Source organism: Strix uralensis, chromosome 7, assembly GCF_047716275.1.
Source record: "Strix uralensis isolate ZFMK-TIS-50842 chromosome 7, bStrUra1, whole genome shotgun sequence".
Taxonomy (NCBI): Eukaryota; Metazoa; Chordata; class Aves; order Strigiformes; family Strigidae; genus Strix; species Strix uralensis.
Genome location: NC_133978.1, coordinates 27,954,019 through 28,181,965, shown reverse-complemented (window position 1 = coordinate 28,181,965; position 227,947 = coordinate 27,954,019). Strand labels below are relative to the sequence as shown.

The following is a 227,947-nucleotide window of genomic DNA, read 5'->3' as shown; positions in this document are numbered from 1 at the left end:
ATTTTTGTTCCTTTTTGACCAGTATTTTCCTGTTGTTTACGGCCTCACACCCGCCGGATGACTGCCTTTATCAGCGCAGAGAAATCGTCTGCGGCCGCGGAGCCGGAGGTTTCAGCTGTGCTGGGGCGCGCAGCGGCGGGGGCAGCCGGACTGGTGGCCACGGCTGCACTCCAGCCGCATTGCCCACCCACCCGGGCACCCACCCAGGCACTGCACTGAACCTTTTTTAATTTTATTTTATTTTATTTTGTTTAAGTGGAAACAAGCTCGCACCGCAGCCTTGTGATTGGCTCCTGGCTAAATTGCGGCTTCGGGCTCAGTTGGCTGAATTTGGGCTTGTTGGATTTTTTATTGCAATCTGTTCACTTATTTCCCTTCCCAGCACCGATTGGAAGCAAAACTCCTGTAAAGCTGCAGTCAGGCTGCGCCCGTGCTGGGGGACGCCGGCAAAGGCTTGCTGGGAACAGCACGGGGTGTGTGGGGGGGTGCCCCCTCCACATTTCCTATTTAGCTGGCTGACCAAGATGGATATCTGTATCCTTTTTAATGGGAAAAGGCAAAAAAAATAAATAAAATCACAGTCAGAAGAGGAAGGGTTGGAAGGAGCCGCTCTGCTTGCAATGTGCCGTGACTGCACGGCTCCGAGCCGCAGCCCTACGGGCGGCACGGCCGGGCAGCCAAACACAGCCCCAAATAAATAATCCTGCGAGGAAGGGAAGCTGTCAGGTAGGTTAGGCCCCAAGTCTGAGCTGCATTAGGAGCTGGCAGGAGCGCCCTGCAAATAAATCATCTGGATGAGAGGTATTTTTAAATAGAAGTTGTCCTTCCTGCCTGGCTTTGCAACCTTTATTCTGTGCTACCGACGGGAGCCGAAGCCTGCAAGCTTTAATGCTTTTCTGGCTGATGGAGGGGAACCGGCAGGGGCTTGGGATGCCAAGGGGGACGCTGCTGGGGACAGTGGGTCCCCCCACACTGAGACCATCGCCCATGGGCTGGGGACACTGTGTGGTCCCCAGCCTGTGACAGCTGGGTTCTGACTGACCAGGCAAAGCCCAGCGGCTTAGGGTGGCCAAGCCAGCTGTCCTGCACTGGCTCCATCACCCTCCCTGATGTCAGACAGGAGGATTTATATGTATTTTGAGTTCATTTTTATAGCCGGCACCTGTGAGGCCAGCGTCAGGCAGGGATAACTGAGGGGGCCACGCCGCGGGGGACTGGGATGGTGGCATGGGCACAGAGAGCTGGTCTGGGGGAATGGGGAAACTGAGGCACGGCAACCCCTCTGCACCTGGGAGCAGCGCTTAGGTCTGGGACCAGGCAGGGGGCCGGGACTGTGGCTTGTGGCCACTTTTGGAGCCGGGGCAGGAGCCATAGCTCTCACAGACCTGTGGGGGCTGCAGGGGGACACGCTGAATCGGGTGCATTCAGCGTGGCACAGCTGGTGCGGGCTGTGGGGCGGGGGGGGCCGCAGTTGCTCCTGACACTTTTGCCTCTGAATGTGATGATAAACTCCCTTTCCCGATTAGCGCTGATCCCTCTGCCTCCAAAACAGTTGGCCCTAATGAACATACGGCCCAACAGCTGTAAGCGGTTATACATATGCATGGATATATATATTTATCCCCCCCCCAGCCCATCCATATATACTGGAGATCACAGCTGTTGCTATTCTTCCTTGCAATGCAGATCAGACGCTCTCTCTCTTTGGAGTCTTACTTGACCTATTTTGCAGGCGCAAGATTTTTTGTGATGATGATTTCCCCAGTTGGTGCTTTTGATTCTGCCTGAAACATCTTGATTGAAGGCAAACAATGGCAGCTCCGGCAGCCGGCAGCGCCCCGCACCCACGCGCCGCCCCGGCCCCGCCAGCCGCCACGCGCCGGGGGGGGACGAGGGATGGGGTCCGGCCGACGCTTCCCCAGGGGGTGCCGAGGGATGGGGTCTGGCTGCCCCTTCCCAGGGCGGCAGCGGCTGCTGGCTGGTCCAGCTGGACCTGCCACTCCTGCCGCCCCTTCCCTGCGCCCACGGGCCACCACTCTGCTGCCTGGTCCATCGGCTCAGTCATCCAACCCAGATTCCATGGCTTGCACTGGCCTCCCCATCCCAAACCACCTCTGGCCAGGCTCAACCCCGAACCCCTTCCCTCCATCTGGAAACTGCTCTGCTACCCCAAAATCTTGCAAACCAAGTGGTGATGCCCCTTGGGGTGCCTCAGCTCTAAGGCCAGGTAGGGAGATGCTGCTCAGGGTGCCAGAGCTGGCAAGGATGGCAAAACCCCAATGGCTGCTGCATCCCTGGGTGCAGTGATGCTCTGAGCACCCCATGGGTGATGGAGGCCTTCAAAGCTCCTTCCTTGTGATCCCCCAGCCTCTGCTCGCTGCTCAACGCAGGGTTTTGGGGCTGGCACGCAGCCTCTGCTGGCGCCATAGCCCCCCCCCAGCCGCATGGGATACCCCAAAGAAGGGCCCCCAAGTCGCCACAGCCCAGCGTGGCAAAGCAGCTGTCCAGGCATGCACAAAGCCATTTCTTGTTTGGCTTTTTCGTTTGAAGCTTGTCCTTCTCTGGGTTTCTACAGCAACCGGGAAGTTCCCGTCCTGGCCCGGCCTGAGGGAGCGAAGCAGCCGGGGGGAGCGGAGCAGGAGGGCAAGAGGGGAGCATGGAGGGTGGGAGGGAAAAAAGACAAAAATAAGTTTTTTAAGTAAGACTGCACTTTCTGCCTCCATCCTGGGACTGGGGCTACTGCAGCTGGAGCAGGGCTACAACCCTGTCCCTGTCCCTCCATCCCCAGAGGGAGTGCAGCCAGCTGGGGCCAGATCAGGGGGTGTAAAACACCAGCCATTAGGGTCCCTCCGTGTAAGGGACACCCTGAGGTGTCCCACCCTGGCCAGCCTGGACATGGCTGCATCCCCTGGGGCCCTCCATGGGCCCTGGGTTAAAAAAGAGTAAATTACCTTAGAAAGACATTTTTCTTAAAAAAAAAAAAACACCAAACAACCAACAAGCCGCCAGTGATTCATCTTAGGCAGCGAGTCTCTTCATTTATTCATTACAAGATAATATCCAAATCTGGCTAATTAATATTCCTGCATATTTTCCAAGGGCTGATGAGGTATCTTAAACATCTCGCCGAGATGGGCTTTCATATTTATAAGGTTGATGTGCAAACTTAAATTGACGCTGTCTAAATATACCCCTCATGTTTTAAGCATGGGGCTTCACTCCCAGGGCGTTGGGGGGGGGGGGGTTCCCTGGGTGCACACCCCAGCTCGAAGTGGGTCCTGGGGGCTTGGCTGGTGGGCAAGCTGCCCGAAAAGGCTTCCGTGAGCTGGGGTGTGATACTGTGTTGTCCATCTTTCCACAGAGATGTGAGATTTCTGTTTCCTTGGGTAATGGGAGCAGAGTGCAGCAAACACTGACCCACTGGTGGCTGTGGGGGTCAGCAGCGCTTTGGGGTGAGAGATCGGTGTGAGCACCCACACAGCTGGACGTGGTGACAGGTACCAGAGCAGGGCCAGCAGTTTCCTGCTGAAACTCTTTTCCAAGGTTAAAAATAGGACTTGGTTACAAACTGAAAGCCTGGTTTGCATTTGCCCTCATTATGTTGATTGCTTATTTACATGTATGTAAATGAAGGAAGAGGCAGCGGCTCCTCCACCTGGGGACCCCTCAGCACGGCAGAGTCTGAACCCCACCGGGTAAACCCCTGCCGAGGGATGGGCCACGGTGCTGCCACCCCCTCCCCAGGATCAACCTGAAAGTGAAGCGTCGCTCCGGGGGACGAGCCGCAGCCCTGCGCCCCGCACGCGGTGGCCAGAGGTGCAGTGGTTATCGGCACCACCGCCTCTCCCCTCGCCCTGCTCCGCCAGATGTGCGTGTCCAGCTCCAGCTGTTCCCCATCAGCCTCCCCCCGAGCAGCACCGCCAGCCCCGGGATCCTTTTTCCACCAGGCCCCACGTCCTTCATCAGACACCAATTTGGTCTGGCCCAGCTGCTCATTTTTCTTTCCGCTGTGTGACATGTTTTCACCCGGCTCCTAATCCGTCTCTTTCCATTCACAACTCGAGCTGTTTATGGATGTGCCTCTGCTCCCCCTGCTTTTCCCACCCCCCGGACAGAGCCATCCATCAATAAAACCCCGCTGAGCACCCGAGCGAGCATCCATCGCCGCCCTCCCCGCGACCAGCAACGTGCGGGGTTTGATGGCGCGGTGCTGCAGGTAGCCGGGACGCCAGGGTCATCTTCCTGGCTGGGGGGGGCCACGGCACCGGGGCTCTGCAAGGGGTACCCACTGTTTTGGGGCTGCACCCTTCAGCAAAGGCGCAGGGTGAGGGTGGCCCGTGGCAGGGAGGCGTCCTAAACCCTTGGGGGTCAACCCGCGGGGTGGGGGCTGCACCCATGTCCTCCCATCTCTAGGTGACAGGTGCTTTAATGCCTGCCCCGGGCCGGCAGCTACCAGCGCTGGCAGGAGGAGGCAGCTGTGCCAAGGAGGAAGAGGATGATGATGGCCAGCTGGGAGAGCAAACCTGGGGGCACCAAGCATAGGGGCCATGGCTGGGGAGCACCCTGGGGTGGGAGGTGACCCTGGCTGTGCACTGGGGACTCATCCTGGGCCCCCCTCCGTGGGGAGGGACATCGCTTGTCTCTCCTCTGCCCATGTCCCTGTCACCACCAGGGCTCTTCACCCCCCACCAGCAGCGAGACATGGGGACATGGGGGGGGGGGGGGGGGGGGGGGGGGGACGACGGACGTGTCAGGGGGTCCCTGTGGTGGAGGCTGGGAGCATCCCGCTCCCTCCTGCTGCCCTGGGGCACTTAGCTGCAGCTGAGAAGTGAATCCCCAAATATCCCCAAAAGCCCCCAAATATTGGGTGTTTCCTAAAGTGTCGGAGCAGGACAGGGCTGAGAAGAACCTGGCAGGGCAGCAGGGCCGAGCCGCCAGTCTCTGCACCCCGTGCATGGGGCAGCACCGAGCCGGGGCACACAGGGGAAGGGGGTGCTGCCCCCCCCCCAGCACTGCCCGGAAAGGGGGCCCCATTGGCAAGGGATTTGCTGCCGCCTCCCTCGGGGTGGAATGGGGGGAGCTGGGTGCGAGGGTCCCCCTCCCTCAGACCCACTGCTCCCCTGGTTTCAGCTCACTGAGACTCACTCCCCTTCCTGTTTCCCACCACATCATGGGGGGAATCCAAACCGGAACAGAACCAGGGACGTTTTGCAACCAGGAAAAAAATAAAGGAAGCCAAGCCCGAAGAGAGCGATGGAAAAACCCTAATGCCTCGAAGATGCTGCTCTGCTTTATAAAGTCAGCCCCGTTTTCCCCAGATGAAGAGCTTGCCCCTGCGCAGTCGCAGCCAGGCCAGCCCACGGCCCCACCACACACCCCAGCTGAAGGTTTCCTCTTCACCCTTCCCAGCCTCGGCTGAGTACAGAGCATCCCCAAACCAGCCCGGGGTGCTGCCAGCACCCCCAGAGCCCCACAGGGCAGCAGGGCTTTAGGTGGTGATGAAGCCTCGAGGGCTGGTTGCCAGGGCCGCAGCGTGGCCGGCGCGGTGGGTGCCGGCAGAGGCAGGAAAGCCGCCATCCCCGTCCCCGTCCCACAATGGGGATTGTTCTGGAGGCTGCGGGCAGGATGCGGCCCGGCCAGCTCCGTGCCTGACTCACATCCTTGCTGGCTGGGAGGGAGCCGGGAGAGCCACGGCTTCAGCATCCCTCCCTGCGGGGCTGGACGCGGGACGGGCGCTGTGGGGACCCCCCGCCCCAGCCGGGACCTGCCGCCACCCCGTCCCCGAGCTGCTCCCTCCAGAACAGCCCCACCAGAACACTCCCCGTCATGGCCGGGCACCCGCGGGACCCCGGGAGCGGTTACTTCCGAAAGCAGGTGGGAGCCTCCCGCCGGAGCTGGTGGTTCCCGGGGGGAAGAGCTGCAGCAGAGTGAGGCATTTGCACTAAGTGATCACATTTATTTGAATATTTTTTTTGTGTGTGTGTGTTCTAAAATCGGTTACAGAATAAATACCTGTGCCTTATAGCAGGAAGTCCACTTTTTTTTTTATACAAAGTGCTTGTTACAGGAAGTTGCATCAGCGATACGCAGGAGGGGGGTGCATTTCAGCCACGCTTCCCCTCCTGAAAACTAGAACAGATTTTTTTTGTATTTATTTATTCGTGTTTTTTTTTTTTTTAAAGTTTCTTTTCCCTTTTTTTTGTGCATTAAATTTCCTGCCATTGTGTATTTACAAATCTCTGAAAGAAGGAAAAAAAAATGCCAATATGCATGAGAAGTGGCCTCGTAACACAAAAAAAAAAATCAGCCTTTAAAAAAAAAAATGGTAACAAACCCAAAATCTACAAGTATCATTTCATACTGAATCAATGATAGATTTTTTTCTTTTTTTCTTTTTAAAAAGGGAAAGAGAGGGGTGGGGAAAGGGGAAAAACTGAACCAAACCAGAAAAAATGAACTCGGAGAAATGGAAAGAGAGAAGGTGCCATTGTCCCTTCTGAAGTTTTCCAAAGGCAGAGAGGAGCGAGGAAGAGCACAACGCACAGACCCAGATGCCCGACTGAAATCCCCATCAATTTCTTCTCGGTAATTTCTCCCTTGTCTTTTCCCAGTGAGGGGCAGGAAGGACTTTCCAAAATTAAATTAAAAAAAAGGAATTAAAAGGAAAAAAAATATTATTTTGTTTTAAAAGAATTAAAAAAAAAAAAGAGAGATACGAGAGAACAACCCTCCCCAAAATCCTGGAGGGGTGCAAGGCAGGGAAAAAATTGGGTTTGATTTAAAAGGGGAGGAGAAAAAAAAAAAAGAAAAGCCAAACCAAACCAGACTTTTCTCTCCGAACGCATCATCGAGCGGGACTCTCCGGAGAGTGTGACGGTTAACTGGTGACGTAGTGTTTCGCCGATGGCTGGCCGTAGACTCTATAGAAATCCTGCCGCCCGTGCTGCTGGGATGCGTCAATCCATTCCCTCACGGCAAGTCCCGGGAGCGACTGGGGGACGGCGGGGGCGGGCGGCAGCGGGTGGGAGTACTCCTGCGAGGAGACCGTCCAGGGGAAGTGCCCCGACCGCGGGTAGGGCTGGTGCCCACTGTGGTTGGACACGGAGGAACAGTAACAGTTATCCACGGAGCAGACGAGGATTTTGCGCCCGCCGTACTGGGAGAGCACGGACTGCTGAGATGACGTGGTGTTGGGGTAGTGAGATGGGTTGAAGACGGAGCCCGAGTGCACCGGCTGCGGGCCGCTGGGAAGTCCAACTATGTGCTGCGTGGAGCTACAAGGCACCATGGCTTGTGCAGACTGCCCCTCGCCAGCTGAAGCGCCCTGGCTCATGTACTGGCTCGCCACAGTCCCGGACGATGGCTCGAGGAAGCTGCCCTCGGGGAAGGCGGTGGAGTGCTTGCGCTTCTCCGCGCCGGAGTTGCTGACGGTGCAGGGGTACATGGGGATGCTCTGCAGGAAGGGGACGGGGGTGCTCAGAGGACCTGCGGAGGGGAACAGGAGAGGGGGACTGAGTCAAGCACGGCACGGCACAACTCCAGGGTGCTCCGGCCACTGGTCTGAACCTGCAGCGAAGCCCCGAGACCCGTGCTCCAGCCCCGTGTGAGCAGAGGGTCCCCCAGCCCGCCCCACCAGCAGCAAACTGGGCACACAGTCATACACTGGTGAATTTGCAGGTTCTGTTCTGGGACCTTGCCAGCAGGCTCAGAGCGGCCCCAAGCGCTGCTCTGCAAACACATGCACAGGCTGAGCCCGTGCACAGCTCATGACCATGGCCTGTAACAGGATCAGAGCAGGACGGCCTGGGTGACACACCCAAATCCCTCAAGGAGAGAGGACTGGGAACCCTCTGCAGGACACAGTCTGCTCCCAGGCGTGGGCTGGGAGCTGCGGGACCACACCAGCCCCTGGATGTCCCCCAGGCGCTGACCCCCATCTTTCCACTGACTTTTCCTGCCAATGGCCAGTCCCCCCCGCAGTGTCACCCCAAAACACAGCCGTTTCACAAGCCTGGGGACAGCTAGGAGCTGGCTTCATGGTGCCTCCATGCCCCAGCTGCCCACAGAGGAGTTCCCAGGGGTCCCTGCATCCCAACAGCTCTCCCCACCCTTTTGTACTGGGATCCACAGGGACCCAGCTATGGATACAGGAAGTAGGAAGGTCCTGGACCCCGCCCCTCTCCGCACCCTTCAGGCTTCACCCACCTTCCAGCAACTTCCTGAGCTGCTTCTCCTTCTTGGCGATCTCGTTCAGGAAGAGCTTGGAGTTGAGGTGGCCAATCTTGGGTGGGGGCAGGCTGCCACCTGTACAGTTCTGGGTTCTGTTGGGGACCATGGGCAGAGAGGAGAGACGTGAGGGACAAGGTACACTCAGGATGGACCAGGATGGATCCTTTCCCCACACCCTCCCAGAGCCAATCCCCTTCCCTAGGGCAGCAGTGTGGAGGGCAGCAGGGAGCTGGCTCTCTCTGATGGCAGGACCTTCCCTGTCCAGCTTTGCTGTGAACATCCCATGCCAGGGCACACCTCCCGCAGCCCCTGCGTCCCCACACATAGCCACCCCACTTGCCTCAGCTCTGCTAGTGCTGACTTTAACCCCCTGCCCTGCCTCTGCCCCAACAGAGCTGGACTGAGCCCTGCGCCCTAACCCGGCTGGTCCCACCCTGCCCAGGGTGCTGGGTCCCAGCTCTGCTTTTCCAGAAGCACACCAACACGTTTCCCCTTGTTCAAGGGAAGGACTTCATTCAACGGCTGCAGAAGGGGATTTTTTCATCCTCCCAGACAGAGGGAAACCGAGGCACAGAGCATGTGTCTCCCAGGCCCTGTAGCATCCCCGGCCCTGCTCCTCCTCCAGACATCGTGCTGCTGACACCCCTGCGACAGCCCCCCTTTACCCCCCGAACATGCCTGCCCCGCCGCACTTACCTGTCCATTAAGATTTTCACAGACTTGGTGTTCTAGGAGGGAAAGGAGAAGCTCTGGTCAGTAAGGCCAGTCCCTGCCCCAGCAGCCACATCCCCTTTTGGTGTCACCTTCTGTGGCCCCCAGGAGGGGACAGGCTGCTCTCCCCCCAGCACGGACTGCCCCAGCCCCATCCCCAGCTGCGACAACTCCTCACCTGAGGCTGGCACTGAGCCTGCCCCACTCCTCCTTGCCTTCTCCCACTGCTGAGCCCTTTGGAAGCACCAGCTGGCCCTGTCAGTGCCCCCGCCCGCTGCCCGCCATGCCCCACACCTCCCCGATGCTCCCCACACAACCAGACCTCCCCACAGCCCCCATCCCACCCCCGGCACGGGCAGCCTGTCTTACCTTCATGAAGTTGATGTCCTCGGTTTTGTCAAACATGACCTGGACAGAGCTGAGGAGCTTCTTGGCCTCCTGCATCCGCTCGTTGAGGTGGAGGACCTGGGCCGCGTTCTCATTGCAGAACTTGGCCTGGGCCTTGTCCAGGATCTCCATGGTCTTCCGCAAGTCCTCGTCCAAGATCTGGTGCATCTTCTCATACTGCAGGCGCACCTCGTCCTTCAGCTGGCTCACCTTCTCCTGGGGGAGAGGAGCAGCGTCAAGGCCCTCTGCACCCTCCAACCTCCACCATGACATCCCAGGACACCTGGGTCCTTTCCCCAGCAGGGGTGGGTGCAACCCAAAAGCTGCACCACAGCTCTGCTCTCCTGCAATACCCACACAGACCAAACCCTGCCGTCAGCTGCCACACGGGACTCCTACGTGCCAGAGACCCAGCAGGGACACTGGGGAGGATTGGTTGATCCAGCAGATCCCCTGGACCTAATCCCTGGGGTCTAGCTGGGCATAGCCTCCAGAGAGCTAATGCCAAGCAACAACCTGACACACCACTGAGGCAGGTGTGCTCCCTTGAAAAACCCTGCTCATCTTCATCTTCTTCCCCATCCCTGTCCTTGTCCTCATCCCCACTCTAGGCGGGGGACACGTCATGCTCCAGAGCCCTTCCCTCCACACTCTGGGAAGCCGAGGGGCTTTAAGGACCACGAGCTGATCTTGTTTTATCTGTGTCCCAGCAAAACGCCCGCTCGCATCTCTCCCACCCCCTGGGTATTTCAGCAGTTTATTTGGGGATCTCGCACCTCCAGACCCTCCCTTCCCACTCAGAACGAAGTGGGTGGCCCAGGGAAGGCCGTGCTGAGCTGAGGGCAGGGTGGGCCATCTGATATTTAAGGACAGCCTTGTTCCTCACCTCCCAGCTCACCCCAGGCCCACGAGCCTGTAGGGCACCCCAAACACGTTTTGTCCCCCCAAAAGGATGACTGCCAAGACTGGAATAGAGACAGCAGATCTGTCTGGCTGCCCCTGCCCTTCATGTCCTCCCTCCTCCCTGCCCACCTGGCCCCTGTGCCCCAGCAGCCTGTCCCCATCACACCATGGGGTGACAGTCCCTGGGGCCAGCTGCAGCAGAGTGAAGCACCAGTTACCTCGACCAGCCGCTTGTCCGATTCCAGCTTGTAGAGCTGCTCTTCGATGTCTTGCTCCCGCTCCTCCAGGCGGTCCTGCTGCTTCATCAGCATCTTCTGCAGAGACAGGAGAGAGAAGCAGCCATCAGAGCCCAGCGGCCACACACCCCAGGAAGCTTCGGTGCCACCCACACAGGCTCTGCCCATGCAGCTCGGGAGGGACAGTGCCACTGCCGAGCTGAAAGCCCACACATGGCTGGTGGAGGTGGAAACCTCGCTATTTCAATGGCCCCACAGAGGGGCCATGTGTGCTGGGCTGCCTTACTGGCTGGGGACCTTGATTTGGATCCCCTGGATGAGGGCAGACCCTCGGGTAAGTATTTGCAGCCTGGTCACTGGGGTTTGGTCAGAGCCAAGTCCTGGGGACCTTGGGGCGGACATGGAGAGGCTCATCTCTCACTATGGCAGCACTGTTTCAAAGTCCATCACCCATCACCGGCAGGCTCCTGCAAGACATCGCCACCCCCCCTTGTGCCCCAATACGCCACACCAAATCCTTTCTCCCTTCCTCGCCTCCGTGACAAGCCCCAGAGCCAGCATCAGCGTAATCAGGAGGGACAGACAGCGGAGGAGCAGGGCCTCCCCCCGCCATGCTGCCAGCCCCCGGCCCCCACTCCTCGGGGCTGGGCCTGGGCCATCAGCTGGGACAAAACCTTATCCCCAGCCATCAGCGTGAGCACGTCGCTCCTGCACGCTTCCCCAGCCACGATGAAACCCACTACCCATGAGAGAAGGCCTCTGTCCCTGCGAGCAGGAGCAGGACTTCCCAAAACACCCCTCAAAATCAACTCCAAATTTTTCCCTCCACAGTTATCTCAGGAAAAAGCCACCACACCAGCGGGGCAAGGAGAAGGGCTTTGCCCAGCACAGAGACGCAGCATTAGAGACTCTCAATGATGGGGGCGAGGTGGGAAGAAACCGGCAGCGAGGATGAATTTCGAGGGGATTATTGCTATTATAAACCACCGCTCAGGGATTTATAATCAAGTAATTAATTCCTGGACGAGGCGGGAGGGGGAGGGTGGCAGAGGCGCTGCTGGGATTAATTGCATTGCAGGGAAAGGCTGTCACCTCCGACTCAATTCGGGAGCAGGAATGCGAAGCCTCCTCCATCCTGTTGTTTTTCTTAAGGTCTCAGGCACCTCCAGCCTCACTGCCGCTGGGCTCCCACCACTAATAATAACAAGGAGCTAAAAAAACCCAGCTTCCCACTCACAGTCGCATGCCACATGCGTGCCCAGTGTCCACGTGAGTGCACACCCCCACGCACACGCAGACAGACACACAGACAGCACATCCCCTGAAACAGGGTCCAAGAGGCAGCAATGGTGACACAAACCCCAAGGCACAGGGGAAATTTGCTGGCATGTGCGTACAGAAACACAGGGGCCTGCAAGTATCCAAGGACATCGCTGATGCTGTTTTTAAGACCAGCTGAATAGGTAGGAGGGTCCATGTGGAGAAAGATTTGATGCATATATTAAAAATCTCCTTTTTTCATTATAAAAGGGTTGGTATTCACGCTGCTGCCCTGCCAGGAGGCTGCAACCCACTCCCGGGTTAAACATGGTGGGAACTGAGCTCTGGAGAGTGGCTGCAACACCACTTGCTCAGAGACTCAAGGGCACTGGCAGGAACCGTGTCCCAGGTCCTGTGCTGGCAGCCAGGCCAGGGCATGGGGCTGCTGGTGGCTCTTCTGGGGGCTCAGCCAGGTTTTTGGGTCCAGCACAGGGCAGAGCTGTGGGGTGGGCGAGCAGCAGCCCCGTGCAGGCAGGCAGAGAGGCAGCGGGGAGCAACCTGCTCCCACAGCAGTGCAGGCAGGTGCACGTCAACACGACCTGCTCCCAAGCACCGGTGGCTGAAAACATGGTTTGCAACATCCTTCTGCACGGGCCTGGTGTGGAGCACAGCACACCCGGCTCTGGATCCTGCTGGATCCACAGGCTGGAATTTCCCCACCGAAATCACACTCGACTGATGGGAAAGCCGCCCACTTCAGGGAAGGAGATGCCTTCCCGCATCTCTGCTTGCAGGAGGCCAGTCAAGCCCAGGACAGGGCAGGTCTTGCAGCTCAGGCTGAGTTTCTCGCTCTCCAAGCTGGAGAGCCAAAAGACATAGCGAGCCTTCGCATCGAGCCCTTCCCTGCGCCTCCCTCCCTGTCGGCAGATACTCACCGTCTCCACCACAAGCAGCCAGACCCACCCTGCAGCAGTCCACCGGGAGAATGGCCGAGGCTGGCGGGGCCCCCGGGAGCAGCCAGGTCCCCTGCCCGCCTCCCCCAGCCACCAGCTGGGGCAGGACCGGGGAAAAACTCCGGACAGGATCTAAGGGGCACAGCTCGCTGGGCAAAGGGGCCAAATCCCCATCCCGTCCTGGCATATGCATCAGGCGTCTGACATGGAGCCACCCTGAGGCAGTCCTGCTCTTCCCCCGATGCTGCCGGGATGCTGGGATGCTCTCGCGGGGGAAAGCAGGGTTTCCCATCACTGGCAGGCACCACCCTGCCAGCCCCAGCGGTGTGAGGGATTCCCGAGGGATGGACTAAGCAGCCCCAGTCATGCACGTACCATCGTCCCCTTCCCGCTGCCCTGCAGCTGCCGTGGCAGAGCTGCCAACCTTTGTGTTTTGTAACAAACCTCAGCTCCCGGAATCATACAATTATTTGAAATCACAAATATATACATAAATATAGAAATAAGTTTTTATACATAGAAGTTAATTTAATAGCTCCTCACAGCTGGAAAAAGTGACCAAAATCTAACCTAAACCCATAGAAATCAAAGAGAATAGAGCACATGCAGTGTTTTCTTTAAATCTCACATTTGAGCTACTCTTGATTTTAGGGCAATTTAAAAACTGTTATGTGCCTGGGAGTGCAGCGGGATGGGAGGGCTTTTCACCCACGGCAACTGAAACCTTAACAAGACACACGGGTATGTATGAGCTACCCCTTCGGCACTGAGGGGTGAAATCTCATTGTCTCCACAGCACAGGCTGAATTCCTTAGGTATTTTGAAAAGGAAAATATATCCCTTCCCCTTCCATCCCCTCCCAAATCTGGTATTTCTGAAGTCATGAACTCCTCCTCCTCCTCCTCCTCCAGGATCAGAATTTCTCAGGGTAATTTCTCATATTTCATGCATGACCTTGATGCTGGGAGAACCACAGCTCCCTCCATACAGGCACCCTTCCCGGGCTTCGAGCAACTCCATGATCCCAGTTTGACTTTTCCAAGACACGTTGCCAGTTTGCGAAACGGACGCCAAAAATGCTCTGTGTTCCCATACCAGCTGAACTCATCTAATTAATTAATAAGTTAATCTGCAGCTGCAGTAAGTGGCTGGTCTGCCCTGACCCCCCAGGCCCCAGTGAGATTGGGCTAGCTGCCGGACACCAGTTTATTCTGCTGGAGTTGCAAGTAATCTCCCTCTTCCTCATGGAAAAAAACAAAGGCGGGGGGAAAAAGTCTGGGCCCTAAGGGGAGGTTAGTGGGGCTCTCTGCACCACGCCATGCTCATCATCCCCATGCGGGAGCGGGACCACCAAAGGTGGAAGGAGAAACAAGTGGAGGTTATCCTTTGCTCACTGACCTGGAGCCCCACCACTGGTGGAATAGGGTGAATCCTGGGGAGCAATCGTGGCAAGTCAAGTGGGTTTGGGGTACCAAGGTCATGTACCGGGAGGGAAATGCTACTTGGAGGGCCATCCCTGCGGGAAGCACAGCGAGTGCTGCAAGGTCTCATTCCTGTGAGGGTGTGCACAGCTGGCCCCTGGGGCATTGTGCTGGGAAAGGCTTGCTGACCACCACCATCCACCCAGTGTTTGCTGGGAGGAAACCACCGCCGGGGAAACCACCCTCGCCCCGCGTACACCTTACTGCACCTCCCGGTCCGTCCCCCCACACCTGCACACAGGTAGCTCTGCACTGGCCCCAACTCCCAGCAGCTGCTCCAGCGTGGGACATGTCCACCCTGCCAGGCAGGGGACAGGGGGATGTCTGGGAATAGGGCTGCCCTGACAGAGCAGAACTTCTGCAGGATTAAATGCCTGCAGCCGCAAGACAGAAAGATGGTAATAAAGAGTTTAACAGCTTGGACGATACAGAACATCTGCGCTCCTCATCCGAGTCTCGTCATACGGCTGCAGCACCACAAGCATTGGCTGTGTTACACATACGGGTCCAGCTCAGCCAGCCAGGCAACCCCCCACTGCCAAGGGGGGCACTGGGGTGTGGGAAGGAGCTCACACCCAACCAAGACCTCCCAGGAAGGGAGAAATCTGCAGGCAAGATGTCTCCCTGGCTTGTCTCACCACTGTCCTCTCCCGAAGGACATGGCTAAGTCTGCGGTCGCTGCTGAGCCCACGATAATGGTGGATTATGCCCCTGTCCCGCCTGGAGCCCAGCACTCCCCTCGTCCCCCCTTCAAAGCCCCCAGCAGCCCATGGCATTTGGGCTGGCACTGGGGCAGCAAAATCCCACAACATGGCCCAAGGTTTCGCCTGCTCTGAGGATGGTCAGGGTCCTTGTGTGCCTCCCAGGGAGAGCGGCAGGGGAGAGCCTGCAGCACCCCTTCCCAGGAGGCTCAAGTGCTCACCAGCCCCTGCCTGACTCCCAGAGGGATCAGAAAGGAGTCAGGCAGCTTCACCAAAGCCAGCAAGGTGCCCCACAACCTGCCCAGCAGCTCTGGTTTTAAACGAGAGATAGAGCAGTGAAAAGCCTTACTGTTTTCATGGGGTAAATGAAGCCCATGCAGCTTCTCTGATGTCTAATAAGTGCCGTGCATCCTTCAGGGCTGTTCCCCCAGCAAGAGCACATTTCCGCACACTGACCTGTAGGACACTTGTAGGATGTTAATTCACAATAAACTGGGCTGAAACTGGCTGCAGGTTTGGGTACTATAGGAGGGCAGGTGGACAAACCACAAGAGCGCACAGCCCTCATTCCCGTAGGAAACCAGGAGGAGCAGAGAGCCAGAGTGCCCCACAGACTGCCTTTAACCGCAGCTGGATGGCTGGCCCAGGACAGGCGTGCTCGCTTCTCTGCCTCCCTCCTTCCTTCTCCTCTGCACCCGGGCCTTCCCCTCTCCGCCAAATCCCAGCCGCCGAGTGAATAAGGACATTGTTTGCAGCCACCGGAAAGCCAGAACGGAGGGAGCAGCTCAGAGCACGAGGGGGAGGAAGGGCGAGGAGGAGGAGGAAGGTGGAACCGGAGCAAGGAAGCCACAAAGGGCAGATGCCTGTTGCGGGAATGGCTCCAGACACCTGCAGCTCAGCCCAGGGACCTGGATCAAGGGCTCCCATTGAGACCCACGTCCCGGCACGTTGCTGGAGATGGGCCTGAAGTCACAGCGACTGAATTTTAATGCACCGAAAGCCCTGGACCGAGGAGGCAAGTGCAACCTTTTGCCTCCCTGCGCCTCCCACTCGCAGGCTTCCTGCTCCCCAGCCCTGCTCTGCTGTCAGCTGGCCAGTTTTCTGAGAAAAACCTACGCAATGAGCTATTCACATCCCTCCTGAAGCGTGCCCCCACCTGTCAACACACCGGCACCTTGACACCATGTGGCTCTGGGGCACAGCACCCCACTGCCCCCCAAAATCAGGATCTCAAACCACGAGATCCCTCACCACCGCAGGCTGAGAGGACCAGTCCCCACAGCACAAACACCTTGGCACATCCCTCCCACCCTGCCACGGTCTCCTGCTGATCAGACCCAAGCAAAAGCAGCTCTTTCAAACTCCCCACAGCACTCATGGGAGGCCAATCTGCTTACAGGGACAGGAAGGAAATATTTTCTGGTGGAGGTTTTATCTTGCACACATTTACAGTAAGCACCAGGCAGGAGGGGAGGTCTCCGGACAGAGCAGGAGGCCTTGCCTCCCCCGGCCAGCCCGGAGCACACATACATGGCTTCAGGGTTTGGCTTTTCTCACGGTGCTCCCTGTGCAAAGATCGGGCTGCTTTATCCCCGGCAGGGGAAGGAAGAGGGGAGGGGAACAGCCTCTGGGATATTAATAGCTGCCCTTGCTAGGAAGGGATGGGAGCAGCAGCCACGCAGTGCATGGGCATCAGAGACCCCCTTGCTAGCATCAAGGGACCCCCTGAACCCGCAGAGAGCTGGCACTTCATAGAAAAGGGCTGGAGGCCAAATATTCAGCGCTGGCTTGGGGGAACAGGATGCAGGGTGCCTCTCGCAAGAGCGGCTCTCCACCCTGTTCTCACACTGGGGTGGGTGGAGATGCCTCCTGCCTGTCCCCATCTCTCTATGAGACGCTGCCTGGTCTCCCCAGAGCACACTGGGGAGGAGAAACCATCAGGCTAAGCCCCAGGTCCCATCTCCATCAGCTACACCTGAGGAAAAGCCCCATGTCCCACCTCCGGCACCTACCCCAGCACAGGGCAGCCCTACAGCATGGCTGGCACACAGCAGCTGGATGCTCCCCCGAGCCACAGCTCGGCTGCTCAGCAGCGTTCAGGTCGGCCTTTGTCCCTGCAGCACCCTGGGACAGTGGGCACGGCAGACCACGCTCCTCCGCATGGCCTTGTACCAGCAGACCCTGGACTGCCACAGGGCTGCGCCGGTGCCCGCAGCCCGGGACAGCTCTTCCCCTTGTTTACACCCAGCAGAAAGGAAGAACTCGTTAGTAAGGGGAAAATACGAGGCATTGTGTCGCGTGGGGCCAGCAGCAGGATTTCTGGAGGCCAGGAAATGGGGACCTATTCTCCATTGGAAAGTGACCTTCAGAAGGACCTTGAGGATGTTAATTCAGCTCCCCGGGCCTCTGTGGCCCTCCCCTGCTCCCCGCTGCCGCGAGGGGTTACTTGCAGCTCTGCCTCTCGCATAAATGGGGGAAAGAGGCTGGGGCTCTACCTGTGGTTTTTGGACCCCAACTTCAAGCTGTCAGTGTCCTCTGAATAGGGACAAAGATCTGCTTCAAGGGGAAAATGGGGATAACAGAGATTAAGGAGCAGAGAGATGAGGCCAGTAGCTGCAGAAACATCCCCTCTGTGCCAGCAGCCCCGCAAGTCCTAGAGGCAGGACCCTTCCTGATACAAGGTGCCCAGTATGGGTGATGTGCCCCCCAGAACAGCAGCGCCCCGAACACTGAAGCCACTTTTGCAGCATGTTGGAGGCTAGGAGTGAGGCTGTGCTGACCATGGGCCAGCGTCAGACAAGCTGCCCCCATGCAAAGCACAGCAATAGGCAGTGAAAGCGGGGGGCAAACTGCCTCTGCCAGACCTGGGGCTCAAAACTCACTCACAGCATGGGGAGGACAGGAAGAAAGGAGCTGGAAACACACCGGGAAGATGAATACAGGGACAGAGGAGCTGGTTTGCATGCCAAGCGTGCAGTCAGGCAAGTCCCGACTGATGCCACTGGCTCCACAGGACAAAGATGAGCCTTGGTGATGCCCGTGCCTTTGGCGGGCACAGCCGTCTCCTGCCCCACATCCGCCAGGAGAGACGCCATCCGGCCGGGGAAAACGTGCTCCCACGCCACGTCCCGGTGGCACGGGGACAGCAGATGCTTTTGGGCGGTGCAGGAGCAAGATGGAGAGACCAGCTCTGAGAGCTGCTGGGGCTGCAGCTGCAGGCGCGACCAGGCCCTCGGGGCAGCGAGGAGCTCAAGAAATCTTTTTTCTCTCTGTTGGGAAGGGAGGGAGAGGAGATCCCCACCCAGGCCTGGGTGCGGACACCAGCCAGCAGCCCTTCCCGGCCAGCTTTCACAAGGGAGGACAGTCCAGGCCGCCTTTGCTTGAGAGCCAGGAGTAGTCACAGGGCTCAGCTCCTTTATGATGGACAAGGTCTGCACCTTCTCCACCACCAGCGATGTGAGGGAGGAGCTCTTTTCCCACTCTCTTTCAGCTTTAGGGGCAAAATGCCCTGTCTTGAGGCTGCTTATAAATCAGTGCCAAAATTCAGCCTGCTGCAGGCCGCGGCACAAGCTCGCCCTGCCCAGCATGACCCAGCACCAAATGCCCTTTGAGCAACCAGCTCTGGAGCACCAGCACCAGGGCATTGCCAAGGCACTCTGGGAAAGCGCAGGGGTTTGCAACATCCCAGAAAGTTTCAGACACCCAGACTCAAGCGCCTTGAGCAACCGTTTCCAGCCACTTGGCACCTCAGACTGTCACCAATACCTGGAGCACATCTGGCCCCAATGACCAATGTCGCCTTGCGCTTCCTCCCCACCCCGTTAGAAAATAAAATCTGGGCCTGGCAGCTACACTGACTGGGATTCACCAGATTTCACAGTTTTTTGGAGCCTAAGAGATCAGGTAAGAAGCCTTGCCCTTTCTGCCTTCAGCGCGCTCTGTGCTTGTGGTTTCTTAAACGTTTCAATCAATTTACATGTACGTTACAGGGGCCCTAACCAACTTTTCTCCCTCTTCTGTCTCTGTTTTCATACATTTGTCCCCTCCCAACCACGTATTCAGCTGAAAAATCAAGCCAGTAAAAAAAGCAGTCTTTTTTCAGCTGGATCATCTCCCTGAACTGGCTCTCACAAGTGCTCTGCCAGCTCCAGTGGTGGCAGTCTGGGCAGAAATGGGAGGTCGTTCAGTGCTGAAACTCAGACAAATCACAAAATCCTCACACAAGCCCTGTTGCTCTGAGATATCATCTGTTAGTTGCTCCTTCCATAACCCCCACAAAAAAATAAACAGGCTTCCACAGCACCCCCCATCCTGCCTGGATTTGCTGTTGTCCCAGCCTCATCTAGCTCTGTTGAATCTGAAGATCTTCCCAACATGCTGCAATCTCAGGGTCCCAGCCAGTTGTCCCCAAACTGTGGCTGGCAGGGTGTCTTGCCTTCAAAAACAGCCATTCTGCAAAGACCCACTCCCATCACTTGGCAGCAAACCTACCCCCATCTGCAGCCCCTGCAAAATTGAGAAACCCTCACTCCCTCTTCCAAATAAACATCTTAGATTCAAGATCCAGCTGGCCTGTGTGATCTCAGAGCTTTCTCCCTGCAGGGGTGAAACACAGCCAGCCTCTTCCACCCTTCCTCCTATTGCAGGCTGAGCTGCCTCTCCCCTGCCCAAAGACCTCTGCTCCGCACCCACCACAGGAAGACCTGAGCTCTGAACAACAGCCCCTCCAGCTTCCTACCCCCCTAATTTCTGCTCTGGAGGGAGCCCAGCCCAAGGATCTGGATACATGAGCAGGTTTTTGGGGAAACTCAGATACCACCGAGGAGCAGAGCAGCCACAGCAGTACCTGTGTGCACCCACACGTCCCAGCCACGAGACCACCAATAAGCGCAAAGGCAACGACCAGCAGCCACGTGCCCCATCACCATCTCACTTGGTGACCCAGCGATGAGGGGTTTGGCTGCGCAGGCAGCACAAAGCCCCTCTCCAGGCTCAGGCAGCACTAGAAAGAAAACCCTGCTTTGATTTAAAGGCCATGATTTTATTTTTTTTTCCCTCCCAACTGATCTAGTTAAACTTCCAACCGCTCAAGGCTATTTTAATTTGTACTGGTAAGTTAAATCAACACAAACAAGGGCAGAACAGGTTTATATGCACCTCTATTACTGGCTTGCACCAACTAGAGCACAGCTAGATTTCTCCAGGCAGCTGCCTTTTTTTTTTTTTCTAATAAAGATAAGGGGGACGTTTTTTGTGCACCTCCAACTGACAAATGGAGCCTGAAAGTGAGTTTGGAGTCAAAGCCTTGTGGAAAGTCAAGGTGACTTATGCACCAACAGGCTGGATTCAAAGAGCTTTGCAAAAATGCAGATCAACTAACAAGATTTATAAAACCCGTTAGGGGCTTAGAGGCCGCTTAATTCTCAAAGGTGCCAAGGAAAGTGCCTGACTCACAGAGGGATGGATGGGGCTTACAGAGGTGGCTCTCTCAACCTTTTGGTTGCTTCAAGAAAAGAGGACTCAATTTCTCTTGGAAATGAGGTTTTGACATGCTGAGATGTTTACTCTGAGCCTTGGCTCCTCCATCACTTACTTTAAAGAAAAAGAAACCAAGCCCTGCTGCTGCAGACAACTGTTACAAACCAGCGCCAGACACCACCCAGAGGAGTATGAGACTCAACCGGATTCGGCACACAAGCTGGAAAAAATAAAAAGAAGGGGGAAAAGGAAAAAAAAAAAAAAAGGGATTTTGCACTTCTACAGCTCCCCAGCGCCCAGCGTTTTGCAGGCTGGAAGCAGCCCATCAGCACCTGCGGGCAGCCAAGGCTGTGAGCCCATCAGCCCCACTCCGCACCCAAGTGGGGACCGACCACAGCCACGACCTGCTGAACGCCGAGGACCCCTCAGCTGCCTCCCCGCTGGCTTTTCTCTCTCCCCTGTTTTTTTTGCGAGGCGGCTGTTGAGAATCTGAAAGCCCGGATTATAATCTTTATGAATCCCATAGTTAGATCGCGCTGAACAGCAGCCCAGCAATACCAGATGTTCAAACAAAGCTGCCAACCGACAGCTGTCTGCAGCTTGCAGCGTGTTTTTACTTTAAAATGCAAAATGATACCAATCTATATTAAAAGAGAGACATTCGGAGCCTTGCGATAGCAGCTGAAGCCACGGATATTGCTCTTTCACGCAGGGTGTGGTGGCAGAAGGAAATATCTCAGAAACTACTGCTTAAGCCGCCCTTCTGGCCCCCCCAAATCCTGGCCCCTTTCCTAATGGGAAAGAGACTCACGTTACTGCCTGAGTGCCGTGAATGTACTAGTGCGTGTCCAAACAAGCCAGCAAAAAGAAAAATGCAGCATGAACAAACACCGTCTAACGAAGGATGCCAGAACGAATCTGGGCGCTGCACAGCCCGCACCTGGCTCTCAGCGGCATGGGGAGGACGAAGCGACGCATGGGGGGACGGAGGGAACCAGCCCTGGGGTGGAGGGTGCAGCCCCTTCCTGCACCAGTGACCAAACTGGGAGAGCAAAGGTCCCTTCTGGCAGCAGGGCATCGGCGGTGGAATCAAGGGATGGGGGCATCTTCCACTGCTCTGGCCCATCCGCCCAGCATCCCGCCTCGGGTTGTCCCACGTTCCTCTAAAACAGGATACTTGTGTGGTGCTGGTCCTGCTGGGGAAGCTCTGCCAGGGTGTCCTCTGAGACTTGACGTGCAGCAGGTTTTGAACTTGCATTGCTTTGTACCTTTATTTGTTAGGCTGGCTGGGACCAGACACAAAGCACTACACCCTGCAACCTCTTCCGCGTGCCAGCAGCTGGGGAAGGCAAGAGCCAGAGCTCAGCCTCGCTCTCCGTTCTTCCTCCCTCTGGAAACGCAAGCCACCCGCACCCACCACAGTTTGGGGGTGGCAAGTCCTGAACATGCTGGGCACAGCACAGTACTTCTGGCTTGCAAGAACTGCACGAAGAGGGCTCTGACTTAGTCAAACGTGACGTCCCAAATTCCCCACCAGCCGTGATCACAGGAAATCTTTGGGACCGGTCCCAAAGCTGCCTCATTGTGCTCTGAGCAGCAACAGCATGAATGAATCACGCTCCTCAACGTGACACCCAGCTCCCAGCAACGTACTTGGGACCAAAATATTTACGTTGCAAGCGAGTAAGAATAGGACCAGATCCCCTCCCCAGTCTGGTGATATAAAAAGGCCAAACTGGTCTTGAATCGAGCAAGTGGGTGGCAGGAGGATAAGAAAGCAGGAGGCAGAGACCAGCCCTGTGTCTTGCAGCCTGGCTCTGCCCAACAACGCTGAACCAGAGCCCTTCTCCGTGGCAGCAAAACCCCCGCAGCAGTGAGCACCGAGACTATGATCCCCATGGTACCACGCTCCCGCCGGAGCTCAGCAGCCGGGCAACACGTGAGGGAGCATGCTGGGACCTGTAGTTTCCAGCCAGCCAGCTGCAAAACGCCATCCGCCAGTAAACACGTCTCAAATTAAAGAGATGCGAGGCCCCCAAGCTCCTGGCAAGGTGCCAGCCACAGCTTCTTGTTGGCAGGCACTTGGCCAATTCCCATGTGTTGCATTAGCCCCTTTCCAAGGAGCAGCCAAGAGCCCACACCCCGCAAACCCCCTCACAGCTAAGCTGTGCCCTGTCCTTGACGTGTCTGCACGGACAGCAAGATGCTCCCAGAGCTCAGATGCAGCCCTGGGCTGCGGGAGGTGTCAGCCCTGCTCCTGCCTTGCTGTGAGCCCCTCCACTTCTGCTCTGTGGCACTGGGCCACTGACTCTGGAGTAAGACCCCACAGCCAGCACTGCCCAAGCTTCAGCTATATAGAGGCTAATGCTGCATCCCTAGAGGGGTCAAACAAAGATGCCACCGAAGCAATCAGAGTTGCAGACAGCAAGAAGCAACACATCAGCACGGTGCTTTTGGGCAGAGCAGCCAAGCAGGCAAAGCTCCACTGAACCACCATGCTGGAGGACCTGAGGGCAACCACCTCCCCGTAGCATCCTGGCCAGGCATGCAGCCTCCCCCTGAGCGCTGCTGCCCCGTGCTCCGGCGAGGCCAGGACCGTATGTCGCCCTGTGAGGAGCGTGGCACCCCACTCCTCGTCTGCTCACCCTCCCTGCTGCGGAGGAAATCGCAGCGCCCGGCTGATGTCAGAAGGCATCACTTCACACAAAGGCCAGGCTTCCTGGCAGGGAAGGGGTGGGGGAGTGGGAAGGAAGGGGAAGAGGAGCCTGGGGCAAAGGCAACCAGCACCTCCAGCTCCCCACGCACACGAGGGTCAGCGGCAGTTCTCCTTTAACCACCCCTGTGCTCAGGAAAGAGAGACAACATCCTATTTCCCAGCGCCCTTCACAGGACCCCAGCGTGGCTCTGCCCCGCACAGCTGTGATGGAGTACGCACCCCTTTAAGGATGCGCAGAAAAAAGGGACTCAAGTTTATTTTAATTTGCTCCTGCAAATAAATGAAATCCACCTTATCCACCTCAGCCAGACTGTGGCTGCTGCTGACCAGGGGAAGCACACTCCAGCCAAGCGTGGGGGCACAGCCCCCTGCCCAGAATCCACTCAGGAGAAAAGCCACCTCTGTGACAAGCTCCAGCATCCCCAAAATGGGCACAACCGTGCACCCCACCTGTCTCCTGCACACAGGTGTTTAAATGCTCATGGCACCAGTTAATTAATATATTCAGGACAAAGTCATCTGCAGTTCTCATTTCACAAACTCCTTTCCTCAAGGCACTCCCCAAAGCCAAGCATCTTTACAACACGCATCACATCATAGTATCCAAGGCATCGACATGACCTCCTGTTTCAGTCTCTCCTCTCCTCCTCTGCCTCCCGTGGTCCCAGCTCATCCCCCAGCAGCAAAAGTGGCTGGCGGCCAGCATTGGGCTGCATGGCTTTTGTCTTCACCTCAGCCACTCTCCTAAGGGCAGGAGTACTCTGGACCAGCTGCACGGGGACTGGTGAAGAGGGGTTGACCACAGGGGACCTGCGGGATCTGGTCGATGTTGATTGAGGAGGGGAATCGCTGATGTTGCAGGGGGCAGCCCAGGAAGGTGGATTTTGGATGTGGGCACCACCAGGGAATAACCGTAAAGGAGCAAACGCCACTGCTCTTCCTCAACGTGCTGACTTCTGCTCCTAGGAGGAGACCTGTCATCGGTTTTTAATCTCGCCCGATTACAGGCCAGCCTTTGACATTATTGATCTTAGGCCCCTGAAGCATCATTTATCTTCCAGGTTTGACTCACAGATTGGAGCTTGACAGCTCAGACCCCAGTCAGCTCCATCCTCCCGGGGAGCCAGGGGAACCGCTCTGATCAACGCCGGTCCTGCCAATTCGTGCGAGCTGTATTCGAGGCTCAGCTTCCATCCCCAAATGAGGCGTCTTTTGCCAGATGCCCTCTCCCCACCTTGCATTTCATCTCCTGACTCAAAAGTTCAGCTCCTCAGGTCTCCAGCAGACCAGCAGCACTTTAACAAGCACAGCAATCGAAGGTGCCTTCAGCGCCCACTGCTTCCCCCTTTCAGTTTCATTATCCTCTTTTAAAGAGGACGTGGTGGAGGCACAAAGGTTACGGGATGTGACGAGAACCGCACAGGGATTGGGGGGGCAGCACCAACGTGCAGGGTACAACCAGAGAAGCCATTTCTAGCTGTGACCACACTGCCATTTTCTACAGCAGAAGGACCAACAACAGCGGCTCCTCATCCCCTGCTGAGCTTGAACCCACAAAGAAACGTGGCTGCTAGCTCGGCTCTGCGGTGGCTTCTCCCTACCTGCCGGCTAGCACAGCCGCGCCTCGGGGCCAGCTTGTGATTTCTGCTTGACCTTCAAAACGTTAATGCCTGCTCCCTCCACCAGGCAGAACAAGAGATGGGCTCCACTGATGCAAAGCAGCTGGCAGGGCTGGGATTCAGGATGCCTGGAATCACCACCCCACAGATGGGGCATGCCTGGGGTTGCTGCCCCACTCCCCTGGTTTCCTCCATCTTCCACCCAAGCTGACAGACGTTCCCAGCCTCCACCATTTGGGAAGCACAAGGTTTTCTTCAAATGTCTATGTCTACAGTTACTGGGGGCAGTGTGTGCATGAAGGTTGTCTTTCCAGGTGCCTCCTGTCTCTCTCTCTCTCCTGAAAAGCTGGGCCTTGCATTTTGGGAAGGAGGAACATTTCCTGAGGAAGGTTCCAGCAGGCAGTTTTAACACGTAGAGGAAGGTTTAGCTTTTGCTCGTTGCCTCGGTATTATTTATCAGCTTGTTGTAAAAGCACTCTGATAAATGGAGATTAGTACCATGTGCATTCATAGATGGGAGCAGTAACCAGGAGCCAGCCTTGGGGAGGAAGCGCCTGGGCAGGGGCCGCCAGGAGGGTCTGTGTTCGGCAAGGTACCACCACCAGCAAAGAAAGTCCGAGTCTCCAGAATTGCTTCCCCACACTGCCACAGAATTCCCAACTCCCTAGCAGCCCCTCCCCCTCACCCCCATCTCCGCTTATCTCTACTTTAGGGTAACACCCTGACATCCCTACCCAGATTTTAGGTTGCTGCAGAGATTAAACTGACCTTTTCCCCCCCTGTTTTAAGTAAAATGCTACAAAATCCTTGGCTGAAGGACAGGCCGTGGTTTCACCTGCTGGGCTCACACCCTCAGGAGATGCATTTGGCAAGGGGTGGTCTCCACACGACACACAGGACGTTATTTCCAGCCCCCTGCCTGGATGCCCTGTCATGCAAGATGCCATCAGGCAGAGGCAGGAAAATAACCCCAAAATGTGCTCTCATTCCCTTGTAGGGGGCAGATCCCTTTCCCATCCTCTACAACCAAATCACCTTTGACCCAAACAGGGCTTGCAGGCCTCAGCCACCAAGCCACAACGGTGCAGCTGTGGCAGGAGAGCTGCAGTAATTCCCTCTCGGATCTGGCCACCCCCATCACTAAGGGGCTAGCACAATACCCGAGGGAAGGGGGAGCGTGGACCTCCCCACCGTCCCCAAAGGGTCTGCGAGGGGGACAGAGACCTCACAGCGCATTTATTCCGCTCCATCCATTTCAGAGGCGTGCTTCAAGGGGCTTTTTGCTGTCGGAGGCGGGTGCACCAGGACAGGAGGAGAACAAAGGGAGGCACCGGTGCACCCCCAGCCCTTTGTCTGAGCGCAGAGGAGTTCACCTGCAGGGAAAACCAGCTCCCACCGTGGAAGACAGCAGCTCTGCACGGATTCGGATGGGGAGAGGGATGCCGTCCCCCCCCCACCCCCCCCCCCCACAGCCAGAGGATAATGAGCAGAAGGAGGCGATCACGTTACCCTCTCTCCCCTTGCCACATGCACAAGCCCATTACAGCGCACACCAAACCCCCTCACCCCCCCGACTTTCCAACAACAACCGCAACCAGCAATAAAAAACATTGCCACAAAAATATCAACCCACCCCCCAGCACAATCGATCTGTGCCTGCGTGTGGCCGAGCACCAAACCCCGGAGCTCAGCTCCACCGACCGGGATCGACTGGGAGGGAAGGGGGTGGGAGACTAGTTTCCAAGAGATGGGGTTTTAAAGCCACACAATAACTGGCTCAAATGAGGGTTTGGATTAAGCTGTTGTACAGCGAGGGAAAACACCACCTCCATTAGGATACAGGGGATTTTCCTTCCCCTTCTCCAAAGCTCCAGCTCCAGGATGATGCTTCCAGGTCACCCAGGCAGGGAGAGGAGAACCAGGTGATGCTGAGCAAATGGGGGATCCCACTGAGGGAGAGACGGGTGGAGGGAGGAAAGGGCAGATTAGCCCTCCCCGAGCCCCAGATTGTACAGTCGGCTGGTCTGACAACGTTTACTCATATTTCAGAGAGACACAGCCATCCGGAATGTCACTCCCTGCCAACTCCCTCATCTGGAGCCATCCACAGCTCGGCTCTTCCCAGCCCGTTCCAGAGACAACCCCCCCAGAGCATCCACACATCAAGGAATTGAGAAAGGACAGGTAAGGGGAAGAGAAGAAACAGAGAAATTAAATTGATTCATGTTTAAATTTTTTTTTTTTTTAACAGTTCTCGTACATCATCCCAGTGAACAGATGACTTCGAGTGTGTATTACATAGAAGGCACCACTGCAGCATGGCAGGGCGCTGCTCTGAGCCCAGAACTTTGCTCATGTTACCATCACAAGTGAATCACAAGACAGAAGAGGGACAACCATGATCCCCTGGCGAGAACGGACCAAAGCTGTCCTTATCAGAAAGGATTTGGGACTGGGAACCTCTTCCCCAAGTTCATCTGGGGGACATATGTAAATACTCTTGTGCGCATCCAGAGTCTCATGCCTGTAAATAACTGTCCCTCCCTCCGTATTTGGGACCAGGCATCTCTTCCTCTCTTTCCCAAGGGCACTAGCTGTAGCTCTCCTGGGTAAAGGAAGCGTGGCTGCCTCTACCAGTCCTTCTTCCATAGAAGAGAGAAAGGCAGGACACACCTGGTCCTGCCCATTCCACACCTCTCCACCAGTCCCCCCCAGCATCTGCCCCATCTTCTCTGCCAGCAAATGGAGGTTCACCGCATTTGGCTACCACCACAAGCAAGCTCAGCAGCTCCGACTCCTCCAAGCCATCCCCCTTACTCCAACCAAACCAGCATCTCCTGAGCCTACGGGCTGCTGATAAACACAGAAAGTTGACAACGTCACCAGAACCTAGCCCAAATCCCGTAGCATTTTATTTTTTTAAAAGAAAAAAAGCCAGGCCAGACCAGCTTCTGCCCCAGAGCCTGCGTGGCAAAGCAGAATCTGGCTCCAAGTGTTTATTTATAAATCCGTACATACATGTACATTTGAATTCTGACAGAATTAATTCTGGCATCCAGCTAATTCAAAGCATTCCTCCCCCATCACACTACTGTTGCAGGCCAGCCCAGCACAGAAGCTGATTATAAAATGCTGCACTAGCCAGGCATTTCTGCAAAGGCTTGTGCTATTGAGCATTCAGTCTTTCCTTGCTTGGCTATTTCATTGTTTCGGTGTCGATCCCTCCTCTCTTGCCCTGTGTTTCCTGGTTACTTTTGTCCCTGCTCTGGAAGCACTGCTGCTCTCAGCCCCATTTCAGTGTCAGACTGAAAAAAAACCCCAAAACAATTACATGAAATTAAAGAGAAGAAAAGAAGAAATTACCCCTCTGTACCAAGATTTCCAGTAAACAGATAGGTAACGAGCAAAAAATAGGCCAATATGCTGCAAGGCAAGCTGCAGAGAGATCTGGGGATAGAAAACCCTCTGCCTCCCTCTGAAGCACAGCTAAGAAATCCCTGTGTGGTCACATGCTGTCCTCTGGAGCAGAGAGGAGAGAGGTCAGGGCAGCCAGCACTGTAAGAGCCTCTTTATTCTTGGGCAGTTGCACGAATCTGATCGCTTGTGCCCTTTGTGAGACATGGAAATCTGCCTTCTCCTCCCACCCCCTTTGCCAGCCCCCCCTTCTGCTCCCTCGGCTCAGACAGGGACAGAGGCAACTCCTTGGCTCCAGAGGCAAAGACTGGAGCAGCTGAGAGGCTGTGGACCCCTCTCTGGCCAGGACCAGGCTCGTCTGAGCACACGGAAGAAGCTTGAAGACAGTACTTTGGTGGAGCAACGGGAGGGGAGGAGAAGGGAAGGATGGTCCTGGGACTCAGGCCTTTCTCGAAGGGCTCATCCAGGCTCCCACGTGCGAGGCACGAGGCTGAGGGGTGGAGGAGAGTCCAGGGTGTCACACTACAGCCCACGTCTTTCCTGCTTCTCCCTCTCTGCCATGCTCAGGGGCTCGAGGAGAGCGGCATGCTGCACACCTCCATGCCAGCAGCCACATGACGCTTACATAAATATCACAGGTTGGATTTAGACTAAACAAGGGTCTGAGCTAAGTTTATTACATTCTCATCACCAGTCAAAGCTGGGCTTACACCTCCTGGTTCAGAGACCAGACCAGGACACCCCCAATCTCAGGGGCTCATTCAAAGCCACTGCCAAGGGAGGACTTCAAGGCAGAAAGCTCTGGCCAGGGCTGTCTGGCATGGGTGGGCAAGGCTGTGCCTAGGACATCCCCACCTACAAAGTACAGCCAACCCCTATATACCAAATGGGTAAGCCTGGGCTACAATTTGTCACTGTTCCTTGCAAAACAGCTCAAAGTCATCGGATGAACCTCACTTTCCCTCTCCTCACCAGGACCCGTCCACACAGCATTGCCCCCCACGGGAAGAGAGCATTCTCCGCTGCAGCCCCTGTCCTACTCCTCTTCTCTACCAAGGCTGCAAGCCTCCTTCCTCCCACCCAAACCCACCAGGCTGCCTCCCCACATCCTCCCATCTCTGCTGTCACTTCTCAAATTGACTACCCAGAAGACTTGCAGCTGCAGGTCTAGAGCAAGGAACCGCTGGCAACCTGATGGGCTAAGGGCAAGGAAAATGCTCAAGCTTAGCAGGAAAGCAGTCAGGAAAAGCCCTTAATGCAAACCCCGAGAAGGCAGGAGACTATCCCAGTTCAGCCAAAGATCTAGGACCACCAAGATACCCAGTGCCACTTGGCCAGCAAACCCAGATGGGTTTGCAGCAGGGTGGCTCAGGTCCCCCGAGGCCACTCTAGGGCAGCACAGGCTGCTATCAGTTGAACTGAAATACCCCTGCTGTCCCTGACAACACAGCACAGCAAAGCCTGACAGATCGATGGTGGTGAATGGCACAGAGCTAGAAAGCGAGGCTAGGTGGGTGCTGGGATTTCTGTGACTGCCCAAGGCCTAAGAAGTCATTACTCATCACGGCAGCTTGACCAACTGACAGCATCCCAGGGCACAATGATCAGTCACATTTAGGAGCCTGGCGCTGGACTCCCAAGGCCCCTGGGCAGGAACCAGAGCATGGGAAAAGGCAGGGGAGGGAGAGACCTGGGTTAGGCTGACCTAACCCCTGAGTTGGGCTGGCGGTTTAGCTCTGGGGTACTGGTGGAGGCTCAGGTGGAGGGTGCAGGGAGAACCTACAGCACTCCAGCTTCATAGGACCTACTGCAAAAGTCATCTGGGGACCACGTATGTTCAACGAGTGCCACAGGGAACGCCTGCCACGCACCAGCCCACACCATCTACAGTCATGAGAGCTAAATTAACGCTCGAACACTTGGGGCACTTACACTCACAATGCCTCCAGTGAGCTGCGTGCCGTGCTCCTCATAAACAAGTCATCTGGAAAATAAGTAAGCCTATAAAAATCCAGCCCATCACAAGTTACCAAACCTGTTTCAGAGTAAAACAGCCTACAGCAACTCACACCAGGAGCCTGGCAGTGGAGCCGACCCCAACCTCCTCACCAGTGGGGCTCCCTAGGTCCCAGCAAAACATCCCTGGTACAGATGGCAACATGGGGATGCGACACAGTACTCATTTCAAACAGGAAGGTATCTCTGGTGTCAGGGCCATCTAGCAAAGAAAAGTTGGTGGCATTTTCCCTCTAGAGACCTAGAGCTTTTGAACCGCAGAAGCAGTCAGCTGGGGCAGGTAGGAAAAGCGCACAGGCTATCTCTGCACTGGGGCTGGTGGCCAACACTGGCAAAGGACCAGAGTTTCTGGTACAGACTTGGGATTCATCTCGTCCTGTGCTCCTACCAAGTGCTCACCTCTCCTCTTTCCTGTACTTCAGCAAGCACCTGAGCTGGCCTTATCTGGGATGCTGCCAAGAAAGCAAGCTCAAACCCACCAAGGAGCAGACAGACTCAGCAGCCCAGTCCCTGTCCCCCTGGATTTGCCGAATGGGCACTGTTCCATGGCTAGGACTGGGTGCTGCTCCTACACGCCTGCAGGAGGATCCCCAGTGTTTTCCCACAGGTCTCCGCACCACAACACACTTTCTCCCTCTTAATGTTCAAAACCACCAGATATCTTCAGAATGTGAAGGGATTTTCTTCCCATTTCCCAAAAATGCACTGCAAGCTAGGTCAGAGGGAAATCTATCTCCAGCCCCTGAAACAGAACAGAAGCAGGAGCAGAGCCTCTACCCAAGCCCTTTTCCACTGGTGGCACCTCCAGCTGAGGACAGGCAGCTTGGGGCACCCCCAAGCAAGCTCTGATGTACCTGGCCTCAATCAACTGTGTCCCACACAAAGATGGGGAAAATACGGTAATACCCCGCAAGTGAGTCCCTTTCTTTGGCTGCTGCCATCTGACATGTATTTCTCCCCTTTTTAGATTTAAAAAAAAAAAAAGCAACACATCAACCTCACACTGGAGCAACTTTCTTTTTCAACCCTGGAAACAGGTTCCCCCATGCTGAGGAGACGGCAGGTTGCCCCATGCAGGCGGAAGGCACGTGGCTCGGTCAGCAAAGGCAAAGATGGAAGAAAAAATGTTTCGTTTTGAGACTTTGACACAAACAAAATGACAAGAAGCAAAAAAAAAAAAAGAGGGTGGGTTGTTGGCTTTTTTTTTTTCCCCCTCTCCTCTAAGCACTACAAAAACAGGAAACAAAGGAGAAAACATCTCACAGGGGGGAAGGGGAGGTAAGCGCTTTATACGCCCACGAAAGAAAGATTAACCACATATTTTATTTACTGTTTGTATTACAGTTGCACCGTGGAGTTCAACCAATTCTGAGCCAGGGCTCTGCGGGTTTGTGCAGCACCTAACGCTGAGTGGTCCCCTTCCCCCAAACCCACCAAGCACGCACCTCCACTTCAAGTGAGCCCTCCACAGATACCCTCTTTCCTCCTGCAGACACCTACCTCCGGCCTCTTTTGCCCAGCACAAGCTCTTTTGCCCCAGTTGCTGGCTGAGAAAGCACTGGTGCTGTCCCCAAGGAGTTTTGAGCCCCTTTTCCCCTTCAAATCCAACTGTAACTGGGGCAAGATGCCCTCCAAGGTTGGCCGGCAGCAGAACCAGAGTAATAAATGCTAAAAAAGGTGGGTTTATGGGGAGGGTGTTTGCAGGCTCCTGTTCCTCCTCTGGGTTCTTGGAGCAACCCCCACCACACTGGATCAATGTCGCACCCCCCCACACTCGCAGGTCCCCCACACCAAGGACAGGGCTCTGGGCCCCCAAACTTTGACTCATTTCTCAATTAACAGCTTCCCGAACGCGAGCCACGCATGGAACAAACCTCTCACAACGGGGCCTCCCCCAGACCTCCCAAGCCCAGCGTTACTCATCCGCCCCCCAGCCCCAGCCCTCCTTCCCCGGGATGTTCCAAATGTGGCTCACCGCCGCGGGGTGAGCAAGCAGCCAGGAATCCCGGGCCTGGCTCCCGCAGGCGGGAAGCCGTCACCGGCTGAGCGCACGCACCCTAATTCAGGAGCTGACACAGCCGCCTTCCTTGCCGGCTGGCGAGGGGCGGCTTTCAGCCAGAGACCTGGCCAAGGCCACGCAGCAAGAGCCGGCAACCTGCCGGGCATTTTTCCCGGGGACCCTTCCCTACTCCATCTGTTTCACGGAGGAACTGCCTCAACTATGGGGTGGGGGAGGATCCCTTGGGTACACTGTCCCCCAGCTTTGGGCTGTCCTCCATTGCCCCAGACTCTGAGCACCCAACCGAGCCACATGCCTAGCGGGAAGAGACAAGCTTATCATCGCAGAGAAAGGAAATTAAGATAACGTGGTGATGGAGGAACCGAGGGATTTGGCCAAGGTCACAAAATAATTCTGCATCTCTACGATACAGCTAACACCTTCGGTGTCTGGCCACATATCCTAAAATTTCAAGCCAGGGCCAAAATCCAGCCTAGCCAGTGGCAGCTTTCTGCCAGGTCATTAGCAGCGTGCATCCGCAAGGAGCAGCGAACATCCAGCCATAACAACAGCAGCAACAACAAAAAAACCCCACGCAGCAAGAGCGGGAACAGATGAGATCAAAGTGTCCTGGAAAAGGACCTGGAAAAATAGTTTTGGTCCCTGGCTAAGGCTCCCGGGAAATGCACACACAAGCCCCGTCCCAGCCCTGTGCAGCCCTCCCGGGGTGGCTCCCCACCCTGGCAGAGGGCGACCAAAATGACTCCCTATAAATAGAAGCAGAAAAGCGCTTCTCCAAAAGCCTGGCTGGGTCTTTCCCCTTCCAGCTCGTGTGGCGGAGCTGCTGGCACCTCCGTGGAGGTCTCTGGTTTTCCCCAAAAAAACCTGGAGAGGAAAATAACCTTCCTGTGAGCTCAGGCTGGCTCCTCTCTGCACAGAGCTGCCCCCCCTCTCAGGCCTGGCCATCCAATTGGAAAGTAATTATACTGCAATTTTTATTTATGACTTTTTTTTTTTATTGCTAAATGGTGACTCATTTTGGCAACATTAAAATACACAGGAAATCATCCCCATTTTACAGTAATCACCATTCAATTCATTGTTAAATATTTATTCGGCGGACAAGCGCCGGGCCTCTTTCGAAGGGTCAGAGGGGGAGCGGAGGGGCAGCCTTGGGAGGGGGTGAAGGTGGCGGAGGGGTCACGGCAGGGCTGCTGGCAGGGCTGCCCGCAAGGCTGTTAAATGCCCGCCACGAACTTCAGGGTGGGGAGCCAGGGGTGAAAGCTCCTGCCAGATGGCCTGGCCACGAGCAAAATACAGACTCGCTTTCCCTCGAATCCAGTGCTACGCCCCATGCTGTTTTTGGGGGGGAAGTGGAGGGGGGGGGGCAGCCCTGCGCCCCCTAAGAAAAACCCCATTATTTGGCCAAACCCCAAGCCTAAATCCCCGCCAGCGAGAAGACGTGGGTCTCCACCATGAAGCTCTCCGAGTGCCGGGGGAAGGGGATGGCGGCCGCCGGCCCCGGCGGGAGGCGGTGGGAAGAGCCAGCACTTTGACATTCACAGGCCTTACAATGGACCGGGTCCACGTCTGTGGCTGCTTTGTCCCCCCTGGGGAGCCCAATTTCGGGGCAACTCGACCTCGGATGTGGGCAGCTCCTCTGCCTTCCTCCAAATGGCTGCATACCCCTGCAGGAACCAGGGAGACGACCCCTCCAAAGATCCCTGGCCCAGGATCTTGACTCTTCCCCACGCAGCCCAGACCTGAGCAGTCACAGGTCTGATGGCTGAACGGCTCTGAATGCCTCCCAGCACGGGCCCCTTTCCCTGGGGAGCCCTCCCGGCACCCACGGACTCCGTCACAGCTCGGCTGGGGAGGCCACCTAACATGTCCGCCGCGGGGGGACCGGGCGGAGGAGGAGCAGCACCGGGGTGGATTTTGTGTAGGCCCTACACAAACACAGGCCTTTGGAGAACAAACACGGCAGGGGAAGAGGGCGGCCAGGGAGAGCGGCAGCCCCCTTGGGCTGGACAAACCCACGTCTCCATGAAGGTCTGACTTACCCTGATCTCATTGCGGCGGATCTCCACGTCGCAGACCGAGTGTCCCTGGTGGGCCCCGCTGTAGTAGCAGCAGAACTGGCAGACGGCCACCTGCTCGGCCTCGCAGTGGTACAGACGGTAGGCGTTGTGCTGGGGGCAGCTCCAGGCCCGCACGTCGTCCGCCTCCACCAGGAGATGGCCCCGGGCCGTGGAGGGTTGCTGGAGGTGGGTCTGGACATGGGACTGGCAACACGGGGCCTCGCACCTCAAACAGATCTTCTGGGCCGGCAGTGGCGGGCCCCGGCGGCAAAAGACGCAGTGCAAGACAGAGGGGGGCTTCTCCAGGTTGAGGGAGTTGAACTTCTCCACGATGTTGGTGAGCTTCAGGTTCTTCTCCAGGTTGGGTTTCTGGTTGTAGGCCTGGTTGCACTCCGGGCACCGCACCAAGCCCGACTCCTTGGCCCACGCCTCCCCGATGCAGCCCCGGCAGAAGTTGTGCTTGCAGGGCAGCTGGACCGGCTCCACGAAGACGTGCAGGCAAATGGGGCAGATGAGCTCCTCTTCGAAGCAGTTCTTCCAATTCTCGGCCATCTCTGCCAGCAGCCTCTGGCGACGTTTCCCCCCAACCCGCTTCGGTCGCTCAGTGTGGTCTAGGGGCGGACGCCGGGGTCTGTCCTCCCTGCAACGGGAAGCCTGGGGGTGAACGGCTGGGCTCCCCCCTCCCCGCAGCACACGCGATAAATAATAAACCGCAGCAGATTTTAAAATCAGGGATAAAATAAAACCACAGAGCAGCACTCTAGGAATTTCCATCCAGAAAACGCGACGTCCCCGTCACTTCGTTAAAAAAGCAACACAAACGGTTAAGAAAACCCCAACGTGATATAGGATTTACAGCCCAAAGTCTTAACCGCCCCTAAAAGCCATTTGTTTCTTTTTACCCCAGAAGGTGAATCGAAACTTACCAAAGGCTGAAAAAAATCCATACAAAATCCAGCAGCAGAGTCCAAGTTCCATACAAAGCTCCTAAATTTAGCGCTCCGGATCGGATTTTTCTTTTCTTAGGTTTGTAATTGACATTCAATATTTTAAAGGGACTTTTGTCCCCCACCAACCTGGCTAACAGCTGAGAGCACGGACTCGCTCGGCGTTTTATTTTTTATCCCCTGTATTTCTCCTCCCTCTCCCCCTGATGGGAGTTGGGAATCAGAGTCTTTTAAAGGAAACAGATCAAAGGGTTAAGATCCAAAATGGGAAAAGGAGAAAGATTAAAAAAATAATAATAATAGCGACGATGACGATGGCAAAAAAACGAATTCTCTCCGCGGCCCCCGAGATTTGCTTCTAACCCGGCGGAGCAGCAGAGAAAAAAACGGAAGAGGAAAAAAAAAAAAAAAAAGACAAGACAGGAAAAAAAAAAAAAAAAAAAAAGGAGAAAAAAAAAAAACCCCTCTCGCCTGCTTCGAGATTGCGAGGTCTTGAATGGGAGAGCTCGGTCATTCAGAGCAAACCCCAGCCCAGCGCAACCCTCCCAGCCTCGTCCAAGGCTCCCAGAGAGGGATGGGAGAGAGGACGGGCTTTGCCGGGGGGGATCTAAATCCCGCGGCCCCCAAAATCAACCTGCTCTGACTTCCCACCGGGGCTGGGGGGAAAAAGGCGTCCGGAGCGGGGGGCTGGGGGGGGGGGGGAGGGGGGGGGGGGCTGTCCGACCTAGCCCGGTCTCATGGCCAGCGAGCGGGGACGGAGCCCCCCCGACAGCAACAAAGCGATGGAGTCGGGGGTCCCGGAGAGGGACGAGTGTCGGAGCCGCCCCGGAGCGCCTTCCCCGGTCCGGCCCCACCGGGAAGGGGCGAGGCGGCGGCGGGCAGCCGGGAGGAGCCGGCCGAAGCGTGCGGTTCCGGGAGAGCCGAGTCAGCTCTCAGCCATTTTGAGCTGCCCTGCTAGAGAACGGAGACCAGAGGCGCATTAAAAATAAAATTTAAAATTAAAAAAAAATAAAAAAGGTATTAAAAAAATTTAAATAAAGTCACCGGAACAAAACCGCTCCCGCCGCCTCCCCCGCCCGCGCGGCGGGGCTCTGCGGAGGGGCTGCGGCTGCGGGGCCAGCCGAGCCGGAGCCGAGCCGAGCCGTCCCGTCCCGGCGGGGCCGCTCAGCAGAGCCCCCCGCGCCTGCCCCCGCGGCCGCCGCCTCCAGCCATCTTGGGCTCGCCCTGGGCGCCGCCCGCCCGCCCGCCGGAGCCCCACGCCCCGGCCTTCCTCCCGCCGCCCCCGGGGAGGCGGCCGCGGCCCGAGGAGGGGGGACGAGGAGAAGTGGGGGAGAGGGGGGCGGGGGGGCGCGGATCCCCGCAGCGGATCTCCTCGGGGAGGGGGAAGGGGGGGGGCGGCGCCTCGGAGGCGGCCGGGCTCAGCCCCGGCGCGGGGGGCCGGGGCGGCGGCGGGGGGCGGGCGGGGCGGCCATGGGGGCGGCGGCCGCGGGGGATATATCGACCGGGGGAGAGAGGAGGGGAGGGCGGGCGCGCTCCGCCCCGGCGCGCCGAGGGGCCGCCCCGCTCGGGAGCCGGTCGGGGTGGGTGGGGGGCGCGGAGCGGAGGCGCCGGAGCCGGTGCCGGTGGGTCCCGCCGGGCGCTGCCGCCGCCGCTGCCGCCTCGGAGCTGCGCGGCGCTGCGCTGCGCTGCGGCGGGACCGGCCCCGCCCCGCCCCGCCCGCGGGCCCGCCCACCGCGCGTCACGGGCCCCGCCCCCGCCCCGCCCACCACGGAGACGGCGCCGCCTTAAAGGGGACACGGCTGGCTCTGGGGCCCACCGCGGTGCTCGGCGCTGCGCGGCCCTCGGCCGGCGCGGTGGCGGTCCCGGCGGCTGTGGCCCAGCCTGTGAGGAGCCCAGGCGTGTCCCCAGCTGGCATGTCCCTGCTGGCTACCGCGTCAGCGGGAAGGACACCCTGCCTGGCCACCAGCATCCCTGTGCGGCCAGGAGCCAGGGCCGCTCAGGGTGCCAGTCCATATAAAGGGGCCGATTGCCCTGGAACCAGCTCACATCTGGGCCACAGCTGGCCCCGCATACCAGAAGTGCCCTCTGGAGCCTCCTATGCCCTCTCAGTTCCCCTCTGAATGGGCTGTTACTTTGCACGGGACCATTTCAGGTGCGTTTCCTCCCCGTGCAGAGCAACAGCCGTTTGTCCGGAGGGGTCTTTCCCAAACCAGCAGCCCCAGCACCTCCCGCCAGAGCCTGGGGCACAGAGGTGTCTCTGTTAACAGCTCTCCCACCAAATGTTTCCGCAGCTGTTTTGCGGGATGCTGTATATCCAACCCCTGCCAAATGTGCGGGGCCGCTGGGAACAAAGCACGTTGCTGGTGTAAATCCATTTCCCACTGGCGAAGGGATCACAAATGGCTTCAAAATGGAGTATTTAGACAAAAGAACCACTCAGGGTGCAGAGTCAGGTTTGTGGTGGAATGATAAGGGGCAAAGGCTCAGATGGTGGCTTCAGGATCTGGCTCCCACCTTGCCCCTGGGCCATACTCACTGAAGGGCAATTTGCCTCTGGGAGGGATTTAGCAGGAATTCCAGATCACAGCCTCAAAGCCACGGACCAAACTGTCCAGAGACGCCACCCAGCAGCAACTACTATAGCACCGTATAGTCACAGTGCCATGGGCCACCCAGGGCAGGCGGCTGCCTGCTAGAGGCAGCACACCCAGGGCGGGGGTGATCCAGGTCCTTCCACACTTCCCTTCACGGGAACTCCCTGTGCACAGGTGGGTCCTGCCAAGAGACACCCTGATAAGGAGACAGAGTGATACCAGCTATCTTTGGGTTGGTTTTGGATTTGAGATCCCCCATCCCATTTCCCTGCCTCCACCTTTCCCCACTCACTTTATCCTTTGATGGGACATTGGGGAACACCTCTACCTGCTGCCTGCATTATATCCAGCACACCCCAGTCCCAAAGTGCTGCCCCAGGGCAAATAATAACAAATAATAACAGCGTCGTACCCCAGCACACCCCACAATGCTGATGAGGCTGCAGTTGGTGTGCAGTGTCTGGGCTGGCTCAGGACACTTTCCTTGACCCTCATTTCTGGGTGAGGCCCCCACAGCCTCTTTGCCACAATAAAACCTATTTCTAGGTTCAGGCGACTGATCCCTGCCTGCATGGGGAAGTCCACAGCTGGGCCACCCTGGGGCTGGGGCTCACCCTGTATCACCCCCCAGCTGTACCCTCCATCCCCACACACCCAGCCCATGGCTCCCAGGGCTCGAGCACCAATTCCTGCAAAGGGAGCAGTTTGCCACGTAATTCCTCTGCCAGGCCTCGAAGCCCGTGGGCTGTACATCTCTGGGGTTTTACAAGTCGTCCGGCAGCCAGGACCGGTGGGAGCTGGGCAGGGCGGCACGGGATGTGTCAGAGCCGCTGTCAGCTGGCCGAGCCTGTGCGGAAGCAAACCTCTCCTCGAAAAGTCAGCGCAAAACTATTTGTGACTCTCACTTCTTTATAAACACAGGCAGTACTGGGCAGCCCCCAGTAACACTCACCATTCCCATCCCTGAGCAAGGCATGGCTCTCCTGCAGGGGCTGCTTGGGGCCCGCCCTCCCCATGCCCTTCACTGTGGGTGAGCTGGGGAAGCTGTCTGGCATTTAGCAGGATTTAAGAGTGGAAGGTGGATGGGATGGAGCTGAGCCAAGCTGAAAGATGCATCCTGCTCTCAGCTGGGAATCCTGCTGCCCCGGGACCGGCACTGGCCCTGCTGTCATCACACCTGCATCACACCTTCTGTGAAACGATGCCATCTCCCTGCCCAGCCCAGAGAAACCCCCTTGGCAAGGGAAGCCGCAAAGCCAGGCTGGGCATCACAACCCTTCTGCAGCCAGCAAGAGCTGCCTGGGGGGGCTGTAGGCAGGGACCCCTGCACACACAGCTCCCAGACACCCTCCTGCCAGTGCTGAGTGGCTGATGGACACCAGCAGGAGCGAGCTGCAGAAAGCCTGCCCACGCTTTGGGCTTCCCTCCATCAGGATCCGGCCCTGTGTGGGTGCCCCAGCCAGCACTGAGAGGCCACAGAGGTGATTTTTAGCTGAGTCCTGGTGCACATCCCTCAACTCCCCAAGCCTTGGTTTTCCCAAACACAGCCGGCCCATCGTTCCCCTTCGTTGGCGGTCTCTCTTTGGCAGCCTTAGCCCTGCCCTGGAGAGACCATCACCCCCACCAGCCTCCCTGGTAAAGTATCAGCAATGTTGCTGGGGCCCCAGTTAGCACTAAGTGGGCTGTGGGTACCCACCCACAAAAGGCTGGCAGAGCATCGCCCCACACCCTGCAGATCCACGACACTCAGGGACTTGTTACCAAGGTCTGGCATTGAAGTGACATTGCCTGGTACAGAGGGACCTCGTCCCCAGGGAGCAGGGATGCGCTGGCTTGTCCACAGAGCCAAGGTGCCTCTGTCACTGGGGGCAGGGGACGAGCAGGGTCATGCCTGGCTGCTGGCATTGAGGACCTGCCTCTGCTTTCCCAGGCAGACTTGAGTGACATTTAACCAGCCCGCAGACGTACAGAAACTCTGTTTGCTATTTAGGGCTGTGGACCCTACTGAGCTAATGGGAGAGGGAGGGTGTTCACACTGATTTACAGAGCAGTTGGCTGTTAAAGTGACAGCTTCCCTGTCTGCCACTACCCTGTCCCCAGGATGCCTTCCTCGGAAGCCTTGAGCCCTCTGAAAGTAATACAAAGTGATGGGCTTCTTGTATCATTTATAATTCAGTTAACCAGCCAGAGAGAAGCCATCGCTGCCCTTCTGTCCCCCTTCCACGTAAGCCCAGTGAGGTGGCTTAGTGCAGTGGTGAAAGCTCCCTCCACCCTGCTCCATATGATTAATGTGTTGAAGGCTTTTGCTGAAGTTTTAAGACTGGGTTTAAGGATTTAAGGAACTTGCAGGGTGGCAGTAGCTTGGTTTGCAGCACTAAATCTGTCTGCTTGTGGCCATCCCCCATTCCTGGCTGGGTTGGAGGAAGAGGGAAACAACCCCATGCAGGAGTCACAACACAGAGATCCCCACGGCCAGTCACCCCCTGCCCCAGCCCAGGGCACGCTGCTGACGTGCACCGCTTGTGCCCAGCCATCCCACTCACATCCCCGCTGCGGTGCCACACTTGTCCATCCCACACTGTCACCTACCTGCTCTGGCACCCTCACGGCTGGGTTCCTGCTGGGGGAAGATGCATGTGTGTGTGCACGGGGAAATCTCCAATCGCCTACGACTAATAAAAAGGGACCAGGAGCCGGCTGTGCAGCCTACTCCCCACAGCACACAGCGCAAGTTCGCTGCCCCAATCACCCCGGCAACACCCGCATCCAACACTGGCACCTGGCAACAGGGCTGGGACCGTGTTCTCAGGCATTGTGATGCCCTTGCGGGCCCCTCAGGAGAGCTTTGCCCCTGTGCAATGGATGCACAGCTGGGACTCCTTTTGGGGCAAAAATGCTGGGCTTTCTCCCTTCCTCCCCAAGCCTAAAGCATGGGGCAAAGCAGACAGTAAGGACTGGCCAAGGGGGCCTGCACGGGGGCCAATGGAGGGGAGGTCTGCTTTGGATCAGGGCAAATCCAGGGTGCAACAGCCCAATCTGAGATTGAATGGCCAAATCCAGGGTTGCACAGACAGCCACAGGGCTGGGGTGATGCTCCGGGGCTCGCCATCTTAGCCAGCCGCGGGGTGTCGATGGGTGCCGGTGAGCATGGCAGTGGGTCCGGCAGCTGTGGGGTTGGAACATGGGGAGCAGGGATGAGGGCTGATGTGGTTCCCTGCCTGGTGGGGTTTCTTTCTATGCAAATGCCTGGGAGCAGCTGCCCTGCCGGCGTGACTCATTTCCTGCTCTTGTGTCACATTCTGGTCAGGCCAGTTTGGCAGAGGCTTTCTTCTCTCCCTCCCTGGCTTCTCCTCCTCTCCCCCACCGCCGAGGGCTGGGATGTGCATTCGCTCAGCCCCTGGCAGGATGAGGCAGGATTTTCAGGAAACTGCGTCAAAGCCACAAAACCTTCATATATATTAAAAAAAAAAAAAAAAACAAAACCCCAACCAAACAAAAAACCCAGCACAATTTTCTTTTTTTCTTTTTTTTGAGCACGAGGGAGACTGGCGGCCAGACGGGCTCCTCTGCTCTTCCCCCCGCTGGGGTGGCTGCTTACCCTGAGACGGGATGGGACCCGTCAGAAAAGCTGTAAAAGTTTGCTGGGCGGCAGAGGGGAAAAAAATGCAGCTCTGTCTAATTTTACCCTCTGCTGCCAGTTGGAGAGGTGCTGCTGGAGCCAGGCTGCCAGCGGGCAGCCTTTAACGGGGGATGGATGGTGTGAGCATTCGAGGGAGCTGCCAGCCCTGGGGTTCTCCGGGCATTTCTTATTCCTTGGCAGTGCTCCGAGGCAGCCTCACCACTGCGCCCTGAAAAATGTACTGGCCAGGGTTAAAAGTAACTCATTTGTCTTAATGGGGTTGGGAAGGGACACTAGCAAACACTGGCAGACCCTAGTGTGATGCCTCTCTCACCGCAGGTTGGGGCAGGGGAAGGTGATGCTGGGAGCGAATGCCTCTGGCTGCTCCCATGGCCCCATCCAGGCTGGCGCTGCCCTAAGCCCAGACTGTGCCACGGGTGGAAGAGTCACTTTTTGAGGCATTTCCCACCTGATCTGTGTTGTAGCTGCGAGGCCGGGATTTACAGCCTCCCAGGTGGCCGTGAAAGCCCTCCTGCCCCAGGGCTCTTGCTTTGCTGCCCCTCGGTCCCCCAGGTGCAGGGTCCCACACATGTACCCCTCTCTGCCTGAGAGGTCTGGGCAGAAAGCACCGTCCCTTGGCCCCGAGCCTGTGGCTACCAGTGGCCCCGTTTCTCCCTTTGCACCAGCCCTTTCCCCAGTGCATCAAGCTCTGGCACAGCTTCCCACACCGCAGCTGGGCATCTCTCCGGGGGAAAGACGAAGCTCCTCAGCACTGCCAGCCCAGGGATGAGCTTGGGGACGTGAAGCTGCTAGCCCCAGATCCGACCATGGGAGACTGAGGGTGGGAGTGGGATACAATCCCACCACCTCCCCTTCCCATCTGCAGTTTGGTTCAGCTGCCCTCCCACCAGAAGGCCCCCCAAGTCCCCGCCCGCGCCAAGGCGTAACCTTTGCAATCCTCACTCTGGAGCAATTCTCAGCCTTCCTCTTCCTTTTCTGCATGCTCCCTGCAATTAAAGCCAACTACAGCCAAATGACCCAGTGCCACATGCATGCTAAAAAGCCCCCCACCAGGCAGCTACTGAAGTTTCCTTTGAAGGCCAGAGCATCCGCTGCCGCTGTGCCCCATGCAACCCCCAAACTCCAACCCCCCGAGTCCACTGGTGCCGCTGACCTCCAGCTCTGTGTAGCCTGGGGAAACTGAGGCAGGGCAAGGGGAGGGTCTCACCCCAGAGCTGCAGCCCATGCACTCCCCGCTGCTGGGGCTCTCCTTCCTCTCTGAAAGCCAAGAGGTCTGTTTGCCCACAGCGAAGGGAAGGGCACAAGGGTATCGGTGTAAATTAGGTCAGGAAGCATTGCTAATAAACTGTCACTCCTGGTTGTGTAATGGGAGCAATTATAGGTTTAGGTCTTGTTAAGACACCAGGAAGGAAAACACGGTCTGTCTGAGGGTAGGAGGAGTGTGATGGCAAACAAAAAAGGAGGGTCCTGTTGACAGAAGGATGAAGCTGTCTTCGCATTAGAGGCATTTCTGTCCCATCCCGGTGCGTCGGCAGCCCAGGGCTTGGATTGACTCTCATGCAGGGGGTTGCAGGGAGCAGGTTCCCAGCTCTCCCTGTGCTCTGCTCCTTCCCCCGGGCACACCAGGACACCGGGGGCTCAAGGCAGGTGGGTTTAAGCCCTCTGAAATCCCTGGTCCCTGATCCATCCTGCTCAGGTCAGCACTTGACAGCCCTTCCTTGGGGTCCAGCGAGGACCCGTGGGCAGCAGGGCCAGTGCTGGGCTGTGCCAGGAAAGCCTGGGACAAGTGCCCAAGCTCTTCCTGTCTGTGCAGCCACTGGCAGCCCTCCTCTCCCTGGGGACCTGCCAGGCTTCCCTCACTGCCCACCACCTTGTGCTGCCCACTGCACCGCTGGGCAGCAAATGCCTCTCTGACCATCCCTCCCTGCCACCAGGGCGGCCCCAAACCCAGCGGGCGGATGCCCGGATGCTGGCAGTGCTCACTCAGAGGCTGGCCAAAATAAACCTAGGTCTCCCCATGAGCAAAACCTCAGGGTATTGCCAAACCTGGGGTAGGGGCACCCACACCCCCTCCATGGAGGCTCTCGGAGTGAATCTGGCCTGTGCACGCGCTAAGGAGGGGCTGGGTCGCCCAGAGGCCAGGGTTAGCCTTTAACTACCCAAAACACAGCACGGAGGGAGAGGAAATTCTTGAGGCATCTATTAACATAAAAAGAGTCGTACTTTACATTTGGTCCCACTTATGGCTTATAAATGATTACTGCACCTTTTAATAAATGGTTAATCAAGTGTTAGAGTCCAAACAAGTTGATGGGTTGCTTATTACCACGGTTTATAACCTTTTATGAATGCCTTCTGTCGATGTACTTATAAACATCCATACCACGTACTTCTCGTGTCTTGACATGTTGGTCACATCTGTTCAAAGTTTATTAACTCTTGAGTTGCTCACTAACAGCAGACTGGGAGGGATCCCGCTATTTATATTAATCCGTGCGGCTCGGCAAGCACACCTGTGTGCAAGGCACCGGCCGAGGGGCAACGTGGACATCCCCCTTTGCCTGAAAAAGGTTAGAAGCAAGCAGAATGCAGCCACACCACAAATAAGTCAGCAGTGGAGTGTTGCTCTTGCGGGTGCAGGGTTTTTTCACCACCAGGAAAAACAGCCCAGGGAAGTTGGTGGCAGATTCTTCCTCTCTTGAAGTCATTGAGCTGAGACAGGACGTCGTCCTGGACCACTCACTTGAATCAAAACCACAAGTTACTGGGCTGAGTGCAAGAGGAACTGGGCGAAATTCTCTGTCTGTGAACACAGGAGGTCAAACAGGATGATTTAATGGGCTCTTCTGGCCTGGAAATCCATGGAAACATCCTTGGCCATTGCTGTCCATGTGTAGCCAAAGCCCCCTTCACGTCATGTTGCAAATAATGAAATAGAACTCTCAATAAGCTGAATAATCAGAAAACAATTTTCCAATAAAAGCGTCCCCCGAAATCTCCTTTTAAGGCAAGGACTGGGATTCCCACCACCGAGCATGTTCCTGACGCCTTGCGTTATTGTTCAGCTGCCTGTACCGGGGCCAGGCAGGCTGCCACGCCACCCCGTGCCCCCGGGGACGCTCCCTGCCTCATGGCCCAGCCAGCCCCCCTGCTTCTGAGCCCTTTTTGCCTTTAATTTTCCCCTTTTGCTGGATGCTTTGGATAAATTTCCTGTTCAAAAAGCAAGCGGAGAGTACGAGGTACCACAGCCCCGCGTTCACTCCAGCAGCCAGAGAAAGGATTTGTGCATTAAGCAGACAGGGATGATCCCAGCCCAGGCAGGAAGCTGGTTGCCTTGGCCTTGGACACTCCTGAAGGTTTATTAACATCTAACTGTGCTTTCCCCTTTGCTCTCTGCTTCCTGGCTCCTCCAGAGCGGGTACCCCATCTCCGGCGGCAAAAGCATCTCCAGTACAGGGCACCCTCGCTTGCTGCCCTCCACCGGGTTATTTGTGGCTGGAGTGTGGGAAGTCTGAGGAAATGTGAATGACGGGAAAGGGCATTAAAGATACTTTTTCCCTTGGAAAAACAAAACCAAACCCGAACTATGCTTTTTTGGAAAGCTGCTGCAGCAATGGCTGCTGCCTGAAATGTACCCGCAGCCAGCGCATCCCTGCCGCAGGCGAGTGGTGGGGGAACCGAGGGGACAGAGCCCACACCGAGGCCGTGCCAGCCGTGTTGCTGTGGCCTGTCTCATGCGCTACTTCAATAACCATGAGCAATGAGGTGTTGGGGCAAGATAAGGCCATTTTTTCCTCCAATGCAAACTCTGCCCAGCAGTGGGAACAGTCGCTCCAAAAGCTATTTGGAGAAGCCGGAGCTTCTGGGCACACCGTGGGCTCCTAGACAGGGATCTGGGGCATGCGGGGGACTTCCCTACAGTGCTTCTCCCACCCCTGGTTTCCTGCACCTGATGGTGAGGTTGTGGCTTGCAGCAGGGCGAGGATGCTTGCCAGCTGCCTGCTGTCCTCAAGGCTCGGCTGTGGGGCTGGGGGTGCTTGTCCCATCCCGGGGGGAGACAGCAGAACCTGGCCCAGCCCGGTTGCTTTGGGCTCTTCTCCAGTTGTGGCTTGGCCATGGGGCCCCTGGGAGCGAGGGTGTTAATGTGCAGGTCCCGTGTGCTGGGGTGTGCTGGAAGCCTTTCCTCCGCGCTGAGGTGCTGCCACGGCTGGCTGTGCCACGAACACCAGCTGGTCAAAAGAGCAAGCAGGAGAAAAATGAGGCAAAAAGAGCGAGGGAAAAGAAAAATGCAAAGGGACCTGGTGTGCCGATCCCCCACAAGCCCATGTTTCTGGGTGCTGCATGACACATCCTTGTGGTCCAGGTGGGCTAAATCATGGAGAACCACTCCCTCCCATGGCTGCACCATCCTGCCATGGGCTGGGGCACATGTGGTGGAATGGGGGACATGCCATGGGAAGGGACATGCTGCGGGGGTGATGCTAGGGGAAGGGGTTTGGGTGTCAGGACCATCCCTGGGTGCCCAAGTCCAGCACAACCAGTGGCCATATTGGCTCTGCCCCGGGCAGACAGGGAGCACCGTGGGAGCGGGAGCCCCTTGCTGTGGGGCTGCCCCTTCGTCCCGCCCCATGGGCACCCATCTCCCATCCCACCCACCCCATCTCGCCCTCCCGCCCCGCAGGTGCACCATCTTCCCCATCGAGGTTCCCAGGTGCTGTTGTTCACTTTTCAGATGGAAAACGAGCCCCAGCCCTCCCTCTGCACTCCAAAAAAAAACCCCAAAACCCAAACCAAGAGACCAAGAGAGGAGAGAAATAAACAAACAAATCCCTTCCCTCTCCTGGCTTGTCATCTGCTCTGCTCACAGTCCTTCCATTATTAATTAGAGAAGCTGCCAGCATTATTAGCAACAAACCGCTCCTAACGAAGTTCAGAGCCGCAGATCAGGAGGAGCTCCCAGACACCGCTTTTCAGAAACCTTAATTAAATTCACTGCCTGAAGGTGCTTTTGGCTGGGGTGGAGGCAGAGTGGTGAGGCTGCCCGGGCTGGGCATGGCCGCGCCAGAGGTGGGGCTCAGGGTGAAGGGTGACAGCGGGAGAGGGGCACCCCGCTGTGCCGCAGTCCCCCCCCCCGAAACACCCCACCCCCTCTGGATTTGGGGCTGAACCAAGGGACCAGCTGGAATGCGCTGTTGCAAAGTGGGGACTGCCCAGCCGCTGCAGGGATGGCAAAGGCAGACCACTTAATTCATGAATTAAATTAACCAAGTGTCAGGGGCAGTGGTGGCCAGGGGCTGGCAGGGAGGGCTCCCAGCACTGCACAAGCAGTGGGGTCTCCAGCCAGTCCCGGGTCTGCCGTTCTTGCTGGGATGTCCTAGTGGGGTGGCCCTGTGCTTGCAAATGCTTTGAGGCCTGGGAAGGCGAGGGGCATGGGCGGTCTCGGGCCAGGGGACCAGCTGCAGGTGGCCTCTTGTCCCCCCTGTCCCCTGCTGGGCAAATAACCTCGCCAGGGATCCTGGTTGACTGGCAAGGTTTCCTGAAGTGACAGGATGAAACCCTGCCAAGCTACGGCCATGTTCCCTTCAGCACATCCAGCACATGCTGCTCCGCACCAGCGACACTCAGAGACCCCGCTGCTTTGCCTTGGGGCTGGGACAGTTTGTGTCTAGATATGGCTGCTGGAGAGGTTCTTCGGGAAAGGATGGTTTTCACCCCAGACTTTAAAAGAAAACAAATCCTTGCAGGAACTCCTTCTGCTGATTGCTCCCCTTTTGCTGCAGGGTGGGCTGAAATAACACCCTCAGAGAGCAAGTGCAAAACCTGCCCAGAGCTGGATTTCAGCTCCCCACACATCCTTTCCCTTCCCTGTCACCCTTCCTCTGTGCGCAGAGATCTCCCTTCCCCTCCTCCCCGAGATATTCCACCCTTCTTTTCTCTGACCTTATAGGAATTTATTACCAAGGAGTGTAAAAAGATTACTGCAAAATCGTTCTGCGTTACTGGGAAATCATTGCAACATTAGCTCAGTAATATTTTTTCATAAGTGTTTGCTGTGTCTCTTCTCCGACATACTCGGTCTCCACGCGCACATCTACACCCCCACAAATCCTGCTGAAGCCAAGAGGCACTTGGCAGAGGACAGGAGCGTGGACCTGACCCGGCCCTCACCCCGGCTCCCTCCTTCCCGTGCCGGCGGACGAGGTTGCCATCCCTTGGCCAACCGGCCGCGTTCTGAGACCCACGTGCAAGCACTCCCCATCCCAGCTTGTCCAAAAGGCATGGAAAACCCCAGCTGTCAGGGAGCTCAGGCTGCCTTGGCTCGAGGGGTTTCACCAGTGGATGCTCGTGGAGGATCCTGCACCTGGCAGAGCCCAAGACTGGCAGTTTTGCTGAGGTTTTTTGGGAAAAGAAAGCTCCCTTTCTCTCCCACACTTGCACTCAGGAGATGCGGGCAATAGACACCCTTCTCCTGGGGCTGGTGGGAGAAGGTGCCGATGAGGAGGAGAAGAGGCTGCTGAGGCAGCCGCAGGGCCGAGCAGGAGGCAGGTGATCCCACCGTCGCCTGCAGAGAAGGACACTGACAATTCTGCAAATACGTTTAATGCACTTAGAATACACGGGAGGAAAAAAACGTTTAGTGATTCACAAAAATATTACAAAAAGTCACGTGCAGGCGAAACACACCCAGCACTGCAATAACAATGTAAGAATTTACATTAGAAACTAATATAAAATATTTAAAAACCTCTGCTAGTTTAGCTTTCCATTTGTTTTTTTGTCTTTTATAAAAAAAAAGGAGGAGGGGAGGGGGAAGAAAGGCCATCTACAAGGTACTGATACACCGGCTGCAGAAACGTGGGCTCCTTCCAGCCCCGTTGGTAGCATCCTCGGGCTCCTCGCTTGACACGACCCTGCGCACGCAGACCACACACACTTGCACTCGCACACGCACACGGCTGAACTACAGAAAGGTCCACCTCCAGGCTGCGAGGGCAGCCCCCGCGGTCAGGGTTTGCTGTGGTCCTGGTCACCCCACATCCCCCACCCTGGGAAGCTTGCTGTAGCTCTAGGTTTTGCAGAAACCATCCAGCATACAAAACAAGCAGCGTCCCCAGCGAGCAGCAAAAGGTCCATCCCTTTAAAAAAAGGGAAAAGCTGGCATGTCCAACCTGGGCTGGATGAGAGAAGAGTTTTGAATGACTAAACTTGGGTTTGGAGTGTGGCCGTGGCTGAACGGAGAGCACCAGGACCCCGGGGCTGGATGGGTGCAAGGAGCATCCCGGCACGGGGGCCAGGGCATCGGTGCAAGTCCGCAGCGGGATGCCATCTGCTTTCCACAGGGCTGCAAATTGCTGCTTTGGGGAAAGCCAAAAGCTGAGAACAAAAGGCCCCAGAGCCCCCCAGCCCGTGATCAGTCACTGCCAGGATGACACGGCCACTCATGCCCGCCTCCCCTTCCTCTGGCCCCCGCGGGTTTTGCAGCCCGCTTGCTGCCACAGGAGGAATGGTGCAGGAGCTTCGTCGCCAGCACCGCAAAGTCCTTCTGCGCCCATCCTGCCTGCGGCATTGTCAACACATGCCGTGTTTATGTAGGACCTACCGCACACGGTGACAGCTCGGTCCCTCCCACCCTCGCCGCTCTTGCAGCGGAGGGTTTCCGGAGCCGCACTTTCGCTGCAGTTGGGCCCCAGGGAAAGGAACAAAGGAGCCATTTTCATCTCCAGCCTCGCCGGGAGTGGAGAGAGAGAGAGCGAGAGAAAAGACCAGTGTTTGCAAAACACAACAATCGGCAGGAAATTTTCCTCCAGCTTTTTGAGGCTAGGGTTTTTTTCTCTCTCTTCCTCCTTTCAAAGAGAGGAGACACAGCATCAGGACAGTTTAAAAACAACCAGGCACTGGCCAGCCACATCTGCCACGTGCAGCCCTTTCTGGGCTGATGTTCCTCTCCTGCTATGAGCTGAACAGTGAATGACGCCTTGGTCTTTCGGCGAGGGAAAGGGAAGGGGCTGCCTTCACGGCAGACTAGAAATGATGTTTCTGAACTGATGTGCTGCTTGTGATGATTTTATGGTCTGTCAGTGATTTTAGGGGAAACAGAATCATGGTAGAAACGAGAGGTGGTGAAGCACAATACACAACAGGTTCACTGCCTGACAGAGACAGGTTGATGCGGGGCCGGGTTTAAAACATATTTGCAACCTCAGGCTTATTCTCCATTTGAAATTTTGGACTCATGTTGAACACAAGGTATATTTTTTAAAAAGAAAAAAGAACAAGCAGACACTACACAACAAACAAAAATAGTAGGTTGCTACAGAGCTCGTTAAAAACTGACATGGTCCCAGAGACCTAAATCCAGCTTTAAAATCTTGAGAGGTGAACCCCACCGGCAAATGCGCAGGTTGAGAATGTTGTGGATACAGTCTGGCTCCTGCGCAGGCTGGCGTTTAGCGATAGGGACAGATGCACAGAAAGAGATTCTCAGTTGCTTCACTCACAGGGAGAATTAAGGCACAATATATACTCTAAACCGAGGGCAGTCACACAGAGGGGACCAAGTCCACAGGAGGTGGAAGGGCTCTCGTAGTGCTGGACGCCCTCCTCAGTTGGCTGCGATGGTGCAGGGGCTGAAGCCCAAGACTTCATACAGCAGAGCCACAGGGCGCAAGGCCATGCCTCGGGCTAGGGGAAAATCAGACATATGGGTCTAAGGGTTTCCTCTGGCCTGAAGGTCTTTGGATCTCTTCTCCCCACCTGACACGATGCTGCCTTGCACCGGCAAGATACAAGCTGGCAAAGTGGGTCATGGACTCGAGATGCCTACCTAGGAGGAGGGAGTAGTCATCAGGAGAGACAAATGATCCCATGCTGACCTGTCATCTAACCCAGCATCCTGTGAAGCATGCAGTCAGCCAAATATTTTCCAGTGAAGCATCTGAGAAAGGTTTTTGTGAGGAGCTGGAGGGACATTTGATGATGGGAAAGGATGGTGGGTGAGCAATACAGCTCACTCAGTGACCAGCCCGGAGGTTCTGCTGAGGGGCAGTGGAGCAGGAGCTCCATTCCCCACCCCACACTAATTAGAATAACAAATGAGACTGAAGCAGCCACATTGCCACTCCCCATCTTTGACTCGACCTCAGATGCAGCTAACGCAGCCATTTGAAGTCTTTACTGTCAGCAACGGGTACAGGCCAGGGTGTCAACACGCAATGGGATACGCGTGGCCGGCTGCTTGCACCCGTGCAGGATCTCAGCGGGTCCTGGAATGGAAATGAGGACTTGCCGGCAGGGACCCCATGCTGTGCTGAGGCCCTGATGATTCTCACTTTGGTTTCTAGCTTCCCTGCACCCATGTTAGCTCCCTTTGCAGCACTTGAGATGCGTAAGGACTGCACTGCCTTGAACAAGCCTGAGCCGTGGGTGCAGGAGGGAGGCTGCTAACCTGCTCCCCCATCATGCAACCTCTCCCCAGCAATCTGCCCCCTCCAAGCCAAGCATCGCTTTTATCTGTTTTTTTTTTTTTTTAAAGGTACACCCCCTAAATATTTCTGCTGGTTGCAGATGAAAAACGACACAACCCCCACTTCTTCAAAGACCATTTGATGACCCGATGGTGTAATTTCAAAAGCCATCCAAAAGCAACTGAATGTTTGAAGTGAAGAGCTTCAGAATATCATTTCAAATTACTGTTGGCAAATCTATGTACAGTAAAACCAATATATCACCATCCTCAAAGACATTATGCACAGCAGGCACCACCTATCTAAGCCACTGAAAATATCACTGTAGGTCACACCAGCTACAAGACTGACTGCTCGGCTTAGATCGTATCCCACATACTTTAATATTGAAACTATACATTCCTTCTGTTTTTAATCATGAGTTGAGAGGGATAGTAGTCTTGGCTTTTGGGACTTCTCTTGTTTCAGAATTGCTGTCACATGTTGGATTTTCAAGGCATTGTGGGTCTGCCATAAGGCTCCTCATCTTTGGAAATAACCCTATCGACCTGCATCGCAAGATTTCTCCAGGAGGGAGAAAACCTGTACTTGCTGCTTCTAAACTGCATTCATTTCCATCCAGATCACTATCTTTAGCCAACACAAGCCTCACAGGTTTTGGTTTCATACAATCCTGCTTCAGACCTTCTACACAATCTAGAAAAAATCAGCACCAGTGGACCTACCATCCTAGCAGGTTTGGGCTAGAAAAATACCGTGGCGTTTAACACTGATGCATTTCCCTTTTTCAAACTACTTGCTCACTAAAATACTAAGGTGTCTTTCCATTTTCTTCACACACAGGCATGTCCTCTTGCCCCAAGATGAAAATATCCAAACTTGAGATCTCATTTACTTGCCAATGAGTAAGCCTTTGGCACGGTTGCAGACTTCATGTGAATCAGGGGAAGGGAGGTCCTGTGGGTGCACAGCTCTTCACGATACTGAGTAACACGCAACTTTCTTATTCTTAGATAACTGTTGAGAGGCAGTGACACGACCTTGGAGCTTAAGGATTGACTTTCACCAGTTTTGCTCTTATAGCTGGTCTAACAATAAGACAGAGATTTCTATTTTAGCAGTTGTCTAATATTTTTCCCCTTAACTAAATAGGAAGATTTAATTTCCTTCCCTTCAAACCTTCCCCTCAATTGTTATCTGGCTACCAGCAAAGATCTGTGAGAAAGTGTCTCAGAAATAGAGATTTCTGGCATGCCACCTGTTCATAACTCAAATACACAGAACTATATATAAATACATGACATGGAACAAAAATACACACACACAAGGATACTGGGTGGATTTTCAAATGCATTCAGCGTGCTCCCTCTGAAGTCAATGAAAACCCAACCCAGAGCGTCTGATGAGAGTAAATATGGTGAGAAAAACATACACATAAGAAAGGCAGAACTGGAGCACAAGCCAGCTTGGAGGAGGTGCTTTCCCTGCATACAGCACCACATCCCCACTGCGAAGGCTCAAAGAGTTCATAGGGCAGGAGGTCCTAAGCTTTCCAGATGTGTGTCAGAGCCCAGAGAGGGTCTGATGGACTTCTCTCTGCCCCGTGCTGATCTCTGCAGGAACAGCAACAATTGACCTTCCAAATGTCCCCTCTCCACTAAGATGTGGATTTTAAGCTCCTTTTAATGAGAGCTAGCATCTGGAAACAAGGAAGAGCAGCCAGCATCATGGCAACGGGCCAGCTCTGCTGCAGGCACCCCCAGCAAGCTCGTACAAGAGCAGTCCATAGGCTACTGTTGGCGGATGGCTTTGGGACAAAACTGTAGTTGCTGCCCTTGCCTTTTTCCCGACTGCCACAATCGTCTGTCTGTTCATTATCTTGTGGTGGGACACTTGGGCACGTCATTTTTGAAGCTGGACTGGTACATTTTCATGCTGCTTTCTCGCCCACGCTGTCCCCTGCATATACATCTACAGTGCAGAAGGGATGCTCAGTGCTGACCAGGACAATGAAAACTGGCCAAGAGATCCCACGGATGAATGCAGTCTGCCACAGCACAGAAATCACTCTGGCTGGCACATGCAGATATCTGAAAGTTTGTTCTTTCACAGCAGGATTTTAAGATGATCCTCCGAGTTCAGACAAAATGACAAACTCATTTACATGTAAATTGCTTTCGTAGGTTTGCAGAAAGGAAGGTTCTGCCGAGCAGTGTTGGACCCTGCATTTGGCCTGCCTTAAATTATAATATAACAACAATTATAATAATACAAATACTACTTTGTACACGAAGCACGCCCTCCCCTGCAAACCCTGGCATGCTTCGGTAGGTCCTACAGCCCTCTAGTCAATAATCACCCTCTCTGCACAGAGAGACATTGAGTGACTTGCCTGAGGCCACAGAGGAATTCTGTAGCAAGTCCAGGGAAAGCTTTGTGGCTCCTAGCTCTGCTTCTTGACCAACATTAACCAGCCTCAAATATATGCAAAAAACATCAAAGCTGACTATGCCAGGAAGAAATTAAATCAGCAAACAAACAGAAAACCAACCCTGGGGTACTGGGAGGTCTCCTGGACTTTGCTGTTTGATCAAGGGAGTTAAGTGTTAAAAGCTTTTGTTATACTTGTATTATGATCACACAGCAATTGCACATAAATCGCCAAGTTATCTTGTAGGCAGAAAGGGGTGGAAGAAAAGCTGCACCTCCCCTGACAAGGAGTGAAGAGTTGTCACCAAAAGACAATGGGCAGAGGAAGGGTGGGGAATATGCATGAGAAACAACCTGCAACAGCAGCAGGGGGTAAAGCCCGCAGTGGTTTGCTGCAGTATATCCACAGGGGCCAGCATCTCGATGCAGAGACACAACCTGACCCCGCAGAGACCATCTTCTCCACACACCACATTTTGCTCCAAGGAGGAAGCCACAGGGATCTAGAGAGAGTCTTTTCAAACTGATTTTGATTCTTTACAGTTCAAATCTATCTGAAAAGGATGGACGTCAGCAACAAGAGCCACCGCAGTGAGGCTAGAGGGGAAAATGGGAGCTGCACCAGGGCACAACCCTGCTGGAACAGAGAGAATAGTTGGCTTTATTGAGGCTGAGTCTCCTCTCTGCTACGCCAGGGCAGCGGAGATCTCCATTTCATATGCTTTCAAGCAGCCCTCTGGATCCTGCAGAGCTGCTGAAGTTGTCCCTGTGAACAAATGGTCCTTTCTAGCTTCTCAAATTCTGTACAATAGCAAGGAAAAAATACTTGACAGTATCTCTTTAAAGATAAACACACTGTAAACAGGAGATCTCCCCCGCCCCGGTAGCTTTCTTCCTCCTGCTTGTGCAAAACCAGAGGTTGCGACCTTCCCTGGGGTTCAGGCACAAGGACAGGATGCGTGAGAATAAAGTTGCCTCTGTTTGCAGCGATACCATAGCTAATAGCACCAAGACCAACACTTAAAACATGCCTAATTTGAGGGCAGGGAGGATCTGGGTTTGTTTTTCTTGACTGAACTAGAAAGTTCATCTTTAAATCTGTTCAGCTTCAAGCATGTGAGCTTTTGGCCTCCTTTAAACAGGGGAAATACCATTCCGTTTCTGAAAATAAAAAAAAAATAACACATGGAAGAACAGTTCTGCAGTCAGTACAAGTTTGGCTAACAAAAGGACTCCAGAGTCACGTAAAGAACATTTAATCCATGGATTATAGGCTCGCACCTGGCAGAAATGCATGTGTAAATACAGGCGTGCAGAGCGTCTACACCCTGGGCTAAGGCAGAGGGGAGTTCTGTAGCTAGGAGAGAGAAAGGATTCTTACTACTAATTTTCATAGTTAAATATTTCTCACTCGCACTCACACATACGCAGGCTGTTCCCAGAGAGCTCAGCCTTAGGAAGGATAAAGGAAAGGGCTCAGTTCGGTCTGGGCTGGTGCTGAGTAGCTTCTCTTCTGTTTGCAGTGGTTGTGCAGCAAACTCTTATTTGCAGGCAGAGTTTTTACTGCATTAATTATCCTGTGAGTCACTGGGTAATGGACAGTAACTTGGCTCTCCCAGTTGTTAGAAGGGTGTAATTCAGCTCTAATGCAGCGGGTTGTCGAACACGGCATCTGGCAAGATGGAAACTTTCAGTTTCTTTTCAGGCCAGCTGTACTCCTTTGGAAGTTTAAACTGTAAGACAGTAAAGAGAACCAGTTAATGTATATCACTGCAACCTAACCCACAGAAAAAACAAAATCGTTGCAAAGGCAGGCAGCCCCATGTTATTATTATTTTTTAAAACAAGAGGCCACTAAGAAAGCATTTCCCCATCAGTATGTTTTGGACAGCAGTGGACATTAGATAATGTGGCCTGTGCCTCAGCTGCCAAAGTAAAGTTCTGAGATTTCAGCCCAAGCGCTGTTTATTTCATCAGACTGATTCTGGAGGGTTTCTGCCCCCATCACCATTTCCGCTCCCTGACCTCCCTGAAAATTTGCAGTGCAAGTACCTCCCCTCCTACCTGTCAATGTCCCTTTCCTTTCACTTACCCCAGCCCACAGAGCCCCCTGTTTGCTTTAAAGGGAGTCTTATGGCAGCTTTCAAACTCTTGCTCGTACAGGGTGGGATGCACGTGAGCTAGCATGGCTCTGCCGGCTGACAGGCTTGTAAATGGCCACCACCTCCGGGAGGGCAAACACTGCTGCCCTGGCTGGCGAGAGCCAGCGTGCCTGAACAGCATTTCTGCTCCAGCCCTACCCACCTCTGACACAAAGGCTCTGCAGAGTGCCCGTACAATGCCTCATATTCACACAGGCACTCGGCTGCTCAGGCTGTTTTGCAAACATTCACTGAAGCACATGGAACGGAGATTTTTTGCCCCAGTCTGGTTTACACAGAACCGTCTCTGGTCAATGTTTTCCAAACAAGGCAAGTGCACTGGTCCTATCCTGATGTCGCTCCAGGGCACCCCACCTTAGGCTGGGAAATCACCCCAACATCTCTGATCCCAAACACCACCATGTAGGGACAGAGCTCCAAGGAGCCTCACTACTGACCCTTCTCACAACCACATCTGACCAGGGCCCATGCCTTCACACAGATCTCCCCAAAACAGCTCTGTGGGGGGTGTGGGAGGTAGGGGGTAGCATCTCTTAGGCTACAAATCTGCCCCGTCCACAGCTGGATGGCAACCAGTTCCGCACACACATTTCACGCAATCCCTGCGCCCAGACTGAGGATCCAAAACCCATGTGGGACAGCTCTGGAAGCCAGTTTGCAGGATCATTTTGTTTTTAAAAGCCTGCAACTCTGCTGTACCCACAGTGTAGCAGCACCTGACACTGTGATAGTCCCTGACACCCCAACAGGACTCCCAGGGAGGAATCCCACATCACTGGAGACAATCTGACCTGGAGGCAGCTAATTCAGAACCATTACAGATACAGTGGTCCCCTCCCAGGAGAGTCCTCAGACCAAAGCCAGCAGCGCCCAGGGAATATGTGAATTAGAGAGTTGGTGCAAGGGGACAGTGACCTGCACATCATCCACCTTTATCCAATCACTTGTCTTTCTTCCCATAAGTGCCCCATTTCTGAAGGACATTAACACATGTTCAGTGGCAGGTTCCTGCTAAAGGAGATCCTCTGCAGCTGCTTGCTCAACAGCAAGGGCAGCTCTAACACAAATTTGTGCCTGACCTTGCTCCATCTGCAGCTGTGTAGGAGGGTAACCTGCAGTTGGTACCCACTGACCTTAGTATGCCAGGCTGGCAGTTCAGGGTCTGACCTATGATCTGGGGGCATGGCAGGAGGATCCTTCAGGATAGTGGCTACCATAAACTCCTACTCTTTCTCCTCTAGGAAACATAAACAGCCCAAGTCCCACTTACGGTTGTTTTTTTTAAACTCAAGCCCTGTGTATAGCTTGCACCATATAATCTAGTTGCCTTACACTGCCCAGGGTATTCTTCTGAGTTCAATGTCTAGGCTATGTGAAAAACACGCTAAAGATACTCAGATCATTTCACTTAATTTCACTTAACACAGGTGGCTCTTCATGCAGCAAAAGTGCTTCGTTCTACCACATGAACATCACCAGCAACAGTCAGGGCTGCTGAGGAATGCCTTCAGTTGGCCCAAACCGGGATCCTGCGAGTTACAAATCCTTGGAGGAATCTGGATGCTGAAAGATCACATTTCATCTCAAGTATTTTCCTTTCTATAAACAGGAGTGGTTCCAAAGCAATCCTCTCGGAGAAGTCATCCTTTGCATTTGTTTGTTTTTCACTTTTTAATTTAGCGAAGTCCCAGTAACTCGGAACCAAACGCCCGGTTGCTGTGCCAGGAGCTGCCATGCTCACTGCCTCTGCCTCTCAGCGGAGAGCGAAGGAACATGAGCCGTCCAAAGCCTTAACTAAAGGGCCTTCAAACCAAAGTGCTCCTGGGCTTCCATGTCACTAGCAAAAATGAGCTTTGGATTAGGTTTAACTGGATAAAAGCTGGCCTGAAAGTCACTGCACAGCCAGCAGCATGCTCCCCTCACTCACACAGTGAAGAACACCCTGGCATTAAATCAACTCTGGATTAAACAATTAGAGCCCTGAGATTTTCCTGGGGGGAGGGGAGCAGGGTGAGGGATGGGAGGGCTGTTCTACAAGCCAAGGAAAGTTTCTTTAGAGTCTGCAGGGAGCTGTAAAAAATGGGATTAAAAATATTACATGTCATTTCTGCCACTGCTCTTTGAAGTCAAGCAGAATATTTATATGGCATGCATGGGAGACAGGGTGTTAAATGTTCCCCAGGAAGAGATCACATGGCAGGGGGAAGTTTAGTACCGCACAGCGAAGCTTTATAGAGCTCCCTTGGCTGCTGCTATAACGCTTCCAGGCTGGTGATGTTCCTCTGCACGCCGTGCAGGGGCAGCAGGTGAAGGCCAAGTAGCAGATGTGAAAAAGCCCCCGCCTGCTCCCCAAACCCCAAAAAGGAGGTCCCTACAACAGATTGTTCAGCAGTAAATGTGCTGCCACTGCTTTCAGTCTTTCTGAAAGCGGGGAAGGTGATGTGCCTGGAGTTGCTGCTGAGGACACTATGCACTGCATGGAGGAAACCCCACCACCTGGCACCAGGGGCTGCACCACTTTGGTTCAGGGTGCTCAGATACCACATTGGGAAAGATGCTGGCAGAAAGGAAATGCATAGTCTCCCTTAATACCCATCCTGCCCTCTATTTCTTGCAATCCCTTCTCTCAGTGCCTTAGTTCACAGCAGATGTGAAGGTTTAGCAAGGCCTCAAGCCTACGGGGCAGGGCTGCAGCCTGCAAGCTGAGGGGAGGATCAAAGGCAAGCTGCAGGACGGGCTGAGCTCTCTGGGACAGTACAGGGGAGATACAGGAATGATGCAGCCTTACTTCCTCTGGAGAATTCAGATCTTCTAAATCTTCCAGCATTCTCTCTACGAATTCTTCAGTCAATAGGATCTGCAAAGGAAATACAGTAGTTTTATGCCTTTACACTCCTAGTTTTAGCTAATTGCCAAGAAACAGAATGACTTCTGCAGAGAGCAGACTGTACCAGCTCACTCCTTCCCCTGTGTTCTTCTTTCCCACAATACAAAGGTTTGAGGGCAAGGAGCTCCTAACTTTGCCTCCCACCCCAACCACTGAAAAAAAACGTTAAAATTATACAGTAATCTTTTTTGACCCTCAATTATCTTCCTCAGTCTAAAATTAGAGGCTCGGCTTTCGACAGACAGAGTGGGGAAGGAGAAAAAGGGTCAAGATAACAACTGTTGGAGAGACAGTGGGAGACAGCCACTTTCATCTGATCCATTGAAGTTAAACTCACAGTTTAATCAGGAAACAGCAGCACAGGGAGAGCCTGGGACCCGTACAGAGCTGGTGCTCTGGGCATGGGGAGGGCTCTGACCCGAGTGCTGCACATTGTTCAGATGAACCAGATGCTGGGTACGAGAGGTGCTCCCAGAAGCGCCCGCGCCAGGCACCTCCACAGTGTATTGCACATGCCCATCCTGTGTGCCTGTGCGGGGAAAGCTTTTGGCTCATCTAAAGGCCAGCCTGGCAAGCACAAAGCAGCCCAGGAAAGCAGCTGCCAACAGGTCAAAATTCCCAGCTGAGGGCCACAACTCTGGCTCCATGGAGCTCCCAAGTCACACAAACCAGAGACACCAGGGGGAAAACCAGCCCCAGGAATTCAAGGGGACGAACTCAGACCCTCTTTAAAAAAGCACGTGATAGCCAAAAGCAAACATGTCCTGCCTCTCTTCACAACAGCCGTAAAGGCCAGAGCTCCAGGCCGGCCAGCTGGCTTGGCACAGGAGCAGAGACGGCAGTGCGGGACCAGGCAAACATCCCCACTCAGTGAGGGGGCCTTGGAGCAGCATTCCTGGGAGTTAGGTTGCAGCAGTATCCAGATCATTCCCATTTCAGCCTACAGGTTTGCTTCTTCCCCTCTGCTCCTCCTTTCCTTCCTTCACTCCACCCTTTCCTCTGTCTCTGGCATTGCTTTTTATCCTGAAGCAACCACCATCCCCATGTCCCTTTTTCTCACCCTTCCCTTTCCCTGTTCTCCCCAGCCATGAGCTCCGTGCTCCCTCCCAGAAAATGGACCACTCCAGCACCAAACACTGATGGAGCTAAGTGCCCAGCCCCACCACTCTCCACTGTCCCCTCCAGCTCACGTCTGGAAGAGGTGCAGCCAGGCTGTCCCATGCAGAAAGCCACCTCCCACATCCACCAGCTCCTTGGTGCCAGTAACATGAGTGGGGAGTGAGTGACTGCCAGGATACCATGGGCTATTTGGCAAGTGGAAGCCTTTGGTCTCCAGTTTGGTAACACACAGGCAGGGCTAGAAAGAGAAAGGGAAGACTGGTCTTCCTTTCTTCCTTTGGTTGGCAAGAGAAGAGATCCGAAAACACCAAATTCAGATCCGAGAGCTACCAGGTGTCTGCAGTTCTCTCCCTTTCAACCTTGTCACCCTGCTGCCATTACACACAGATTTCCCACGGGATGAGGGAACTGCAACCTCCCCTCTCCACCACATTCCCCTCTTCACTTAGCTTCAACCTGCAGCAGGCTGCAGGCCAGGGTTTATGACCAAGCTGCTCAGCATGAACGCAGGCACCTCCATCAGGCCTTTCTGATCATACCTCAAGCCTGAAAAAACCTTGGTTCAGCTAGGAGCCAGGAGCTTGTTGCTTTGGACAGGACTCTGCAACCTGGCACCAAGCTGCAGACTGGCAAGCTGAGAAACGTTGCGCTGAAACACGCAGTACCACCGCAAACTACTGCAGTCTCCTTGCAGGAGTCTGTAACTATTCTGCCTGTTGAACTGGAGACACTCGTTTGTTGACTGTTTGCAGGAGGAGGAAGCTGTCTGTCCGTGTTGGAGGCAGGAGGGCAACCTGATCGCTCAGCTCAGAAGGAGGAGCTGGGTGGGGAGCTGGGGCTCTGCATGGAGCAGATCGGTTTCTGCGGAGGTGCAGCCTGCAATGGGGTGAGGGAATGAAAACAATTTGGCAGACATCAAAATCTACAGAGCAGCCGGAAAAAGGAGGAGGAATTGGTATTCACAGCAATCAGGCTAGGAGGAAATGAATATTCAGCCATCCACGAATGAGCAAAAATGCCAGAGGTTGGGATGGGTGAGAGAGCAGGAATGAGGAGCCGCAGCTTTGGCAGGGGGACTAGAAGACAAGCGCAGCAGGAAGACCCCTGGGCGCTCCCAAGGTGCCAGAGGCAGGGGAGAAATGGGAACCATGTGTGCAAGGCAGCCAGCTGCTCTGAGGCTGGAGGAAAACAAGACAGGGTATGCAGGGGTAAACAGCAAAGGGTGGAGAGAGTGAAGGGGAGTACAGGTCAGGTCCCTGCTAAGCCACAGACTCCCAGAGTAGGGACAAACCTACGTGGAGCACTGTGGCTAGCACTGACCTGGGGTACAACCCCCTGAGATGGCTGAGCCCATCTGCAGCTCACTGCTCCCTCTCAGGGAATTTTGGTAATCCAACTGAAAAAAACCCAAATTCCACTGATGCAGTGAGCTGAACTGGCTCCCTGAAGGGTCTGACAAGTGGAGTGGGACAGGAGTCCACAGCTCAGCTGTCTTGTGGACTCCATTTGTTGGATCAAAGCAATGGCAGCCTGCTCTATGCAGTGCAGTGAGAGAAGATCGCAGTGCCGTTCTGCAAGCCCTGCACAGACAGTTAACTTTGGTGGAGGGCAGGCATCACAGGCTGCAATGACAAACTGCTGCAGTGACGTTCACTCAGAGCCTGTCCTTAACAGCCCGAGTCAGAGAAAACCACCCCAAAACCTACTACCCCATGCTGCTGGGGAGACCTGCTCTCCTTCCTGGAGAAGAAGGGAGTCTTCAAAGCACAGGTGTAAGCAAACGTATGAGCAGCCATGTCCCTTGGCACAGGAAACCGGCGCTCTTGAGCTCTCCTGAGGATGCAGGGGGAAGGCATGTGTCCGCAGCACACCAATTGCTGAAGAGGACTTTGAAGCAAGAAGCACTGTCATCCTGGATTCACATCTAGATAAGATTTCTCCTCATAGAAGTAGCCCAATCAAAACAGCCCAAGAGCATTAAGGCCTGTGCTCATAGATCAGGCTGCCATCCCCACCTGCAATCAGCAAAACCACCTCTATGCTGGTGAGTGAGTCTTTGCTCCTACAGAGAAGGATGAGAATAAATCCAATCCCATCTCAGCTTCCCTCACTCACAATATTTCAGGTTTCCAGTTCTTGTAGCATGCCTGCTCCTGCACAGTATGATACCCCATTACATTAACACACACACGTTATATGTGCATGATATTAAAGGTGACATTCCCAGCAAATAAACATGACAGACTGCCATTGCTCTAGGCACCTAATTTAATTTCCTCTGGGATTTAAACCTTAGAAGCTCAAATTAAACAAATAGGCCCTGTTCACTTTATATTTCAGACCCAAGTCTAGAGTTTTCCTTCGATGCTGTTAACTGATCTTATCGACAGGACACCGCGCAGAGATCACAATGATGAAGCAGCTTATTCCCTTCCCAAAGGAAAACAGAGCCCTGCTGTTGTGCTGCAGCCATGGGAAAAGCCGACGCAATGTGGAGGACAAACGAAGCTGTCCCATGCGCACTGAACAGGCCTTTTCTCCCATGAAATCCCTCGGCTGGTGCTGAGGAAGCAAAGGAGCCTTCCCGAGCGGCGGCGGGTGTCCTGGGTGTTGCAGCGGCCAGGCACTCACAGCGCTGTGTTTTCACAGCCCTGTGCAAACACTCCCGCCGGCCCAGCCTGCCGAAGCTGGATACAGGGTGTAGCTCAGCCTTTGTAACGGCTGTTTGCAGTACGAACAGGGAACGGCCTCGCCAGCCAGCTGCGGGTATCTGAAACATCTCCTTCGGTGCTGTACGGTCCTGCTCGCACCAGGATCTCCCTGACCTGACCCAGAGAGGCCTGGACACGTGCTATCCCATTACTAGCAGATCTAGATTCCATTTTCTGTGTGCTTTGTGGCTGTTAGTCATGCTGCAGATGCTTGGAAGACGATGACTAGCCAAAAGATAAGTCCTTGTTTTCTATCACATGTACCTACTGCACAACCGATGTCCGAGGTTTGGGTTCTCACCGCTTCACTAACAGCTGCATGTGTCCAGACATGTTATCAAATACCAGGCTAGGCTGTCTTATTCAGGTGGATGTGTTCAGGGAACACACGGGCTGCGTGCATGATGTCTCCCTCTCGTGGCAAGTCTCACCTGAGCTTGCTGAAACCTACTTCTTACCTACAGGGCTTACCTACAGGTCAAGTGAAGGAGCTTGTGTTGAAGCTTTCAGTGTTGCAGGTTTCATACCTGTAGTTAGTTGAGAAACCTGTATCGTGACTCGTTACAGGTACGCAACTGCGAGTGTATGAAAACAGGAGAGATCTAAAAATGTACACAAGGTCACAGGGCTCCAGACAAGTTCGGCTGACTTTGAAAGCAACTGGTGCTTAGTAAAACATTAAAGACTTTATAATCAGCTTATAGGTACCACCCCACAGTTAACACCCCATCTCTCGCTATAGGGTTCAACACTACCATGACAGCTTGAAATTCTCAGCTCAGGAAAGGCTGGTTGGGGCCAGAGGTCACACCGATGTTGAAAGCCTGGCACAGCTGACAAGTCTTTGATCAAGGAAGACCCTCAGAAGCTGAGCTAGGAATTGAGCTGCAGCTCTGTCCAACTTCAGGAAACATGCTTTGTCCAGGGCAAGACACAAGTGACTGGCCCAGGGACAATTAAGCAGGGGTGCTTTTATTGGTAATACCCAATTTTCTTGCCTACCTAGAAACAAACTAAACAATCTCACACTTTGCCCTAGTGCTCTGTTTGCATTAAACACTGCCACTTGCTTTTCTAGCAGCTTTGTCAAAGAAAGGAAGCCATATTTTATTAGTTCTAGACTTAGTACAGAGCAGGCTTGTATGGCTCAGCCAGAGAAGGTGGGGACACATTGCAATAAACCCCTATGTAAACCACACCAACCCTTCTAAGAAACTGTTCATCCACCCAGGTGCTATGCCTGGAATGGGTGGAGCAGTTGTACCCTAAGCCGCATGTCATCTGTTACATCTGCAAATATCCAAACAACTTTTAGGAACCCTTTGCTCTAAAAATGTTTCAGCTTAATTCCCGTCGACAGCACAGCAAAAAGTGAAGTTAAAGTGCGTCAGCATTTCCCACTGAAATGAAACATCACCAATAAAAGCCCCTGATGAATCATGCTTTGTGCCACGAGTGTCCCCCAGCCCAACTTTTTGCTCTCCCCTTGGCTTGGCCTCCTTTGCACTGCTTTGCTTTGACTGCAAGTGGTTTGGGGCAGAGGCCTTGTCACTGCATCTTTCTACATCACGCCCAGCCCTGACACTATCTGAAGAGGCCACCTTGCTGCCTGAATCCACCACAGCTCTCATTACAGCCTCAAAGGTACCAGTATTGCAACAAACACCTTTGATGGGAAATTCCACTGTTGCTCTTCCAGGAGATTCACAATCCTCCTTGTAAAGGAAAAACATCCACTCACAGATGCCTCAGGAACCCTATTGCTTCACACCACGATATTACAACCCCAGAAGAGGAAGTATATGATGACACTGAAAGATTCTGACCTTGTGGAATCTCTCCATGACATTCCCAACTACAAGGCTGATCTCAGGGACCTGGGCTCCTCAGAGCCCAGCCTGACAAGATCCTTCTTGCAGACAGAGCTGGTTTCAGCGAACACAAAGTTTGGCTGAGTTGGGGAGAAGGCTGACAAGGGAGTCAAGACAACAGGCAATACCAATTCTTTCAGAGTGAAAAAGCAAAGGAAGAACAGGCATTTCAGGGAATGCTCCAAGTGGGTGGAAGAAAACCTACACAAAGTAGCCAAAATGCAGTTTGAGTAGCAAGGGAGGGGCATTAGGCAGCAGGATAGTCAGTTGGCTTAAGAAGGATGAAAGGACTTGACTCATCCAAACTAGCCTGGACAAAGTACTAGAGAATCGCTGCAGGAGAGCTGATACGGGAAGGATTGTGATGACCTAACGGGACATTTCTACCCTAGTGTAAGTTTCTCCCAGTGTCTCATTCAGCAGTGAGGAAGAACACAAAGGGATAATGCAGTTGAGGTCTTGGGGAGTGTTCAGGGAAGACAATAAACTTACTGAAAAAGCATTAGCTTAGATTTCCTTGACTTGTTCAAGAATTTGGGGGAAGCCAACCAAAAGATTCTGAACAAGTTTTTCTTGGGGTAGATGCATAAAACTGCTTTGGAGAAGAGCGGCTTGTAGTTGTACACGACTTAAACCCGTTTATGGGTGTCATCCTTAAACTCACCATGCTAGGTATAACACACCTATTCAAGTTTGAGGAGACCAAAAAAATCAATCCCTATCTCTTCAAGAGAGGACTCGACCCATAACTGCTGCTTACAAGTGAGCATCTCAAGCATCAGAGTAGCTCTTTCAAATGTTGCTTTGAACCTCTGCTGCTGCCATTATGCCAATATGCATAAATGATTTAACATGTGGTACAGCAGAGAGAAGAACCAGATGTGCTCATTTCCAGGGGAATGTCCTAATTCTACCGGAACAGAGTCATTCTCTTGTGCTCTCTGTCTCTGTGACTAATTCAGTGTTTTATATGATGTGGAACAACTCCAATTGGATGAGCTGAGGAAGAACCAAAATACCCTATAGCTGTAGTGCCCATAAAGCCAAGAAGTAGAAATAGAGGATCAAATAAAAGGAAAGGAATAAAATATGAGTTTCTCATACCCTACACAAGTGTTTTATCCCTCAAACACTGATTAGAAAAAGCAAAACTTCTAACAACTCCAGCTTCATTCTGCAAAACTAGATTTTTTTTTTTTCCTCTTCTGTTTTTATTGAAGCAAACCTTCTATTTCTGGTTTCATTCAACACAAAAGGATTTTTTTTTCAGCTTTTGGTCTCTTTAAGGCTTTTGTTTCAGTAAGAAAAACTGAAAATATTTAAAGACTGGGCTCAGTCTGATCTTCTTTCCCAGATTTTTCACTTAGGTTGCCAAACCAGAAGAATGGATCATCCCCCATGACCCTGCTCACAGTAATCACCCCCCCACACTGCCAGCATAGATAGCATATGTTGATAGCTCCTGAACGCTGGATGCTTCCCACAGCCTCCATGTACCTATCCTGCCTACAGGCACATTTAACATTTTCTGTGAGAAGTTTGACCTTGCTGTCCCCTAAGCCTCAACTTATTTTTCCATGCTGGATGCCTTTTTTTGTTTGTTTGGGGTTTGGGGTTTTTTTTTAAGGTTTTTAAGGGAAAAGGAATCTATTTATCTCAGAGAGGTATTTTGGAAAAAGTATTTTTTGACGGTACTAATCAATGCATATGAGCATTTTGTTGCAAAGCACAAGAACTACCCTTTATGAGGAGGGTGATGAAGATTAACAAAAAACGCTCTGGAGGTCAAGGTAAAGTCTTTCTCCTGATCATCCAAATGCTTTGCTGAGTCAGAGGCTTCTGAAAGTCACTGTTCATCCACAGCCTTTCAAAGAAAGGCAGAAAAATGTACTGAAGAGCCCTTCTTCATGGAGCATGTCTCAGCCCAAGGCAGCTCTGCCCCAAACACAGGGCAGAGGTAGCTAAGGAGTATTTTTCCCTCCGATCATTCCTCTGAGCAGTGATGGATTGCTATGGCACCAGGCACATCAGGACTAAAGGCAGGGAAATTCTCCAGTGCTCTCAGTGTTTCTGCTGGAAGTCAGGCCATGTGGAGGAGGAGGAGAAGGAATTTGCCAGCTTGAATGAAGGGGAGGAGAGGAAAGCAGAGACAGGCCAGGATGAGGGGAAGACGGTGACACAGAAAAACAGGATGGAAGGCAGATCAGAGGCCAAAGCTGGAGGCGACACAAAGGGCAGGGAGACTGGAGGAGAACACCATTTCCACAGCCTCATCATCCACACGCTGTCTGCTGGACACTGCAAACCTACTGGCATGGGAGGCGAGCAAAGAGCGTCCTCCAGCAGCGGCTGGTGCCAGAGGGTAATACCCCACCACTGCTGTGAGCTCCTCAGCTCACACCGAGACACAGACCTTGTGCTGAGAATCCGAGGGTGCCAACTGCAAACGAACCATAGCCTCCATCTGCCTAACAGGATTTGTCCCAAAACTGAGTAAATTACCTGGAAAAAAAACCCTCTACACTCAGAGACCAGTGACATTGGGCATACAAAACTTTGGAAATGGCTGCACAGAGATGTCTGCGCCATGCTAATTTGGCCCCAGCATACGTCTGCCTCACAAAACAAATCTGTAATCACAGGCTTGCCTGCAGTTTTTCTCCCACAAGACCTCTGCCCTGCTCAGTCCTCAGGATGGTTCTGCTCACTGAATGCAGCATTAGTCATCATTTCTTTTCATTATCATTCAAGTTGCTTCCCCGTTCCCTCCTACTCTCTTCCCCTTTATTTAGTACGCTCCATCCAACTACTGCCAGCATGGATTACACTGGAAGAACCTAATCTTACTGTCCTTACCACTCTCACAGCCTCTGACGTGCTCAGCCTCACATTTCTGCGAGGCAGGGAAGCGCTCCTCTCCGTGCAGCAGATGGGGGCGGGAGGCTAAAAGAAGCTAAGAGACTTAACAAAGTCACGGAGAAAATCTGCAAAAGCAGGGAACTGAACATGGGTCTTGGACTCCCAGGCTGACCCCCTACCCCAGAGAGATCCTTTCTCTCCCCTGACCTGCAAGAACAAATTTTAATCTCTTCCTGAAATTGTTTCTGGTGTTCATCTGTGGAGCTGGAATGCTTGGCAAGCACTGAATTAATTTTCACAGGATGACTGGAAGAAGGTTTTCCTGAACAGACATGGGAAAAAGAGTGAAAAGAAAATTGAATCTGAATGTCTACTTCTTGCAGGTGCCCATCTCAGGACTTGAAGGTCCCTGTTTTCCAGCCCACTCAGCCCTGCAGGGCACAGGGGTATCTGCAGAGGAATTCCTCTTGCCACTGGGAGCACAGATCAGACCTCAAGTCTTGAGCTTGGTATCCAGAAAAAGAGGAACACAAACTCAGTTGCCTCACAAGAACATTTTAACTTAAGACTCTGGAATAGCATTGAGAAAGAACAGAGTAGTAGAGGCAGGAACAGGATCCAGTTCTCCAGGGCAACATTTAACAGGCTTCACCATAAGACTATTGTGATTTTTCTCCAATTATCTGCCTCATTCACTACACGCCCTCTAATTTTAACAAACGAATGAAGTGGAAGTCCTATAGGTGAGAGTCTAATCCACACTCCTGATTCACCCCCCAAACACGCTGCATCTTTGTGCACTGAATGACGCAGGCATGCTTTGTAAAAAAATATGTATGATCCTTCAATTAGATATAGTAACGAAATACACATGTGTAACAAGGGCAAGGCTAAAGTGCAGAGATATTTCTTAAATTCTGTGTGCTAGATTTTGCAGTTAGAGGACTCTTTAACTATAGGTTTGTTTTTACTGCACTGTATCAGCTCATATGTCAGAGTCTGCAGCAGTATCTGATGTGTAACATGTACATTGCACATGATCAAAGACTTGAGTGTCATCTTCTTCCCTAGAACAATGACTGCCTAAAGCACCAGGAGCAGAAATTATCTAAAGGTAGTGTTAAACAAACCTCGTTCTCCCCTCTGGGAAGAGTAAGCAGTCCAGGTGAGCAAGGTAGGAGGGGAGAAGTCTGCTTTGTGCTAGACGGGCAGAGAACTCCACATAAAAGCAGAGGAGCTTTGCAGAAGCATGTCCTGACTCCCATCACTGGAGACTTAATGATGGTAATTCCCAAAGGATGATGCATGCTGACAGCCTTTGACACAAACTACCCCAGGACAATATTAATATGTATTAAAGGCTCAGGCAACTTTATTGGGATGGGCTTGATCAGTAACACATTTCAACAGAGTGTCTCTATCATCTCCCAGAACATAAGTAAGGGAGGGAGGGAGAACACACACACACCACCTCATCTTGCTTTGGGTAGGTTTTAGAGATAAACAAGGTTGATCTGTGATGAATTGCATGCTTGGCACAGCTCAGACATCGGACCAAGAACCTTGGACGCTCCACCACAAATACAAATGTCACTGTGGGGCAGTTAATGTCAGAGTCTGTCTGCATGATCAGCATCCTTAACCCTCCAACATGGGGCCAGACACCTCCTGCACAGCCTTTCTCTGTGCATCTGGAACATCTACCCCTTGGAAAGGAGAGGAGGGGTGCTAAGGAGGAGGTGTGGGGGCTCTGCTGCCACAGCACTGGGGGAAGGGGGAGTGGAAGAAAGAACCATGGAAGCCTTTGATCATGTGTAATGTTAATGCAAGTGTTACACATCAGAGACTTTGCCACAGTAACTAGCACATAAACAGGAGTCTAGTGTTAACAAGGAGAACTTCTTGAATATGTTTGTACATTTCTGAGTCAAAGCAATTTCCCTATTCAACAATACATGACACAGTGGAAGAAGTTCAGAAATAAACCAGCCTGACATGCTTAGACCTTTAATAGAATTTAGCTTCTTAGAACTAATTAAATGTTACTTAAATGAAAAAAAAAAAAAATCCAAGTACTTGGGAAAGGTGCCAATTTGACAGCTCTGAAGAATGAAATAATCTAATCATCCCCAGAGCATGGGCAGCAGCAGGATAGGCTTCCTTTACTAACATGCCTCGAACGTGACCTGGAAAGACCGTTGATAGAAATGGGGCGTACAATCTCCATGATCTAATGACTCCTTGCTTTTTCTGCTGAGACTGCTAAAACAGCTCCCGCCGAGTACCAGCTGCGGTGGTGATACGGACACCTGTCTGGTAGGAATGGTGCTGGGACCTGCCAAACTCCTGTCATCTGCTAACCCTCCACTGGAGCCCAGCGACTCTCAGCTCATTGCTCAGCCTGGGCAGTGGGGCCGGATAGACTGTGCAGCAGCAATCCAGGCTGTCCCACCTTGGACATGCTCCACTCCAGCCCACGAGATGTAAACAGGAGGTACTGTGTTTAGTCTGCAGGTTTGGACTTTCACTGTACCAGAGCTCAGGCTCAGGAGGAGTCACTTTCTGGCTGCTGCAGAGTCGAGGCCAGGATTTTCCAGGCTCTTATTCCTCCCTGAAGATAGGGAAAAAGTCCACAGGAGGAGATACCTGCCATCTCTCTTCCTCTCCACGGTCCCTCCATTTACTTGTCTTTGCACCAAGCCCCCCTTCATTGCAGTGATCTGCTTTCAGCTGTCAACTCTCCTTGGAGCTCATTGCTGTGCCTGGGATCCCAAGCGAGGGAGGAGGAAAATCCTCTCTGGGCCTTGCTGTGAAAGCTCTGCGGGGCTTGCCAACTTGGACAGCCCAGGCTGCAAGGGACTAAACCAAACACAGCTCGCCTCCTTGGAAATTTTATGCACCACAACTTCTTTTACTTCTGAAGTAAAGCCACATGAACCTCCCTCCTCCGCTCCCAACGCCACAAGGGACTGCTGAGCACGGATTGAGCCTCCCATTGCGTATTAAGCCAAGAGCCTCAGACACTCCCACATGTATCTCACACAACCGTGTGCTCCTCCTCTTGTCCCATGCTGCTTTTAGCCTCCCTTCCTCCCCTCCTTCGTTCTCATCACAGGATGGGGCAGGAGCCAGCAGCAGAGCTGGTCATGTCAGAAAAAAAGATCCGATAAGTCGACCTTGTGTAGGAGACAACCGAGGGAACTTACTTCTCCCTACCCTCAGAAGCCAGCAGTTCTTCACCTTTCCCTCCACCTACTCCAAAAAACTTCCATAATTTTCAACACCAAAGTAACAGGCGTAGAAGCAACCAGGTTTATAAGGGTTAATATTAGTTACATGTTTGAATGGTGACCTAATTATTGCCATTCTTCACTGTTTAGAGGTTAACTGACTACTCTACACATCAATACATTTCAAGATGTGATGTAAATGCAAACAAACACTCTTATGTTTGGAGTTAACACAGTCACAAGATCCTGTGTATCATGTGTTGGCAAGCACAGGAACCAACAGCAAATGACCCACCCTTAAACCTGACCCTTTGCTGTTAATCATTACAGGAGTGTTGCACTTTCCAGTCAGTACAATCAAAGCACGCAAGCTCTTTGAAAATCCCTACACACAAGATGATTCTAGCCAAGATCAGCTCCTTTACAAGTCGTACAGATTTCAAGGTACGATGTCCTCCAGACATATGAACACAGGCAGTTGAATGCCTTGAAAACAAGTCACTGGAAGGTTAACTGCAACACTGCAGTGCTAAAACAAACCCCTGCCTTCAAAACAGAAGGGAAGGCAGAAACACCACAGTAACAGTGAAGGCAGAGACGTACTGCATGCATATAGTCCCTCAGAGACGGGCTCTTCTGCATAAACACATTCCCCAAAGCTTTTTTATTTTTGCAATATGTTTATAACCATGAAGAAATTCAAGGTTAGAATAGTGCTATGCCATCCTATCATTAGTGCATCACTGCTCCGTAGGGCTGACCTTCAACACCAAGCAGATGGGGAGTTTCCAAGGAAAATCTGTGATACAGAAAAAATCTGGGTGCAGAAAATGTGTGGGTGCTTCAAGCAACCACAAGCTTTTGTCAAAGTTTCAATAGGAAAGAGCTAAAACTGAAAGAAGCAGTGCTCTCTGTGCTGCTCTCCTGTTAGGGATGATGTAAAACTGAGATCTTGACTATGTAGGATCACAGTCCCACAGCTTTCTAGCTCTTCCGCCCTGGCTCCATTCTTGTTTAGGTCATTCCACTCTGCCTCCCCAAATTCCTTTCTGGAAGAAATCAAGAGTAAATACAGCCTGTAAAGTGTTCGCTGCCTCCAGGAAATGGACACTACTGTATTCACAGATGATTTTTGAACTTTCCAGTCACTGCTTATCAATTTGAGCTCCATTAATATAAATAGTAACAGTTCACTTATTTTTTGAGTCCATAATTACTGAAAATATTATGCAAGAGCTATAAGAGATGTTGCAGCAGAAAACACAGGTTTGTTGCGCTTTTAAACCACATAAGCTCTTAGCAGGATCATTTTCAGGACCCAGTAAAGGAGGAAGGGGGAGAAAAAGGAAGGAGGCTCACTTGTAACCAAGGTCCATGTGCTGCATAGGGGTGCTCTTCTGTAGCAAAGGCTCCTTCTACTCCTGTTGATACAAACGTGATTGCTGTATCCCCTGTAATACTTTTATATGTAAAGTGCCGTCCATGTAACAGCCTTCCCCTGGGGAATAAAATATATGTATGTGAATTGAAAGGGTGCAAGCAGCATTCAACAGAATAATGAAGATATATCACTACAGCTTCTGCCATCAGCATGGGAAACCATTTTGAAGGCAGCAACTATTAATTTTTCAGGAATATATGAATGATTTGCTCCACAAAGCAGGTCACAAGCCTCCTTCTGAGGCAAGGAGTTCCTCTTTATTTCCCCCCTTAATCTCAGGGCCTTGTTACAGAACTAGAATACATCTAAACCCTACTGCACGCCTATCCCCATGATGAGGTGCTGAAGTACGTAAGGGCAGGGGACTGCCAGTCTTTCAGTGAGATGAAAACTGCATTAGAGAATCCAGACACCACATCATGTGGGAATATGAAGATGCATTTCTAAGCAGGCTCAGCGGTGGGACCAAACTTAACTACCATGACAATACCTAGTAATCCATTGTCCTGACAAATGTAACCTGTATTAACTTAAGCAAATGCCTAGAAAATATACATACATGACCATCCATGGTATCGCTTCCCTTTTTTTCATTCAATGCTTTCCACAGGGAAAATCATGACTCTGGTATTTAGGCTCAGAGCATGTGTGACATGCATGCATGGCTTCCAACATGCAAAGGGGAAAACTTCAGGTAAGATATATAGCATCTAACAGAGTCACAGTTGCTTGATGAATTACTGCTAGTCAGCTGAGCTGTGGTAACTGATCAGGACAGACTGTTCACGCATTTGTGATGCAAAATAAAATATGTTCATGTTAACTATCCCATTGGTTTCTCAACAGGCACAGGCGAGTGTGCACCTGCTGCTGCTAACTCTGATATTACAGACATGTAACTCATTAAGCTAAAGTAACCCAATCACCTGCAGTCATTTGTCTCTACCCCACAGTTCATCTTTATGTTAAGGACTGCATTTGCCACAGGTATTTTTAAAAATAGTTCTGACTGAAATTGTGGAAACCTAGAAAAGTCACTTACAGTGGCATGCACAGCTTGAGCCTTCAAAGGACAACGTGTAGAGTATGCACAAAATGTTTTGTTCCTTCAATCATGCGAGAGACATAAATTGTCTAAAAAACACACTTGCATGCATAAACTGCAAACAGGCTTTGCACAACCACTTGTGTCTGAGTCCATAAGCCAGAATTAACGTCAGAGTTTTCTTTGACAGAATATAGTAAAACATCCCTTCTTTATCACAGCATTAGACTAATAAAAAAATCCCTGTACTAACCCTGTCCTATTTCAGCACTCTAAATACACTGTAGGATATAAAAAGAATGAGAAACAATCTTACCACGATTAACACACATGCAAAGAATCATCTGTTTCTAATGTGTTCTGGCAAAATATCTCAGCTCTAGCCTTTAAAGACCCATTGCATGCATGTCTGTATGGTGAAACAATGCCACAAGGCAAAAATGGCATGTTAGCGCAAGCTGAGGAGGAGGATGGCTTCACTCACCTTAGACAGAGGGGAATGAGCGCTCCGGACTCCTGGTTAAATTTCAGGTGTACACTCTCCAGCTGTCTCGTGCGGATTAGCTCATGAGGAATGATAGCTGCTGAGCTCTCGCTTTCTAAACTGTCCTTACGGCTTCTAAGAGATAAAATGCACATATTTAGGATCCCGGTGCTGTGTGTTATTTCTGCTGTTTCAGAGCGATTGTGCGAATATTGAAGGACACAGGAGCAAACTGTTATGAAGATACATCTGAGTCTTCATCACCCCTACAGAGACACAGCCTCCCTCAGACTACCAGGCCCAGCATGCAGCTCTTCACCTTGAGTTGATGACCTAGAATCTGAATCGGTGCACACACATCCCTTCCCAGTATACAAGAAATAAAAATTTCTGGAAAGAACTGGAGCAAAACTACACTCTCCAAACCCCCAAACCACTATAAAATGTCTTGAAAGAATTACCAGGTGTGCCCTCCTTCCCACTTCTGCTTTTTCTTCAGGATGTTTTAGGCAGTGGCCTGCAGGAAAGAGTTGTCCAGTCCCTTGTGCCCTTGCTCAAATATCTTTGAGGTCTGAGGCATCCCTACAATTGTCTCCAAATCATCTCTTTGCACAGTTCAACCAAAAGGTTTTGAGAACGCTCTGCTTCCACCAGCATCAAGTGTAACAGCCAAAAGATGGACTCTACAGGCGACGAATAGGACATCCGCAGATCGTTTTCCTTTGTAAGTGGGGTTGCTTTAAAACAATTCAGCTTTGCTTTCTCATTCATTTCTGTAAGACCAGCATATTGTGAAGCTATGACTAAAGGTTATGTTGTTACATGATTATGAACTTTGGCAGACAGAATCCTCTAGATAATCAAACTGGTATATCTCAAAATACTTGACCATAAACACTATGTGAGCAAAGAGCATCAGTGTGATCCCTTACTTGATAGTCCAGAACAAAGAATGAAGGGGGGGGGTTTACAATTTTTGCAGATGACATGGATGGACGTGATGTGTCTGATATGTGAATTATATTTTTGCCACCTGGCGTTCCACACGAACATAATAGAGGTAAGACTTTGTTAAGTTTCTATCCAGAATCACCAGAGGAGGGGCACAGGGAAAGCAGGAGGGAACTGAGAGATGCCACATTGCAATGTGGTTCCATCGTGCCAGACAGACCAAAAGACAAACAAGGCTATCAGGCTGTGGCTCCATTTGGGAACACTGTTACAACAAGCCTGGATCCTTCCTCCACCCAAGTGGAGCCACCTTTAATGTACATCTGGAAATGATTGTAAAGAAACAGCTTGACCCTCATAAGCTGACTTAGATCACACATCTACTTGATTTTACATTTGGGTGTCGTCCCAAAATTACTCCCATCTACCACACACATAGCAATACAGTTCAGTGTGGCTTCCAGAGCAGATCAGCCTATTGCTCCTGCCAGGTCACCTAGTCCCAGGTGAGCCTTCACCCAGGCTGCTGAGCTGCCCACTCTGAAATGAGGATAGGGGCTAAACTCTGATAATCTCACAGTGCTGTCCTGCAAATACTCTGCATGGCCAGGTCAGAGACACCCAGCAAAAAAAAAAAATCAGGGCAGCTCAGCTCCCTGCAAGATTAAAACTGTAAAACACATCCCATGTTCTGCCTTAGCAACACAAAAAAGCAGTAATGGACCCAGCAAGGACACAATAGGTCAGGATACAGGGGTGGGCTGACGGACCGACAGTCAGCAGAGTGTGAGTCTGGTAGGTTAACCCTGGGAGCAAAGACACAACATGCTTTGTAGTCTATAGGTGGCACTTAAAGCTGTGTTTAATCTACTTCAGCAAACATTTTACAGCTCTTTGTAGGTGGGGTCTTCAAAGAGGGGAATGGCCAGCATTTTGCAGGCTGATTACCTGAGAAGTGCAGTTACAGTTGATTAATGATCAATTGACCTTAAGCTAAGCTTTGCTTCAACTTCCTTATCAGATCTTATATACACAGTGAGCTGTGGGAAAGTCAGCCTGTGGTCTACCCCTTCCAATCATTCATTTATCTATGCCTACCAAAAGGGTCAGCCATTAGCAACGCATGATTTTCAAGCAGGCCATAAGCTTGCACTTGTTAAATGCAGTTCCACAGTTTATGCACCCTGGAGCAGATCAGGAGTTTTACAGCAATGTTATTGCTACAGACAAGAGACTGTGCCCTTCTCACCTGGACTGCCTAAGCGTTCCGGACATGTCCCATAACACAGCCTCCCAGGCAACCGCTGCTGTAGGTTCATGCTTCGGAAGGACAGACAGACGCAGGACACTTCCCCATACCTCTGGACTCCAAACCACCTGAGCTGAAGGTGGGTTTTTAGCTTTCTACCATGCTAGCCAGTAAAGCTGCTAGCACAATGGGGCCACAGTCCGGAGAGGAAACAGCCTCCAGTTGTTAATGCAATAATAGGAATGACGACAATATTCTGGAGGCAAGGGGCAAAGCTTTCTAAGTCTTATTAAAAACAGCAAATGCTGTTTGTCATTACACGCTCAAGAGATGATGTTGACTAATGTATAACTATCAAACAGAACTGTCATGACTTTAAGGCTGTCAATAATTATGACTTCACATTAATAAGTAACCAGCCCTTCTGTCAAAAAGGTGAAGGAGTGAAGCAAAATGGTAGTTATTACTTTGAATGACATGAAATTATTAATCTTTTCCACAAAACTTTTCCAAAATAGTCACAGTCTCTGTATTTCTTGTTTCACTTTAGTGGAGCTCACACAATTTCATCTATTTAAAGTTAAGGGCAAAACTTTAACAGCAGAAATCAAATAACCTTCTATCTAAGCTATACCCTTTTAAACAGAGTTGTGTGTTGTGGCCTGCACGCAACACATCAAGAGGCCACAGCGCCATCATTTTCAGACTCTGGAACATGTCACATGACACAGGGACTTGGAAAGACCCATTAAAATTCTGTCTTTGGGAATGGAAATCATTGTGCTGACCCTTTCAAAGGGTGATGGCCCAGATGAAGGGTCAGCAGGACTTCTAGGTTGTTGTTAATAAGAAGTTCATGTCATAACACAGATTGCCATCCACAGCTTGTAGTTTTCAGCCTCAAAAGAAAATGTAGAAAAAGTTTGCTTTCTAACACTAACATCCCTGGTTTTACGACTGTCAGTTACCCGTAAGCCTTTGCTTCCTCCACCCCATCACCAAATAAATCAGCAGCAAAAGCCCGTGGAGTTTTACTTGTTATGACTAAGATCTAGCTGACTATCACGTAAAATGTTGCAAACTTTGTCTATTCCAGATTTAATACTTCATCCAACCCACACAAAAAATTCATGTTTCTCAGTGTCCAGAAAAAACAAGTCTGCAAAAGCCAGGGCTGCTGCATTAGGAAAGGCAGTAGATTTAAATGGAAGCAGCATGCCGGAAATGCCCCACTTTAAGGACTGCACATCTCGTGTTTTGTGAAACTGGAGGGGAGTTGGAGGAGATTAAAGCACATTTCCCTCTGATTGGGAGCTTGTGGGAGGTGTAAACGTGGGCAGTTGTCAGATTAATTCTTTAGATGATTACATTCTTTTTGTTTCTTTAAAGCTGTTTGTAGTTGGGTTTGATGTCTCCTGTTCTGGGCAAGTGTATTGCTGCAGTTACCAAGGTGACTTTAGCTGACTTTCAACTATTTTTTCCAGCTTCAGTTTCTACCAGTAGTCTGCTTCTGAGTAGAGGAGAAAGGGAGGAAATTATATTTGTTGTGGTGTTTTTTTATTTTTATTTTTTAAATCTCATAAATGCTGATTAACAGTCCCTGAATTTAACCAAAGCTTTTTTTTTTTTTTTTTTTTTTTTTTGAGAGAGAGGGGGGTGGTCAAACCGTTGCAAAGGTGTCCAATGTGGCCTGCAGCTTCCCCAGACCTCTGTCAACAGGGAGAAGAGGCCTGATGAGACTACACGTCCCAGCGTGCTGTGCTCCTCCTCGATGTGAGCAGCCACACGCTGGAACCTGTAGCCTCCCAGGGGCTCTCTCTTTGTATTAAAGATGAGGGTGACTGCAACCTGATTAATTTTATGCCAATTAGCAGCAGCCCGTGGGGATCCTGGAAGATCGCCAATGCAATCACTGGGTTGCACAAAGTTTGGATGTCCCCTCCTTATAAGTCATTCTCAAGCAACCCCACTGGCTGTTATTTTATGGGATTCAAGAATAACCAGGTTGATCGGATTAAGAAAGGTTTATTTATTCTTGCATTTGCGTTTTGCTTTATGATCAGAGCACTTGATCTCATGGATTTGTCACGGAAGGAGGTCTCAGTTCCCTTCCAAGCTCTGTTGCTGACACGGAGCATAATTTTGTTGCATTTCCAAGTTACCCTCCCAGGTACCGAAATCACAAAGGACATGCTGCTGGAAACTGGTCACGACAGGGACTCCTTGTAGGAGTGGGTGCCCACTGCATCACTAACCTGAGTTACAGTCACTGCTCCCTTCTTCCTCAGTACAAAACCCAGCACCATGAGTTAGAAAATGCAAACTATTAGTGCAGGCTTACACAGCTGGGAGAGAAAGGCAGAACCACTTCCCCCCCACCCCACCCCTTTTTTTTTTTCCTCCTTTCTTCCCTTCCCAACTGTGGCTATTTCAAACCTCCTCACTCCCTAATGAAGATATGGTCAAAGATCACTTAAGCACCGGCAATCTTCCAGTGTCTTTCCCACAGCTTCCCCTGAAGGGCAAACCAGCAGTTGTGGGAAAGAGCCCTAAGCATCTTGGCACACAGAGTTTCGGCACACGTCACAGACACACAGAGGCAAGTGCAGAAACGGAGAGGACACGGTTACACAGCTCCTGCTGTGGTCACACCAAGGCAAGACTAGCTCAAGTGCTCAGGCCTGGGTGCTCGCCACCCTGGTTAAACCGGACAGTGATGATGTTCTGTGTGCATTTCCTGGCACAGAAGGGCTCCAAGGACAATGCCAGTAGCAACAATCTTCTTGCCACTCACATATCCCTTTGGAAAGCTGCATAATAACTACTGTCAGTGCTCGCAGGGGTCAGGCTGTTCCAGACCTGCAGCTGAACTGGGATTGAGAGATTTAGGCTGTGCCACTGGCACTCTGCAGACTCATGGGCAAAGTCAAACAACTCTTTTATGCTTCAGGTTCCCCGTCTGTAAAACTGAGACATTTTTCCACATACGGGTGTTGCAAGGATTAAGTCAATGTTTGCAAAGCACTTTTGGATTCTTAGATGGGGAAAGCTATGCAGAAGTGCAAATTATTAGCATTGTGACTGCTCTGTACTTCTACTGACACTGGTTTTCCAGACATTTGCTTTTCTCGTTCGCAGGCTTGTCACCCAGCACTCAGTCTCATGCTGAGAGACACTCCCTAAAGTATATCGCCTCCCCCCATTCAGCATTCCTTACTCAAGCAAGACACCACTGAATGGCGTCTCGATGAGAGAGCATGCCTAAATAAGCAGGACTGGATTGGAAACTTACTGCTTAGTGGTTGCAGAATCAGAAAGTCTAGCCAGAACTAGACAGTTTCAGAGAATGCTGAAATGCTCTCCTTTATGTAGAAGTTTGCCTCCAAGAACTGAAGACAGGAAACCAGCTACACAGACAACAGCTCCCCTCCGCCCAAGTAAAGCAGCAATCAAAACCCAGTGCAACTGGGAGAAGCAAAGTGCAGACTCGCCTTGAAGCAAATCCTACATCTTGGTATTACCGTCAGAGCTTCCTCAAAAATGCTGCTCAGATGGAGCTTGTTAATGTGCATTAACCCAATGCTGCTCACTGAAAGGAGAAATCAGCATGCCCTATTTACCAAGTCAGAAGAACTACATGGGCAGTGGACTCCAGTCCCGCAAGTGGTGCCACTGTTACTCATGTGCTCCAAACCAGGCACATGGTTTGGGGTTATCCCAGGAGGACTTCTGGAGTGACACAACTCCTCCCTCTTTCCACAAGGGAAGGCCAACAACCTGAGATGCTCAGGGTGCAGTACACCAGAAGGTCACAGCCAGGACAGTCCTGCCAGCCCCACCTGCCAGAGGGTTGTTCCCTGCTCTGTTTGCCAGGAACCTGCCTTCATTTCCCTGCACAGCTGGAAACTGTTCAGGGCTGGATGGAATTAGCACACGGGCACAGAGCTACCATATGTTCAGGTCTCCCTAGACTCAACCTGTCTTTCTGCCTGGAAATTGAATGCAGATGGGATTTGAGGTCTCTGTGGCACTGACTGTGGGTCCCTGGACAAATGATCACAGTGCCTGACGGGACCAGCGCACGTACAGTTATCTGGGAAAACCCAGACAGAAATATGGGAATCAGGCATGTTGAACCACACCACTTTATCCTTCTTGAGAAGAGGGAGAGCAATTAACAGTAGAGAGATGCTGGTAAAACCTTGTGTTTTGTCAAAGTAACACAGCCTTGGGAGACCTTCTTCCACCACTCAAGCCTCACCTTCAGACACGGGGGATGTGCATGGGCAGTACTTGAATCCTGGCACAACAAAATGTAGCAATTACTGATAATTTTAGCCTCAACGTGTGCAGTAATGCAGCATGCTAGCTCTAGGTTTCTACTCCATGCTTCTGCTGACTGGAGCAGTAGAACAGTCTGAGTCAGCCAAGGGGCAGAAAAACATCACTTTCAGCAACACTGCATGATCAAGGGGACCCTTGAGGGGTGGAAAAGGTCAAGAATTCCCCTATCCAAACCCTGGCTCTCACTGCAACTGTGGCAAATTAACTCCTCTGTCCTCATCTGTAAAGTGGAGATACTACTCACCTACTTCACTTCACAGGAGAGCACAGGACTAATTGCCAGGGACAATTAAAGACTCGGCCCCACAACTTATTACATCAAGAAATTAAATAGCGAATGAAGCAAGACTCCACAAGTGTCACTGAACTTTGACATGTGGAGCTTCCAACCCGCTGAGGTCGTAACAGCAGCAGTGTTTATTCTGACATCTAAACATTCCCTATGGGTAACAGCTTGTTGTACCCAACAAGAGTGAATCTGCACAGTTCAGGAGACTGGAAGCCTGGCCTTTCTTGTCTGTCTGAGCAGCACCTACTAAGCTGATGGTTCCTAAGAAATAAATAATGTGCCACTGTAAAGTACATTTGTATTCATACAAGCCTCATTCTTCCAAGCAGTAATCAAGAGTATTATGTTACCTATGGTCGAAATGATTAGTGATGTTTCCAAAGATTAATTTACATGTTCTTTTGTTTAATGCATATGAACTGATTTAATGGCTGCTTATGAACTGAGCTAACAGTCATTTTGAGAAACAGATGTCCAATGCAGTTTTAAGCATTAAGAGTGCTTTTATTCATATCCTTAGGAGAAAAAGGGCTACACAGTCTACAGTAATAACACTAATGAATCAAAGTACTACAGCTGCCCAACAGGGTTTTGACAGAAACCAGCTTTTTCTCAAAGGAACTTTTTTTTTTTTTAAGGACTCTGGGACAGTGAACAACTGGTAATATGCATGCTTAACATGTAAGTATGTGCTTTGCTGGAGCCAGAACACTGAATCAAACCCTATCTGCAACCAAACAATGTGAGGCTTTTGCATAAGTGCTGAAAACTGTATCTACACAAAGACAGGGAAATCTGTATGGAATCTGGATCCTCCACATTTTATACAAATATATATTTGAAAGTTTGAGTGTTTCTGATACTATTTTGTCATACTGAATGCAGAACAGGTTGTCTGCTTTAAACCCTGATAGATTATTGTGTGTGGGTGGTAGGGTTAGGATAAAAGAAAGGAAAGAAAGCTACTAGGAAAGCAGTTGGTGGCTTCAAATCTATCATAAATAAACACATTCCTCTTCTGTACAAAGTCATCAGAGTCTGTGTCAGGCTTTAACATCCTAACGTCAGCTGGGTGCAAATTTGATGGCCTGGGGTTCTGCAGTGCTCCCTATGGAAAGTAGATTTGGAACAATTTGCCATGCCCCAACGGAGCGTTTCTGTCAAGTTCCTGAGAAGCCTCTAACGCACCAGTTATTCACAGGACCCTTGCAATGAACCACGGGTTTGATATTTTATGGTCTGGTGTGTACAGTGCAGGATATGATTACACACAAGCCTGCTTCCCATCAGCCAGCACCTTGTAATCGTTAATGTATTTATCCTTGTGGTGCCTCAAGAAGATGACACTGTTAGTCCCATTTTATAGATTCAGAACTGAAGCTCAATAGCTAAATGACTTGCCTTTGATTACACAAGATTTACAGTGAAGGACAGAACTGAGTCCCAGCCCTAGCAGGCCCAAGCAAGGATTGCACCAGGACTAGATCTATGTGTAGAGCTGTCCTTCATCTCAGGTGCTTCTAAGTCTTATGAAATTACTGTATCTACACTCGGTTTTGTGCCTTTTGTGTCTCAGCCTTTTCCACTGCAGGTACCTGTAGGGAACATGGATGCAGATATATTACTACATGCAAATGATGAACTCCTAAGTTACATCCCTCTGCAGCAGCTGGAGATGAGAGTCTCCAGATCATGCTCATGTACTTAATAGCACGTTGAGCAACTTTGCTCAAACGCATAAGACATGCTGAGACAGTGTATTAAGAAAGGCTGAGACCTAGTAAGATCTTCCTCTTCTGCTTCATCTATACCACACTGTGCTGGAAAATATGTTGACTGGTAAGTTTTGCCCACAGTAAGGGTAATCATCAGGTCCGATTTAAGTACCAGTTAGTTAGAGGTTGTGAGTAAACACTGCTTTCCAGCACAAAACCACCCCTCTCAGTATGGTCAATGCATTGAACAAATCCCATTGTATCCGCTACATGAATTGCGGAAAAAAAGCCACTGCATAACTAGAAAAAGACCTTTTCCAAACTCCTCTCAAAGTAGTAAGACAGAGGAAGAAAGTATTAGGACACACTGCTGTTTTAAGTTGAGGAGATCTCCTCTATTCTTCTGATACTATCATCAGAGCAACCACTGGCAAGACACAGCTGATAGCTCTCTTTCCTTAACTGAATTGCTGTTATGGAGAAACAGGCTAGCAATCAGTTTCCATAGTGGTAACCATAGAGCTCAGAGAAATGTATTGATCTTCTAGGAGGCAAATGCTGGGAACCACCATTCCTACCACTCAGGCTTCAGGTAGGGTGGGTGCACAGCTGCTACAGGCAAGAGAGATTTGCAAAGAGCACTGTCACGGATACAAGGCTCTGAATTTGACCTGCCTTCCTCTCTGTCTCAGAACAGTTAAAAACCCAGGTAAATATTTGTGTGCTTCATCTTAGACCTCTCCTAACCTTTCACTACTCTGTCTTGTGTGTATCTCTGTTTATCTTACCCTGAATAACGTAAAGCTTTCTTATCTAAGCAACAACTGCCTCCCAGCATTAAGGCTTACACATCAGCTGCCTCCCTGACCTGATGCACACCCTAAATGTTTCTGGCTGTCCCCAACCACTCTGAACTCAGAGCTTTTACTGGGCATGCAGATTCATGCAGGAGCCCAGCATCTGTGAGAAATCCTGCTCAGCACTTTTGAGCCTTCCAAGGCTGGGTGTGATTTGTGCAAATCAGATGGTATAATTTTAATTTTTCAGTGGGGCCAACGGGACCAACCAATGGTCCAGTGGGACCAACCTTCAGGCAGGGAAGTACTACTCAAAATCTGAGTCAGGTCAGAATCTGGCTCCATATAATTACTATATAGCAAAAGTAAGATTATTCCTAATGCAATAATAAAGCCACTCGAGATTTTTTTTTTTTTTATAAGCACCAATCTCTCACATTACTTACTAATACACAGCATCAGCAATTGACATAATACTTCCCCCAAAGGATTAGGCAACTCAGAAACATTCATACATAAGGCAAATCAGAAGTCACCCACAAAACGGAACAAGAAAGGACATCAGGGTCCTAACCAAGTATGAGGAATATTTTTCTCATGAAGTGCTTGAATCAAGAAACAAACAGGAATTGAAACAGAGCAGGATGCTGTCCCTGCCTGGCACTACAGGAAAGAGCTAATTTCATGATGATCTTTACTTTTGGAACAAGAAAGCACAAATGTTTATCAGAGACTAGGAAACCAAAGGAAATACCAAGATGAGAGAGTGCAGCTAAGATACATGCTTTTCTGTATCATTTAGATGAAAACATCAAAATTGATGGGAAGACATTTAACTAGCAACTGAAATAAGCCTAAGAGGGGAAGGGGAGAAACCCAAAGAGATGGAAGTGCAGATACTGCAGATTGCTTGAAACCACAGGTAATTTCCTACAGATTCACTGAAGTCAAAAGTTACAAACGAGGAGCGATTTAGAGGCCCACCGAGTCCCACTTAAATCACCTGTTAGCCTACAGACTGTTAGAGACTAGGGTGATATTGGCATGTAATCACTGTCAGCACCTGCCTGCTTAAGCAAGGCAAGATCAAAGTCACTTAAAAAAGAAAGAAAGAAAAAAAAAAAGAACATTTTAACAAAAAGGTTTGCAATTATGAGCTTGAAAACAAAATGCTCTGGCAAAAATATCTGCGAACACTCATCTATGCCACCTAGCTCTTTGGATATCATAACACTGTTCACCACAATACATTTCATAGGGCTCAGTCGAGTCTGATTTCAAACACTGTACACCATGAACAGCAAGTTCTACAGAACACAGAGCCACTCTGCAGGAACAAGGATTGTCCAAAACCCCCATCAAAACCTGCCCTCTTCTCCCTCTATCCTTGCACTTTGTGAGTATTTGCTGCTAGCGTTCCTCTCCCCTTGCCAAGTCTCTTCCCACCCAGCGTTAACTTTGTTTTCCACGCTGAGCTCTTCAGCCTCCCTCCTCCCAGCATTTGAGTGTTCAGTGAAACTTACGGTGCTCGGTCGTGGGTCAACCCGTTCTGTCTTTGTGCATTTATCGGAGGTAGAACAGGTTTGCTGTTAATCTCAAGCCCTCTCCGCAGAGTCTCCCTGATTTGCTCTGTATCTGCAAAGAGAATTTTTTTAAACGTGATTTAGAGTCCCCAGAAACGTTACAGACACAAGGAGATGTCAGCTTTTTTTTTTTTAAAAGGCCCATTTCTATGGTGTGTTTCATCTAAACTCTTCAGAAAGAAATGAAGATGCTAAGGGTGAATTCTTAACAGCTCTTCCTGCACCTTAGGAGTTATTTCACTTTATAAAGTCAGCTTGAATTCTCTTGGTTTGGGCTGTGATGTTATGTCAGGCAAGGAGGGCTGGAACCTTTGGTACTGAGTCCTCCCGATGAGAAAATTCTGAGTAGCTTTGTATCCTTTCATAAACGAGGTGTTTGCTGTTTCTGCAGCTCTCGGAGAACCTCCTGACACTTTCAGCCTTTGTGCTGGAAGTCACTTTCCCCATTAAGCATAACAGGAATTTGTTCCTTTACCAAACAAGTGTAAGGAGGTTCCTGAGTTTTTGCAATTGGCTTTGCAAATCTGTTGATTAATTTACAACAAGATTCACAAAAGAAAGGAATTTTATGCTGGGCAAACTTTAGCCTCAAGCTCACATTTGAAAATAAACTGCAAATGATGCAGTTCAGATGCAGCCTTTTCACTTTTCCATTCTCCTATAATGTTTAATGGCCAAATACTTTAATAGGATACTTTCCTACCTTTCTTAGAAGTTTCCTCATCTTTTTCTGAGAAATGTGGGAATTGGGTAGAGAAAAAATATCCAAATTATTTCAAAATCTTTTGAAGGATATACAAATATCATTATGTATACCTCTCTTGGGCTTTTCATTTGCAGAGCTGAGGGAAAATAGCCTTTTTAGATCCAGTGCAGTTCAAAATATTTGCACAGAGCCAGAAGGAACCCTATAAGCATTTAAATATTTTTTTTTTTACCCTGGACTTAAAAACAAGTAACATACCATTTCTGTGGAAACCATTGTTAATTCCAGGAAATCTCAAGTCCTCAAATTTTACATTGCTTCACCCATTTGAAAGGTAACATGCATAATTTCAAGCATATGTAATGTCTGTGACATCTGCACCCTGAGATGGCATCTCATTGCAAAGGGGAACTCCACCGTATTTTATTTCTTCTTTCCAGAGTTCCGTATTTGCAAGAATCACTTGAGTTCAGCTACAGCAACATGCAGTGTCAGTCCAACTTGCCACCCAAGAAGTGACAATGTTAATAAGGAAACACAGCCTGGGAAAATGCAGTTGCTTCACCTTGCAGATGTTTACAGTCCTGGTTTCACACAGCGCTTAGTTTAACTTTGCAGATCTAGATTAGAAATAGGCTAAAAACTGAAAGAAACATTTAGACAAAACAACGCAAAGATCTCTTTTCCTCTCTCCTGCCATCCTCAAAGAGGCCACACCAAAATTCATGTCACCCCTGAGATATACTGAGCCTTCCAGTAACTGTGGTGTTACTGGGAGCCCCAAGATGCTGCATGACTCAGCCCACTGCCCAGGCCTATCAGAAAACAAGCCGAAAGGCCATGACAGCGACTCGGCCCAGGACCTCTTACCTTTCCCAGAGAGCCGCCGCGGCTGGGTCCCAATGCAAATGCTTCTGCTGTCTTCGTCATCCTCCGGGGGCCGGCTGAGATCATCCCAGGCACATTTGGCACTCACTCCACTCAGGTTTGAGCCATCTGTCTCAATCCCTTTGTCAACTCTCTCCTGCTTGAAAAGATCCAAAACCCCCAAGACTTTTTTGGGCGTGGCTTGAACCTGAGCTGGAACCCACTCTGGCTCAACCCAGCCTTTCGCAGCTCCTGCATATACCGCCTTCACAGACAGTTTCCACTCTCTGTCCCCCGTGCTTTGATGTATCAGCTAACAGTGACTGCACGTTGAGACAAATCAGGGCACTGGTCTAAACTGGAACAAACCTTTTCCACAGCATGTTGGTCTGAACTCCTACCCCTTTCCCCACTGCTTCACTATGTTGCCCTGGCAGGCACAAAGCAGGAAAAGAGAGAAGTGGAAATCAATGGCCTGGGGTATGCAGGGTTGCTTCTTCCAGTGTTAGCTCGGGTTTACATCAACTCAAAGTATTTATGACACTACGTACTCCTGTACAAAGCACAGCCTGATAGTCTATGTATTATATGTCAATGATAACAAATCCCTGAATAACTAAAGTTCTCTTCCCAAGCTTACCAAGGAGTCCCACAATGGAAACAGCTTACAGAGAGACTCATCGTTCACAAAAGTTCGTCATTTGCAAACTGCCCAGACAACCACTGCTTTTTAACGTGCTGGGGTGTTCAGTAAAGGACAAGCGTGCAAAGAGTCACAGGTCTGTTCACAACGTCAAAGATTTTGCACAGCCTTCTCTATTGGCAAAATACACAAACTCCCTCCCTTGCAAGTTGGACCTTCCAAGCATGTAACCACCGTTTGGGTCTTGGAAGGTGTCACACACCAACCACATGCAGCTGGATGCTCTCAGACACCATGCATTTTCTCAAGGACATGTGCATCTGCTGTCAGCAAGACTGCCCTAAGCTACAGCCAAAACTTCCACAGGACACCTACCTGCTAGGGGAACTGGCATTAGTCTGAATTTTCATCTATATCCCACAAGGGGGTAATGTTGAGCTGAACAAACTCAGGGCTGAGCTACTCAGAGGAATGGCTACTCTTACCACTGTCACCTCTCCTCTGGCACCGAAACAACCCGGCTCATTTTCCCCTCTTCTGAAGGGGTGTCACTTCTGGTACCACTCAGTGGCATCAACAAGATCTCCATCTCACTGCATACATCTGGGTCACCTCAAAATAGGTGGTAAGTCCCACTGCTCCCAGGACAAGAAACTAAAGATTTAAGAGAACAGCAGAGCCATGTTATGCACAACGGGAGCGGATCTCTCTGCTCGTTATTACCACCCTCCAGTCTGACCTTGCCACTGGAGTCAAGAGACCGTGGGAGCATCCAGCACTTTGCAAAATCTGTTCCCTAAGAAGCAGTTTCCAGACTAAAGCCCACATATGTTCCTCCCCTTGCCCAGCTGCACATGCTGCTCCCCAGAAAGAGCATTGCCTGTTCTTGTGACCATTCAAGAGAGGATTTGAGCAGCTCAAAGATAAGCACAAGCACCCAGGGTGTGGTTGCACAGCAGTTTAATCTGATGTAATTCGCAGTGGCTGCAGTCCCACCCTCCTCCATGTGCTCCTACCCCTTCCCTTGAGCCAGCTCCTTTTTTTTTTGTTCAGCTGGATCACCTCCCTAAACTGGCTCTTTGGCCCAAGAGCTGAGGCAGAAGCCTGTGACTGGAGGCAGGACCAGAGCAGTCCTGACTTAGATTTAAGCATTCAAGCGACTGCGTTCCTTCTGCCCCTCTCCCTGAAAGACTACTCCTCGTTGGGATCTTCCTCCGGCGTCAGGGAAAACTGGCTTCTATGAAAACATAATGGGAAAATCTGAGAAATAATAAATCTGCTGGGATTTTCTTTTGTTATAGCCTAAACATAAAATTAGTTGTTTCACCCAGAAATAGAAGTTGTGGAAAAAGAAATAAAAATACATCCGATCCCACATACGCAAACAATGCTCTAAGTGAGATTTAGCACGTGGCTCCTTTGGGAGCCCTCCGTGGCACTCTGTGAGGACCCAAATCAGCTGGCACGGGGAGGTTTAACTTGTCAGCATGGTTATTTTTCATTCCAGTGATTGGGGAAGCACGGGAGAGCCACCAAACTTGCCCTTGAGCAGGGAGCAGAAGAGCCCAGAGGTCCCCAAGGACTCCATCGGGCAGATGCTCTGGTGGGATGTGCTTCTCTATCCCTGCAGCCAGGGCTCCTGCTCACAGAATCGGGGTGTCCAGACAGTGTGCAGAGCCTCAGGGAGGGGGAAAGGGACACGTCATCTCCTTCTCAGCTGGTTTGCAAAGCACTTCCTCAGGGGAAGAAGTGCTGCTCTGCTGGCATCTCTTGGAGATCAAGAGGGGCTGATGGAAACGAGCTGGCCTAAGACAGCCTAATTTGCATGCCTGTTTTATAACATTTGCAAGTATTGATGTTGAAACGGGAAAAAAAACCCAAAAAACCCTAACCAGTGCAGACTCTCAGCTGCAGCAATGCACAGCTTTACCCCATTTTTAGCCAGCAAAAATGTGCCTGGGCTGAGGGGCTGTTCTTCCTCTCTTGAAAGGGCAGCCTGAGCAGGAGGTTGGAGGAGCCCAGGGCAAAGGAGGTTCAGCTTTTTCCTTCCTCAAAGAAAGGATGTTTCTGTCCCATTTTCCTCTCAGCATGTGGGAGGGATGCTCTGAGGCTCTTATAAGTCATTGATCCCTTTCTAAACGAGCCAGAGCACTGCAGCGTGACCCACAGAGCGTCAACCACAACTCAGGAAATTCAAATCAGCTTTATTCTCTTCTGAGATATCTGCTAAAACAGAAGCAAAGCGCCGAGAATCAGCACAGAGCTGGGGACTGACATGGACTGTTTGACGGTGCTGCCAGGGAAATCTGAATGGCCTACAGGGAAGCCTGGCTGAAGAGAAAACTGCCAGCATTGCCACAGTGTTAATTGCTGACATCCTGGGATGACATCTTAGTTGGGATCCATTCTCAGCGACTCTGAACAGAAAGTACAGCTGCTGCTGCCAGGGCTGGGTTTAGGCCTCAACCAATTCCCACAAGAGACAATGCAGCCTCAAAACAAGCTCTGCCTGCTTCCCAGGCAGGCAACATACTTGCCTTCTCCCAGGAAAGTTGTCCAGTTTGCTCTGCCTGCTCCCTCCCTCCCCTCCACCTATCTTCCACTGTTGCCTTTCAGCTCTCACACACCCTGTACCAACCACCGAGAAAACGCCAAGCGAATGACACTATCCCTTCCCCAACTAATTAGAGCAGGAGGTGCATGACATGGCTGAACCCAGCCTGGCACAGCCCAGCTCCCCACGCTCAGCAAAGGCTCTTTGCGGGACTCAGCACTGCAGCAGCAGGTTTTGCCCTGTGAATCCCCAGGGGCTGCGGCTGCAGAGCAGGAAGGAGGTATGTACACACACACACACACACACACACCTGCACATATATACTTCTGCAAGGGCAAGAGAGAACAGAAACAGGAATGTCTTCAATGTGAGGAAGTCCGGAAAGACCACAGACATAGCAGCTTTCAGTGGCAGGACACACTGGTGAGGCAGAGGTACTCTTTATTTGCCTTGACTTGCCTTGGCTGACTCAGATTCCAGTAAGCTGAGCTACTTTTCATTTACAGTAAATTGAAGAAAACCCTGTTATCATTAGGAATCACCAGTGTGAAGAGAACAGAAACACCCTCCAGGAGGGGAGAGGGCAAAATTTTGAAGAGCCTAAAAACTTTATAGGAGTTGCAGTTGTATTAGTTCCCACATTGTGGAACATTTGTCGAACATTTTTGTGTGTGTGTGTCTCAGACTGGGGTTATTTTAGATGAACAAATCCTTAAAAACAGTAAAAGTAGAATTTGGTTTTGTTCTTAAGCTTTCAAAATAAAAGATGCTGTGAGGCAACTGAGGGTAATCAGATGCAGACATGCAGACCATAAGCAAACGCAACAGCTTGTACAAAACGTGCACATATGCACGTGCCCTACCAGGCTAAGCCATAAGTTCTCTGTTAAAGGCAAATACTCAGTGATTCACTGAAACAAGGTCAGCACTACACCGGATTTGCCTGGGACCCATGTACTCCAGTACCGTAACTCTGCTGAAGGGATGCAGAACTGTCTCCCAAACGCACGGATCAGCAGTAGCCCATGGGATGGCAACCCCTCCATAGAGGTCCTATTCAGATCTGTAAACTTCATAAGTTAACTTGAACTCTGTAGAAGGTTTAATATATCTTCCTGCATGGATTATTAATAACTGCATGAGATACTTTTGGCTTCCCATTATTTCCTCAGATCACACTAACTACTTGGCCTCAAGTGACATCCTACTGGAATGAGCTACACTGTCACATTTGCTGTGAAAAAATATTACTTAGTTGGTTTTGAGCTTTCTGCATGTTATATCTCCTTATGCTTGTACCTAAAACAAGGGAGGAATTTCCTGATCTACCATCTCTAAATCTTGTATTGTTCTATTTTTTTTATCTTCTTCTATTTTCCTCCTTTCTAAAACATGTAGTCCAGATCTTACCAATTTGTCTCATATATGAGATTCTGTTTTCCTGGTCTCCCTTCTCTAACTTTCTTCCTAGAGCTGCCATCCACCTGTGGCTGGACATGTGCACTCTTGAACCACCTCTGAGAAGGCAAAGGGAATCTCTAAGACTTTTCCAGGATTATTGCAAACATTGAGAAGATCACAGCACCTTTACAGAAAATAATAGACCTGTTTTATACCATTAAGCCAATTCTCCCTGGCTACTAGAAAAGACATGACATTTTATAAACTAAAGACATACTTGCAGATGTGGGTCAATCTCGAATATTGTCTCTCCTCTTCGCATATCTGTTATCAACCAGGGGCCTCCAGCTCTACAAAGAAAGAAAGAAAGGTAATGAACCAAACAAGCACTTTAGCTAGTACTCTCCAACAGAGTCCTCAGGGTGGACTTGTACCGGAAGGAAGCACAAGACAGAGTTTAAAACAAGCCTAGAAGTCCCTCTATGTTGTGTATACATCCCAGACCATGCATTTGTCCTTTGCATTTCCCAAATACATAATGAAAGCCCTCCATGACCTAGCTGTTATCTGCCTAGTGTCTGGCACCAAGTCTTGCAAAGCACTCAGGACTGACACAGGCTATCCCCTGCGTGGAACCACTTAGATTAAGACTGAACTGGGTTTTAATCTTACAGGTAACTGAATTGGGACTGAGAAGGCCAGTGTAGCCTAGGTCTAAGAAAGATGGGCAAGGTGTGGGGTCAAGATTTATACCTCTATTACATATCTAAAGATGCAGCAGGGTTCCAATGGGCTGCACTTTTTGCTGAGATCGGCAGTCATGTTCAGTACCATAAAAAGCTTATTGCTGATAAATATCGTCACAATAGACATTTTGCCCAGTTGGTACTTAATGGCCAAGTACTCAGACGGTTCAGGGAAATTTTTGTTTCCATTAGCAATAAAAGTCGGAAGGGTCAAGATGTTTCCCAACAAGGGTGATAGAAAACAGATTACTGTAAAGATGAACTACTCAGAGACTTTACTTTGGGTCACAGGGCAGGCAGATTGCAGAAGTCAGCCTTAGATGGTGCTTTTCATCTGAAGTAAAAACTGAAGTCTTTTGGAATTGCCATAAAAATTTTCTTTTTTTTTCATGGGATACTCTGTTATTGCAGTCAAAAGCCCCCTCCTCTGGCCTTGTCTGTGTTGTAGTCTCCTAAAGCACTTGGAGTAGGAGCCATAGAAGTTAATATTTTGTAGCTTTTCAGATGCATTGATAGCCACTCTTTTTTCACATCACTTTGGAAGCTGTTAATTATTAACTGCAGAGGTGTGACCTGCTTTGGTTCCTCACTGGGATGCAAGAGACTTTTACCCTGACTCCACACCAGCAGCTTAGTAGTCTGCAGCTTTTCCTTTGAATCACGCACATTTGGGTTTCATTTTATCCTTGGAAAGGTGCTTGTACCACAGCACAAAAGCCAAAATCCAACATGAGAACAGACTGAGGAAAGGGGTGCTATATCCGTATTGACTTAGAGGAGCCAAGGGAGCTGCAGGCTCCAGTGTTTATTGTCTTGGGGTCCCAGAAACAAAGCTTGCAGCTGTACAAATTCACTCTACTGTAGGGCATTCACATGAATTATCTGCACTTGTGCCTAAAAGGGAAAGGTTCAAGTTTAAGAAGTTCACCAGCAAAGGCTCTTCCAAATAATCAATTAAAGGCCATTATGACACTAGAGAGCATATTATTGTGCCCAGGAACACATATTCAGTATCATGTTGTTTTAAAAAAAAATAATCTTTTGACCTATAATCACGTGGCAATAACTTCCACTAAGTATTTAAACAAAACACTTAAAATCCCCAAAAGTTTAGCTGCAACCTGGCAGCAAATAAAGCATCAACATACCATTTAACATTTAAAACCCATTTCCTCCTTAACCTAACAACACCTTTGCTTTGCCACAGGAGAAATAACAATAAACTTCACTTGCATGAACACTCTTTCAGTTGCAAATTGGCCCACCAAGAGTAGGACCAGTTTGAGAGTGACTTTCTCACTTTCAGACAGTACCCAAGCTTTGCTAGGCACTCTTAAGTCAGACCCTCTCTTCCTTTCTTTTGAACTACACAGGGAGGTCACCAGTAACAGTTATCCCAGCTCTCTCAGGAAGAACCAATGAGAAAATGCTGCAGGCGTAAGAGGAAGGAAATTAAGCTTTCAAGACCTCATTCTGTTTCACCCTGAACATGTGGACTTCCACATGCATTAATTTGCCATCTAAGTGTCTGTGCGTGAGAACAGATTTTCAATGAATTCCCATCTCTTGCTACAGCACAGGATTAAATAAGTTCCATCATCAAGTTAAGGTTTGTTAATAAAAATAAACAACTGCATTGTCCTCTACGGGAATGCTCCCCTACATGGACTATCTGAGCACTTACACCGGCACAGTCCGAAGCAGTTCCAAGATCCCTTGCCCATTCCACTGCTGAGCCGCATGCAGTTCCTCAGTGCAAACCCCAACAATCTGGAATAAATGAAAACAGAGATACTAAACTGGATGGGAACTGTGCAAGAACTGTAGAGAAAATGTACCACATGGTGCTGGATCAAACAGTGCAGATACAGAGAAGCACCATTTCTTTAAACTAACTAGATGAGTGAGGATAAATGGAGCCTGAGAAAACATTCTGCAATTCCTTATGCCCTCTCTTTACATGTACCTTGTGAAGTGCCCTGGTCACGTCACATTTAATCTCGCATGGTGTGTGTGAACTTAACTATGAGTAGGGCCTGGTGACAAATCAGGGTTTACTGAAGATCCACTAGTCTGTTCTCACTTTTCAATCTAGTCTACACAAGACAGGACAGGTTAGGGTCTGGGCACATGCAAAACGCTGCTCTGTCAGCCAATTGCTAGGGGCAAATGCAATACTGCACCAGCAATTTCAATCAGGCAAGGGACTCACTGCCACAAGGGAGTGCTTCGGTGCTCATAAATCCTTGACCAACTCAGTTTGCTGATTGGTCACATCTTACCCAGCACCATAAAGTAAAGCTGCTTACACATCACATAATCCACTCGTCACTGCAGGAAAGTAAAGACTTCTGCCTTCCTGTATAAGGCAAAATGTGTTTGCTTTTCAGGATAGGAGCTGCCATGCTGAGCAATACCAGATGTCTCTCTCGCAGCAGCTGAGATCAGCCGCTTCAAACGGAGGGGTGAAACACCCTTCAGCTGATAGAGGAAGGCAGTTTCTTCCTGATCCATCAACCACTGGCTCATGCCTTTGAACACAACGATTCACTCTTCGGGATGAAAAATTATTTTAGCCATGGCCACCTATTTTCTTCCTCAATACTCCAAGCCTTTTCCAATGACACTGAATTTTTGGTCAAAATCTGTTCAACTGATGTTTTATCAGTAGAGATGAAAACTGAAAACTAAGTTCTGAAGAGCAGAAAGCAGAAGTGCCTGATGTGCCGTTGCCACAAGTGCCTATCTGCACTGATAGAGATCTGTGTGGAAAAACCACCAACGTCAGCACGTACCCAGTTCTGCACACCCTACCTCCCCTGCCCCTCACGGAGCTCACTTTCTCAGGACCCAACCCTTGGAGATGCACTTCATCCCCACCCAGGCTTCCTCCATGAACAGCCTGAAATCATCCTTGCTTCAGGACACCCCTCCCCGTGCCTTCACTCGCTAATTGCATACAAACAGCAAGACTCTAAACAGGAAATTATTTTGTGTTCATTCTTCTCTTTCTGCAACCATTTATCCCATGGGTCAAAATAAATCCACAACAACAAGCATCAAACAACAGGGAAAAACAAGTCAACCGTATGTATTGTGGAAGATTAGAGGCCAAGAGCCTCAGGATGAAACAAGTTGACTGTCCTTTGATCCAGGACAGCTGGGCACTAGAGAGATGTGAACTAATGCACCACTAACTGGGAAGTCAGCCAGGAATCACCCTGCTTAGCTTGGTGCTCTGTCTCTGCTTCAAGGTCCCACAACTAACATTTCACTGATTAACCCCACACCTGTCTCTTTCTTGTTGATAAAACACAGACCTTTGGGTACCTCAGAAAATGCAGGAAAGCCTTTGCCCTTGCACAGCAGTTGCCTTGTGCAGGTCTGTGGTTATGGAGCTTCCCCTTACACGTTGAAACTACAGCCAAGGACAAACACGAGCAACTTGAAGCTTAAAATGTAAAATACAGATGCTTGCATTTTCCCAGAGGATGGAACCTTTTCCATGGAGCAGAGAGAAATCAGCAGTTGGCATAAACAATGCCAGCTCTTCCACTAAGGTTAGTAACTCCATATGTAATTTAAAGATATCCAAAGCAGCACATGTTTAAGAGACAGAACTGAAAAGAAGGACTTCGGGAAAGCAAGCAAACCTGTTTGGCCAAGGAAGCTCCTCTCACTGAACAGTAGGGTTAAATCACAAGGGATTTTTTAAATGTTTCTTCTTCAAAGCAAACATGAACCTCTCTTAAACAGTAGATCAATACAGGAAAACTCACTTAGCCCCTGAAGAATCTTTGTGTCAATGCTGCAGGCTACATTTCTAACATTAAATAATGCTAAAGCAACTCTTGAGTCCTGCCTCAAACTCTTCTTTTTCTGGAACTCAAACCAGTGGATCACTTACCAACGCTGCCACAGAATTAACTTGAATTTAGCTCTACATTACCTTTTAAAAGTATTTCTCTCGGCTTTTCTCCCTATGTTCATGTTTGAAATTTCAGAGCAGTAATGTAATATTCAACTCCAGGTCTGTTTCAGGGTGTAAACCTTCTCTCCATCAGATAGACCTCTATCTTGAGAACTGAGTGTGCCATTGCTCAATCCTAGTAAAATGCTTACTGAATACCTCCAGAGTAACAACTCAAAGATGAGATCCATGGTAATCAAATAAAAAGGAAAGGTGGAAGACAGGATAAGTATTTGACTTATCAAAGCTAAATGAAATGTAATAGCTGCATTCCACGCCCAGGAGATGACAGTCAGAGCCACCATTGCAGGGTCATACCTGTAGGAAAGTGACAACCCCAAAAGGAGTCTGCACCGGCTGCATCTGAGGGTCTTCTGTCAGTAACATATGCTGGATTCTAGACTCACTGTTGTCCAAAGGGCTGTGCCACGATACATGGTCACCGCTGCAGAAGGTGTTTTCTGCAAGGAAGAGATGCAAGAAATATTTAGTCCATAAAATCTGCTAGATTATTCCTTCTGTTAGCATCTGCTCCTGACCACTGTCAGGCAGGGACCTCTAGTCTGGACCAGGACAGTTGCTGGTGGCTATTCACAGTGACTACCTCCAGCCAGCTCTGCTGAGTCTCTGAGTCAGCTGAAGCAGAAAAGGAGTCCCACTGAGCCATCTGAATTCAAGCACCAACTTGAAAATTGCCCACTCTTGAGTCCTGTGACAAAAACCAGTGTCCTGCTTTTATATTAATCCCAACACAGGAATACGAACAAATAAAATTAGCTTGTGTCTCATTTACTATTGGTCTCGTTTTGTGAGACAGCGCAGAAAGTCAGCAGGCCATACTGGATGCCTATGGGACGGTGATTCATACTTAATTTTCAACTCTGATTTGCCACATAGAAAAGATTTTGAAATGTGAATTAAACACAAATAATACTCTGCTATATCTAATAAAAATCCACAGGCTGCTGCCCAACTTGTGATGGTCTAAGTCAAAGTCACTTTCTCTCTCAATTGTCTGGTGGCTCTGGTGTAGAATTATAATTAATATGTTCCTTCTTTCCCAAACAATGAGAAAACTAGTAGGCTATAAATTTCCCTCTATGTCAGAATAGACTGCATCAAAACAAAGAACCAGAAATTATCCTTCTTTCTTCAAGACTGTAAGCATTCCTTTCTTTTCCTCCTCTCCTACTTCGAAAGACAAAACCCCCAGATAATCTCATGTTCCACAGCTGGTGCATGCCAGAAGGCACACCAGAACCCATCTGTATGTCGCTGTCCCATCACATGAAAGGCTAATGCTTGCTTTGAGTGAGCTAGAAGTAAAACAACCAACCATGACCATTTTCACACCAATTAAAGCATGCTCCTGCACACAGTTCCTAGAGCATGTGCGCAATAATGCTGCCTAGCCAAATGCCTTGCCCTTGGGTCTTGTGCTTATCCCACTCTGGGTAGAGATTTTAGAGCACGTACAAATAAACAGCCTAGAATCCATATCCTGCCCTCTGACATAGGCGCCAGGGATGAACGGAGCACTGCCTGACTGCTTCCAAAGACAGTGGCAAGCACAGCACCCCTCTCCCTGACCAAGCTCATAGATGAAGGCAGTCTGGGCTATTGCCCTCACCATGGTCTCTCCCAAGGCCACACTTACAGGGGAGTGGGAAGGGAGGCCTTGCTCACTGGAGGAGGACTAGGACTTCCACTGCAGACTGAAAAATGTTAGTGGTTACTTCAGTTGCTGTCTGTTGAGATTGAGGCACCTCATATGAAAGAGAACAGGATCCAGTTCAGAGGAGTGTTCTCTGCCCTGCAGCTACGAGCAGACGTGGTCCTGGATCTTCACCTAACCTTCCCACATGACCTTCCAAATACGTGTCAGTAGGACATTTCGTAAAGAACTCTCTGTAGGGCTTATCTGAGAATCCTTGAACACGGCAGCTTCTGCAGCGGCAAGAGAGAAACAGCATTTGCCAGTAATTACAGCTTTGTCCCCAGTCACATTAAACAACAGGCACCAAGGAATCGAGTGCTTGCACGCCACTCACTGCGCATCAGCACCACCACGGCTGCGCACACGGACTCTTGGCCAGGAGCAAGCACAGGATGCTTCAAGGGAGCCTTCAGCGGCAGGCGGGTAAACTAACGAGTTACCTCGCAGTTGCTGTGGTTAAAAATACTCGCAGTCATCTCATTGATGAGCTAACCCACACTCACCCATTCACGGATTTCATGCAGGGTGTCCTGGGCAACTCATAGTTTCTCCACCAGGTGTCCCCATTGGTGTGTATTTGAACATTCATTATATATGTTTTTTCAGATTAATTTCTTGGAGAGCTCTTTTGATTAAGAATTAAAATAAACTCCAAATACCATAAGGATCTTGGCCCGAAAAACAAGGCATGTAACAGAAGTGTTGTGATAAGTAACGGAATGTTTTCCTTAGTTAAAATTAGGAAAGAAAGAAAACATAGCAAATGCAAGCTGCTTGAAAGAAAGAGTTTATCATTATGTACACTAAATTACATGCTTTCAGCTCTGCGACTGAAGGGAGTGGTTCTGATATTACTTTACTTTTAGCATTGGGAAAAGATAAGCAGACAGAAATGGAAGACACGATTTTTTTTTTTTAGTATCAAAAATGGATTAAAGAAAGAACACTTAGAATGTTGCAAAAGATCTTGTGATATTTTCCAGGTTAGACAAAATGTGGCTGATTAATTTTTTTTTTTAAAATGATAAAAGCCTCTCAGTCACAGTTTTCAGGAATGAAACAAAGCCACAAAGAGCTTATTCTTGGGTCCTGTCTTTATACCACAACATTTTGCCCATCAAATGCTCACACGATTCTATGCTGATCGATCGCTGTGTTTCACTGCTGGTGCTGCTTCTCCTGGGAAAGCCCAGCCCGTTTAGAGCAGGTTTTCAAATGCAAATGTCTCTGCTGGAAACCCACCTGTTTATGTCCATGTGAACACTGAACACTTAGAAAATCTCCCTCTCCCTTGCATGCACATGAACACCACAAAATTCACACTGACTGCTCAATTAAATCAGAAAAAAATTTTCTGCAAATAACATGAAGCCAAATTAAAACCTGTAAGAGTGCAAGAAATTAAATCACAGCCTGAAACTCAGCTCTTTGCTTGCTGCATTGTAACCCATGTGGAATGCAAGATCAGCCCTTGTACAGAGACCATTACAGCACTGAGGACAGCTTGAATCATAGGACTTGTAGCCACAGAAGCTAAGAAATTACAGAAACAAAAGACTAGATAACCACTTTCTCTTGCCTCATGCTGGAAACAGAGATGAGCATCCTCCCTTCTGACCTTTCACACTCGTGTTTTCAAAACAAGACAATCAAAATCTTTCTACACATTTAAGTTTTAAACAATGTTTCATCCAGAAAATCCTAAAGTTTTCATAAATGACTCCTCCAAAGTAAATTCATAACTAAATTTGTGACTTTCACAAATGTTGAATTGGAACATAAAACATCCAGATAAATCCTCAAAGTCATCACAGCACAGATGGATGTGAAAAATCTCCTGTGGTTTTTGCACCTTTCTGTCACTTGCAGTGCTGTCAGTAACACACTTTGTACAACCTGCCTTTCATCCACAAACATGTACCATGTGCTCATATTTTGTAAATGTACATATGTATTTCCATAAAAGCATGAGATGAGTAGGCAGAGGACACATGCACTCAGCAACATGCTTCAGTCAGACATGCCTAAAGACAGCTCCTTTTGTTCCCAAAAATGCATCCCCGTATCTCCCATACCACGTGGACTAACCGGAGAAGCAGCTTGTCATCTCCAAACTAATTTCTGAGATCTCTGTTTCACACTGCTATGAACCAAGGATGAGACTAGGACCTCCAGTGATAGTGATGCCAATATGGTTGTCTCAACAGCATTCACAGTTTTATAGCCATACCTCTCAGTGCACATTTTGATGCCTACTGCAGATATCAAATGAGACACCTACACTCACAACTGGAAGCTACTTCTATACAAAATACTTCAAAATACAGACATGAAAATAAGTATTAATAAAGAAGTGTTGTATGTAAAAATAAAAGATCACAGGAAGAGGTTTATGTCCATGGAGCACTGACCCAGTCTGAGAGGACTCGTTGCTACAAGCATCCCAAAACAATTTCTAGTTTTAGGCCAAAACATGACTCCCCGTTCAGATAAGCACAGAACATTTCTTTGCAAGTTATCTCAGTTTAGTAAACCTGAAAGTTTACAGCCTCAGCAACAAAGCTGGTTCTGCAAGGATCACATCACAACACTGATGCTGTCCCGGGCCCTCCTAGATTCTGGAACAGCCTCTGCTTTATCCAAGCCCATTAACATTAACTATTGATCCAACACTTTTCACTCTTAACCAGCTCTACTACGACAACCCTTTTGACCTGCTACAATGTTGTGCAGATTAGCACTGTGGCCAAGTTTCTTACTGGTTTTGAGGAGGGACTGAAGCACAACAGATGTTACAAAAGTTCTTTTGCACTATATTTCTTAATAAGACAAAATGTATTTGCGTTCAGAATCCAGGAAAAGGCGAGATGGCTTTCAGTGGTAGCTGTGAAAAATCATGGGCTTCTACTGGACAAGCACCTTCTCTACCATTACAAGAGGGCAACAATCAGTTTGGGAGCAGCAAATGCCAGGACTCTGGCATCATGAGACGTCTGCCTCTTTGAACTTCTGTGTTACCTGACTCCACAGCAAAGCCAAGAGATGTGACACATCCAGAGAAATAATTTTATATAATGGGAGGAACCTGACATATTCTTGTAATAAATAGCAAGGCCTCAAACCAGTTGGTGTGTTGCCATGCTCAGGAGTAAGCTTGTAGAAGACTTCTATGAAGGGGGGGAACTATGGACACTTTCTTCTCTGTGGGTGTGCACACTGTGGATGGACTCGTCCTCACCTAAGGAGGAAGAAGCTCTGATGAAAGCTCTTACTGCAGCTATGGCATGCATAGGAGGACCCTATCTAGGTTCACTTATGTCTAGGGTCAAGTGTAACACATCTTCACTCTTCTCCAGTGCAGGGAGGACAGTTAGCATTTTTACTCACCTGCTCATTTTAACAATCCTTTAAAACCCAAGTCTCTCCAAGGGCCCTACCACTCTGTTAGGTCTGTTTGACATTGGCCAACGGGTTCAAACACCATTAAGGTAGCACAGTCAGTCTTCTAGGCATGAGAACAGCATGACTGCATAAGCCTTGTTTCCTTAGGTGAGCACTGCAAAAACAACAGTCATCGGAAAAAGTTACCAGGACCTCACCACAGAATTGCCAATAGGACAGATGGTGAGGCACAGAAACAATCTAGCCATTAACAGGAGGAGTTAAATAGCAAAGGAACTGAAAGGAAATATGTTAAAAAATGAAATCCAAATTACTTTAGTGTATGGACAAATGAGCAAATCCTCAGGAGGGAACTGAGGATCTGATTTACTGTGTACAAGCCAACTGACAATAGACTGCTGTTGAATACTTCTGCCTCACAGTAAACCTGAGGTGGTTACATGTTCCCTCCATGGAAGGAAGAGCTAAGCTACCTGACCTGCCTCAGGATAAATACATATCCTTCAGCAGTTACCATGGGAGCCTTGGATATGTTGTAAATACACACGCTTGCTTACAGTAACTTCTCAGACACTTGCACCCTTCCTGCTTGGAAGGGGCACTAACAGGACTTAAACCTAATGCAGCAAGGTCACCCATCCTCACAGATTTAAAACAGGTTGTTTTTCTACTGACTTTTTTTTTTTTTTCTTTCTGTTAGGGAATGCTGATTCCATGAAATCAAATTGCTTCATAGGGAGGTATTGATTTCATAAGAACTCAACAAGGAAATCATTAAAACATTTTATTTCAAACTTACTATTTTATTTCATAATTTATAATAGCAAATCTGAAGCCTCTCTCTAGCTCTACAAAAATGAGAAGTCTCTAAATTTCCCATAGACCAGCTCTTTTACCATTCTATTATGCAAAAACAGCACCTATAAGACAGTTATACTAGACCACTCTGTTAAGCTTCCCATATTTTGAAGTCTTTAAAATGTCATTATCCATTTTCTTTTACAGCCCACATAAAGCAGGTGAGGTTCCTTCATGCAGCAATGGTCATAATTCAGCTGCGCAATCTCTCCTAACTTTACTATCCAACTGCTCTATAATGAGAACTGGGGAAATAACTCAGAGGGAACAATTCCACTTTAGACTAGTAAATTTTCTTTGTGTAACATTGCTCATGTATTTTCTTGGAGTGCATTCCCTCCCATTTTTAATTTGACTAAATATAGCTGATGCCTAAAGAAATAAAACCAAGTCATATTCTTGGCCTTGAGATGTTTTATAGACAGTGTAATGGATGCCATCTATACTCAAGAGGTGTTACCTAGCTCCAGAGAGAAACATAGATTAGTTCCCACTGTATTTTCAATTTCTTTTTTAAACCTGCCTGTTTTGCATGTATTGGATCCTGCTAGGAGCTCTTACTTCCTTGAATAGCCCAGGGAGTAAGTTCAAAAGGATGGCAAACTGAGACAAGTACTAGGAGCTAAGAGAGCTCCATCCAAACCATGGCACCAGGCTGAATCTGAGTCAGGGAACATCTCCAGTGAGCTTGCTACCCTGCACCCAGAGCAGATAGGAAATAGGCCTTTGGGCATGTGGGAGTCAAATATCTTCTCTGAGCATAGGGGACTGTATGGAAGAAAACAAGGAGCTGATGCTGCTCCACTAGCAATGAAACAGCAAGGGAGCTTGAAGCATATCTCCTGTCCCTGCATGGCCTGGCATACAGTCCCCAGACTAAGTCTGGCTCCGCAGCAGCTCAGACTGCATCACCCTGATTCATCCAAAGGTCAGAAACTTCCAACTTCTGACATGGTCACACCATGCAATTCGCTAGATAGATTTTCAAATTAGGAGAATAGATTTATAGCCCAACTGTTCCTCTGTATCTCTTCTAAGACACCTCCTCTTTCAAAATGCCAGCTAAAATCTGCAACAGAGGGGTTACACTGTTCTGACTAATCAGTCAGATAAATCCATCTGGACATTGTGTCACAGGTTATGAGCTGATACTGCACAGAGCGGGAAAAGCCGTAAGTACATTAACTAGTAAGTGTGCTTGGTTTTGGGAGAACAGCTGCTCTACTGCACTCATATCCTTCAAAAGCAAGTTTCTGTGTTCCTCTCTTGTTTCTGTGGAAAGCCTGGCCATCATTACATCGTCACTTTATTCTTGGATATGTGCAAGTTGATGCTGAAAGAAACAATCCTGCCTGTCCCCCTGAGAAAGCAGCAGCTACCTGGATCATCCCCTCAAGTCAGTAATGTTGCTTAGTTATGCTAGCACAACGCTTGGCACATCTCTGCTAGCTTGGTCTGAAAAAATAAATTTGCAACAGTGTGCGACACTGGGGATGCAGGCACACAAACAAGATGACCACATCCCTCACGTGAGGCAGACCTACATTATCCACATCACTCAGCAGCTTGAACACTCGCTGCTCTAAGGGGTACAAACCTGCATTTTGTATTTGACCGCGAGATCTCAGCTAAACTGCAGGCAGTGAGTCACAGACGTCAGCCCCCGTAACTCAGAGAAATTCTGTATTTCAGAGCAGAGCAAAGAAGGATTTCAACTCCATGACTTATGGGTGCAGGAATGTTAAAAAGGCCCCCAGTGAGTTCCTGACCAGCATGACAGTGATGCAGCCAGACGTTTAAATTGAATGCAGCTTATCCTATACTTCGAGAAACAATGTAATTTATTGCATTGCTATTACCCCATGCACAGTCTGTATAATTTATTATATAAATGTATTTTCTATAACACATTTTTAATATTCAGTCTGGCTTTGTTAAAAAAAAAGGTAATCTGGCAATCTGTCACAAATAAGATTTGATGCTGTTTTTCAGTACCATTTTGCAGACTGGACAACTAGAATTAATTGAGAGAAACTAAGGCCAGACACAGAGTCCAACACTGAAATGTATTAGCTATACTTTTCACCAGAACTACTTAATATATTTCTAACTAGCTCAATAATGGATATAAGCATGCAGGCAAAGACATAGCGATAATAAACCAATACAAAAGCTAAAGATGAAAATCGTGTTTAAAAACCTCAAAGTAATACTGTTATTGCAACTCATTATATACATGCAAATTTTAAAAAAACAGAGTACAAAGACTTAATTCAGACTCATTTGCCAGCCACATTAAGTTAAGATAATCTAGGGATAATCAAATTAATGCTAAATTCAGTCTGTCTGCTTAGTTTCCTAATCTACAAAGGACTGCACACATGGATTGGTAAAGGGGAAAAACAATTGTGATATAATCTGTGAGGCCCACTGGCAGTTAATTATAATTTTATTTTCAAGTCAAGTTGAACATGTTTTAAGAATATACAAGCAATTAATAGAATCCAAGCCATGATATATTTTCACCACATTAAAAAAATGCTTTTCCTCCCTGTTTTTCTTTCTCAGTTCTGTTTTGTTGCCCCTTATCTCCTGTCTGGGAAACAGAACTGCCCCAGCCCGGGCACTCCAAAGAGGTGCAAATTCACACAGTGCTGCTGCCCACTGCAGACATGCAGCACAGACAAGATGCCTTACGAAGAATTAAATCCCTGTAGCACAATTAAACAATAGCTCCGCTGCAGGGACTCAAATTGGGCTTTTAGAAACAAGGGGCTTAGGCAAAAGTTCTTTAAAAAAAAAAAAATAGCGTGGAAAAAAACAGATTATCAGTACTGTAAGGACTGTTTGACCTCTGAGGTCTGAAGACAGTTTTAGGAAGAAGTGTGATGCAGGTTTTTTTACAAAATTGACTAGCAGGTTGAAAATACAAAGGTGGTTACAGCACAGCTCAAGGGTGTTAAGCCTGGAAAATTAACGAGCCTCTCAAAAGAGCCCTATCAATTTATGCAAGCATATATAAACTTATTTGATCATTTAAATCTCCTGGACTGAAAGCCCAATAAAGGGCCTCCCATGTCTTCCCAGGGTACATCACCAGCAGGACAGCGTGATTCCTCACTCCTCCGTGCCTGGCTCAGAGCTGGCACTCACCCGGCTGGCAGGGGGATGGTGGAAAATGTGTCTCGCTGTACTGCAGTTTCGGCTGATGGAGTTGCAAATGCTGCTTTTCTTATCACAAAGTAGATCCCAGGCATCCGGATGCCTTATGCGACACACTGCAGAGTGTAAGATTTTAGCCAAAAAACAAATGCTAAAATACTATCTTACAATAAACCACTCCAGGCCTCCTCTACCTCTTCTATTTTCCAGGACATTTCTTTCCATCCCTTACATATCTGTGTGTCTGGCTTGCTCCTGCCCATCTCTACACATGTATACAATTTCCATGACTGCAGCCTCCGAGAATTTCTCACGCAGCCTCCCAGTGAGTGACTCCCATGCCCAGGGCACGCTCCCACTCTCTGCGAGCAGTGGGCCCCCTGTCCTCTCCCTGACTCCATACATCCTGCTTCGCCAGCCACCTCCTCCCATGCTTCCTCTCCTCCTCATGGCTTCATTCAGCTCCTCCATGTCTGCTCCCCTCACAGCCAGCAGAGGTAGGAGCTGGCACATCCATCGCACTTGGCATTCCCTCTGCATAAGCACTGCCTGCAGCAGGATGCATCTCCCACCTTGCTTTTCCAACAACACACTTCTCACCTATCTACAGATTTATCTGCATGGCTTCCTCCCACAGGGAGGGAAGGCTGGAGGAAGGCACAGCAGCATGAAAGGACTTACCTGCCCTTGCTGAGTATGGCGGAGAAAGAAAACGAACAGATGCGAATAGCTCTTTCACAGCCCCATAAAACTCTCCTGCTCCAAGCTCTTGCTCCTCTACACCCTGTCACTCAGACCCATCGCCCTTGGGTGCTGCAGGGCTGGACTGCTTTCACCTCCTCCAACAGGCAAGTGGGACAATCTTCTCCTTACCCTCTCCATCCTCCAGCCCAGCAACCACAATGGAGCAGGAGTGACACACTTGCCAAATCCCAAGCTCCCAGCCAGGAGAGAGACCCTTCCACCTCTGTCCAGCTGCACTGCCACCAGCTTTCTGCATCCTTCACCTGAACAAGATGTGTTTTACAGTTCCCCTTCAAAGGATGGTATTTATGTCTTCAATAGTTTCAGAAACTGAATAGCCTCAGGCTGGGGTGGAGGCCCAAGAGCAAGAAAGGATGTTATACAGCAGGATCTCCTGTCAGATAAGGACTCAGCTCAAAATAAGTACTTAATGACAGTTTATTTACAGATTATGTGGTCCCCCATGGCCAATTTGAAGAGATACCTGCCTTTCATTTAAAAACCCTATCCTGTGTTCTGGCACATGCAAGTCAGAATTTTTCAGTTACCTGAATGTTTTCCAGCCAGGTGCAACTAGAACAAGCATTTAGCAACCTTTAAGCGTCCTCAGCAAGGGAAGTGAACTGCAGCAGGAGAGAAAAACTTTTTTCTTGTTGTTGGACCTCCTACATACTTGTGCATGTGCAAGCCATCGAGAAGGATGGATGCTTAGACGGACACAGGAGCACCATAAGACTGTGCAGTCACTTGTGGTCTTCCCCGAGTTATCTGTCTACAAGATGTTTCTGCTGAAGAGCTTTCAAGGAGCTTGATACAAAAGCAAAGGCAATATCCTTCTCTGAAGGACCCAAAGAAGATGCAAGCAACTTATAGCCTTCACAGCACAGATGTCTGACAGAAAGACTGCTAAACTGCACTAGGGTATCCCTTTTAGCAAAAATTACTTCATAAAGGGCAAGAAAGGGGAGACAGTCTGTGAGAAAACACCTACAGAGTTATCACATCATTATCTCTTCAGAAAAGAGTTCTAGTTATCTGGGCATTAGTTCTGGGGCTTATAACAGGCAGGAAGGGCAGGGGTCTTTGAGAAAGCACTGTAGCATTTTTCTCAGTGGTTGATTATTTATTCTTAAATTTTCAGGAATTTAAAAGTTTGCACAGGCCAAACTTTTGTTTTCCTTTGGCAAAGCAGGAGGTCAAAGGGCAGGAAACAGAGGAACTTTGCATTCACACATATTTGTGTAAAATATTAGTTACGCACTGAGCTCTACCAACCCATTACAGCAGTGTAAGAGAAACACACAAACTTAGTCCAAGAACTATATTTATGGTTCAAATGCAAAATGGCCAGCCTGTTTATGAAGCACCTTTTGAAATGCCATCCCAAGTGTTTCGAGATGATTCCTTTAAGCCCCTGATTTTAAACCAAAAAGCAGGAGAGTCCATTTTCCACAGGCTCTGGGCTGCCTGCAGCCTCTGAATATACTCTCCCAGTTTCTCTTCCCCACCAAGAACAAAACGCTTTCCCTGCTGTGCCCATTTGCTGACTCCTGGCTGAGCAGGCTGCTGCAAAGGATCTTTGCATCTGAGGCTGTCAGAAGATGGTCTGTAATGAGCTCTGCGTACTGCCACTCTCACAGGCAGAGTGGGTTAGTCAGAAAGCACAGTTTGAGCACCACTTGCTGCACAGATCTTCAATAGAAAGTGTAAGAAGATGGATATTAACCGTGAACCCAACTTCCAGCTAAGTCCACTCTGCAGTTTCATCTAACATGGGCTTGGCAGCTGTCAAGGGAAAAAAAAACAGTCCTTTTCAGAAGGCTACTCAGTACATGTAGCCTTCAAACTCTCCTCTCTGCATCTCAAACAATTGCACACCGGCAGCGAGAGAGGATGCTCCTGTGACTGAAGAACAATCCCTCTGTGTTGTGGCTTTCAGCTCCTCGATTGAAGGAGGCAACACTGTTCTGTGCAGAAGCTTTTAACTATTAAAGCAGCTGCTTCCGTTTCCCAGGAAAGGCTGGGTGGGACAAAGACCTCATATATAAGACACCAAAGGACCTCACACCAGCAGGAGGGGGAGTTTTCTGCCTTCCCCGAGCTGTTTCCTTTGTCTTGCATTCCTCCTTCAGTACAGGGGACAGAGCCTTTGTCCGAGGCTGGGCTGACCATGTGCAGCTCCTCCCCTGCTTCCTTATTGCAGGGGTCAGAGATGTTCTTCTTAACAGGGCCTGCTAGTCCCCAGCACTCCTTACTCTCCTGCAGCAGGGAGGCTCTGGGTAGGATGAAGAAAAGGCTTCCTGAAGAGAGCTCATCTCCCCTCCACTTCAGTCAGAAAGCATTAGCAAGATCAGTTCTGAACCTGAACTGGGGCCACACAGGATAAACACCTGCTAGGGGCCAGCATCCATGCGCCCCAGGGCACGGGGCCTGCTGGCTGCCCTCCTACCGCTTCAGCTGCTGCAGCAGCCTTGCACAGAGATGCCACACAGCTTCCACTGGGTCTCCATGCCCATTTCTTTCCTCTCTCTCCCAGTGGCAGCCCACAGGCAGTATGAAGGCTATAACCACCTGTGCGTTTATAAATGCAACCGTGTATCAGATTTACAAGTGTTCCCGCTCTGTCCATCCCTGACATTTGGGAGCAGCCTCAGGGCACACGGACTGATAAAAAGCAGAGAGAGAAGACAGATTTTTTTTCACCCCTTTTTCCTTTTTATTCTTTTTTTTAAATAAACCAACTGAATGAACTGCACTGAACAGCTAAAAAGCAACGAGCCAACTTCAGTTCCCAGGCAGGAACAGGACATGAGTTGACAGAATTAAAAGGGACAACATCAGTTGAAACATAGCCAACTCAAACTAGGCCTAAACCTGCTTTATCTAAATTGCAGTAGCAGCTAAAAACAAGCCTTCTCTTTCAGGCAGTGCTGAGATCCCTTGCTTACTGCCTAGAACTACTATGCAATCAGTAAAGCAGTCTGGGGAAGACAGCTTTCCTTCTATTTCAGCAGAGTCTTTTATAAGGAACAAAGACTTTCTGTGCCTCTGCTCCTGGCATAAAGTCTCTCTGTGCCTCAGTATCAGCCTGCCCCTTGGGGCCAGAAAAGGTCAGAGACCTGTTCTCAGCTGAGAGCTAGAAGTTGGAGAGACGACAGTGGCTTCCACAACAAGCCACAGAAGTATCCAGCCTGACCCATGAGTCCAGACTGCAGGAGTGAAGAAAGCCCAAACTGCATGAGGTTAGGGAGGTAGAAGAGGCTTTATATTATATAGCTAGCTCACTGACAACATAAGCCATAGACTATTCATCTTCCAAGTCAAATGAGAGTACAGGTGGCCTTGGAAGCCCCTGGGTTTCCAGTCATGCTTTCCTACTGCTGAACTGCAGACTGGGAGGATGCATGGAGGAGCCTCGTGCCCAGTCCAGGTTCACACCACCAGTGCTGACAAAGCAAAAGGCAGTGTCACACAGCAGTGGTGTTGGTCCCCACCTCTCAGGTTCCTGAGAAAGCATCCCACACTTTTTAAACCTGGCCAGAGGGTTGCAGAGGCTTTTCTATCACCGCAGCAGAAGAAATTTTGTGGAGAAGAGATTCTCTAGTGTGGCACAATGTCCTACTAAGTCCCAAACAAAGGCCAGGGAGATGCTACCCACCAAAACCAGCAAGAGCTAAATAACTGCCAACTGGTCCCATGAGCAGCTGAAGACATGACAGCACTCCAAGGCAAAGGGCAGGACTGAGCCTGGCACTAGGGTGCCTCCAGTATTGCAAAGGGGCAGCACCCTGCCTATTCTGAACAGAAAGAGAAGCGAAGTTAATTTAATCAGCCAAAATCTAAGGTCATGCAACTGCATTTATGCTGCCAGGAAGGAGAAGAGAGGCACACTACCTGCACAGTGGCATAACAGCACTCAGCAGCATTCCCAGCTGTATTTCTGCTCTATGCCATCAGCTAGTTTACCATCCATACTTGAAAACACTCTGGCCGAGACAGGACTTGCACAGAGAAAGGACAGGCCATCAGGTGCATGCCTGTTCACAGCCTGGGAAGCCTCAACCACAGCTGAGGCCACTGCAAAGTTCCTCTCTAGTGACTGGCAAGCCTGTGCCTCAGCACCCAACAACAAAATGGAGCTGTGTGTGTTTCCCTGTCTCACAAGCGAGGATAAAAGCATTGGACTCAGAAGGTCCCAAAAATTACGGTCATAAAACCAGACAAATAATATTAAGCTTTGCAAGCATGCAAAGATGGACTGCATTAATTTCATCTAGGGAACCCAGAAGCACCTCTGCATGCTGACCCATGCACCAGTCTGCCTAACCAGTGCCAACACCTGCCCTCTCCCTCCTTTCCAAGTGAAACGCTCCCTTTGCCAAAGAGCCTGGATGTTGCAGATGGTCAATACTGCTACGCTTATTCCCTACAGATCCCTGGCTAGGGGTTGGCAAGACCATCTTAACATTAAAAGCAGGCGCTGGAAGTTTACAGTTTCTTTGAGAGGGAAAAGAAGAGCTATAATAACGCCTTTCAATGAGCTCTGCTGGACCAAACTCAGAACAGTCACAGGAAAAAAACAAAACGGATTAGAGAAAAAAGTTTGATGCCAAAGACTAAACAGAGAGAAGGCTTCTTGAGGCTTGCCTGAGAGTTGCTATGTCAGGAAAGTGGATAGGTGTCTAGCTGCCCCATCTTTCAAGTGCACTTAAAAAAGCACATAAAGCCATGCTGCAACACTAACATCTCTGCTCTAAGAGCTTGGATACACAAGCAAGTCAGCATGGGTTACAACTACACACACAGGCTGAGGCTATTATCTCTCGTGCTGCAAAAGGAAGGGTTTCCTTGCAACTGGCACTGCCTCATGCGTCAGCTAATGGGCACACACACAAAGTGAGCAGAGCTGCTACAGCAGAACGAGCCTTGTCTGACAGAGCATGTAACAGGTGTCGGGCATTCAGCTTTGGGCAGAAAAGGGTGATTGCATAGTGCCAGCAGGCAACCCCTGAACATCCCAAGCAGTAACAGAAACAAGATGGAAAGAGTAAATCCAGTCCCAGCTTCAACATTTTCTCTGCACAACCCTGGGACAGTATTTCAAGAGATGATGCATTTATGTGCCTACAAAATGTCTCCGCTTAGAGACATGCTTTCTGCAGGCAAAAACATTTTCCATGATGTCTCTTCAGTGTTGTCTGTCTGATTGACAGCTTTGCAGACAGATGCTTCTCTCTGGATTACTAGCAGTGCTGCATAAGCTTTATTTGTGATCTACAGGGGGGAGTAAAAAGGGCTGGGTCCATCTGCAACCAGCACTTTGCTGCAATGCCTATCAGCACAATTTATAAAAGTTGCATTTGGCAGTTCCCTCCCCAACAACTTCAGAGCCTCCAGCAAGCGCCGGGGGAAGCCAGTGACAGGTTGGAGACTGAAGCACGAGCTCGATAGCTGCCTGTCGTGCCTGGCACGTCAGCCAACCGCTCTGCACACAAGCAACCAGTTTATTTTATCAGCCAGCACATCATTTGGTACCAGCCACAGCACGTACATCCCAGCTGGAAGCTATGGGATGTGACAAGGCTGGCTTAGGAGATGGGGGGGAGGGATGGGAAATATTGGGGAGGTGAGGTCATAGGCAGCAGTATGGGGAGAAGTGGATTTATTGCAGCAGTGTGGGACATAGAGGGGCTAGCGCACAAAGACATAGAGGACCAGGCTTGATCTGCACTGCTGCTCACAGAACAGCTTGTTTTATGGGAAACGTCTAAGAGGAATTAGGCTAAAACCCAACCAATTTCTTATGGACCACTGAATAACTATCAGATGATGAGAGCTTTTGGCCATGACAAACTTGGGTTAAATTGGAACCAGTGACTTAATGTTTCCATAGCCCTTTGTAGAATAAAGGCACGCAGCCTGAGCACTTGGTTGAGTCTTGTTCACCTACGGCAATTTACTGTGCTACAGTTTCAGTGTTTGTGCAGCAGAGTTCACTACACAACAGGTTCTGTTGAAATGAAATTGATGTTGATTTATACTTCTTTGTGGAGGTAAAAAACACAGTTAATACCCCCCATTTTTAATCTAAAATCCTGGAATACTACGGAGGAGCCAGGGCCAGCTCTACACTGGAAACTGGTCAATATTACAAACAGATGATAAAAAAAAATATATTTTACAGAGCCATAGCAACCAGAAGAGAACAATAAATCAGCCTGAGGTTGAAAAAAAAAAAATAAAAGCACAGTCAGGGAAAAATATATATGAATTACTGGGAGATTTTATTTGGCTTTAGTCATCCTACTGGGAAGAAATAAACAGTGTTTTACAAACAAGCTAGACAAGCCTCATTTGTATTCAAGGAAGGAAGGAGTTTGTTTTGGGTTTGTTTTTTGTTGTTTTTTTGTTTGTTTTTTTTTTCTTTTTACACACAGAAATTGGCCTGTGTTTGAATGTTTGAAAGAATGTTTGAAAACGTTGGCAAGGAAAGAGTCACTGAGGCTACCACACTGAAGCTTTCTGGACTCCATAAGATCTGAAGATGAGGCCTACAGTTACACCAGGGCAGCAAGTGTCAAGGTATCTGCTGCTTAATGGCTACAGGTCTGTGACCCCAGTCAAACCACTTAATCCCACTGAGTCCCATTTTCAGTGTAAAAGTTATACTGCCTGTCAAACACAAAGTGCCTCCATGGCTCAGACTACGCTAACTTGAATCAGATGAAAACTGCTGAATAAGAAGAGTGCATCTACACCTGCAGTCCTGACAACTCCTATAATCACCCTTGTTTAAAAAAAGGGAGAAACTGCAGCACAGACAGCTGGCATAATAGGCCAGACTGATGCACTGGGCCATCATGGACATAGGCAGGAACAGCATACGTGCTTCCTCAAACCACAGACAAGCATCAGACAATTATTTCTGCCTGAAGAAAGTATGACATGTCAGAAATAACTAAGGAAGGCTAGACATACCTCGTCTTAGGCTTGCTTTTCAGCCTGACTGCCGAAGGCTTGTGTGGCCATGCTGCCTCAGGCACTTGCACGCATCAGCCAGAACCATCCTCTCACCCAGCAACTTTGGGAAATTGGCCCGTGGACCTGAATCACGACAGAGAGGATAGCTCACGGATACCAAGTTCCTGCAGGTTTCACAGAAATAACTAAAGGACAAGAGAAGATATTTCATACCTTATCCTCTGAAAAGGGAATCCCTCACCATGACAGTGCAGAGTGCGCAGACATGCTGAGAGGTGTTCATGGGAAAAAAACTCATCACAACAAATAAGCTGTAGCTAGTTTGGTCATTGTTTTGACACGTTATCAACATGTATAACTCATGTACCTGAGGAAATTAGTTCTGTCCAATACACTTTTCAAAAGTGTAATACATTTTCTAAGGAAAAATTCATATAAGTAAGTTTTTCCTGAAGTAATCAGCTGAAATCTACATTAAATCACCACCCACAAATTGCATCTTGCATGCTTACTTCCTTTGCTTGTACATTTTGTCACTACTGTTTTGCAGTCTCCAAGACACAAACAGCTTCCTACTACTGACCAGTGAAAGGTCAAATATTAAAATTAAAATTTTAAATTAGCTGAGACTTCAAACTCACATTTAAATATCTTTTAGTGCACTAGCAATCAGGAGACTATGAAAAAAGATAAATCATTTATTTATGGAACCATAGAGAATTATGTTTAGAAGACCTGAAGAGGATACCTCATCAGTCAAGACATATTTATAAAATACAGAGAAGACTAAGGCGGCTCCTACTCTGTCCCCACCTAAAGTCTGACAAATATCCATGAAGAACAGTTTGACCTGTTCTCAAAGGTATGCAGCAATGGGGAATTGCAACTATTCCAGTGCTTCAGTGCACTTGTCATTTTAAAGTTTTTCCTAATGACAAACCCTAAGTCTGCCTCACAGAAATTTTAGTGATAGGCCTCTCCTATCCCCAGTAGGCACATGAAAAATTTATTACTTTATTCCCTACAGCAACCTTTTGAATATTTGAAGACTGTTCACACATCTTCCTTCCATCTTCTCTTCCCTAGACTACACAAACATAACTCTTTTGGTCATTCCTGCACAGGTCATATCTTCTGGACCTTTGGGTCATTCTTATTGCTCTCCTCCAGACTCTCTCCAACTGCAATGCATCTGACTTGAAGTCTTTTGCGCAAGATGTGATACAAAGCTCTCCCCTTCCCTTCAAGGTGTTGCCAGCAGTGTAGGACCCTATCATATGTAATACACACAACACCTCTTGTTTATACATCAGAATAATTTGACTTCTCTCTCTCAACATGAAAAGTGTGTTGGTTTAGGTATAGCTCATTGGTGATAGTAACTCCGAATTGTTTTCTTCTCCTTTCAGAACTGCTGCCTTTCCCCAACTGATAATTGTGCATTGGATTATTGCTGTGTAAGCACAGGACCTCGTACTTGTGCCTCCCTGACCTTACTGCACATTGGTACTTCAGACCATTTCTGCTATTTGCAAAGGTTGTTCCGAATTTCCAGCCCTCTGCACCACAGTGCTTTGCTGTGTCTGTAGATTTCATCAGGATACTCTGCATTTCATCATCCTGGTCAATACTAAATTGCTCTGGGACAGATTTTAGAGGAATCCAAACTCTGCATATCTTCTGTGGTTGATGACTACACATTGACAATTACTCAGAGTCTAAATATCCAACCAGTATTGCATCCCTCTTTCTTTAGTTTTTATCAAGTTTGCGTTTCCTCAACTCACGTACTTGTTGGAAGGGACAATGTCAAAAGTCTCACTGGTATCAAGGTAACCAACATTAACTGCTTCCCATCGCGCCTGTTACTTAGTCACAGGTAGTTTGTTCTGATTTATTCTTGATAAATCCATGCTGGAATATCCATTATTCCCTAGATGCCTTCTAGATGGTTTGTTTTTCCTAGCAGTTTCTTAAGACCTTAAGTCTGATTGACCAATTAGAAATCTCAGGTTCCTGCATTTTTGGGGGGTTTGTTTTGGTTTTGTTGTTGGGGGAGCGAAGAACAGCATTTTTCATTTTCCAACCTCCTATAATGCCACCTGTCCCCCCTGCAACAGCAGCGGCTCAGACCTCTCAGGCTGACATGTTCTGGGGTAAATGTTATCAAGCTCAGCCAACCTGCAAACCTCTAATTCATGGATGTCATCTTAATTCTTCTGAAGCTAGTTTCACTAGCTAGCTCCCCACTACAATTCATGCATTGTGGAGAATAGAACCATGACATATGTTATACTGTTATCTTTAGGCTCTATGCATGATGAGTTTTTCCCTGACAATTTCTCCAAACCTGTACCTTATGGCTGCAGCTGTCTTCTTTCAGGCCAAAAAACAAGGAAGCAGCAAAACTTATACATGCAACACATCTGTTTCCACACTACATCAATATATTGCCCTCATGATGTATATCAGGCACGCCCTTGAAAACAACCTAACTTTACTTTAAAGAAGAAAACAACCCACAGATTTTAATTTCAAGAAAACACAAACCACAGCCTCTCTATACTGATCGAATGTCCTAATACTGCAGTACCTATAGAGTTAACAATTGTAATAAGCCCTGGATAAGCTTTCTGTAGGAAGCGCGTTTCTTCCTCTTCAATTGAACTGAAGTATAAATTTGTTCTACCATGAGATACTCTCAGTATACCAACGAACCATGACAAGCTAAGGTCACCAAATTGTGCAAAGTTTCATTTTCAAGATTTGCAGGTTTGGGTTTTTTTAAAACTAAAATAACAGCATTGGAATTTGTGGTCATGGTCAAACAGTGATAAAATTAAGAACAGATAAAGCCACAAATAAAATTTTTTGAGACTTGCAAGCTTGGTTTTGTTGAAGGAGAGGAAGTAGTGCCACTTAATCAAAAGCACAAAGCATCAAGTGTTTGTTACAGTGAACAGAAAAGCCAAGGCTCAAAGAGGTCTGAAATTCAATGCAGAAGACTGCTTTTCTAAAGCACAGCCACAGTGCAGGAGAGACAGAAGGAATGCAACATTCATTTCCCTAGAAGTGTTTGTTACAAAAATACATCGCTTGCAATGAGACATGCTTTGCAACTGCAATACACAGTAATAATATTGAGGACAGCAGTAGCTGCTAGATGAGTCTTCAACTCAGCCATCACCATCTGAAAATGTTCAGGCTCAGGAGGAGTGTAACTACACCTTACTCTCCCCCAACTTCAACTGGACCCAGCAAAGCACATCTATGATAACCAAAAAGTTGGCTTGCTATTCAAGAGATAAGAATTTAGTTCTTAGCATAGCTTTCAGAGTAAACAATCTTTCGACATGCGAAAGTGCTTGGAGCCTATCCAAAAAGTTCCTGCCAGTGTTATTTTTTTTCTTGCTTCTTGTTCAGAGTGGAAGCATTAAGTTGTTTTGGTTCATCAAATGTTTTTAAGGCTATTTTGGAGTATTAAAGAGATTTCACAGGTTGGTTTTTTTAAACAACCAAAGAGGACAACATTAAGGTACATACACCAGAGTCAAACAACGCTTCTCACTGTTGCATTTGACAAATGCTCCAAGTGGCAGTCAGAAAGAACTTGAGCAAAAAGAAACCTTTCATCATGTAAAACAATGCTGTCATGCCACAGCCTGCCTAGTGCCTAATGGGCTTCAGAAGAACCACCCCTTTAAATACTTCACATTTTTAAAGTTTTAACATTTGACCAGAGAAGTCCTGTAAAAGACCAAGGACAGACCAGGACCAAAAGACAACGGCAGAAGCTCATGGCTTTGCAGAGCGAGTGTGTTAAGACTGAGGTAAATCCCATTAGGTAGAAGAAAAAACCAAACCAAGACCAATGCTGCCAAGCACCGGGTGCCTGATTACCCAGGGGTGATGCAAGACAGAACACGGGAATTGCTCTGGAGACTGCCAGCCTGAGAGGGGGCAGCTCACAGGAGTACAGCAAAGCAAAGCGGGACATGTCAGATGTGGCAGGACTGGGGACTCTGCAGAGCAATGGAGTGAGCAAGCTTACACTAAATTAGAAAATGACTGCATCTAGCTATGGTCAACTGGTGTTGCCCTGAGAGACCAAGAAGAAACATGGTAGAGCCTGCCCCATTACAAGTCTTCCTTTTAAATGCATCATCTTTTCAGGATTAACCTGACGTCTACAATTAGCCAGAAGATTTTAGCCTGAGAAAGTTCTTATTCAAAAACGACAAGTGATAAACAAATTTGTACTAAAATAAAACTAGAGCTTGATCAATTGCTGCAACAGCATAGTTCATTTACTTCTATACAGGGCAAGGAACAGTTGGTAATACTTGGTGACATCATACAGCTGCTTGCTGAAGGGCATGAAGCTGTATGGAAAAAAACAAAAATCCAACTCTTGTGTGATATTTTAATGGGCCTCTGGAGGTCTCTCATCCAGCCTCCTATTTGAAGTGGAGCCATCACCAATACTAGATCAGGGCCGTTGTAGCTTTGCTGAGCTAAGTCCTGAACCTTTTCAGGAATGAAGATCAACCACCTCTTATAAACTGTTCCCTGTCCTTTGCCACACTCCTTGTGAGCAAGTTTTCCCCAAAGCCCTTCCAGAATCTTGCATACTACAATTCAGATCTGTAGCCTCTTGTTGTGTTATCTAGGGCTTTAACCCACAAGCTTGTAACTACCTTCCCAACAGCTGTAGGCTCCCATTAGATCTCCCTGCACCTTCTCTTCACAGGCTAAACCAACCTTGCTCCCTCCAGCTCTCCTTACAGCTCACATGCTCTAGGACCCCAGGCACCCCAAACTCTCTCCAGTTTTTCAACATCTTAAACCAGAAGGCCCAAAACAGGACACAGTATTTTAAGAGTGAGGCCTCCCCAGTGCCATGACAAAGAGGTAAAAACTTCCCTTAATCTGCTGCTCATGCTCTTCCTAAGGTAAACCAGCATGTGGTTTGCCTACTGCATGATGAGCATAGTGTTGGCTCATACTCAATTTCATTTTCAAAGAAAGAAGTCAATTTATGATTCATACACTGGGTTTTCTAATAAAGTAAATTGAGAGCTAAACACCCAGAGGCTAGAATCCATTAACATATATTTGAGCAGTGCCTTTAAAGAGACCACGGTGGTTCTATCCACCATCACAAAACCAGCATGGATAAGCAAAGGATAATACTGGAGGCCCTTAGAAGTTCATGTCAGACTGATATGCATGAGCCCAACCACTCTTTCCAGTCTAAAAACAGTTCATTGGCTTTGAGGTCAGAAAGATAAGACTGCATTAGTGCAGAAAACCAAACAAGGAAAGTCTTTGTTCTGAGTGACAGCTTAGTCACTGAGAAGTTTGCCCTGAAGTACCCTACCAAATGCCATTTCACTTTGCAGACCTCCTCTCACCCATGAAAAGGGCAAGACAAACAAGCAACTGCTATAGAGAGGATGCTTAATGTGCAAATAAAAGGCACTGAAACCACTCTATTAAAGGGACTGTTATGAGAATCTACACTGGACTAGAAAACTTTAAAGGTTCCAAAATGGGTCTTATATGTAAGTTAATATATAACATGTTGTATGCTATTTTATATCCAAGAGGGAGATTTTAGACTCAGATGTTTTCTTCAGACCCTGCAGTCAATACATAGAAAATGTATGAATTCATTGCGGCACAGTCAGTATCAAAAAGCTATTGTACAATATAATTTAGGCACGACGGAAACCTCAAACAATGGCAAAAATGATGACAGTCACATGAATTTAGATGCTTAAGAGTAGCAAAAAAATCAAGATAGGAAGGTGAGCCCAAATTTAGATGGCAACCAGGGAAGACAGCTACACAGCAAAGGTTACCAAAAAATGCTTGTGTCATTTTAAACTTCAACAAGAGACACTCCCAATATGAAGATTAGCAATAGTCTGCACTGGCATTGGTGTTTGTCAGTTAATATTTAGAAAAAATACCCTGCAAGAGTTGCCACTGCCTCAGAGATTTGTCACAGAGGTTAGCAGAGCAATCTGTTTTCATCCAGACCTTCCCCCTTTGGGAGTCAGCCAGCTGACTGAAAACCAGCAATAGAATCAGAGTCACTGAGCAATTTATTAACTAGTAGAGCAAGGACCAAATGTTACAAATTCAATAATCATTGATTTAGAAGGTACTTTACCTGTAAAGGACCTCAAACTAGATTAAAAAAGTCCTTCAAATATTTTCATTCAGCTCTTGTGATGCTGGAGAGTGCCCTTCAAGTACATTATGCACTCAACCATTCCACAAGTCTTCATGTCCTCACATTACAAACTAATATTCAATCTAGTGGTATAAACGAAACCCAGAAAGAATAGTGCAAGAGGACATTTTGTAGGCACCCTGGTTCCCAGTTTTCTGGCAAGTCTCCATCTGCATTAATGATTCCCAATTGATAATTCCTTAGCCCTCCCAGCCTTGGCATCCCTTATGACTTTTACATTTTCTCATCTCAGCAACTCCTTGTTTACATACGCTGCTGCTGCTGAACTGCAGAGACCATAGGAAGAGATTTGCCTGTGAGGGAACTGCAATTTTTTTGGAAGTTACAGCCCTTCTGCTGAGAAGTGAGACCTTACCAGATGGGTGCTTCTCAACCATTTCAGGATAAGCAAATGAGGTTTTCTTACAGAGAGAAGGTGAAACCAGTAACACAGGAAAGCAACAAAGAATCACTGGGCAGGCTTCCTATGGTTACTAACTGTTCCATATCTTCAGCTTTTCAATACTAGGAATTTGGAGTTACCTGAAAGGCAGTTGGATTTTGTCCCCAGCAAGCTGGGCTGATGGAAGGAACACACTCTTTTGGGTTCCCACACAAAGATAATTCCCAAGATTTGATTGAGCGACGCCGAGACAAGTGTCACACCGTGTAACAGATGTGGCCCTTCAGAACGACAGCAGGGAAAAGCGAGGCAGTGTATTTAACCCTGCAGTACCTGACTGGAAGACATATCTGGCTAAGCCTTGCATTAACTCTGCTGGCCAGGTAGGTGGTGCCGACTCTCCTGTTTCTCTCTTTAGTCGAAACGTCAGCTCAAATCCAAAACCACTTGGTCCATCCGTTCCTGTAAACCTGAAGGGAATGAAAAAGAAAAAGTCACAACATACTCCTTGTAACAAGACCAAGTGGCATTTTCAGCAACTTGGATTTGTTTTTAAAACATCATTTTTAGTTTTGCACTGATAGTTAAATGGGAACACCAAAGAAAGTGTTTAACGTTATTCCACCCTTGTGATTTCAGATTTCTACACATTGAGAAGTGGAACGCAACTAAAGTACTGGGTAGTAGGTTTCTGGGTTGAAACAGCTGAATATTTTGATGTGCAGCACACAATTTCTGTGTTGCAGATAGTCAGCAGGGGAGAGGGGAACAAGAAGATAACAGGCAAAAATGCACACACTAATCCTTATTTTGCTCCAGTATATGCCTGCACACATTCTCCTCATGTATCTAGGAAGACAACAGTGGAAAAGCATTGAATATGACAGTTGCTGTTCAAGAAGCAGTAGTTTGGCATTTTTCTATTTGACAGAGATAGGTGCCCATTTATTTGGTTTGGTCAGATAGGGTCTACCCAGGAGAACAGGGTCATAATCAAAGTATCAAGGCTATAACAAAAAGGAATAAATAAAGGATACCCCATACTACTCTTTGCTTCCACAAAACTAGTCCTCAAGAATCCTTTTTAAAAAATATTTATACATATGGGAAATCTCCTTCAAGACCCCAACAGCTAAAAATGCCATACTTGCCTCTGGAAAATGAGAAACCTCATGGACAAATACATAAGCTTGCACACCTGAATGCAAATTGGGGACATCCGTGTCCTTTTTACCACTGTCATTGCATCCCTCACTCAACTGCTGTGACAGTTCCACAAAGGTAAAGAATGAAGGATTTACACTGAGCATGAAGACACCTTACAGAACCTTTCATAAACCAATATCATTCTGCAAGTTCCAATCTCCAACACCAGCAGCCATTGGCAAATCCTCTGGAGAAACTTTGCAAATGTCTTGGACACAGATACCTTGCTGGCACATACAAAAGATACAATGCACAAAGCATTAACGTTGTACTTTTTCTAAAAACAAACAGAGCAGTCAGGAAAGTAATGAGTGCGCTTTCCATTTGAAAAACACAGCTCACCAGCAATGGGGTGACCAGCTCCAAGTGTTGTAAGGATTGTTCCAATAGCAAGGAGTTTTGGTTTGAAGCAGGAACACTTTATAGTGACCCTGCCTAACAACAAGTGTTAAAACTGATCAGACTTAAGCATCGATGCAACTCATTCATCATGCAATGTAATTTTATTTGAGGATTCTTCAAGGGAAGTTTGACTGCAGTAGACTTCCAAGGGATGTAATGAAAGTAGTTAAGAAACAAACTCAAGGACAGAACTAGACTATGGGACAGACCAAAGAGAACAACAGCAACAGTCCAAAAGCGCCTCAGCTTTACAGTAAGACAACGATCTGAAATGGAGCATGTGCAGGAAGGAAACCTCAAAATTAGTATTTTGTATCTGTGTGTGGCCCCAGGTACATAAACTGAAAGTTGCAACACAGCATTAAGTTTCTGTACTAACAGATCTGAATATTTCATGTAGTTTGGTTTATGCCTTGGTTCTGCTGAACTCTGCAGTTTTGAGTGAAAGTTTATTTTCAACACCCTTAAAATGCTAAGAAGGGAAAAAATAAAAGTAAAAAGAAATAATCTGTGACTGAAAACAAGAGAGTAGTATTGAAGTCGGTCAGATATCTGCAGTAAAGGGGAGTAAACAATAAAGCTAATACTTTGTTTCATTAGTATAAAAATAGACAAGCATGTTCATTTTTGTTTCTTTCCACATTATCCTCAAGAAAGAATTTGAGAATTATGTATTACAGAAGCAAATTCTCTCTGAACAGAGCAGAAAACACATTTCGGAATGGTCAACTGGTACATAGAAAACCTCTTTTAGGAAACAAGTGTACCTTTAAGCAACAAGTCAAATAATTACATTTGGTTCTTAAACAAAGCAAGAGCTTACTGAATAACCAGCCAGGCAGGGAGTAGAATCTGGATGTGCAGTGAATCCTGTGTTCTGCATTCAGTCATGCAGGTCTACCAAAAAGATTGATACAGGATGGTGATAACATCACAAAGGCAAAGTTGTACTTTGCACGTGCAGCACCCCTGTAGTGTTTTATTAGTTTCACGTATCAGTTAGCAACAGAAAAACTGAAATATTTCTTAAAGGGAGAAACAAAACATTTCAAAGTGGGTAGTTTTCAGGGATTGATTCCAGGAAAAAGCATATACCAGAAACTGAAACACATTATGAATAGGTCAATTTTAAGAAAGATCAAAGTTAACAAAAAGCCTTCGAGCTGATCTTTCACAGTTGAAAGTTTTTGGAAAGTAAGATGGCTCCCTATTGAACTTCCTCCTTTCAAGGCATGGTCTGAAACAACACAGCTTTTTTTGAACTCCACAGATCTCTCTGCTTCCCAGAAATAACTGTTTAAGAGAAGACCACACATACTTCATGTTGATCCATACACAAGTCACTGAGTAATAGAAGTGTTCAGGTGAGTATCCATCAAATTTAAAGCAAGATGAGCATTTAGGAGAACACTGCTGGTAAGCAGTATCAGTCACAAAGCAGTAAAACTGACAGGCAATGTTACTTGCATGATTTTTTTGTGTGGTGATGAAAGTGACTCTAAAACAGAGAAGAACTACTAGAAAATAAATAGAATAAAAGGAAACAAGCAGGAAGTTACTTCCTTCTAAGATCTAAAACAAAAAAATAAATAAATCCCTGAAGAATCAAAAGATGTATCTTCTAAAAAACACTCAAAAATACAGCAGCATACAATGCTTATAATTCTCAAATTCTTAAATTAACAGTTAAATCTTAGAAGAATCCTATTTGCATGTAAGAGATTTGTATTTAAATACTAGATTTAAAATGTTTTTGAATAGTTAATGGTCATATATTGCTGAAAATACATTGCTTTGTTACAGTGAAAATTTAAATACATGCAATTTACCTGTATTGTGCAGCTGTTCCAAGGTAACAGTCTATAAAGTAAAGGTCTTTGTTTAATTTTAGGTTGGTAATTTGGTTTTGAAGACATTGCGACACATGTGGCTTTAAACGCTTGCAATTAGTTTAGAAATCCTTTATGTTTAATTCAGACAAGTCTTTCATTGGAATAAATATTAATATTCAGAATGTAATTAGGACAGTCATTTTTAGTGAGCATTTTTGTCAAAGCTGTTGCTTTTATTCTTAAAAAAAGTCTTGTATGTGAAAGTTGAATGTAGTTTCAAAAGTTGCCATAAAATTTCTCTCAATGAACCATGGATCATAATCCAGGACCAGAGGTCCTGGAAAAGGTTTGGAGGACATACATGAGAATGGAGGCAGATGTGAGCTTCAGGAACTAAATAAACCTATAACCCTGCCATGTGCCTCTGACACTTGGTCTAACGAAAATCAGAGAAAGGATCCAGTAGCTGAGTTACGCAGCTTGGCTTCTCTCACGGATGTCCTTTTCACTAGGGAGCAAGTGCTTACACCGGCCCCGACTCCAAAATTTGTGAGGATACGGATGCATCAGTCTGCTGGTAGGGAGGCAAGTAGCAGCCACAGCAAACAAATGCATGGGAAATGAATTTGCCTGGTAAGAACCCCAAGACCTCCAGATACACGTGCCATACGAATAGAAGACCAAGCAAATGGCTTTTTATCCCCCACAAGGATAAAGAGGCTCCTCCCTTATATCTGGGCTGTAAGCTGCTGCTGATTACCCCAAATCACATATGTCCATTTTTCTTCAAGGCCTCACCAACAAGACAAAAGATGCACCTATCAAACCCATCCATGATCGGGGAGCTAATAAAGTGAGATTCCTCATAAAGAAGTTAATTTATACCAAGATGTTCTGTTACTTCCATGTGGAAACACTGGATTCCCACAGGAGCCTCCTCCTTGTAGGTATGTCCCCACTGCCTGGGGGTTATCTTAGTAGGCTGCCAAGAAACTGGACCAAAAAAAGGATCACACTTGCAGGCTTGTCAATGCTCAAACTCATGCTCCTTCCTGCAAGTTCCCAATTTTCACCAAACTTCCAGAAAAGTCAATCACCTTCAGCCAGCCACGGTCAAGCAACAAGATTAAAAAAAAAAAAATAACCAGCACAGTTCCAGAAGAGACAGACTGAACAAGGCTCATTTCCACAGAAAACTGGGTGGAGGGATGAGGATAACCCATAGATGAAAGAAGTCCTGCACACAGAAGCCAGGTTTGCTCATGACCTCTTCCATTGACCCCGCCAAGTTCACAGCTATCTGCACCTGTACTAACTTGTTCCCTTCCAATCAGGCAGCAAAGCATCCACAGCAGGTTAGCCTGACCCTGACTCCTGTGTCAACGGTGGAGGTAACACATTTTTATTAGACACATTTTGTTCTACAGAGGCAAGATTCTGGGACTATCTGGGTTAGTTTCTTTGTGAGAAAGGGAGGTGGGGACTGGGGTGGTGATTTTGGAGTGTTTTGGGTTGTGGTTTGGTTGGTTGTTTTATTTTTAAATCTGAAGGTGACCAATTCAGACTACAGCCGGTTTAGAACAAAAGCTACAGAGCTCAGTTCAGCATCTCAACACTGAAGTGCTTTGCAGGTCATTTATTCGGCAAAACAATTACAATACAGCAGTCCAAAAGCGCCTCAGCTTTACAGTAAGATGATGATCTGAGATGGATCATATGCAGGAAGGAAACCTCAAAATTAGTATTTTGTATCTGTGCGTGACCCCGGGCACATAAACTGAAAGTTTCAACACAGCATTAAGTTTCTGTACTAACAGATCTGAATATTTCACATAGTTTGGTTTACACCTTGGTTCTGCTGAACCCTGCAGTTTTGAGTGAAAGTTTCTTTTCAACACCCCTAAAATGCTAAGGAAAAAAAAAAAAATCCATGTTTTGCCCCAAAACTAAAGATATTAAGTCTAAAGAGACAGCATAGATCGTATTGTACCCACCACTGCTTTGCCCCCTCCAACATGAGGGCACATCACCTTTACAGCCAACCCAATTTCGAAGCAGCCGGCTAAGTTTTCACAAAAGCAAATAGTGATGGAGAAATTCTTGGCTTGCTGCATGCCCACTGGCACACGTCAGATAGTTTTATATTATGACTACAGCAGTAATGGAAGGCTCTGGTATCTGCCAAGTCAAATTCAACCCTATATTTAATATTAAAACCTTATTTTGTAGCATGAACAAAAATAAACCTTTTGAAAGCCAAGGTCATATATTACATGCCATTCTTTGGGTTAAAACTCCCTTTCAGCAAATCAGCTCAGCAGAACAGACCACATTGCAGCACTGCGCATATGCTGAAGGAGCCTGGCTTGTTCTTTTAATGAGGTAAGAGTTTCACTGATCATGATATTTAGTTCCAGCAAAAGAATCCAAAGAAATAGAGGCCCCTTTATTTACAGAGCCATGCAGCCGGGCCCCCCGAGCCCCCCACCACCCCACGCTCTGCCAGGCCCTCTCCTGAAGCCACACACAGAGAACTGAAAAGCTGCTCCCCTCTGCAGCAGAGTACCCAGGGCGTTTTTCACATCAAATAACCCAGCTTAAGAGGATCAAAAGCCAAACTAGCCCTTTGCTTTAAAAGCAGCTCTGAAAACCAGAGGCTTTTCAGTTTAAATCAAAGCTATTTGCCAAAGCGTTTTCATTCTCACTTTTGCAAGGAATGAGAGAAGGTTTGCTTCACTGCAGTGCAAAATGGCTGTATTTCTGAAATTCTGCCTTTGAACGCTACACAGCTCTGGACAAGGAGCAGAGTGTACTAGGTGTTTATTTTTTGGGAGTTTAAGAGTATGTGTATATAAATATATCAGGTGAACCAATCCCTGAAAATGGGAGTTTACGTAGGGAAATGCTGGCCCTTCACTAAGATTATTTCAGCCAGGGAACAACAAGAAAGCTCTTTCAAGGTATTTGGGGATAATTAGGACTGTACTTTCAGACATCACAGCTCCACTCTCAGCAGCTCCAGGGAGATAAACCAGGTCTCTTCTGGGAAGCAATGGCAGGCTCACAGTACCCTGGACTGACTTGTCCGAGCTTCAGTTTTCAGCTCTATCACTACTACTTCTGTGAAGCCACTTAAGATGCCATTTGCTTCAAATCCCTAATTGCATTCCCCCACATCTTCTACAAAGACAAAGCTTCATGCTCTGCTGCTGGTGAACTACTCTGATACCATTTTGAAGGCTGCAGAAATACAGTATCACTACATTTCTAAGCCTGGCATCAGGAAGAGCTGCTGTTATTTCCATCAGAAAGCAGTTTTAATTCTACTGCCGCCCCATATCCACCTCCCGCCAAAATAAAAAGCCATGGTAATTGTCAATCCATAGCTTTCAGTACTCCAGATCAGCCTATCAGGGCACCTTAGAAGTTTGAGAAGGTGGTTAAACCAAGCTGATAGGCAGTGCCCACCACTCTGCTTGATGAGACCAAAGTACTTCAAGGTCCAACTCTCACTAGTGTTTTAAGACTGTAGCTAGTAAACATTCCAGTAGATTTTCTGTTAGCTAGCAAAGATATTACTATTAGCAACACAGAGGACTGGTGTAACAAAAAGCATCAGGGTACTCAGTAACTGTCTTCACAGGTCCTCCCTGAGAAAAATCAAGATGTATACCATTTCCCTTTCACTGCCCACATCTGCTTACAAACAAGCAACACAAAGGGTGGTCTCCTGTCTAAAACCCAAGAGAAGCCTTCAGCAGACTGTTACAGCCACTGAGTTGAACACCTCAGTATCTCTGTCTCCCAGAAAGGACATCAGGCAAGAGCTGATGTGCCTCAAACAAGATTATGCAGAGAGTCAGTCTTCTGAATTCAAGCTCCAGGTGCATTACACAATGTTTTCCCACTGTAAGCATATGACTCTCAGATTCCAGAGCTTCGGGGAGGGGGGGAGAAATGACCCTACCTCGTGCTTCCAAGCATCTTGCCTAACAGGAAATGGTTGGTTTTAGTGCAGCTGTCAAACAACATAAAAGTCTCATCTGAAAGCTCTGACAGCATCCTGGGATGTTCCCGTGAAGCAATTTCATAAGAAAACAGGCACAGCAACCGCCCTACATTAAAGGCTTAAAAAGTATCCTGAAAAGTTATTTTGGCCAAAACCCACCTGCTTACTCACATATTCTCCCGGATTGTCTCCTGGCATTGAAAAAAGCATCAATTTTAAAGAAAAACACAAAAATATCTGAGGGAAGCAGAGGGTGGTTATCTGGACATCAGATGGTTATCTCTTCAGAGCACTCCACAGGAAATTCCATGAGCTCTCACCATCCCAAACCTGCGTGTAGGGTCTTATGGACTCCTTTCTAGCTTGATTTTAGAAAAAGCTTCATGCATAAGCAGGGCAAATACAAATGCAAGAACACATGCTCAAAGATTTCTGTTCATGTAAAATCATGGTTGGAAAGCAAGTGACACGTGGTGCTCGAGACGTCAGTCTATGGCTATGCCCAAAGCCGTTGCTTAGAGCTTGCTCTTGCAGTAGATCATATCAAATGTGTAAATCATCAACCAAATGGAAAACCTTTCTGGAAACAGCAACTTCAACTGTTTTTAGAGAATTATTCCAACATCTAAATCCAAACAGATGCAGAGGCACTTGCTCTGCAGTTATATGGAGGGGGGTTTCTCAGCTTTCTGAAACGCTCATGTAGGATCCGCTTAGAAAACTTACATTGAGATAGATTTGAGTAAAATCTGTGAATCGATTTGTGCTGGCCAGTATGAAAACAGAACTGTGCTTCACTGAGCTACCATTCAGTGAGTGAAGTGTTGCTACAGGGCAGAAGGGAAAGAAGAGACTTCAGTTTAAGTTTCACTTGCACATACTCCAACACTATTTCACACATTTTACTATTCAGCTTCTTCAAGACTCAGCTGGTGACAATCTTGCCCCTGGAGAGTCACAGTTTAGGTTTTGTTTTTAAAGAGTTGTTTCTCTAAATAAAGAATGTTGATACAATAGATAAATTGATTTTTCCTCTAAACCTTCAGCCTACAGAGTCGAGTCAACCTTACACCTAACTCTGCAGACACAACTGTCTTATGAGAGTGACACTTGAATTACACCATAATACAGTAAGGGTTTCCAGCAGCTTTAGACACAAGCAGCACAGTAATTGTTATGTGCATTTTGTAGACCTGACAGACTGGCCACTTTTTAGACACTAAATCAGTCAGGCATGTGAGCAGCATTTGGCACACAAGTGTCATTAAAATGTGTCCACACCACAGCCACCTACATCACATGAGGAAGGGCTGGACACTGGGTTTGTCCAGCCTTAATAGAAGAAGGCTAAAAGGAGGGGGGAATCTTACTGCTCAACTACCTTTTGGGAGGGAGAAGGGAAGACAGAGCCAGACCTTTCTCAGAGATCACTGCAAAATGGCAAAGCTCAATTCCAGTTACATGTACCTGGAAATCCTTTTCACATGATAGTGATCAAACCCTGAAACAGGATCCAGGGAGGCTGTGGAAGCTGGCCCTCTGAGCAGGCATCAACTGGAAACTTTCAGAGGTCCATTCCAACCCAAATGATCCTGTGAAGCATCACAGCCAATGAACTTTTACTACTGGTACCCAGTGTCCAAAACGGAGCTGGCAGGACCCACAGCTGATAATTCACCAACACATGAGTTAAACTCGTTTTGACAGAAGTGGTTACTATACTTAGCTGCTGCCCAGCCACATGGGAAACAGCTCCTGAACTATGCTGTCTCCAGCCTAGCATGTTAAAGTGAAGTAAACCACCACCAGTTTTCAGGTGGACCTGAAACCTGAACCAGGTTCACCACTCTGATGTGCTGAGCTGCAAGTTAAGGCAATTTAGGGGTTGCTTCTTCGAGGTTCAGCTGTCCATGCCATGAAAGTAGTAGCATCTAGAAGGATAGGATCCTCACTCCCACTTAGCTGCTGGAGGTTAATCCCTTTGAGCTCTAGAGGCTTGGAAGCATTATCATCTCATTCTGGAGAGCACCAACATACAGTCATTACATGTAAAGATAGCGTGGGTAGCTTAAGGGCAAAAAGCTGTAATGGCCCTGTCAGTGCCAAAGGGATCTATCTGCTTCATTACTAAGTCAAGAAAATTCAGAACACTCTTAAAGTCCTAAAACAGCATCTGAACGACCCAAGTTTGAATCTTGTCTGCTACAAACTTCCCATCCTCCTCAACAAGGTACCAAAGAATTTGATTCTCATATGTAAAACAATGATATTTCCCTGCTTCAAAGAGTAATGTGACATGCTCATCATATAGGAAATGCTTATATACTCCATCTATCAAGGTCACAAAAGCTGGGAAATTAACTCCACATTCTGCACAGCATGGACAAATACTGAACACGGGAAATGACTATAACAACAACATATGAAACAGAAGGTTGCATGGGATGCGTCACTCTCTACCCTAGCAAAAGATGTCCAACGTGAAGACAGGTTTTTTTATTTCTCTGTTTTACGGTGCATGGATGTAGCTATACCAGTATGTGATGTTTGATCTCCCATTACAGACATAACTAAACTAACAAGACCAAACCATTTCATCTTTGAGTCCCAAAACACATATAAAAAATAATAATCTATGTGAAATCAAGTGACTAGAGAACTGGCCATGCTTTTCGGGTCGAGGGCTCACATTTCTTCACAGAGCCACCCAGGCTTCCCACTTCACAGCCAGAGAACCAGTCCCAACCCATCTGAGGTGTCCCTGAGAGCAGGTTCTCAACCACCACCTGGCAGCACTGCCAGGGAGGCTGAGCTGCTCGGCACCACAGAATAAGTGCAAAGTCTCACTGCAATGGCCTGGGAAGTTGCAGCAGAGTTGCATCATCTTAATGCCCACTGAAAGGATCTGGAAAGAATACCTAGGAGTACAATAAGGATTTACTATTGCATTCACAGAACAAGGGGCAGGGAACTAGTGAAAAAGAAAACAACTTATCAAGATTTGTACTTTAACATTTTACTTAAGCTGACCGTGCCACACTTCAGAGCGACTTATCCTTCATTTCTCCAAGGTCCAGCAGCACAGTGCTCTCATTTGGCCTGAGCTGGAGGTGATTCTGCAAACCCAGCACGCAGTCACTGGTCACTGCACTAGGGAAGACAACCTTTCATCTGCACACGGATCCTGTCTCATTCTGGGACTGAATCTGTAGCTCTTATAGTCCATTCTTTGCACAGCTGCAGGGAATGGTAATACACCTCCAAAACTTCACCTAAGGGCTGAGCTGCAACCTCATCAGGCAAGAGAGCATAAGTAAGGGGCCAGTTCGAGCCAGCATGGCTGGGAAGGATGGTATTGCTGTGCTTGGTGAGCAGCTGGGAAAAGGGCACCGACTTTCCCTGCAATGTCTGCTGGCTCCTTCCAAGCTCCTACTGTGGAAAGTTCTGCAGCTGTTGGGAGGAACCTATTCGCATAACAAAAGCAGCTTTCAAAAGCAGTATGGGAGGGTGGAAAGAATAAGAGAAAAAACCCAAAGCCAGAAGCTACACTGACAGCTACAGTTAGCTTTTTTCAGCATTGCCTAAAATTCTCAGGCAAGGATCAAGATCTCCAATACATTACGTAGAATATAAATACTGGTGTCTCCCATAACTTTCCTGCTGGCTAAAGAACATAAGTTTAAAAAAATCATGCAAGAAAACTTCAGCACACCCTTGAGCACATTTTTAGGACACTCGTACAATTATGTTCTCAGCTGTGCAATAAATAAGCTTGAGGAATAAAAGGTATTTAGGAGCTTTTAGGAGCCTGAACTCCAAGAGATTTCAAGTGGGGTTTAGGCACCCAAGTATCCTGCTGGATATGGGATTCAATCCCCGATCTTTCACTTCATTAGCTATGGAAATCAAGACAATACTTCCTTACTTGCTGGGCTGTTACATAGTCTCATTTCATTGTAAAGGGTGCATTCAAAAACATACCGATGAGCACTAGAAGAGATCTTAACCAATTAAACAAGCAGGGAAAGGCCCCTGGAGCTCGAGCTGTAATTCCAGGGAAAAGAAAGCACCAGACTGCTGGTGAAAGACCCCCAAAAAGGGAAACATGAGACAGCTGTAATGAAGAGTGTATCATATCTTTTTTTTAAAAAAGCTGCCTTTAAGTGTTAAACTTCTCCTGCAAGACTACCATTCCTTTGAAGTGTTGGAAACTTTCACAGGTAGGAATCATAGGCTGATATTTTTGATCTATAGAAATAAATGCCTGGCTTGTGAATCTTACATGGACTCCATCCACTGTAAGACAAAATCCAAAAGGATAAAATAAATCTTGGCCTCTTTAAATCGAAGAGGAGGAGGAAAGAAAGCATTATCCCCCTGCTTCCTTTCAGTGGGTCCAGGTTTACCCCTTAAAGATTTGAATAGCGGCAAAATAGTTTTGCCTTGCAGCCAAACCACTTCAGTTATGGCAACTGCAAAACGGCTCAGCTTCTCTTACAAACAGGAGTAAAACTGGGAGAGAGATGTCATCTTACAGCATATTTCAGTACGTCTTACTTTTTAGTGCAGTGAGCACAAACATGCTCCTCACGTTCCTGATCACTTTAGGAGAAATAACCTACCCAGAAAAACAATTCAGCGTACAGCTCACAGTCACTCCGTTACAGAAAATCCTCCATCCATCTCTGAACACTAAATTCTTTGCTTTTCTGCTTAATGTTTCTCTTCTGGGTAAAAAAAGAATTCAAGGCCCAGAGACATATTATTTTTGCTAATAAAGTTATACATATGGATTCAACTTAGCTAGGAAATGTCAACTTAAGGCTTGTCTTCATGAGGAAATTTACTGTAACTAGTCTACCAGTATAATTATATTGCTGTAGTTCTGCTGGTAAAACTCCCCTGTTGAGCCTTATTCCTAACAACAGCCGTCTTTACGGTTTATTTTTGTCAACTATGCCAAAAGGCCCCTGCTCCAGAAAGGCCACAACAATTCACAGGGGAGGAGGGGAAGGAGCTATGCCAGTGCAACTGGAGTGGTAGAAAGAATAACAGTACAGAAGTGGCAGTATTTCTCTGTACTAATGAATTATTTGCCACCAAAAAAATGCTGTAAAAAAACTATACTGTATATCAGATATTGTTTCAGGTAAGGTAAGTGCCAGCTTTATGCCACAATTCATAGCTTTGGTAAAGCTCCCCAAGCCAGACACCGCTCCGCATCAGTCCCTCCATGTGCATCCTTTTGTTCTCGCCTTCTCCCCAACTGCTGCAGTGCATTTCCCAGGCGCACACTCTTTCCCCCATGCCTCGCAGCCCAGCAACTGCCCCGGGCCCCTTGGACACAGCACTGACCCTCCAAAACAAATGGGTGTTAAAGTCCAGCCCCTCTGGTTTACAGTTTGCATCTTGGGGACCAGGGATAGCTGAAAAGCAAACAGCACTCTTTGCAAAGGGGATTTTAAAACAATTGCCCTTCACTTCAACAGTGCAAGAATGCTGGGCTAGCCAAAACAATGAGCCATCTGTGCACTCTTCCCTCCTTCCCTTGTGTCTATACTCAAGGCTTAAATCAGAGCTCCCCAAGAATGGCTGAGTCCCCCTTCACCTCCGCCCACCCTGTTTACATCCCCCAAAACCCAGTTTTCTGGCCTTTTTTTCCCCACTTTTTGTTCTTAAGGGCTCTTGCAAAATCTTCCTTTAAACGTCAGCCCTTTGTCAGGTGGTATCCCATCTACCCAGCTTTGTCAAGCAATCAAAAAATGCCTCCCACCAGACGATCCATTTCTTGTTTACTATCCCTGGAGGCAGAGTGGCACTCAGGAGCCCTAGCCACCCCTTTGTCCAAGGAAGGGAATACCATCTGAATGGGAGACCACCAAAGATTTGCAGACCTCTTTTGTTAGGCTGGTGTCACTGCCTATTGGGCCTCGATTCAAAATTGAGATGACAGTAGAGGCGCAGCTGAGCTAGGTAATCACTATGGAGTTTCCAGCTTAAAAGAGATAAATACCAATAGCTCACATTTTCAAACAAAATCAGTAATTTTATTACCAGTGATAATTTACGGTTTCCGATTGTAACCACTGTCCCATCAAGAAACACAGACTATTCTAGTACTAGTCAGGAGAGCATGTTCCCGATGCTAAATCTGTGTTGAGGAAAAAAAGGGGATTAGGTATGAATAACAGCATTCAGATACATCTCTTCAAACATTCATTTTGTTAGTATCATTATTCCAGACAGCAAAGGGATAAAAAAAAAAGTCAACCCTCCTTTGATCTCACAACCAGAATGGCCACACAGCTCAAAAAATGCTTTTACCTTCATGTCCCACTGAAAAAAAAGACCACTATCTTTTAACTCTTGCTTTTTAGAACATCCTAAACAGATCTTTATCACGTAAAACAATCTTTCACTAGAAGACACAACTTTGATCCCCAGTCACTCCTCTTCTCAACAGTCTGAACTCGCTGGGAGAGCAGAGCCTGCAAGCTCTCCCACGTCATTCAGCGCTAACCCAGCTGGGAGATGAGAGTAACGAAGCCCTGTCTTGGGCCAACTCTCCTCCTGTGTGCCAAGATCATAAATGTCAAAGTTCTGCTGATAAAAAGAAATCATCCAGTCTGAACACTATGCCCCTTCCCCTGCATGGCAGCAAGAGGCTCATCTTACCGGGATGCACGTGCAGATGCGCTACTGAACAGGAAGCAGAGCTTGCCTTCAGTAATGCTCAGCTATAAACCTACTTCAAATCTTTTGCCTTTTTTTTTTTATTGAGAACAGTCCTTCTCGTAAATTCAACTGCCATGCTGTAAACAATATTCCTTCAATGCTTCAAAAAAATATTTCTAAATCTAGTACAGTTCAAGCATGCTCTCGTTCCACAACCTCTGCACGCAAACACAGATAGACTGCAGCACAAAGTGGACTTCTCTCTGTAGGTGGCCTACATCTTTCATATTATTAACGGTGCTAACTACCTCCAACAAATGACATTTGGAAGCCAAGTACACGCTGTCTGGGAGGAGGGAAAAAAAAGATTTCCCCATGGTGACCATAGCTTCAAGGGAGGTCTGCCTCCAGCAGAGAAACACAAGTCTTAGACAGTCCTGGTGCACTGCCTCAGTCATTGGAGGGACAGTGTCAGTGGGGCACGTAAACAAGCATGATGCTTGGCTTAACTGTTTTTTCCCTGGGAAATAGGGAATTGAACCTTACATGATCATATTTGTTCATGTGCTTCTTTGAAATGTCCCCAGAATTTCTGAACTCATTGCTCAAATTCAGTCAAGTCCTTCAAAGGAAGAGCTGTCCTCAAAATACTACATTTCTATCAAGTAGGCAGAAACAAACAGCCAGACAGAAGAGAAGGATCTACAGTCACTCCCAAGTTAGCAAGTTTCAGTAGAAGCACAACTATTTCTAGACACCAGAGAATCCACATAGGTGAGACGTGTTAAAAGTACCCTCATTTTGGGAAAACCTCAGTCTAACTCATATCTTTATAGACATGAAAAAATCCAACCACAAGATAAATCCATTAAAAAACAGATCTTATTGTCTCCCTCCAGCTAAACTACTCATTTCAACTCTGATGGATTCTCAAATAAACTATCATTAAAAGGAAATACTTTCTTTGTCACAGAACTTCCTAATTCCATGGCCTCTCCCTTCCCACTCTGCCATGGACCTTCCTCTCCCCTCTGCCTCAGAAAAAAGACCAACTGGAATAATAACCATTACATTTGGGGTCGATCTTTGAGAGACAAACAAGAGACCTAGGAAGAAAAAGGAAGTCCAGAGTATAGTGCCCATCTTGGACTTTCCCTCCTCCAAGTCCTAGCTCTTGTACCTCCTTCCTTAACTGATGCTTACCAGTGTCCTCTTCCATGTCATTCCCTTTAGCTAGGGCAGATGATCCACCTCCAGAAACATTTCTTCAGTGCACTGGCTGTTCAGTTCCCGCAGATGAGGTCATGGCAACACGAAGCAGGAAGTTATGGAGACCTGGAAGAAGCTCCTCAGGGTGACTGTAAATCCCCAGAATTTCACTGCTGTCATGGCTGTTCCCCACAACCAACCCATCACAGTCACACCTCACAAAAGTCTGACCCAGGAGCAGAACCACTATTACCCAATCCTCAACTTGAGGATATGTCCCCAAAACTCAACCTCACTTCTCTATTCCGTGTGCTGAAGTAGCTACCCTAGCTGACACAGCAGGTGTCCTTTCACTTCAGAGCTAACAGCCTAGTGAAACAAAATTAGGATGAGTAAGGGAGGCTTTGCACATCTATGCTATTATTTAAAAAATTCCTCAGGTTCCTCTGTGTGAACTAAGCTTCAACAGCACACTGGAAGGAAACTGGACACCATGAAGGGTGGAAGAAAACCTTGGGTTTTAAATAATCTTCCTTGAATCCCAGGCTCAACTCTCAAACTAAACTGATTTGATCTTTCATCTCTCCAAGGTAGACATGCTGAACTCTACAAAATCTCATCTGAAATATAGATCCACAACAACCACCAGCGCTCTCTAATTTACTCTCTTCCCAAAGGTCCCTTATTTTATTGCATTTTCATGAAAACAAAGAGAAGCAGAGTCAGTCTCCACCATTTTAAAAACGTTCACCGTCACCTTGGAGTTTGGTGTAATATTTCAGCAGTGCTTTAGGCATGTGGTTTATAAAGCACTTAGGGACCCATTAAATACCAAAATTTAAGGCTAAAGGCTGGCAGGCTGAGGGCAGTGAGCTTTTAAATTTATGAAAGGCTACAGAACTAAGAGACCACTAAAGTGACAGCTGTCAGCACCACTCCATCCTACATTCATGCAGGCTCAAAGAAGAAGCCAGCACGCACTCAAAAGAAAGAGAGCACTCGTTCCAACTTTCAGGCTATTTTCTAAATACTCTTTTCAAACTCCTTTCACACCCAGAAAAAGCCTTCCAGAAAACATCCACCCCTCTGCAAGCCTTGCATTTGTTACCTGATCCAGTTTTGCGCTCCTTTTTCTTCCTCCCAGCTCTAACAAGCATCCTTGCCCTTTTACAAGTTAAGGTCATTCAGAGGATCTATACAAGCAAGCAGAACACAAGCTGGACTGGAGATCTTGAAAGGCTCATGCTTACCCTCACCTTTAATAGGAAGGCACCACCCACAGAGACAACACGTTATCCCGGCATGCACCGCTCCCTCCTGATCCAAATGGAAAGTAGCAGAAATCAAAAGGACCACAGCAAGTTGGAACCTGTTGTCTCCGCGGGTGGTACCCTGCATCTGTATTAGAGATGAAGGCAGCTGTAATCTCTTCGGTTTTATGCAAATGGGATGCTGTGCTTTGGCTCCTGGCTAGCTGCCAGGAAAAAAAAAAAAAAAAACACAAAACAAAAAACCACAAAACAAAAACCACCACCCTTGTCAATATGAAGTTTGTGTAGATCAGGAAACCCAATTATTGGAATTTGCATAAAAAGCTAAACATCAAAACACAGTTGGCCTGTTTCTTCTCAGGATGTGGGAAGGACACAAATACAAATCTTATTTCTTAACCTAGTCATAATTTAAGCTTTGCTTTCTGCTGTGGCTCTGAATTATGACCTTGCAAATGTAATACAAATAAGACTATTCAAGGTTTTCAGGAATTCTATCGTATCACAGTTCTCATTTTCCATGCACCTTTTAAACTGTTAACAGAAAAGGGCGAGCACTTGAACTACACGAACAGTTAATTGGAGATTCAGCCTTGGCCCTACAGCAAACTGGAGACAGAAGTTGGTCTGGTGAAAACACACATCGCTTCCTAGCTCCCTGGACAGCCCTGCAAACCCCTGCGCCAGCACAATCCAGGGCTGGAGCATGCCGTGGCACCGCAGTAGCTGAAGCTGGCATTTGCACTGACGGAGTCTGAGTCCAGCTAGGTTTGCTGACGCTGCCTTCCTCAGGCACCCATTCTCCACGTAGGCAGAAGTCACCATCATGTCTGGAAACTGCAGAAAGGATCAGGTGCCTATGCCTTGGCACTGCTGATGGTCTAGCATCGGAGCACGTATCTGCATTTGTCAGCTGAGGCACCATGCTTTGTGCAGAGCCATGGGGACACGTTCCTTGCTGCTGACATTGCTGTGGGGCAGCAACTGCCAGCAGTAGAGAAGGGTGCAGGACGCATCTCCTCTCCCACAACTGCACAGGCCAGATGCTCCCTGCCAGCGTGCTCACACGCTACACACACTCGTTACTGCTGAATCTCTTCAGAAAGCAAGAACAGTCCAAAAAAAGGCTCTACTCTAACGCTGCTGAATAGATTCAAGAAGTTACACATTGGTTTTGATTTTAAAGTAGATAAAGTTAAAAACGGAGCATAACTTGCAAAAATATCCCAGAAGGATTTCTGCTGCCACTCAAGTTGTGCAACATGCTCGACTGGAGAGACTTATTTCCATGCAAGCAGCTTGGCGTGAAATCCCACTGAAAGGCCTGCGGTTCCCTAATGTTGTCGTGACGTCATGATTTAGGATTTTTAGAGCGATCAGCCCAGCACAGCTGGTGTCATGGTTGCCATTATACCATGAAACACCGAGTGGTTTTAAATGAAAAAGGTTTCCATGTTTGAAATTTTTCGATTTCTTCCATCTTATGCTGTGGACTCTTAAAACCAGATCAGTTCTGTAAGCAAACTATAGCTGATATTTAAGCAGAGCAGGAAATAGTGCTGCTTTAACTGAAAATAAATCTGTCAACAAGGAGGCACAGGGAGAGCACCACTTCAGACTTTTCAGGTTCTTATTAAAAATATAAATTAAAGTCAACATTTTCACATTACTTGCTACATCTGTTTGCTATTCCATTATAAATAAAAATACAGAGGAATCCAATTCAGCATTAGTTTACTCAAAAAATCAAAAAGTCCTTTTCATTTAATACTGCATTATAATTGGTCTAGATTGTACTGTATTACCAGAAGAGGTCCACAAGAAATAAGCTATACATTACTCAAAGTCAAGCTGGGAGATTAAAAAGACCTTTGGCAGCATACTATCCTTCCCTTTCTAAAGGATGAAGGACAGCAAGGTTATGGAAGCACATCCCTATTGTAAGAACCTTGCTGACTGTCACAGGCAGATACAGCTCTGCACTCTTTGGAGAGAGTTAGGAAACCAAAAAAATCCCACAAACTAACTCCTATCTCGAGAGGCCAGGGCAGTTGAGCAGAGCCACACCAGCTTTAAAGGAAATCTTCCAAAGATTTCAACAAATCCCCTGTCACCTTGTGCTCCTGCCAACCATCCCACAGCATGCTTTACCTGGGACAGCAGAATCCCGGTGTCCCTGAAGCAACAAAGAGACTTGATACCCATTTTCTTAAACAATGGCTTTATTAAATTCCCTGCCGGAGAACAAGAGCCTCCTGAATGCATAGGAAAACCACTATATTCCTGCAGCATGCGCCCAGTGCTGGTCTGGTGATGTGCAGTTCACATAGCAGTCACGTTTCAAGAGTAGTTAGCAAACAGCAACTGTTGTTGGGAGCAAGAATTGCCGGTGAGTGCTCAGCTCCTTTGAAAATCTTCTCTCTGCCTGTACAGTGCTCACCCAGGTGATAACTTCAGGTTCAGTGTTTAAGAGATGTGTAGGTTTTGAAAGCTTTACCACATGCATAATTGTACATTAAGACTTTTTGCCATAAAGGCAGAGCCAGCCTTCTCGACAGCATGTGTAGTATTAAGTTTTGTAGCTCCAAGAATGAGGCCAAAATAAAGGTGACTGACTGTAGACAGCTGAACATCTCAGGGCAAGTGATGCAGGGACACCCTGCTGTGGAGCCAGGAACACTGTTCCAGCCACACAGAATGAAGGGAAACACATGCATGTACTCAAGGCATGGAGATCGCTTTGATGGGTCTGAGCAGGCCAGTGCTCAAGAGGTTGGAGCCAACACCACCAGAGCAGTGCAGCAGTAAGGACTCACTATTTGCTTGCAGTGCCCGGCTGCAGCAGCATCCAGCAGCACGATGCCAGGGGCAGCCAAGGCACACCGGCTCTCAGAGCCTCCTCCCAGGCTCACATACACACGGGGCATTCAGGGACTTCAGACCTTCCAGAGCATGGTGCATACTTTGCTCCTGCTTCACTCAGCAGGCCTTGGAAATCACCTGCAGCCTATGTCTAGAGACGGGGGTTTAATTCCTGTGCCCTGCAACCAGCAAAAGGTATATTCCACTATCTCAATCCAATTTCCAGACAAAACCACATGACAGCATGAAGAGTTAAGAGGTCTCATGCCAGGAAGTTATTCAAAGTTGTGACATTCCACCTGTCTGATGCTTTTAATCCTCCACCCCCAAGCTTTCCACTACAGGAACAACAGTTTTTGGTCTAGCAGACAGGTTTTGGGAGAGAGAAGCCAGAGCACGTGCCAGGGCCAAGGAGGCTGCGTCCTTACATAAATTGCTTCTTCATTCATAAAAACACATCACCCTTCATGTCTTCAGCTGAGACCCTTGTGTCCACTCCCTGCTCTCACACAAAACCACCAGGAAAGAGTCTGAGTAAAGAGAATATTCTCACTATGAAAACCTCAGGCTGACAAGTCACCAAAGACAGGAAGTCAGCACAGGACTTACTTCCTCCAAAATTAATCCCATCAAAACAAGGTAGGCAAAGACAGGTCACCCAATCTTGGCAACCTCATATTTTCAGCGGCAAAGATGAAATATCATGATCTGAAAACAAAGGCACCATATGAAGGCCTGCATGTCCATGGTAGGGTCTCTTGTGGAAGTGAGGGAAGGAAGCCTTTAATTTCATTTCTTTCACTCACCGTACCTTCCCTCTGCCCCAGCAACTAATGACTGGGGTTTGTTTTTAGTAGATGTGTTGGTTAAATGTGCCAGGCAGATCTCTGTGACACTAGGGTCCTGTATAAACTCCAGTCTTAAGAGACTTGTCTTCTGAAAAACAGTTCTGTAACCACAAACATGAGAAAAAAAACCCAGAAGAAACTGCCTTGAGGACATGGGTAAGGTTAAAGAAACTGCGTGACTGCTGCTGTTGCAAGAGAAGCACCTGGGTGAAAAAAACCTGGTGGCTGAATCTGAACCAAGACAAACTAAAGAAGGAAAGCTTGGGTGAACAAACCAGGGCCTTTGGTGCACCATTCATCAAGGACATTTAGCCTGAAACTATAAAACAGCACAAAGACAGTTCCACTAAACAGCAACAGTAGAAACCTTCTGCCATTTCTGGCTGGTTAGAAGGCTGTGTTCACAGCTCCATGACAGCTTGGCTACGGCTACTCATTTTAACTGGAGTTAAGGAGCAAGTTCAGTAAAAGACAGACAAGAATAAGTTTAGATCATGCTGCTTGCCTGGTCTAATACAAAATGGCTGCTAAAGACCATCCATGCCAACAAGCTAAGATAATCATTTAATTACTGGAGAAAAGACAGTCAAACAATTAGAATTTTATGCTCCTGTTGCACAAATTGGCACTTTGTACAGCAGCCACTGGGGTGGCAGTCCACTGACAATAACACTGCTGTGCCAGCAGTAGGAAAAATGCCCTTACAGCAGTTTTCCAGAGGAAGGCATTTAACATGCACAGGGAGGGGTCAGAATTTAAGCGTATGACCATAACAGACTACCAAGAGTGAAAAACACAACAAGACATCCAGTTAAAAAAAAATTTCCCAACCAGTTAAAAAGAGATTTAAAAAAATAAAAATAAAAAAATCACTCAACACTGACAAGGAAATATATTGCATTCAAAGCCTGCAGAGGGGAACACAGTAATTCTTCTACATCCAAGAACAGGCATATGTCACGCCCCATACGAGACCAGGGCTAGGGTAATCTCAGCAGAAAACCAGCTGTTCAAATAATGACAGTAGGACAGGGTTATACCTACGCTCCCCAAAAACACAACACAAAACACAACATGCAGCAACAGAATTTAAACGACACTTACTCATGTACTCTGTTGTCTCCATACAAGTCACTTAACCCAAAGCTGACATAGTGCCAGTGCTCAGGAACATTCAGCGCTGGGTTTCCCAGGTTTCTGTACATGCTAACGTAGTCCAGAGGGTCAGGTCCTCCCAGCCTGCATCAAAAACAGAATGATTCTTATGTAAGTTAAGTTTATTCAAGACAAATGGGAAGTCTCTGTACAAAGACCTGCTTTAAAACATAGCTAGTGACAAAAATGAAATTAGCATGTTCAAGTTACCTCTAAAAAAAAAAAATTCAGGAGAAAGGTTGGGTTAAGTCCAGAAAGCTTCAAGCACAGGAAGGCAAAGCTCATGTGTGCAACATACTACAATGTTTTTAACATTAAAGCATAAAGATATCTGGAAAATCGTATTAAAGCTTCCACAAAACACAAAGAAAATTGAAAAATTGTACTAGTAAAAGAGCAATAGCTGTATCTGCACTGAAAGTTCTTAATTCAGTCCAGAGGCACATACCTCAATTAAAAAACACCACCGATGCCATTCCTCAAAGCAGAATTTGAAATGGCCAAGTTTTGAGGAGAGTAATCCATATTTCTGAACATAGACATGCAGGTAAAAGAGTGGAGGAGAAAAACACTGATTCAGAAAAATTAGTAAAAGAACTTGTAAAATATACTAGCTGCATTAATCAAGAACAAGTAAAAAGCATCACTGCGCCCTCTGCTTCAACATTAGAATGGGTTCCTTAGAAGAACGTTACTTAAAAGTCAGTGCAGCACAGCCAGACTACGTTAAGCAGCAATCACCAAAACCTGCAGCCACCCTTCCCATTACAAGGCAGAAGGAAACGAGGCTGGTGTGCCAGCAGAGAGCACAGCACACTCCTCCTGTCACTGGCCATCATATCTGCCTGCACAGAGGCAAATCAGCTCCCCACCGAAAGTAGGACATGCTAGACTGTTCTGCTCACTGTTTGCCCCGTCAATCATAGAACACACAGGCAGACGCAAGCAAGAAGAGACAAGACATCAAACCACCTACCACAAGCATTTACAGAATAGCATGAGCAGCTGTTTAACTGTTTCATAGAATGGTTAGGGTTGGGCTGCTAAAAGATCTCCCCAGAGCCTTCTCTTCTCCAGGCTGAACAACCCTAGCACTCTCAGCCTGTTCTCATAAGGGAGGTGCTCCAGCCCCTGATCATCTTCGTGGCCTCCTCTGGACCTGCTCCAACAGGTCCAGGTCTTTCTTACACTGGGTGCCCCAGAGCTGGATGCAGGACTCCAGGTGAGGTCTCACAAGAGCAGAGTAGAGGGGGAGAATCACCTCCCCTGACCTGCTGGCCACACTTCTCTTGATACAGCCCAGGATATGGTTGGCTTTCTGGATTGTGATTGCACATTGCTGGCTCATATTCAATTTTCCATACAGCTATACCCCCAAGTCCTTCTCTGCAGGGCTGCTCTCAAGCCACTCATTTCCCAGCTTGTATTTGTGCATGGGATTGCCTCAACCCATACGCAGAACCTTGCACTTGGCCTTGTTGAACTCCATGATGTTTGCACAGCCCACCTCCCAAGCCTGTCCAGGCATAGTTTCCAAAGGTATCTGCTCTATGATCTTGCTGGGCACAGTGATGAGACTGACTGGCCTGTAGTTCCCCAGGTCTTCCTTTTTTCCCTTTTCAAAAATGGGGGTTATGTTTCCCCTGTTCCAGTCAGTGGGAACTTTGCTGGACTGCCATGACTTCTCAAATATGGTGGATAGTGGCTTAACTATTTCATCCACCAGTTCTCTCAGGACCCACAGCTGCATCTCATCAGGTCCCATGGACTTGTGGACCTTCAAGTTCCTTAGATAGTCTTGAACCTGCTCTTCTCCTCCTACAGCAGGCGGTTCTTTCTCCCAGTCCCTGCCTTTGCCTTCTGCAACTTGGGTGGTGTGGCTGGAGCACGTGTCAGTGAAAACTGAAGCAAAAACATTGTTGAGTACCTCAGTCTTCTCCATGTCCTGGGTAGCCAGGTCTCCCATTTCCTTCTGAAGAGGGCCCACATTTTCCCTGGTCTTCCTTTCATCACCAACACACCTATAGAAGCTTTTTTTGCTGCCCTCAACTTCCCTGGGCAGATTTAATTCTATCAGGGCTTTAGCTTTCCTAACCTAATCCCTGCCTGCTTGGACAATTTCTCTGTATCCCTCCCAGGCTACCTGTCCTTGCTTCCACCCTCTCTAGGCTTCCTTTTTGTGTTTGAGCTTGTCTGGCAGCTCCTTGTTCATCCATGCAGGCCTCCTGGCGTTCTTATCTGACTTCCTCTTTGTCGGGATGCATCACTCCTGAGCTTTGAGGAGGCAACCCTGGAATATTAACCATCTTTCTTGGACCCCTCTTCCCTCCAGGGCTTTACTCCACAGTACTCTACCAAGCAGATCCCTGAGGAAGCCAAAGTCTGCTCTCCTGAGCAGGTTTCCTGCCTCCGATTCACTTTTTCTTCAAGTAAAATACTCTCAAATGCTCCAAACAAGAAAATCCAAACTAAGATGACCCCCTTCATTCAAACCACTTATTACACATCAATTCCCCTCATCTGCATTGTCTGTTCAGACCCTGACGATATCATCTGCAGGTTGCAGGGCATGCCTGTGCTTCCCTTGCTAGCCCTGGGGGTTTGTGTATCATCATTATGCCACAACCACTGCACAAAAAGAATTTGAGCACCTCAGTTTTGTTCCCTGAATAAAGTACTGCTGCCTTACATCAAACACTGGCAGGCTTGTCAAGAAATACTTTCTCAGCATCTAGCTTGCTCATCAGACTCTTGTAGCATCCTATACTACTACCACTGCATGCCTCCTGGAAGCGTGCATGTGCTTCACATGTGGAGATCCATACCTTGCCTTACCAAGGAAGCTCTGGGATGATCAAACAGCAAAGCTTAATTGCAGTTATCCCACATAAGGCCAGCACCCTTCTCAGAGTCTGTCCTGGTTTGAGCCCAGGGGGCAACTGAGCACCACAGAGCTGTTCACTCACCCCTTCCCCCTCAGGAATGGGAAAGGGAAAATAAAGTAAAAGGCTTGGGGGGGGGTGTGCCTGTGTGACAGACTCGTTAGGGGAATAAAAAAGAACATCACTTTAATTCAAACACTAACAACAACACTTAACAGAGTGAGACAGTGAGAAGCCTTACCATATCTTAAAAACACCTCCCCCCACCCCCCCCTTCTTCCCAGGCTCAGTTTTGTTCCTGGTATCTCAACCTCCTCCCCTGCAGCAGGGCAGGGGGCAGGGAACAGGGAGGGGTGCAGTCAGTCCTGCTGCTTCTTCCTCCTCAGGAGGCAGTGGAACTTGCATTCTTCCCCTGCTCCAGCCTGATTCCCCTCTCACCGGACAGTCCTCCACACACTTTCTCCAGCATGAGTCCTTCCCACAGGCTGCAACTCTTCCCAAGATGCTCTGGTGTGGGTCACCCCCACATTTTGCAGTCCTCCCAGCTCTGAATTACAACAGCAGGGGCTGCTTCTTCCCACAGAGTCCCAGTCTTCTTTGGGCACAGCTGCCTGCTCCAGCATGGGATCCTCCACAGGCTGCAGGCGGATCTCTGCTCCACCATGGATCTCCATGGATGGCAGGGGGGGTCGCCCTGCTGTCTCACCATGGAATACAGTGGGGGGGGGTCTCCGCTCCGGTGCACACACAACACCCCCCCCCCCCCCCCGCTTCCTCCTCCTTTCTCCCACTGACCTTGGTGTTCACATAAGCGTCCTCCCCGCAACTCCTCCTTACAACTCCCACTCCTCCTTCCATGTTCCCTTTCTTAAATACGTTATTGCAGAGTCACAGCCACTGTCACTAACTGGCTCGGCCGTGGCCAGAGGTAGGTCTGACTTGGAGCCGGGGGAGCTTCAGGAAGCTTCTCACAGGGGGCCACCACTGTAGCCCCCTCCCCTGCTACCAAAAACCCTGCCACACAAACCCAGCACAGAGTCCCATCTAGCAGCACTGGGGAAATGCTGACAAGCATTTCAATCCTCAGGCATGAGAGTAACCAGGCTGCTGGTACTAAAGCTGGAGTTACACCCATTGGCTTCAGAAAACAGGCAGTCAGTGCAGAAGAGGTTTAACCCTGAGCTTGCACAATTACCCCTAGATCACATTCACCAAGTACAGCAATTTCTTGAAGTTCATTTAAGGGAGACCCTTGAGAAGACAGGGTTTTTCAGAGCCGGGGTAGCTGGCATTGCAGAACAGAGGTGCTAAAATGTCAATTTGCAATTCTGCACCATCCTCACCACAGAGCTGCAGCACCTGGGCATCTCCACAGGAGATTACTTCTCTGGAGAAGAAGCCACCATAGCTGGACAGATGGATCCAGCCCTTCCTGGTAGCTCACCGGTCTGGCAAGAGGCCAGCCAGCACCCAGTTGAGCTGACATGCAAAGCACCTGTAAGAAGGTGCTTTCCAGGGTGAGCTCTGAGGAAAGTTAATGCACATGGGGACTCCCCAAGTTTATCACCAGAGAAGATGATGCCAGAAAGCACCACGAGAGCAGGTTTCCTGTTGCTTCCAGAAGGTGCCTACATAGTCTACACAGATTTCTAGTGACAATGACACAGTTTGAAATCCTCTCCCCACCTAATGCTGCCCACCCTTATCAAGTCTGTACAAAGTAATATATCAGCCTGTTGTATTAAAAGGCCTGTGGGCTCTCTGGACAAGTGTGGTGTGCTGCCTCCCTCCTACTGCTGCAGGAAAAACAAAAAGCCAAACCAAAGCAGGGTTATCTAACATGAGTGACTTTCCCTAGGACAGCTTCCCTCCTCTTAAGTCACATAAGGCCACCATGGTGGCTCCAGGCCAGCTCCAGCTTCCCAGCAGGTCAGTCAAGGATACAGCCTAGGACATCAGGGCAGGACAGAGGGGGTGAGCATCCCACCCTCAGTAATGGCACTGAGGTCCATTGGCAAGGGCTAAGCCAGAGTTATGCAGCCTTCTCGTATTACAAGCGGAATCTTTATGGCGTAAAAGGCAAACTGGTGAGCAAGCACACGGAATGCATGTTAGACCCTGGAATGGAGCAGAGTTTGATCCTCAGTGGCAGCCTGGGAAAACCTGTTCTCAAAGTCTAACAACAGCTTGAAACATTCAGTAAAAAACAAGTCCCCCTCTGACACACCCCATCTCCCCCTGTTCCCTCTCACCGGCACCAGGTCCCACTGCAGGCTGAGATCTCAGCCATAGATATCCATTCAGGTGACTATGTTCAGAGTGTGGCACCAAATGCCCCGGACAGTGCTCAGGCTCTCCACAGCAGTAACTCCCAGATCCATGATGGAAGCAGCCAGGTAGAAGCAATTCCAGCCGGGATAGTCACTCACCCCTGAGGAAGGGCAGTGAACAGCAGCAGCCACATACAATTATTACCTGACTGCAAAGACTCCAGAGTAAGAGAGGTAACACACTCACCAGCAAACCAGTGCAAGAGGTTAGCAAGTGGTCAGAGCAGATGTGTAGGATTTGCAATGAAGGGAAAACACCTCCACCTGCTAAGCAACAAACATCTCCCTGCTTCCAAACTGGGTTTAATAACACTTTAGATGTCAAACAATTTGTGCTGGAACACTGCTGACACAGGCATTTTCACACTGACAACACACAAGACAAGCCTTATGGTGCCCTTTTTCAGGACAGGGACCACTCTGTGAGCATGCTCTTCCCCAGGGCTACTCAAACTCATTTGTCAGGTCTGATGCAGACAGCAAGCAAGTCCTCCCTAGATTGCACCAGGTGAGCAAGACACCTCTCTCTCTCGCTCCTGCCTGCAACCCCACGCTTCTCTCTAAAGGACAAGCCTCACTGGGGACCCGCAGCACCACGCTACCTGGGAGACGGCTGCAGTGATGCAGCACCAGCCAGCTCAGAGCAGCTGAGCTCTGTCCTGTCCAGAGCTGACCCAGCCACAGTTAGCTACCCACCAGTATACGTGCTGCACAACAATCCAGACAGACCGTCATTACTCCCCGAGAAATTTGGTAAGCTAGGAAGAGAGTCAGACAAAAAGCCTGCAGCAGTGACTAATTACATTTTGAAAAACACACATCCAAGCCATACACCTATCCTGAAACTGCTGCAAGTGCAGGAGCATCCAGCACTAGCTTTAAACCAGCCACCTGGAGCACAGCTAGTAACATACCCATGGCAATAATGCACAGCAAAAGCTAGTCAGCACAGATATTTATCCAGTTTCGGTGGCAGGTTTCACTGCTACACTAACTAGACGAGCACTGCTTAAGCCTGCTGTGGTACATCCTCCCGCCCACAGCCAGGGTTCAACTTTATATCACAATCTACACATCAGTACACGCGTTCACACAAAGAGCTGGAAGCGTTGGAGGATTTTATTAGGAAGAGCCCAACTTCAAAGCCAGAGGTACAGTACAAATTTGTTACATTCTCTATTCATGGAGCTCATTCAGGAGCAAGAAGGGCAGCCTCGGGGGAAAGACGGTATTTGCATCTGCACCAAGAGTCTTCTCTTGACTGATGTTAAGAGCGCTCTGAAGTTTCTGCAGAAGGAGAAACCCAAAGCAGGCAGAGAGGAAACAGCTTCACAATAGGAAAAAACCCAGAAAATTCCCAATCCATTCGCCCTGGAAAGTGGATTGTTTGTAGTCCCTTCCCAGCAGCTGACAACAGGACAGCTTTTCACAGCTACGTTTCAGAAGTAGCCTGTGATCCTCAAGCAGCTGCAGACCATGGTTTTTGAGTACACGGCCTAAATTCAAGACAGGTGATGAAAAACCAAGAGTCCAGCCCAAATTCTGCCCAGCTCAAAACCTATCTGCCTATCACAAAAGAAAGTACAAATTTGTTTTTTCACCAGCATGAATTCTATGCATCAAGATATTTCACTTAGAGATACTCAACCACATTTTAAAAATAAAAGCGGATACTGGATGTCAACAGAGAGAAACTCCTTCTCAGTGCATGGCCTCTATAAATACAGCCAGGAACTCTTCCAAGAAGTTCCGATTGCAATCACAAACTCTCTCCCAAGATATGCAAATAGCATTTTAAAAAAGACTAGTTCCATTAAATAATCCAAGTGGCTAAACCCCTTCATTTAATACGTATGTGGTTCTGCAGATTCTCCAACATTACAATGTAAGGATCTGCTCTGCCATGCAAGCGAAACAATATAACTTCAGCTCCCTGAACAAAAAAAAAAAATGCTGTTAACCATAGAGAAACTGATACATATAATTAAAAGCCGATTAGCGTTACAATATTTCTCCTAAGGCAGGGAACTTTGTTCAGCAATTTCTTCTTCTAATCTAAACCAATTTAATAGCTGGCAGCCCAGTCAGAGGAGGACAGACTAGCAGAGAACGACTGGTGGCAGAAGTCATTCTCCCAGGCTTCAACAAAACCAACCTTCAAATTTTGCCAACTTTGCTATCAAAGGGAGAGCAGGTACCTGTAGCATACACATAGGATCAACCTCGCACAAGAGTTTCCTGCACAGGATAGCAGTAAGCAGCTCACCTTTGATTTCTACAAGCGAAGATCTCAGCTCTCACTGCTGGCTGAGCTGACAGTCAGAAGAACGACTAAGTGGAAAATGCCAGGATAAACAGGTTTTCACATTACCTGTTAGTTGCAACCAACCATCACTGCTAATAGCGGTTTTTCTAGTGTCTGAGCACCAGTTGCAATGAAGCCCTAAGCAACCCCTTAAGCAAAGAAGAAACAAGTTTTCCTCCCAAAGAAGGGTGTCTGCCATTCTTCATTATAGACCTAAATCTCCCTCCATCCCACACAAATCTTACATTACTGTAGTCAGTATTGGTTTAAGTCAAGACAGAAAAGAAGTGCTGACTCCCAAATCAAGGTGACTGGAAACTCATCAAGCTTGAATATCTAAGATTAGAAATAGGTATAAAAGAAGACTGATCAGACCACCACCAAAGTACCACAGTACTGACCCACGCAGATGATTAAGAAATTATTTGTATTTTTGAGGTCTCAGATTTGCAACATCTTATCTCAGCCCATTGTGCCAGTTTAAATACAAAAAGCCCTAAGCAGTAAGAGCGAAACCAACACTTCTTTGGAAGACAACAATAGCTTAGCTGTCAGAGCAGAACACAGGGAGGATGTTATTCTGCTGTTGCTCAGGAGTCAATCAGATAGAGACATACAGGTTAAAATTAACTGTAAATAAAGAAGCTGAATGTTTACTAATCTTCTTCCAAGTGCTGGAGTAGGGACTGGTCAATGTCAGGTCCAGCAAACACTCGGGGTGACCTGATCATGTTCCTTAGGCCCAGAAGAGGGGGCTGAGCAGCAAATCGATAGTAAAAAGCAAAATGATCTCCTGTTTGCACAGGGCTAGACGCTAGACATTTATCTCGATAGCTAAAGATTCAAGTACTTCCTTCATGCCACTCTCCCACATGAACAATTGCTGTTACTGGTGTCAGACACTGTGTCAGCAGAGACGGTAAGCAGCAGATTCGCAGTCTGCGATAACACATGGCTACACAAGGCCAAGAGAAGCTGGCTCTGCCCTGTGGGCTTTACGGGTACATGCACGGCACGCAGCCGGCTTGGAGGCTGGAAGGCAGGTTCACTCCGGTCAGTGCTGGCCATACTCGAACCCCAAGCTCCAGGCCAGAAAACAGAGCTCGTGCCTGCTGTACAGGAGGGGAAACTCCAGCCCCCCACCCTCTGTGGGAGCCAGCCCCTCCACCGAGTAACACATACTCCCCTTCCCATGACCTGTCCCAGCCAAGGCCCTCAGCAGCCATCCCTCAGTCAGGGAAGCTCCAAATCATCCCAGAAACCCCAATACATCCCCCTGTCTTCAATGCATCCCTCCCTAGACCCCTCTTCCCGTTCCCAGTGCATCCTCCCCAGGAACACCCCCAAAATACACCTCCCAGACATCCAACCTCATCCCCTGTGCCTCCTCCCCCAGCCCCACTGTACATCCCCAAACCTCCTGCATCTCACCCCAAACTCTGCGCACAACCCCCAGCCCCACTGCCTTGCCCCCCTCCACCCCATGCAGCGTCCCCAGCCCCACTGCTCCCCGCAGGCCTCCCCAACCCCACCAGTCTTCCGTCGCTCCACTGCTCCCCCCCAAACCTTCTCCAACCCCGCACAAGGCCCCCGGCCCCACTGCTTCCCACCCCTCAGCCCCACACAAGGCCCCCGGCCCCCTCCAGGCCGCAGCCCCGGCCGCCTCACCAGTACTTGAGGATGGCGGTGACCTGGAGCGGGTTGGGCTGGTCGGGGTAGAGGCGGCGGCACTCGCCGTAGATACCGTGCAGCCCCGGCGGGAACAGCGACGGGAAGGAACCGGACCCGGACCCGGACCCCGAGCCTGAACCCGGCCCGCCCGCGGGGGGACCCCCTCCAGGCCGCACGCCCTCCATGTCCCGGTGGTGGGGACGGCGCGGCGGAGGCGGCTAGTCCCGGCCCGGCGCGGCCCGCTCGGCTCCGCTCGGCCCCGCTCTACCCCCGGCCCGACGCGCGCCCGGCCCGGCCCGGCCCAAGCGGCGCTGCGCGGCGCGGCGCTGCGGGAGGAGGGGGCGGGCCCCGCTGCCCGGGCGACGGTGAGTGACACGGTGGTTCCGCCAATGGCGACGCGAGGCGCGGAGGGCGGCCGCGCCTCTTCCCCCCGCCCCGCTCCACGCCACGCCGCGAGCGCGCCCTCTAGCGGCGGCGGCGGGGACGTGCGCGGAGCGGGGCGAGGGGCGGGGCCAGGGGCCCCGTGAGGTGCTGAGGGGAGCGCGGGACGGAGCTGCCGGGGGGCCCGGGGCTGTAGGGGGGGCCCGTGGGCGTGAGGGAGGGTTTGGAGGGTCAGGAGGTTACCGGCACCCGGATCGACCTGAAGGAAGAGGAAGGTCCCCGTGGGGCAGCCTCAGGGGTCGCCCCGCGGCAGGGAGGGGTGAGAGGCCTGGGCAGCGACGAGGTGCGCAGGGGTCCGGCTGGCGGGACGCCTGGGGCAGGGGCCTGGTGGGCGCCTTCCCCGGCCCTGGCTCGCCCAAGGGGGCTTACAGCAGGGCAGGTCCTGTCCTGGGGCAGCTCGCCGGCCGCAGCCACCCCCAGCCCCGGCACTCAAGCCTGTGTTAATCTGACCTGAAGAAGTAAGGCTGTAAATTGTGTGGCGGTTCAGGAGTTGCTTCTGTTGGACTTCATCTGTCCACGCAGCAGGTCCCGGGATGGAGAGCTGGGTGTGAGGCTTAACACTCTGCCCGTTCGTAACCCTGCAATTCTCTGGGACCGTGGCTGTGCTCCAAGACAAGCTAAGAGCCTTATTTCCTCTACTACTGCTCTTAGGGCTTTTGTTACTGCTATCTTTATACCTTCTCCAGTCCTCACAGGACATTTATTCTCCCCATGCACCTTACAGTATCTGTAGGTACCTCAGAGGCAGCTGCGAAGCAATGCAAATAGGTGAAGTTCAAGGGCTGTCTGATTGAGGATCTTAGCCTGTGTACTAAGCACACTGAAGATCTGGCTCATTACTGAGTTGCAACTACACCTGTGGTCATGCAAAGCCATGTATGTATGTGCGAACTGGCATGTGTTCAGTAGTCCTACACATCTTTGCTAGAGCAGTGTCCTGCTTTTTAATCAGCATAGAGAAAAAATGAGCAATAGAGTGCTGAGAGGATAGGATGAGTGCTCCTGCTTGTTGCATTTCTCATCTAAATAGCTGAGAGTTTATTCTATAATCAATATTCACAACATACCTTTTAGGAGATCACATACAGTCAAGTTGGCAAGCAGACGAACAAATGACTATCCACTGAGAAGGGATGTGAGCAGTTGGTATTCTCATGAATCACTGCTTCCCACGACAAACAATATTTCACTTGTCCTGTTACTGTGATACTATTTTTTGTGACATCCACCCGAGAAGTCAGTTACAGTCAACTGAGAGGTAAATATAACAGAGTCATGTATGAAATGCTGTGTTGGCTTAATACACACATAATGAGTCTCCCCTGGCATTTACTGAGGTAATAAAATACTGCTCTTGAAATAATTTAACCCCCTTCGTCATGTCGTACAAAACCCCCTTTTTTACACTAGGTGAATGGTGAAAAACACCGAAGACAAATATCTGAGATGAGAGTATCTGCTTGGGCTAAAGGCAGAAACTGCAGAAGGAGAGTCTTGGTGTCTGCATGAAAGATGCGGGACAAGACAGGTGAGTTCTGAATCAGCCTTCAGGTACTCTTCTGGCAGTGAAGTTCATTTTAACTAATTTCAAGACTCAGTGTCGTTGCTCAGAGTTTCAAGAAAACCTAATTTTACTGTCTTTGTCAGTCATCAATTATTCAAAGTGCTTTTAAAACATGTAGCAAGTGGAGAACATCAGGGAAGACATTATTTAACACTAGGATGCCTATTACGTGTATTCTTTGTACCGACGTTTCTTTTCTGGTTGCCATGCCTCCAAAAACGCAGAGAAACTAGGTAATACTCTGAGAGAACAGAGGCATTATGACCAGCAGCTTGCAGAGATGATCCCATGGACTAATGGGACAGTAAAACGCTTTCACTGGTGATAGATTGCCTCTACAGAAGGTGATGCAATAATTTTTTATTTTATCCTGTTAGAAAAATTAGGGGAAAAAAACTATTAAACTAGAAAGCAGCCCGATGAAATGAAGTGGTTTTTAGTGGAGGTGCACAACTCCCGCCTGGAAGACAGCACCCACCACCTCACTCGGGTTTCACGCCGAAAAGGCAGTTTCCAGGCCCTGGGTGTTTTTACCGCGTTTCCTTTTTCCCGCACTACATCTCCCGGCATGCCCCACTACCGGCGCACCTTCCCGGCATGCACCGCGCGAGGCCGGGACTACGCTTCCCAGCAGGCACCGCGGCCGGAGGAATACATCGCCCAGGCGGCTCCGCGCCGCCGTTCTGCGCATGCGCCGGGGAGGGCTGGGCTGTTGCTCCCTGACGGGTGGCTGCGGCGGGTCCTCGCCATGGAGTCCTACGACGTGATAGCGAACCAGCCCGTCGTGATAGATAACGTGAGTGCGGGCGGCCGCGCGTCCCGGGAGCTGGGAGGGCGGGAAGGGCCCGCGGGCCGCAATCCCTTTGTCATCGGGGACGGCCGCGCCGCGCCCCGCCCGCCGCCCCCCCCCCCTCCGCCGGCCTGGCCGCCGCCTCGGGCCTTCGTACAGCGCCGTACGCTGCGTCCTCGTAAGCTGCCGCTGGGGCGGGGCCGCCACGGTTCGACGCACCACGATTGGCTGAGGTGGTTGCCTGTCACCTGCCGAGGGCCGTTGCCCCTCGCTGGTGGGGAGCGGCCCCCGCCGCTGCCGAGGTGTCTGCTGGCTGGGAGGGGCGGGGCGACCCCATTGGCTGGGGCAGCTGTCAGTCAGCGGGGGCAGCCCGCTGTTCACTGCCGAAGCGGGGTGCCTGCTGCCCCGCCTTCGCGGAAAACACCTGTGCTCATTGGCAGCTAGAGCTGTCCGTCAGGCGGGGCTGCACCCCGGCTCTGCGGCCCCACCTTATGCCTGGGGGACAATGGGGGCTGGTGGGCCCCGCCTTGGCCAGAGTCCCGGCATGCTCTGGGGCAGGCCTTGGCCGGACTCCCAGCGTGCTCTGGGGGGGGTCTGCTCTTTTCTGTGGGGCCATGCTGGAGATGGCACCCTGCAGCCAACCCCCCGTCAGGCAGCTCCCAGCGAAAGGGGGACGGTCACTCCCAGGACCAGCCACCTCCTCCTAACGTATCCAGCCTAGTGCTCCCAGCAAGGGAGTGCTGGCACCCAAAGCGTGGATTCCCATGCCGGAGCCGTCAGGAGGCAGAGCTCCTGAAGGAACTGCTCCCAGCATGGGTTGCATCAGCTGTAATTTGACAGTGGGGTGTGGTGTCACAGGTGGCTGCTCCTACCTGATAATGCTTCTCATTAGCTCAAAGCAGACCTTCAACCTGTGTGGGTAACAGCTCGGTTTGAGATGAGTGGGAGTGATTGCATGCGTTGATGAGGTACTTCTGGGTCCAGTTTTGATTAGCCCTATCCATGCTGGCCTCTCAAGAGAAAGGACTGTCCAGGAAGGGGTGGGAGGGCATATCTTGGAGGGAGCCTCCTTCTGTGTAGTGAGTCACAAATTCATGCTCCTCCCTTCTGACCTCTACTGCCAGTGATTCAGATTTTGTTGTTTTGAGGGGTCAGTGTTGTGCTCCTGTCTATCTCCATAATCTTCATTTCTGCTGAATCCTTTTGCTATATGGCATGTGGACTTGCTAGGCTAGCTCTTCTCAACCTATTTTTTTTCCCCCTATAAGCTGAAGGATTGTAAATCATCTCAGATCAAGCTAATTATTCTTCTAACCCCTTCTTTATTACTGATCCCAATTTCCTTTCTACAGCTTGAGTTCTCTGATACAGTTTTGGTTTTGTTTCTTCCCCTGGAATCACAGCAGAGAGATTTAGGTTAGACACTGATGGAAAATATCTAATGGAAAAGGAGATTAAGCAGTAGAATTGACTATGTGGAGAAGAACATGTTATCTTCTTTACTGGAGACATTAAAGAATAAGTTAGGTTAATTGTTCTTAGAAATGACTGGAATAGCACTGACCCTGCTGTGGTGTGAAGTGATTAGCTAACCATTAAAGTTATTTCCAGGCACTCTGGTACTGTGAGGATCAGTTTGTTTTGCTATAGTCATATGATCGCAGCCTGTATCTAACTTCAGTATGTCCTTTTGTTATGTAGTGCAGTGATTGCCGCCCCTGCTTCAGCCTTGAAGGAGGGCTCATGTGTCAGCAACTGACTCTGTTTCTTTTCTTATTTTATCAGCTGGTCTTATAAAAGCTAATTCTTCTTCTTGTCTCTTTGATAAATGAGTTCCCCCACTTCCCCTCCCTGTACAAGAAGTAGAATGAAGCAGTTGTTGTGACATCTGCCTTTAACGCTGGCAGGCTGTCAGACGAGGAGCCTTGTGGTGACGCTGCATTTTTGGTACTCTTCTGAGTTCAGGCAGGACGGGAAGTGGAGCTGCACGGAGCAGGTACCGCTGTTCCTGCTGCCTCATTATTGCTTTTCCTCAGAGAGCTGCAGGCACCTTTTCAAGTCTGAACATTACCCTGTCTCATGTATGTGTCTGTATAGGAGGGTGGGGAGGGGGAAATGAAGTACTGAGCTGGTGAACAAGCCAGACCACCCCCGTTCCAGCCCTGCTCTAGCATCTTGGTGTGTTTCAAAAGGGCATCAAGGTATGCAGCTAAAAACTCAACAAGGAGGTGTTTTTTCTTTTGCCAAGCAGTACACTCAGCTGCATATTTTCAGTGGGGAGAGTCTTGTAATATACAGTGAGAGGTTAGAGCTGTGCCTCAGCACAACTGTAATACTCCTCCTTGTCCAATAGATCATTTTTAAAAGAACTGTATTCCCGTCTTGCACTCCTAACAAGCTCTTTCTGAAATAAATGGTCTGGGAGCCCTGATGAACATAATGCACATGTAAATAGGCAGCATGGTTCAGCTGTGGCCTAAGCAAGTGCAAATTCCTTGACCTCCATGGAATTGTCTCTGTTTACATAAAAGAGGATAAAATTTGGCTTTGTAGCCTAAGTGGTGGCATTTTAAACAGCTGAGCTGTCAGTAAGGGCTGTTGTGTCTTTGGTTTATTCTTGACATTATAAAATATGTATCTAATAAAATAGTTTTACAATATGAAATGTGCATTCTCCATAAGAAGTGCTACACGGCAGATTGACCCTTGGTGATTACCATTTAAATTTGAGTCCTAAATGCATCAAGATGACTGAATCAATAACTGACTAGCTGCAGACCTAGCAGAATAGGCAGGTTTGCTTACTTCAAGGTACTCATGAGAATTTTCCATGAGATTATCTTCCCTGACCTTTACATTTGACATGTGGTTTTTCTTTCTTTTATTCTTTTGCTCAGATTAAAACAAACAAACAAACAAAAAAACAACACAAAGAAAACAGGATGAAAGCCCAGCCAGGATAGTTACTGGTGGAAGGATATTAATTTTAATTTTTTTTTTAAGTTTTAATAAATCAGAGCTTGTAGCAGAAAGGAGGATGCATGGTTTTTTGCCTATTCGAAACAAAGATGGAAAAAGAGGTCTTTTAAATCTTCTGAATCAGCCAGGGTTATTTCAAAATTTAAACCTTTCCGTCTCATTGTATAGGAATCTCAAACTGGTCTATAATAAATAGATTTACTCAGTGCACACATATCTTCAAAGAAATAAAATGTTTTCAAGAAAAATTGAATAGGTCAGAAAGTGCTCTCAGGTCTTTGTAGTGCGGAGATAGCAAACAGCTGTGCTTGGTTCATTCCCAGGCACCTGGAAGCACAACTGTGTTGAAGTCCCATCCTACCGGCACATTCTCCGTCTTTGACTCCGGCTAGGAATTCTGAGCTACCAACACATTCGGTTAACTTTGAACTTCAATATGTAAATCTTAAAATGCATAATTTGCTGGGAATCTCACCAGGACATGCTGGGTAACTTTTGGCCTGGCATAAGGAAGTTTTGATCTCTGTGTTAAAATAGAAGCATCATTGTTCTCCTGAAGCCACTTCCCAGCAGCAGACTGTGTTGGCAGCAAGATCAGTCATTATCTTGAATAAAATATTCAATAAGCACAATATTGTGATGTGGTTACGTTACTGTGTTTGATTCAGCTTTTTTGCTACAAGGCTTGACAAAAGATGGTATTATTTCCCAGGTATAGAGTTGTTTATAAGCTATGATAAGGAAAATCAGAATAGTGGTTTTGTTTTACTCCTGCTCACTTTGAAGTGAATAGCCAGAAGAGAGTCTGTCTAAAGTGAAGTCTCTTTAACGCTTCACAGGCTGCTTTGTCACACCGGTACCTGTTAGTGCAGACCTTGGAATGCAACTGGAGCCAAGTCCCCCTTGCCCAGAGGGAGTAGTCCTGCCCGGGTGCCAGCTTGGGTGTGCTCCTTGAGCAGCCTGGCTGCAGGCGTTTGTCAGGAGGCAAGGAGTCAAGCAATCTACCTTTTACATGTTTTATAACTAGCTAGGTCTGGTTTGCAAAGTGTTCCTGATACTTATCTCTTACAGATGCATCCTGGCAAATCTGACTCTGGCGGTTTTAGGGCAGGAGTGCCCTGGGCCTGGTTGGCAGAGCACACATGCTCTGTGCAAAGCCCAGCACCTCGGCTGAATCTGTTGATGAAAGTAGCTTGGGAATAACGTGCTGGACTGTGAACTGGAGAGGCTGTGGCCACCCTGTATTCCTTTCTGCTGAGCTGGCTCTGGCTGGTAACCTCTGCAACAGGAATGGGGCAGACAGCTGGGACGGCAGCATCAAGAAACAGCTGCAGCCAGGGCTTGTCTGGCAGAGCCCTGAGCAACTCGTTTGGCCTCAGCCTCCAAGTGAAAGCAGTGATGCTGACCCATGCAGAGGTGGGGGAAGGGGAAAGCAGTGGAGGAGCTGCGTCGCTACTCATTTTAAAATGCTTTGGGGCAGCCAAAATGTCTTTTTGGCCTCAAAAACAGAGCAGTCCTGCTGCAGAGCCGCTGAGAGTGAACAGGCACTTCACAGGTTTCAGTACAAACTCACGTGCTTTTCTCTCAGTACAGGGTAAAGCAGAACTGCTCCTTTTTCTGCAGAAGAGCTCGCTCCTGTGGTAGTCTGTGATTACCAGTGAAACAGCTTATCCGGAAGATCCTATGAAAATCCGCTCCTTAGCAAAACTTGGGTGTTCCTGCAAGCTGCTCATTGTTTCAAGATGTCATTCCCTTGTGCAGGGAGAGGAAATGGAGGAGGGGAAGGAGTCAGCACAGATCCAAGTTGATGATGGGGTTCCCAGGACGCTTCCGGATGATACTGACAGGGATGGGAGCTGTGGGGCCGGATGCCTGGCACTGACTCCCTGCCAGGGCTTCCCTGCGGCTGGTTTTACCCGCCTTGTGTTTGCTGCTTGTGCTGCTTTGAATGTTGCAGTAGGCTTTTTGGGTTTGTGCCTTTTTGACTGCCATGCCTCATCTCTTCTTCCTTATCCCTTCTAAACAAGCCCTATCCTGTCAGCCTCTCTTCCTGCCTTCAGCCCTTCCCCTTGCAGTCTGACTGGCACCTTTGTTCTTTCCAGACCCCAGCTTGGGTTTGTTTCCAGTGTCTTTTCTGACCATGTTTCTGTGACCTTCCTCCTTAGCATTAGCTAGTTTATCCACCACCTGATATTCTTTTCCTTAGTCTCCACTCCAATCTGTTTCACACAGGCTTTTCCTATTCTGTTCTCTGACTTTATCCACCCTCCCTTTATCCTTTGTGAATCTGCTGCTTCTGAGAGGCCTACAGCCTTCATCCTCCCCCTTTTAGCAGTGGCCCCTGAAGCTGGCAGGATTTGGTTGCTCTTGCTCAGCTTTCTAGAGTGCTCTCCTTCACCTAGAGAGTATTTAAGATCTATAGAAAACTCCAGAGCTTGGATTTAGCTTCCTGCACCCCTAGCCATAGCACTGGGTAGAAAAATACTTGTCTGTACAGAGCAGCATTCGAGTGTGTTTGTGGAGCAGCACCAGGATGCTCCCGGGTGTTTGTGCCATGTGTGATGTGCTGCTGCCAGGGAGGTGCCAGTTACTCCCCTCTAGTGGCCAAGCTGGCCTGCTGGCACCTTCCCATCCCCAACCCTGCCTGGAGAAACAGCTCCCTGGGGAGCTTTATTCCTAGTAAAAAGGAGAGGATCTGTCCGTGCTGATGTACTTTGCTACTCCTTTAAAACTTGTGAAGATGACTGGATGAATGATAAACTCACATGTTTATCTGTTGCTCCCACAGGGCTCGGGTGTGATTAAAGCGGGTTTTGCAGGTGATCAAATACCGAAATACTGCTTTCCAAACTAGTAAGTATTCTGCTGATCTTGGTAAGTTCTTAGTTCCATTTACCAATTCTTTGATACATAGAGAGGAGGAATGGTCCAATTTTGTAACTGAAGAAATTAGTTATTCTTTTTCTGCCTGCTGCACAGAAGCATCAGGGAGAGGAGATCTCTGCTATTAAGTACTTTGAAATTTTTCAGGGGGGGATGAACTGTAAAAGATGATTTATCACTTTGTCAGGCTCAATACCCAACCAAAGCCATAGGATCCTTTAGTCCTGAGACATGAGGAAAAGGACCGGGAGAAAGATAAAGTTGGGACGAGAGGTGTGAAGACCTCTGTATTTCTTTGGTGTGTGATCTGATGTCCTGATTCCTGCCAAACTTGGAAGTTTTCTGAGAGTTTTACTGGAAGGAGGAACTCTGAATTGTCACTGGTTTTTATTTTCAGTGGGGTGGGTTGTTAATGAGTATATTTGTGTTCTGAGCAATGTGTTCTGTATGTGAGGTGGGGTATGGGACTATGAATGTCTAATCTGAGAAGCCTAACTGAGTTCAAGCAACACCATGTGGATCTGTCAGCTTAGACGGTTGCTCAGTCTAGCCATGTTCACCCCAGGCACTGTTGGAACAAATAAATCCTGAATCATCAGGGAAAGTGTGGCCAGACTCAGCTGACTTATGTTCTGCCAATTCAGAACTGTCTACAATCTGTTCCCTTCACCTCTGATTCTGAGATTAGCTCAGAGCAAACGTGGGTCTGTCTGCACCTGATAGTGCCCCCAGACTCACCCATTGCTTTAGAAAGTACTAGTTAGGACAGAGAGGAACAAAGTCGTTAATCCTTGGGTGCATCTGAGCTCTCTAGAAGCATTTATACTCTTGCCTCTGTTCTAGTGTGGGCAGACCAAAGCACACTCGTGTTATGGCTGGTGCTTTAGAAGGGGACATTTTCATTGGTCCAAAGGCAGAGGTAAGAAAACCTGTGTACTGCACTTCTCCATATGTCTCAGTATGTTGCTGTAAGGACAGGCTGTAGCAGCTGTGCTTAAATGGGCTGTGGTTCCTTGGTGTCAGCGTGTAGATCTGAAGAGCAGAATAGATTGTCACTTTTAAGTGTGTCCAAGGTGTGGGAAGCTTCATGAAATTCTTGTGCCAGCCTGCTGACCACAGGCCTTTTTCCCAAGTCCTTCTGTATCTCTCCTGTTTTTCTAGGCTACTTCTAGGCCTGTATGGTTACATCCCCATCTTTTTGACTGGGAACTTTAGATATGGCCCCTACTTGGTTGCCTTTTATCTCCCTGGTGTGGGCAAGAAGCTTGCTTTCCACAGTCCTGCTTTTGTCAGTATGCAGTCGTACGGTCTCGCGTTTCTCGTGAGCCCTCCGAACTACATTCCCTAATACCACCCTGTTACGTTTTGTATCATGACTGAGCCAGTAAAACAAAGATACCGCTTGATAGGTGTCTGTATGTTGGCTTAAAAAGTGTCAGGATGGAGTGTGCTCTACAAATGCGAGGCTTTCCTACTTGGTATAAAAAGGCCTTGTTTAATCTTGTGAATACTTCTGTGGGAGAGATGTTTGTGATTAATGTTCAGGTTTTGCCCTATATGCTAGAGATAAGATGTCTTTTAGTGGCATCAGAAATAAGTGAGTCTGACATTAAATCATAGCCATAGTGCTCAGAAATGTGATTGTTCGAGTCTGACAGGTGTGCTCTATTGTCCTTTCTGTTTGCTCAGGAGCACAGAGGTCTCCTCTCGATCCGATACCCGATGGAGCATGGCATAGTGAAGGACTGGAATGACATGGAGCGCATTTGGCAGTATGTGTATTCAAAAGACCAGCTTCAGACATTCTCAGAGGAGGTGAGATACCTCATTATGTCCTGACACAGGCGTCATTCAGTGTATGTGTAACACCAGGAGCCTTGGAACTCCAGGAAGGATTTGGGACTTTTCCTTTGCTCTTCTTTCTAAATGTGTCTGTTGTTTAATTAGGCTCTTTCACCTCTCAGGAGATACTGCACAAGAGTGTCCAAGCAGAATTCCTCCCCATATCTAATGTTCTGTCCTGACTGAAAATTTGACTTTCAGCATTTGTTATTCACACTCTCTTAATGATTCTGCTCTAGGCCAAGTGCTTCTAACTTTTCCTGTTCTGCCTGCACATCAGACATATCCACTCAGCAGTGACATGATTTGAAGTGAGGAAGGAGAAAACCACAATCCTGTGGTCTGGAAGAAGATAACCAAAAAATTATTAAATGACTGAGAGCAGTATGTTGTATAAGTGGAGTAGGAATATTTCTGCCTGCTCGTGCTAAGACCGTATGCCTTCGCCCTTTCTTAGGGTCTGTATTTTGGCTAATCTGGCTGACTTCTGGCACTGAGAGTCATCTTGTTTGTCCTTCACGCATCAGGGTTATTCACAGAGTAGATTCCCTAACACTTCTTCATAACTAGACCAGAACCCTGCTGGTCTTCCAACTTAATAGAGGTTATTTTCAGTCTTAACACAGCTCAGTAGCTGAAATTATTCCCTTCTACCTGTCCTCTTGCACCAGTGGTTCCTAAAGTGAATAAATAAGCAGAAATTTTCAGGAACACATGTCTAGCTGCCTCCTGGTTCTTGCAGCACAGCTCCTTCTTTTCTTTACCAGCATCCTGTGCTGCTGACAGAAGCACCCCTAAACCCGCGCAAGAACAGAGAGCGTGCTGCTGAGGTGTTTTTTGAGACCTTCAATGTGCCGGCGCTATTCATCTCCATGCAAGCTGTGCTTAGCCTGTAAGTGTCTTTTGTCTTTCATTTGTGCTTGTGAAATGTTGCTGTGAAATCCATTTTTTCACAAACCGGAAAAAAAACCCTGTGGAAGACCACAACGATGTCTGACTTATCCCCTTCTCAAGCAAGATCTGAAACTCGATTTTAATTTCTGTAATAAAGAGTTTACAGAAATTTGCTGAACTATGATGAGAGCTAGGTTTTTGGTTGGTTTTGTTTTAGCCCCTGTTCATGTGAAAGCTCTGCTCCCTGAGTTGAGCCTGGATGTGCTGCATGCTTGGGGTCACTTTGAATTGCTTGTTCTGACTTGATTGTTTGCCCCTTTGTTAGCTACGCCACTGGGAGGACTACAGGAGTGGTGCTGGACTCCGGGGATGGCGTTACCCATGCGGTTCCCATCTATGAAGGCTTTGCCATGCCTCACTCCATCATGCGGATTGACATCGCTGGCCGTGATGTCTCACGCTTCCTGCGTCTCTATCTCCGGAAGGAAGGCTATGACTTCCACACAACCTCTGAGTTTGAGATTGTCAAGACCATCAAGGAGGTGATGTACTGTCTGTTTCTGTGTTTATCCAAGAAGGGATTTCTGCCCAAGGGAAGTCGTGACTTGTGAAATCTAGTGGATGTGCCAGCCTACCTAGCTCTGCACCTCATTCCTTTATCTACCCAAGGGAAACTAGGACCACTGAGATGATGAAAGGACTGGAGCATCTCTCTTATGAGGAAAGGCTGAGAAAGCTGGGATTGCTGAGACATGGTCCTGGGCAACCTACTGTAGGTGACCCTGCTTGAACAAGGCGAGTGGACAAGATGACCTCCAGAGGTCCCTTGCAACCTCAGCCATCCCATTTTTTGGGGGACTTTTAGTCAAGATCACATCCAATCCCTGTTGAGGGGCTGTTGACATGGAGGTGAAGACAGGCTGGTGGTTCAGAATCTGCTTTGCAGATTTATTTGTGCTGCAGTTTCTCAGGGTCTGATGGTATCTTTCACTAGTGTTTACCCTTCAGGGCAAGGCTCTGTAAAATCCATGGCAGGTAGGGATCACAAGTAGGATATTGCAAGTTGCTTCCCCCCTGCCCCTGTGAAAGAATTCTCTCACAGCATTCACATTTACAAAAGCTTCCCCTCTTTATAGGGTCTGCAATGTTTAGTGACCTTAGAGCTATGCAGTGGTTTGGAAAGGCAAGATAAAGATCCCTAGCAAAGCAGTTACCTTGGCTTCTGTTTTGTGCCAAGAGAGGAAGACAGAGGAGGGACAGTGAGCAGTAGCTCAGAGCTGGTGACTGCTCACAGCAGCTTTGTGGCATCACCGTGCTCACACAGACAGGTTGCTCTCTGATTCTGGCAAGGCTGTGTGTGACTTGGGGCTGCCTGCACATCCATGCCTTCAGTGCATGGGGTCAGTCCTCAGATCATCCCTGGCTGTGATTGCTGAGTGCTATGGGCCCCCATTGCAAGCTGTGATTGCTGCAGATGACTCTGGGCTGAGTCAGCAGCCCGTGCCAGGGCTTGAGAGCCTTAACGAGCTATTCTTGAGCCCGTGACCTACCAGCAAAGGACCATAAGGGAAATGGTTTCCTTGTTCTGCCCTGCTATAGCTCAGTGTGGCTGTGCTGAGGGAGCAGTGCTCGCGCTTCACGTAACAGTCCAGGTGAATATCTTCTGCCTGTTGCCCAGAGCTGGAGACTTCATAGGGTTGTTGGTTTTAACCTGGTAGCTGCTCTCTGTGCTGACTGTTGGAGAGAAAAAGCTGACATGTGCAGATACTGCAGCATCTGTGGACCAGAAGATCTGGTGATCAGAGGCTTGCTGGAGAACTCTTTGCTTCAGAAGAAGCCTGTTTTGTACCAAGCATCATTTGCAGTGCAATTGCAATGGCCTTGTGGGACAAAGCAAGAGTCTTGCACTCTTCATAAATGGCCAAGGCTCCCTTTGCATCTTGGCTGATAAAACTATTAAAAGATGTTGGGCTGACTGTCAAACACAACATCTTGCATCAGTGCGGTCTCTTCTCTGGACTATACACTTGGGGAAACAAAGAGCAAGGGAAAGTGAGCCAAGTCCTGCTTTGCATACGGACTACCCTCACCAGTGAGACTGCTGAAGAAGGGAGGGAACAACCTGATGTTCACTCTCCAACTGACACCTTTTGCTTTACTTTAAGATTAATTTTAACTGGGGAAGGTGTTGCAGATTTCTAGGATATTTGTGCCTGGAACTTGCAGTGAAATTTCTGTTGATGTTGGTGCCATTTGTGATTTTTCAGATCTGAGGGGTTGAGTGTGGCTGCTTATGTTTGCAGTTTTCTTGCCTCTGGAGAAGTTTGGATATGCAGCCTGCATGCACTGTGGCAAGCACAAAGCTGAGACCCTGTACGTGGGAGTTTCTCAGTCCCAAAAGCTGCTTGTGATCTGTTAGTCTATCTGACTTGAGTTGGTTTTTTTAAGGGGAAAAAAATGTTGATGGTGTTGAAAAGTTTAGAGGAGAAATTACCTTAAAAGGGGAACCTTTACTTCCTACTTCGGTGCAAACATTGTTCTCTGTTTCTTGGTTTATTGTGAGGGTGGTCAGATACCCTCAGGTGGCCCAAAGAGGTTTGTAGATTCTCCATCTGTGGAGTTACTCCAAACATGACTGGGCATGGTGTTGGGCAGCCTGCTCTAGCTGACCCTGCCTAAGCAGGGCATTGGACTAGATGGTCTCAAGAGGCCCCTTCCAACCTAAACATTTCAGTGATTCTGTTTAGATATGTTTTTTCAATCTCCAAGTGATAACAATTTGGAATAGCAAAACTTATGGCGGAATAAAAAATATGGAGTTCTGGAGCAGTTTGAAAAGTCAAAATATTTTGATTCCTGTAACTTAAGATGTAGGTGTGCAATGGGAAGCGAGCAGCTTAGATCATGTTAAGAAGTTTTTGCTGTTAGCTATTAGTGTTTACCCTGTTGAAATGCAATAATGGACTGACTTTGTGCTCTTAATTTGTTGTGAAGTTACCTGAGCCCACCTTTATACAAGGTTAATGTCACTAAAGGTGTTTCGGGTGCATGTTTTGCTTTGCCCTACAAAACCTTTCCCTAGGTTGGAAGCGCTCACAGGATAGTTACCCCGTCTGCACTAGAGGGAGTAACTTCTAAGCAGTAAGAGAGAGCTGGAAGTGAGAGGTGAGCAGCAGCTAGAGGGGGTGTGAGCATCCTTGATGTCTCTAATCATCATATGGAGCTGTAGCATGAATAGGTATTTTACCTGATGTGAACCCAAAAGCACAAAATATTGTTGAAATTGGTTTCCCCAAAGGCATACACGGATTTTGATTGTTAGTGATGAAAGTATTTTATCAGAGGCATTTGGGTTTACCCTTCTCATCTCTCCCTCTCCCTGACTCGTGTTTCCTTTCCAGCGTGCCTGCTACCTGTCAATAAACCCCCAGAAGGATGAGACTCTGGAGACTGAGAAGGCTCAGTACTACCTGCCAGATGGAAGCACTATTGAGGTGTGTAAGGACCATCCTCAGAGGATTCCTCACATGAAGCACAGGGTTTCCAGAAGAGCTGCCTGCCTAGTGATGGGAAATGTGATGTGACATTAGGTGGGAAGGGATAATTTTAAAAGACCAGAACTCATCCCAGGCTGTTGACTGGGCACTAGAATTTTTAGGGGAAGAAAACATTATTAGAAACCTCACAGCTTCTACTGGAAGTGCTGGGTAAGGATGCAGCATGACCATGGGGACTCAGCTGTTTGAGTGAAGGCTCTGATCTAGCCAATCTTTATGCAGATCAGGTATGTAGTGTGGGTAGTTATCAGCTCACTAAACTCAGTAGTGGTTTTGTATGTGGCTTTTGTTCTGCCTAGAGGTGCAGAAACAATTGCTTTGAAGACTGAGTTAGGAATACTCAAAAGACTGGGCCCACTACAGAATGGTTGAAGGAGAGGAAATACAGGTCTTACCTCTAGCACCAGGGGTGGAGCTGCTCCATCTTCTGCCAGTGACCTGCTGTATGGGACTGAGCAAGTTTTTTCATCTCTTTCATCTGCAAAATGTAAATAGCACATTTTCTTGGAGCAGTAGACCAAACTGGTGTTCACTTGGGAGGTAGTGATGCAGCATGAATGTCCGGGAAACTTCTGAACTCTGAAGTTTCACCTAAGAAAGGCAGGTCCTGCAAACTGTACATAGTGAACAAAGGCACACTGCTCTCTTCCCCTCTGTACTAACTTCTCCCCTTGCAGATTGGCTCTGCCCGTTTCCGAGCCCCAGAGCTCCTGTTCCGGCCAGACCTGATAGGGGAAGAATGTGAAGGACTGCACGAGGTGCTTGTTTTTGCCATTCAGAAATCAGACATGGACCTGAGGCGAACACTGTTTTCCAACATCGTGCTGTCTGGAGGCTCCACACTCTTCAAAGGTTCCTGTCTCTCCTCTTTCAGTGGGCTGTGACATACCTGAGCTCTTGCTTCCTTCTCATGTGAAACTGGGAGGATAACCTAGATCACCTAACTTGTCTTGTGAGATGAGGGCTGTGGGAACTCTGCTCTCTCAGCGGAGGGTTATTGTCTAATTTTGTGAGTCCTAGTCATACCTTTCTGGGTATGCAAGATGCCTCTGCCCTTGTGTATCACTTCCTGGGCTTGGGGGGCTTTTGTCTTTTTCTTCCTATCACTCTGCCTGTGTCAGGACTGAATAGCTGTGTTCATTTCTGCTGCTCTAGTTCAGGATAATTGAGACTGGATACCTAAAAGGCTCTTGCATCTCAGGTCCTTGATACCCGAGAGACTCCAACAGTCCTGGTACTGCATGAAATGTCAGCCACGTGTGTGGAGAAAACTTTCTACCCATCCCCTCGGGGCTCAGCTGGCCCCCATCAACTTAAAGATATCCTCTGCCAGAGCCTGTTAGCCACAGGTGGACATCTCCAGATAGGTCCTGCTCTTCCCATTCAAACCCTGCTCCCCTCTACAAATGGGCTGGACACAGGAGGAATGTCCAGGGAAGGGGGGCAGAACTGGCCCACCTCTGGCCCTAGCTACAAATCTTGTTTGCTCATGTCAAGTTGCTGCTGAGGGATAGAGCCCGTTGTGCCAGTGTTTGTAGTCTGTCCTGGGGGAGACAGCATCCCCTTATCACACTGGTTGTGTTCTGGGTGTCTCTGTGAGATCTGGAATGGGATATTTGAATAGGACTGCATAGGACACGTCTACATTGTTACTAGATGGAACTTGGGATTTTGCTGAGGGGCTCAGACTACATGTTTTCTGTCTGTGTAGGCTTTGGTGACAGGCTGCTGAGCGAAGTGAAGAAATTAGCTCCGAAGGACGTTAAAATAAGGGTAGGAGCAATCTCTTTTGTGTTTATCACTTACTATGTGTGTGGTTCTGTGGCCCTTAACGAATCATGCTGAGAGTGCAGCTGCCGTTTGTGTTTGCTTCGAGGCAGAAATTACTTTCCTGAGACAGCCCAACAGTATTTGCTGTTGTGATGAAAACCTGTTTGGTTTCATCTCTGAGAAGGTGACTCCTCTGACAACATGATCTGTGTCCAGGATCCTGAACCACAGCAGCTGTTTTGGGGGTGCTGCTGGGTGTCTTTCTGGTGGGAGAGATCTAGCCCTAGTGAAACAGGGACAGCATGCCAGGAGGAGCAGACTGGACCTTGGGAAGGCACTGACTGATTCTCTTTCTCCCAGATATCAGCTCCTCAGGAGAGATTGTATTCCACGTGGATTGGGTACGTACTGCACGGCGACACATTTTGCTGTGGGATGCGGGCTGGGGAGGCACAGCCTGTCGGCACTGATGCTGCTGTCCCTTCTGGTGCTGTGTGTCGGGGTGGTGGTGTTCAGCTGCGCCATGCTCAGCCTGTTACTGGAGCAGCAGTCGGCAGGTCACTTGGGAGGGGGCGGCTGGTGCCAGGCTCTGTAGTGCCAGCACGTTTGAGGCTAACAGGAGAGGAAGCAACTGTCCCGAGAGTGTTTCTTTTGTAGATAACTGGGAGCCTCAGCACCTTTCTGACATGGGGAAGTGTTAGGCAATAGAAACAGCACATTGCTGCAGAGATACCATGAGTGCCCCCAGCACTTTCCTTTAACCCCTAACATGCCTGTCTCTCCCCAGTGGCTCTATCCTGGCCTCACTGGACACCTTTAAGAAAATGTGGGTTTCGAAAAAGGAATATGAAGAAGACGGAGCTCGTGCCATCCACCGAAAAACCTTCTAGCCCTGGGACCTGTCCTCAGTCTCCTCCGAAGACTCACTTCAGTTCTAAACTCGCTTTTCTGAGTCCGAGTGTCTGAGAGCTGCCTGTGTGTGTGTGTGTGTGCGCCAGCATGCCCCGATGTCACTGAGCAAAGACGACAGCAGCAGGAGGGTTGTATTAGTACTACTAACTTCTTATTTTTTAATTTTATTTTTGTTGGGTTTTTTAAATGGAAAGGAGAAAATACCAGTCTGAATTTCTCCAGAATGGCTCATTCCTTTTTCATTTCAGTCCCTTAATTTCTGTATCGTAATCACATTTGTCACTGTAAAACAAACAAGCAAGCAAAAACAAAGGGAACAGCTTATAGAATTTGCCTAGCAAGCCAGAAGGGAGCCAACCACTGCAGACTGCTCATGCAGGCTTTAGTCAGCCCGGCTGCAATGCCTGGATTGTCTGGAAACACATAGCTGAGGCCCCATAGCTACTTTCTTCTGCAGTGTATTCACCATCAGTAGGTTATTGAAGTTGTTTTTAATATATTTTTTATTAAGAGAAAGCACATTCTCAGCAGTTAAGCCCATTTGCCCCCACTGTTTTTGGTGTGTGAGTGTGCGTATGTGTGTGTAACTTCTTCGCCTGATGTGCGGGTCTGCACCACAGCTGGAGAAGTTGGTGATAGGACTTAGTTTGTATTGCATGGAGTAGAACAAAGCAAATCTAATCAGCTATCGTTGTACTAGGCGGTTATTCTCTCGTACCTTGTTTTAAATACCTTTTCTCCTCTGGAAGCAAGTGCCCCAGAATGGGGGTGAAGGCACTTGTGTGTTCCCCCTCAACCTGCCAAGATTTACAGTGCTGGGTTCTCATGTTCTTCCTCTGTAAGAGTCGAGGCTGTTTCCCTCCTTCCTGCCATGTCAGGGCAAAGGGAGCATGTATTTACAGCCAGGCATTAACTCCTGTGTACTTTATCCCTTCTGGGTCAAAATAATAATTGGAAAGGTGCATTGTAATGTAAGAATTGTTTTATTTATTGAACTGTCTGAGGATATGTCAAATACTGACCACAGCACCTGGGAATAACGCTTTGGGTCTTCTTTGAACACCCATTACCCAGCTGTCCATGGTTCCATGTTAACACTGTTTACAGCGCATGTGCTTAGCGGAATCGCCAGCCAGCCCTGCGCCACCACCCGGTAACTGCTGGGGGGCACCTCCCCATTCTCTGTGAATACACAAAGCGGGAGGAGGACAATGAACTGTGCCAGGATGCTGCTGTGAGCAGCAGGTTTGTGAGCAGGAGGGCTGTGTTGTGCCGTACTGCATATGCCTTCCTGCTCGCCTGGGGGCTGCTTTGCTTCTGCTTTTACAGCCATGGGCAGGCCTAAAGACCCCTCGTGTTGGCACGTGCTGCTGTTTCCCCTTCAGGTTTTTCTTACGCATGATTTGGTGCTCTTTGGTTTTTTCCGTTGTTAATTTTCTGCAGTCCCTGGCAGTAGCAGTGGAGCTGGAGTTGCTCGGTGGCAGTTCCTCCCTGTTCCCTTCCTTTCTGTTCATTGCCACACATCACCTTGGGGTCACTCTTGCGTGCAGAGATGGGGTCAGAGCTGGAGGGCTGCTGCAGAGGCGTGGCAAAAGCAGGTGCATTGCCCCAGCGGAGACGAATGTGAGCATCAGCGTGTTGCCCCTGCGGGAGCTGTGTTCTCAGGGCTCGCTGCTGGGCTCAGAGAGGCTGTGGGCAGGCGGGTGTGGTGGTCCCTTTCTAGCTGAGGCCAGGCTGCTTGTTCACCTACCATCAGCACAGACTGTATGTTTTAAGCAAGAGCTGTCAACGCTCAGCCTTCTGCTGGAAAATCAGTTGCGTTCTTGCTGGTTTGCTGCAGCGTGCAGAGGGGAAGCAGCAAACCCCTCGGTTCAGTTACCACATGCCCCCCAGGCAGTGCCAGTGATCTCTTCCTCCCCCTCCCAGCCCCTCTGCTGCCCTTGCAGAAGCAGCAGTGCTCCATTTTGTAACCTGCAGTGACCGGACAGAAAGGTGCCGTCTCTGATCTAGCGTTTGTTTGATCTGCCTGACTGTTCCCTCGCACACTGTCCAAACCATGTTGCCTGGTGGTGCCCAGCATACTTAAATAAAGTCATTCATATACAACCATCAAGCCTCCTGGCCTCATCTTCCCACCTTTGCATTTTTAAGGAGGTAACTTGTGTTCTTCTCTTCCCTGTGCAGAATTGCTGCTGGCCAGTCTCTGCAAGGAGATGCCACCTCTGGTCCAGGATTGCATTCCTGGCCTGGCTTTGGAGCTGAGGGAGGAGATTCCTGGGCTGCAGCTGTGGTCTGTGCTGGTGGTGTTCAAAGCCACTCTCCTCAGCAACCATTTTATATTGTGTTTCTCACTGCTGACAGGTCAAGTTGGCCAAGGCGCAGTGGAGCTGTGAGCGAGGACTGGTGCAGGCAGCGAGGGCAGCCCTGGCTGCGCGAGGGCAATGGCAGTGACACTGCTGTCCTTGTGAGAAGAGCTGGTGCCAGCCCGGGTGCTTGCAGCAATCCAGCATGGCAGGCTTTGCTCCCAGGGCAGGCCTGGGGACAGGGAGGTGGCACAGTACCCAGGCCTGCGACTGTCCCCAGCCTTTGTGCCACCTCCAGAAGCAGCTGGTGAAGGAACAGGACAGTCCAGACCCTGGTGCCCTCCAGAGCAGCAGGGGTAAGTGACTTGCCTCCCTCCAGCTCCCTGATCCTCTCTGCCCCCTGCAGAAACACCAGTGAGCCCCAGCACTCAGTTTTGTTGGAGAGGAACAGTCCCCTTTTCTCCCATAAAACCACATTCGTGCCTCTGGGGCACTGCATGAACCCACCCAGGAGTGATCCACCTGTTAGAAAAATCACCAAGCCATACAGAAAAGATCATCTTTAATTTATGAAATGAAGAATCATTCTCAAACTTTGTTAGAAGTTGCACAAATAACTTATGATTGAACCGGCAAGAGCTACAGCAGCCTGGCAGCAGGAATGTCTTGGTCCAAGACAGAAGGCAGCCATGTCCTGAGGCAAGATGGCAGGTTTGTGGGCTGAGACCCCAGAGGGAACCTGGCACTAAACAAACAGCACCCCCCTAAGCACCCAGCAGCTTTCACATGCTGCCTGCACCCCCCCTCCGCCTGCAGGCATGCCCAGGGCAGAGCCTGGCACATCTGTCTGCCCTCAAACTGCAGGGAGGGAGGAGACACTCCCTCCCCTCAGGGATCCCTTGGGTGACCACCTGCCCACATGGTTCTGACTGGGAGCAGGGACCCTCCGTGGGTCCATGGCCCAGCAGCCAGATGAGATGACCAAACTCTGGGGCACGATTTCAAGTGTAGAGGAACTGAGGTGTCTGCCTCTCCCCACAGAGGGAAAATCTCACCCCTGTGACTTCCCAGCACTGTGTCGGACAGGCTCCAAAGGGGAATCGAAGGCACAAAAGCAAGACCTGGTGTCCCTTCCAGGCTCTGCTCTCCCCCTGCAGGAGGGGAAGGCTCCAGGCTGCCTCACCAGGGCACCTGGGGCGGCCCTGGGCAGGGAGGCACTTCCAGGGGCTCAGTAATGGGTGGGTTCCCTCACCTCAGCCCCAGCCAGCACAGGAGAGGGCTCACGGCACAGCTGTGTGACAGCACCAGCTGGAAGGGGCTGTGGAGGGATAAACACAGGCAGTGGGATGCCAGAGGGGATGTTCCAGCTCAAGTCTCTGAGCCCAGTTCAAGCCCAGCACCTTTCACAGCCCAGCAAGAACTACCTCTGCAAGGCCACGAAGGAGAGAGCTTCAGCATAAAACAAGCACAACCAGCAGACCCTGGCAGTGCTGGGTATTGTCCCGGGAACAAGAAATGCCTAAGAGTGAATTTGGTCCAAGAACCGCAGCACTGTATGTGGGAAGGGTTGTACCAGCTACTGGGAAAGGCCTTCAGAGTCCTCCCACCCCTGCTCCTGCTGTCCTGCAGTCACCCCCTTGGTCACTTGGTCCCTCAGGAGCCTCCCCCTCCCCAAAGCTGCAGGGCTCCAGCAAGACAGGATGCCCTCTGCAGTCCCCTCCTGCTCAGCCAGAGAGGCTGTGGTTCCCCAGGGCAGAGGACTGCAGCAGGCCTGTGGCTGTCTCCAGGGGATGAGCAGCCCTCTGCTCCCTGGGACAGGCTAGGATAAAATGTTCTTGCTGGCCAAGTGATCTATCCCAGGCCCCTCGCATGCTGAACTTCTCTGCCTTCCCCAGTAACCACTTCCTGGAACAAGTAAACATTGGCATTACAGCATTTCACAGTTGAACTGTAAACGTCAGGGTTTCTCAGCCCACCCTCCCTGCGCTTAACCTGCTGTCCTGCACCAGCCTGGAACCAGCACCGCCCCAGGGGCTCAGGCACCCCTAGATTGTTTTGACCTCTGGTGCTCGGCCTTGCGTCAGGCTTTGGCGCTGAGCCTTCACCATCTGCAGACGCTTCCCGTGCAAGCTGAACTGCGACCAGCTGAGGAGCTGCAGCAGCGCACATGTGATAGGTACGAAGACAAGGAGGTAAAAGCAGCCCTGGCGAAGAGTTGGCTCCAAGACTGCGGCAGACTCCAGCTTCGGCTGGGCACTCACCACGTTGCTCAAGGGGTTCCGCTGGAAGATGTCATAGCCTGGTGTCAGAAAAGAGTTTGTGAGACTGGGGACAGTGGGGATGGACCCTCGTCCATTCTCTCCGGGTGACTGGCCTTGGAGATGCAGAGACCAGGCACAGCTTAGCAACTGGAAGAGCTCTCTGCACCCTCCCTGGGCACAGGACATGGCGGAGGACACTGAACTCACAGGTCTGCCCTCTCCTGCCCCCATGTTTTCCCCAGGAGCACCCTTACCTGTGTATGCGCAGAGCAGCCAGGTGCCGATCAGAGGGGCGAAGGTCTGGCCCGGCTTGGTGACCAGAGCCACCATCCCAAAGAGCAGCGCTGAGGCCGCCTGCTTCCTACGGTTCAGGACTAGATCCTCATCCACCAAGTCGGTGACCACCAGGTTGAGCAACTTACAGGTCCCTTCTGTGAACACCCGGTTGCTGCAGAACAACAGGCAAAGCACTGAATAGCAGCATCAAGAAATGACAGGAGTAGGTAAGAGATAAGAGAAAAGGGAGAGAGAGTGAGAAAGGTTCCCCCACACTTAAAACAAGAATTTCAGAAGCCCTGGTTACAGGAAGGGAACACTGCTAGCAATAAGCCTTGTGTTCCCTGCAGCGATGCCTTGGATCAGTCCTCACCTGCCACACAGACAGGGCCAGGGACAGGACACGCTGGCTAACAGGCAGCTGCAGCACACCCTGAGGGCTACCACCCCAGGCAGGCCGCAGAGGCGAGGAGCTCAGCTCAGCAGCTGGGAGAGGCTGCTGCAGGCTGCCACCAGCCCTGCCGGGTCTCTGTCCTAAACATCGCTGCCTCCCTCCCTCTGCTGCAGGCACAGCCAGTGCATTCTGCAGTGACCTGTCCCATGCTTGCGTGCTGTCAGAGCTGGGAGCCACATGGCTTCTGTGTGACCCTGGCTACTGTTCCCTGCCTCCCACTCCTCTCTGTAAAACAGAGGCAAGTCATTTCCCCTCCCAGGTGGCAGAAGGCAGGGGAAGCAAGTGCTGCCTGCCCACCTACCTGGCAATGAAGATGCAGAGCAGATACACCTGATCAGGTCCTGCCAGCAGCATGACAACGCTGAGCACCAGCTTCAGGAAGAAGAGGCCTCGCACCACAGCGTAAACCCCACAGCGGCGGCAGAGGGACAGGAAGTACAGGTTGTTGAGGTGGGGGGCAATGTAGGAAACACCTGAGCAGAGACAGAGGCACAAATAGCTTGAGGGAGTTTCAGTATCCACCATGCCCCCAGGACCGATACCGAGAGAGAACAAGGCTGGCTCTCGGACACACAGTACAGAATAGCCCCCATGCACATACAGAAGGCTGCAGCAGGTTTACTCAGTGACTTTGTGGCACAACACACACTCTCTCTACAGAGGGAGGCAGTCTTCCATCAGCCTCATGGGCAGGAAGGAAGAAAAGACTTGCCCAGTCACGCAGGGGCTGGGACTCAGACCCTGGAGCAGAAATGAGAGGGACAGGACAGCATGACCAGACCTGGCCCACACAGAACCCTCCCAGGGTAACTCTAGGACCACTGCCCACAAGTCTGTGGCAGCCTGGGAATGGCCACAGAGAGAAAGGGATTAAATTCAGGGCTGTGTTCCCTGCTGCATCCTGGGGATGCTATCTGCAGCCAGTAATGCTCAGAGCAATACCTCCGTGGTGTCTAGGCCTGAGTCCAGCACATTGGGCTCATCACCATTAGAGAGGGCTCCAAGTTACTTCTGTGCCCAGGAAGGAAGACATAGAGGTCCCAGGGAAGCATGTGGGATGTGTGCGTGTGTGAATCTTACAGCCCAGAGACCAGAACAGGACAAACCTCTCCCCAGATGGGGTTTGGGAAGAGCAAATCCAGACTCAGGCCAGGTCCTAACCCAGCTATTCCCTCCAGTCCCACCTGAGACTCACCGAGCAGGAAGGATCCAGTAGAGACAGAGATCTGGTCTGACAGCAGGTGCTCCAGGAACAGAGGGAAGAAGTTGCTGTTAAAGTGGCAGTGAAAAACCTGTGAAGGCAGCATGCAGACGAGCTGGTCAGCAGGAACAGCAGTAAGAGAGAACAGAAAAAGCTAACAGCCCTCTGGGCTCTGTTATCCTAAGAGCCCTGTGCCAAGGGATCATGCAGGAGGGGCCTGGAGTACTTCAGCAGAGCAAAAGCTTGGCTGTGGAGTTTACAATGCTGTAGGCTTTGAGACTGCAAAGCTGCAATGCCACCAGCCATGTCCATGCGTGCCTGGGGTCAGTATCGCCGCCCCTGAGCCGAGGCACTGCTTGCAGGGCACCTGCTCAGCACAGGGCCTGGCAGCACAAGGAGGGGACAGCAGCGAGCACAAGGGTCTGGGGGAGACAGTGGCACGGCAGGAGGGAGGAGGCAGCAGCGAGGCTTGAACACAAAGATGAGGGCTCCACAGGGAGACAGGAGCTGTGACTGCAGCACACAAAGCTGGGCAGGCTGCCGGCATTTGGTAGTAATCACTGAAGAGGATGAAGAACAGAAATGGCAAAAGCCAGCTGGGAGGTGGATCCAGCTGGACAGTGAAAACGGCGATGTGAGCCTCAGAAAAGCGGAAAGGAGGAGACTGTGCTGACAGCCAAGCCAGCAAACTGCACTCCTGAAGTCATCCCCACCACGAGCCAGGCCTTGTGCTTCTGCAGTCCAGATGGGCTGCACAGGGCTCAGCCAGCCCCCGTAATCCAGCCTACGCTGCGGAGGATGGAGCCCCCCACAAGTATCCTCGGGGCACAAGTAGGGAGAGTGGCTACCAGCTGCTGAATCAGCCAGCATGTGCAGGAGGCTCCAAGAGCAAGTGGGTGCTGGAAACACCTCTGCCCTTCCTGGGGAACTCACACACTGCTGAATCACCATCTGAAACTGCCAAAGCCAGCGCTCATCCTCTGAATCACAACATGTCGCTGCTGCGCCTACCTGGACGAGGTTCATGCAGACAAACCAGAGGAAGTTGCGATGCCGGGAGAGCTGCTGGAGATACTCTGCCAGGGTGATCCTCTTCTCCTGGGGGACGGAGAGTTTCTCAATGTACAGCCTAAAGGAGGGAAGGGGAAAAAAAAAAAAAAGAGGCAACCATAAATCCCTCACATCAAGCAGGGGAGAGCCCCCAGCTCTCCCTGTGTAGATGCAGAACTGTCTCTCCTCAGCTCCCATCTCAACCTTCCCTCCCTGGACTAAATCAAAACAGTAGAGTCTGCAACATTTGCTTATTGCTAGCAAGAACTACAGGTAACAGGTCTCCCAAAGAACATTTGTCTTCTGAACCCAAACCTCAGATTTCTGTCCATAAAAGCACTCTCCTCTTATAAGCCATTCCACTATGCATACGCTCCTCTTCCATATCCCTGCGGTTAGCTCACCTGGCAGATCTCATCAGGATCTGCTGTGTTAGTACAGCATAATGCTGGCAGCTCATAACAAGAGACAACTGAGGCAGCCCAAGGAAAAGCAAGGGAGCTGAACAGGGAAAACCAGCTGCATCATGGCCTACCAGCAGCCCAGCCACTATCAGGTAGCTAAAGTGAGCATAAAGGTTAAGAGACATTCGCTTGTCCAACTCCACAGAAAATGAGCAGCAAGGCGGTCTCATGCTCAAGCAGGAATGCTTTCATGATAAGCTGCTTCTGACATTTTGCCACTCACAGGCCTCACTGGGTGCTCTAGATATTAACTCATTTCATGTTCCAAACACTGCATGGCCATACAGCAGGTCAGGGCTCTGCCTCCAGTTTGGGCCAGGGGTGTCACGAGATAGTTTTGTCCTATTTTCAGAGGGCATTAGGAGCCAGTGGGACAGAAGTGATTCTGAAAACTGTATCAACAAACAAGAACCACAGATGATTAACAAAAATTTGCCTCATCCTGGATCTTCCCACACATTTAGTTTGCTGCAGCGCATTAAAGGACTCTACAGATCTATGCCAGGCCTTTGTCCCAGCCACAAAATTGGTGACACTTACTCTTTCAGGGTTGATTCTTGGTCCCATTTTGCTTTCCCATCAGCCTTAAACCGCTGGCGAAGCAGCTGTGTGGACAGGGTAAAACCAATGATGGAGCAGAGGGCCAGTGCGACGCAAAATATGCGAAAGGAAAAGAAGTCCTCTTTGTTCCACACTGCGTAGGACATGAAGACAGAGAGGGAGCCTATGGCACTGAAGAGGGAGCAGTAGAAGTTGAGGCTAGTCCTGTCTTTTGCTGAAACAGCCAGGTCTGCAAGCAAGGCGTTGTGATGCAGGTCGACCATGGTGAGAAAGCTGTCATACATGCAAAGGCAAAGAAGGAACTGCAAACCAGGGTGGGCCCAGGCAACCCAGAAAGCCAGGAAAGAGATGGCAAAGAGGGGGCCATTGTGGCTTAGCGCTCTGAGCCTCTTCAGAACTACTTCTGGGGAAGAAATCTCTGCTCCTGGCCTGCAAGACAAGACAAAAGCTTTAGACACCTGGACAAAACCCTGCATGACCACAAATCCTCCCTCTCCAAGGAAGTTGTGCAAGTGGCATGGACAGAAATACAGCTTTTGCTCATGAAACAAGCACCCACATCAGATACCTTCACAGCTAATATGTGAATACACCAAAAATATGGGTTTAAGGTGGCCAAAAAGCATGAAGGAAAGGGATTTTTTTCTCTAGAGCAAGTCTCTCCTTGCTTGTGCTGCACTGTCTGCTTTGCACAATGTAAGTGATTTCAATAAGCAGTTTAAAAGTTTTCACTAGGTACAGGAAGCCACACCGTGATTTTCATTAAAAGCTGGATGTAAATACATGAGAAATGCTAATGGCTGACAGTGATCCATGATCCAGGGAGTTTGGGAACAACTGGTCTAAGGCATTCCAGGTGGAAATAATCACCCTTTCCCCACACCTTGAGTCTCCCAAACCACATACAGACACTCTCCAACACCCTACTAAGAGGCCTGACATTTTAGATGCCCATATTTTAGGTTCTGTACCATTCACATGATTGTTAAGGGCTAGGGTCACATCTACTCAGTGGATGTGGGACTTCCTCTATACAGCCAGGTACTGAATCATAGAAACATTTAGGTTGGAAAAGACCCTTAAGATCATTGAGTCCAACCCTTAACCTCACACTGCCAGGTCCACCACTAAACCATGTCCCTAAGCACCACATCTACACATCTTTTAAATACCTCCAGGGATGGTGACTCCAACCACTTCCCTGGGCAGCCTGTTCCAATGCTTGACAACTCTTTCAGTGCAGAAATTTTTCCTAATATCCAATCTAAACCTCCCCTGGCACAACTTGAGGCCACTTCCTCTTGTCCTGTCACATATTACTTGGGAGAAGAGACCGGCACCCACCTCACTACAACCTCTTTTCAGGTAGTTGTAGAGACTGTAAGGTCTCCCCTGAGTCTCCTTTTCTCCAGGCTGAACAACCCCTGTTCCCTCAGCTGCTCCTCATAAGACTTGTGCTCCAGACCCCTCAGCTTCATTGCCCAATATGATATAACATGCAAAGAGCACTGAACTTCTAAGATGCCAGGAAAAGCCATTTAAGAGTTCCACGCCCCCGCAACCATTCCCACACCATCATTTTAAATCTGCCCATTTCACATCATCTCCCCCAGAGACTAAACAACTTCCCAGCCTCTGCTAGAAGTGGAACTTAACTTACTGCTGTGTGCTAAGGAACACCCGGTCACTCAGCCAGCCAAACAGAGGGTCATTGAGGCTGTTCCAGATCAGAAACACTGTCTAGGAAAGAAAACAGGACAGTGAAACAAACCACAGGACAGCTCCCGCAAAGACTCTGTTCTGTTACTGAAGCAAGCAGCGCAGAGCTGGCACACTGAACAACCAGCAGGGACCATTCCTGCACATCTTCCCTGCCCCATCACCATTGTACGACTCCATCTGGGTCAACTGCCAGATTAACACAGCGAGGCCAGTGGTCTTCCCTGCTTGTGAAACACCCTGACATCCCCAGAGGAAAGGCCATCTTAAGAACAAAGTCTCTGGGTTTTCTGTCCCAGCTTGTTCTCTGTTCATGCAAGTGGGGAAAACTGGAAAGCCCAAGTTAGCACTCGGAAGGCTCCCTTGCTCCCTCTCCGAAGGGGAATGCTGCTATTACAACTAACGCTCTTCACGCTTCTATCAAGGAGCGGTCTTGGTTTCAGAATTTTTTACTTAAGAGGGCAGAAGCCTATGGAGAAGACTAACCTCTCCTATCCAAAAGGACAGTTTATCAATCTTGTAAACGGAGACAAAGGTGTCCACATAGTACAGGAGGAACACGTTGTGCAAAATGGAAACAAACAGCGACAGGGACCCGTAGATCACTGCAGTGGGCAAATGAAAAAGGCAAGCCAACAGTCGCAACCCCATGTTGGTGCAGTCAGCATTCAGCTCCCTCGATCACCTCCATTTCAGATGGGATGTCTTCTCCCAACACCTGCTGCATCTTTGTTGGGGCCAATCCATTGTTGCTCCTGCAGGAGAGGGGGAAAAAAAAAAAACAAAAACAAAACACACACAAAACCAGGTTCAATTTCTTAAATGAACTAGAAGTTGAATCAAATTAATTGGTAAGTCTTTGTCAGCAGAGATCAGAATTCATATGGCTTTGAGGAGCTGTTCAAAAGTGGATTGGAGGGGATTTAAGACACTAAAAGCTGTCTGCTGCACTAAAGCTGTTTCATTAAGCCAAGGCCAGGCTGAGGACTCCCGGGTGTACAGCTGTCTCCTCTTGAGGGGCTGCCCCATCCTTTACCCTGTAATGTTCTTTGTTATCTAGCAAGTAGCCAATAAGCTTTTCAAGGCAAGGTCACAGGAGGAATCAAGTCAGATAGCTGCAAACAACAAAGCAGCCTTCAGAAAACACACCTAGTCACTGACATTTTTAGGTACTGGTGTAAATTTTTAGCCAAATAAAAATGACAACAGCTGTGATGTAATCTCACACATGCACACAGCTTTCCCCAGGCAGTCACAGCTGACTGCACCTGGGCTGGCTCAGACAGGAGTTATTTATGGCAAGCAGTTCTGCTGCTTTGTGGCATGAAGAGACACGACCAGAACGTGACGGCATGCAGCAGACATGCTGCCATCGTGTGACAAAGGCAACCAGAAGTCGCTTAGCAGCTGTCTAGCTCATCTTAGAGCAGGCTGAGTTTTAGGATTGGTGTCTGAAATAAAGATGCTTTGGCTGGACAGCAATATATACAAAAATAAAACAAGTGCAAACAGCAGCCTTATACCAGAACAAGTCACAGTATGTTCACAGGGGCTGAGGTGTGAGGGGGGGACTCTTCACACCAGCACTGCCTGGAGCTCAGAGCCAGGAGGTGGGCCCACCATCCTCCCATGACATACTCTCATGATTTTCAGACTGAACCCCCTCTCACACTCAAGTTGCTACAGACCAAAGGCAAAACACAAGGCACCTCTTCAGAGGCACTCATGGATCTGGTGAGATGTTAAGAGTTCTTAAATCAGTGTAAGTCAGCTTCTCCAGCCCATGCCATCATAAGCAGCCCTGTTCACAGCATACGCATGATGGGTGACAACAAGGTCGCTATCTTAACACTTCCAGAAGCAAGATAAAGGGCTGGAAGTCACTCCTGTTTCAGCCCTCCGGGGTCCGCGCTCACCCAACTCAGACACATTGTGGGGACTTCACAATGTACGATAAGAGTGAGCTCATCAGAAACGGGAAACTAAGTGCCAAGCCAGCCTTCTCAGGCTTGCAACATCCGCTGCAGCAAGTCCAAGCAGAAGATCAAGGGGAAGAATAAACGGCTGGTTATGAAACCTGATGAAACACCAGTCCCATTCAGCATTTCCCAGAAGCCATGAGTCTAACCACTTCTAGGCAAGATTAGAAAAGCAAAAATAACCGTCCATTCTGCCTAGCCCAAGGAATTCCTTGTAACTAGTTCAGAAGAAGCAGGAAAAGCATTTGTTCCAATCAATTACATCACTAGATTAAAACTGCACATCAGCTCCACTCACAGCCAAAGCTCTAGACCTCAACTGGATCCAACTGCAGAGCCCTGTGGAGCTGAACCACCATTCCGCATCCCCGCCATGCCAAAACCCATGGCCAGATAAAAGGAAGACACTGCTTGGAGGGGAATTCAGCCAGACAATGAACTTTTATAGGTGTAATTAAAGACAGACAAGCCTTAAGCGGAAATTGCATTTCCTATGGTCATGAATTGAAAAGGAATCAAGAATTTGTGATGTGTAAGGATAAAGGTTAAGAAGAACAGAGAGCTAAGCCAACTGACCCACCGATGAGTCTCACCAAGAGCCTTCTGAGGACTGGCTCAAGGGCAGATGAAGCTACCAGAGTGCTGGGCACCGTCATGAACAGAATAGATAACAAGCAAACAGCATCATTTTGCACTTATGAAACATTAGTGTATCCAGAGCTTGACCACTGCATGCACATCTAACCTCTCTACAAACTTCCTGAGACACAGAGATGAGGGAGATCAAAGAAAGGTAACTAAAGCGATCAAGGGACTGAGGCAACTGCCTGCTGAGGAAAGACTAAACAGCTGGGACTCTTCAGGCAGAGAGGAAAGGCTGAAGGGGGACACGATCGCAGTTTACAGTCCCCCACACCAGGCATAAGGGGAAGGCAGAACTGTTGCTTGCCAGGACACAAGAACTGGGAGCACTCACTGTAGCTAGCAGGAAATCGGTTTAAAGGACACAAAAATACTTCTTCACCTGGCAAGCAGCAAACATCTGACATTTGCTGCCAAAGGAGGTTGCAGAAGTGGGCAGCAGGTTCAAAGGATTAGACAAATTAATGGAAAACAGCTGTACACAAACAGCTACTAAACGGATCAGGCAGGGAAATCCCCTCTAGCATCCCTGATCCAAGGGCTGCCCAAGCTAGGGGTGAACAAGTGGAAAAGCCACAGACAGTGGCCATGCTCATGTGCTCTCCCTCTAAATAGCATCTCCTGCTACCACTGTGGGGCAGAATAAGGGGCAAGACAGACCAGTGGTCTGACCTGCTAGGGCAACTCTTAACCTGGACTTGCCTTTGCTAACCAAAGCCTGTTTGAAAGCAAAGCTTGCTCAAGGCTTGTTCCTTAGAGCTGAACTTTACACGTGTACCCATCCAAACGATGCTTCACTAAGCACATGTTGCACAAACCACAGCTGCTGAAGTTTCCAAAGACACCTCATTTTGTCATTTATATGCTACAGTGCTGTTTAAAGAAGGTGAAGTTCCACTTCCTCTCCTCCTCCCTCGTCATTCCCTCACAGATGTGCAACCCCTCCAGCCAGCTGACATTTGTAAGTGCACTTTGCTGGGATAGTTGTTAGCTCGTTTTATATATATTTTTTCCCTCCCCATCTGGAAATGTGCAGATGAAAAGAAACAAATCATAGTTATCCGTAAAAAGTAGATTTTCCTTCTATATCCAAAGCACTGTGTTATTTAAGCTTGCCACATTGGTATTTTCATAACCTTTTCCTTGGGATGAAGAATTACTCATGGAGTATGTCAGAACTTTTCAACATTAGGCTTTAAGTAGTAATGGGAAAAGGAGCTGCAGGAGGGAATAGCTATCATTCATTCACACTGAACTTCTAACGCAGAGTCATAAAGCAACAAGGTCATAAATTAGAAGGCAACTAGCCTTTATTTCAGAAGCTTCCACCTCCGCATCTGACATCTGGCGTCACTCCTGCCAGTGACATTTGCAGATCTTATCTTTTTGAGAAGGATGTTTGAATACTGGCTACCAGGAAAGCATTGCTTTTGTTTGAGAGTGCTGGCGTAAGGCAGCTGGAAACACACCACAGTTTGGGGCTCGCACATCTGTTCTAACTTCCTAGCCAGCTCACAGCTGGATTCACGAGTCATTGTGTCCCATGGTGATTCAGCAATGCTTTGGCCTACAGTAAGACTGAGCTCCATACTTCCACAGCTGAAGCTGGTTGTAGCGAGTTGGCAACAGAGCCATATTCGTGAATCTTGGCCCAAGACAGTCTTTTAAGCAGTGCCAGATGATTCCTATATGCTGAAGCTGCCACTCAGGAACCTGAAATAGTCATCTGCAGTAACAGGATGACTCTCCCATTCATTCTCCACTGTGTGAGTAATGCAGGCTGGAATATCCCAAATAATAATTCAAGATATGTCTGTGCCTGCTCCTGCCATCACTACACTGCCTTTGCTGCATATTCTGGATTTTGGGTGGCTTACTAGCTAAAGCAGAGGGCCAGACAAATATACCAGGTCAGCATCTCTGCATCTGCTACATAAATCCACCAGCCTGATAAGCCACCCAAGAGGGGACCCTATTTCTGGACACTCATCACAGCCAGACAGGACCAGGCTGCTGGCAGCCCAGCCCCATTCACAGGGAAGCTAGGCTGGAGCTGCTGCCCCATGACCTGTCCCAGCATAGCGCCTGGTGCTGGGCACATCAATTCCTCCCGGACTCTGTAAGTGACAGTCTCAGCCAGAGGAAACAAAGTCATAGATGTCTTCATCTAGTCAGGCTTGTCTGTCAGCAACAAGTCCACTTTGTAAGCACGGACCAGGTTCTGCATACTCCTTCCTATCCCGCGCATGATACCCCAGGAGGCCTCCAAAGCACAGACACCTCAGAGGGTCCTCACCCCACAGAGCTGTTTAGATTCTGGCAGGACTCTGTTCAGTAGGAAGGGAAACCCCTCTACGGAGCTTTTTCACTGAATGAAACTGAAAGACCTCCCACTTAAACCAAAAAAGGCCTCAAAATCCTATTCCTATTCCAGGAAAGCTCCTACCTAGACACACGCTCCACAAAATTTAGGCTCCTCTGACCAAACTTTGATCCTGTGCATCCTCTTAGAGGCAAATATATCTCCAAGATTCCCAGTTTCTCCACCGTACTACTTCTGAAATCCTAACACCATGTTTCCTCAGATAATCCACTTTCTAACAGAGAGTCTCAAGGGAACACCAAACACAGTCCCACATGAAACATTAATGAACTCTCCAACAGCAGACTCCCAGAAGCCTGGTTTCTGAACAGTAAAGCAACGAAGCCTCTGAAAACCTGATATCACCTGGATCAGGCAAGGACACATGCCACTTCAGAGAGGCCACGTGGGCATTTCCCAGTAGTGTTTACCAATTCAACAATCACAGATGCCTCAGTATCATGAGAGGTTTGGTAACACCCTTTTTATTACAGGCAACCATGTGCTTCTATCAGGCGCTTCCGTCACTCCTGCGGAGTTCATACACGTAAACAGAACTGCCACACAGACTACAATTAACATCTTGAACCAGCTGGTAGTTTTTGTGGAGCTGTGCTCCAGCAGAGCAACCTTGTTAAATCAGATCTCATTCACTAATGAGATTATGAGGTTCATTAATAGAGGTAACTGGGTAGATCTCATAGTCTTGGAACTTGGTAAGGCATTTAACAGCACTCTGCATCCCTTGTCTAAACAATTCATTGTTTTACAGTGTAAGGAAAATATATTAGATAGATTAAGAACTGGTTCCCCATGATGCTACCACCAGTGTAAGAGCTAATCCTGTAGTGGACTTCCACAGCACTCATATGGGGACTATTGCTAGGTAACTGGCCTCAAATTACAGATTTGGAAGTAAATATGAAACTCTTACTGAAAACAACCCCTAAGAATCACAGAAAGTAGAAGATTACTGCACAGATAGAGCCTGTTCTTGTTAAGACTTAATAGGAAGCACCAGAGGAGAAGCACTTTTTACCACTCCGCAGAAGTGGAGCAACTGGGAGTTTCTGCTACACATCTCCATCTTCTCGCCAGGGAGACTTTTCACCTGTGCAGCCACAGTCCCACCCTCAGTGCCTCAGCTTCAGCCACAAGGCCACGTGTCACTAACCAAAGGGCTGAAGGAAGCCCAGCTGCTGAGGCCACCAGAGATCTCTATGGCATTTAGGCCTGAAAAACACGGCATCAGGCCACCAACGAAAGCAGCTGAAGTCCCCCACGTGGGAAAGGAATGCAGGGAACCAGGCAATGCCTGCAAAGCAAGGCCAGAAATGGGGATGCCATGTCTTCGGCCTCTGAGAGGACAAGCCCAAGCAGCCGTGCCACCCTCAGCGCTCCATCTACAGGGTCCCCCCATGCTGAGGGAAGGCCTAGCGGCCCCAGTAGTGGAAGGGGTGGCCAGGCAGGGGCACAGCCATCATTTCATGATAGGCTTCCACCTAGGCTCCGTGGTGGTGGAGGGCCCGTTGTGCTGTCAGGTGAAGGGAACAGTGTGACAGGAACATGGCAGACAGATCCCCACTCCACACCTCCAGGTAGGGTGGAGTTCCCCCACTGCCTGCCCCACGGCAAGGGACGAGGCAAGGCCAGGACCGCCTCTCCTTGCTGGGACCCTGCGAGGGGGTGCGAGTCAGAGCCCGTCCGGACAGACGGGCTGAGGCCCCTGCCTACGGGCACTGACAGCGGAGAGATAGGGCACCCCCGGGCCCACGTGGGACCGACCAGAGTACCAGGGGGAGGCACAATCCAGGGCTCTACCAATGCAAGGAGGGGGGGGAACCCCCACCCCACACGGGCGGCCCCACTGCGGGGGGGACGGAATCCCCACCCCCCCCGGACTGACCCACTGCATTGAGGGGTCTCCCCCGCCCCACCCGGGCGGCCCCGCTGCAGGCAGGGAGACAAACCCGGGCCGATATTGGGGTGGAGGAGGCGCCGCGCCGCCCCCCTCCCCGCAGCCATCCCCCCAGCGCCTCCTACCTGCGTCCGTTACCGGCGCTGCCCCCGCCGCTCCGCCGCCGAGCCGCACGCCAGCGCATGCGCGCCCGGCGGCCTCCCAACCCCGCCCCGCGGCCCGCTCCGGCCCGGGGCCATCTTGCGTCCTGGCAAGTGAAGCCGCCCCCTCCCGGCCGCCATCTCGTGTGAGGGCACCTCGCTGGGAAGCGGCTGAAGCCGCACCGGCTCCCTCGGCTGCCTCATTTGCATTCGCCCCGCCCCCAGCGAGCCGGGGCCGCCTCAGGGACGGGCTCTCTGGGGCCTTTCTAGCCGGAGCAGGCTCACTCCTCTATGGTTATCCGGTTCGCGGGGCGCTTGTCGCCATGGAAACGAGCGGCTCCCCGGCCGGGCAAGGCCCCTGCCACCGATGCCAGAGGGGGACAGCGAAGGCGCAATGGCCCCAGGCCTTGTCCCTCGAGGTGACCTGTGCTGAGCAGGCTGCCCTGGGGCCTTCCACCCCTCTCCCTGGCAAAACAGGGCTGGGAAGCACAAGATCCTTTCTGGTGAAGGCAGCAGGACTCGTGGTGACTTTTCACCTTAAACACCTCGAACTGCTCCAAGGCAGCCTCAAAAGAGCGTTGTGCCAAGTTGCAGAATGATAAAGTGGAAAGAAAACGACGAACGTGGCTGCTTAGGGGGCAGGTTGCCTACCCTGTAATCCCTCAAATGCCCTACTTCTCTCTGGGCCATCAGCTATTTACACTTCTCTCCCAAGGTTCATTTACATAACATCCCATATATTTTAGAAAACAGAGACTGTTGTTGTCCTTTAAGATACCTCTTTGGAGCTTTCTCTTAAAGAAGTGACTCCTGTTTTCAGTGTATATGCATCACCTTCCACCTCTCACTGCAACAGTTGCTCCCATCCACCTATTCACGAATTTCACCAGGGAAAATTGAGGCAAAAGCTGCGTGCAGAAAAGTATGATCACATCCTATTACTTCCCAGTGTTTTTGTGTATTAGACTTACTAGCAGCTTCCTCAACAGGTCATTTTTCTAAATCTGTAGAAGCCAGGCAATTAATTGCAGTCAACGGGGTTTGTAATTAAAGAGTGATTTGTAGGTATTTAGCTTCAGCTATTGAGATCACCTGCAGCAGAGCAAGGCATTAAGCATCCTCAAGGAGCTGCTCTGCTGCAGCAGTTGTGTTAAGTAATGATGAGCTGACCTTGCAGACCTAGTCACCCTTTTTAAACCTGTGTGGGGATTTCTAGCTGTAAAGGCCCATGATGGTGCAGGTGCTTACAATAAGGTAGTGCTGATGGGAGCCATTTATATGGCTTCTTAATTACAACTTACTGAATGAGTAGTGAGTACAAATACTACCTTAGCTATCTATAACTGAGTGTGAGCAAAAAGCTTGGGGGGTAAAGCAAAGAAAAAGTAAGGTTCATTTCTAAAGTACTCAGTAGTGGGCTCTTTTCCACGCTATTTAGTCTGTTACTTTAACACTTACAGTTCTTCTTTGAGTGTTGCTAATAGTGTCTTGCTGCTCTGAGAAAGGACCTGATGTTTTGGTGAGTGCTTTGAGATTTTTCATGCTGGTTTCGTGTGCTGACTTTAGCTGTTCCTTTACCTGCATCCTCTGTTCTTGCTATGCTTGAGTTCTTATGTTCAAGTTCTGTTTTATTTTCTGTAAGGGATCTCACTAGCTAAGACACAAACCTTGTATTAGCTGTAGTAGTCTTGTCTATAGGTAACTAGGCTTAAAGCTCCCTGTCTGAGCATGTAATGTAATTGCTGAAGGAATGAGCTTTCTGTTGTTTTCCTTAGCTACAAGGGCATGTTCAGACAGGTATTGTAGTCCTGGTTACTATGGAAAAGCTTCTGCAAGGTGTGATGGGGTATCTTAGTGTATCTCCTGGCTCTGTATGCGTCATTAAGTCAGTGAAAAGAGACAGTAGGAAGCAAGCTGCCTTCCTAAGATCGGATTGTGTATCCTACTGTTTCTTGCTCCTCAGTTAAGTGAAGGTATCATCTTGGCAGGTTTTTCTCAGGATGTGAGTACACGCGTACCAAACAAATGTCTGCTTTCTGTACTTATGACTAAAGACTGGTCTATGTTGTAATGTTTTACCAGTTACAATGGTAAAACAGTAGTAATGTTAGCTTAGATGTTTGTAATAGTGATATACAACTGTGGTGTTCTGCACTTTGCTTGGCTTTTTGGAAACACAAATGCTTAAATCCCTCAGCAGGTGATACCTCTTTAACCCTGGCACATCTGCTGTTCTATTTAGTAGATGCAAGTCCATGTATAGTAGCATAACTCAGTTGGGGTATTGATTCATGCTAGTGCTCTAGCCTGTAACTTTTCTAGCATCTCCTGCTTGTGAAAGGTACTAATGTAAATTGTTATTGTTATGTGATGGTAGGCTTTAAACACTTTAGTTTAGAAAAAATTATATAGAAGGGCTTCTCTGAGTGATTATGTTCTTGGAAGCACAAGATTGCCTTTTGATTGCCATTAAAAAATCAATGTTACTTGTGAGCTATGTTCTGCACTGTCTAAAAACCATAACAGATGGTAGTTTGATTTTTTTTTTTTTTAAAAATGTATTACAGAGTCATAGATTGGCAAATGCTGCAGCTGTTTGTCCTGGGGGATGCAATAAGAGCAGTATTCCCATGGGCAATTCTAGCTCAGATATTTGAACTTAAGCTAGAAATACAGCATGTGTGGCTGTTGCAACAGAAAGCATTTTTAGATGCTGAAGGGATGATATGTAATACAACCCCAAAGTCTGGATAATCTGTTTCTTGCCCTGTCCCACCATTTGGGGTGTTGATCCCATGGGAAGATCTAGTACATGTGCATAAGAAGTTACGCATTCCTCACTTCTAAACATATATCCTTGATGCAGGATGCACGGGAATGGTATCCAAGTGTATTTAAAACACAAGTAGTTAAAATGCAAATAGTTTGCTGTGACATCAGATGCTAGTGTGTGTCTACAGAGAAAACCCACTGTGGGCATGTAGTCCCTTGGAAAAGCAGGCTGTGTAATCTGCTGAGGCCTTTGCAGGACACCAGGAGACTCTCCCAAGAACCTTTCAAGGGCAAAGACTTGTAATCAAGCAGCTGAGAGAGCAGGATGCTGCGAAAGCACAAAAACAGTGTGCAAAACATGTTCTGCTATGCAAACTCTCTGTGTGCGAGATAAGAAAGTGCCTGTAGGTAGCTGGAGCTAGGTAGAGGAATCAAGGCTAAAGTAGAATGATTTGTCTTGGAGTGTGTAAACAATATATAACCAGGAGGAACGAGATAATTATAGGGGTGTCTGAAGCAACTCTTGCAGGGTAGAACCTTGCAAGGCCACCTGCACTGTATCAGTAATACCATGTAAGGCTGAGATTGCCTAGGTAACGATATCAGAAACATCAGACTTGGTTATGGATGTAGCAAAACTGAGACCAATGGGGAAGAAGTAATTAGGGGTGGATTGTCTATTTGGGAGGAGACTGGAGGAAGGGAGGCATGAGCATGGAAAAAGTGGATCCTGAAATGGGAGACTAAGGTATAGAATGAGATGGAAGAATGAGGGTGGGATGGGCTGACTGCAGGAGTGCAGACATCTACAGATGTTAGTGGAGCCTGAGGACCCAAACCCACTGGGATGCTGGAGTGATGCTCCTTGGACAGCCTGCTGGATTCTCCATCAGGTCTATGCTGGAAAGACTTGGTGTGGGAGGGCAGAGCAAAGAGGGGTAGGCTTGCGCTCTAGTATTAAGTAGTGTGGAAGGGAAGGGTCATACACATGTAACTCATCAGTAGTTGTGTGTGGTTCATGAGGCTTGATTAGTAGCTTCATAGTTGTATGCAAAATTATATAAATAACCATGAGATACTAGTGGTGTGTTAATGAGGTTATTGGTCATTCAGTTGACCTACTGGTGTGATTGATAGAAGTTAGTCTTCTGAGTTGGTTGTGTCAAGACTGCGATCTGAAGGGGGACAGCTGTGCACTGAAGTGACAGCTGGGGGCCTGTCCAGGATCTCCCAGTTTGGAAGCTTGAGCTAACTGATACTGAGATCTTCTCTGAAGTAGAGAGTATGTGGATGAAGATGATGGATATCAGATGAATTCTTGAGTGAGAGGAGGAGGTCTGTTTGTGCAGACTGTGTTTGAACACGGAGGGGATCCTTGAGACTGAACATTATGCTTGATTAAAGAAAACAGTAGTGTCTAGAACCATGCTGTCCTTGGGAAAGGTTTAGATCAGAAAAAGGCAGTGGCTCTTAGTAGGGTAGACTGGGATCCTGAAACATGGAGGGCATTTGAGGGATTTGAATCTTGGGTGAGGAAGACATGATGCGAAGGGTGGCTGCAGTGGTTACTAGGAAGATGAGACTGGTGGTGGTGGGAGCTTTAATAACACAAGTTATGTCATGGGGAAAGGAAAACATGTCAAGAAAAAAGAAAGCTTGGAGGAAAAAAAGAGGGGTAGTGCATGTGTGTGTCCAAAAATCTAGACCCTGGTGCAGCAGATCTCTCCACCTGGGGAGAGGCTGGAGGGCTGACAGTATCAGGACTGCCTTGGCAGCAGGCAGGGGTGGTTTCCAGAGTTTTGCCTGCTGATGCAGTGACCCTGTGGTAACACACCACATTTTATTCTTGGCTGCGCAGCTGTTTCAGACCTGCAGTGTTATCCAGCAGCTGTAGTGAGAGTAGGAGTGGCAGCTCCAAACCTCTCTTCATCAGCAGCGAGTTGCATTTTGACTGCTACTTGAGCTGAGTTACACAAGGTGGTGGTTTTTAGATCATCTGAGTCGAGTAAAGACTTGCTCTGTGATGACTAGGGCTTTTCCTGGTGTGTTGACCTCATACAGAGTCTGGGTTTTGCAGACCTCAGAAATAAATGCCAGACTCATACTAGATTTCACTGCTTTCTGGGAATGCTGCTTTGAATAGCTGAAACAGATCTACTCCCCCTTCAAAGGGCCTATAAAAGAGGTACTGACTGTAATATGCATTAACTGCTATTTCCGCGGTTACCAGTGCCAGTTGGAACTCTTTTCTTTGTGGTGCACTAGTAACAACAGAGTTTGGGGGGTGGGGACTGGGGTCTTCTGGCTTCAGAAGTTAAAGCCTCCCTCTAGGCTGAGCTGAAGGTATTGTTCATGGTGCAAGAACTGGGAGTGGTTCTGAGCCCACCTCTTGGAGGGGAGAATCAAGTGCAGTAGGTTTTGCATGAATGCTTTCTCAGCAGGGTGGCAGCTTGCTCCCCCTGGAAGAAGGAGTTGGTGTATCTGAGGTCCTCTGGGCTGCCCATCCCAAAATGAGCTCTGGTATCAGCTGTGCTCGTGGTATCTTGTCAGCTGGCTTGGGCAGTTGTATGAATTTGAACAGTGAAGTAGTTCCTGATGGAAGGGTCCCTACTGTGGTGTAGGGGGAAGCAGGGTCAGATCCCCAGCATTGCTGGGGGAGTTCCTCAGACTGCGTGAGTGGTGTAGGGAGGGGAAGGGGATGAGGCTGCTTGTAGGCCTTCCTCCAGTGCCAGTTGTACTACTCAATGTGCCAGAGGAGCAAATGTGCTTCTTCCTGGCCAAAGAGCCTTGTAGACCAGCATTTTTGCACTCTACAAAGCCTACATACTGGTGCCATGCTGCTTAGGGCTGCTCCAGGCTCCTCAGCTGTGCTCATGAGCTAAATTTTTGTTAGCTTCAGAGATGAGTGGGTGAAGGAATTGGTCCAGTCTGGAAACCTGGGCTGCTTGTCCTGCTGCCAAGGAGAGGATGCCACCCATCAGCTGCTGCTCCTATCCAGCTCTGGACGTGGGGGGCAAGCAGGGGGGTCCACAGCCATCTCCATCTGTCTCCTGCCCTGTGATGCTGCTTTCTTTGATCCCACCAAAATAGCTTTTGTGTTTACCTTTTACTAAAAAACATACAGAACTGTCTGGATTGGTGGGTTTCTCTGTTTCTGCTAATCTCTACTTCTCATCTCTCTCAAACCCTTTCCACCTCATAGCTTTACTGCTTACATGCTTTCATTAAGTTTTCATGCAAAGTACCTGCCCTTTCTCATGGGCTGTTTTCAAGTTGCTTTCGGTATCGGTTATCTTCCTTTACATGTTACCAGTAGACAGCATAAGGGAGCATGGCAAATAGCCTCACCCCTTTTCTGAGAAGCAGAGGCTGTGTGTTCTGCCTCACCAAACTTTCCGTCTAGCAATATCTGAGAGGATCGATGTAAGAAGACACTGGTGTGTAACAGCTGCCCAGCTCCTGGTATGCAGTGCCAGCTCTGCCTGCAGGAAGCAGGTTACAGTTATGTGCACTGTGGCTTTACAGAAAATGAATTGCATGCATAAACCTGTGACCACGGTGGCACTTGGGGTGCAAGTCTGAAACAGAGAGCTCCTCCTGAGCTGGCAGGCTGTGCTACCCGAGTGTGGGAGCTGGCAGGCCCCTGTCCTCATCCAGGCTGTTCTCTGTGCAGCCAGAGAGGCCACAGGAGTGCAGTGTGTGAGCAGGAGAGAGACAGACATGGCCCTGCTTCATCTCAGCCCACCACACAGTATCTTTCTCCCTTTCTAGATGCTGTGAGAGCTTGTTTCTTCCAAGATGTCTACCCTCCCCTCGGGTTGTGGTGGGCTTTGTCTGGCAAATGGGAGGCAAGGCTTGTTCCCTGCAGCCCTGGTTTGTACTGCTGTTAACTGGCTACTGCCTTGTGGCACCTTGTTGTACTAGGCATGATGTAGTAACCTCTTGTAGAAGTATTTAGCACTCCTTGGAGTGCTTTGCTGGGACAGTGTGGGTTTGCTTTTCTCTTGAAGAGTGCAGCAAAAACCTGTGGTGCTGTTTTACTGGGGGGTGGGGGCAACAAAATCTGAAAGTGCTTCTGTGATGAATCTGCTCCCTTAGGTGAAAACTGAGGCCCAAAAGGACCCAGCTTGTAATGAGCTATTGCACTTTCCTTGAATTCCTGTGTTGTTGCCAGGCACCTCTGGCTGAGCAAGAGCATCCCTTCTAGGAAAGCAGCCAAGTGCCTCTGTCCCAAGGATCAGTACTGGTGGCAGAGGATCAAAGCTATTGTGTTGTGCTGCATGGCTTTCTGTGCCACTCTCCCACCTCCCCAAGAAGTACTTGGGAGTCTTCTCCTGGGTGAGTTTTTCTTAAAAGACCTCAAACAGAGCATGATGCTATGTTGGCAGTAGGGGGATGGAAGTAACAAGGAAAAATAAGAAACCTCTGTTGTGATCTTCTCCCACACACTGTCTCCAGCTACTAGGATGTTGGATGAGTGTGTGGGACTCTGACACCAGAGCTGTGGAAGACACATGTTGATGACTATGTTCAGTTTTAACTTGTTACTTCCAGAGCAGTCCCTGAAGATTTTTCCAAGGGAGGCCTTTGCCAAGGCTTTGTCAGATGGTAACAATTTTGCAGATTCTGCCCAAAATGGGGAGACTAACTGGAAATAACTTATGAGTTCTTCATCCCCTTGGTTAGGGGAAAATGTTGCTTTTGCAGTATTCATCCCTGTACCTTTGAGAGTTGCTACAAAGCAGTGGCAATAGATCCATGTTTTTTGTGGTGTGGGGAGAAGAACAGGGCACAAACAAAGCCAGAAAGAAGAGTCTGAAAGTTTGGGTGCTGGAACAGTGGAGAGGAAAAGGTAGCTTAATGGGATCTCCCTGTTCTCTTTGAGAGATGATGATAGGGGAATGGCATGAGGCAAGAATAGTCTTGGTCAAGACTTAAATAGATGGCCATGTCCTCTTCTGTGGGCTGAGTGTCTCTACAGTTGTGTTGGCTTTCAGTATGCTCCCTGAGGAAGCATCTAAACCTTTTCAAACTGCCAGCCTGATCTGAGGATCCAGCTAACTTTGGTTGCTGCTTCAGGTGGATGGAAGACTTGGTGACACTATCTGAACTGTTGGTCTTGGTGAAACCAATCTCTCCAGACGTGAGAGATACTTGTATGAATTTTCACGTTGGATACTGTGGCACACCTTGTATGTTGTTCTGTGCCCATGCTACAGTCAGGCTCACTTTAATCTCTCTCCTAGAGAATGTGCAGTCTGGCATGGACTTGAATATTTACTTTCCTCCATTTTCTGCAGCTCACAGTGGTTTTTTGTGCTCCATGACTACCTAAACAGCTCCCCACATTCAAAACTAACTTGGGTGACAGTAAAGCTCTACTGCCCTGAGACATGTGAAGCAAAACTGTGCTCTTCTGTAATGCTAGGAAGTAATTTCTCCTGCTTTAGATACTAGAAAAGTCCTACCAGCTTTGTGCATTTCTGTATTAACTAGTGGTGGATTAATTACCTGTAGTAACTGCATAATAGAATGGTGAAACAAAATCTTCCCTGTACTTGAGCTATCAAGTGTACTCTCTGGTTTTGTGTTGCAAACATTGCTTGATTGCTCCATAGCAACTCTGTCTGGGTCGGCTGGCACTGAAGCACGCTTTGCTCGGCAGATCAAGTATTTTGGGAGCTGTGGTGTCAGTCTCTTCAACCTGCACTAAGATGTGTGAGGAGAGAGAGGCCCTGCCAGATGGCTGGCTGGTGGGCGAGGGAATTGGAGTTGGCTTTGGCAAACCTAGGAAGAGTCTGAAGTATCATGTTCTCACCAAGCAGAGATGATGATCTCATTTCAGCTGGCTGTGACCTTCTTGGGAGCTTTCTCTCCTCTCTTTTTTTTTTTTTTTGTGCCTTGCTTCTCATTCAGCTCCAGCCAAGTGGGGCTGAATCCTTTTCCAGCAAGGCCAAAACCGATGGAAAGGCTTGAAGGAGGAGGCTGTCTTATCTCTTGCTCTCTTGCTGTGGCCTTTCTTACTGGGTTGGTCCCTTGTTGCTCCCTGCTGGCAACCACAGTTTCCAGTGCCCTGTCTGGGGAGGCTTGGCTCCCAGACACAGCATGGTGCCTGTCTGTCCAACCTCTCGGTCTCTAGCACCAAGGACCTGGTGGGTATTGATGGTTGTCAGTGGCTCTCAGGACCAAGGAGGCATTGAGCAGAGCTTGGCTTGAGCTTTAAGGACTGTTCTACACCTTCCTGCTCCAGACCTTCAGGTGCCAGGCAATGGATGTGGTGATTTTTCCCAAGGCATAGCAGAGTTTGAAATTGGAGCAAGGGAAGAAAGTAGATGGATGGTAGCCTGAAGAAACAGGTCAGCCAGGATCCCTTTTCCCCTTCTGGTCCTACATCCAACAGCCTCCAGCTCCTGAAAAGCAAAGGAGAGAACTGGAGGCTATTGGATATTTACTTCCAAAGCCAGGGCAGCCTCTGCCTGCTGGCACTGGAGAAACATGGGAAGTAGGAGCAGGTGAAGAGAAGAGACTGAATGGGGGTTGGACCATTTCATAAGGAGTACCACTAGCTAATGTCAGTGTTTGGGGGCTGTGGGTTTTTAAGCATCTGGCTTTTGAGGTCTTCAGGCCATCAGATGGTCTAACAAAAGATCACCTTCCTGGCAAACCCTGTTTTGCCTAAAGCACTACCAGCTCTGGCTTTCTAGTGTGTGTGGAACGGGGTCAGGCAAGCTACTTCTAGCTCTCTCAAAACCCTCTCTCCTCCCATACATATGGATTTGTCACACCCTGGCTCAGCCCTGCAGAGTCCTTTGCTCCAGCTGTAGTCTCCCCAAACCTGCCTTTGGAAGCTGAAGCAGACTGAAGGTCAATATGCACAACAGGCACTGGTGTAATGGCAGGGTAAATGATGTCAGCCCCTGGGAACACAAGGCTGCAGCTCTGCAGGGGCAGGGCAGGAGCCTTGCGCCTCCTGCATACCAAAACCTTGTTGCAACACACCTAATGATTCAGAGCAGTGCCATGCCCTGCAAGCCAGGAGCTAGGATTCAGGCTCTTGTGCTTGTGAAGGTAAGTGTGTGTTGGGGCAATCCTGAGAGCTCTGGTGCTTGGGCACAGGGGGAGAGCTCTGTGCTGGGGAGCAGGCAGGGACAGGGCAGTGCCAGGCAGCTCTGCAGTGGAGCCCCCAAAAGGCAAAGGCAGCCAGAGCCCCAGCCACCCAGCCAAGGCGTGCTGTGACAGCTTTGCAAACTTCCTCTGGGGCTGTGAAGTATTGTCTACACTGTGTTGGCTGTCAACATCCTCCTCTCTGGGTGATCTGTTTCCAGGGAAATGTCTTCACTTCTGTGATTGGGCATGTGACTGTGCTGCCCTGGAGTGCTCCCAGCCCTGCTTAATCCTCATCTCATTCCCTCTCTTAGCTCTTGAGTTTTCTTCCTCTTGTGGGCCATGCTGCCCAGCAGAGCCACCAGCTTATTTTCCTTATCTTTTACCAGTGTGAAATCAAAGCAATTAATAGCTGTGCTTGGGCCACTGTGGTGCTAAAACCTGAGTGTTTTAATGTGTTACCCCCTTCTCCCCTAGCTGCTGGGAAGGCCCAGGAGCACTGATGCTGACAGCCAAAATGTAGAGTGCTGCAGTGGATGGTAGATGGAACACTTGTATTTTTTTTGAGCTGGTCATCAACTGACTGAGATAACAGCATCCCCAGGGCTGTCCTAAACAGGCATGAAGCAACACACTGTGTTCCAGCAGGAGGGGTAAACTGGGCTTGCTTTCTTTTGGTCAATGGATGCAATAGCTATGTGGTCTCTCTGCAGATGATGGATCCATGGAAATGCTTCTGTGAATCTCAGTAGGGATTAAAAGACGAACAAAGACAGGTTTTTAAGAAGAGACCGTTTATTCCATTTACCCATCTCTTGCTGCCATTGATATACAATACCCCTCTGAATTTTTGTGGTGGTTCTAAGTTAGGCAGGCAATGTATTTGGAAGCTAGCTAATCATTAGATGTTTATTGAAAGGAGATTAATTGTGCTCAAACAGGGTGCAGTGGAGCTTCTTGCTGCAGGAGGTTCAGCTCTAAATCTCTTCAGAGTGGTCAGACAAACTCAGGAAGAGATTTTAGGAGCCCTCAAGCACAGAGAGGCCTGTCCCTTGCCTGCTGAGGGCCTGAGCTATGCTCTGTTGTAAACTGGGCTAAATGCAGGAAACATCATTGTGCCTGCTCCCCTCCTCCCCAACACCTGCTAGTGAGCTGGGGAGACCTCGGTCAAACCTATTCAAGCCTGCTTGCTTTATTTTGCATGAAGCCATTTGAGCCTATTTTTTTGTAACGGCTTTAAATGAAGTAGGGTGTGAACTCTTTTTTTTTTTTTTTTCCTTTCCTCCTATCTGAGGATGTGATGGTTATGATGGACTTCGGCTCCCAGTCTGCAAGTCTTGTTTAAGGGTACTGCCTGATCTTGTCTAAATGCTCTAGTGCCATTCCCCTGTGCAGGGGGTGGACTTCTAGCTCTGCACCCATAGCAAAAGCAGGCTTGAGCTAGTGCAGATAATGAACCTCAAGGGACAGAACAACTTGTGCTGGTTGGAGGAGGGGGGGGAAGAAAAAAAAAAAAGAAAAACCACCATTGTGTAGTACCCGGCATTGCTTGTGGCAGGCAGGCTCTTAAGGGACTGCCAGTTTTCCTGTTAGGCTGGAGGAAAGCACTGACCTGAGGGATGCGTTTTATCTTACCTTCTCAGTCAGCACCTGTGTGAGAGGCTCTGTAGTTAAGGCTGAGGCAAAAAAGAGTTTACAGGATCTGAACTCTGTGGAAGAAAAAAAACTTGCTGCCTGTAGTTCTGTGCATGGTCTTTTCCTGTCTCTGGTGGCAAACTTTTTTTTAAAAGCCTCATGCTCTGTACAGCTTCCCTTCCTGCCCTCGGGGAGAGGATACTGAGTCATGGGAGGACATTGCTTAATGCCCTGGAGGATGCTTGGATTGTCTGGTGAGGGAAAGCTAAGAACAAATTCAGCTGTGGATCAGAGTTGCTCAAGGTAAATGCACACTTAAATGTGAGCGATAACTAGCGAGACCAAAATGAGATGCCTTTACATGAGAAGCTGTCAGAGGACATGTAGATGTGCATGGATTTTTTGTTCTAGAAACAAATAATAGGCACAGCTCTTGTTTGCTTATCAGAGCAGAAGCAGGACTTTGGGAGGATGCAGAGAGAGTCAAGGACAGTTGAAGACTTTTGTTTAAGATATACTTGTCTGGGCAGGATGGCAGCTGAAATGATTGCAGCAGGGCTGGGCTGTATCCTCTTTCCTCCCTTTGCCTGCTTTCTTTTTTTTTGGGCTTCTTTCACTTGTGCTTGCCTTCCCCATTTTTATGCCTGCTCAAGGGTCTCTAGCTTCTTGCTGTCTGTCTCGCTGCTTCCCAGCAGTGCAGAGCCATGTCATGAGGATGTGAGGCCCTCTCTCTGCCCTCAGTGTTTTTTATACCAGCTTGTTCTCATCTTTGTAACACCGAGATCTGGGTGCGTTAAATGGCTGAGTAGCCAACAGGCAGTCACTGGCAATGTGGCTCTGCTTGTTCTTGGTATGTTACTGCCCCTGCAAGCTGCAGATGCAAGGAGCTCGTTTCATTAATTAGTTGGTATGCTTACAGTGCTAGGTGTATCTCCATATTCAGCCAGGTTCTGGAATGTATATAACCAATGTAAATTTTCTTGTCCCCTCCTGTCCTCACAGATTTTAAGACTCATCAGCTGCTCTGGAAAAATGTCCCCTGTGTAAAAAAAGAAAACAAAACAAACAACAAAAAAACCCCCAAACAACAAACCCCAAACAAACCAAAACCCAAACCAAACAAACCCACCAGCTGCTATACCATGTACCAGTCTGCCTTTGTGCCACAGTATTACCCAACCATGATCCCACCTTCTGCATACACCTACCCACCACGGCGGACTGGGAGAGCAGAAGACATGACCAGCTCTGTGATGTTCCCTCCCATCCACATGCACAACTTCTACAGTCGACCCATCACCTTTGTGGTGGACCGGAACAGCTACCCTGATTATGCGGGAGGTCAGGTGGAGTATCATCATCTCTACAGTGCCTCCAATCCCTATTTCCATCCGTACTACACCTGGCACTTCCCCCCCATGGTCCCCATCCCTCTCTACAGTCCCTATGCAAACTACAATCCCTATGCTGCCTACCAGAGGTCAGATCAGTATCGAGACACGTGGCCAGAAGGCTTCACAATGAGAGGGGAGCTTCAATGGGGGAAGCTTGGAAAGGTGTTTGGACCAAGGAAAGACCTTCCAGAATTTGTGAAGGATGATCTCCGGAGGGTTTATGGCACCTACCCACGGACCAGCGTCTCCATAACCTACCGGAAAGGGGAGTTCTTGATCAAGGGAGACCCCAAGGTAGGAGAGCAGGAATATGCAGTGGAAAAAAAAGTCATCCAGCGGGCTGTGACCCCCAGTGCCAGCGAGGCAGATGACAGCAGTGAGGACCGGAACCGTAAGAAGAAAAAGAAACTCAGACGTTGATTTAGTCAGTCACCTGATGGACAGACACTCCAGAGCCCTCCTGGGAGCCAGCTGGCAGCTGTTCTCGGTGCAGCTGGCAAGTAGCACAAGCAATGGATGCCACCACTCCCATTGGCTTTTAACTGCTCCCCATCTTCCACAGGCTTACAGCAGCTTTATCCTGTTTGATGCACAATGCCCATCCTGTGAAGAAACCATGTGGCACTTGACTGTCTGTCGGATCAGCAGTTTGGTCCTGGTTTTGAAATGAATGTTTGATTTCCACTGGTTTGGTTGAGTAGTCACAGTCTGGTGGGGGGATTTCCAGACCAGCCCTTGATTAGAAGATGGGCTTCTTCCTACCCTGTCCAAGGGAAGGTCCTGGAAGCTGGCTCCCTTCCTGGCACTCAGTTAAGGAGATCAGAGCAGGATTTCCTCCAGGCTGGGAGCAGTGCAGGTCCCAGAGGAGAGAGGGGTTCTTGAACACTGTAAAGAGCAATTGTCTGCATACCTTGTCACTGCTGTTTATGACCATATGACTGTGCTTAATCACTGTGTGAGGCCTGTATGCAGCACTTCCCTACACACTGGCAGAAGATCATGGTGTCCCTATCCTCTTACACTTGGTAATCTGGTGCTCAGTTCTCCTGGCCACGTGCCCTTGTTAAAATCGCTGCTTGAGGCCATGCTCTGGATCTGACTCATCTCTGGTTGGAGGTGCTGGCTTTCCAGCAAGGTTATTGGAGTTGGGTGAACCACAGCACTTCCACAGCTTGGTCTCTTGGAAGGGTGGACTTCAGAGTTGTGCTGGAAGCCTGGAGGGTTGTGAGGGGCTGGGTCCGACTTGCTTGCAAAATTCTGTACATTTTAAATGATTATAAATAAACAATAAAAAAACCTCAAATGCAAATGCTTATATTTCTGGTTTTTTAGCTGCCTGACAGTAGTCTCTCCTGTGAACAACTTGCAACCTGACACCCTTTTGCAAAGTTAGGGGTGACTTCTGACATGGCTCTTGCCCAGATGTGTTGGGTTATTCTGCTTGGCAGTACCCTGCCTTGCCCCAGCTTGTTGCCTGACAGCTGCTTCTTTGGGGGCCAGCAGGGACTTCCCCCTTCCCCCTGCCCCTGCTCCTCGATGAAGGGAGGGACCTCCTCTGTCCCCCTGTAGCCTCCCCCTGACATGCCACGTGGTAGAAAGGCCTTCTAATGCAGGAGGGAACTGGGTGCTCCTCATCTGCATAGCAAAGGAGAGAGCCTGGGAGGGTGAACTTGGAGGCCCTTGGTGGCTCTAAATTGCTATAAAGTCAATGTAAGTGGATTTTTATTTTTAAATAATGCAACAATTTTTGTTAATTTAAGCAATTGCCAGAATGTCTCGGCAACTATTTGGATTTCCCCTTCCCCAGTCAGCTTCTTGGAAATGGGTTAACTCTGCTGCCAGATAAAGCTGCAAGAGGGCTGAAGCAGAAAAACTGCTGCAGAAACCTCAGACCAAGCTGATACTTCTGGGCTGTGTTACAAGTGGTGGCCATGGGACTTACTGAATGGGCCAGAAAAGGCTTCTGCTAATGACTGGTGGCTAATTGGATATGCCTTTGGTCACCCAGTATAGGAAAAATGCAGCAATTCCTTGGTGTGTGTTTGGTTTTTTTCTCTTCCTTGGCTAAGCAGGGCATCCTGCCCAGGTAGAGATGCGCAGTTAGATGCCCGGTGTCCCTGTCTGCCACAGCCTTGCTGCAGCGCTGGCGGTGTGCTCCCTGTCCTTCCAGCAGCAGCTGCTCCTATGGGCAGCGGCTTAAGCAGAGAACCCGAATTTCATGCATTGGATCCTTGTGTGGGCAGAGCTGTGCTCTGAGGGGGTGCTAGAATGAGTTTCTTCCCCATCCCCTATGGCTGGTGCAGGGCACAGCTGGCTGTCGGAGCTGGGTGCTGCCTGCCATGGGGTGCGTGTTGGGAAGGGGCTGCTTCAGGTGAGATCCTGGAGCAGATGCAAACCAGCTCTTCTAGGCAAGGTGAGGGCAAGCATGGGGTTTGCCCTATGGTGATGATCAGATGCTACACAAATTTCCAGGACTTACATAATAATTTATCCTAAATGCCACTCCTCTAGCCAATAAATTCCCGGTGGCACCTTTGCATTCTGTTCTCGTGGAAAATATCCCCAAAACTCAAAGTGTGCAGCCCAGGTCTCCCAGAGCTATATGATGGATGGGTGGAAAGAGAGCCCCTTGCCTCCACAAAAACTTTCTTCAAATACCTGTTCCTGCTGGGAACATCTTCGGGGCCTGCAGTGAGAGAGTGAGTACAGCCCTTAACTTCATGTGTCCTGTTTATCTTCTCCAAAGTTTTGTCTGGTCTCACTGCCTGGACTCTGAACAGGAGATTGCTGGGCACACCCAGGCTGTAGTTCTGACTGTGTATTTTTAGCAGAGGCTTACAATTGCATACAGTACATCAGGAGGCAGCAACATATTTATTTTCTCAAGTGCCATTTCACTTCCAGACGGAAGAAAATATTTTGTAGTTGGGCTTTTTTTCCCTTGAGGGAAAGCCTGTCACAAATGGCCACCGCCTCGAGTTGCTCTCTGAATGCAGGGTTTCCCAGGGTGGTCATAACTCACCTCCATCCCTACTCTGGTCTCTGTGCGGGAGCAAAGATTTGCACGTTCCTTGTATGAACAGCTCAGAGTTGCATTTTCTTCCTGAAGGTTTGAGGCTCATTTGCTGCCCAGCTGCAGAACTGAATCCATAGGGCATTTTTGGAGGCTTTAACGCCTATGGAATTCAGTTCTCAGAGCCAAGCAGCCAGTGCGAGTCAGCTTCCCCTGGCCCCAGCCGGCTGTGTCTCCATCTGTGAGGGGGGAAAAAATAGCAAAGAGCTCATCATGTTGCTGACATGACAGTGCAGGCACTGAGCTGACACAGATTTTTGCAACTGGGAGCTGCTGCAAGGAGAGGACTCTGGCCCCTCTTGCCCCAGAAGCAGCACACGCAGCGCGGCTTTCTTTGGAAACTTTGCTCAAGTTGGCTGCTGTTTTTTTCCACTGCTTCCACGTATCATCCTGTCGTTCAGAGCTGCTGCAAAGCTTCAGGTCAGCTCTGAGCTCTGTAAACCTGCTGGAGCTGTAAGAGAAATATAATTTCTTCTAGTTGGGGCTGGTATTCACAGGGGCGTTGGGAATCCCACCTATGTGTTTGCTCTGTGTGCGGGCAGTAATACATCCCCCAGCCTAAACAGCTCTTCCTCTGCGTGTGCATCTGAGAAAGGGGTGCAGGGGTGGCGGGGGCATGCTCAGTGCTGCGTGAGCATCCCAGTGCTCCCAGGCACCAGTCCTCTGCTCCATTCATACCAAAACCAGTGCTCGTGGGAACCCCTGGAACTGGGATGTGCCAGCTGATGGATGGAAGTGGTTTATGCAGCAGGTGGTATCACAGGTGGGCCACAAGGCGCAGGGGGGCCTGCCCATTTGGGACTGGGAAAGGACAGAGGGTAATTCTGCAGCTTAAAATAAGGCAGTGGAAGGCCTTTTCCAGACAGCTCAGAGAGCGGATCCAGGGAGGGACTGGTCTGGCTCTGGGCTGAGCTGGGACATGCTGGTACATCCCACAAATACACCCATGCCCTGTGCTGCCTGCTGCCCCCACCCTCTGGTTTGGGCTGCAAAGCTCATGTGCACGGAGGGGCAGACTTGGGGGACACGTGGGGACCCCCGTGAGCAGCCACAGAGGTGCTGATGCTGTCAGCAGATTTGGGCAGCCTCGGTCATCAGCAGATGTTCATTTTCAAACCCAGGGACTGAGCTGATAGCTGAAGGGCAGGGAGAGCCTTTTTTTTGGCTCAGCAATAGTTTGACACAGTTGTGACGACAGTGGCTCAGGGTGGCTTGGGCAGGAGTAACCACTGGGAGAGGGTTACAGCCCTTTGCCTGTATGCCAGCAGTGCAGGAGGGGAGCCCTCGGGTCTGACGAATCAGCAGAAGAGACGGGAAATGACACACACGGCTTTGGAGCACGGGCAAAGATTTCGATGGGGGAAGCACTGAGCAACTGTGGGTGTAAGGAGCTAACTCCACTATTGCTCAACAGCCAGCCCAGGGCTCTATTTAAATCCATTTGCGGGGAGTCCGAGTTCAGCCAGGGCAGCATGAACTCTCCGTCCTGACCAGTGTCCTGAAGGAGCCAAGACCCATTGAAAAAGCCGTGGGGTTGCAGGCTGGGGGTTGCAGGCTGGGGGTTCCAAGCCCCAGCACATCCTGGGGACCACCTGCAGCAGTACCGCAGGGGTTACCTGGAGGGGCAGCAGTGGAGGGAGATGGCGTAAAGCAGAGCTGTACACCAGGGTCCCCCCACCCTGCAGCGGGTGGCCAGGGTCAAAGAGGTGGCTCAGGGACCTGGCTCTGCACCGTGCAGTTTTTCAGACCACCGGCGCATGGCAGAGAGGTTTCAATAGCTTTGGGCCCCCTGAGCTCAGAAAAGTGGGGTGATCTCCTTCCTCCTCCTCCTTCTCTCCCCACTCTGAAGGCAAGTGCCTGTGCAAGGCAGGAAGGCAGCCTGCCAGAGAGCCTACAGCCGGGTGGGAGCAGACCTGCCAGCCTGCGATGGCTGGTAAGGATGGGGTGCTTTGGGGCTGCTCCTTGGCCAGCTCATACCATGGGGTGGTTGCCCTGTGGTCCCTGACTATTTAAACACATGGAAAACCTTTGTGCTTCCATGTTTGAAGTTGTAAAACTCTTCTCCAAGGCATTTACCCCAAAAGGGTTGAAGGATTGCTGCTGTTCAAAGTGCCAGCCACCGCCTTCAGCCTTCAGTCGCTCTGAGCAACCACCAGTTTCAGGAATCGAAAGGTGGAGGGAAAAGCCTTCCTCCCCATCTTCCTCTGTCAGCTGGTTTGCAAAGAAAGGGGAAGGGTTTCAAGCAGACAGGCGGGCAAGCAGGATGGGGGTCGTCCCCTTCCCTCGCCCTGTGGCCCCAGGGAGGTGACATGGGTGCTGGGGCCACATGGGACAGCTTAGAGCAGCTGCCTGGCATGCATCCCACTGCGCCTGTGCCCCTGCCCCCCTGGGATGGGGCGGGGACAGCTCCAGCAAGTTACTTTTAGCATCCTGTCTGTGGGGGCTGAGGCACCCCGTTGCCAAAAGGCACCAGGGGCAGTTTGACCCGGGAGTGATGGGAAGCCCATGGGGGCCAAGCTGGGAAAGGAAGGGTTGAAATGCAAACTCAGACAAGCTCTAACTCTCTTCTTTCCCTCCTGGCTGTTCCTGCAAGCAATATCCCCACAACATGGCACCCACAGCACCTCTGGGACCAAGGGGCCCCGGGAGCGGGGAATGATGTGGGCTGTCCCTGGGGCACAGTGCTGCAGGCAGCCACGGGGTGCAGGAGGCTGTGACCCCTCTTCAGCAGTGCTGGGATCCTGCTCCTGCAGAGTGGGCAAAGAGACAGCTCTACCCAACCTCCTGCTTCCAGACCCACCCCTTCCCGTGAGAGCAGGTGCTTCCATGGTGTTTTTGGGATGCTCATGCAGGTTCCCATGTGCTGTGTGTGCTGGGCACATCTCCTCCTCCGGGCTCTGCCTTTGCTCCTTGGTGTTCCTGTCTCCAGCTTTGCCCTGCATTCCTGGAGGGCCAGGGCTGGATTTGGCCCTGTGTCTTTGGGAGTATCCCTGGCCTCTGGTCTGCACTGGAGCAGGGCGCCAGGTAACGCCAGGGAGGGCAGGGATGAACGGAGTTGCGGGAGCCATCTGGGTGCTGGGTATCTGTTGGTGTGGCAGAGCCCTGCCTGGGCTTGACCCCGTGTTTTCTTGAAGACGTGTCAGGATGCAGCACTGAGCTAGGGGGTGACCAGCACGTGCTGAGCCTGTTGCCCCAGCTCAGCCCCAGGGAGGATTGCATCAGCCCAGCTGCCTGCTGTGCAGGTGGGGGTTTCATGGCCCCACTGCAATCTGCCTCCCCTGGCTCCACGGCGGGAGCCCTTGGCAGCCTGCACTGCTTAAATCCTCCTCTCTGCCTGGCTTGGGGTGTGCGGGGTCCCCATGCTGGCTCTGGTACACATCCCCTTCTGGTGCTGGCTGTCCTGGGGTTGTCCTGCCTCTGGGAGAGATCTGGATTTGGGACCCTGATGTTGATCCTAGCAGCCAGGTGACCGCTTGTTGGAGCTAACAGATATGCCCAGGAGCGGGTACCAGGGAAAAGATAGGCTCCAGCACAGGAGCCAAAAAAGTCGAGAGCTCCTCAAGGCTCCTGACCTCAGCCCAAAAATGCTGGTGGATCGAGAGACACCCCAGGCAAGTGGGTGCCCAGCAGGATGCTGCTGCTGCTGCGGGGTTTTCTGCGTTGCACTGAGTTAAGCTGCAGACCCTCACAGCCCCTGCCCCTGGGGCAGGAGGCTCCCAGGCCCCAGGGCAGCAGTGATTGGAAACAGCCAGCTGGGAGCCCGGGAGGAGCCAGACCCTGGAGGGGACCCACGACAGCATCCATGGGTGTATCAAGGTGCCATGAGAGCCACCCCAGGGAGGCATCCCCCCAGCCCTGTGTGTCCAGCACCCACCCTTCCCTGCAAACCCCCCATTTCCCTTCTGTGCAACGAGTAGGGGAAATACTATCAGCAAAGATGAAACACCCCAGCTGAGCCGCCCGGGCCGGCCCTCAGAGCACAGCAGAGACAGCCACACCAGCACATTTCCCAACGGCAAGCCGTGTCGGGAGGCGATACGAGGATGCGGGGAAGGGGATGCTAATGTACGGCCAACCCTGCCACCCGGAGATCAGTGCTGCACCAGTTTAGCCCTGAGCTGCCAGTCGCATTTAGCCCTCCCTCCCTGCCATGGGGGATGTGGGGTAGGCTGGAGGGCTCCCCTCTCCCTTGCTCCTGGGGGAGACAAAGCACGAGTGGCTGGTCTGGGAGGGGATGTGGCTGCCTTGCCAGGACCCCGCAGGTACTGCCACTGCTTGGTGGTTAACGATTTATTGTTTTATGTGTTAAAAAAGCAGCAGCGCCCTCCCTTTGGTGTTGCCAGCTAATTAGCCAGGAGTTATTGATTGGCCAGGACATGCCTGGGGCCAAGCAGTGGTGTTGCGTGGGTGCTGCACAGCCACCGGCGCCACGCTGACATGGTGGCTGGGGCATTAATCCAGGGGGTTTCACTTTGCCTTCCCAGGAAGTTTGTAGGAACAGTTACGTGCCTCCTGCTCCCCCCCCCCCCCCGCCCCCCGCCCCTTTAAAATACTAGCAGAATGGATCCAGTTTTGCAGACTACCAAAAAAGCCAGGGATAGAAGTGAAGATCGTCGTGTCCCATGCGTGGGGTCTGGCACCTCCTCTACCGCTTCTCACAGCCGGTAACGGGCAAATTGCCATCAGCCATGAGACGTGACCATGTCCCCGCTGCTCAGCATGGGGAGAGCAACCCTCCACAGCACCCCGGCTGTGGCTCCTTGGGGAGACCATCAGCAAAGAAATCACCCCGCACCCAGCCGCATCGGCCCCCCCGGCTCCGGCGCAGACCCTCCCGTGGCGCAGCATGACCCCAGCACTCACCCTGCAGCTCCGGCTCCCCTCGAGGCGGGTCTGTGAGCGGCGGGACTGGAGGCACTGTTAAATATTGCAGCCGACTTACTCACTTCTCTTCCTGGACGGCAGCGTGCGGAGTTTCCACCCACTTCTTTCACCTTTGGTTTCCAGGCTTTCTGAGAAAAGGGGAAGCTGTGGGAGGGAGCGACCGGCATCCCCGTGCCAGGCCCGCGGCCCCCAGCAGCCTGTGCTTCCTGGGAAGGGCTGGATGCCGGAGAGGGGGGCTGCTTTCCCGGGAAGCTGCAGCATGGCCAGGAGCACCCTCTGCTCATGCCAGGCTGCCCATTGCCCCATGACCCTCCTGTGTTGGGAGGATTTTCCTCCCTGGCTGAGTGGTGGGGGTGCCTGAGCGCTGCCTCCATGGCACAAGCTCAAGGGTGGCTGCCCAACTGGCTCAGCCTCCCCTTTTGGGAGTGAAAATCCCCACCCTGGGACTCAGATGCATCATGGCGTCACCCTGTCAAAGTCCATCCACCTCCTCCTTTAACGTAGCACCTCTGCAAGTGGTGCCAGTGCCAGGGTTGGGGTCACCTCCACATCGCTCACTCTTGTGGCGAGTGGTGTCTGTCCTCAGCCCACAGAGCCCTGCAGCAGCAGGCACTGCCATGGGCCTGGCAACGCGTCGGCCAGCATTCAATCCAGCAGCATGCCTGTCGGCACCACAGGGGGCTGGTTCTTGTCCCCTGGGACATCAATAGATTATGTCCCCTGGGACATTACGGCTGTCCAGGTACCCGCCGCTGGTTTCCGCCAGCTCTGGTGGGGCGGGCGCGTGTGCCCGGTGGGACTCCTTTTCCATAAGGTCCTGCTCGCCAGCGTCCTCTTCCCGTCCTTTCCCCCCAGTGCTGCCGAATGCCCGACCATTGTTTTTGCTCAGAAATGACGTCAGGTCCCCCGGGGTTCCCCTCCGCCGGCGGTTTGGAAATGAGAGTCTGAGGCCCCGGCGCAGGCTGCAGCGCTGAGCTGATGGCGGGGCGAGCACTGCTGCTTCTCCTGTGCCACGGTGAACAAATCGATAAATAAATTGGCAAATAAATTCATAGGAGGATGGTGAAATGCCTCAGCACGCCTGTCTGCCTGTACCACCCCTGCCTGGGCTCGAGAGCTGCCCTGCGCATTTAGATAACATTTACAGAGTGGTTTTGTCTTTTGGGGGTTGCCATGCGTTTCTGGGGTGGGAAGCACCTGGAAGGCTGCGCCAGAGGTGACCGAGCTGAAGCCACAGATTTATCCATGCAAGCCCCTAAAAACAGCTGGCATTACCAATTCAGGGCCTCAGGGTGTATTTTCGGGTGGCCAGGCATGTGCTTGGCTGAGTGCCCCAGCTTTGCGTGGCTGCCACTCTCTGCCCTGTGTCTCCATCGTGGCGGGGCCGGACAGGAACTTTGGCATGTAAATTGGTGAGCTGAAATTTCTCCTGTTTCTCAAGCCTGGGCTGCCCTCCTGCCCGCAGCAGGTCCCACCTGGACATGACGTGTCTTAGGAGCACCCACTGCTCCCTTCCCACAGCCATCACCCCAGCAGCTCCCGGTCCTGTGCTGGAGGGCTGGGTGTCTCCCAGCTCCTTCCTCTCTACCTGCTGCCCCAGCTGGCTGCTCAGCCCTTCCCAGAGCAGTGCTGAAGCATCAGGGCCATCAGGGACTGGGGCTGGCCACATCCCTGCCCTCCCCGGCACTGGCTGTGTTACTCTTCCTCGCGGGTTTTAGAAGCACATTAAGATAACAGCATCAGACATCCCTCTGACCACGGCTCCTGATGCCTTCCCTGGGACAAGACTTGCACCCTGAAGGGTTTTCCCCCTTCCCAGTACCACAGCTGGCTCTAGCCACTGCCTCACACCATCCCCCTTGGCACATTGGTCCCCTACCCACCCGCACGCCCCTGCCAGCATAACTCCACATGCCTCGGCCTGCTGGGAAGGGTTCAGTGTGCTCCTGAGTCAGAAAGTTGCCGGGGGGCACTTCCCAAGGAGGGAATGGGGGAAGAAGCAGTCAGGAGAGAGGCACAAGTGGGGCAAACAGGGAAGCCACTGCAGGCCTGACTCCAGGGGGATGGGCTGTGAGCAAGGTAGCAGGGCAGTTCTGGCTGTGCACGGGTGGGAGAGTGCTCCCTGGCTTGATGCAGGTCATGGGAGGAAAAGGAGGGGGAGGAAGAGGAGGAGGAATGTGCTTGGAGTTGCTTGGGCTCCCAGTTTTTGTGGGTGTCCTGAGCAGAGGTGGGCGAGTGGGAGCAGACCCCCAGGCTCACCCTGCAGCCCGTGGAACCCATCCCTTCCCCATAAAATTAGAGCAGCCAAGACTTGACGCTGTCCCTGAGCTGCGTTTCTCCAGATTTCCCCTGGTTTCCCCTTGGCTGAGGGCAGCGGGCGCAAGCAAGGAGCAGCCTGGCCGGGCTCCCTGCGGAAGCGCGGCGGCTCGGTGTTTATCGGGGGGAAGCGGGAGCTTCCTGCAGCCTCGCTGGGCTGGGAACACAGGTAGGCACAGGGGGTCCACTCTCAGGGGGTTCTGTGGAAGGGGAAGTGGGGGGGACAGCCTACCACAAGGCTGGGGCTTCACCCTAGGGGAAGAAAATCCACCTTCCAGCTCTAGGGAGGGAGCAGAGAAAGAGGTGGCAGCTGAATTTTCCTGCCCAGAGAAAGCTAGTCAAAAAACCCCCCACCTTCCAGCTCCCATGACTGCAGGGAAAGCCACCCAACAGGACCAAGGTGTATTTTCGGGCGCAGAATTTAGCCGGCAATTAAAATGCCTCACGGTGGTATGGTTTGAAGCAGCAAGTGGCCTTAATGGAAGGGCAGACATGTGCTTTCCGAGTGCCTGAGCCCCGCAGTACTGCGGGATTTTGGAAGAAAGCTGATGCAGCTGCCCAGTGCCCCGGGGACGACACCTGGAAAGGGGAACAGTGAAACGGCTGCAGCCTGTGGGACTGGCCAGCCACAGCCTCTGGGGCTGGAGGGGGATGAGGGCTTCCCCAGCTCCACTGCCGGCTGAGATGTGGTCCCTTCCCGGGAGGCTGCTCTGGGATGCAGCCCCAGGCTGTGCACAGCAAGGAGGCTGCAGCTGGAGGTGCTGCGAGGCAACAGTGGCTGCTCAGACCTATAGACACTAGAGAAGACCAAAGGAGAGCTGAGATCCAGGCTCATGCCCAGCCAGCACCAGCCGCCCCTCCCCAGGCACAGTTTCTCTCCCATATAGACTCACAGGTCTCTAATACAGAAATAATCCCACACTTCAGCCTTAGCTGAGGCTCAGTCCATCTCCAGACCTAAACCTAGGACTCAGTGTCTGGCTCTTGTGCTTCTTTCTTTTTCTCTAACCTCTAAGCCAGCAAACCACCTTCAAGCCCCTGTTCCCATGTAATACATGGGGGAAACCACATCTTTCAGCCTTGCCCTTGGCATGAAAGATGTGGTGTTAGGGGCAGTTTGGGCCCAGCAGGTGCTTTTTTTGCTGTGAAACCAAGACAGCACGGGGCCAGAGATGCCTTCGCTGAAACAGCCGAGCAGCCTTGGCTTCTCCACGGAACCTGATCCCTTGAAACCAGGTTGGAGGGGCCGCACCAGTGGCCTCAGAGCCAGGGTGGCAGGCTGGTGCTTGGCCTGCTCTTGGCCCCTCCATTCAGGATGCCAGCCCCACTCGTGCAGGGACAGCCCAAAGGGACCCATCACACCGAGACATCCTGCGAGATGGATTGTTTCTGCAGCGTTTGCAGATGCACTTGGACCCCACAGCCCTAGGGATGCTGGCACGAAGGACTCTTGCCCACCAAGCCCTGCACCGAGTGTTTGCATGGCTGCAGAGGAGCTCAGCCATGGTTATAACCATCAGTGACATCTCATAAGGAACCTCCCCCTGCAAAGGCATGGGCCAGCATTAGGTATTTTCCTGCCATGGGGACTCGCTCTGCCTCTCTCCCCTGCAGAGCTTTATGTACACAGCCAGAGTTTCATGTCAATTGTGTCTCTGAGCTCGGGCTCCCCCTCCACCTACCTGGCTATTTTTATCCTGTGTTGGATTTTTGTGTCCTTTGAGACCTTTGGCCCTCTGGCCACGTAAATAGAAATGGGGTGAGATTTCGTAAATTACCAGGACAGGGGAGAAAGGGAAATGAATGAGGGACAGGCATAGGAGTTTGGTTGGTGCAACCACCAGAGATAGCATTTACCCCTCTGGAGCAACTCCTTCTGCCCCTGAAGAGATGCTGAAGGCAGCACGTACCCCACGCAGCTCCCCACTAAGCGTGCTGCAGCAGCACAAACCAGTCCCGTCTGCACTGGCGACTCCGAAGGAAACATGGCTGGGGGGAAAGGGAGTTTTTCTCGGGTTGCTTTTCCCCTCAAGGTTCCTGTTTCCCCTCCAGCCCTGGTCCATGGATGCAGACAGCCCTCCCCATCCCCACATAGCTTTGCAGAGGGAGCAAAATGGGTGGTTAAGGCTGAAGGAGCCTGGGAGATGAGGAGGGCTGAGGAAAGGGGGGCAAGGGGAGGCAGGGGTCTCACCTCACTGCCAGCACATCCTTGCCTGCCAGCAGCCCTGAAGCTCTTTGGGAGCCAAATCTGCTGGCAGAGAAGGGAGGAAAACCGCAGGGCTGAGTCACTCTTCTGAAGGCATTTGCATCTGGGCAAGTTCCAGTCGAGCCCCCCTCCCACTACCTCTGTGTGGGGCGTCACGGGTGGCTTACAGGAATGGCCGCATCCTTTCCCCCCAGGATGGAGCCTCCCCAGTGGGTCACGCTTGGCCAGTGGCCAGGCAGCATCTGCCGCCAGCTCCGGCAGGTTTCCATCAGAAGGCAGGACAGCTTCCCAGTGGGGAAAGCTGTGCTGGTGAAGCAGAAGCGAGAGTGAAGGCAAGCAGGGCTGCGGGGAAACTGAGCCTCTTACCAGAAACAGCAAAGTGGGGTGCTGCCTTTCAGCATCTCCCAAAAGTGGACAGGCTGGGAGTGGGCCCCCTCCAAGCTTTACATTAGCAAAGAGCGCAGGATTTGGGGTGACAGTCTGTAGGTGGTGGCCCCAGCCCAGCGAATGCTGCTCCAGGGATTTAGGCTAGCGGAGGAGCAGCTTACAAGGAGGATGCAGGGCTGGGAGCACCCCATATACCACCCCAGAACCTGCAGAAGCCTGTGTTTTCGGCAGGGGTGGTGCAGGGGTTGGAAGAAAAGGTGGCAGGGCTGGAGTTTCCCACCGGTGGTGGGGGCTGGCGGGGCGGAGGTCACAGGGTAGAAATAGCTTCTCCAGGAATGAAAGAGCCTCAACAGGGCGTCTAAGGGTTTGGTGCTTATTCCCCCTCAGAAATGTCTTGGGTGGCTTCTCCCTACGCTCTGCACACAGGGCTGACATTTCTGCAAGGTTTAAAGCCCTCTGATGGGCAAAACCATATTCCTGCTTGAAAAGAGCCTTGCCTGAGTCAGGCACTGTGTGTGGCTGGAGCAGGACGGGTCCCGGGATGGGTCCCAGACCAGGGTTGGGCTCAGGCATCTCAGGTTGAGATCAGTGCCCGTGTCCGGATCTGGGACCCGTCACACAGTGACCGAGCAGTGTGCACTGTTTCAGCAGTGTCCAACCTCCTGCTCCTCCCTCTAGCTGCTAAAATCCTGGCATTGCTGGGGGTTCCCACTGCCCCCCAGCATTGCCCAGGGCTGGGGCTGGGGCACAGGGGTGCAGGGGGACTCTCCCTCCCCCCCCCGATTGTCCCCATGCTGGGACATTGGGTGGGTGACCCCAGTCCCTGCCAGCCCTCCTCACAGGGATGCTCCTGCCTGCTCCCAGCCTCATCTGAGAGGAGATGGAGCTTTGCGGAGCGATTTTGGGTTAGTGACCATGTTACATGTGATGGAAAGCTTTTGCCTGGTGCGGGGCAGGGATCACACCAGTTTCCACATTGCTTCATGCCCACAAATGCCCAATGAGGAACGCCAAGGGAAATGTCAGCTCATCTCTAAGTAACTCCTTTCAGCTAGTCTTGCAATTAGTCCCTTGGAAAAAAAAAAATGAAGATTTTGGGCTTAGCCAGCACTTCTCTTTGCGAATGGTGCCCTCGTCTTGTAACCAGGGCACAGTGGGAGGCGAGAGCCAGTTAGCTCTTAGTCAGCATCAAGCTTTTTGCAAACAGTGCGAGGCAGTTACGATGAGCCTGTCGTGATGCCAGGTTCCTCCCTGGGCAGACTGCTCTCCTTCTGGGGTGGGGAAAGGAGCCTGCAGAGGCTGAGCGAGCAGCGAGGGGTGCACGGCAGTGAGGGCTGCACAGAAAAGTGAGGGGTATGTGGCAGCAAGGGATGCATAATGCACAGCAGCTCATCTGCATCCAGCGACCCAGCTCGGGGCATGCTGGGGCTTTCTTTCCCCTTCACACCCCATAAGCGTTGCGCAGGTGTGTGTGGACCACAGGCTTGCTCCTGCACTTGTGCTTTGCTGCAGGACAGGTTGGGAGGAGATGGAGAAGGAGGCGCGGAGCTGTGGCTCCCCAAGCCAGGAATTGGTGCTGTGTCACTCCCGGAAATCCAGCTGGGATCCACCCACTGTTTACAGAGAAAAGTGCAGTGAATCATCTGTGTGGGAAAGGAAAACACACTAAACCTGGGCCTTTTTAAGCTTTCCGGGCAAGTGAAAGCTGCCGGGAGAGCACCTGACTGGGAGCAGACCTGGCTCAGCAGCCCCGATGCCCTGGGGATGAGTGCAAGGGCTGACTCTGCATGGAGGGGTCTGTGTCCTGGGACAGGACACCTGTTTCTACCCCAGCCCAATAAATATGGGTGGCTAAACCCATTGCAGCTGGTGGCAGCAGCGCTCTGCTCCCCACAGGCCAGCCATGGGGGGCTCCCAAAGTGCAATTTGCTAGGCAGATGTCCTGGCCAGCGGGGAAGAGGTGACACTTGGAAACAAATGTTTTTCTGTAGACATGGGAGTAGGAAAGGATTGGTCTGGATATAGGTTTGCTATAGCAAGGACTGGGCTGCTGCAGCTGCCTGAGCACAGGGGCGCAGAGCCCTTGGAGATGGCCTGGGGTGCTCCACCTGGCCTCCAGAAGGACAGGGGTCTGCTGGGGTCCTCTGATGTCTCTGCCAGCTCCCTGGGCTGTCTCAGGTGCCCTCTGGTGCTAGGCAGATGCTAAACTGAGCCCTCAGCATCACACACAAGAAAAGGTTACTTCCATCTGCAATAAATGACAGATGAGGAAATGTTTTTGCATTGGTGAAGAGCTGCATTACCTTCCAGATGCAGCAGCTAGAGCAACCACTGTCCCCACAGATGTGGACTTAAATCAAGCTGCCAGTGCTGAGACCTGCGTGTTGTGCCCCCAGGGCTGCAATGGAAGGGGAAGATGACACTGGATTAATTTAACACCTGGACAGTATTTGGGATGGGACCTGGGCCTTGTTAGGATCCACCAGTGGGAGATTGGAAAGGCAGACTGCAGGCACCTGTGGTCAGCAAATAAAGGTCATGGCAGGCAAGCATAGTAGCTTGTTGTGGGATCCCTGATGGGAGATGGGGGAAGCTGGGTGCTTTCCAGAAGTGTGCTCTGGGGTCTTCAGAAAGTTGTCAGGAGCAGAAGGTGGAGGTAAGTGGGTATACAAGAGGAGAGGACCCCTAAAAGCCAGCTGGGACCCTAGGTAGGGGTGGTAATGGCTGCTGTGTGTGTGGCAGTGAGCTGATCTGGTAGAGGGGCTGCAGCCCTGATGCCACCCTGGCTGCTAACCTAGCTTTGGGCCTCTTGGGGTTACTGAGGTTACACCTGCCAGAGAGGACAGGAGCATCTGGATCATGTGCAGGGTGTTGAAGTGCAGCAGCAGTGAAGCTAGAGCAGAGACCCTGAGGAAGCCTGGGCTTCTTTGCATCCCAAGACAGAGGTGGTGCCCCAGGTGAAGGGTAGATGTTCAGCACTCATGGCTAAATTAGAGGAATCAGAGAAAATTATGGGCTGATGGGGATATTACCCTGCAATAGCAATGCAGGTGTGTCAGCCCTGTATGCTGAGGGAAGGTTTGTGGCTGGATGGAGCTGGAACACCAGAAGGTGGAGAAGAGAGCTTCTGGGCAGACCCTGCATGACAAGGGTGCAGCTGAAAGCCACAAAGTTATAATTAAACAAAAAAAAAGGTGCCATGGGCCTCAGGGTGCAAAGCCAGTGACCTGCTGCCCATCAGGAGTGACAGCTCCTCCTCATGGCAGTGAGGCAGAAAGCTGTGGCAGCTCTGCAGGGACATGGCCACTGGTGTTAGTAACATGGTCATGAGGAAACATGGCTGGGAGCGGGCACTAGAGGGCTGCACACTCACGTTATTGCTGTGAGAGGTGTCTCAAACTGCACAGCCTGGTCTGGAAATGCTGATTAACTTCTGCTAGACTCAGTGACCCAATAGATAAAAGTGAATAGCTGTGAAGAAATAGCAATTACCCACTACATGGCCAAGGTGGTGATTTTTCTTCATTTTAATTGCACTTTTCCCAAGCTTTGCTGCTGCCTAGGCAAACTTACAAGGTGAAAAGAAGCAAGTTGGGTGTGGGCTTGGTGCTGAGCTTGCCCAGTTCCCTTAGTCCTTGAAAGCTGCCCCAGCAGAGCCCTTGCTCCCAGGAAAGCTGTGTCCTTGGCAGAAGCAGTGGGCTCCTTGGGTTGTTTATTGCAAGTAAGCAGTGGCTGGGGATGGTGCAGGCATGGCTGATCCACTGGGTTCCCTCCTAACATGGATTTCTAGGGAAACTGGCAGCACTGAAAAGGTGGAAAATTAAGGCGCACTTATTCAGAGTCATCTATCTCAAGTAACGTTGGAGCAATATTCACATGACCACTTATGTCCACTGCTTTTTTGACCTGTTTCTGGCCTTTCTGTTCCCCTGCAGGAAGTCCTTGCTGCTTAGGTGCCAGCTGTGGCCCCCTCCACCCCATTTGCAAGCTCTCACGTGGTTATTTGCTATACTGAGACCTTCTGGGAGCTTCCACCTTGGTGCTGTTCTTCTGCATTTTGCTCCCAATAACCTTTCAGTGTACCCTGCCAGTGGACCTGCCCTGGCATCCTGGGTGTCTTCTAAGCAAGATGAAAGCTTAGCTGCAGTTTGAGCACCCTGTGAGAAGTCATGTCCAGATCCTGCATGAAAGCCTATGTAGGCAACCCTGAGACCACACAGCCTCACCCTATCTTCAGGGGAGCCCTGTGCCCCCATCAAGTGCTGTCCCTGGCCAGGAGCAGACCGTGGTAATTCTGGTGCTTTCATTAATGCAATTCAAGGTATGTGAGATGTTTGCTTTTAGCTGGGTGAACACTGTCTCTGGGTCGTTTTCCTGCTCTGCACTGCTGATGGCTGAAGATGAAATTGCTTCCCTTGGTGCCTGCTCTTGCCCTCAGCTGTGTAATAAGTACTGAAAGCGTCTCACAGCCTTCCCTCCTTTAAGCAGGGCTGTCCAAGGTCTTGCTCCTTGACTCCTGTCCAGTGTCCTGGCTGGGATACTGTATCATACGGCAAGAACAGCAGCAAATTTAGCCTGCTTTCCTCAGTTTGCCTTGCTGTAATGAACCAGCTCATTTCAAAGCTGAGGTCTGCAATGTAAAACACTTCTGAGACCTGCTGGAGGCACTAAACCCAGGGAGAACAGCACTGCCTTTCTGACCAGATCCCCCTCTTTGAATGATCTTTTGGGAGTATGGCTGACTTCTTTCACATAGCACATGGATAAATCTTCAGGTCCCTCATGAGAGATGTGAGCTATCCTCAAGTCTACAGCAGCGACAGCATGAACTGATGCACTCTGCACATGTTTGTACCCCGGAGGGGGAAGATGAAGTAAAACTTCTGTCCTCAAAGGTGTCAGCGGCATGGGAGGAAGGCATTTGTCAGAGATGGTCTCTGTATGAGCTCATCAGGCTTTGAGTCCTGCCTCGTCCTACCTTGTAATAACCTGGTTGGCCAGGGGGAAAAAAGGAAAATCAATAGCTTTGTCTCCAGAAGTCTGATATAAATGGAGTGTGGGGAAAGAACTGCAGGAATAGCTGGTGATGAGGGATATTGCTCAGGGCATTGGTAGAGCATAAAGGTAAGGGAAGAAAAATCCAGCACTTGCTTGGGAGATAGGTAAAAACCTGCTCATGATGTCTTTGGGAGGATTCATTAATACTTTTGTAGGTTAAATCCTACAGTTTTCACAGCACTAGCAAGTGTTTGCATTCCTCCAATAAAAGAATATTTTCAATTTCATTGTACTGTCAGCACAGGCTTGTTGATGAGTGCGCAAGGAATCCTAAATCAGATTTGCATGATATCATATCAGACTGCATAATCACATTTATTGCCTCTTTGAAAACTGAAGCTTTCAGTTTCAGTCCAGATTAAGGACTTGTCATCTCTGATCTACGCTTCAATAAACAGTACCTGGGAAAAGCAGGCCAGTCACTTGAGAAACCACTTGTTGTACATTGAATCCTTAAGATTAGAATCATTTTCTTCTCACATGAAAATAAATCTTGAGTGTTGCTATATTTGCAAAGACTCTTCTATGCTTAATTGCTTTCTTTTAGCAGTGTTTAACTCATACCAATCTTTTGATGAGAATAAACCTATCCTTTTTGGTTGTTACAGAGCCTTCATGGAAGTGGAGTGATGGGAAGTATAAGAGAAAGTATCCAGAACACCATGCAAACAAGTGTTGGTGGGTCACTGCAGGTGTGATGGCTCGAGTTGCTCATGCTGGGAGAGTCCAAGGAGACCGCAGCTGTGTCAGGTGGGAGCAGATGTTTAAGACTGGTTTTTTTTTTTACTGCTTGGTAGATGAATTGTGATGTGGTTTTATAAAAGTACTTGACCACTGTTTTCCTGTGACGTGGTGACCATATTTACTTGGCAGTGCTGGTGTTGGTGGGCAGAAGGGAATCTGTGCACACCCCCAAAGCTAAACTGTCTGGGAGATGGGCTAGCTGATATAATAGTAATGGGAGCAGTATGAGAAGTGATTATCCTTTCATACAGAAGGCATTTGATTTTGCTATGTAAAAACCTCAGATTTATTGTCTAAATTTATGTGCAATATTTGATGTGGATGGACTTCTAACGATGTTTGTGATGAGTATTTTTGCTGAGACCTCTGGAAAGATGCTGTGATTTGAAAGAGCCTGTTAACAGTAATTAGCAGTGTATTACTGAGGCTTAAGGGCTTGGAATAGGGTATCCAAAGGTACTGCTGAAAAGATTGCTGTGTGGGGCTGTAAAGGAATATGTATGTTAGATATGCTGGAATTCAGAAAAAACCCATTTGTCAAAAGGCTATTCAGACCTTTCTTAAGCTGCCTGTACATGCTGCCTGTTGGTTACCTCATCTCGCCAGCTGAGAAACTGGAGAATAGTGGGGGGGAAAATTGCTAGTCGGGTTTTGCTTTGTAAGAGCTTCTTCCTGATATTAGTAAGAAATAAGAGCCAAAGTTATTATTTTTCTGCCAGAGGAAAGATTCTTTTTGTGTGGTGGTCTAAGTGGGACCTCAACAAGTGACAAGTACTTGTTGGGTCCTTGTCTAATGTGACTGTCAAACTACAGAAGAAACTTCAGAAAAGTTGTATTGTAGCAAAAGGGATCATGGGGTATGTAGGACACCAGGATCTGTTTTTGTCTGGGATGATTGCTCATGTGGAGCAGGAGGGAGAAGAACCTGAGTTTGTTTCATCTCCTGGAATGAGAAAAGCAGAAGGACTGGGAATTGGATGTGAAACAAGCTGGTATGTGGCTTTAAACATGCAGCAGACTGCTGTGTGTGGATGTGGTGGTCAGCTGTGGAACACCCCATGTGGGACTGAATATCAGCTGCCTGTGGGTGCAGGATGCATGTAGATGCAAAAGAAAACCTTTATTTCTTATTCTGGAGTTCAGCTCTGCAGAACAGGCACAGACCATTAGACCCCATAAACCGACCTCCCATCTTTCACAGGCCATGCAACTTCTTCATGTTTCTCTTGCCATTAGCCCACTGATATACGTTAAACTAAAGTATGTATTTTTTTCCAGAAAGACAGCTCTGAAGACATGAGGAAATGAGAAAAGCAACATTTCCCCTGATAATTTGTTCTAGTAGTTAATCACTGGCACTCTTTTCCTGTTTCTTATTTCTTGTTTCTGTCTGTCTGCTTTCTGATCCTAAACATTAGTTCCTGTTAAAGATATCAGGAGTAAATCAAAATGTCCTCTAGAATAGTACCCGCTTTATTTTCAGAATGGGGTATGGTAATTAAATCTCTTCAATTTGTCTTGGTTTTGTACAAAGCTGGGGAAAAAGCACAAATCCTGTCCCTTCCCTTGCAGCTGGTTTGTGCCCTCCCTTTCGCATCCACGTGTATGCAGCAGGGCAGGGAACTGGTTCTGTTGAAATATATAGACTTTCTTCTTGTTGCCTCTGTTATTTTCAGTTTGCAGTCTGCTTGCCACAGAGCTGTATGAATGTCTGTTGGTACGGTGCTGAGCCCAGCATGGTGAAGAGGAGAAGCTGGAAGTGTTCCAGGTGGGATGTTGTTGCAGCAGAGCCCCCTTTCAGGGATCAAATTGCCACTGAAGCCTTTAGCTGAGAGATACTTTTTCAGTCCTCAAAAGAAAAGTGAAAGGCTGCTGTATTTGGCCAGTGCCTAACACACTCAGCCTTGTCTGCAGTGCTACAGAAGAAACACTAACAAAAGTTATCAATAATAATGAAGCAATCAAGCTTTGAGTGTATGAGTGAAAAATGCCTTCCTTGCCTGACAAGAAAATGGTTTTGCTTCCTTGCCTTTGAAGGGCCACAGCTGCTCACTCAGACGGCAGAAATATGAGAAGAGCAAGCACATACTGCAAATGTACACCCTATTCCTCTTGAAGGGCTTGGCTGATAGGGAGAGGGAACATGCACAAACTCTGAGATAAAGATTTCTGCCAGAATCAACCCAAGTGAGGCAAAGGTGAATTAACTTACAGGAACTTAAATTAAAGCACATATGAGCTAGAGCTATTGGTGGGAAAATGCAAAAAGATCTTTGTTTCTACACATACACTCATTTCAGCCAAAGTAATCTGCGTTAGCAAAAAGTCTATTTCATAAGCCAGGAAAAGCTACTTCAGAAAGGAGTGAAGGTGCACTTCGAATACTAGGACAGGAGAGCTGAGGAACTTGCAGCCTTTAGCTAAGGGCAGAGTGCAATGAACAGTCTTGCACAGCTGTGGCTGATAGGAAACAAGGATGAAACTGAATGGATTGATTAGAATATTATGTTTACATGTTAAACTCTTCCCTAAGAAGGAATTAAAGGGAATTCCTTTGGCCCAGCTGATGGAAGTGTAAGAATAACTATTAAGTTATAACCATTTCTTACGTTTTTGTGGCCCATTTAATGAAGTTGTAAATGTTTTATGCTTTGTATGACTCTACTCTGAAACCTTTGTTTTCATGCAACCTTGAAGAAATTGAGGATTTTTTAAATATACGAAGTATGATACAGCATGAACTCACCTATGAAGCATTTTCTATCTTAAAACTGAGGTGGTAAAGAGCCTCTGACTTTTCTATAAGCAAGATAATTTAAATGTTAATAATTACATGTTAATCATTAACTGGGGCTGTCATACCATACAAAATTTAAGGCATAGCTGAGCTCCAAACCATTTCACTACCAGAGATCATACTCAGATAATCAAACTCAGCTAGCCTGTTGAAAATACTAACCTTGTACCCAGAAATGGAGTTTCCAAGGATTAAAATGTCAAAGGGGGTTTTAGGAGGTTATTCATCTTTCCCAAGGTTTGCTTTGAAACTGTACCAGCTTGTCTTAGCTTGGGGTTTGACCTGTGGATCAGCACAGACTGTTTATGTAGATGCCAGATTCAACAGTTCATCATTAAGTGGCAGATAAGCTACTGAGAAAAACACCTATAGGTGTCCCAGGGTGGCTCTCCAGTGTAACTTTGAAATTAGGCAGAACCAGGTTTGGTCAGAAGCAGGGTGCTGTAGTGGAGGGAGCCTGTTTTAGTAATGCTTAGAGTGATGAAAACATGAAGTAGAGCATGGGGGACATACTGATATTCTCTCCTCTTTAGCCAAGCTGAGGATACTGGATGTAGGGATTGAACAGTAAAGAGAAGCAGGTGAGGATTAATCCAAGTATAATTTTTTTTTTTTTAATTTCCCTGAGACAATATACCTAAAGGTCCTTGTGGAGAAATTACTTCTTGCAAGACTGTTGACAAATGTTCCAAATCTAGGTCCCAGAGTTCTGGGAGGCAGAACTGCAGCTGAAGTGGATGCCCGCTGCACCTGTAGGAGAAACATACTAAAATTTCAATATTAGTTTGTTTTTAAACCAGACAGGATGGTGCAAGGCCCTGGTCCTGGCTAGTTAGTCTAGTTACCAGATTATGAGAACAGCCTGTGTGAAGTGGGGCCTGGGACCAGGTGCTGGTTTTCATGATTCCCAGTTTGTGTGAGGTAGTGGCAAAGGCTTTGAAAATAGTCATAGGTTGAAAGCAGAGAGAGAACCATAAGCAACTTATTCATGATTGATTATTGAAGAAGTGTAGCCTTGAGAGCTGGGAAAAGACTGCTTTCATCTTAAGGAAGGAAGAAGGTACTTAGCAAATGGGATGGGGAAACAAACCCAGGCAGGCATTTGATAAAAGCATGTGCCAGAGCCTGGGAAAGTAACTGCTCTTTGCCAGGAGCCTTGCAGCGCTCTGTCCAGAGGCAGAGACCAAGGGCTGGACACTAGCTAGAAATTCAACAGGCTTAGAGGGGTAAGACCTCCAGTGTGGGCTGGGGAAGAAAGAGGGGGGCCTACTTCAGTTTTGACTGTCCTTGTTGAAGAGCTCTGGGGCCTGAAAACATCTATGACTTAGACCATCACAATTGCCAGTACTGACTGTACAGCATCAGTGCCATGCTACTGAATGGTCGCGGCTAATTTAGGATAAAGGACTGGCTGATTTGAATATATGATGATCACCAGTGGGGCTTGGACTAGATAATCTTCAAAGGTCCCTTCCAACCCATTCTATGATTCTATGTTTAAGAATGAATGTGTAGTGATAATGTGCAATAGTGTGAGAGTTATTGGCATGAAGAATGTTGTCAATGAATGCCAATATAGTAAAGTTGTTTTAAAGCTTAAAATGCATATGATTTATCAGTCTAAGCGCTCCTGTCACAGTGATCTCTAATTCCCTAATGGATATGTGTATATTCAGCTGCAGCCACGTGTCTGCACTCGCTCATCAGCGTGCACTTGGCTCAAGCACATGCTGTGTCCTGCCCAATGTGAGGGTGAAACAGAAGAGAGAAAGGAGTTATGAAGGAATTAGGGACAATAATTACAATGATAAAGGAAGTGGGGCTTCATTATTTCAGCTACTCAAAGCATACTTGGTTTGTATCAGAGCTTTGGGGAATTTTATCACCTATAGAATGTCATACTTCTAGGAGAAAGTGCTAAAAGCAGTTCTGGGATGATATTCTGTTTGCTAGGTGTCTGCCTCTATTTCTTCCAAATCCTGCTTCTGAAAGGTGACACCTATCAGATTTAAGCATGCATATATTCTTCCACTGTTTGCCTTATCGATTTAATTTCGTTTTCACTATGCCTGCAGATATCTACCATTTGCAAAAAGCAGATTGATTTCTTCAAGTTCTGTGTTGCATTTAGCTGCCTGATTACCCTGTGACTTGGTCACTAGGAGTACATTTACACATAATTACTATAAAGTGCAACTCCAGCTAGCATAAGCACACCTGAAACCACTTTCAAACTACCAAACTCAGAAATCCCTAGCAATGTAGCCCTGCAGAACAGAATTTGGCAAGGTGAGTATCTATCATGTACATTTAGGTACCCGTCTGCCTTGACATGCAGTCTGCAAAACTGACATGAGAGTGTTTAGCCTAAATTGCACCAGTTCCTGGCCATCTGCATCTATACTGTGCTCACTTGCACTTAGGTGAGTTACTAAGGGCTTATTGCCAGAGAGAAATATTTGTTGGCTAAAGTTTTACAGGAGCCTGTCCACTGTCTAAGGGCATTCAGTGTCATTTAGAGTCCATATAATGGCATAAAAGCTGTACTTACTGTGTTTGTGGAGTATGTTTGTTAAGCTGTTGTGAATTCAGGAGGGATGGTGAGCACTGGGGAACAGGATTGGAGTTATCTTGAGAAATAGTCTCAGGAATGCAATAAGGAACAGTACAAAGGATTGCAGTGAGTTAAAGCAATGAGCTGCAAGACTGTCAGATGGAGAGTCACTGTTCAGAAATGGCTCTGTCAGAAGTGATCTGCAGGTTATAGCAAATGACAACTGGATGTGGTGGTGGTGAGAAATCCCCCCTCCTATATGAGCAGGAGTTCATCCTGCAGGTATATGCTTCTGCTCTACACAGGGCTGCCATGGGAGTACTGCATGGAGGTTTGCACTTTGTTCTTCAGGAAAGCTGTGAATCACTCGAGGGAATTCAGAGGAAAGCAATTAGTGGTGTGCTATAGCAATACCCGATCTTTCTTAGGTGGAAATTGTTCCAGCCAACCCTGTGTGCTGCTCAGTTTTGGCCTTTTCTAGCAGTGCTTTGGCTTTAGATCCAAGAAGCAGCTTATGACTCATCTCAGCTATCTGATATGGGCATCGGGGAGCTTGCTAAAGCACTAGACTGGGAGGGTGTAGAAAACCATGTAAGACTCTAGGAAGATGAGATGTATGCTGTGCTTGCTGCCCTATGCTTGTAAAAAAAAAAAAAAAAAAACAAAACAAAACAAAAAAAACCCACCAAGATTTAATGTGAATCTGTATGAAAGGGGAAATTTAGTTTAAAGAAAACTTACTTCACTCACATTTTCACACCCACATACTCATGGGCTCCAGGACGTGTGTCAAAGCTCACAAGGATCACTTGTGTAACACAAAGGATGAGATGCTGGCTGTCAAATTCCTGCTCCATTTTTTGGATTCCTCTCGATCATGCTAGATCTAGTTTTTGAGCTGGTTTGAACCCATTTTTGGAAGGTCTTTTACCCCCTTAAGAAGTCAGAAGGTTATTGCAGTGAATTTTTTCCCCTAAGAATCTTGCTGCTTCCTCCATAAGTCTTACACAAGGTGGCTGCCCATTGTCTTTGTCTTATTTTGAGTATCCTTACGGCCAGTTTGCCTTCCTGTTAGGACAGCAGAAAGCAGTGGCACATACAAAGTGGGACAACCTTGTCACCATCCTCCTGTTATCGGACCACAGGTCTCCTGATGAGTTGTTTCTGCTGTGGCCTTCTGCATAGGCTTCATGATGTAAACATTTAATCTGTCAATCTTGCAGTCTGATTGCTGTTGATCATGTTCTTGGTTGCCAATACAAGCCACTCTTCTAGCATTTGCTCAATTAATAGTTGCTGCTGGTGCTTTCCTTCATATCAACATTAGTATTGCTGCTATGAATCTCTGCATTTCTACCTAAATGCCAGCCTTCCTGGAACAGGTAGATAGACATGGTGTATTGTGATCTGTACCATTTTGTAGGTGAGAGATGACTCTTAGAACTGATGTAGGAGGAAGCAGTCCCTTCACAGCCTATCCACAAAGCTTGCTGCCACCCTGGTATTGGTCGTAAAACTGAGAGACCCTGGATTAACACAAATGCAAGCTGTAAATGCTGAGCAGATGTTGGCTTTGCCAGTTTGCTAAGTGTCCCTAAGTAATCATTCTACTAAAATAATTATGTCTGTTCTTTGAAAGCCAGCTGATATCCCAGGCATACTTGTAAAATCAGCAACAAAAATAAAAACCCCAACACTCCCTTATTAGCAGTACAGATCTCAACAGCCTGGCTGGTTAACTTGCTGACCTAACCTCTTTTTCTATTAACATCTAACTCTTTCCTGCTTTTTCAAAGCCTGTTCCTCTCACCAAGCCATGATGATGCCATCCACTAGGCTTTTTCCTCACTGAAGTCATAACTGTGGTCCCCAGCTTCTAGGTGAAATGGCTGGTCCTGCCGACTTAGCTGGTTACTAAAGAAAAAGTCCTTTAAAAAAGATTTGCTAGTACTTGCTGCTTTTGATATATCAGCCTTCCATTTGTTCACTCAGATGTGGAACTTAGACAAAAATATTATTAAGGCAGTTTAAGGGGTTTTACTGACTCATTGCATGGCTTGGTTTTGAAATATAACAGCATTTGTTCATTTTGGCTACACATTAAATGTCCTGTCTCTACTTCTGATGGAGGCTGTGACTCTTATTCTCCCGTCCCAGCAGGCACTTCCCAGTTTATTATTTTGAAGGCTGAGCAGCCCCCAACTTCATTAGACCTCTGATTGCAAAAGAAAGATAGTATTTGAGGCTGATGGAGGGATTTTCCCAACCTTTGCAAAAGAGATATTTTTTTAAGAGTTTGGTCACAGCATAACATGTAAGAGGAAGAAGAGAGAGGTCTGGCAACTTCATTAGCTAACTGAATTTACCAACTAAAATCTCTGTTGCATGTTATGCTGAAAGCAATGTGTTCATGTTGTGGAGAAAAACCCAGAGAAACATTGATAAGCTGCTGAAGGAAAACACTTTTCATTGACTGCTAGCAGTGGATTGCCCCTCATCATTATTTTTTCTCTTTGACCTTTTTGTCAAGAGTGATTAATCTTTGCAGAAACAATCAGCAATTAACAGGATGTTTACCAAGAATATAGCACTGCTCTCTTCCAAGAGACGGTCTCCATAGAAAGGGATCAGCAAGGACAGGAATTGGCTTTGGTGAATGTTAACATGACAGGTGTCAGCTGAAGAAGCCACAGGTGAAGACCACTTCCATTTTTAATTTGCTTAAGCTGTAAACCCAGGCTGTTTCTAGTGGTCATGACAAAGGAATTTTGTGGTTATATGGTTCTTGCCTATGACATTTAAGTATTGAGAGTACTGGTGCTCACAACTTTGAAAGGCTTGAATAATTAAAAGGTAGAGTATAGGAGAAGTAGAATAGGTGGAACTTAGCTGACCTAGATTGATTTGAAGTTTTTCATGAAAATGATTATGGGTACACATGTCAGGAGAATGATTAGTGTGTGTTAAATGCGTGAGCAAACTATATAGTGATTAGTAAATGTATATTAATGTAGTAGAATTATTATGGTACACAAAGCCATGACAGATGATACTTTCTACACAATGTGTCCCCTTGACACATCAGTGCAATTCTGCTGGCTTTTTGTCCAGTCAGAAAAAGGGAACTAGCATGCTAGTGGAGTTCCTGGCTAGAGATACCAATTCCCTGGGTGAAGTAGTCTCTGAAAGAAGAGCAAATCTCCACAATCCTGAGATTCGAAAACTCCCCACTGATGAAACTATTATTGCAGTTGAAACTGGTACCATAAATATACTTTCCAGATGTTCACATAATGAAAGTGCAGTCTTCTGCTCCATGAGCTGCATGTCAGAATATTAGTGTCTGCTTAGTAAAGGAGGTATAAATTAGTTCCTGGAATGCTCAGTAGGGATTTTGCTGAGCATCTGATCTGATAGCATCTGGGAATTAGTGGGAAGGGAAGAGGTTCTCCAGAAAGATGGAAGAAAAGGAAACTGGGAATGCCAGGGAATGTCTGTATCTGAACTGTACTGTAATTTGTGGCTGTGCTGAAACCACACAGCAAATTGGTGGTGAAGGGAACAAAGAGTAGCTGAGACAGGCACAGCCAGGAAAGTGGGTCTGGAGGTGCCTGGAAAAGTAGTACATCAACTTGATGAGTTTACACAGGCTTAGCTTAGACATGTTCGTGTGAGCTGCAGCTATGCTTCTAGCTATATGCTCAGGTATACATTTACAGTCAGAGGAAGCCAGCCTAAGTCTAGAAAACCCATTCTTACTCTGTTTTATGAATGAGTGGTTTTCTATAAAAAAAACCCAACTGTGTAGCGCTCAGCAGTTCCCTTTACATTTGCAGTGCAAAGAGTAATGGCTGCCTGTATCGGAACACTTCCACGTGAGTCTGGGTTTTATCCCTTCCACCAGCTCCACAACTTTTTTCAGTATCTGTGTTCTCCCAGGAAAAACAATTAAAATCTTTTAAACATTCCCTGTCTCTATCCATTTCTTGCCATAGACACATTCAAATCTGTCACCGTTTTTTCTATTACTTCCTATCTTTCTTCATACATGCCACATAAAATGATATATAAATGGGTGCCAAGACAGAGCTGGTCTTTGCTTCCTGTGCCTGCCTCCCTCTGCTATTGTATGGGTAAACCAAAGCAATGTGGTGAAGCATAGGAAACCTCATTATTATAGCTGTTTAGCTGAAACAAGGGGAAGCTAGAAAGCATGACTAGAAAGCACCTAGGTAACAGACTAACATGCAAGTATCTGCAGCTGTCAAACATAATACTGTCAGAGAACACCTGTAGTAGTATATGATAGTGTCTCAATATAGCACTGGGATATACAGCATGAACTGCTTGTAGCTAAGCATTAGATACAGCTTGAAAGCATGATTAATGCATGTGTAATGAAAATAATTGATGGAAACAATGTGTGGTACAAGATAATCACAAGCAGGAAAAGCATCATGCAATGCATAAGAAACTATTAAAATGTCTATAAAGGAGATTGATGGATGAGAATCTTTGGGTTTGGGATGCTGGAGAGTTGAGCTCCCTGCAAAGTGCATCATTATGTTGCTAACACATAATGTAGTGATTCCTGCTACTTAAATAAAGGAAATGCATGACCGCAGTGGTGGCCTGCTGAGCTTTGTGGGTTCTGGAAGATCTAGTTTTGCAGACAGATTTGGGAATCTGTGCTGCAAGTTGTGACCAGCCATGTTTGTGGTGGTTGGTGGGAGAAAGCTGCCCGCACTGTGCCTGGGAGGAAAAGCCTACAGTGTACCTAGAACACCTATGTCTCAAAACCCCCTTCTGAGTTTAAACAGACTCTAAAGGTATATCTAGATGCATATGGATGGAGAAGTAGTTATCAGAAAACAGGAAGCTGAAAAGAGGAAAAATACGTGCTGAGAGGCAGTGTGCAAAAACGTCCCAGGAATGGGTAAGCTCCAGAGCCAAGAGGTCTTGCTGAATCCACAGAAACTGATGATCCCATGACATAGACAGATGAATCTACACAAGGCCACCAGCACACACACCATCAACAATGGGTCATATAACTCTGGACACATCCAAGAAGGGGGTGGTGGCTATATGCCGACAAAGATTATAGGATTACATATGCATCTGCAGAAACTGATGGACTTTCTGAGCATTGAACCTGAAGCCACTGACACATCGGTATGAGCCTCTGTATCTGAGAAGACCTCTGTTGTCAGAGTCCCCTTCCCTACTGGGTAACAATGAGTGATTGCATATGTGTGAATCATGAAAGAATAATTTAATTTACTGTCTGGATAGTTATCTGCTATTAATAGGTCTAGTATAACAGCTTAATAAAAGGTATGCTAAGAAATATTGGTTGATCTGTTTCTCTACAGACTTGATCCTGTATCAGGGAAAAGGCAATTTACAACACTTAAACTCCAACGGGAGAAGCCTTATGACAATACCCATCTTTGCCCTTACCTGTCACTCCCTGTGGTTCCTTAGAGAAATCTTCCTTTTTCAGCCTAACTGCTTGTGTTTGCTTTCGTTCTTGTACTTAATGTTCTAGGAGAGTTTCATGGTCCTCTGCCACTTCAGAAAACTATCTTCTTTGATTCTGTTGAGGTAGCACAAGGTCAATGATTTTGAATGACTTACAACTTTGCTGTGCCTTTGGTGAGGTCAGGCATATTAAAACAAGGTGGAAATGAACAGACACAGTAATGAGACAGGAGGTCCCTAGAATTTCAAAGGATGTGGTTAGGGTAAGTATTTCATACGGAGTTTTGAAACAGTCATGGTATAAAGTGGATGCAGATTCATGGCTTAAGATGGCCATCCATGTGCCTGCATGTCGTATGCTATGTGACTTTGCAACCAGCAGCACTTGCTCCTTCATTTAGATCAGGGCTGCAAATAACCCCCTGGAAAACTGTATTCTTCTTCAAATAATTTGTGAGAAGAAGTTTGAGTTAATGGTTGGACACAGGTTACAGCCTCTTCTGACTGCTGAGGGTGGCCCTATGGCTGTGAATGTCTGATGGCCAATATACCTAAACATACTTCTCCACTAGTGCCCTGCAGCCTCTCTGTGCATCAGCCATACGTGGCCACTCTGGTTGCTCCTTTGCAACAATGCAAAAGAGGTGGTGGTTGCAGTTGTCGGGAGAGATGGAAGCTGGAGTGTGTGTTTAAAAAGGTTTCTTCTGTCAGAGGAGCAGGTGTCTCCACAGAACCCCTTGGATGAGGGACCTATAGGGGGAAGGAACAACCTTCTTCCTCTTCTACAAATAAATCTGAGGTATTAACTCTGTGGCTTCTGAAATTGAAAGCAAACAAAAACTGTTCAGGAAACTGATGTGGTTTTTTTACAGTATGATTTCAGCTGCCATTTTAAGACTTAAGAAATACTTAGTTCCTAGTGTTAAAGTACAGTAAATCTGTGGCGATGGGTGGTTTTCTACAAGAAAGGCTGAATGTACTGATGTATTTAAATGAAAACTGGGCAATCCTGAAGTCCAGCTATGCTTTCAAAAGCCTAAAGACAATTTCTTCATAGACTAGATTTTGCCTCCTTTGTTTCTTTGACTTTTGTCAGATTCAGAGCTTTTAACTCTATTTAGAATATTTACATTAAAATATCATAATATAAAGATCACATGGTTGTGACTGATAAATTTCAGATGTTAATGGGCTGTGGTCAAATAACAGTTCTTCATCAGGATGTAGCTGTGCTGTGGGCAACCCATTTCCCTGTGGATACTGCTTAAAAACTCTGCACTCTGGGATACTTCCTGCTTTTGCTTGAAAATAAAAGCATGAGTCATTCTGCAAGGCAATTAAGGAACAGATGAATAAATAGCAATGAATGACTCTCATAATACCTCCAGTATACTTCCAGATCCACTTGTAAAACCTTACCAGGTTTCCTAGATTTGTACTTTTCCAGTTTCTGGTTATTTGTAGGTGTTCAGACTGCCTGATGGAAAGGACTCATAGAAATGAAAATCAATTAGCATGGGATAGGGCAG

General features: G+C 49.1%; 5 protein-coding genes across 9 annotated transcripts; 2 read left to right on the top strand and 3 right to left on the bottom strand.

The window, feature by feature from the left end:
* Positions 1–5,935: 5,935 nt before the first annotated feature.
* TRIM8 (tripartite motif containing 8) lies at positions 5,936–36,530 on the bottom strand. 2 transcript variants are annotated; one of them, XM_074875180.1, is made up of 7 exons: positions 35,111–36,530; positions 34,167–34,824; positions 10,449–10,544; positions 9,310–9,540; positions 8,926–8,957; positions 8,206–8,321; positions 5,936–7,485 (listed from the first exon to the last, which is right to left on the bottom strand). In XM_074875180.1, exons 2-7 carry the CDS (start codon positions 34,734–34,736, stop codon positions 6,878–6,880), a joined length of 1,653 nt encoding a protein of 550 aa, XP_074731281.1. In that variant the 5' UTR covers positions 34,737–34,824; positions 35,111–36,530; the 3' UTR covers positions 5,936–6,877. The 2 variants fall into 2 exon arrangements, with proteins under 2 accessions (XP_074731281.1, XP_074731280.1); XM_074875179.1 differs by having other exon boundaries at positions 9,310–9,543; positions 35,111–36,528.
* An 11,419-nt stretch (positions 36,531–47,949) lies between these two features.
* On the bottom strand, positions 47,950–149,345 carry SUFU (SUFU negative regulator of hedgehog signaling). 3 transcript variants are annotated; one of them, XM_074875178.1, is made up of 13 exons: positions 149,046–149,170; positions 140,309–140,389; positions 139,810–139,944; positions 118,725–118,861; positions 95,202–95,344; positions 92,598–92,683; positions 90,445–90,517; positions 85,573–85,729; positions 83,937–84,048; positions 73,069–73,203; positions 71,458–71,596; positions 58,210–58,278; positions 47,950–54,992 (listed from the first exon to the last, which is right to left on the bottom strand). In XM_074875178.1, the coding sequence occupies exons 3-13, from the start codon at positions 139,908–139,910 to the stop codon at positions 54,903–54,905; spliced, it is 1,242 nt and encodes a 413-aa protein (XP_074731279.1). In that variant the 5' UTR covers positions 139,911–139,944; positions 140,309–140,389; positions 149,046–149,170; the 3' UTR covers positions 47,950–54,902. The 3 variants fall into 3 exon arrangements, with proteins under 3 accessions (XP_074731279.1, XP_074731276.1, XP_074731278.1); XM_074875175.1 differs by lacking the exon at positions 140,309–140,389 and having other exon boundaries at positions 149,046–149,345; XM_074875177.1 differs by lacking the exon at positions 140,309–140,389 and having other exon boundaries at positions 85,573–85,726; positions 149,046–149,345.
* Positions 149,346–151,721: 2,376 nt separating this feature from the next.
* On the top strand, positions 151,722–168,789 carry ACTR1A (actin related protein 1A). The gene is made up of 11 exons (XM_074875174.1): positions 151,722–151,849; positions 157,611–157,675; positions 158,549–158,624; positions 159,395–159,520; positions 160,315–160,439; positions 160,767–160,983; positions 163,843–163,935; positions 164,676–164,850; positions 165,710–165,771; positions 166,129–166,169; positions 166,556–168,789. The coding sequence occupies exons 1-11, from the start codon at positions 151,802–151,804 to the stop codon at positions 166,656–166,658; spliced, it is 1,131 nt and encodes a 376-aa protein (XP_074731275.1). The 5' UTR covers positions 151,722–151,801; the 3' UTR covers positions 166,659–168,789.
* A 739-nt stretch (positions 168,790–169,528) lies between these two features.
* Positions 169,529–184,032, bottom strand: MFSD13A (major facilitator superfamily domain containing 13A). Of its 2 annotated transcripts, XM_074875172.1 has the most exons (9): positions 183,996–184,032; positions 177,456–177,724; positions 176,911–176,990; positions 175,230–175,679; positions 174,187–174,304; positions 173,170–173,266; positions 172,276–172,447; positions 171,499–171,692; positions 169,529–171,282 (listed from the first exon to the last, which is right to left on the bottom strand). In XM_074875172.1, exons 2-9 carry the CDS (start codon positions 177,618–177,620, stop codon positions 171,029–171,031), a joined length of 1,530 nt encoding a protein of 509 aa, XP_074731273.1. In that variant the 5' UTR covers positions 177,621–177,724; positions 183,996–184,032; the 3' UTR covers positions 169,529–171,028. The 2 variants fall into 2 exon arrangements, with proteins under 2 accessions (XP_074731273.1, XP_074731274.1); XM_074875173.1 differs by lacking the exon at positions 175,230–175,679.
* An 11,841-nt stretch (positions 184,033–195,873) lies between these two features.
* C7H10orf95 (chromosome 7 C10orf95 homolog) lies at positions 195,874–197,976 on the top strand. Its single transcript, XM_074874036.1, has one exon. It carries the CDS (start codon positions 196,664–196,666, stop codon positions 197,333–197,335), a length of 672 nt encoding a protein of 223 aa, XP_074730137.1. The 5' UTR covers positions 195,874–196,663; the 3' UTR covers positions 197,336–197,976.
* The last annotated feature ends 29,971 nt before the right edge of the window (positions 197,977–227,947 follow it).

Coding starts and splice junctions, on each gene's coding strand:
- TRIM8 (XM_074875179.1), bottom strand. CDS start 34,736: ATGGCCGAGAATTGGAAGAACTGCTTCGAAGAGGAGCTCATCTGCCCC. Junction 9,544..10,448: donor CGGACAAGCGGCTGGTCGAG/GTAACTGGTGCT, acceptor CCTCTCCCCCAG/GAGAAGGTGAGCCAGCTGAA. Junction 8,958..9,309: donor AGGACATCAACTTCATGAAG/GTAAGACAGGCT, acceptor TTTCCCTCCTAG/AACACCAAGTCTGTGAAAAT.
- SUFU (XM_074875175.1), bottom strand. CDS start 149,233: ATGGAGGGCGTGCGGCCTGGAGGGGGTCCCCCCGCGGGCGGGCCGGGT. Junction 118,862..139,809: donor GGAGACAACAGAGTACATGA/GTAAGTGTCGTT, acceptor CATTCCCTTCAG/GTTTACAGGAACGGATGGAC. Junction 54,993..58,209: donor ATCTGAATTCTCCAGAGGAA/GTAAGGCTGCAT, acceptor ACTGTCTTACAG/TTTAAACTTCCAAAGGAGTA.
- ACTR1A (XM_074875174.1), top strand. CDS start 151,802: ATGGAGTCCTACGACGTGATAGCGAACCAGCCCGTCGTGATAGATAAC. Junction 160,984..163,842: donor TTGTCAAGACCATCAAGGAG/GTGATGTACTGT, acceptor TTTCCTTTCCAG/CGTGCCTGCTACCTGTCAAT. Junction 165,772..166,128: donor CGAAGGACGTTAAAATAAGG/GTAGGAGCAATC, acceptor TCTTTCTCCCAG/ATATCAGCTCCTCAGGAGAG.
- MFSD13A (XM_074875172.1), bottom strand. CDS start 177,620: ATGGGGTTGCGACTGTTGGCTTGCCTTTTTCATTTGCCCACTGCAGTG. Junction 175,680..176,910: donor GTGTTCCTTAGCACACAGCA/GTAAGTTAAGTT, acceptor CTTGTCTTGCAG/GCCAGGAGCAGAGATTTCTT. Junction 171,693..172,275: donor CTCTGCATCTTCATTGCCAG/GTAGGTGGGCAG, acceptor GTTGTTCTGCAG/CAACCGGGTGTTCACAGAAG.
- C7H10orf95 (XM_074874036.1), top strand. CDS start 196,664: ATGTACCAGTCTGCCTTTGTGCCACAGTATTACCCAACCATGATCCCA.